Below are 258,429 nucleotides of genomic sequence, written 5' to 3' on the forward strand. Positions count from 1 at the left end.
AACAAGCTCTCACGTACACAGCAAAGTGGAAAACAAAAACGCGGAACGCACACACGTCTTGCACTCTTGTGCGTGCACAGCCTGTGCGTCTGGAAGGAGACACAAGAGACTGCTACCAACAGCTTCCTCGGTAGAAAAGGAATTGGGGGTGGGGCGGGGATGGGGCGGGAGGGGGGTGCCTGGGTGGCTCGGTCGGTTGAGTGTCCGACTCCTGATTTTGGTTCCGGTCGTGGTCCTAGGGTTGTGGGATCGAGCCCTCTGTCAGGCTCATGCATGGAGCGTGGAGCCTGCTTAGGGTTCTCTCTCTCTCTCTCTCTCTCTCTCTCTCTCTCTCTCCCTCTCTCTTTCTGTCCCTCTCCCACTTGCACACATGCATGTTTACTCTCTCGCTCAAAATAAATAAATAAACATTTAGAAAAAAAAAAAGAGTAGTGCCTGGGTGGCTCAGTCGGTTAAGCGTCCGACTTCGGCTCAGGTCATGATCTCGCGGTCTGTGAGTTCGAGCCCCACGTCGGGCTCTGTGCTGACAGCTCAGAGCCTGGGGCTGCTTCGGGTTCTGTGTCTCCCTCTCTCTCTCTGCCCCTCCCCTGCTCGTGCTCTGTCTCTCTCTGTCTCAAAAATAAATAAAACATTAAAAAAAAAAAAAAGAGTTGGACGCTTAACCGACTGAGCCACCCAGGCGCCCCTACACATATACATATTTAACACAGAGAGAGACAAATGTATATATATAATGGAGAAAGAGAGTTTTGTAGTTATAAGTGTATATAAGCATATTTATGTACACACCTATATATAAATGTTCCATTGTAGAAATATAAGCGGTCTAGTCAGGTCTGAAGGAGTTGAAAGTGAAATTACAAGCAGCCTCAAGGGCAGAGAACATATCTGCCAGGTCACTGCTGGTCCCCAGTGTCTAATGCACGGTTCCCGTGCTCGGGAGGAGCCCAGGGTCTGCTAAACAGCACGCCCACAGTGATCCCCACCTCATCTTGTGCTCGTGTCTAGTAGGCGGGATATTTCTTTTCCTTTTTTGCTTTTCCCTTTTTTTTTGAAGTAGGCTCCACACCAGCGTGGGGCTCAAACACACAACCTTGAGATCAAGAGTCACACGCTGTCCTGACCGAGCCGGCCGGGCACGCATAGGCTGGATATTTTTTAACTTTCGTGTTTTACTTCCTGTTCCACAGTTGTACATTTTAGCTTAGATAAAACACTGCTTTCTTATTTTATCTTCCTTGAGCCTTCCAAACAGGGCTGGGAGGTGAGGGCTGTTATCTGCATGTTACAGAATAAAAAATAAAATGAGGCTGAAAAGCTGGAGGCCTGGCCCAAATCTGCACGGCTGTGTACGAAGGGGATGGATTCCAAGCAGTCTTAACGGCGACGGGTGACATTCACTGGGCCTCTGCCGAGTGCCGGGCACTGTATGGATACAGTATTATTTAATTAAAAATTTTTTTTAAATATTTATTTATTTTTGAAAGACACAGAGGAGGGGAGGCACAGAGAGAGAGGGAGACACAGAATCCGAAGCAGGTTCCAGGCTCCGAGCCATCAGCACAGATCCCGATGCAGGGCTCGAACCCATGAACCACGAGATCATGATCTGAGCCAGGATCTGATGCTTAACCACTGAGCCACCAGGCGCCCTGAGGGTCTCTGATTTGTGTCTGTTGCTTTTTCTGGAGCACGCGGCTCCTCCTTGAGGCGCTAGGGCACATTTTGGGGGGCATGTGCATCACTAGAGGGCCTGTGAAAACACCAGCTGCCGGGCCTTCTCCCCAGGGTTTCTGATTCTGCGTGGCTGGAAGGAGAATTCGCGTTTCAGGAGATGCTGCTGGTGAGGCTTTCTCTGCCTGTCCCTGCAGCTTCTGGGTCCTGCTCACGCTCCACTGGAGGGGGCCCCTGGATGGAGTCTAGGCCCTAAACCGATGCGTGGCCCTCAGACCAGCAGAACTAAAAGCCTCCAGCTCGAGTTCAAGTTTGTTTGTTTTTTTTTTCACGTTCAAGTTCTTGTCGTGCTGGAACCATGGGAGTTTTTACAATTCAAAAGCACCCCGGTAATCTTCAGCAGGAAAGGAGTTTACTGGAAGGCCAGAGGTAGCTTCTGGAACCACCAGAAAGGCTGGGTAAGAAACCTGCAGCATGGACAGGGGCCAAAGCTCACTGCCGATCTGCCCTGATGAGGACACACCTGCCACAGGCCGGGCAGGACAGACACACAGCCAGGAAGGCCAGCACCGCTGGCCCCAGACTCTGGAGGGCGCCACTGGCCCCAAGACGGATGATGCCACGTGCCCCCCCCCCCCCAACCCCTGGTCAGCTGCAAGGGATGCTGGGAAAGCAAATCTCTGGCTTTGAGGCCTCCAGCGAGGGTGCAAAGCTCCATCTCCTAATGCCCCAGACGTGGTGATTAGACCTTGGGCCGCCATTGAACACCAAATGTCCACACCGATGGCAGCGTTGTCCCCGGGCTTTTGCTGGACGCTGAGGTTTGCTTCTATTCTTATGTTCTTGAGTCATGCTTGGGCTAGCCAGCCAATTCGTGAGGCGCTGTTCCCGCTAGCAGTCATTTGCTGAGCCCTCACTCGCATGCAAGGAGCTGTAAGAGGCAATTTGCTCGTACGGTTTTCACACACAGGAAATGGTAGCTGGATACAAGGAACGTATCCGGTGTCCTGCCCGGCCAGGCTTTATTCTGAGGAAACCTTTCAGGCTTCTCTCTTAAAGTGCCACAGAAGGACAGGCCCCGTTTTGCAGGGAGCTGAAAAAACCCCTGTGTTAAAGCATCCATCCACCTGACCTGTCGTTCCGGGCCCGCAACGCATCCCACTGGAGGGTGCGGGGGGCGGCAGGCGACAGGGACAGAACCAGCAAAGAGCTGAATCAGCAAAGAGCTCTGCAAAAGCCTGAAGGGCCACAGCGCTGAAGGAACAGGTTTGGGGGGCGCCTGGGGGGCTCAGTCGGTTGGGCGACTTCGGCTCAGGTCATCTCAGGGCTCGTGGGTTCGAGGGTTCGAGCCCCACGTCAGGCTCTGTGCTGACGGCTCAGAGCCTGGAGCTGCTTCGGATTCTGTGTTTCTCTCTCCCCCCACCCCCCACTCATGCACTGCCTTTCTCTCTCTCTCAAATATAAACATTAAGAGAGAGAAGGAAAGGAAAGGAAAAGGAAAGAAAAGAGAAAAGGAAAGAAAAGAGAAAAGAAAGGCAAGGAAAAGAAAAGAAAAAAGAAAGAGAAACGAGCTTGGTTCTCAGTGCGGAAAAGGTTTCAAAGGAGCAGAGGTTTCCATGCTGGCCTCTGTGTCTCCAGCCCCTCCCCCACTCACAGCCATCCTGCACCCTGCTGCCAGAGAATCTTCCAGAAGCAGCATTTTACAAAAATTTGTTGGCTTATTTATTTACTTTTGAGAGAGAGTGAGACAGAGCATGAGTAGGAGAGGGGCAGAGAGAGAGGGAGACACAGAATCCGAAGCAGGCTCCAGGCTCTGAGCCGTCAGCCCAGAGCCCAAGGCGGGGCTCGAACTCACGAACTGTGAGCTCAGGACCTGAGCGGAAGTCCGAGGCTCAACTGACTGAGCTACCCAGGCGCCCCAAGAAGCAGCATCTTAGTCTGTCACAGGGTGGATCTGACCCCTCGCTGGCTCCCCTCATCCCTCTGGTCAGACTCATGTGCCCAGGGCAGGCGGGACCGCCCAGCCCCCTTCGCCCTGCTCCTGCCAGGCTGGCCGCCTATTGATGTCAGATGGCCTTGCTCATTGTCATCTCCGTGGCTGTGCTGTTCCGTCCGGCCAGAAGCCCTTCCCAAACTTCTTTTCTTTCCAAACCTTTCCTGGTCTTCAAGGCTCAGCTCAGATTTCTCCTCTTTCTGACCACAGACTTTACCCTCCCCCTGTGGTTGTCTGTCCCATTGACTTGACTCATGCATTCATTCAGCCGTCCATTCACTCAACAAAAATGTACCCGGGAGGTAGCAGGTGCCGTACTGGGTGTTGGTTGTCGAGAACAAGAGACTCCTATCTTCAAGACCATAAATGCCCGCCAATTAAAAAAACCTCAGCACACTCGTGCAAAGGGCCACGAAGGGAAGGATGTACTGTGTGGGCCATGAGAAAATGTCACAGGGCAAGTGGCAACATGGCCTCCCGGGAAGGAAATTCGTCACGCAGCAAAACTGGAATTGGAATTAGCCAGGGAGAGAGAAGTTTGTGAACATTCCCAGCTACGACTCTAAAACTCTTGGAAGAAAACACACCAGGGAAAAAGCTTGGCAATGATTTCTAGTCATTAGGAAAATGCAAATCAAAACCACAGTGAGATACCGCCTCACACCCATTGGAAACCTACAAAAGACCCACGAGATAAAAGTGTTGGCAGGGAGGCAGGGAAGGTGGGACCTTTGTGCCCTGATGGTGGGAACATAAAAGGGCGCAGCTGCTATAGAAAACAGCATGGCGGGGGCGCCTGGGTGGCTCAGTTGGTTGAGCATCCAACTCGGGCTCAGGTCATGATCTCGGGGTTCACGGGTTCGAGCCCCACGTCGGGCCCTGTGCTGCCAGCTCGGAGCCTAGAGCCTGCTTCGGATTCTGTGTCTCCCTCCCCTGCTTGTACTCTCTGTCTCTCTCTCTCTCTCTCAATAAAAAAAAAAAAAAAAAAAATTAAAAAAATTTTTAAATGGTTGAGATAAAAAATGGGTACAATGATAAATTTTATGTTATGCGTCTCTTACCACAATTTAAAATATTTTATAAATTTATTTTGAGAGAGAGAGAGAGAGAGAGAGAGAGAGAGAGAATCCCAAGCAGGTTCCATGCTCATCACGGAGCCCCACGCAGGGCTCGAACTCACCAACTCCCCGACTGAGAGATCGTGACCTGAGCTGTAAGCCAGTCCGGCACTCAACCGACCCAGCCACCCATGCGCCCCCTACAATTAAAAAAAAATTTAACAACCAGTAAGAAATATGTTAACCTAGATAATATATGGGGCGGGGTGGGCAAGAGCATCCCCAGATGGCAGATGAAGGCCCCCCCCTGGGGTCCCGATGAGGGAACTGCCCGCCTTCAGACCGTCCCCAACGGCTCGGAGTTTACCCTGAGGACAGAGGGAAACCATTAAACCGGCCGGGAGCCCGGGAGGGAGGAGACTTGATCCGACAAAGATCACGCGAAGCAGCCGGGTTAGAGGCCCCGCAGCTGGCCGGGCGGGGAATGCTGGCGGTTTAGGCAAAGTGGGAGGCGGTGGGAACGGAGGGTGTGGGCTGCCTGGAGGCGCATTCGGCCTGAACCGGCACCGCGCACGACCTGGACGCCGTCCCGGAGGCGGAGGCGGGCTCTGGCGGCTCAGGCCTCCGGGTGGACGTGGGTGCCGCACGGACAGGGAGCCGCGGACCCCGGGGGAGGAAGGCATTGCAGACAAAGGCGCTGTCCTCTGCGAGATCTGGCTGGCACCCCGGGTGTTCCGGGCTGCAGCCAGGCTGAGGGTAGAAGCGATATTTTAAATACGTGGCATTTAAAGCCCAGGGAGAGGATCAAGGGGGGTGGGGAGAGTCAGGCTGAGCTCCCTGCACCCCCGGGAGCTCTGAAAGCCTGGAAGGGGAGCAGTGCCCCCACCCCCACCAGCAGAGGGAGGCAGGGAGGGGGAGGGGTCCGCCGTGCAGATCTCACAGGCCGTTAGGACAGCCTGGGCGCAGGTGGGGAAGCAGCGGTTGGACCCCAAGGGGAGAAGGTGGCAGATATTGGGGGCAGGGGGTAGCCAAAGGCCCCCCCCCAGCCCGCCCCGGGGCCGGTGGGAGGGTGTTATCTAGATCTGATCAGTTTGTTGTTGTTGTTTGGGTTTTTTGGTCAAATATTTAAAATTCTCCCCTTCTGTTTTACTTGCAAAAGGAACGCATGCTTCTGGGAGATGGCGGGAACCCTAGGGCCCTTCATCATAGAGGAATTCAAGGGCGCGGAAGGTTTGCACCGAGAGGGGACCCCATCCGGAGTTTCCGGGGTTGAAGCGCAGTTCTGTGTATTTGGGCTGTTGGGAGCTTACGTGGGAGGGATCAGAGCCGGGCTGTGTGTTGAAGGCGAGGGCCCGCAGGATTGGAGGTCTGGAGGGGGGGGAGGCTAAGTCCAGGCTGACAGCTGCCGTTTTTCAAACTCTGGAGCCCGAGGTGAGGTCCTCAGGGGAGAGAAGACTCCAAACAGGTGGCCGGCTGGCTCCTGGGGTCCCAGCATTGACCTCCTGTGGCTCCTGTCCCGCCACTGACACAGCCCTGTCTCCCCGCCTGTTCCCGACCCAGCAGCCAGCTAAGCCTCTAAAACATTCCGTGAGATGACATCACTCCCCGACTTCAGATCCTTCCTCTTGTCACAAAGAGCGCCGCCGTAAAAGTCCTCACAGGGCCTCCCTGCCCTAGGTCGGGTGGCCCATCCCCTCCCAACTTGGCTGCTGTTGTCTCCCTCCAGCCCCGCGGGCTCTCAGCAGTTTTGCAAGCACCAGGTACGTGAGCCACAGGCCCCTTGCACTGGCTGTTCCCTGCACTAGGCCCGAGTCTCTCAACCTGGGCACTACTGACTCTTTGGGCCAGATGATTCCTTGTTGTGGGGGCCGTCCTGTGCATTGTAGGATGTCAAGGGCCCCTCCCTACTAGACTCTCCTCCAGCCTCAGTCGTGACAAGCAAACACATGTCTTCAGACATTGGCAAAAATCACCCCTTTGGGGTAAGAGGGCAGAATCCCCACTGGCTGAGAACCACTGGCCTGGGGCAAGCTTTCCCTAGACACCCACCTTGCGTCCTCCTCTTTCAAATCAGGGACACATGGCAGGATCAGTGGGTACAGCATGTGATTTTGTTTTTTTTTTTTTTTTAAGTAAGCTGTATGTCCAGTGTGGGGCTGGCTTGAACTCACAACTCTTGATCTTGGCGTTGTGAGTTCAAGCCCCACATTGGGTGTAGAGGGTACTTAGGGAAAAATCAAAACACAAAAAAATTTGGGGTGCCTGGGAGGCTCAGTCGGTTAAGCGACCAACTCTTGATTTGGCTCAAGTCATGATGTCATGACTTGTGGGATCGAGCCCCACATGGGGCTCCGTGCGGAGCCTGCTTGAGATTCTCCATCTCCCTCTCTCTCTCCCCCTCCCCTGCTCGCACGCTGTCTCGCTTTCTCAAAATAAACAAACATTAAAAAAGATGGAAAGGAGGGGCGCCTGGGTGGCGCAGTCGGTTGGGCATCCGACTTCAGCCAGGTCACGATCTCGCGGTCCGTGAGTTCGAGCCCCACGTCAGGCTCTGGGCTGATGGCTCAGAGCCTGGAGCCTGTTTCCGATTCTGTGTCTCCCTCTCTCTCTGCCCCTCCCCTGTTCATGCTCTGTCTCTCTCTGTCCCAAAAATAAATAAACGTTGAAAAAAAAAATTAAAAAAAAAAAAGATGGAAAGGAGAAAAAATGGGCAAAAGATTTTCACAGACATTTCTCTAAAGAAGATGTGAAAACGGCCAATGAACACAGTTCCTCAAAATGTTAACTACAGGCTTCCGTACGACCCAGCAATTCCACACCCCGGTGTCTATCCGAGGAAATTAAAAACATGTTTACACAAAAGTCTGCACATGGAATGTTCAAAGCAGCATTATTCACAACCGCCAAAAAGTAGAAGCAACCCAAATGTCCATCAACTGACGAAAGGATATGTAACACGCGGTGGGGCCCTACAACGGAGTATGATTTGAGCATAAAAAGGGACGAAGTCCTCATGTGGGCTACAACATAGATGAGCCTTGAGAACATCGTGAAAGAAACCAGACCCAAAAGACCGCATATCACGATTCCACTTATATCACACTTCTGGAACAGGCAAATCCATAGAGACAGGAAGAGTGGTTGCCTAGGGCTGGGAGAAGGGGGAATAGGGAATCGATTGCCCCTGGAGTGTCTTCCTGGGGTGATAAAAATGTTCTGAAATTGGCTGGTGGTGACGGTCGCACAACGTCGTGAATATCCTGAAAATCACCAAGTCTTAACACCCCAAAAGGGCAGAGTTGATGGGATACGGGTTACGTGTCGGTAAAGCTGCCATTCAAAAGGAGAGAGAGAGACTTCCGGTTGCCCGTCCTGCGTGTTAAGGAGCTTGGGGGTTGTCACTCCAGCCTAACAGGTAGAAAGCCGAACAGAGCAAACATCGACAACTCTTAGACTCATCTGAGAACTGAGGTCACGGCAGCAAGCTGCTGTCACCTCGAAATGGAGAGACGGACGGGCAGATACCAAGAATTACAACTTGCGTCTGACTTCCGCTCTCAGGTCACGATCTCACGGTGTGTGAGTTCGAGCCCGGAGTCGGGCTCTGCGCTGACAGCTCGGAGACTGGAATCTGCTTCGGATTCTGTGTTTCCCTCCCTCGCTCTCTCTCTTTCTAATAAATATTAAAAAAAAATTTTTTTTTTAAGAATTACAACTTACCAGAGCAGAAACCTCCATCAGGTCGGGGGGACAACTGAGTGGCTCTTGAGGAATTGCTGGGGGCTCAGTGTAGACAAGTCCGAGAGTTAAAAACCCCAGGGAGAGGGGTGCCCGGCTAGCTCAGTGGGAAGAGAACTCAACTCTCGATCTCGGGATTGCGAGTTCGAGCCCCCCTCCAAGAGCCCCACTAGGTTCTTACAGTGAAGATGGGGAGGAAATCCCCCTCTGCGCCTCGCAGGGGAGGGAAAAGTAGCCGTTTTGAAATTCATCCGGAACATTCCGTCCTTCTTGCCAAGGCCTGGCCCCCAGAGAAGCTATTTTACCAGAGCCTAACCTACTGAAATGTATTCACAACGTAACTCACCTGGCAGAAGGGAAATACCCACTCCCAGCCCTCCCTGGTGGTTCTGGCCCTCCCAAGGGGGAGAAAGAACTGGAAGCTTGCTGCACCTGAAACTAATGTGTGTGATACATGTGGGTCAACTAGGCTCCAGGGTGGCTAGAGTATGCGACTCTTAATCTCCAGGTCGTGAGTTCAAGCCCCGTGCTTCAGGGCCTGGAGCCTGCTTCGGATTCTGTCTCTCTCTCTCTCTCTCTCTCTCTCTCTCTCTCTCTGCCCCTCCCCCACTTGTGCTCTGTCTCTCAAAAATAAACATTGAAACAATTTTTTGAACAAACAAACTTGGGGCCACCGGTTGGCTCAGGGGGTAGAGCATCTGACTCTTGAATTTGAGGTCGTCAGTTGGAGCCTCATGCTGAGCGTAGAGATTATTTCAATAAATAAAACTTAAAAAGTAATCAACGAACAAACGAAACTCCAGTTAAAAACAGTAACTGAGAAGCACCTGTGAAGCTTACAGCCCAGGGAACCCAGGCTCGCTAACAGGGCTCCCCTCCCCCACCCCTGGCGGCCGCATCACTAAAGGTCTATTTATAGCCGTCTCTTTCACCCCGAGCCTGCTGTCTGGCTTGCGGACAAAAATTTACAAGCCGTACTAAAAGTCAAAACACAGTATGAAGATAGACTCAGATACGGCAGAGAGGAAAATGTAAAACTGCGGCCGCCACTCGGAACCCTGGCTCTCTTTCTCTGCTTCCAAAAAGGATTCGCGTCTGATGTTGCAATTTTGGAAATTTGGACACAGAGTCGACAAGATCACATTTTTGGTGCCTTCCGTGGGAACCCGGCAGAGGCCTGCTTGGCAGGGGGCGTGGCTTCTTCCCGAAGTCACCCTTCTGCTTCTCAAGTTCCCAATGTCCTTTCCTGCCTGTCACAAATGGGATCTTTTTCAGAACTTGCCAGCAGAGAAGGCATTTAGGGTTTGTGGGAGTCTGGCATTCTGGTGTCTCTGTCGCGCAATTCACATAAAGGTCACGAAGGAGTCTGAGCAGGCTTTTTTCTTGGAGAATGAAGGCAACAGAGGCCACACTTGTCTCATTCCAGATCTTAAAAAGAATGTTTCTCCAGTCTCTCTTTTTTTTTTTTTAAAGCTTTTCTTTTTAAGGGAAGCCTGAGTGGCTCAGTCGGTTGAGCGCCTGACTTCGGCTCGGGTCATGATCTCAACAATTTGTGGGTTCAAGCCCCGTGTTGGCTCTGTGCTGACAGCTCAGAACCTGCTTGGGATTCTCTCTCTCCCTCGCTCTCTGCCCCTCCCCCACTCGCACTCTGTCGCTCTCAAAAAAAAAAAAATAAATAAATAAATAAATAAATAGGGGCACCTGGGTGGCTCAGTCGGTTAAGCGGCCGACTTTGGCTCAGGTCATGATCTCGCCCTCCGTGGGTTCGAGCCCCGCGTCGGGCTCTGTGCTGACAGCTCGGAGCCTGGAGCCTGTTTCAGATTCTGTGTCTCCCTCTCTCTGACCCTCCCCTGTCCATGCTCTGTCTCTCCCTGTCTCAAAAATAAATAAAACATTTTAAAAAAACAAATAAATAAATAAATACACATTTAAAAAGTTAAAAATAGGGGCGCCTGGGTGGCTCAGTCGGTTGAGCGTCCAACTTCGGCTCAGGTCACGATCTCATGGTCCGTGAGTTCGAGCCTCGTGTCAGGCTCTGGGCTGACGGCTCGGAGCCTGGAGCCTGCTTCCGATTCTGTGTCTCCCTCTCTCTCTGCCCCTTCCCCGTTCATGCTCTGTCTCTCTCTGTCTCAAAAATAAATAAATGTTGGGGCGCCTGAGTGGCACAGTCGGTTAAGCGTCCGACTTCAGCCAGGTCACGATCTCGCGGTCCGTGAGTTCGAGCCCCGCGTCAGGCTCTGGGCTGATGGCTCAGAGCCTGGAGCCTGTTTCCGATTCTGTGTCTCCCTCTCTCTCTCTGCCCCTCCCCCGTTCATGCTCTGTCTCTCTCTGTCCCAAAAATAAATAAACGTTGAAAAAAAAATTAAAAAAAAATAAATGTTAAAAAAAAATTAAAAAATAAAAATAAAAAAAATTAAAAATAAATAAAAAATAAGAAAACACTGATTATAACTCGTGTCTACCTATGTGCCTCTCACCAACCAGCTTCCCTGACAGCCCCAACATACAGTGATCGCCATCCTGAATCTTGCATTAACTCTTTCTTGCTCCCCCGCCTTTATTAAAGTATGATCGACAGATTAAATTATATATATTGAAGATATACAACATGGGGGCACCGGGCTGGCTCAGTCAGAAGAGCATGGGGCTTTTGATCTCCGAGGTCATGAGTTTGAGCCCCACGTTGAGTATGGAGGTACTTAAATACATAAACAAAACACAATTTTTAATGTGCACAACACAATAATTTGATATATGTATACGCTGCGAAATGATTACCCCCATCAAGCTAATTAACAGATCCATCACCTCACATGTGTGTGGTGACAACAGGCGAAATCTGTTCCCTTGGCAAATTTCAAGCGCACAATACATCGTTATCAACTCTAGTCCCCGTGTTGTACATCAGGTCTCCAGAATTTGTTCATCTCATAACTGTAAGTGACCAACCTGTTCCCATTTCCCCCTTCCCCCAGCCCCTGGCCACCACCATTCACCTTTTTAAGATGCCACATGGGAGTGAGATCGGGTCGTTTTTACCTTTCTGCGTCTGGCTTCTCTTAGCATTGCGTCCTCTAGTCTCATCCACGCTGCTGCAAATGGCAGGGTTTCCTTCCTTTGTGAGGCTGAAGAAATCGCCATTGTATATACGCACCCCATTTCCTTTATCCATTCATCCATCAACGGACATTTGGTTCACTTCCCCGCCTTGGCGATCGTGAATAATGCCGCCGTAAAGATGGGGGTGCGGCTACCTTTTCGAGAGTGTGATTGCATTTCCTTTGGGTATATACCCAGAATCGCGAGTGCCGGATCATATAGTGGTTCTATTTTGAAGTTTTTGAGGAAACGTTAGACTGTTTTCCACGGCAGCTGTAAGCAATTTACCTTCCCACCAAACGCGCACCAGGTCGGCCTTGCTCCACGCTGTTGTCCGCACTTCATACCTTTTGCGGTTTTGATAGTAGCCATCCTAACAAGTGTGAAATGATGCCTCGTCGTAGCTTCGGTCAGCATCTCCCTCAGGTTCAGTGACGTTGAGCATCTTTTCGTACACCTGTTCTAAGCGGCGGGGGGACAGGCTTCCCGACGGATGCCTTGAACACTCTGAGGTTGGCAGCCCTTTGCTGACTTCTGAGCCTCGGTTGCTGTGCTCCCGGCCTCTCCCCCCCTTCTCCTGCCAATACCTCAGGATTGCGGGAGGGGTGGGGAAGTAGAGTGTCCCTTGGGCAGTGTCCTGCACCGCTGAGGGAGCTGGGTACCCGCTCACCATGCGTTCGCCTTAGCCCCTGGGAGACATCGCGGGCTGGGGTGGGAGGGTCTCTCTCCGCGCTGGACTGTGCTGCCTTCGGGAAGGCGCCATGAGGGAACGTGAAACTGATCATCTTATCCATTTCAGCGTGTCTCAAATGTTTTCTTCCAACAGGGTGCTGGAACTTCGCTGGACCCCTGGACTCCCACAAAGGTACTCTCATCCCTGGCTGGTTTCCAAAATCAATATTCTGTGCCGGGATGATGTAGGTAACCCCTCTTCTGCCAACTCGTTGACATCACTTGGCATGGCTGTCTCTTGCGTGTATCACATACGTGCGTGGTGCTAAAATATTGCTTAATTTTAGTTAACTATTAGCTTTATAAAAACGCTATCAAAAAAAATAAAAATAAATAAAAGCAGTATCTTCTGAGATTTTTTTTTTCGTTTAATATTCGATGTCTAAGATTCAACCATGTTGTCGTGGTTCAAATGACTGTATAATATTCCATTTGGCGATTACGCCATGATGTACATATTCGTTCTCCTGCCTGTAGACACTTGAGTTGTTCTCATGTGTTTGCCATTATAAACGCTGCTGTCGTGAACGTGTTTGTACATGATTCCTGGTGCTCAGATGAACTCTGAGCACAGAGTTAGGATTGGAATCCGAGGTCCGAGGGTGGATAACGTCCAACTTTGCGAAGTGACGTCAAACTTCTCCAAGCAAATTTACACTTCCTCCCTTGAGCGGGACCCACCCTCTTGATCCTTATCCCCTCGATACTCGGTATTTTGCAAAATTCTTTATTCTGCCAGTCAGTTGGATGTAAAACAGTATCTAACTACAATTTTGATTTGAATTCCCTACTTACAGAGAAAGCTGAACATCTCATTGTTTGTGGCTTATCTCTGAAGCGCTGAGTTCTGTGTTTTTGTCCATTGTTTCTATCGGGTGATTAGTTCTTTCCTTATTCACTTCTAAAAGTGAGTAATTTTTATCCGAGCTGTCAGCACCGAGCCTGACGCGGGGCTGGAACCCACGAACCATGAGATCATGACCTCAGCTGAAGTCGGACGCTTAACCAACTGAGCCACCCAGGCACCCCATTTTTAGAAGTTTTTTTTTTTTTTAATTTTTTTTCAACGTTTTTTATTTATTTTTGGGACAGAGAGAGACAGAGAACGGGGGAGGGGCAGAGAGAGAGGGAGACACAGAATCAGAAACAGGCTCCAGGCTCCGAGCCATCAGCCCAGAGCCTGACGCGGGGCTCGAACTCTCAGACCGCGAGATCGTGACCTGGCTGAAGTCAGACGCTCAACTGACTGCGCCATCCAGGCGCCCCTAGAAGTTTTTAATGTATACTTTGTCAGTTGTATGGGTTGCAAACCTCTTTCCCCAGCTTTGCAACTTATTTATTCACTTTCCTCATGGCGTCTTTTGATGAACAGATGTTCTTAATTCTAATTTTTCTAAAAGTGATCTCTGCACCCAACATGGGGCTCAAACCCACAACCTGAGATCGAGAGGTGCATGCTCTACTGACTGATCCAGCCAAGTGCCCCCTTAATTTCAATTTCTTCAAATGTATTTTTGTTTTAGTTTGCACTTTTTGTGTGTCATATTTAATAAAATTTTCCCTAGCCCAACCTCAGAAAAACAGTCTATTTTAACTACAAATTTAAACTTTTTCTTTTGACATTTCAGTTTTCCATCCATCTGGGATTGTTTTTTTTTTTGTTTGTTTGTTTTTTGTTTTTTAAAGTTCATTTAGTTATTTGCAGGAGGAGGGGCAGAGAGAGAGGAAGACAGAGAACCCCAAGCAGGTTCGGTGCCGACAGCACAGAGCACGATGTGGGGCTCGAACTCATGAATCGTGAGATCGTGACCTGAGCTGAAATTGGGAGTCTGATGCTTAACCACCTGAGCCACTCAGGTGCCCCTGGGATTGGGTTTTGAAGGTAGGATCCAATTTCATCTTTTTTCCCCATTTGGCCAGTTTTTTCCCCTCGTTAATGGAATAGTGCCTCTCCTCCCCACCGATCTGCCATTCCATTGCTATCGTGTGTCATAATCTGTGCACGTGTAGGTCAATTAAGTAGGCTCTTAATTCTACGCCAGTACGTCTAACTCTCTGAGGGTACTAAGCCATTTTATTTACAATAGAATAGAATAGAATAGAAATAAATCTTGTTCTTTGGGAAGGTTCCCCTTTCTTACTCCTCCACCCGGTGGGTGTCCGGGGTTGGGAGAAAGGAGAGCAAGGAAGGATGGCTAAAAGGTACAGGGTTTTCTTTTGAGTGACGAACGTATTTTGGAACGAGACGGAGGTGGTGGCCGTGCCACCCCGTGAACGTACTGCACGTGCCCGACTTGTATACTTTAGTTCATTGTAAGCTTTGTGAATTTCGCCTCAATTAAAAACAAAAACAAAAACACATGGATTCCTGATCCACAGAAACTGTGATATAATAAATGCTTTTAAGCCATTAGATTTGGGGGTAATTTGTTACACAGCAATAGATAATATAAAACACTCTGGTTACATTATTGGACTTCAAAAATATAGAAATAAGGGACGCCTGGCTCAGTTGTAAGGGCATGTAACTTTTAACCTCAGGGTTGTGAGTTTGAGCCCCACGTTGGGTGTAGAGATGACTTAAAAATAAACAAATAAATAAACGTGGGGCACCTGGGTGGCTCAACCGACTGGTTGAGTGTCCGATTTCTGCTCAGCTCATGATCTCATGATTCATGAGCTCGAGCCCCACGTCGGGCTCTGTGCTGACAGCTCGGAACCTGGAGCCCCCGCTTTGGATTCTGTGTCTCCCTGTCTCTCTGCCCCTCCCTTGCTTGCTCTCTGTCTCTCTCTCAAAAATAATAAACATTAAAAAAAAATTAAAAAAAAAAAAGATACTCCTGCAAACCAACGGGACAGAACTGAACTGGTTTTGATTTGCATTTCCCTTCAACTTGTGATGTTGACCACCTTTTACATATACCCGTTGGCCAATCATATATCTTCTCCAGGAAAGTGTGTATTCAGGAATAGAACTGAGAGTCCAGAAATAAACCTATGTTTTATATCATCCATACAATCTATGGTCACTTTCGGTGTCTTTAAACAGACACACATAAAAACCCAGGTTATATATTGATCAGTGGATGAAAATGTTGTGACCAGAAGCTCTTAGGAATCTAACCCTGCTTTTCTCATATGAGTAAAAGTTCAACATTTGCTAATTCAGTGTCCATGGTGACTTCATAAAACATAATTATCAGGGGCACCTGGGTGGCTCAGTTGGTTGACCGTCTGATTCTTGATTCGGGCTCGGGTCATGATCTTATGGTTTGTGGGTTTGAGCCCTGAATTGGGCTTTGCACAGGCAGTATGGAGACTGCTTGGGATTCTCTGTCTCCCTCTCTCACTGCCCCTTCCCTATTCATGTGTGCTCTCTCTCTTTCTCTCTCAAAAATAAATAAACATTTAAACAATAAAAATATTGGGGCACCTGCGTGGCTCCGTTGGTTAAGCATCTGACTTCGGCTCTGGTCATGATCCTGTAGCTTGTGAGTTCGAGCCCCATGTTGGGCTCTGTGCTGACAGCTCAGATCCTGGAGCCTGCTTCAGAGTCTCTCTCTCTGCTCCTCCTCAGCTCATTCTCTGTCCCTCTCTCTCTCTCAAAAATAAATAAACATTCAAAAAAATTTTTTAAAAACCCAAAATATTAGTAAGAGCCTCAGAGACATATGGGGAGAATCAAAAAGTCTAATGTGCATATTAGTGACTACCGGAAGGAGAGAAAAGAGTGGAACAGCAAAAAAAAATATTTGAAAGAATAATGTCTGAAAAGTTCCAAATATGGTGAAAGACGCACATTCACAAGATCAAACTTTTCTCAGGGAAAGCCAAACAGGATACATTTTAAAACTATGCTTAGGCACACCAGCGTCAAATGGCCGAAAAATCACAGATTTAGAAAAAAAAAAAAAAAAAAAAAAAGGCTTGAAAGCACCCAGAGGGAAATAACACGAGGAAGCAATAATTCTGCAAATTTATCACAAGCTATGCAAGCCAGAAATCTAGGACATCTTCAAAGTGCTGAAAGATGAGCCCCAAAGCACAAGCAACATAATGAAAAACAAGCAGAACCACATCAAACCAAAAAGCTTCCGCATGGCAAAAGAAACCATCCACATAACGAGGGACGCCTCGGGGGCTCATTCGGTTACGCGCCCTACTCTTGACTTCCGCTCAGGTCATGATCTCACTGACGTGGAACTGAGCCCCACAAAGGGCTCTGTCTGAGGGTGGAGACTTCTTGGGATTCTCTCCCTCTCTCTCTGCCCCTTCCCTGCTCTCTCTCTCTCTCAAAATAAATAAAGAAAAATAAATAAAATAAAGAAGCAATCGGCAACATGAAAAGACAGCCTACAGACTGGAAAAAGTATTTGCCAATCATACTCTGATAAGGGGTTCATATCCAAAATAAAGAACGCATACATCTCGATAGCAAACAAAATAAAACCCAAATAATCCAAGTAAAAAATGAGCAAAGACCCAAATAGACATTTTCCTGAAGAAGATATATGACTGGCCAACAGGTACATGGAAAGACGCTTGATCAAGATCACTAGCTGAAGGGAAACGCAAATCCAAACCACAGTGAAATTGCCTGTCAGACGTATCGGAATGGCTATCATCAAAAAGACAAGAAATAACAAATGTTGACGAGGATGCGGAGAAAAGGGGATCCTCACACATTGTTGGTGGGATTGTGAATTGGTGCACCCACTGCGGAAAACACCATGAAGTTTCTTCAAAAAATTACAAATAGAACTACATAATTCCACTTCCGGGAACATATCCAACGGAAACCAAAACACTATGTAGAAGAGGTGTCTGCACCCCCGTGTTCATTGCCTCATTTATTTGCAATAACCAAGACATGGAAACGACCCAAGTGTCCATTGGCAGATGAATGGAAGACAGATAAAGAAGTTGTCGTGATATAGAGATAGATAGATAGATAGATAGATAGATAGATAGATATAGATAGATATAGATCTATATATAATGGAATATTATTCAGCCAGAAAAAGGAGAAAATCCTTCCATGTGCAACAAGATGGGTGCATTAAAAAAAATTTTTTTTTAATGTTATTTATTTTTTAGAGAGAAAGAGATACAGAGCACAAGTTGGGGAGGGGCGGAGAGAGAGGGAGACACAGAATCCCAAGCAGGCTCCAGGCTCCCAGCCGTCAGCACAGAGCCCGACGTGGGGCTCCCGCCCATGAACAGCGAGATATTGACCTGAACCGAAGTCAGACACGTAATGAACTGAGCCACCCAGATGCCCCAAGATGGGTGCATTTTGAGGGCATTCTGCTAAGTGAAATAAATCAGAGAGAGTAGAAACTGTACAATCTCACTTGTATATTGAATCTAAATAAACCAAAGTCCAGACTCATAGAAAAAGAGATCAGATTTGTGGTTACCAGAGGAGGAGGGTGGGGTGGGGGATTGGATGAGGGTGGTTTAAAGATACAAACCTCCAGTTATAAGACAAATACGTACTGGGGCTGTAATGTATCGATGACTATAGTTACCACTGTATGGTATATTTGAATGTTGTGAAGAGAGTAAATCCTACGAGTTCTCATCACAAGGAAAAAAACTTAAAAAAAAAATCTATGAGATTATGGATGTTGAGCTAACGTACTGTGGTGATCACTTCCCAATATATGTTAAGTCAGGTCTTTATGCTTTAAACTTCTATATGTCGATTGTATCTCAGTAAAACTCGGGGGTGGGGGTGGGGGTGGGGAGAATGGGAGCAAAGAAAAAAAAGGGCTAAAATTAAAAAATAAACCTCACACCAGAATCTAATATCCAGTGAAGATACCCTTGAGGAATTAAAATGAAATAGGCAGGGGCGCCTGGGTGGCTCAGTCGGTTAAGCGGCCGACTTCAGCTCAGGTCACGATCTCGCGGTCCGTGAGTTCGAGCCCCGCATCAGGCTCTGGGCTGATGGCTCAGAGCCTGGAGCCTGTTTCAGATTCTGTGTCTCCCTCTCTCTCTGACCCTCCCCCGTTCATGCTCTGTCTCTCTCTGTCTCAAAAATAAATAAAACGTTAAAAAAATTAAAAAAAAAATGAAATAGGCATTTGCGGATAAAAGAAAACAAAGATCACTCGTTGACAACAGCCTGACTCTTTAACAAATACTGAAGGAAGTTGTTTCGGCTGAAGGGAAGATACCAGAAGGAAACTCACACTTTGGGGGAAGAAATGAGAGCTTGGGAAATGCTAAATCTCCAGGCATAAAAATCAATTGATCAAGCAATCAATCAATCAATCTCTAAGTAAATACAAGACTCTTGTTTTTCTGTTCATTTCTTTGAAATACGACATGACTGTTGACAGCAAAAACAAAAACAAAACAAAACAAACCCCAAATTAACGAAACCATGAAAATAGTGGAATGAATCCAAAGAAAGTAGGAAACAATAACTAAACAGAGAAATTAATTAGAATTCAAACATGTAAAAATCAACATGGCCAAAAATTCATTGTTTAGAAGTAAAGAGACAACCCTATGGCAATATGGCTAAACGAAGAATAAATAAACAGTACAAGGCACAAAATGGTAGAACTCCAGAAACAGAAGAGATTAAGCAGATAATAATAATAAATAAAGATGATGGAAATAAGAGAGAAATAACTTTATTTGATAACATGTTCCTAGGGAAATATGCCATTTACTAAAGCTAAGTCAAGAAGAGGGGCACCTGGCTGGCTCAGTTAATGGAGTGTGCAATGCCTGATCTAGGGATTATGAGTTCAAGTCCAATGTTGGGTGTAGAGATGACTTAAAATAAAATCTTTATATATACGTATATGTACTTAAAAAAAAAAACTAAGTCAAGAAGAAACAGAAAAGATGACTAGTCCTATTGATAAGGAGACTGAATGGATATATATCTGTCTTCCCACAAGGAAAACACATCGCAGTTGGCCCTGACTATTTAAGGACAGTGTTGCCAAATAGAGGACAGGTAGTCTTGTATTATTCTGAAAGGTCAGGAAGTGGGGAACTAATCCCAAACACTTTTGAGGCTAGGAAAGCCTTGGACAAAATAAGTTTCATAGGAGTGCTTGGCTTGTTCAGTCGGAAGAGTGTGCAACTCTTGACCTCAGGGTCGTGAGTTTTAGCCTCACCTTGGGTGTAGAGATGACTAAAAAAGAGAAATAAACTTAGAAAAATTTTTTTTTAATTTTTTTTTTCAACATTTATTTATTTTTGGGACAGAGAGAGACAGAGCATGAACGGGGGAGGGGCAGAGAGAGAGGGAGACACAGAATCGGAAACAGGCTCCAGGCTCTGAGCCATCAGCCCAGAGCCCGACGCGGGGCTCGAACTCACGGACCGCGAGATCGTGACCTGGCTGAAGTCGGACGCCCAACCGACTGCGCCACCCAGGCGCCCCAAACTTAGAAAATTTTTAAAAAGAAAAAAGTATGTTTCATAAAATTGGATATTTATTCATAGTTAGATCTTACGGCAAACTAGATGTAGAAGGATACGTCCTTAACTTGACAAATGTTTATTTAAAGAAAAATAAAACTAGGGGCCCCTGGGTGGCTCCGTCGGTTGAGCGTCCGACTTCAGCTCAGGTCACGATCTCATAGCTCGTGGGTTCGAGCCCCACGTCGGGCTCTGGGCTGACGGCTCGGAGCCTGGAGCCTGCTTCCGATTCTGGGTCTCCCTTTCTCTCTGCTTCTTCCCCACTTGCACTCTGTCTTTCTCTCTCTTTCTCTCAAAAATAAATTTAAAAACATTTAAAATATTTTTAATAAAAAATAAAATAAAACTATAATGTACATCATACTCATGGTGAAATAATGAAAGCATTCTTTTTTAAGATCATGAGCTCACAAAGGTGAGTCATTCTAGTAAACAACTTGTGCAAATTCGTCAGAGTACATAGAGTAACACAGGGAGTAAAGGGTTTTTTTTGTTGTTTTCCTTGTTTGTTTTTTTCTAAGTGAGCTCTACACCCTACGGGGGCTTGAACTCATAACCCTGAGATCAAAATTTGCATGCTCCACTGACTGAGCCAGCCAAGTGCCCCAGGAATAAAGGTTTTGATAACTGGGAAGGTAGAAACAGAGTCGGCATCATGTGTATATGACATGACTCTTTATGTATGGAGCAAAAGTACTACATATAAATTAAGAGACTATTGAGAGATTATGGAGTTTGCTGGATATAAAATCAATATACAGAAATTATTTCGTTTCTGTACATCAAGATGTGAGAAGATGAGGTATGAAAAAAGATACTGTATTATATCTATAAAAAATATAAAGAATCAGAAATATAAAAAATACAAGACTAGAGAGAATATAAAGGTGAGAGTCTGACTCTTGATTTCGGCTCAGGTCATGATCCCAGGGTTGTAGGATCGAGGTATGCGTGGGGCTCTGTGCTGAGCAAGGAGCCTGCTTGAGATTCTCTCTCTCCTCTGCTCCTCTCCCCTACTTACATGCATGATCTCTCTCCCTCTCAAATAAAAACAATTAATACACATAAACTATGATATATTAACTATATATAAATACACTAATTACATGAGCTATAGATTTAATGAAACTTTATTTTAAATCTTTATGTATTTTTGAAAGAGAGAGAGAGACAGAGCACGAGCAGGGGAAGGGCAAGAGAGACAGGGAGACACAGAATGCGAAGCAGGCTCCAGGCTCTGAGCTGTCAGCACAGAGCCTGACACGGGGCTCGAACCCACGAACCGTGAGATCATGACCTGAGCCGGAGTCGGACGCTCAACCGACTGAGCCACCCAGACGCCCCCCGTTTACCTTTTTAAACTGAAGCATAGTTGGCAGTGTTCCACTGAAGTCAGGTGCACAGTAGTGAGTGGACGTGTCTATACGTTATGTTGCCTTCTCCACAAGTGTGGCTGCTTCCTGCCCCCGCAGGATACCGGGGGCTAGAATTCCCACGCTGCTTTTCATCCCCCAGGACTTCTTCATTCCAGAACTGGAAGCCTGGATGGGCCTCTCACCTCCCCTCCACCCACCATCCCCTTCCTCACCCCCTCTGGCCACCATGTTTGTTCTATTTATGGGTCTGATTCTGCCTTTCGTTTATTCATTCGTTTTGTTCTCACACGTATGTTAATGGGGGAGGGAACTTTTAGGAAGACTTCTCGTGGAGATTTATGAATTCGCCGAAGCGTTTTCTTCTTAAACATGATTGAGTTTATTAAATAGTATGTGCCACGTGCTGAATGTTGGTCTCCCCCAAATGCCCACGTTGAAAACAAATCCCTAACGTTATTTGGAGGTGACGCTTTGGGGAGGTGCTTAGGTCACGAGGGTGAAGCCCTCTTGGGAGGGGTGTCTCATAGAAGACCCCCAAGGGCTCCCTGCCCCTTCTGAGCGTGAGGACGCAGTGAGAAGATGGCCATGTATGAACCCTCCTTGGGTACCAAATCTGTCAGTTGCCTTGATCTTGGATTCCCCAGCCTCCAGAGCTGTTTCGAGAAATCGCTGTTGCTTATAAGCCAGTCTACGGTATGGTTGTAGCGGCCCAGATCCAGACAGTATGCAAACAATCCTATTCTTACATGACTTCTGTGCAACCTCCTATCTTCCTACGCAACCCGAGAGACGTCTGCACTTACATTCACCAAGTGCTGGCGCTCAGTTTTTGGTGGTGGGATTTGGGAAGATTTGGCATTTCTTTCTACAGTGTTTCGATTTTTATAATAAACGTATACCCTTCTTATAAAAATAAGTCATTTCTGGGCGCTTGGGCGGCTCAGTCGGTTGAGTGTCCGACTTCGGCTCAGGTCATGATCTCACAGTTTGTGGGTTCGAGCCCCACGTAGGGCTCTGTGCCGACGGCTCGGAGCCTGGAGCCTGCTTCGGATTCTGTGTCTCCCTCTCTCTCTCTCAAATATGAATGTTAAAAAAAACTTTAAAAAAAAGAAGTCATTTCTTTCAAAACAACTTAAGATTGGGGTTAAATATACCCAAATGGCATCTACATAATCTTGGTGATGTTAATAGATCTTGGTCATAATACTTTCGATACCGTTCTTTGGAATACTTCAATTTCAAAGATGAATTTAAAACATTCAAAGTGAAGCGGAAATAACTTGCAGAGGACAGAGGAATGTTGATCTCCAAATGAACAAGAAACTAATGAAAAAAATATGAAGTGGCCAAAAACAATAAATTATTCCCAAATCCTTTAATTTTAGTTTTCAAACGTATTACAGCATCCAGAACCTTCTCATTGTTGGTTGGAGGCCAAAACAAAAACTGGTCAGTAGTGACTTGAGAAACGTGTAGGAAAAATACCCAAAGAAAACGTGCCTCCTGGTGGCGGCTTGAAGGGCAAGACGTTTTCTGCTTCTGTGGCGCGTCCGTTGCCGCACTTGTCCAAACTCCGGACCGGGAGAGGCAGACGGGTTAAAAAGCTGTCATGTGGAACACGCTTTAAGCTAAGGCAAGGGCCTGACCTGCTCGCCCAGCAAGCTGGTAAAAAGCACCACGGAGCACGTGGCAGGTATTTGTTCAGAGAATACGTGTACCCTCGGGGGGCGTCTCCCGCCTCTTCCCGGCCTGGGCAGGGGTTCCCACACTCAGCAGCAGCCCAGGCGGGTGGGCCAGACACAGCTGCCTCCCAGTAAAGCACTCAACGTCACGTTTTTGGCCAAAATTAGTAAACTTTATTTGAACTTCAAAAAAATAAAATAACAGACGAAAGGCAGCTTTAGCTTTGTTCTTCCATAGGATCAGGTAGAATGACCCAAAGCAGGAACTACCCCTAAGAAGTTAAAATACCCTTTACCCCCAATCAAGCCACAGGCAAGGAGGGATCCTCAATTCGGGGACGGGCCCGGGGTGGGTGGGGTAGGAAGACCACCAGAGCCAGGCGAGTGGATGCTGAGACAGCACAAGTGGAGAACGAGACAAGAAGCCCCAGCGGAAATAGAACCAGAACGTCAACGAGGAACTTTGTCACAAGAACTATGTACAAGGGAGGCGGGCCGGGGGCCTGCACCTCGTGAGGGCACCCCCCGGGCTGCCCTTCGCCCTGGCCGACGGCCGCTGCGCCCCGCTCACCCTCAGTTCTCCTCATCACTGTCGTCTGGGCTGATGGCCGGGCTGGTGAGGCTGTAGGTGGGGCTGGTGGGCGAGTAGCCGGGGGAGGTGGGCGAGTAGGTGGAGCCTTTGGGGGAGGTGGGCGAGTAGGTGGGGCTGGTGGGCGAGTACTTGGGGGAGGTGGGCGAGTAGGTGGGGCTGGTGGGCGAGTACTTGGGGGAGGTTGGGGTATAGACCGGAGAGGTTGGCGAGTAAGTAGGAGACGTTGGGGAATATTTTGGGGTGGTAGGTGAGTAGGTGGGGCTGGTGGGTGAGTACTTGGGGGAGGTGGGTGAGTACTTGGGGGAGGTGGGTGAGTACTTGGGGGAGGTCGGGGTGTACTCTGGGGAACTGGGGCTGTAAGAGGGACTGGTGGGGGTATACTTCGGCGAGGTGGGGCTGTAGCTGGGGGAGCTGGGGCTGTAGCTGGGGGAGCTCGGGGTGTAGGTCGGAGACTGCGGTGTGTATCGTGGGCTTGACGGGGAGTAGCTGGGCGAGGTCGGGGAGTAGCTGGGTGAAGTCGGAGAGTAGCTGGGAGAGGTTGGGCTGTAGTTAGGGCTTGTCGGTGTGTAGTTGGGGCTCGTCGGGGAGTAGCTGGGTGATGTCGGGCTATAGCTGGGGGACGTTGGGGTATAATTGGGACTGGTCGGAGAGTAGTTAGGGCTGGTCGGGGAGTAGCTCGGGGATGTTGGGGAGTAGCTGGGGGATGTGGGAGAATAGCTGGGGGATGTGGGGGAGTAGCTGGGGGATGTGGGGGAGTAGCTGGGAGAGGTCGGGGAGTAGCTGGGAGAGGTCGGGGAGTAGCTGGGAGAAGTGGGAGAGTAGCTGGGAGAGGTCGGGGAGTAGCTGGGAGAGGTGGGAGAGTAGCTCGGGGAAGTTGGAGAGTAGCTGGGAGAGGTCGGGGAGTAGCTGGGAGAAGTCGGGGAGTAGCTGGGAGACGTTGGAGAGTAGCTGGGGGAGGTTGGGGAGTAGCTGGGTGACGTGGGGCTATAGTTAGGACTGGTGGGAGAGTAGGACGGAGAGGTCGGGGAATAGGAGGGCGAGGTAGGGGAGTAGGAGGGGCTCTGGGGTGTGTAGCCGCCGGGGGAGCGAGGCTCGTAGGCAGGAGACGTGGGTGAGTAGCTAGGAGACATGGCACCACCTGGAGGAGAAAAGCCGAGAGGAGCCACGTGAGGGAGAGTCACCGGAGGGAAGGACCGGGACGAAATGAACTTGGCCCCCACAGACGGACAGGGCCTGCTCACCTGGTGAGGGGATGTAGGGGCTCGAGGGGCCCGGGGAGCCCGGCGAGCCTGGCGTGGGGGACCACGCAGGGGAGTAGCCTGGACTGAAGCCGCTGGCATCCGAAGCAGCACTAGGGGAGAAGCCAGCCGCCCCTGGGGTCATCCCACTTCCTGTGGAGTGACAGACAGAGGAAACAGGCATTAAAACCAGAGCTGGAGCCCCCCCCCCCAACTTGCCCCACCCCACGCCTTCCGACACGGAGACTCCTCAGCCTCCTGTGAGCCCCCAGGGGGCCCCTCTGCCAGCCGGGGTCACTCACCGACACTGGGAGACCAGGCGCCATAGGCCGGAGTGGCCCCCTGGTTCCAGGGAGTCATGGCCGGAGAAATCCCTCCCATGGGACTGGGCGCTGAGCCGAAGAACATGCCAGTGGCTGTGCGAGGAGGATGCACAGGGGCTGGTGAGCACGGCGTCTGGGGACCGGCCTGTCCCCCCCCCCCCCGCCCCCCGAACCCTCCTACTCACGTCCGGCGGCCCCCAGGCCGGGGATGTTGGTGGGGATCTCCATGCCGTACTTGCACTTCTCCGCGTCGAGCAGGAGGTCGAAGCAGCCGGTGCCGGCCGGAGCGAGCTGGCCCAGCATGATGTTCTCAGACACCCCCTTCATGGGGTCACTCTCTCCGTGCGCGGCCGCTTCCATGAGCACATCCACCTGAACGGCCGGACGACGGGGCCCCCGTGAGACCCGCCACTCCCAGTGCTCCGCGGCCGCCCGACGGGGCAAGGGCAGCGGCAACGCCTCCCCTCTTCCCACGGCGCTCCCTCCTCCTGCCCCCTCTGTCCGCCCCTGCTCCGTTCCGCCGTTACCGTTTCCTCAAAGGAGCATTTCATGAGAGGTCCCGTATCCTGGCGGTTCACCCCGTGTCGCGTGATGGCCATCAAGTGGCCACGACAGGTCATGGTATCACACAGGAGAGCCAAGTGGCGGTAATTGACGTAGGAACCGTCAAAGGAGATGACGTGGTAGAGCTCTCGCTCCAAGGCCTTCCGCACGGCTTCGATGCCCAGCACCTGGCACGGGGTTGGGGGTGAAGGGTCAAGACCGAGTGACCGTGCTCTCCTCTTGCCACCCGCCCCCCGCCCGGAGGGACAGTCGGGAGTCGGTGCGGCCCAGACTCAACAGTGGACTCGGGCACGGATAACCCTGAGCGAGGAGATGCGGTGCGGGAGCTTCCGGGCTCGAGCGGCTCACCGTGAAGATCTCCACGATGTCGTTGGACGTGGTGCGCACAGGGTCCACGTCCTTCTCACTCAGCACCCGCATCAGGCTCACACCGTCGGTCTCCAGGATCCACTCCTGCAGGGCCTTGAATTCTCCGTCCTCCGTGATGATGATCTTCTTCTTGTTGTCCGTCTGCGGCAGGTGCATGTACACCTGCGGGGATGGCGTGAGCTCACTGGGGGCGGGGGCGGGGGCGGGGGCGGGGCGGGAGCTCACTGGGGGCGGGACGGGGCGGGAGGGCCGACCTTGCTGATCTGCTCAATGCCCTGCAGGGTCATGTCCGTCAGCATGTTGGACTCGATGCAGCGCAGGAAAACGTCGTCGTCCATCTTGTCCACCACCTCTTCTTCCTGTGCCAAGAGCAGAGCCAGAGTCTCGGAACCCTCATCGCGTCCTGGGCTCCCTCACGCCCAACCTCAGCGCCCCCAGGGAACCCACAAGTCGAGTCAGGCGCCAGACCCTGCCCCCCTCCGTCCCACTGAGTTCCCTTTTATCGTGTTTTTACGATCCTAGTAAAAGAAACCTAAGGAAAACCACCCACACTCCACCCTCCTAACACAATTTCCGTGTGTGTGTGTGTGTGTGTGTGTGTGTGTGCGCGTGCGCGCGCATCTGTGCACACACGGCCCCAGGACTGTAACTGCACAAGCAGCACCACCCCCTGCCTTAATGGCACTCACTACTTGCCCAGGCCGCTACTTCCTGGACAAATGAGCTCGTTCGTGGAGATCTAGAGCGTAAGATGCCGAGACACGTCAAAATCCTGGAGTCTGCTCTCCGATAGTTCGACAGTAAGTTCTGAGTTTTTGTTATCGATACACCAGGCACCCCACATGCTGAACAGTATTTTCGGAGCGGTGCTCAGGAGGGAAGTCACCGGTCCAACGTTTCCCTGGGTCTTGTGATACCCACTGGCACGCCACTTTCCACGGGACACGGCAATTTTGCTGTCAACCTGCCCCTGGCTCTGCCCTCATGCAGGAGCCTCCCGGGAGGAAGGCCCAGTGACTCCCCTGCTTCGACACCATCTGTTTTCTCGACAGGGCCGCTGCCCCGGTTTTCCAAGGCTCCCGCGGCTGAAAGTCTGGGAATCCCTGCTCCTCCCCCACTCCCCATCCCGACGGCAGCGGCGTGCCTGGTCCCTCGACGCTTCCATCGGGACCTCTCTGGCCCGAGCGAGGCTTCACACCTTCCACACCCGACGCTGCCGACCCCCTGGGGCGTCCGTACCTCCTGCATCTTGTTCTCGTCGCTGTTCATGATGCGGATCCGCAGCACCAGCTTCTCCGCGTTGTCGTCGTTAAAGATGCAGTTCAAGTCATCGCCGAAACCTGGTGGGGAGCAAGAACTGTGAGAGAGGCGGCCGCGACCACACCTCGCAGTCACTGTTCATCCACAGCTCTCCCGGATGGGGCTCCTTCTGGCTTCTCCTCCCTCTCACAGAACCGTCTAGGAGGGGGGGGAAACACTGAGCACGGAAGGCAGAGAGGGAGGGTGGCTCGCTGGGAATGGGTGGGCGGTGACGTGACAGACGGGGAGCCCAGGCAGGACCCCGAGCCGGGCCTGCCCCCGCCGCCTCACCAGCATTGATCTTTTCGGCGATCTGCTCCATGGTCAGCTTGCGGTCAGTCATGTGCTTCCGGTCCAGCTCCACCCGCAAAAGCCAGGGGGAGATTCGGGCCACGTCAAAGTCAGGCATCTCATAGTAGACGTTCACCCACTCCTGGTCCTCGGCCACCACCGTGCTCTGGGGGTTGGGGTCGTAGTAGATGGCTGTGTTGGCGGTCACCTTCCTCAACGTCGTATGCTCCAGGCGGCACAGAATGTCCTGGGACAAAGAGGGACTGATGACACGGCACGTGGGTGGCTCCAAAGGCCCCTCCAAACCCTCTGTAGGGAGGAGTTATTCCGGGATGAGAGTTCTCCTTTTCATCCTGCCAGGAAGTCCATCGACCCACCCACCCCCTACCTTGGCCCTCTCGGCGTCCCGAGCAGACTGGCCCAGCAGGAAGACCGTGAGGGACGGGGTCTTTGGTTTCTTGGAAATGTTGATCAGCTCCTTGAGTCGCGGCACGCCCAGGGTCACGTTCTTGGCAGACACACCGGCGTAGTGGAAGGTGTTCAAGGTCATCTGGGTGGCGGGTTCTCCAAGGGACTGTGCAGCCAGGGCCCCCACCATCTCCCCGGGATGGGCCTGCGGAGTAAGAAAGGCCAGCCTCCGAATCAGCAAACCCCTCCCTTCTGGCCGAGAACGAGACGCAGTCAGGACGGGGACAGAGGCGTCTGCACGAGGCAGAGACTTAAAGTGCAGTCCCGCGTACCCCTCCCTTCCTCAGTGCCTCAAGTGACACACGTTTGCCCCCGGGGGTGCACACCCAGAAAAAGGCTCTCCCATCCAAAACCCCCATTTCTAAAGTACGCCAACATTACAGGCTAAATGTTCACTCTATAGCAGTTTTCCGAATAGGAAGCTCCCAATTGTCATCGAGGTTATGAGCGCAAAAAATTTAACCTTTCAACGCGAATCATACGGTACGTAGCCTTTTCAGACCGACTTCTTTCGCTTAGATACAAGTTACCGTATCGTCTTCTGATGGCTGGGCCCCTCACGGCTTTCATCACAGAATAATATTCCTTTGTACGGGCTTAGCAGTTTGGTTTACCCATTCGTCAGTGGATGGACTTTCGGCCTGTTTCCACCGCCTGGCTACTAGGAATGATGGGGCCCTGAACACTTGTACTGGGTCTTGTGGACACACACTCCGCCGTCTCTTGGGGACACTCCTAGCGGGACTGCTGGTTCAAACGGGAACTCTGTGTCCCACCTGGAGAGGAGCAGCGGGCCCTGATCCCCAGCAGCGGTCCAGGAGACTTCTGATTCCTCCACATCCGCGCCCGCCGTCCCTTTATTCCCCACTGTAGCCATCCTAAACTCGTGGGGCGTGAACCGGTAGCTCACCGTGGCTTTCACCCACAGTTCCTTGACGGCTGAGGACGTCGAGCATCTCTTCACGTGTTTACCGCTCACTTACGTGAACTCTTCGGGGGAAAGGTCTACCCGAATCCTTTGACATTTTTCTTTTTGTTTTTCTTTTTGTTGCTGACTCTCAATAGTCCTTCGTGTATTTTTCATACACAACCTTGTCACGTATGCGATTTGCAAATGTTTCCTCCTGTTCTGGATTGTCTTCTCATTTTCTTGCTGGTATCCTCGGATACCGGATTTACGTCAAATATATTCGGAAGTACGCCTATCATTATAACGCCTCTCTCTTCCCGCTACTCCGTAAAATCCTTAAAGACGGTGATGGTGTGGCGCCTGGCTGGCTCAGTCAGTCAGGCGTCTGACTCTTCATTTCTGCTCAGGTCATGACCTCACAACCATGAGTTTGAGCCTCACGTGGGGCTCTGTGCTGACAACGCGGGGTCTGCCTGGGATTCTGTCTCTTCCTCTCTCTGCCCCTCTCCCACTCATGCTCTCTAAATAAATAAAGTTAAAAAAAACAAAACAAAACCACTGGTAGTATACCTAGTTGCTGTCCTGCTCACGCTCCCCGATCCCCTACCTCCACCTAAACTGGAATTCGGCACACGGCAGGCGCTCGAAGAAAATAAAGAACAATCCTCCCGTTTCATAGCGCAACCACGCAGCTTCTTTCTGTACAACTGCCTGTCCTAGAGTGGTCACTCTGTCCCTCCAAGGCCCAGTTTTCGTGTCTGAAACATGGGGCTCCCAAGTTGCCGGGTGGTCTCGGGACCGCTAAGAACTGAAGCAGCCCCTCCGTGAACAAGCGCCATCATCGGCGGGGGGTGGGGGGGCTGCTCTCAGAGCCCAAACGCGTCAGCAGGTCAAAGGAGAAGAGCAAGGCTGAGAACACCACTCACGATGGCTTGGTTGAACTTGGACTCGATCTCTCCGAGCAGCCAGTCGAAGGCCTCCCCGCTGAGCCGGAACTCCTCGGCCATGCGGCGGGAGCACAGCGTGGAGCGCAGGTGGATATTGAAGAGAAGCGTGGCGTTCTCCTGGGCTTGCCGGCTCAGGGGGTCGTCCCCATTCACGATCACCAGCTTCTTGCTCAATTCCTTGACTCCTGGGACGGCCAAAGGAGGTAAAGAAGTTGCAGACCGGGGCCCAGCTCCCTCCTGTCCCCCCGCCCGGCCCGGAGACCCCAGAGCAGCTACTCACCCTCTACGACCTTGATGGGGTGCAGGTCGGAGGGGAGGCGAGGGTTGATGTGGAAGATCTTCTGAGCGTTCCAGATCATGCGCAGCAGGTTGCAGGGGAGGACCACCTGTGGGAGGACGAGAGGGAGCGAGGATCGCGAGTGGGCACAGTCTCTCGGGGGCGGCAGCTCGCCAGCCCAGCCTTCCGGCCCACGCGTACCTTGCTGTCGCCGGTTGGGAAGATGACCCTGAGCACCTCCCGATCCTCACGCATCCGCTCAAATTCGCGCTCCAGCTCGTTCTGAATGTGCGCGTTGCTCAGCACGTCCTTCACCAGGTCCTCCTGCAGAGTCCGCCGCAGGGCCCTCTCGTTGGTATAATCGAAGCGGAACCTGCATGCGGCAGGAGGTGGCGTCAAGGGGCAGGCGGGCCCAGGGCCTGACCCCTGCCCGGGGCACCGAGGCTCCCGAAGGGGCAAGGTCTGCACAACAGGGCTGTGGAGGCGAGACTCTCGGGCAGGGAAACTGCAAAAAGGACCTGGGGCGGGGCAGCCCGTCTGGGTTTGCTCTGTCGGGTCATCGGGCACGGGCCGGGGACGGGTCTCAGGTCTGTTCCCCACCCACCCACTCCCACCACGCGGCGTCCGTCACCCGGGTGGGCGTGGGGCTCTGGGGGATCGAGCTGCCTGCGAGGCACAGTCCAGGCGAGCAGTCTGTGTGCAGGGAGGGGGGGCCCCCAGGAGGCGAGAACCACCCCCTGCCTCCTCCTCACTTCTTCTCAAAAGCCTTGTTGGACGGCTTGAGGGTGGCCAGGTTCTGGAACTCGACACTCTCGCCGGCCAGGCCGTCCTCGCCGTAGCGGAGCTGCACCACCTGGTTGATGGAGTTGCGCACGGTGGCGTCGTACTTCACCATCACCGACTCCATGGACTTGATGAGCCGCCGCTGGATGTACCCTGCGAGGAGGTCACTGGGGCCTCACCAGGGGCCGCAGGGCAACGAGGCGAACACGTGGCCCGAAGAGCCTCTCTCAGAGCGAGCCCTGCCGGCGGCCCGAGGGCCTCAGCCCACCCGAACCTCAGAGGGGGCAGCCGGTAGCCCCCTGGCCCCCGAGGCCTCTCCGTGAAAGCCGAGCCTACCACCGACCGGAACCGGGCCCAGAAGAGTCCCTTAGGAACCAGCCACCGGATGGGGCCCAGAAGAGTGCCCTAGGAACCAGCCCCTGCGTCACAGTGCACGACAGAGACCCTGAGCTCCTCCCCTGCACATGGAAGGCTGCAGGGCCGTCACACGGGGGCGACTCCCTGGCTGTGGCTGTCGCTCCCCCCACGAGGGACAAACCACGTGTCCAGGAGAATGCCTACCCCTCCCTCCACGCCCTGCACCCGCCCCCTTCCCCCCCCCCCCCCGGCTGATACGCACGGGCCCGAAGGCCTCACCAGTCTCAGCTGTCTTGACAGCAGTATCGATGAGCCCCTCGCGACCCCCCATGGCATGGAAGAAGAACTCGGTGGGCGTGAGGCCGGCCAGGTAGGAGTTCTCCACGAAGCCTCGGCTCTCGGGCCCGTAGTCGTCCTTGATGAAGTGGGGCAGGGTCCGGTGCTTGAAGCCGAACGGGATCCGCTTGCCCTCTACGTTCTGCTGCCCGACGACGGCGATGACCTGGGAAGTGAGAGGCGGGATGTACCCGGCGCCCTCTGCACCAGGAGCGGGGGCTCCCAGCACTACCCCCGCCGCCGCTCCCAGCCTTCTCTGCGGCCCAGATCTGGAAAGACAGGGCTCCCCACCTGGGAGATGTTGATCTTGGAACCTTTGGCCCCGGACACGACCATAGACTTGAAGTTGTTGTATTCAGACAGGGACTTCTGGGCGGAGGAGCCGGTCTTGTCTCGGGCGTCGTTGAGAATGCGGTTCACCTGGTTCTCAAACGTCTGCCGCAGAGTATTCCCCGGGGTGGGCTCCAGCTCATTGTTATGAGCCTTCTCGATGACCTGGGTACGTGGGCAGGGGCAGACCTCAGTGCCCGTCCTACTCCCCTTCCCTCACACCCGCTGGGCTCTCGCAGACATCACGTTCAAAGTCTCTGAGTGTTCTGCCCACCTCTATCACATCCTGCTTGGCCTTCTTGATCGTATTCTGAATGTCCTGGTAAGTTTTAGAGTCCGCAATGGAGTCCCCGATGCCAATGGTATGACCTGGGAGAAGGAGAAGCATCAACACCCTCTGAGGGCTCCCCAAAGACCTGGGATGGAATCACAGCCAAGAGAGTGCCAAACCCAAGCAGGGAAGAGAAAAGGCTGGAGAAGAGCAGTAAAAAGACGGAGTAAGGATTCAAAGCAGGTTTGCTAGAGCCTTCTACTCACCCTCGATGAGCAGCCAGTTGTTAATGACGGTCTGAATGTTGGAGTAGAAGAGGCGAGTGATGTCGTGACCCATCTCCAGGTACGAGATGTGGACCAGCGAGCCGGCAGACGTGCCCAGGGACTTCTTACACAAGATGCCCATGATCAGCTCCCCGTTCTCCACCACCACCTGTGCACAAAGCACCCTCTCAAGGCCCCTGCAGTGGCTCCCCTGGAAATCCCACGGATTTCAGCCAGAAGGCCAAGAGGCAAGGTGGCGGCCAGGTCCGAACGCTGTTCCCACACACGCAGAGACCAGGTCCTACCTTGGTGTCCCCGGGAGAGATGTGCTTGTAGGGACCACTGTCCTCATCGTCGGGATGGGTGCTGTGGGTGCGGATGCAGTTGATGTGGCCCGGTATGATGAGGGAGAAGATCTGCTTGCCCGTCCACAGGGGACGGGGCTTCAGAATGGCTGGCTGCGGGACCTTCCCGTCCCACGTGGACAGGAACATCAGGAGGTTCATCACCTCACCCTGGGAGGGAAGAGCAGGCCAACGGACTTCAGAACTGCAGGCCCCGCTCTTGGGAATGTCACCTGCCCGAGATGTCATCTTGGAATGTCATCTGGCCAATCCAGCCAGATTCTGGAGGCAGAGAGATGCCAGGAAGTGTTTTCCAAAATTTTAATTGAAAATACAATAACTAGATTTTGGGTTTTTCTTCTTTTAAACAATAAGTACAAATTACTTTAAATAATTAGGAAGTAACCGGGGCGCCCGGGTGGCTGTCGGTTGTGTCCAACTTCGGCTCAGGTCACGACCTCGTGGTTCATGAGTGTGAGCCCCGTGTCGGGCTCGATGCTGTCAGGGTGGAGCCCTGCCTCGGCTCCTCCGGCTCCTTCTCTCCCTGCCCCTCCCCACTCATGCTCTCTCGCTCTCAAAAATAAACGAGCAAAAAACGAATTGAACAGCGAGCTAAAGTGGTAAACGTTTCGGCCCGTGATCCGCCTGACCCCATTTGCCTTCTGCCTCACATGCAGGTCTGTGTGACGCGAGTCAAGGCAAGAGTGCTGGCTGTCCCTCCCAATCATCCCCTCGCCGCCCTGGGGTCCCTCTGCCCGTCCCGAGTCAGGCTCCCTCCCCAGGGGCACACACCCGCTCCAAGAAGACGTCTCTCTTTGTGAATTTGCGCACTGCGGTGAGCGTGTCCTGCACGATGCCCATGACGGGGCGATTGCTCTGGGGGGTGACAATCATGCGTGGCACCATGGCGAGCTCCTGGATCTCCGCCCGGGTCTCCAGAGACTGTGGCAGGTGCAAGTTCATCTCGTCCCCGTCAAAATCAGCATTGTACGGAGTGGTCACGCTGCGGTGACAGACGGAAGCCGGGGTCAGGAAGACGCCTGCAGGGAGGCGTCAGGGAGCAGCCCGGCCCCGCCTGCCTCCCTCAGCCAGGGCGCTGACCTCAGATTCAAGCGGAAAGTCGACCAGGGCAGGATGCGGACCCGATGCCCCATCATGGACATTTTGTGCAAAGTCGGCTGACGGTTGAAGATAACAATGTCTCCGTCGCACATGTGCCGCTCCACCTGTCGGAGGAAGCGTGGACAGGTCTTAGGGAAGGCGCTATGAGTAGGAGGACAGGACCGTGGGCCTGAAATGCTCTACACGTGGAAACAGACGACACTGGGGGGTTAATTTCACACGGAACACGTGTCAAACACAAGCTTCGGGCCGGGTTATCAGCGATGACGAGGCACGGTTATCCACCAGCCTCAGGGAACTCAGCTGTGAGAGAAAGCCCAGAGACCCTGGACACGAAGCCTCCTGTTCTGTTCCTCCCCTGGATCTCCCTTCCCTGCCACGTACACCCCTCGCGCCGCGCTTGGGTTTATGCGACCCCCACCCCAGATGCCCACGGCCAGCAGCTCTGGCCCCACTAGGAGGCGGCAGTCTCAGAGTCTCCAGGCACCTGGATCCCCCCGCCCCCAGGGCCCCCTGCCAGAGAGCTTCCGCTCAGGGGACGGAGGCCCTGGCCTGTCACGTGCCTTGTAGCCGGTCTGCAGGTGAAGGTCACTGGGCTTGGGGTGGAAACGCAGGTCGATACGATCGCCGTTGTCCCGGATGATGTACTTGGCGCCCGGGTACTGGCTGTTCCCCCTGCGCACCAGCTCCTGAAGTCTAAGGAGGACAGAGGCATGATGAACGCACACCTCCCGGGAGCCCCCGCTGCCTCACTCAACCGGAGCTCTCGGTGCGGGCCCACTCCCGTCGTGTGTCCACAGCCCTCCCGGCAGGGTCCCAACACGGAGCCCACCTGTCGATGTTGAAGGGCGTGACGATCTCCGCAAAAGTCATGTTGGCGGCGATGGAGCGGGGCACGCCGACCTGGTCGATGGAGAGGTTGGGGTCGGGGGTGATGACGGTGCGGGCCGAGAAGTCCACTCGCTTGCCCATCAGGTTCCCCCGGACCCGGCCTTCCTTGCCCTTCAACCGCTGCTTCAGGGACTTGAGGGGGCGTCCGGACTTCTGCATGGCCTGTGAGGACATACGGGGAGGCGGCCGCAGTCAGCACGGCCCCTCCTCCGGGGCAGGGGCGCGGGGGCGCAGGGGCGCAGGGCAGGCGGGGGGCGTGCAGACTCACGCGGGGCAGGCCGGGCAGCTCGTTGTCCACCATGGTGGCCACGTGGAACTGGAGGAGCTTCACGTCCTCGGCGATGACATGTGCCGCCGCGCCGTTCTGCTCGTTCCGCCGCAGCTGGTTGTTGATCTTCACGATGTCGGCCAGCTTGTGCGTCAGGTCGTCCTGCGGCGGAAAGGCGGCGGCGTCACCGCCAGGCGCTCGGGGTCTCCCTCACCCCCGGGCGGGCGGGCCCTGCCCATCCCTCCCCTCCCAGGTACAGAGGCACCTCTGTGACCGTCACCGCATTAAGGGCCTCGTCGAAAGGCGCACGGCTAGCAAGCGGCGGTCACCCCTGCACGCCCGCACCCGCGCTGGTCCCGTCCCCCCGGACAGGCAGGGTCCCCGGGCCGCCGACCTGGTTGCGGGCGGAGCCCTGCATCACGACGGCGGGCCGCACGGACAGCGGGGGCACGGGCAGCACCGTAACGATCATCCACTCGGGCCGTGCGAAGCGGGGCTCCATGCCCAGCACGAAACACTCCTCGTCGGAGATGCGCTTGAAGATCTCGTGCACGCGCTCGGGGCTCAGTAGGATCTTCTTCTCCTGCGAGTCCTCGTTGACGTGCTTCCACTCGGCGTACAGCTCGAGGCCGGAGCGCCGGATCCTGGGCTGGTACCGCCCGCAGCCACCGTGGCCCTTCCAGACAGAGGGGGGGCCGTCAGAGCCGGGAGGTGCCGGCGCCTCTGTGCCCCCCCGGTGTCTTCTGCCGCCCCACCCACCCCGCGCGGCGTCCCCGACGGCCGCTACCTTCTCCTTGGCCAGGTCCTCGTCGCCCTCCGGCTGCTCCACGCCGAACTTATTGTCCATCTCCTCTCCGCCCTCGCAGATGTTCTTGCCCTTGCACAGGTCGTACACGTGTGTGAGCCGCTTCTTGGGTTGCCCCTTGGACTTGGCCAGAATGTCCTTGATCTTCGGGTTGTTCTGGGGACACGGCAGAGCAGGGTCGGTTGGGCCTGCTCCTCGGCCCCCCCAGGCATCCCCTCCCCCGGGGCCGGGGCCAGGGCCGCCCCCCCCCCCCCGCCCCCACTCACAGAGTCCACGAGAAGTTTGGAGCAGAAGAAGCAGACACAGCGCAGAACTTTCATCGTCTTCACCAGGAAGCCCACGTGAAACACAGGTTTGGCCAGCTCAATGTGGCCAAAGTGGCCAGGGCACTCTGTCATGTTTCCTGTGGGGACACACACCTCAGAGACCAGGTCCCCAGGTGTCCACCCTCAGGCCGGGGCCCAAGGAGCCCAGCCTCCTGCTCCCTTTGGGGCGCCGCGCCAGCCCCCCAGCACTCACCTGCACAGGTCTGGCAGCGGCCAGTCCGCTCGATCACCCCCTGCCTTGGATCCATCAGCCCCCCAAGCTTGGGGCGGCCTCCCTCCGTCGTCTCGGGGTATTTGATACCCCCCTCGGTCACGGACATTCGTTTCTACAGAGAAAAAGACCAATAACAGCTAAACAGGATTCCTACTTTCCAGCTTTCATATGCTAAGGCCTCGAAGAACCCCAACCACCCAGAGCAGAGAGAGCCGGGTACAGCCCGGGGTGAGGGGAACAGGGCATCAGTGTGTGTGCTCCTCTGCGAGTGACAGAGCCAGAGTATCGGGGTCCCAGCCGCTGCCAGAGTGGGAGGGGGCGCTCACGCTAGCGGGCCGTGGACCCCAGCCCCCAGAGAAGCTGGCTAGCTCTTGGACTCAAGCTCCAGACGCCCCTCCAGACCGAATTCCGGTCTCTGGCACCCACAGGATGCAGCCCCAAAGCTGAAAACAAGCCCAGAATCCGAGCCCCTAGCAGGAACCCCTCTGGACGGCACCCCGCCGTGACAGCGCACGTGTCCTGCCCCAAGACGGGGCCTGCCGGACAAAACGGCTCTCATCCTTGTCACCTCCTCCTCCCCAACAAGGGCCCGGCCAGCTCTTCAGAACCCTTCCTCTTCAGATGGAGAGCTCGTGGTAAGACGGGAAAGGCAGGTGCGGGAGTGGAAGGTCGGTGAGAATGATCCGGAGAAGTGTACCCAGGCGCCCCAGGAGAGGGAGGCAGAACCCGGGGTGGGATGCTGACAGGGGCGGGAGCGGGGGACAGACGAGTTCAGAGGCCTGTGTGTGTTAGAGAAGAGATCTCTGCCCTGGGCGAGAGGCGGGCTAAGGAAACCTTTACTTTTCACACCCTGAAAACCAAGGGCTTTGCAATGAGCTGGGTTTGGCCCGCTCGACTTCCAGAGCGAACTTAAACCTAATAAGAGCTTTGATCAGCACGTCAACTTCAGGCCGGCACCAACCGCGCTCAGTGCACCTTGTCCGTCTAACCCTAACTGCTCACCTTCCAGGAATGAGGTCCTGTCCTTAGACAGGAGAAACCTGAGGCTGCGTGAAGGGACTTGTCCGAGGCCTCTACCTCCAGGAGCCACCGGAAGTCGGACCCAAGCCTCTGTGGGCCAATCACAGTCCGTCCCGCGGCCCGGTAAGCACCTAAGCTGTGGGGTACAGCTTCTCGGTGGCAAGCACAGCACTGGCTGACTGGTCTTCTCTTCACAGCTGACCGATAGGCACCACAGTCCCATTTTACAGATTACAACACCGAGGGGCCCAAGGACACGGGGCTAGAAAGGAACGGGGCCAGGATCACCTGTGCGTCCTTTCTAGTGCATCATGCCGAGAAAACGGACAGTGGGTTCTAACTGGCACAACGTGGCGACTCCACCTCCTTCCACTACGGCCACCACCAAGTCCCCGAAACCACGCCAGACGGCCCAAGGAGCTGCACTCTGCCCAAGCCAGCGGAGCCGGCCAGTCTGAGCTTGTGGGCCCGTGACGCTCGGCAGGTGGGCCACTTCACCAAGCCTCATATCCTTCCCACCTAAGAGGGGGCACTCACGTCAGAAGCCAGTACCTGCCCTTCCTCACCCTCAGGCGCAAAATGGTTGAGAGAGCACGGGCTGGGGCCGGAGACCTCTGGTTTGCAATCCTGGCCCCACCATTTACCAACTGTGCAACTTCATTTACCTGCTTAAACCCAGCACGTGACAGGTGCTCAGTAAATGACAGCGCTCATGATCTAATCACTCGGCAAGCTCTGGTCACTTTCACCTCCTAAACGGGTTCTGAATCTCGCCCCTCTTCTCCAACCCCACAAGCCCTGCCTCAGGTCAGGCCTTTCCTTTGCCGTCTACATCAGAGCATTCCTTCAGTGGCCAGCCTGCCTCTCGTCAATCCGTCCACACACGTGGGGTGCTCCTCTTAAAATGGAAATCTGATCTTTGTACCCTCCTGTCCTCGGAATGACATCCAAGCTCAGTAGGAGTAAGCAGAGCTTACAAAATGGGTTTTATGATGTTTCTACCTTCCTTTCTTTTCCCACCTGGGTAACAGACTCCCCTGCGGTCTCCCCATCCGCCAGCACGTGTGCTGCCCTCTTGCCCTCCTCATTGTCTTCTGGAAGGCCCTTCCCCTCAAGGCAAATTGCTATTTAAAGACCCAGCTCAGGCATTGCTTCTTCCAGAAAGCCTTTCCAGAGCCTCCCCAAGACAGACCGGCACCCCTCCTCTAGGCTTCCATAACCCCTCTCCCACTGCACCCCTCCTAATGCAATCAAATTACCTACTGGGGGGGGGGTCTGTCTTCCCACAGATTATAAGCATCACTCGGCAGACAGCATTTCTCTCTCGTCCTGGATCCCACGGCCCCTAATGAATGTTTGTGAGACGAACTCCACCGCTCAGGACCCTCCGGTACAGGGAAGTGTGTTCAAAGAACTTGGAAAAAAGACTGGCCCCTGCCAGCCAAGCCCGCGATCCCCTCATAACGGGTCTGACCAGCCATGCTGAGCAGAAACCTAACGGTCTACTGATGTGAGGCTGAGAAGGCTCTGAGCACCCACAACGTTCATCAGGAAGACCAGGCTGGGGTGACTGGATTCCCAGAGCTGGAACCCCTTCAGCTGCATCGTGTCTTGTGAGAAAACGAAAGGCTCTGCTCACCTTGAAGGAAACACGGGAAAGCAGAAGCGGGCTTGACTCTGGCTGCCACAAGGGTCACTAGAGAGCTCAGGGCGATCAAGCTCAAAACTTTGTGGCTTTCTCTGCTCCGAGCCCAAGCCCACCGAGCCACCCACCTGCAAGGTACTGGGAAGCAGCTGGGGGCTGTCCTGGAATGTTCTGGAATATCTACCAGAAGGTAACACACTTCATTTTGGATTATATATATATACATGACATCAGCCCGCAGCCTTTCATCCAAACCCTGGTTCTCATGACCTACGTAAGGGGGAGGCTCCTGAGGGGGTGGCTGGTCCCAGAGGGTGGCCCTGAGGTCACAGAACAGAAGCCTGCCACAGAGTCTCAGGAAACACTCATTCTCTTTTCTCTGCCTTTAGAGAAACACACTTGGAGGGGCGCCTGCGTGGCTCAGTCGGTTAGGCATCTGTCTCTTGATCTTGGCTCAGGTCACGATCTCATGGTTTGTGAGATTGAGCCCCGCGTCGGGCTCTGAGCTGACAGTGCAGAGCCTGCTTGGGATTCTCTCTCTCTCTCTCGCCCCCTCCCCAACCTGCATGTGTGCTCTCTCAAAATAGATAAACATGAAAGAAAGAAAGAAAGAAAGAAAGAAAGAAAGAAAGAAAGAAAGAAAGAAAGAAAGAGAAAGGAGGGAGGGAAGGGAGGCAAGGAAGGAAGGAAGGAAGGAAGGAAAGAAGAAAACACTTGTCCTTGGAACTGGGCTTTGGGCCACTTGTACAGATGCGGTACCCACCCTGCCCCCGCGACATCTATGCTCCAACCACAGAGATCTCTCAAAATTCCTTTCCTTCACATGCCCCCTTCCCGGTACACTTCTTTCCGTTCTTTAAGATCCAATCCAATGTCCCCTCTCCGTAACGGTCACTGAGCTGTCCCTGGCCTCATCCACACCCCAAGAGGTGCTCGGCCGCCGTCTTTCCTTGTTTCCTCCCGTCTCTCGCACCGGCCCGCAGTCCTTGAGGGCAAGGATCATGTTGCACAGTGGCCAGCATGTGATAGGGCTCAGCAAGTAGCTGCTGCAAGTACAGGAAGTCCTTCCTTAGATTATAAATAACGTGAGGACGAGAATAAGCTTCTGATCCGCCGACATAACCCACACGTATCAGAATCTATTATTGTTTTAAATCCTTCTTGGAGTAAGTTGGGGTGTAAATAAATAAAGTTATACTCTTCCTGGCAGATGGCTGCTTTTAACGAAAAGGAGCCAATCTCGTCACATGTAACGGAGCACCCGTCTCCCCTGACTTGGTACCGGCTTTGCAGGAAAGTCCCAGCGCCAGCCCTCCTTGCGTCCTCGCCCTCACTCCGCAACATCCAAACCCGCCACAATGGCCGAGAGAGCAGCTCTATCTTACAGCCATTTTTTTTTTTAAGGTTATTTATTTATTTTGAGACAGAGACAGCGTGAGCAGGGGAGGAGCAAGAGGAGGGGGAGAGAGAATCCTAAGCAGGCTCTGCACCGTCAGCACACAGCCTGATGTGGGGCTCGAACTCACAAAACCGCGAGATCACGACCTGAGCTGAAACCGAGAGTCGGACGCTTAACCGACTGAGCGACCCAGGCGCCCCGTCTTACAGCCAATTCTAAGAGCCCTCAGTACCTCGACACACAGCCCTACTCTTAAATACTACCTGTTCCATAAGAGGTCCCTTGCCCGCCGGTCCTCCTACCCAAAGTGGAGCTGTTATTCCCTCAAACTACAAGAGCACTATATAAACTGCAAGCCATGCAGGGTAAAATCACTTTCCCATAAGCCTGCCCACCAGAGATGACCCCCCGGCCCCCGTCCAGTTTTGCGAACAGCTGGCCTGCCACACGCTTTTTATTTTTTTTTATTTTTTATTTTTATTTTTTTTATTTTTTTTTTTCAACGTTTATTTATTTTTGGGACAGAGAGAGACAGAGCATGAACGGGGGAGGGGCAGAGAGAGAGGGAGACACAGAATCGGAAACAGGCTCCAGGCTCTGAGCCATCAGCCCAGAGCCCGATGCGGGGCTCGAACTCACGGACCGCGAGATCGTGACCTGGCTGAAGTCGGACGCTTAACCGACTGCGCCACCCAGGCGCCCCGCCACACGCTTTTTAAAATGCAAGTATGTTCCGGGGCACCTGGATGGCTCAGGTCACGATCTCTCAGGTTCGTGCATCTGGCTCTGGGCTGACAGCTCAGAGCCTGGAGCTGCTTCGGATTCTGTGTGTGAGTGTGTGTGTGTGTGTGTCTCTCTCTGCCCATCCCCCAGTCACACTGTCTCTCTAAAATGAATAAACCTTAACATTTTTTTTAAATAAAAAAATAAAATGCAACTATGTTCCTATTTTTACATAAACAGGGTCTCATTCTGCACACTGTTCAGTAACATTTATGCGATTCCTAAACTTTATTGGTTCCTAGTGCCCTTGGTGTGTCAGTAATTTTCACAGCACTCCCTGGGCCAAGAGAGATCCACTTACTAAGCACCTAAATCCAAACAACTCACTAAACACCTATATCCTACCGACTCAATAGCCATTTGAAACGATACACGTAAATTGGGAAAAAGATTCCAATATTTTAGAAAGAAAAATATTTTTATTTCCTAGATAAGCACAATTACTTACGACACCTGCTGGGCACGGTACTACTTGGCAGATCTTGGAACCAGATTGGTCAGCACCACCCCGATTTCTTCTCTAGACTGATTTTTTCCCCCTGTATCTATTAGCAGCTGCTAAAAACCCAGCTTCCCAAAGATATGACGTCACTGAAAGGGATCTGGCGCCATCTAACGCTGAAAGGCAGCTACCAGGAACTCCAAATTCCCAAGACATCAGACACATGGAGCTGAGCTCTGGCGCTTCTCCTGAAAATTTAAAACCCCTCACTGGGCCCCTGAGAGTTCGCCGAGGTGGCTCAGCACAGTTTGGGGAACAGGGAACTCAGCCTAACGGGAAGATCTTTTCTCTTCTAGGAATACACGCCCAGAGTTACTCCCTAAGATTCCTATCAGTAAACATCTAGGCAATTTATAATTTCAAACAATATCCTTGTCAAACGACGTTGTGATAAAAATCCTCCCACACATATCTTTGTGAGCTGGGCAATTATTTCATTCTCTCATTCATTTAACGGGCTCTAATTACACACCAGGATTATGTGCTGGGCACGATTTGAGAGGCTGACGTTACAGAGGTGAATACAAGGCCCCTCACAAAATTTACATCCTCCTGAGGGAGCGAGGAACAGAAAAACTAATCCTTTCAGGTTGTGACAGGCTATGAGGTAAAATAAGGTCAAGACCAGGGGTTAGAGGGGTGCCTGGCTGGCTCAGTCCGTGGAGCACATAACTCTTGATCTCGGGGTTGTAAATTCGGGCGCCACATTGGGTGTCGAGATTATTTAAAAATAAAAAAAATGAGAAAGCCAAGAGCCAGGGGTTAGAGAATGCCCAGGTCAGGAAAGCACCCCGTAACAATAGGCTATCTGAGCAGAGAACACACGGACAGAAAGGCAGAAGCCTGGGGAGCTGCGGGCAATGCCCTAAGCAGCAGGAGCAGTGAATAATAAAGTCCCCGAGGCAGGAATGAACTCATACTGCTGGAAGAATGGGCACATGGGTGTGGTTAAAGAGCGAAAGAGTCTGGCGAGGAGCTGGAGAGGCAGGCAGGGGGCAGGTAATGCAGGACCCCGCAGGTCAGAGTAAGCCGCTCGGACCCTTCGGAGAGGACTGGGCGCGGGGAAGAGCCCGGGGGGAAAAAAGAGCTCTCTAGCCGCTCTGCGCACCGCAGAGGGAACAGCTAGCAGCCGGGGCTACTGCCCGGAAAGACGAGGGCGGCGCGGACCCTGCCGGTCCAGATGGAGATGGTCACAAATGGCTGGATTCCAGGCCTATTTTGAAAGGCAGAGCCGACAGACTGGCAGATGGACCAAGTGGAAGTTGTGAGAAGGCGAGGAATCAAAGACGGCTTTTGGGTTTCTGGCCCGAGGAAGTGCGTGATTGGTAGAGGCGCTTGGCGAACCGGGCAAGACCCGGGGAGGGGCACGCTCAAGAGGAGAAATTAAAGAGGTTTTCATTTCAGGATACGTTATTAGAAGCGGTAGGGCCGGAGCAAGGTATGTGCATATTAAACAACATCAACTTGTCGGACGATCCTCCAAAAAGGCGACACCAGTTTATTAGTCTCCTACCAACAGCGGCTAAGCGTGCTCACTTCCCAGGATTTGGGCCAGCAGAGAACCAGCAGATAAAGAAAAAACACTTCATCTAAATTTGCATGTTTTTATTAGTAAGTTGAATATTTTTTATTGGCCACTTGCACTACTTCTGTGAACTGTCTGTATCCTTTTTCTGCTTGCCTAACAGGTGTGTGCTTTCCTTACTGGTTTATAAACGTTCCTTGTGTATTAAGAAATCTGACCTTGTCTATCACCGTGCAAATACTGTTTCCCAATCTGCTTTTTAGCTGTCCCCGGTGCCTCCGATAAAGAGAAGTACCTCTTATTTTCAAGTAGTGAAACGTGCCCGGCTCTTCCCTGTATATAAAATGCTTAGCTCAGTGCCTATCATGTGCCCCGCCTATAATTCATTCATTCCTATTGAGGGGTTCTGTCCCCGGAATCGGCCCCCACAAGGCTTCTGTATGTCTCTAGGGCTTCCTAGTTTATCTTTCGAGACTTAAACCTTAACTCCACCTGGAATTTCTTTGGAATGGTGCGTTTACGAGGTCCTGACTCCTGACACAACTTTCAATTCACGTGGCTGAGCCCTGTCCTCCGGCAACACGATCTCCATCCCCAAACACAGCCATTCAACTCCATTCTCTCCAGCCCACTGGGTCCCTCCAGTTCCCTCCACAAAGGAGTCCAAGTCACCAACAGTTCTCCCCCAGAACTCCCCTCCTCCCTGATCTCTCCTGCTTCCCTTCTTAGCCCTCCTCTTCCTCGGCAATGGGTTCTTCACAGGGCAACCAAAGTAGGAGTAGTCCGTTTTGTTTGTCTTTTTTTTTTTTAAACGTAAACTTGATGTCCCTCTCCTACTTCTAATTCTCCAATGGCTTCCTATGAAAAATAGAATTAAACCCCAGGATTCCTTACCATGATTTCCAACATCTCACCTGGCCTGCCGGGTCTCATGCTTCTCCAGCCCATTTCCACAACTGTCCTCACTCGGCTGAACCCCAGTCACACACGCACAATTCTTTGAAGCCCCTGGGGCCACACCAAATTCATGCCTCCCTCAGGCCCTTTGCACCTGCTGTTTCCTCTGTCTGAAGAGCTCTTGTCCCCCAATTTGTGGCCTAGACTACTGGCTGCTTCTCCTCATCCAGGTAATGTCACCTCCCCAGGCAGGGCCTGTGGACCCTGACACTACCCCATCTACAGGAACTTCACACCTCGTGGCAGCGCGCACCGCTTCACTCCATTCAAAGTACTCGCCATTAACGGAATCCCCTCGTTCATTCATTTATGTGTTTAGTGTCTGCTCTGCGTCTATCCCACGACAGGCGTTCAATTCATACTTGCAGAAGGGGAGAGGAGAAAAAGATCTGGGGTCCGGCTTCGTATCCAAACTTGACAAGCCTCCCCCCCACCCCCCCAGAAGTCCTTCTGCATCTACTCCCTCCCGGCTGCGACCAGTCCGCCCCGGCGGCCCGTGCTCCAGGCCCGTCCCCCAGGCCACCGTGGAGCCCCGCCCGCGGCGCGGCAGAGCGCAGAGGGAGGGCAGGCCGCTTACCAGTTCATCCGGACTGAGGACTCCGAACTGCACTCGCTTGATGGTGCGCAGCGGGCATGCGCTGTCCCCGGAGGGGGGGCCACCCCCGTGCATCGCGGAGGCGGGCGCGCTGCGCAGGCGCAAACCTCTCTACAAAAACCCTGCGCCGCCTCCGCCTAGGTGCTCAGACCCCGTCGGGGCGGCCACCGGGAAGGACCTCCCCGAGTTGGGAGGAAAAAGCCGGAGGAGGGAAAGGTGGGGGAGGGAAGAAGGCGGGGAAGTGAAAAGGAGCGAAAGGAGCTCTCCTCCCCCTTTCCGGAGATTTTTCGTCTCCCAAAAAGGAAAAAAAAGAGGGAGGGGGAAAGGAAAAGGTTTCGGGGGGAGGAAGAAGAAAAAGGGTAACGAATAAATAAGTAACCAGGCTCCTGAACGGCAGAGGTTACGGCAGTTTGTCTCTCCCCCTTCCGGGAGCCGCCTTCTTCTCCAACCGTCCCGGCCGCGCTCTCGGCGCTTCTGAGGAGCGAACTGGCCGAATGACGCCCTTTATAGATTCGCCCCTGTATCCCCGCCCCTTCCTTTCCCGCCCTCCCTTGCGCTACGGGGTCGCCTGCGCCGGCCTGCACGGAGCGCGCGCTCGAGTCGTTGGTCCTCCCTCCCCGGCACCCGGGTTGGGCGGCCTTTTGAAGCGACAAGGGGGAGGGGGACTTTTTTTTTTTTTTACCCCGCCGCCTCCCCTTTCTGCTTCCCTCCAGGCCGAGATTTAAGGTGTGAAGGATCTAGGGGAAATATAGGCCGCTTTTATTCTAGTTTGGACTGTGCTTTCGTCTTCAGCAAAAGTCTCCCCCCCCCTCCCGCTGGAAAATGGTCTGTTCGGCGAATCGGTAATGAAGGAGGCGGGGCCGGTCGGGTCCTCCCAAGAGGGTTCCTGGGGGGGGGGGGCGGCGGGGAGAGCGTTGGGACCGTCCTTGGTCATGAATATGCAGTAACCACGCTGAATATGCATGAATCGATCAAGATGGCGAAGCCAATCGCCTGTCCGGAAGTAGCTGATGTTTGTGGAGCGGCCTCCTGGGACGGGTGGGCACCTCCGGGCCTCAAATGGAGCGCCGCCCGGAACTCGGGTCCTGGGTCACCCCCCCCCCTCCCCCCCCCCCCGGCTCTGAGCCGCTCGAAGAGGCCTGGACTCTGGGCTCGGGGAGCCTTCTCCGGAAGGAGGCTGGCCACTGTCCGGGAGAGATCACGGGACCGCCACAATCCAGGAAAAGCAGATTAGCCACGGGGCGGGACACAGAAGTCCTGCGGGATTCGGGGTCAAGGCATCTGAACGTTAGGACATCCTCCCCCTTCCAGAATATTTCAGAAATAAGACTGGCGGGGGGAGAGGGGGGAGAGGGGGCAAGGATCCCAAGGGATTCTCCAATGAGAGCCGAGTAGGGCTCTCGCTCTCCTTCCAAAGCAGAGATGACACCAACGGCACAGCCACATTCAGAGTGATCCTTGTTTGATGTCAATGTCACGTCACCACCCCGGGGGTGGGGGGAGCATAACCATGAGGAAAGGAAACTGTCTCTCAGGGAAAAAGGCACACTCCCTCACGCCGGCCGCTGGCTCTGGCCGCTGGCCTGAAAGCCCCAAACAGCCCAGCCCCAGTGCTCCTCTGTCTGCTACTGAGGGGGAAATCCTCCCCGTGGTTCACCGCCGGCCTGCCTCACCCCTTTGATGTGCTCCTCAGACCTTACTTACCCCACAGTCACGTCCTGATCCCCAAGCCCCAGCCTAGACTCCACATCTCTTGATCCCCACGCTCGTCCCAGCTCTTCCAGACAGTCCCTTCTCCACTGAGTCCCCAGGTCACCCTTGACTCCCAAGGGGTGCCCCTCTCCCATCTCCAGTTCTTTCCCGGTCACGTGCCCTCCCCTGCTTGCCTGCCAGTCTCTCCTTCTCCTTCTATTTCCCCCTGCCCCCCCCCCCACCCCCAACCCCCAGGCTCTCAAGTTCGATGTCACTCCTCCACCTGCCCTTCCTTCTCACAGCTGAGGTTCTGGGCGGTGATGATGGCAATGCTACCCAACACCACCCCTGCCCCCATGATGTCAGAAGGTGCCACTGTCTCATAGAGCACGTAGTACTGCAGCATCAGGGCCACCACCACCTCGGAGTGCAGGACGGCGCACACCAGGGCGGGGTGGACCTTGGTGACCGCGTAGCTCACGCACACAAAGGAGACCAGGGCCAGGATCCCCACCGCCCCCACGCAGCTCCAGCTCAGAGGGTCATTGGGCAGCACAGGGGTCTGCAGTACAAAGAGGCCTGGCACAGAGCCCACCAGCCCCACCAAGCCAAACAGGAAGGCCACCGTCGGGAGGCAAGAGGGGAAGTCCAGAGAGCGGTATACCAGCAGCCCCAGCGACAGCGCCAGGCCGCCCAGGAAGGCGAGCACGTAGCCCAGGGCGGTGTAGAGGCCCGTGGTCCCCTCCTGCAGTGTCCCTAGTCCCGGTCCCACAATGATGATGAGTCCCAGGGTGCTGCCCAACAGGCCACACCAGTCGTAGCCGCTGAGACCCTGGCTCTCGAGGCAGAGGGCGAGGAGGGCAGAGCACATTGTGGAAGAGCCCTTGCGGACCGTGGCAGCGTTGCCGGCCGGCACCACCTGAACCGCACTGTAGGCGCATCCGATGCTGAGGACGTTGAGCAGGGCGTGGAGGCAGGCCCGGGCCCGGACTTCGGGAGGTCCCAACAGAGGGTCGCCGCGCAGTTTAAGTAGTAGGGCAATGGGGAGGTGGAAGAGACATCGACAGATGAGCAGCTCCAGCGAGGGGAAGTGGGAAGCCTGGTAAGCCATACGAGAGAAGGGGCCCACGAAGCCAGCGGGCAGGCCCCCACCCAGCAGGGCCACAAGCAGGCCCTTGGTGGCATCGGAGGGCCGGCAGCGCTGGTGCGAGGGGAGGCTGGGCGGAGTGGAGGGCGGCGATGGCTGGGTGAAGTCGGGCAGGTTGAAGTAGGGGTGACTGCCGGCCTGTTAGGGAGAAAGGAGCTCGGGCATTAGGGCAGCCATAGCCCAGGGGACCGGGGGCAGGGCGAACGCCAGGCTGGGCTGTGGGACCCGTCTCTCGGGACAGTAGAGAGGCGGGCCGTCTCGCTGAGGAGCTCTTGGGAGCTAGAAAGGGCCTGAACGTGGATGAGGTGATACAGCGTGGGCCTTGGGCCTCTAAAGCAGGAAGCAGGGGGTGAGCGGTCCAGGGGCATCGTGTTTCTCTGGGTAAATTCCTGGGAGAAGAAAAGGAGGACCCGGGGGGGGGGGGGTGCCCTGTTGGTCTGGGGAAGGGGAGGCAGCCTCAGATGCCGTGCGTCTGTGTGATGTCACAGGTTCCAGGGACATCTGGGTACACCATTGTGAGTTTCATTTGGGGGTGTCTCTAGCACAGCTGGGAAGTTTGGGGGGAAGAGACCAAAGGGAGCAGCCAGGAGCTACGGGGAAGGGGGCTCTGTGTCCCTGACCCCCGCACTCACCATCTTTCCTCCGACCTCCTCCTCTATGCCTGGCTCAGGGGGCCTGGGCCCTTCGGAGCTCCAGCCCTTGTGACCTGGATGGAGTGGGAGCGGGGTTCTTCTCTGGAACCTTCCTGAGGTGGGGGCGGGAGGTTCTCCCCTGGAACCTTCCTGAGGCAGGGGTGGGGGTGGGGTAGGGGTGGGGTGGGGGTGGGCCTAGTTTCTCTCGTGGTTTCCAGCCCTGCTTGCTTTGTGTCTGTCTCTGCGCCTCCGAAGTGGGTCTCCTTCTCTTTTTCTCTGGAGGAGTAGCTCTGTGATGAGACTTGTTTGGTTTTAAATGAACTCGTTTATGTCTCGCCTTGTTTCCAAAGAAAGGTTTTGCGGGAGGGAGCTGAGGGCCGACCGCTCTGTCTCCCCCGAGTTGTGGATTTTTGAACACCAGGGAGGAGTCTCTGGGACTGTCCCTCTGGAGTTTCAGGAATGTGTTTCTTGTGTGTGCTTTTCACCTGGTGTTTTGTCGGTGCCGCCCCGGGAGGCGCACACCAGGGCCTCTGCATTTACGCAGAAGTATATAGATGTGGATATTTCTGCCGGTGGGGACAAAATACCAAGCTGCGTGGTCATCTGCACTGGTAGTCATTTACGTGTGTCTGCTCCTTAGGGCTGGGGCCTGCCCGGGCCGCGGCCTGGTGGGGGTCCCTGCGCGTTTCTGGGAAGGGTGGGTGGGCACGTGCGTGTGTCCGGGGCTGCCCCTGTGCGTGTGCTGAGCCCGGGTCTGAGGGACCCACCCGGCCGGATCGCGAGCCTGCCATGTTGTGTGTCCGCGGAGAGGGTGTGCGTGCTCCGGGCGCTGTGCCCCGCCGAGTGAAGGGCGTGCAGGGGGCGGGAGGGAGGGGGGCGTCCCTCGCTAGGCAGCGGGTGGTCGTGCGGCCCGGCGGGGGTGCCGCAGCCAGCCCCGCGCCCGCTCGGTGCCCGCCCGTCCGGCGGCCCTGCGCCGCGCGGGTCCCGTCCCGCGATCGGTCCGGGCCGAGGCCGTCGGGCGCGCTCGCCCGGAGCCCGAGCCCGGAGCCCTGCGTCGGTGTCGGCTGCGCTGCGCCGGCCTCCTCTCGGCGGCGGCGGCGGCGCTGGGGGGGGTACTGTTTCCGGGGGTGGGGGTGGGGGTAGGACCGGGGCGGGGGGAGCCGATGATGTCAGCGGCGGCGGCGGCGGCGGCGGCGGGGCCGGGCCGGGGCCGGGCGCTGGGGGGGCCGGGGCCGGAGCCGGAGCCGGAGCCGGAGCTGGAGGCGGGCGAGAGCGGAGCGGCCGGGGGCGGCCACGGGGATGAGCCGGGCCTGGCGGACTCGGCGCCATCGCAGTCAGGTGGGCCCCGGGGCGAACCGGGCAGGGCCAGGGCGGACCGGAGCCAACAGCCGGGCCCCCTCCCCGCTGCCCGGCGCCGCGGGGGCCCGGGCCGCGCCCCGCGCCGCGACCGCTCCCTTTGGGGTTGACCTGGGGGCTCCGGGGTCGGGGGCTGAGCCTAGCCCCGCCTCCAGGCGCGCGCGGCGCTGGGGGGCGGCTAAGGGGGCCCCGGTGCGGCGGCCGGTCCGGCGGCGGCGGCGGCGGCGGCCGGTGGAGGGGGGGGCGCGATCGCCCGGGGCCGGGGAGGGGGGCCCCCCGCGCCCTCCCCTTCGGAAGGGTTAATTCTGCAGCCCGGTGCCCCCCTCCCCCCCGTGGGGCAGGTTGGGGGTGGGGTGGGGCGGGTGTGAGCCCGGGCCGGCGCTGCAAGCTGCCGGGAGGGCGATGGCGTAGGAGCCAGGCGGAGAGGGGGAGGGGTGGGCCGCCCAGCGCCCCAGAGTTGGGGTGTGCGGGGTGCGCGGGGCGGACAGGGGCCCCGGAGCCATCGTGCCGTCGGGGCAGGGTCGTGGCTGTGAGTCCTGGAGATTGTGTATCTCCCGCTGTGTTGTGGGGCAAGGTAAACCTGTCCTGGGCACCACTGTTTGCTGGTCCGGCAGCCAGGGGTCCGGGTAGGGCCCTCCGTGGGCCACGGGGACAGGAAGCCTCGTGGAGGGGCGTCCGATGGTGTGGGGGGCAGAATTACAAGATGCGGCCCGGTGGCTTTGGGTGACAGGTCCGCATTGGGGAGCGGGGCAATGATACATGCGGAGTTTGTCAGATGGGTGGTTTTCTGTAGGTTTGAGACCCGCGTGTGTTTTCTTGCACGTATGTGTCTTTTGCTGTACACATGAACTATTTCTGAACTGTTGTTTTCTGCATAGCTGTCGTGGTTAGTGTGCGTGCTTGTGGAGGGCACCAGAGTGCAGCGTGCACGCGCGCCCCTTTGGAGGGGGCGGTTGTGTACCTTTGAGTCAGAAGGCGTCACGTCCGGGTCCCCTTTCTGTGGCCCTGCCGAGGTGTGGTCCGGTGTCAGCGAGGTCGCCCCCCCCCCCCGCAGGTTGGGTTTGTGTGTCTGTGTGTGGAGTGAGTTGTAAGTGGAGAGCACGTCTAGAACTCAGGTCCCGAGGATCTGTGGGGAGTGGGGGCCCCCAGGGTGTGTCCCAGGTACTTGTGGGGCAGCGGGCACCGGCGTTCGAGGGGCTGGGGGGGGGTGTGTGTGTGTGGAAAGCGCAGGTTGTGTTTATGGGATCGTGGGCAGCCGAGCGAGGGGAAGGCTGTGTGTTTATAACGTTCTCTATGGGATTCTTTTGTGACGTTGTTTGTGGGAGCCCGTCCGTGCTGTTGGACCAGGAGGCGAGCCGGTCAGAAAACACTTGTGGGGAGGGAGGTGGCGTGACAAGGGCAATGTGGGCCTCAGACTGGAGAGATCAGCCGCCAGCCTTGTGTGCAGCCTGCCTTCCGCGCTGGAGTGGCCGCGTGAGGCTGCTGTGGGGATCCGGGAGGAGGAAGGCCGGGAGATAAATATGGGGCAGACAAGGGCAGGCCTGGGAGCTGTCGGGTGGCCCAGCTGGTCCCCGTGCGGGGTCTGAGCGCTTGGCCCCTCAACGGCCCGCCCGGCGTGTCAGGGTCACCGGGAGGAGAGGCCTGGCGGCCGCAAGGAAACCAAGCTGGGACGCAGCGCCTTCTTGGCCGTGTTTACGTAAAGGCCGGGTGTGACTCTTGTCACTGAAAGGAAAAAGAAACACGAAGTTTGCAGTCCCCTCCTCCTGCTTCACCCTCTCTCTGCCCCCCTGGCGGGGATCTCTGCTCTTCCTGCTCTCTGTGACGCACACTGGGCCGCTCCCGCCACTGTGGAGGGGTCTGGGAATGGAATTCGCTCGCTAGGCAGATTGCTCAGAACAGGTTTTCCTCACCTTTGGTGCCTGGGCCCTTCTGTAGATGTGTGTGTGTGCGCGTGCGTGTGTGCGTGTGTGTGTGTGTGTGTGTGTGCTGTGCCTGGCCTGGCTGGGGGGAGGGTGATTGTGCAGGGGGTGGGTGGGGAGGGCACCACAGCGGGGGCCCTCTTGTCAGATGGGAGTGGGGGGTGCTGTCTGCTGTGTGAGGCCTGAACGACAGGTGCACCGTGGCCCGGTGGGGGGGAAGGAGGCCTGGGAGTGAGGAGTTCGGGCCCTGCCTCGACCTCACCGGCACTTTCCCCGAGTGAGCCTCAGGTCCTCATCTGTAAAATGGGGCTAATTACCTGCCCTGCCTATCTTCCAACAGGGGCGTAAGTGGCACTATGGGAGATGTACCTGGTAAGTAGCTACGGTTTGGGGGCTACGCCTGTGCCAGCCGCTGGGGGTCCCCTCCTCGGGGCTTGGCTGATGACAATAGTAGTAAGCCCGTATTTGGCGCCCGCTGGGTACCAGGACGCTGTCCTCTGTACTTTCACATATGATCGTTCATTTACTCTCTGCAAACCCCCATGGAGGTAGGTGTCCTGATTACCCCCCTTTTTCAGATGGGACAGCTGAGGCCCAGAGAAGTTAAGTAATTTGCTCAAAGTCACTTAGCTGCTAAGAGGTAAAGCTGGATTTGAACCCTGGCAGTCAGCTTCTAGATCATATGTGCTTACACACTGTTTTCTGCTGCCTTTCTGAAGCTTTCTGCGGGCCTCTCTGTGCACCCCCCACCTACACACACACGCACAGACACACACGCACACACACTTCTCCCCAGTTTCTCCAGAATTTAGCACCTGTACCAGTCGGTGTCGTGTCGGAAGACCAGTGTGCTGAGACAGTGACTTGGACAGTCCTGGCCTTGGGAGTGAGAACCTAATCTAATATCTGCTGCTGGGTGCCGGCCATGGGGGCACACAACGTTGATAAGCCAGGCACAGGAGGGATTGTCCTTGCCCTGTGGGTCAGGGAGGGCCGAGAGGGAGGTGGCATTTGAGTTACATCTGCACATTTTGGAGGGCTTTGGGGAAGAGGTTAGGGAAGGTTGCATTTATGCCAGGAGGGTAAAGGCAGGGGTCTGTGGGGCGCGTTGGCGGGGGGGGAGCGCCCTGGGTGCTCGAGGGGAGTCCAACACCGGGCAAGATTGGAAAGGAAGATTGGAATTGGACCCTTGAGTGTCTGGCTGAGGAATCTGAACCTCATTTCCGAGTGAGTGGAGACCAGCGGAGGTTTCTGGGGACGCGGACCGTCAGGGAGAGGAGGCCTGGAGGCGGGAGAAGAGCCTTGGGCCACGCAAGTGTTAACTGGGGCCTGAGCTTGCTCGGGGGCCAGAGGCGGGTCGAAGGGAAGGTTTCCAGAGCCATTCCCGAGCTGGGCCGTAGATCCGACCCAGCCTGGTGACGGCTGGATGCGGGGAGTGGAGGAAAGGGCGGGGTCAGTCGTGACACAGTTAGCACTCAGCACGTGAGCCCTTCTGTGATTTCTGTAACCCGCCGGCCAGCCGTAGGCCCCTCCAGAGCAGGATCAGGGCCGTGGCAGGGGGAAAAGATTTAGCATCTGGGTTCACATAAGCCCAGATTTGAATTCTGACTCTGGTGCTCACAAGCTGTGTGACCTTGAGCAGGACGTGCCCCTCCACGAGCCTCGGTTTCCTCATCTGTCCAACTGGGATCATATAAATACTGACTCTGGGTGGCTGTTTTGAGGAAGTCGTTCCGTGAGACAGCCCACGGAAAGCACTGGAAGTATATCAGGCAAAGCGTGAGGGCCCCAGAAGGGGTCGAGTTATATGCGTCATCCCGGCTGCTGGCCAGCTCAGTCTGGCACTGAGGGATGGCTCCTTTCCTGGGGGTGGACAGACCCCAGGAAGACCCTGAAGAAGGCAGATTCATTCATTCACCAATTTTAAATCTCCCCTTGTACCAGGCACCGGTCTAAGCACCGGTGACAGCAGTGAAAACAGCAGTAAGAATCTCTCTCCCTTGGAGCTTACGTTCTAGAAATACATGAATAGTACGCCTTGCTAAGTGCCAAGGAGAAGGGGGAAGGGAGGGGGTAGGAAGTCTGGGGAGGTGGGGGTGGCCACCAAGGCCTCCAGGAGATGGTGACTTGAGTCAAGGCTTCAAGGAGGTGGGGCGGCGAGGCCCGGGGCTGCCTGAGGGAAGAACATTCTGGGCAGGGGGGACAGCAAGAGACAGAGCAAGTCTGGTGGCGGTGCACAGAGCCCCACGTCAGTCACGCCGCCCAGATCACACAGCTGGTCAAGAGTGGAGGGACCCGTGAAAACAAACAAGAAACTAAAAAACCACAGAGCCGCCAAACTTCCCATGAAGCTGAATTTCTTCTCTACGGCTTCCCCCTGCCCCCGCCCCCCATTTTCCGGGACTGAGTTCCGAGATAATAAGAACCAGCATTAACTGAACTTTCAGCACGTACCTAGTACTGCCCTGGGTCCTGCCGGCCAGGAGCGCGTTCTTCCTCACGACCCTGCCAAGTGGGAACCGCTCCTTATCCCCCCGCCTTACAGACAAGGAAACTGAGATACGGAGGGGTGAAGCGACCGGCCCCGGGTCACGTGACTGCCGTCTTCACCTCCCGTCAAACCTCGTAGGGTAGCGGTTGAACTCCGGGGAGCTGGGTCCAAACCCCGAGACCAGGGGCAGGTCGCCCCCGGCACCGCGTTCTCTCCACTCCCAGGTGAGGGGGTTGGCGTATTTCAAGCCTCAGTTTCCTCCTCTGTACAGCGGGGTTGACGATAGCCCCCGCTGCGGCCATCTGGGGGCCTTGCAAGTGTCCAAATGACACTTGAGTGCAGATAAAATGCTTCGCACTGTGCTCCTCACATAAGGATGTCACACACAGCAGCTACAAGTTCCATGATGATGATGGAACTGGTCGCCGAGGGCCAGGCCAGCTCGGGACCTCCGTGGTTCTAAGAAGCCCTCACGGGCCTCGTCCAAGCATTTTGGCAGTCGGCACGCGGCCACGCCTCAGGAGGCACCAAGCCCGCGTGCCCGTGCAGGTGGCCAGGCCTGGCCGAGGGGGGCCGGGGGGGCTGGAACTGAACTTCTGTCCTGCTTGCCTGTACAGACAGGCCTGCTACCTCCGGAGGAAGGGGCCCCTCCTTGAACTTTTTTCCCTTCCTCTCATTTTCACAAAGGTACTAGATGGGCCGGCGGGGGCCCTAGCGGGTGCTGTTTTTCTATCCACTCTCCTCACAACACTGGCGACAGCAAATGCGTGGGGTTTCCCCACACCGACCAAGGCTCTGACGCCAGCTGGGCGTCCTGCAGCTCAGCTCAATTCTGACCCTGTCTCCCTGGAGGTACCGTCAGATCCCACAGGTTAAGGACTCAGTCCCGTGAGACCGCCCGCTTCGGATGTCAGTCACCCACAAGCCTGGGCCTCTGACCAGCTGTAAATCGGGGTTTCTCATGCCCCCCCCTTCAGCTTTGAAAATTTGCCAGGGTGGCTCATGGAACAGAGGGAGACGCTTACTTAGGGTTTACCGGTTTATTGTATAATAAAGGATACGGTAATACAGGCGAACGGCCAAATGAAGGAGATACATAGGGCGAAATCTGGAGAGGCCCTGAGCACAGGACCTGCCGCCTCCCCGGGTTGGGGTTCACCACCCTCCTGTCCCATGGATGTTCACCGACCTAGAAGCTCTCTGAACCCCACAGGCTAGAGATTTTCACGGAAGCCTCAGCACGTAGTCACGATCCGTGATTAACTCAGTCTCCAGCCCCTCTCCCCTCCGTGGCGGATGGATGTGGGCTGAACGTTTCAAGCTTCCACTCATGGCTTGGTATTTCTGGTGACCGGCCCCCATCCCGAAGCTTTCCAGGAGACTACCAAGGTCACCTCATTAGAACAAAAGACGCTCCTGTCACCCAGGAAATTCCAAGGGATTGAGGAGCCCTGTGTCAGGGCTCAGGGTCAACCACCAAATGTTAGCAACAAAGATGCTCCCAGCACGCTTAGCACTTGGGAAATTAGAGGAGTTTGAGGAGCTCTGTGTCAGGAATGGGGATGAAGACCAATTATGTACATATTTTTTATTGTATCATAAATATCACAGCTATAAACTGGTCCTTCATCGTGAGGGGCTATAGTCCAGAATACCGGCTTTGTTTTTTGGGGTTGTTGTTGTTGTTAATGTTTATTGATTTTTGAGAGAGAGGGTGTGAGCAGGGGCAAGGGCAGAGAGAGAGAGAGAGACAGAGACAGAGACAGAGACAGAATCCGAAGCAGGCTCCGGGCTCTGAGCTCTCAGCACAGAGCCCGATGTGGGGCTCGAACCCATGAACCGTGAGATCATGACCTGAGCTGAAGTCGGACACTTAACCAACTGAACCACCCAGGCGTCCCCAGAATACAGACTTTGTCACCACACTTTCCTGGTATCAGATTTCAGCCCTCCTATTAACTGGCCACACATCTCTAACTCAAGTCTGTCCATTAAAAACGGGGAAGCCAGGGCGCCTGGCTGGCTCAGTCGATGCAACGCTTGACCTCAGAGTTGTGAGTTCGAGCCCCACATTGGGTGTAGGGATTACTTAAAATCCTTAAAATGGGGAAGCTAAGCACTACCTTGTAGGATAGTGATGAGGAGCAGAGGAGGTAATACAAGGAAGGTACTGGATCTTAAGGGTCCCAGGGGGCCAGCGGCTACCTTGGAAGCGAGTGGGAAGCCTTTCTCTCTTGTCACTTTACAGCCAGAACTGGACCCCAGGCCACATGCAGGGCGGCTGGCGGGGGCAGGGGCGCTTCTGCAGGATTCCCAACCCCTGTGCAATGTGGCAATGTTACGGGGAACACCTGGCCCGGTACTGCTGTGTGCCTAGCACTTGGGGCTGTTAGAGCTTTTGAATATCACCCCCCCCCATTGCCACCCTCCTCCTCCAGGAGGAATCAGAGCATGAAGTGGGCTGTGGCAGGGAGGCCTTTCAGCCCAGATGCTAAAGAGCCTTTTGGGGGCGGGTAATGAGGAACCCCAGATGCGGTATATCTCAGAGGACATGTGTGACCCAGGGCATTTGGAAGGAGAGTGTTCCTGGGTTTCATGCAGGGTGGATGAGGGGCCCAGAGCTCTGCCCTCGGGTCTGTAGGTCTGGCTCTGTGATCAGCGCCACCCCCCCCCCCCCGCCCCGGTTATTATCAGCTGTGTGTGACTTTGGCTATGTCACCGTACGGCTCTGGAACTTGGATCTTCAACTGAAAAATGGGACCCCAAAGCCCTGACTGTGCCCACAGTGGCTGTGAGGTGCTTTCTGTGCGGTGACCACAACGGCTCAAATTTGGGGTGCCTGCTATTCCTTTCGGATGAGCCTTCTAGCAAGAGGTGAGGTAGGGGGTGTCTTTCTCTCCCCCCCCCTTTTAAGCCAAAGTCCCAAAGCCACCAGCTTTCAGAGTAAGGAGTGGGACCCAAGCCTCCTCACTCTCGGTCTGGCGGCCTTTTTCCAGTGCCCTCCAGAGACGGCAGCGAGCTGGCACGTATGTATGAACCCATGGTCTTTGGTGGTCACCTGGCACCAGAAACCCCCTCTAAGATTTGTGGGCCTGGTGTGTGTGTGTGGGTGTGTGTGTGTGTGTGTGTGCGCGCGTGCGTGCAATCCTCTCCTAAGTGGAATATCTAAGCAGTTTGGTCCAATGAAAAAAAAAAGCTCTAGCAAATCTATTTTGATGTGGAAATGAGACTCTTATAATGAAAGACAACATGCAAATCTTTGATTTTCTTTGAGCCCCGAAGATTGGGCCAAAGGGACTTGAGACTGATCCGAGAGGCTCCCCTGGACCTATGGGACTGAACTACGCCACCGCCGTCGTGTTGTTTTGAGGTGAATCGGGACTATGCGAATTGCCTTGTGCCTGTACTCTGGGCCAGCAGGCAGGGGTCTGCAATTATCTGCGTGTGACCTCCTAGGTCCAATCGGATGCAGCTAGACAAATAACCTGACAGGTCCCCGGTAAGGGTCAGGGTCTCCAGAGCAGCCCCGGGCGTCCTCTTTGACCCCAAGAGCTGTGGCCGCCCCCCCCCTTCCTGGGGTCCTTTCCTTCCCGGCTCCCTTCCTGAGAACACGGTTTCTGTGTCTCCGCAGAAGGAAGAGGCCCCACAGAAGGGACTCGCTGAGCCAGCCCCGCTCTGCTCCATGTTGACTGTGCCCTCAGGTGAGACGTTTCGAGAGTCTGAGGCTGGGAGAAGTCGGACGGGAGGCAAGGGCAGTCATGTTTTTCTAGACGCGGGCGTCCTGTGAAGGGGTCACCAGTCCCCGTGGGGGCTCCCTCTTCCTCCCGCCAGGAGAGAAGTGGCCACTGCTTTCCTCTCTGTCTGTGGCTTTGGAGGCTTTCACCCTCGACCTTCATCGTGACCTGAGCCACTCCTAGCCTCTTCCAGCCCCAGAGGTCGACGTACTACTGTCGGATGCCCGCCAGACTCGCGTGGCTAAGATTAACCCCTGCCTTCTGTGACCGGAAGGTTGTCAGTCTCCCACTGGTCTCTGACCAACAGCCTCCGCTGCGCTCCCCGCTCACCCCCCCTTCCTGTTCTCGTCTGTCTAGGCTGGCGCCATGCCCCCCCCAGCAGAGGTGACGGACCCGTCCCATGCCCCCGCCGTCTTGCGCCAGCTCAACGAGCAGCGGCTCCGTGGCCTCTTCTGTGACGTCACCCTCATAGCTGGAGACACCAAGTTCCCCGCGCACCGCAGTGTCCTGGCCGCGTCTAGTCCTTTCTTCAGAGAGGCCCTGCTTGCTTCGGCTCCGCTGCCCCTCCCACCAGTGACTGGGGGCCCTGCCCCCAACCCGGCCACCACCACAGCTGCCTCTTCCTCGTCCTCCTCGTCCTCCTCGTCCTCCTCTTCTTCCTCTTCCTCCTCGTCTTCTTCCTCTTCCTCGTCTTCTCCCCCTCCGGCCTCACCCCCCACTTCCTCCCCACCCCGGGTCCTGGAGCTGCCGGGGGTCCCAGCCGCCGCCTTCTCTGATGTCCTCAACTTCATCTATAGCGCCCGGCTCGCACTCCCAGGCGGCGGAGGGGACGGGGCAGCGGTGGCAGAGATCGGGGCTCTGGGGCGGCGTCTGGGCATCTCCCGCCTGCAGGGCCTGGGGGAGGGAGGCGATGCCTGGGTACCTCCTGCCCCAGCCCCCATGGCCAGCTCGCGGCCTGAAGACGACAGCTTCGGGCCCGGGCCTAGGCCGGCAGGGGACTGGGAGGGCGACAGGGCCGAGGCCCAGGCCTCTGACTCCCAGCCCCCGCTGTCCCGGCGGCCCCTCCCCTGCCCCCGATGTGGGAAGAGTTTCATCCATCCCAAGCGGCTGCAGACCCACGAGGCTCAGTGCCGACGGGGGGCCGTCCCTCGAGGGCCTGCGGGGCTGGGCTCCGGGGGCTCCGGCCCCAGTGGTCCTGCGGGAGTGGATGCCTCAGCCCTGCCCCCGCCGGTGGGCTTCCGAGGTGGCCCTGAGCACGTGGTGAAGGTGGTGGGTGGCCACGTGCTGTACGTGTGCGCGGCCTGCGAGCGTTCCTACGTGACCCTGTCCAGCCTGAAGCGGCACAGCAACGTGCACTCCTGGCGGAGGAAGTACCCCTGCCGCTACTGTGAGAAGGTGTTCGCCCTGGCTGAATACCGAACCAAGCACGAGGTGTGGCACACTGGGGAGCGCAGGTGAGCGCGGGGGTCCTGGAGATCGGGGCGCGGGTGGCGGCGCAGGGTCAGGAGGCCGCGCGCGCGCGCGCGCGCGCGCGCGCGAGGGGACCACTGACAAGGGAAGGAGGGGGGCCGAGAGAGTCACCGAGAGGCTGGCCTGCTCACCCACTCGCCCCTGCTCGCCTGCTCGTGGTCGCTCACGCACCTGCCTCCCCCCTGCCTCCGCTCCCTCCGTGAACGCTCACCAGCGCCCCCAGATGCTCCGGGTGGGGTGGGGCCTGGTGCTGTGCCCGAGGCCGAGGAGGGCAGAAGAAGCTGTCCTCCCAGGACAAGACTGTGGGGAGCGCGGGCCTGTCCGGTAGTTGTGACACGTGTCTCCGTAATACGTCCCCGTTCATAAGACGTGTCCCCGTTCTGTCCCCGGAGCTGTGAGTTAGGCGAGGTGCGTGCTTCTTCCCGGTTCACAGATGGAGCAGCTGGGGCCTGGTGACTCCCAGCCACCCGGGGGGGCCCTGAGCTAGGACGAGGGGGGGGGTGTTCCTCCCCGGAAGCTGGCAGGACAGGACAGGCAGCAGGAAAGGAGGGCGAGGGAATGGCTGGGGGAGTTCTAGGTCTGAGCGGAGGACGTGGGAAGCTGAGGCCCTGGCTGCCGGGCCCCTGACTCCAGCGTCTCTGTCCCTGCCCTGTTCCCTGCTGTCCCGGCCCAGGTACCAGTGCATCTTCTGCTGGGAGACCTTTGTCACTTATTATAACCTGAAGACCCACCAGCGAGCCTTCCATGGCATTAGCCCCGGCCTCTTAGCCAGTGAGAAGACACCCAATGGAGGCTACAAGCCCAAGCTCAATACCCTCAAGCTGTACCGCCTGCTCCCCATGCGGGCAGCCAAGCGGCCCTATAAGACCTACAGCCAGGGAGCCCCCGAGGCCCCCCTTTCTCCGAGCCTCAGCACGCCGGCCCCTGTAGCAATGCCTGCCAGCCCACCACCCGGCCCCCCACCCGCCCCCCAGCCCGGCCCCCCACCCTCTGTTATCACTTTTGCCCACCCAGCCCCCTCGGTCATTGTGCACGGGGGCGGGAGCGGTGGTGGAGCAGGGGGGGGCCCGGCCAGCGCCGGGGGAGCCCAGGCCGCCTCGGTCATCACTTACACCGCTCCCCCGAGGCCCCCCAAAAAACGTGAGTACCCGCCTCCTCCCCCTCAGCCTGCAGCCACACCGACCAGCCCCGCCACGGCGGGCAGCCCGGCCACAGCCGCGGGGCCGGCCACAGCCACGGAGGAGGCCAAGGGCCGGAACCCACGGGCCGGAAGGACACTGACCTACACGGCCAAGCCAGCCGGCGGGCTTGGCGGGGGTGGGGGTCCCCCCGCGGGGCCTGGCCGGGGCCCCTCTCAGCTACAGGCTCCACCTCCACTGTGTCAGATCACTGTGCGAATCGGGGAGGAGGCCATTGTCAAGCGCCGCATCTCAGAGACTGACCTGCGTCCCGGGGAGCTGAGCGGAGAGGAGGTGGAGGAGAGCGAGGACGACGACGACGACGAGGACGACGACGACGACGAGGACGACGACGACGACGACGACGACGAGGAAGCGAGCGCCGGCGGGGAGGACCAGCTCTGGAGGCCCTACTACTCCTACAAGCCCAAGCGCAAGGCCGGAGCCGCGGGCGCGGGCAGCACCGGGGGCAGCGCGCTGCCCAGAGGCCGCCGGCAGCCCCGCTGGAGACAGAAGTCGGAGCGCCGGAGCTGGGAGGACACCCCGGCGGCGGCGGCGGCGGCGGCGGCGGCCGAGGGCCCCGCGGGGCGCGCCCGGGGCGAGCGGAGGCACCGCTGCGGGGACTGCGCCCAGACCTTCGCCACCCTGCGGAAGCTGCGCAAGCACCAGGAGGCGCACGGCGGCGGCGCGCACGGCTCCCGGGCCGGCCGGCGGCCCTCCACCCGCTTCGCCTGCCCTCACTGCGCCAAGGTGTGCAAGACGGCGGCCGCCCTGAGCCGCCACGCGCAGAGGCACGCCGCCGAGCGGCCCGGGGGCACCCCCACGCCCGTCATCGCCTACTCCAAGGGCAGCGCTGCCACCAGACCCGGGGATGTCAAGGAGGAGGCCCCCCAGGAGATGCAAGTCTCCTCTTCCAGCGGGGAGGCAGGGGGCGGGGGCGCGGCCCTGGAGGAAGCTTCCGAGACCGCGTCTCTCCAGGACCCTGTCATCTCCGGGGGTGAGGAGCCCCCGCTGGTGGCAGGAGGGGGCACCTATGCCTATCCGCCCGTGCAGGAATTTCCACTGGCTCTGATCGGGAGCGGCAGGGAACCTAGTGGTGGGAGGGGCAAAGCGGGGAGCGAGGGGCCGGTGGGGGCCGGGGAGGGGGACCGCGTGGAGGGGATGGGGGCCGCCAAAGTCACCTTCTACCCCGAGCCCTACCCACTGGTCTATGGCCCCCAGCTCCTTGCCGCCTACCCTTATAACTTCAGCAACTTGACCGCACTCCCGGTTGCTCTCAACATGGTCCTACCTGATGAGAAGGGTGGGGGCGCCCTCCCCTTCCTTCCAGGGGTCTTTGGCTACGCAGTCAATCCTCAAGCAGCACCCCCTACGCCCCCGACTCCACCTCCCCCGACTCTTCCTCCCCCAGTCCCCCCTAAGGGAGAGGGGGAAAGGGCGGGGCTTGAGAGAACCCAGAAGGGAGATGTGGGGTGAGCTCTGGGCCCACCTCCCCCCTTTCACCAGATGCCACCCTCCCTGAACCCCCTGCCACTACCAGCTCCCTGGCTTCCCTGCCCCTTGGGAGCCCCTCCACACTCTTGTGCAGGGACTTGGGGGCCCCTGGAGCTCAGGGGTCAGGCTGCTTTGTGTGAGATTGTAGTTTTCCCGTCTCCTGGGGAGGGATCTTTGGTGGCTCCCCTCTCGGTTCTCCTCCAGGGAATGGCCTCCGCGAGGGGCAGGGCCAGCCCCCATCCCTTCTTCAGCCCTTGGGGCAACTGAGCAATATACTTCTAGGAATCTCTACTCACGGCCCCCACCAGCTCTGAATGTCTAACCCACCCTCCTGATTCGTAAACCCGGGGGAGGGGGGGAACCATCTCTCTCGCCTAGTGACCTCCCCTCGTTGTGCAGCTTTCTCCAAGCCCCTGCCTAGATGCTTCCTAGCACATTCCATTCTCTGTGGCCCAGGGCCTGGACCAGACCATTGTGATACCCGACACCCACCCATCTGGGAGCTTGGCTCCAGGTTCCATTCTTCCCAGGGGTGGGGTTCTGTGTCCCTGTTCCCTTCACGTTAAGACGCCATGCCTTCTTTGGCTTCCATGCCTTTGGACCTTCCACATTCCTCCTCATTCTCCTAGACTCTGGAGATGGCCTCTTCCCATCCAGGTCAAGGAGGTGTTGGGGGGAGGGCTACCCATCTGTTCCACGGCTGAGCACTTCCCCAGCCCAGGGCAGCACTAATCTCAGCCCTATCTTGACCCTCAAATCCAGTGAGCCCCAGATTCTTCTTCCAAGGCAAAGAGGTGAGTAGATCACACCTCTTCCTGCCTCTACCTATGGCCTCTTCTGGGCTAAATCAGATTTGGGGGCCAGGAGGGAGGAGCTCCATATGGGATGGGGAAGAGAATCTACTTTCTCCCTGGTTTTTTGTTTTTTTTCCTGATGGTTTCTCCCAGACTAGACCAAATAGCCAGAAAAGTGATGGGGGTTGGATGGGTGGGTAAGCCCAAGATTTGCACATGACCTCCCGTCCTTACTTTTACCTCCATCTTCCCCAGTGTCGCTTCCCTCACCATTCACTCCAGGTGGTTTTTGGGGAACCATCCTACTCCCTTGGTGGGCTTTGGGGTATCCCCACCAATCTTTCCTCCAAAATAGCACCTTACACCCCATCTTTGACTCAGTTCCCCACACCCAAAGATCCCAGCCTAGGGATGGGGTGCAGGGACCCGAAACAGTCCCTAATCCCTAATTTGCACTAGTTAACCCTGGTCAGGGGTCCGTATGTTTCCTTCCAGCGGGGGAGTTGAAGAAACGTTTGCTCCTAATTCTCTTTGATGACCGGGCGTCCCCACTCTGTGATTGGATGAACATTTCCCATCCCACCCACCTCCTCCCCCCCCCCAAATAAAAACAGCTCACAAGGGGAGAGCCAGTTTGGGGGAGGAAATTTGACAAATGGGAATTACAGGAGTGCAGTTTAAAAAGGAGAAAGGCTGCCGTCACCTAAATGGCAGCTTTTTCCCAGCTACTGTTTTCTGGGGCCAAGATGGCCGCCCTCTCAACGATGCTGAAAGGGCAAGACCATGGCTTTTGGAGGGAGGTGAGCTCGAGGGAAGGACCAGGAGCATCTGACCCTCCTAGCATATAGGAAGGGGGAGGTTTCTGACAGGCTCCTGAATGTTAACCATGGAGGAGTATCACTCCTCCACTCCTCCTCTGTCTCTTTGCACTTTTCTTGGTCTTGGCCACAGTCCGAGTGAAGAGTTTCCTACTGAATGTACCAAGTTCCAATTTTTAAGGGGGAAAAATGCTTAAAACGGGAAAATGCAAAAAAAAAAAATCACTAAAAAATTCCCACAAATCTTGTTTCTGGCACTTTAGAAAAACTGCGAAAAAAGAACATAATAAAAAATACATATATATATCTACACACAAATTTTATATATATATCTACACACACATATATATATACACCTACACACACACACACACACACACACACACACACACACACACATACACACAGCGGAACCACAAGAGAGACAGAAAGGCCTTGGAGGCAGGGAGCAGATGCTACAATTGCTTCCCCTAGATCCTTAACCTGCACTCCTCTGAGGCAAAAAGGCACAGGAAATGGAAGGAGTTGAGGGTGGACCGGGCAATTCGAATTTCAGAACAGGTCAAAATTCCAAAACTGTGGACATTTTGGGAGAACTGAGATTGTAGACATTTTTTTTTTTTTTTTTAATGACGATTTAGGAAAATAGTTTCCAGAATGTGGTCGTTCTGGGCAATCAATGAGATTGTGGCAAAATCGGAGATTAAAAATATGTATCTGAGCTGGGGAACCTGAATATTGTGAATTTCAGAGGTTGGAAATTTGGGATTTTGCAATCTCGTCTTTTGAAAGTCATTCGGGTCTTGTCAGTTTGTGCCCTCTTTCCCCATGCTCCCTGGGAAGAGGGGTGACGGAGGAATGGGAAGGCCACTGGTTCTGTGCCACAGCACGCAAGGTTTAGAATTCTACAGACTATAGCTCTATATGTAGTGAGGACCCAGATTTAGAGAAACTGACCAATATTTATCTCCGCATCTGTGTGTGTGTCCAACTCTCTAGGCCAATAAACCAACAAGACAAACAAACTGTCCTCCTCAGTAGTACGCCAAGCGCACTTGTTTTCGTGGCTGGTGGGTCGGCCGGACAGGGACACGCTTGCCCGGTCCCACAGGGATCCTGGGAGCTGCAGCTGTATTATCCCTCTTGGGGCCACAGCTTCCAGCAACCGGGGAGGCGTGAGGGCCTGGTGACCCCACGTGCTTCACCATAATGGCCGCAGCCACCAGGCTCAAGCTGACTTTGGTCTGACCTCCAGGCAGAAACATGAACTCAGTCCAGTTCACACAGCCCGCTGGGCGCAAGATGCTAGTGGCCCATGCGCCTTAAACCAGGTGCAACCCTGTCTCCAAATTGAAAGGAAACCGACGCACAAAACAAGTGACAGTCATGGGATACCGCCAGCTTTCTTTTTCCACTCCTAGCCCCCCACTACCTTCAACTCCTCATCCCCCCCCTCCCCTTTACTTTGTCTAATGGGACAGGCAAGTAAAATGAGGGAAGTCGTGGGTCAGGTGGGTGGGGGCTTTGAAGAATTCTGGTACAAATAACCTTGACCAGACCAGGCAGCCACTAACCCTCAGGTTGCTGCCAACAGGGGAGTCAGGCCTGGTGTTACCATACTTTTAATTTCCCTCCCCCAAGGGAAGCCGGAAATCCAAATTTCTCTGTGCACTATCCAAACTTTTAAAGTAGCGAACTCACACTGAAACCTGTGAGGTCAACAACACAGGTCAAACAAAACACACCAGTTGGCAACCTCTGATGTCTGCTGTATCGTGCGTTTGCTCCCATCTTGTCACACGACCCTCAGACTAAGGGAGTAGGTCCTGTCATTCGCCTCATTTTACAGATGTGGAAACGTAGGCCCAGAGCAGTTCAATAGCTTAGCTTATCCAAAGTTTGAGCACCAAAGCTGAAACCTGAAGGAAGGATTTTAAAGGGCTCTTCCCCCCACCTTATTACAAATGCATCCTTTTAGACATAACCTTTTTTTTTTATCCTAAAGATAATACTTATTACAAAAAAATAAATTACAGAAAGGTGAAAACAAAGATCACTAGTCTCAACATGCAAACATAAGCACTATTATTTGGTGCATTTCCTTCCAGGAAAAAACAACAACACTAACAAACAAACAAACAAAAAACCCTATTCACTCAACAGACGTTAAGCACCTACAATCCTATAGGTCAGGACCTGTGCTAGGAGCTGGGGCTATTACAGTGAACAAGGCACAGTTCCTGCCCTCAAAAGGCTTACAGTCTAGTTCTTGTTCTTTGTTCCATTATACTGGGAAGCTAGTGTTGCTATCCAAAGGAACTTCTACAAGAAACCAAAGACTAAATAAACTGATAGTGCATGTCTAGCGGGGTCCAAGGCTTCAGTCGGCCCCGTCCCACTTCGGCTCGCTCCCCATAAAGGCAATGACCTGGGAGGGCCGGATTCCTAGTGGAGTCGAGAGGCAGAAAGGGATAGGACTCGAGAGTACCGCCGGACTCTCAATGCAGCCCGCAGAGGACCTGGGTCTTGGCCCTCTGTCCTCAAGGAAAGGGGTCGGCAGGGGGCAAGTGGTACGAGGCATCCAGGAAGATGACGAGGGTCCCAACGCTCGTGAAGATGATGAAGGTCCAGAGGAAAAGGCGATCCACTACCATGGCCACAAATTGCCAGTCTTCCTTCAGCTGGGGGTAGGCAGAGTAAACTGTTCCTGAGCTGCAGACCCCCAGGGAAGGTCTGCCCGCTACCCTTACCCTGTCCTACGAGCTCTGAGACAGGGGCGGGCGGTGGGACAGAGGAAAGCGAAACTGCGGGCGATGGATGGAGTGAAGAGCCAGTCGGAAAACAGGGGGCGGAACCAAAGGAGGCAAGCTTCCAATCAGAAACCAAACCGAGTGCTAGGGGCGGAGCCTGGATTGGCGGGTGGAGCCAAGGCCACCCAGGCCCTGCCCTGCTCCACCCTCATTGGACTTACCGCGTCGTGGTCCTCCTGTTCCTGCAGCTGTCGAGCGATGTAGCTGATCGAGGAAACGACCTCCCGCAGCTCGGGAGGCAGGCCCACAGCCCGGTTTGGGCCATCGATAAATCGCCGCAGGTCCGGGGCAGACAGTTCAGGCTGGAACCTGGAAGAGGCGGGACAGTTTGGCCACGCTCTAGGCTCCATCCCAATTCCCTCCTCCAACATTCTTGTCAGTTTTCGAAACGTGAGAGGGCCCTCTAGGCTCTCCCCGTCAGCGACGACCTCTCCAGTCTTCCGCAATTCCTCCCATCCCTCTACGCTTTAGTTTCCGCCTTTCCGCAAAGTAGGCGGCAGAAGGGGTACTACACTTCCCATGATGCTCAAGGGCATCTTCCGGGACCTTAAGCCGCCTGCCTCTGCACAGCCTTCTGGGAACGGTAGTTCACGCTCTCCCTTCCTTGTAGGCGACGGAGAGTAGGTACTACCTGTTGGGTTTGGGGAAGAGAAAATCGTTCGGTGGCTTCCGGATGAAATATTCATCTGTTCCTCGACCCCAGCCACTTGCTGGAGAGTCCCTGAGGGCTACAGGAGGTGGCTCCGGCATCAGGTCTCTCTCAGGTTTGGGCCTCTTCAGACCCAGGTATGGAGGGAGTTTGTGGATGAAGATCTGCTGAGTAGAAAGGCATATTGGTCGTGGGGGGTTGGGGGGGGGTGCGCTCTCATGCTTTCAGACGGGAAGGGAAGTAGCTCACCGTCCCCAACCACCTGCCCATCCCTGCGCATGCGTGCGCGCGTCCCCCAGCTGCACAGCGAGGAAGTGCAACCACACGGCCTTAACTTAAGTGGGTTGGAGGCATCCTGCCCCGAAAACAAAGTTCCGAGGGCTTCCACCCTGATAGGACCTGACCCCGAGGATGTTTCCCTGCGACCCAGGGATGGGCAGTATTGATGAAGCCAATATGGGATCTAGGACATGATAATGTCAGGAGGGTAAAGTTGACTGTGCAACCTTTCAACCCCCAACTGGCCTTGGCGCTTGAACACTCTACCAGGGGTCGTAGTTATCGCTCAGGTCTGTGAAGTTGGTAGGAGAGAGGAGTGGCACCTGCACAAAAAGACGAATGCTAGGACTGAGAGTTAACACTGATTGGAGAAGGACATCTTACCTGACGGACCCAAATGGGCATTTGGTGGGTGTGGGGTGAGCGATGGTGCAGGTTGAGGACTACGACGCTAAGGATGACTGAGAAAGTGACGAGCACCATGGTGAACATGAGGTACTTGATAATGATGGGGACAGACAGGGAGGTCTCAGGAACTTTGTCTGCCAGCAGCAGCAGGAACACAGTCAGGGTCAGCAGGGCAAAGATCGAGAGCCCCATCTTCTCTCCTTGCGGGGCAGAGAGGAAGGTGGAAGGATTAGGCTTTGCCAGAAGGCGATTTCCATGGCATAATCAGTGACCATGTCTCCAGCCCACTCAAGGACAGGCTTTTGGAAGGGCCAACTGCAGGCAGATGAGTCCTACAACGATAACCTCCAGCTCGGACTTACTCTCCTAAACTCCAGATTTATAGCCACCTGCCGATTTAACTTCTCCACCTGGATGTCCAAGAGACATCTCAAAATTAACCTGTCCGAAACCTAATCCCTTGACCACCAACCCCTCCCACAGCCTTTCCCACTTCAGAAGTGACAAATCCATCTTTTCTGTGGCTCTCAGTCCTGCTCAACTCTCCTCCCTCTCTCTTAACCCCTACCCAATCCATAGCAAACCCTACTGGTTTTCCTTTCAAAATATATCCATACAAAGTACCATTACCTCAGGTCTGAGTTATTATAAAGGCCTCCTCGGGGCGCCTGGGTGGCTCAGTTGGTTAAGCGTGCGACTTCTGCTCAGGTCATGATCTTACGGTTCGTGAGTTCGAGCCCCACCTGGGGCTCTCTGCTGTCAGCCCAGGGCCCGCTTCAGATCCTCTGTACCCGGCCCCCCCCCCCCCCAGATCTCTGCTCCTCCCCCACTCACACGCACTGTTTCTCTCTCCTCAAAAATAAATAAACATTAAAAAATAAAGAAATTTAAAAACAATAGAAGGCTTCCTCTTTGCTTCATTGTCTTTACCCCTGCTGACTCTCTCAACAGAGCAGCCAGGCTGATCCTGTTAAAATGGAAATCAGATACATCCCTTTCCTTCTCAGAACCTTCCAGTGGCTTCTCATCTTCTTCGGCATAAAAGCCAAAGTGTTTAGTATGGTTGACAAGGCCTTCTGCTAACTCTCTGACCTTATCTCCTACTGTTTTCTTTCTCGCTTACTTCATTCGGTCATTCTGGCTACTTCTCGAACACGCAAGGCTCACTCCCACTCCAGAGTCCGCACTCACTGCTAACTGCACCTGATACGTTCTTCCCCCCAGATATCTGCCAGGGAACATTCTCTCAACCCCTTCACTCTTTGTTCAAATACTGATCCAATATTTCCTTTTTAGTGAGGCACTGGCTGACCATTCTATTCCTTAAGATTTTATTTATTTTTATTTTTTAGACAGAGAGATAGAGATAGCATGAGCAGGGAAGAGACAGAGACAGAGAGAGAGAGAGGGAGAGAGAGGGGGAGAGGGAGAGGGGGGAGGGGGAGGGGGAGAGGGAGAGGGAGGGAGAAAATCGTAAGCAGGCTCCATGCTCAGCACCAAGAGCCTGCCATGGGGCTTGATCCCATGACCCTGGGATCATGACCTGAGCTGAAATCAAGAGGTGGTCCCTCATCTGACTGAGCCACCAAGGCGCCCCTTAAGATTCTAAGTAATCTCTACACCCCCCCCCCATGGGGTTTGAACTCACAACCCTGAGATCAAGAGTCACGTGCTATACCGACCGAGCCAGCCAGGCACCCCTGACCATTCTAGTTTAAATTACAACCCCTGCCCCCATTCTCATCCTCCCTAACCGCTTTTCCTACTTTATTTTCCTCTTTAGGACTTGTCCTCTCCCAGTATACACCCTAATAGATTTATTTATTTTGGTTGTTGGCTGTTTCCCCGACTAGACCATAAACTCCAGGAGGGCAGAGATTTTTGTCTCTTTTATTCACTGAGGTAGCCCCAGTGCCTCGCACATTATAGATGCTCAACAAATATCATTGCACGAATGAACAGACCAACCCTTGTAGCTTTTTTAAGGAACTAAATAGCAATTTGAAGGATCTAAAAATGAAACAAAGTATATAAGGATGTGCCAGGTGGCTGATTATTCTCGGGGCATACAACAGGCACCTCAAACTTCAAGGAAGGTATGGAAATAAATAACTTTTATGGTCTGTTCTACTTTAGTCCTATAATATTGGGTTCCAAGATTTGCCCTGCTCAGGGAGGAAGTAGAAGTTACATTTGGAAGTGTGTTCTAGAGCTGGATCACTCTCCTTTCTAGACGGAGAACTCAATGCCAGAGAGAAGGAAAGAGTGCTTTAAATACCAGAGTTGAGGATTTCTGTCTGTGAATCAGGCTGGCACCAACTCTCTCTGACTGCCTAATGTCAGGCAAATGCCTTAAACTCTCTCAGCCTCTTTGTCTTCCTCTGTAAAATGGGAAGACAGTTCAGTACTTATCTCCCGGAGTTGTAAAGATTAGAATTGAATTAATATATGCAACATGTTCATTATACTACTTCTAGCAAGGCTCAAAAATAGTAAAAATAATACTAATGCTTACACAGAACTTACTTGGTGCCGGGCACGGTTCTATTAACTCAATTCATCCTCAGAATAATCCTATCAGGTCGAGACAACAATTGTCCCCATTTCCAGATCAGGAAATTGAGACACAGAGAGAGGAAAGAATTTGCCCAAGGTTACTCTGCGGCCTCCTAGAAAAATGTCACTATTGTTTCGAGGGGGATAGGAGGCCAAGGGACTAGTAGGTGTCTGGAAAAGAGGGGAGTGAGCTGGGGAGGATACCAGGAATGGGAGAAGGATAAAGGAGAATTGTCTAATCCCAGGAGCTTGTTGGTCCCAAGAAGGAGATCCTAGGATTCTGAAAGGGAAGAGGCAGAAGTTACTGGATGGAGAGAAGTGGGGAGGTTGGCAGGGCCCTTCCCTCCCTTACCTGCATCTGGAGGCAGGTAGAAGACGAAGATGGCCAGGAGAGTGATGAGGATGCACGGGGCAATGACATTGACCAGGTAGAAGAGAGGCTTCCGACGAATGATGAGGTAGAAGGTGACTTCTTCCCGCTGTCCTTCCCCGCCTCCCCTCAGATCCGCCGGAGGCTGGATTAGCCGAGAAGGCTTGTGGATAATTTCCCATTGGCCATTCTCTGGGAGGAAGGAGAGGGGAAGAGAGAAGAACGGGACACAGATGTAGGACCTGACCTTACCGGTGCCAGATACGGCTTCATCTGCCACATCCTAACCCTCAGGTGGCTGATGTGATAAGGGGCTAGCTGTGGACACCGGGTTGGGCAGCCCATCTCTGATAAACGTGAACAAGTCTCAGTTTTCCATATCTGCGAAACTTGTCTTGCTGACCCCACAGGCTGTCTCGGGCATTGCTGATGGGGGGTGGGGGGGTGGAGAGGGGGCGGTATTTATCAGCCTGTTAGAAACCGGAAAGCATAAAGCCCATGGACGTGGGAGCCATGCCCGCTCACCAATGAAGGTCCCTTCATGAATGTACACTTCCTGCCGTTTCTGCTCGTCAGGACCCAACGCGGTCTGCAGGCTGACCTCTGAGCTGTCATAGCTGTAAGAACTGAACACCATGGTGCAGTTCTGCCAGTCGAAGGGGAAGTAGGTGACCTGGATGAAGGGGGGGGGAGTGATGTGGGGTGGGGGGTGTCACCAGGGCTGCCAGAGAACTGTTGCGGGGGGGGGGGGTGCTGGGGGAGTTGGAAGGTCACAGACGAATTGGAAGGTTATTAGGGGAGGCCTTGGCCAACGGAAGCGGGATCACTGAGAAAGACTGGAAGTCAGGGACAGTGACGGGAGGAGAAGAAACAACGGGAAATCGGGCCACCTGGGTGGCTCAGTCGGTTAGGTGTCTGACTTCAGCTCAGGTCACGATCACGTGGTTTGTGGGTTCCAGCCCTGCGGCAGGCTCTGTGCTGACAGCTCAGAGCCTGGAGCCTGCTTAGATTCAGTGTCCCCCTCTCTCTCTGCCCCTCCCCCGCTCACGCTCTGTCTCGCTCTGGCTCTCTCTCAAGAATAAATAAACATTAAAAAAAACACACACAACAACGGAAAATCAGGAGGGCGGGAGAGATGTGAGGTTGAGGGCATATGGGAGGAGGGAGGGGCGTCAGCCTCTGGGGAGAAGCAAGGTTTCTGTGAGCCCTGAGCTTCCCAGGGGGAGCCCGGCCACCTCGATGCTGCAGCTGCTGCGGTAGAGGCCTGGAGGCTGCCAGCGCACGGAGCCGTCGGAGGACACAACCACGTTCAAGTCCAGAGCAACGCCAAAATTTCCGTCGTTGCTGCGGGTGAAGGGCCTTCTCAGCTGCCAGGATCAGGACCCCACCCTCCGGAGACCCCGCCCTCCGGAGACCCCGCCCACCTCCCGGTCTTTGGGAAGACCCTACTTGTTTAGGAGCACCACGTCCGGTAGCCACACGGATGCAGCCGCGATGCGCAGTGAATCGATGCCCTCGTGCTCTGCGGGGTCCCAGCTCAGCCTGTAGTCAGTCCACCCCTGTGGAAGCAGAGACCGAGGGGCTGTCCGGGGCTGGAGGCTGGGAGGGGACTGGGGATGGCCGAAGGAAGCCCGGGAAGGGAGTGCCAGGGAGGGAAGCCGGCAGGCAGGGACTAGGGTTCTGGAAGTCGGGGTTCTGATCCCGGCTGCACCTTTACTGGCTGGGACCCCGTCGGCTAATTTCCCCTTCCCCCACTGAGCAGGTGGCACTAACTAGCCACTAAAACAGTGTTTTTCAAACTACGGCTGGCGACACTTCAGCGGGTCTGGAATCAAATAAGCGGCCCCTGGGGGGCTTAGTTAAACGTCAATCTTTGGCTCAGGTCATGATCTCACAGTTCGTGAGTTCCAGCCCCGCGTCAGGCTCTGGGCTGACCGCTCAGAGCCCGGAGACTGCTTCCGCCTCTGTGTTTCTCTCTGTCTCTCTGCCCCTCCCCTGCTTGTGCACACACACTCTCAAAAATAAATAAAAAACTTGGTGTACCCAAAGTGTGAAAAAAAATTAGAATATGGAATGCAACTCTCATAGTAAATATACGTATTGTTTCCTGAAGCTTCCCTTTGGGTCATGTGCTCCGAGGTCGTGATTCTTAGAAATAATACTCTTACTGAGCGGGACGTTGGAGGAAATTGTAAAGGCAGCGGGACGCCCTTTCCCACCCCACGTGGTCTCCGTACCAGGTCTAAGTACACCTTTGTGCTCATCTCTTCATCCTTCTCGTTCTAGAAGGGAAAAATTTCAAGGGTAGAGGTGACGTGAATAGAGAGCAATGAAGGGGCTCGGAGGGTCAAGCTCCCTCTGGAAACCCCTCTTTTTCCGGAGTCCCACTCTCTCGGGTCCAAGCCCTGCCTCCAAGATGCTGCCCTGGTTTGAGCCCCGCCTCTATCTCAGAAACTTCCGGCCGTCTACCCGGCCAGCCAATTCATCTACCAGTCCGCCCACCCCCGGCCCCGCCCACAGCCTGCAGTTCACCCAACCCTGCATCTCCGGCCGCTGTGGTCTCTTGACCCGGTCCCGCACCAAGCTCCGCCCCAGCCTGCGACCCCGCCTCAAGACCCGCCCCCCCAGCACGCCGTGGAGTCCCGGCTTCACTTCAGGATCCGCCCGCAGTCCGGCTCGCCGCCCTAGCCCGCCCCACCCCTGGCCCGTCCAGCGGCCACGCCCACAGCTTGTCCATTGGCCCGATTTCGACCCAATCTCGGCTCACGGCCTATCTCCCGGCCCGGCCACGCCCCCCAGACGGCCACTCCACGCCCCAGGCCACGCCCCCAGCCGTTCTGCAAGTCGGACCTCAAACCCCGGCGTGCGCCCTCACCAGGCTGATGAGCTGCGCCAGGCTGAGGCCAATGCTGACCCCGACACGGTCTCCCACCTCCCGCGCCGGCCGCACCGAGCTATCGTAGCCCGAGAAAAGCTTCTCGAGGAGCCGGCCCTCCGCCTCCGAGCCATGGGCGCCTGGAAGAGGAGGGCACTGAGTGAAGCCACCGTGCCCTGCCATGACCCCTGGTCCTGTCACTGCTCCTCTGAGGCCCGCACTTACCCGGGGCGAGCGGTGCCCCCAGCGCCCCCAGCAGCAGCAGCAGCAGCGCCCCTGAGGTCATAGCCCGGCCGCGTAGCTCAGTGACTTCGCTCCGTTCGCCAGCGCAGGGGAAGTGACGAGGCGCCCAGGAATGTGCACCTGTTGTTGGGGGGCAGCCGCCAGCCCACCCGCCCCGCCCCTGGGACTTGGTCCCGCCCCAAGCAACTGCCAATGCCCGCCACCCACAGATGACAGACAACGTGTAAATCGTTGTACAAATCGTCTTTAATTGAGAAAGCATGGAGTGGAGACCCTGTCCCCTGGGAGCAGAGCCAGGAGACGGGTGGAGCCTGAGCGGGGTCTGTGTGGGTGAGGGGAATATGCGCCCCTCTTGCAACAAGCCAGAAATAGAGCCTGAGGAAAAGTGACCAGCCTCTGAGCCCCAGCCCCTCCCTTTAGGGCCCTCTCCTCTACCCTGCCCAGGTCTGAGGCTACTCAGAGTGTCCCTCCTAGTCACTGGTGGCTTCCTGGTCTTTTCCAGGCCTGCCCCAAGCTCTCCACGCTTTTTTGGGAAAATCTAGTCAGGCCCTTTTTGGGTACCTAAAACTTAGCTGAGGTTATAAGCTGTAAGTGAAGCAAGTTCTAGTCAGTTAGAAGCTCTGGGGGTATATGAGGTCTAGAGCCCCGAGAGGCCCTCGCCCTCCTTGGCCTGATTTGTAGGGGAGTGGGGTGGAACTTATTGCTGAACTGGGGTCTCTGCACTGGGGGATCAAGGTTGTGTCCCTCCTCTTATCCTTTTTATTCTAGACTCATTACCCTAAAGACCTCAGCTTTAAAGGGGACCTGGGAGGAATTCCTGCTGAGGTAGCTAAGTGTTCATGTCCCCCCCCCCCCCCAACCCAAGCACAGCCGAAACATGCCATGGTTGTGGCCCCCTGCCCATCCCAACCTCCCTACTGTGAGCCAAGGATTCCTGCCCAAACTCCTCTGCCCTTCCTCAGACTCTGTTTCCCCGGCGGGACCCCAGCTGAGTTGCAGGAGCTAGAAACTGCATGTATAAATAAGGTTAGCATTCTATAGGAAGAATCAGATTTTTAGAAAACCTAGGAAAAACAAGAAGTGTTTCTTGATTCACCAAGAAACGCATTACTAGAGAAGGTAGGAGGATGGGTCTAGAGCTTCCTCTATATGAGCATTAATATGGCTATCCAGGCCTCGTTTCCATCCTGGAGGAAAGGGCTGAGTCCTGGTCTACGTCCTAGAGCCGAGATTCAGGAGGAAGTATGGCTCCATACGTGTCTAGAACACCACGCTCTAGCAGTGGGTGTCTTTGGGATAAGAAAGTTAAAACTGTGGTGTTCTGGGACCGGTCCTAGTTCAGGCCAAGGCCAGCAGCCGGACAGGGCTCATACCCAGCCCCTCTCTACCTGGAAACCAGGGGGTCCATCTGGGTCAAGGACAGAAGCCTGATGGATCCAGCCCAGAGCCTGAGTGCAAAGAGGGCCCTGGCTAAGGTGCCTGGTGTTCCAGAACCTGTCCAGAACAAGGCAGAAGGTGGAGGAGGGAAAAAAGGAAACTGATCCTGAGCTCCAGTAGACCTATAAATCTATGGTTCAGTGGCAATGAAAAGGGCATAGGGCTCCAGGAACTGGCTGAGCCCCGGGGTGGGGAATATTTATGTCCTGGTTCTGTCATTTTGGGAACCCGGGCGCCTTCTTGGGAAAAGGCTTTGCGGGGCTGTGAGTGTGGAAGGAAAGAAGGGATCAGCCAGGACCACTGTCAGCCTCCCCCCCTCTCTGAACTCCCAGGCCCGAGGAGCAGGGAAGCCTGGGGAGTCACGACCAGCCCCTTGGCTCCCTCAGGATCGAGCACCGGGTGGGACCTGGCTGCTCGGGGCGTGAGTGTGGCGGCATGGGTGGGGGCGGGGCTGGGAGCAGGGCTGGGAGACAGGCTGTGGCTGTGGCTGGCTCCGTGCAAGTGCCAGGAGCCTCCAGTCCACGGACTACATTTCAGGGGGCAGGGGGACTGGAAGGGGAGGTCTCAGGGACACTGTGGAGAGAAGGCTCCCGGTACATGGCCACTGTGAAGGGGAGAGAGAGGAGCAGGAAGGAGAATTAGGCACGGAGAGACGTGGGAAGAGTCCGCTTTGAAAGCGCTCCCATCCCCTACACCCATCCTCTGGGAATCCCAACCCACAGGAGAAGGGCTCCCCAAAGTCCCGGGGACCAGGGGCCGGAGCCTTCCTGGTTTGACCCCTCATAACAGGTGTCCTCTTTAACACCCGTAGTACCTTAGCTGTGTGTCACTCAATGTTCACATCGACGCCAGCACCCTCCCCCCGACGTCCTTTCCTTGAGTCCATCCATACTCACCTTCCAGGAGCTTGGGCACAAAGTGGGCCGCTGCCTTGGTCTTCTTGACTCGATTTCCCTTCATGACTCGGCCCTCCTTGTCCAGGCCCAGGTACCAGGCCCGGCCAGAGCGGCGCTGGCGATAGAGAGCAGAGGCGTACAGGACGTAGTAATTCTCGAAGACGCATTCCTTAAAGCGACACTCAGCTGTGAAATGCGGCTGACAAGACAAAGAGCCAGAAAGGCACACAGAGACAGAGACGAAAAGACTGATCACGGGACAGAAGGGAGCCCCGAGAAGAAGCAGCCAGGGGGCGCCTGGGTGGCTCTGTCGGTTGAGCGTCCCGCTTCGGCTCAGGTCATGATCTCACAGCTCAAGATTTCGAGCCCTGCGTCGGGCTCTGTGCAGACAGCTCCGAGCCTGGAGCCTGCTTTGGATTCTGCGTCTCCCTCTCTTTCTCTCTCTCTGCCCCTCCCCTGCTCTCTCTCTCTAAAATAAGTAAACTTAAAAAAAAAAAAAAAAAAAAGAACCAGTCAGGATACAACCCCTGCGTTTTGGGCTGGAGGGCCAACTTCTTACTCCGTGTAGAAACTAGGAGAAAAGGGGAACGAGGGAGCATCTGGTCAGCACCCCCCCCCCAGGAGGTGGGGGTGGGGCCTGGAATAAGATACCTGCTCTCTACTCTCCTTCCAGCCTCTCTTGCCAGCCCCTCTCCGGGCTGAGTCTGGCGAAGTTCAGTAACCATGAAATCTGGAGGGAGTAGGATGTGCAGGAGTTCCAAAAGGCCGGAAGAGTTGGCCAAAGAGCCTGGTGGTTCTTGGGGGGCTACGCAGGCAGCAGGGATGGGAGGGACCCTAGCGGAGGTGCTCTGCGGTGGGCAATAACAGCACATCAGCAAGAGCTGGAGGGAGAGGGAGTCCTAGCGGTAGTTAAGGCTGTAGCTGGGGAGCCCTGGCAGGGGCGGCGATCCCCTGGCCACTCGGCCTCAGTGTCTCACCGAGCTGTAGAGCAGCCCCTCGGCGTTCATGGCCATGTAGTGACCCAGCTTGGCACTCTGGATGGTGACCACACGGAGCCCCACGGGGATCAGGTTGAAGTGGGCTGGGGGTGGAGAGAGGGGGCATCAGTGTCCCGAGCCTCAGACCCCCATCCTGGCTCCCCTGCTTCCCTTGGTGGTGGTGGTGGTGGGGGGGGGGTGTCAAAGAGCCAGACGGAGAATGACAGCGCTTGAAGCAGGCACAGGATGGCCACCTCCTAGCCCCGCTCTCCCCTCCCCTCCCACCCAGCAGCTGGCTTCCTCTCTCACTGAAAGAGCTGGTGTCCTCTGGGGTGCCCTGGATGGTCCCGTCAGGATTCGCCTGGAGGTAGAAACCCTGGCGGCAGAACAATTTGGTGACGATGCCTTTGAGCTGAGGCTCTGGAGAGAGAGACATTCATCTTTGAAAATGACATCTCTGTTCCCAGAAACATTCCTACACTTGGCGGGATCAGAGGAGAGAACCAGGGGAGACTGGAGGGGAGGACGCAGGTCCCAGGGCCCCAGCCCTCAGCCCCTCTAAGCACGCTCTCAGCCACCTCTCTTTGACTCGGGAGGAAGCTGGGGGGTGGGGCCCTTCTGCTTCCTCTAACCCCCAGCTTTCTGTTTAATTTATTGAAATTTATTTAAATGGCTTAATTCCTACCCTACAGCTCAACCACCAGTGGGGGAGGGGAGAAGAGTTGGAAAAGGAAGGGGAGATCCATCCAAAGGCAGAGGGCGGAGGGCGCCAGGCTGGACCGCCGAAGGGGCAGTGTGCTCGCGGCCGTGGGGGGCGGCCAGGTGACCACGGGGTAGGGGCGCCCCCTCGGGAGTGGGGGTGGGGCTGGGGCTGACGCTGACTCAGCACCTGCTGCTGCGGCTGCCGCTCGCTTGGCGCGGGCCTTGCCTTGGCCCAGTGCCGGCCTGTCTGACACTGACCCATCTGTCTGTCTGTCTGTCTGTCAGTCTGCTGGCTCGCGGGGGGGCCAGCCCTCCCCGAGGCTCAGCCTCTCCCTTTCAGCCAGGTAACCCGCCTGAGGTGGGGGACGTGCGGTACCAAAGCGAGGAAACCGGAGAAGGGGGCCCGGGAGCCGGCGAGGCAGGCTGAGTCACGTGGGGGCCGGGTCCCACTCAGAGGGTGGGCTGCGGACCGTACCAAGCGGAGGGCCGGCGGCGGGGGGAGGAGGGCACGAGGGGGCTGCCCCTGGGGGAGCTGGGAGCCGGCGGGAGCGGGGCCAGAGGGCCTCCTGCCAGCCGCGCCTGGACGGGGACCACGCGCTAACCCTCCCAACTCTCCTTCCCCCGTCGCTTGCGCTCGGCCGACTTCCCTGTACCCCCTTGTAGGTGGTACGACCCCCCAGTCTCCCAGCGGGTCTCCAGCCCGGTACTGGGTCGGAGCTGCTCGCGCCGGAGGGTCCCCCGATCGTGTGGGAGCCCCCTTCGGAGTCGCGGAGGGGGTGATGGGGGGGGTGGCCGGCTCCCCTCTCGAAGCGCAGGTCACAGAGGCGGGCGCACAGAGGGGCGGGCTGGCGAGGTAGCTGCAAGGACACCCGGGGGAGAGCTGGGGAGATTGGCGCCGCGCCAGGCAGGCTCGGCCAGCGGGAACCGAGCCAAGGCGTGGAGGGGCGGGAGGACCGGGGCGGGGGCGGGGCTGCCAGAGCTGCAGAAACCCTCGGGGTGACCCAGGCGTCCGGAACCCCCAGGCCCCTGCGCTCGGGATTGAAAGAATCGCGAGAGCCGGCACGTAGGCGGCGGACGGTGGGGGTGGGGACTCCTGTGTTGGGTGGGGGGGGGGGAGGAGTGGGGGGCCGAGCCGGAGCCGCGAGGCTTCGGAGCGCCAGACCCAGCCCCTCAAGCCTTCCCCTTGCCCTCGACAGCAAGGAGACTCGGGGGTATGGGCAAAAGAGAAGGGAAACTGAGGCACGATCTGGCAGGAGCTGTGTCGTCCTGGCCCACCCCACCTCTCACTTTCGGGGAGCCCCCCTCAGTCGGGCCCCATCCTTCGGCGTCCCTGGCCTCAACCTCCCAGACCCGGAGACCCCGCTCCAGCCACTCACCAGGGCCGCGGTCCGGCCGCGCGGGCCGCCCCCCGCACAGTCGCACCTTGGACAGAAGGATGACGAGCTGCTTCTGGCAAAGGGACTTGGTGCCGCGGGGACACACGCGCCGCTGCGCCGACACCGGCCGGCTGCCCCCGGGCTCGCGGACCTCCCGCTTCTGCCGGATCAGGCTACTGGCCAGCGCCGCCATGGCGCCCCGGGAGGAGACACCCCCAAACCGGCAGGCGCCCCCAGCGCGCTCACCGGGGCATGCTCTTGACGCTGGGGTCCCAACTCACCGCCCCACCCACTGGAGCTGAGGGGAAGCCCCAGGGCCCCTGCCCCCCGCCGCCCCTCGGCCGCCAGCTCCCACCCTTGGGCCCCGTGCTAGCCCCACTGGACCCAGCAGCCTATGTATCTCTGTTGACCCCACCCTCGACTTTTGCCCCCTACTGAAAACTACCCCCTTTCCCTGTTCTCCGGTGTCCCTGTCCCCTCTTCCCTTATCCCAAAGTCAAGACCCTCAAAATTTCCAAGATGTGGTTGCAATACCCCCAAGCACCTTTCCACCCTATTTTGGGGACCCGCACTCCTGCCAAACCCACCCTTGTAATCTAAAGGGTGTGGGTCCTTAGCTTTGACTCATCCCTACTGGGGCACTGCCAATGTCAGGGAGGAACCCAACCTTGGTGTCTTTGCCACCTTCTAAGTGGGTCCCCCACTTTTTTTCCCCTGAAGTCCCCCAAAACTATGTCTGGGAAAGCCCAGGCTGTCCCCCGCTCAGCGATTAGGGGTTCCCCGACCCTGTCTCTGGGCAATACCTTTTTTTCACATGGTTCCCAGCTGCTGAACCCCCTTCCTCACCTTGTTACCCCCCACTCCTTTTGAAGTCACCTCCAAATCCACCCTTCCTAGTGGGTTCACCAGGTAGGTGGTTGTCTGGAGGGCCTCTGTCACCTCGCGACAAGGAGCATCCGTTGTTTCCCGCCGCCCCCCCCCCGCCCCGGGTTGCCCCTTAATTTCCTCGGGGACAGCTGGTGCTTGTTTAGATCCCACGCCCTCCAATCCAACCAGCCCCCCGAGAGGCGTGCACCCACGTTATCACCAGTCCCCGAATGTGAACAGGCTCCCTACAAGTCAGGGCGCGTCAGAGCTTTCTGCGACAGGGCTTCCCCGGGACAGCCTATAGCACCCTCTTCCTTCCCCGACGCCCCTCAACCTGTCCTGTCTTGTTGATCCGGCGACGGGTGGCTCTGGCTCCGGTTCCTGGCTCCTCCCTCCCTGTCCCTCGCGAGCGGAGCCTCCCTCCACGCAGGGCTAGGCGCCCCGGACCCCCAGGAAGGAGGGAGGGTGTCTCCGCAGAGCGCCCTGGTCCGGCGAAGTCAGAGCCCCGGGCCTGGCGGCTGGACCCAGCAGAGCGGCGGCGGCGGCGGCGGCGGCGGCGGCGGCGGCAGCGGCAGTGGGGAGCTGAGGCAGCGGCGGCGACAGCGGCTCCCCCTCCTCCGAGAGCCGGCCCGGGGGCGGGGCAGGGGGCGGAGACGCCGGGGAGGAGGGGGGGGTGAAGCCGGGCGGGAGGAACCCCGGGGTTCCTCGGAGGCAGGGAGTGGGGACGGTCTCAGAGGCAGGCGGAGCCGAGGCAAGGCCGCACGTCTTGGGGTTCAGAGGAGGAGGGGCAAGGAGGCGACTCCACTGAGCGGATCCCTGGATGGGAGGAGAGGTTGGGCTTAAGATGGATGGAATGGCGGACGCTGGGAGAATGGAGAAGGGGACCCTACTGCCCCGGATGGGAGGGCAGAACTGAAGGGGGAAAGTGGGGGAGAGTAGGTAGAGGTGGTGGTGAGGTCTAGCCTGGGGCCGAATCCGGCCTTCATAATCTCCGATTTTGTGTGAGCCAGATTGGTCAGTCCCTGGTCTCCGTGCCTTCTTTCTGCGTTTTGTCAGCAATATGCCCCCCTCCCCCTTCCCTATTGACTCCTAAGAGAAAAGACCATAAGAATTGGGGAAGATGGTTGCCTGAGGAAGCACCGGGCGGGGAGGGGTGCTGGCCACAGATCTGAGGAGCAGAGAGGCCAGAAGTGGGACGACCACAGGTCAGGGGCCGGGGACGGGGCAGGAGGGTGGGGAACGACCCGCGAGGAAGCCTTCTAGACTGATCTTCGGGCCCAGGACGCTCAGCCTGCCTTGCAGGCGAGGGGCCGGCGGCCCCCCACCACACCCCGCCGGCCAACAGAAGCACTTTCCACGCGGGTAGGAGCAGCGTCTTTAATGGGCCCCGCCTCCCACGCCAGCTAAGCCGCCCCCCTTGCGCGCAGCCTTGGCCTCCTCCACCGCGGCGCGCAGGGCGCGGGCAGGGTCCCCGCGGAGGCCGGCCAACGCCCCGAGCAGCCCAGCGGCGCCATCCCCCGCACGGAGCTTTCGGCCGCTCAGGAAATAGTGGGGCAGCGTCCCGGCCTCGAGCACACGGCCCAGCTCATCCAGCAGCCCGAGGCAGCAGGCGCCCGCGTTCTCCGGCCGCGCGAGATAGAGCGCGGGCAGCCGCTCGCACGCCCAGTAGAGCAACGTCCGCAGGAGGTAGGGCGCCGCGGCCCGGGTCCCGGCCACCAGCGGGCGCAGCAGCGCCTGGGCCGCCGCGTGCGCTTGCAGCAGCGGAGCGGGTATGCGCGCCTTGAGCGCCAGCTCCTGGCGGGCGAAGCAGAGCTGCCAGCCGGAGGCGCCTGGCTGCTCGCTGTGGCCGCCGGGCACCAGGTAGAAGGATGACGACTCGGAGGCCAGCGGGCCGGCCCACGAGTGGCTCCGAGCGCCCTCGGGCCAGCCGGCCACCGACACCACGGGAATCAGGTCGAAGAGCAGGAGGTGGCGCGGGGGCTCCGGCGTAGCCAGGAGGACGGTGGTGAACCCCGCGTGGCGGGCTGCGTGGACCAAGCGCGGGGCACCCGGGACCGGGCACAGGGACTCGGCGACGGCGGCCAGTGAGGCAAAGAACCACGCGGCCACCTGGGCGGGGCAAAGTGTGGGCCATGCCTCCCACCCCTCCGTCTGCTGCGGGCCTGGGCTAACGACGGCTGCTTTCGTGACGTCACCATTCAGGTTTTCCAGCGGGGTGGGAAAGCCGAGATCCATGATGCCTTGCCCAGGCGGCTCTTGCCCCGAAACGTTAGGAGGTGATTTTTCCAAAGCCTCGTTTGGATCAGCCTCAGTGACAGAACCGTGCGGCTGGTCCACGGAGCTTTGCTGGCTCTTGGGACTTCCTTCACTTTCGGTTCGGTGGGTGGAATCACGTCCTCCTGGGACTGGAGGTCCTAGGCAATCCTGCCATGCCTCCCGGACCGAGCTTCCGCGTATGCGCTCTGGGAGGCACAGCCACGCGTAAGAGGAATCCACGTCCAGTCGCAGCTCCTGCCCGGTGCCGTCTAGCGAAAACACGGGCACTAGGAGTGTAAAGCCGGCGTCGTAATGAGGTCCCCGGACGTAGGGACCTAAGGGTGCAGGTCCCAGATCCAGGGAGCCCTCGCGAATCCCGCCACGAAGCAGCAAGAGCTCCGCTTGGGGAGGAAAGCGGGGGTCCCGGCGGTGAATAAGACCTACAAGAAAAGACAGGATCGGGAGGGCACGACCCAAAGCCGGGCCGGGCCGGGCCGGGGCGGGGCGGGGTGGGACTGGACGGGGCGGGACTGAGAGCTGCGGGCACCCGAAGGCAGGGAGAGTTACTTACCCAGCAAAGAGAAGACAAAGTCCTTGGCCCGGAGGAGGTCTGGCCCCGGCTTGGGCGCGTCACTCCAGCTTTCCTGCACACCCAGCTCCTGGATCAGCTGGGTTAGTTCCTGCAGCTGCGCCCCAGAGCAAAAGTCGATGTCCGTGAGCGGCCGGGCGGGGGCTGGGGGCGGCGGGCCCCACCAGGGCGCACTCCCCCAGACCGCGGAAGCCATGCAGCTCAATCGTTTGGGGCTAGGGGAAAACACGGACGGGAGGAAGCTTAGACGGGCCGTTCCTTTGCTGCCAAAAAGTCGCCCGCGTTCTTCTCGCTTCCCCAGGCGGAGCGAGCCCAAGCACAGTTCGTCAATGGGTCTGCAGATGGAGGGCTCTAAATTGAGTCTCGAAAACGAACCAGTAAATACCTCCTCCGGCGTTGCCCTTTTCTCACACGCTGGTCCCCGCCCCCGTGGAGCGGCTCACCTGACTCAGCAGGTAAAAAGTCGCCGTTAGGCCCCTCCTGCGGGATGAAATAGTCTCCGCCGCCGCCCCTTGTCTACCTCCACTCACCTATTTGGGAAGGGAAGAGGCTTGTGGCCTGCGGCTTCCCTCTCAGGGGCAGCTGCAAGGGCTGGGAAGGGAACGGATGGAAAGGTTCAACAGGTGTCTTCTTCCTGTAGCTCCTAGGGCCACGCCCCCCATTGCGACCACGCCCCCTTCTGGCGGCCGGCCTGGTGGTTCCGGGCCGGCCTCGCCTCCAGCCAGAGCTCAGTCACTCTTCCCTCTGCTGAGATCTCGCGCTGTCCTGGGGGTTGTAGTTTGTCTTCCGAGCTACCAGGGCGTTGGGGCCACGCCCCCACATCCTTTCCTGTTCCGCTGAAGTAGTGCCTGATGGAAGTTGTAGTTTCTATGGAGATCAACTGTTCGTGACTTTCGAGCCCAGGTCAGCCAGGCACAAAAAGATCCCGTGGGGTTGGGACAGAGGATGGATCTGAACAGCAGATAATAGTGGGGGACACACCCCAGAGCCCGGGGAGAAATAGGGGTCTCCGCATCCCTTGTGTGAGTGGAGGAGCCCTAATCGCTTAGACCTAGGAGGGTTCGTCCATGCGATCCTAACTGCATTTTATTTTATTTTTTAAGTTTATTTTGAGAGAGAGAGAATCCCAAGCATTGTCGGTGAAGACCCCTCAATATGGGACCGGAACTCACAAACCTCGAGATCGTGACCTGAGTGGATTGGCGTGCTTAGCCGACTGAGCTACCCAGGTGCCCCCCCATAACTGCATTTTAGAGAAGACACTGCAGCCTACGAAGGTTGCCCATGATAGAGCTGAGCCAGAGGGGTGTCGGAAAGCGGCTCGCAGCTGGGTGGGGAGGCATCTCTTTGGAGTCAGGGGTAAGCAAGAACACACAGGAGGTGACCCAGGAATACACATCTGGCTCAGGGAAGGGACCTGCATATTAATGATGCCCACCTCAGACACGAGTGAGGGCAGGGGAAAAAAAAAAAAAAAACACTTTGACATCTGCCAGCTCGTGTATGTACATGGAAGAGTTATCAGGACCAAAAAATCAAGTCCAGAGGAAAATCCCAGCTGGGCTGGGGCAGGGCAAGGGGAAATTATCAAGAGAAGAAATGGCTTTCAGTTACCACGGCTATCAGAGGCACAGCGTAAGTCGGGGATGAGACTAGGAGCCAGAACGAGAAGACAGAGCCACAGGAAACCAGGGACAGGCTCACAGCTCAGAGCGACCCATGGCTGGACCAGGTGCCCTCCCCTCTCCTCCCACCCTGGGGACTGGGTCTGAAGTGAGATAAGCCTGAGTCAATGGCAAGAGAATGAAGCAGAGACACCGAGAAAAATTATAGTGGCCTGTGGAGGGGACCTCTCAGAATCCAGAGCTCAATTTGGGGAGCCCAGACATCAGGGGTTCCTAGTCATTGACAAAGAGAACCCTTCTCCCTCGGCCACCTCGAGCCCCAAAACACAGCCCAGAACTGGGGAGGCAGGTTCCCATATATCTGGCTGTGACCCGAGAGACCTGATTGAGAAAACTGAGGACGAGGCTCTATCTCACAGCTTTGGGGTGATCAGGCAAAGGGTACCCCTACATCTTCCCTCCTCCCCAGAGGGTGACCTCTCAGTCACACTAAAAACAACGAAGTTCTCCGGGTTCTGGGGGAGCTTTGACGATGGTGGGTTTGGGCGACTAGGGAAAGGAAAAGTTTCTCTAAACTCTAAATAAAGCACTGCCGTCCATCAGGATTTTCTGCGACGATGGAAATGTTCTGAATCTGTGCCGTCCAATATAGTAGCCACCCGTGCCTATTGGGCCCTTGAAATGTAGATGCTGAGACTGAGGAACAGGATTTTACTCTTTTTGTTTTTGCTTTGCTTTCATTTTTTTAAAGTGGGGGGCTTGAACTCATGAGCCCGAGATCAAGAATTACGCGCCCCACCTACTGTGCCGGGCGCCCCTGAAGTTTACTTTTTGTTAAATTACGTTTTAATCGCCATATGTGGCCAGTGGCTACTGTATCGGACAATACAGCTCGAGGGCCTTGGGGACAATGGGTTTCGCTACGTGGCAATGCAGGAGCAGGGACAAGGCTAGCACCAGTCTTCCTGAGGCCCCGTGGCTGGCCAGCGTCGGGAATGGGGCTGGGGTGGATGTCCTCAATCAGCCACAGAACACTTCTCTCGTCTCTTTATTCCCAATGCACCTTTGTCCCCTCTTTTTCCAGGGTCCTCACCACACACTGATGTCCCCACTCCCTGATGGTCTCCGGTGAGTTGCTGGGTGCCTCTTGGCGAACGCGCCTGGGAGACAGAGCTTCGCACTTGTCCCTGCCCAGCTGTCTTTGGCGGGCGTCAAAGACCACGTGCCCTACCCGGGTGCCCGACCCGGGACAGTAGGGCTTCCAGTTGTTTCGGGGAGGCATAGACTTCTGGTGATAGTTCTGGCAGGCTGACGGGATGGTGCCCACGGGACGATACACCCAGTCTTGGCTGCCTGCTCGCCGGGGGGATGGCTGCAGCTCGATCAGCACGGGTACCTCTGAGAAGGTGTGCAGGTCACTGTAGACCACCTGGGGTTTGGAGGAGTAGGAGTTCTGACTCAGTGGAACAGAAATCCATGATAGGTGCTGCTCTGGACCCTCCTTCCGAGGAGCCTCCTCGGGTACAAATGACTTTGTCATTTGTGTTGACTTTGGGGTCTGAGGTAGGCCCGAGACCTGGACAGTGTCAGTACCTAGGACAAGGCCTGGGTTCTTGTGGTGGTGGGGACTTGGGGTAAGGCACGAATCCTTGCAGAGGCCCGATCCCCCAGTAAGGCCTTGAGTCCTGGGGAGGCCATGGTCTTGGGTAAGGGCTGGGCCCTTGTGGGGGCCAGGATCTTGATTGATTCCTGGGTACTTGTGGAAGTTAGGGTCTTGGGTGCGTTCTGGGCTCCTGTGAATTCCAACATCTTGTATATGGCCGCATCTCCTTTCGACTTCAGTGGCTTGTGTAAGGCCTGGATTCTTATGGAGATCAGAATCTTGAGTAAGGCCTACGCTTCTGTAGACTCCAGAATCTTGGGGAAGGCCTGGGTTCTTGTAGTCTCCTGAGTCTTGGGTAAGGCCTGAGCCCTTATGAAGGCCAGAGGTTTGGACCAAGCCTGGGCTTTTGTTGACTCCAGAGTCTTGGGCAAGGTATGGGCTCTTACGTGGGCAAGAATCTTGGGGAAGGTCTAGACTCCTAGAGACTCCCGACTCGTTGGCATCACCTGTACTCTTATAACCTCCAGAATCTTGAGAAGGGCCTGGGCTGTTATGGAGACCAGTTGTTTGGGAGCAATCTTGACTTTTACAGAGTATAGTCTCTTGGTTTTGTTCTAGATTCCTATAGACTCCAGAGTTTTGCATAAAGCCTGAGCTCCTCTGAATGTCAGAAGTTTGGGGAAATGGTGTGTTTTTGTGGAGGTCAGAAGGTTGGGTGAGACATGGGCTCCTAGAGATACCTTCATCTTGATTAGGACCTAGATTCTTCTGGGGGCCAGAATCTTGGGTAAGGACTAGATTCTTGGGAAGTCCAGAGTCTTGGGAAGGGCTTGGACTCTTGTAAAGATAGGGGTCTTGGGGAAGGCCTGGGGGCTTGTTCAGGCCAAGATCTTGAATAAAGCCTGGGTTCTTGTAGGGGCCTGGATTTGGGGCAAGGCCTGGGTTCCTAGGAACTCTTGAGTCTCTTGAAAGGTTTGGAGTCCTTTGGAGGTCAGAGTTTTGGTTGAGGCCCGGACTCTCGTGAAGTTCAGGGGCCTGGGGTTGGATTGGGGGTTGGAACGTCTCGGAGAGCTGGGGAGGGATGGGAAACTGGGAAGAGGGGGTGGATGGAGAAGACTTGGAGGTTGGGGGATTTTGATGGTTGGAGAGTTGACGGAGGACAAAGGATTTGGGAGGCATAAGAGGCAGAGATAGAGCGCATGGTGGAGGAATAGTGCCCAGCACGCTCTGGCCACCGGTCGGAGAATGAACGCAAGGTTGTGAAGGTATGGCATCCTTGGAGTAGACCACGCACTTGGGGTAGACTGGAGTCTGGGAGTCTGTGTGTTTCCTCTCAGAGCTGCAAGGGTGGAAGCTGCAGTAAGGGAAGGTCTTGGGCTGTAGGAACTTGTCTTTGGCGTCATTTGAGATCTTCCATTCCATATTCCCCAACTCCAGGTAACCCAGTATGGACCCTGCGGAGGGCTTGGCACTGTCCCCACTATGTGGCTTCGGTGTTTGCTCCGCTGCCCCAGAACTGCCCAGACCCTGCCCCTCTTGGGCCCTGGGGAGGGTGCCCGAGTCCTTTCTGGAATACCCAGAGTTCTGGGGCGGGCACACGTGGCATAGGTTCTGCTTTGCCCTGCGGGCATCGTAGACCACCTGGCCAGCGGAGAGGCCTTGGCTGACGGCAGTCGGGGTAGAGGGAATAGGAGTTAGGATGGGGGTAGGTATGGTGGCAGAGACAGAGATAGGAATAGGGACAGGAGCGGTAGTCAGGGTCATGACCAGAGCTGAGGTTGGGACAGAGATTGAGCCAGGGGCTGGGGTAGCAGTTGGGGGAGGCACTGGGGCAGAGGCGGGAGCAGGGAGCAGGGTGTGAGGGGTGGGGGTATAGGTCACACGAGCATGGGCCGGAGGGAAGGCTGGGGCATGGGCTATTGTGTGCCCGGGACTGTGACCCAGGGAATGGGCTGAGGGGTGCTCAGGGTCATGGGCCTGGGCAGCAGTGTGCTGGGTGTGCTCAGGGGTGAGGCCTGGGGGATGTGGAGGGGCCTGGGCTGAGGCATGCTCGGGGGCAGGGGCTGGGGAGAGGATCTGGGCTTGGGGGTCGGGGTGCTCAGGAGTGAGGGCCGGGGAGGAGGGCTGGGCCTGGAGGGGGTTGTGCTCAGGGGTGTGGGCTGGCGGGGAGATCTGGGCCGGGGCCGGGGCCTGGGCCGAGTCGTAGTCTGGGGTCTTAGTCTCGCTCTCGGGCAAGAGGAGGGGAGCCATGTCTGCCTTGCTCATCCTGGGGAACTGGGAAGGTGTCTCGTGCCTGGAGAGGAAGGGCGCCCGGGCCTCTGAGGCTGTGACCTGAGGGGCCTCCCCGGCTCCCATCACCCCTTCCTTCCACAGTCCCCAGGGCGCGTCCACAGGACCCCCTGCGTGTCCACCCCGAGGCGGCATCCAGCGGCACCCGGAGGCCTTCTCGTCTTTTGTGTCCACCCTCCAGGCGTCCCGGTGGTCGGAGCGCCCCGGCAGGAAGCGACGATGGTAGCCGGAAGAGACTCTCGAGCACAGGTTCCTGGGGTCCTCGGAGCGGCACGCGCACGTGGGGCGGTTGCCCACGCCTCTGGCTTGCTTGTCTGCAGGGAAATCGGGATGGGACGAGGCCCGGCTTCCTGAGGGGCCCGAGAAAGGGGGACAGGCCCACATCCCCTTGAGGCCACGCTGGGGCCCGCTCACCTTTGGGGAAGAGGTGACGGAAGAGGAGCCGCAGGTTGCTCTTCAGATGCCTCCAGAGCTGAGGGACGCGGGGAAGGGGGAGTCCGGAAGCGCGGTGAGCCCCGAAGGCCCGCTGCCCTCCCGCCTCGGCCCCTTTGAGGCCCCCGCCCCCCGCCCCCGGTGCCCAGCCCTGCCCTGACCAGAGTCACCACGTTGATCCCCACGTTGAGCAAGATGAAGCTGCCCAGAATCAGAAGAATTGAGTCTCCGAGGTCCTGGCACTTCCTGGGGTGGGTGCTAGAGCACCCCGGCGCTCCGGGGTGGGCTCGCTGTCCCATGGCCGGGGGGTCCCAGGACTGCCTGGGCCCCCTGGCCCCCACATACTCGCTAGGAGCCAGGCTCCTCTGGCGGGGGAGGGGGAGAAGGACTGGGTCATAATGGGGCCGGGCGGCTGGGGTCACAATGAGGGAGGGCCGGGGACAGTGTGGGGCCTGGAAGGCCAGGTGGGGCCTGGAAGGCCCTGGCTGGGTCCCCCACTGCCCGCTGCCTCGCTCCATCAAACACGCACATTCCATCCCCTTGGCGGCTCCTGAGGCCGGGGAGACCTTGGCCTGGGAGCCCTGGGGAAGGCCCGGCTGGACCCCAGAGCCCTGGCATGCTTCCTGCCCTTCGCCGGGCCGTGGTCCCGGCTCTGCCCACACGTGGAACCCACGGGTCTGGAATCTGACCTCACGGTCTCGCGTGGGGCTGTGCCTCTGAGCCCACTTTGGGATCAGGGCGACAGGGACCCAGCGTAGGTGCTCAGGGACCCGTGGTTTGGAGTCTGCCGCTGCAAGATGTCCTTAGTGCGTGGCACGGGACGGGGGGGGCGTGGCCGCCGCCGAGAAGGGGACACTGGCTTCTCGTGTCGGGAAGCCAAGCGCAGGGCCCCGGGCTGGCAGGAGGAGGGGGCGATTCCAAGCCACAGAACATCACAGCGCTTCCTGGACTTTGTTGCTCTTTATTCCTCTCTCCACGCCCCCCCACCGCCCGTGTTCCCCGCCGGTCAGTGGAGTTTCCCGTTCCGGCTCCTGTGCAGGGAGGGCCTGGGGGCCGAGGTGCAGGGGGGCGGCAGGGAGCTGGCCCGCGCTCTGCTCTCCTGGACCTGCCGCTTCAGCTCCAGGCTGTCGTATACCTGGTAGCTGCCATTGGCCCCCGGGGTCCGGCTGAGTGGCCTGAAGGTGGGCTGGGCTGGGGGCGGCTCGGGAGCCTGGACTTCGGGCGGGGGCCGGGAGGAGCGGGGCAGCAGGGCTGAGCCGGGAGCCGGGGCCCGTCGGTGGGAGGTCTCGCCCAGCACGGTGAGGGATGCGGCGGTCAGAGGGTGCCGGGCGGGCGCTGCCTCGGTGCATTCGCCCGTCCGGCGCCGAACCTCGTGGGGGGCCCGGGCGCCGTAGCCCGAGTGCCCCGTGGATGGGTGGGGGCTGCGGTCGGACTGGCTGTGAGCGTGGCCAGGGAGGTTCTGCCGGTGGGCCCGGGGGGAGCAGGGCTCCCGGGCCTCGGGCCGGGACCCCCGGGGCACCGGGGCACAGGGGGGTCCGGAGCCGTCCAGACCACGCCGCCGCTGATCCCGGGAGTCATGGAGTAGCTGGGCCCCTGAGGGGTAAGGGCTGTGTCCCACGGGGACCCGGGAGGGGCCGGGGGGCAGCCGGCGGACGGGTGGTGGAGACGGGGTCCGCTGCTCAGCCTCCAGATTGCCCCAGATGCGGGACTGGGGGCAGTGGGGCCCGTAGGACTGCAGCCTCAGCTCCGACTTGGCCTCCACGCGCTTGGGCATGCGGCGCGGCTCAGGTGACAGGTACAGAGGAGGTGGCGGCAGGCTGGCCAGGATCCCACCCTGGCGGCCCCACGGCCCCAAGTTGGAGGGCAGGCCCACCGGCTGGCAGAGCCCTCCCCAGCCCCGCCGTGGGTACTTGGGGTGCGGGAAGGATAGGTCATCCTCCTCCAGGCAGGAGTCGAGGTTGTCCTCATCAAAGGAGGGCACTGGCCGCAGCTGTGACATCTTGTGGCTGTGACAGTGACTGTGGAAGACGGAGCGGTTGGGGGGGAAATGCCTATGGTTCCTCAGTCCCCACTGGTGGCTGCAGGGGCGGTGGTGGCCGGGGTGCCGGCCACGGCGGTGGCTGCAGCGGCGGTGGCGGCGACAGCTGCAGCGGGGGCTGCGGAGACAGCGGTAGGAGGAAGAGCGATGGCAGGTGGGCCGGGCCATCTTCACTTCTACAGGGTCCAGGGCACAGTGGATGTGAACGTCTTGGGTCTTGGCCGGGGCGTCTTTGGGGGAACCTTCGGAAGCCTGGAAGATTTCATCTGGGGGCGACGAGAGTCCGTGAGGACAGGGTGAATGTCAGAAGAGCTCGGGGTTGGGAACAGTGCGGCCTGGGTTTCTAGGGTGGTGACGGTGGCATCGGGGGGAGGGGTGTCCCCTACCTCTCTTGCTGCCATACTCACTTTTCAGATGAATCCAATGTATCATCTTGTCTAAGGCATTCTGGAGTCCATGCCACATCTGGGGGTACGGTGGGGTGGGAGTGAAGACCACGCCCGCCCCCAGCCCTCTCCACCCCGGGGGGGACGGGGTGGCCCACGGCCATGCCGTCACTGACCGCAGTTACCACGTTGATCCCAATGTTGACAAGAATGACGAGACCCAGCAGCAGGAGCAGTAAGTCGTTGGCACCCTGGGGAGCTTCTTGGTATGGACTGCAGGACCCCAGGCTGTCATAATAGAGCTGGTTTTCCATGGTGGGGGGGTCCTAGGGCCACCTGGGCCACCGCGCCCCCCCCCCCACCCGCCCCGACCACACTGTGCTCATGCCAGGACCTGGGGACACCTACCAGCTGGTGAGGCTGTTGGGTCACAATGAGGCACATGGCAGCTCCTTGATCCACTTGGCTTGCTCTTTACATGGCCGTCTCTGACCTTGGCTGCGACCTGATGGGAGTCCAGTCCCCAGATACCCCAGAGCTCCCTTTGTCTCTCTGTCTCCATAGGGCTTTGCTTAAGTCAACACCTGATTGCGGATTTGCAAAATATGGTAGCTGTGGGCACAAGACAGTCTTCATAGGGACTGAATCAGCCAGAAAGGATTTCCTCCAGTGTATTGTTCTTTCGAGACCTTAGGGCAGCTTAGTAGCCTGAAGGAACTCTCCACCCGCGCCCACTTGGGGCCAGCAGCTAAGGTGACAGCGAGAGTCCCCTCTAGGGTTGCAGTTTTCTCTCCCTGTCCTGCCAGTGGCTGCAGCCATAGGCGTGGTGGTCACTGAACCCAGCGACCGCTTCGCTTCAGAGCAAGACTGACCACCGCCTTGCCGGGGTGGCTCCGCCAGGGACCACCGCCAACCGTGGTCTCTCCCCTTCCTAACCAACTGCCCTCGCACTGGCCCATCCCTCCAAGTTGAAACACTGTTGGCTCCCACCTTAAGAAAAAAAACTCATGAAATACACAAAGCACCGCACAGATGTAATTGTCGATGTGCCAAAAGGAGTCTTCTTTTAAACCAGGTTCGTCGCTGGGGGTCCGTGCAAGTGGTGCCCCGGGGACCTCTAGTCTTTTGTTGGCTTGAGGAACAACTCAACAAAAATAAAGGAAGGGCCGACGGGCAGGGCGTTTCCCCTCCAGCCTCCAAACGCCTAGTAGGGACATACTCACTGAAGGGAATCAGCTTAAAGCAGGCTCATTCACAAAGGGCCTTCCAGGACTCCACCTGCTCCGGAAGGTGAGGTCCAAGCTGCTTCCGCCTGGGCGCCTGCCCTCACGTGGCTTCCCTTCCCTAAGGTCGTGCCTGTGCACGCGTACGTGGGTGCATGCCTGTGACCCCAACTGTCTAGGAGTGGGGTAGGGCCTGGGTTTCCCTGCTCTCTGTGGATGGAATATTCTGATGAGTTCACACGGCAAGCTGAGGAAGGTGGGAGATTCTGCTGGGCCAGGCTGACTCGGTGGCCGTGAAATCTACCCGCGGGAGCAGTGCCCGGAGCCTCAGGGGCCGCGAGGTTGATCCCTGGTGTCTGTGTGACCGCGAATAAGTCCCTTATCCTCTCTGAGCCTCGCTCTCCTCATTGTGACAGGCAGGTGCTAATCAGAGGAGCGAAGTCACAGAGAATGTCCCCAGGATTTCATCCTCTGCTCTGAGCCTGCTCTGGGGTACGAGAATCTCAGGTCCCGGCCGGGAAATTCTGAAGGCCTGGATCTCTCGGTCGGCCGGCCACCCTCCAAGAAACCAGGGCTTAAGAGGCAACCACACCGCGCGCCCTGTGGCTGCAGCCTACCTCTGGCGGAAGCCAGGCCGCTCGAGGGCTAGGGCCATGGGGATGGGGTCCCCCTCTAGTGCAGGTCTGCCTGAAGATCTGGGGAGGGATTTGGGGGGCCTGCTCTGGGCACCAAGGGAAACAGGGGAGCTACAGGTGGGAACGTTGGAAGGAAGAAAGAGCTGCGGGCAGGGCCCAGGGCAGCCAAGAGGTGGATGAGGGTCCTTAGGGCTCTCTAGGCCCTGTTGCCAGCGAGAGCGTTGTCTTAGCGACCAGGGCTTTTGGGCGCCGTGGGGGCCCTGGCACCCCCCTCCCCCCCACACCATCACAAACCACCTCCTCTCTTCCTTTTATTGGTCTCCCGGTCACCTCTCTGCCAGGGAACCGTATACCCAGTCCTTGCCCGTCCCCTCGGCATTGCTGGACTTGGAGATCAGCGGGTAGCAGTGGGACAGGGCCTCTACCTCGCGGGTCAGCTCCCGGAGGCGCCGCCTCACTTCTCGGGCGTCATACAATACGCGGCGCGAGGAGGGGCGCCCGGGGAGGTCGGGGACGATTGCGGGGCCCCGGGCAGGGGGCGGGGCCGGAGGGGCAGGGGCGCCCTGCTCCTGCTCGGCCTGGGCCCCCGCCCCCGCGCCCGCTCCACAGTTGTCCTGGCTCAGGGCCTTTGGGCTCGGGGGTGGGGGGTTCACCGGGTACACGTAGGCCTCCAGGCCCAGCTCCGACCGCATCTCTCCTTTGAGGGGCTTTCCTTCTACGGTCTGCTGGAAGCGAATGGTGTGGGGAGCCCAGAGCCCCTGGGTGGATTGGAAGCTTTCCCAGTCTGCGCAGTGATCCCAGTTGTGGGAGCAGACTGCTGGGTGCCGATGTGGGGGCTTCTCCTCGTCGTCGGTGTCGGGGGCCCAGGCGACCGGGTGGTGCCCCCGGCGCCTCGAGGAGCCCCTGTGGCGATGGCGGCGAGTGGGTGGGGGGGTCACGGTCATTTTCACGGGGTCCATGGTGCATCGAAGGTGGACCGCAGGGGCGCTCTGTTTCGGAGGCTGGGTCTGCTTCTCAGGTGAGGATGGCTTAGAAGCTTCTGTGGATCGAGGGGAGGCGAGAGGCTGGGGTGGGGGGGGAGGCTGGTTCCTCCAGGGATGGGGAGGGCAGGGTGCGGGGTGGGGGGAGAGGGGGCACCGCCGTGGGGTCTGAGAGGGGAGAGCTGGAGGGGAAGGGGCCGGCTCAGGGTCAGGCCTGGAGACCCCTGGGTCCTGCCTCTCCTATGCCCCCAGCAGCCTCCGCTTACCTTTCTCACAAACGACATGGAACACCCGATGTAAGAAGGCGCGGAGTCTGCGCCAGAGCTAGGCGATGGAGAACACAATGACCCCAGGCAGGCCCCAGCCGGCAGGCCCTCCCCCAGCCCTCCTGCCGACCCCCTCCCACCAGAACCGCCCTGACCAGTGTCACCATATTGATGCCAATGTTAATGCAGATGATGAGACCCAGCAGCAACAGGATGGGGTTGCCCAGGTCCTGACAGCTGTTGGTGCTGGAGCTGGGATATGAGGCCCACCCAGGCCGTGGCCGCTCAGCCATGGCCATGGGGGTCCCTAGGGCCACCGGGGCCCCTAGGCCCCCAGCCCACTGTGCCCACAGCGTCTGCCCGCCCGCCCGCCCGCCCGTCCCAGAAGCTCCTGGGGGTAAGCGGGTCACAATGATGCCGGGGCTCTCCCTCACAATGCGCCAAGAGGGAGAGTCTTGGGCCCGTGGCTGACCCTCTGGCCTGTCTGCTGCCCGCCCCCATCAGCCCCTGCCCGCTCCTCCTCTACACCAGCCTCAGCCCCTGCCCACACCTGGGCCCCGAACGGAACTCCCCAAACAACCCTGCCACCATAGCAGCCTCACCCCAGCACCCTCTCCCCCTTTCTCTCAGCCCTCGAAGCCATCAGCCGAGATGGGCTGTGGGCTCAGACTGCCTCCCCGGCGCGGGCAGGGGGGCCGCCCGACGGCTCGTTTCCTCGGGCCCCCACCCCCATCAGAGCACGCACGAACAACAGTTAAATTTTTATATTTACAATATTCTCTTCATCTTTTGCCAGGTTTAAAAATGTGTACAGAGCCGCGAAGGGTTGGGGCAGGGACATGGGATTGTCAGGGGGTTGTTCTGGGGAGAGGGGCTGGGCATTGGAGTCCGTGGCTGAATCGTGGGGTCCCCCAGCCCCCCTCCCGTGCCCCAGCTTGGGGGGGGCATCTGTCTACAGGGTTCGGGGCCCAGGTCCCTAGCATTTAGAGGACGTGGCTGTTTGGAGAGGAGCTAGACCAGGCAAGGGAAGGGGGCAGAAAAGAACTAAGTCTCCATGGGGGGAGGTGGGAGAAGGGACAGTCAGGAGGCAAGGGCTTTGGGGAGCCAAGGCCAGGGGTTCTGGACCCGGGTGTGGAAGACGGCACCCCACCCCCTACTCAAGTTTGGCACAAACCCGCAAAATGCCAGCAGGGGAGGATGCTCCTCCTGCTGGTGTCCCTTCAAACCCTTCCTGACGACGCTCCTGTCCCCAGAGGCCCAAGCCCTTTGTCCCGGGGCACCTCCTTCCCGGGCAGTCACCTCACACATGTCCTTTCAGACTCTCCCTGCTGCTGTCTGCCCAGGCCCCACCCCCCACTGCCCCTCCATCTGTTCCTGGGCACGGCTGACCTCATTCTCTCCCCAACCTGTCCCTCGAAGCCTCGCCCCCCTGCTCTCCCCCCGCGCCTTTCCTTGAGCCCTGGCCGGCTGAGGGAAGGGGGGGCCAGGTCAGAGAAGGGGAGGACATCCAAGGGGAGAAGGTGGTCTGACATCGAGACGGGATGGCTTCAAAGAGGGAGACGGGGTTGGGGGATTAGGACACCGAGGCACCGAGGGAGGGGATGAGACACAGTGAAGAGCGGAGACACAGGCGGGACCCTTGTAGCTGCCGCTTCCCCTCCCCCCCCCCCGTGTCCCCCCCTGTCTCCACAGTTACCTGCCCTGGCCCAGGACTGGGGAATCCTTGGCACGTTTTGAGGGTCTTCCCCCCACCCCACCCCTCAAACCCACCTACGCAGTTTGGCACGGATGAGCAATGATCTGAGGACTGAGGGAAAGGCTGTCCTCAGACCCCAGTGAGGGCTTTGGTCAAACATGCATGGCCTCTGTGGGTGGCACGCCATGCCCCCCCCAACTTAGCATCTCTTGGAGAGGGGCAGAGCTCTGCCCCCAGGAGTTGTACATCCCCCCACCCCCACCCCCAGCTTCTGTCTGTCGGGAGTCTGTCCCCACCTGCCGGGTGGGGAGGAACGGGGCGCTAGGCCTTCTTGGACCTGGCGGGGAGGCCAAGGAGCGCCGGAGAGCCGGGGGCCGTCCGCATGGGAACACACACATCCACATGCAAGAAGGCGTTTCCACCCAGAGAAATGTGTCCCGGACCCGTGGGGAAACAAGTTCCCCGGGGAGCACGGGGGTGCACGGATCTCCTCCCTCCCTCCCTCCCCCTGGCAGGGAATCTGTGTCTGTCGTCTGCGAAGGCCAGGCCCACCCAGAGAACGTGCTTCATCTGACATATGCCAGGGGTGGGGGGAATAAACATGCTTGGCTGGGGCAGAGGGGGGTGGGGCAGGGAGCCGGGGTGGGGGTGGGCGGGGGGACTGTGATTTCCTCGCTGCTTCCCAGGCACCACCCTGCTGTGTCTGTCCGGCGGCCAAGGGTCACGGGTCCGTGAACACGCCATTTCCAGGGTCTCCATGGGGTGGGGGAGGGGAGGAGGTGGGAGAAGGCAGGAGGGAACGGGATTCTGGGGTACAAATCCCCGCAGAAACTCTTCGAGGGGGCCAACATGTGTCCAGGGCGGCAAAAAAAAAAACCTCACCCTGCACATGGCAAAACGCACCCCCTCGTGAGAAAGCACACCTCCACGTGGGAAAATACTTCCACGTTTCCGCACACCTAAGACTGGTGTCCCAATGGAGGGGACGAAACGCCCCCCCCGAGTTGTTCCGAGGCCCAGGTCCAGAGAAGAGAAAGGGCCTCTCGGCATCCTGGCGAGGAAAACCCGTGTCCACCTCATGCTCCTCCGCGCGTGACGCCCCCCTCCCCCCGCCCCCGCCACTCCCCGCGCAGGAAAAGCCTGTCGCCGCCGAGCGGTCCTCCCTGCCTCCCGAGCGGCACTGCCCGCCGGCGGGGGGGTGGGGGGTGGGGGGTTGCTGGGGGTGGGGGGACGGCTGGGGAGGAGGAGGGCCTCCCCCCGCCGCCCCCTATACCCGAGTGGTGGAGTGGGGGTGCGGTAGCGTGTTGTTGTGGCTGGTAGCGGTGGGGGGCGGCGGGGGGAAGGGCCCGAAGGGGTGGAGGGAGGGGGGCGGCGGCGGCGGCGGGGGCCCCAGGCCGCTGGGCAGCAGGGTCAGGGCCCCGGGGGCCAGCAGAGGCACGTCGTCCGGCGCCCGGCGCAGGGCCAGGGTGTAGTCGGGCGGGCAGGCGGGGCGCAGGGCCTCGGCGGGGTCCGCCCCGACGCCGCCCGCCCGCTTCAGCTGCAGCGACACGAGCTCCTCCTCGGGCGGCAGCTCGCGGCCGGCGGCGGGCAGCAGGGCGCCCCCTCCCGGCACGCCGGAGCCCGAGCCGCCCGGGGGGCTGAGCCGCCGGCACCGCAGCTCCTGCCGCCGGTCCCGCTTGTAGTAGAGCGCGGCGAAGGCGAGGATGTTGAGGAAGAGGAGCGAGGCGCCCACGGCCACCGTGACGCTGAGCTCCGTGGAGTAGTCTCGGGAGTCCCCGGGGAAGCGGTCGTAGGCCCGGGGCCCCGGCTCGGGCTCGGGCTCGGGCGGCAGCGTGGCGGGCGGCGGGGGCCGGCGGGTGCCCGGGGCGCCGGGCGGGGGGCGCGGCGGCCAGCGCGTGGCGTAGGGCGGCAGGCGCGTGGTGGTGGTGAAGAGCTCCGTGTGCAGGTTGTGCAGGTGCGGCACGAGCTCCAGCCAGAAGGCCACCTTGTTGGCGCGGTAGTTGTCGCGCACGCGCGGCTTCAGGCCGATGTGCAGGTACTGCTTCTCCTTGCTGTTGAACTTGCTCCACACGACCTCCTCGAAGCGGTTGGGCTTGGTGTGGATGAACTTGGTGTCCTGCGGCACCGGCTGGTTGGGGTCGCTGTGGGCACAGGAGGGCAGGGAGGGGGGAGTGAGGGGGAGGCCCCGAGGGGGAGGGGGTGGGGGAGGGTGTGTGTGTGTGTGTGTGTGTGTGCGCGCGCGCGCGCGCGCGTGCGCGCGCTCCCAAGAGATGCAGAGAGCCCGGGACACGGAAGGAAAGCCAGAGAACACGAGACAGGAAGAGAGACAGCCAGTGAGAGGGGCAGCAGCTGCGACTGAGTGAGATGGACACATTTTAGAGGGGCGCCTGGGTGGCTCAGTAGGTTAAGCGTCCGACTCGGCTCAGGTCGTGATCTCACATGTCCTGGGTTCGAGCCCCGCATCGGGCTCTGGGCTGACAGCTCAGAGCCTGGAGCCTGCTTCGGATTCTGTGTCTCCATCCCCCTCTCTCTCCGTCTGTCTCTCTGCCCCTCCCCTGCTCGCGCTCTGTCTGTAGCTCTCAAAAATAAATAAAAACGTCAGAAACCGAGAGTGGAAGACACAGGAGAGAAACCAGCAGGCAAAAGGTAAACAGAAGAGAGAGAGGGAGAGGCATCCGTGGATTCGAAGAGACGGTGAGAGAGAGCCGGACAGACACAAATCCCCACACACGCTCACATACACAGCCCAGAGCATCAGACCGAGAGCAGAGTGTCCGGAGAGAGAGGGAGGAGGAGGGCGGGAGAGACAGACCCGGAGCCAAAGCCGCCAAGCGAGCCGCCCCACCCCGCGAAGGACAGGGCCCTCTCTGTCGGACCCCGCGGACGGTCAGTGCGTGACACTGAGGAGGCGTCCAGCAGGTGCCTGGGCGGGGAAGGGTCAGGGTTAGATGCCGGAATGACGACTGTGTGGGGGGCGCGAGGGAGACCGCGCGGAGGATGGAGGGTGTGCGCGCCTTGGCCTGCAGGGGGCGCCCCACCCGGCCCCGCCGGCCCTCACCCGGTCTTGGCGAAGTTGGTCCAGTAGGTCATGACCACGGCGCTGAGCATGACGTCATTCTTGGAGAAGTTGCAGGGGAAGAGGTCGGTGGCGCCCACCATGGGCACGCCGAAGACGTAGGGTAGTTCGTCCCCGTGCGCTGCGTCCGCCCACTCGGGCCGGCCCTCCGCCTGGCAGTGGTGGTAGAAGGTATAAAAGTAGACCGGGGACTGGTAGTCAGCGTGCAGCTTGGCGGTGGCCACGGCCGGCGCCACCCACTGGTGGTCTGTAAAGAGCGCGAGCAGCGTCTTTCGGCGCATCTCGCCGTTGTCCCGGTCGGCCCAGTCCGTGTACATGAACTTGATGGTCTCTCGAAGCACATCCTTGCCCTCCGGATAGCCATACAGGTTGTCCACGAAGTTGGAGACGGTGAAGTCAAAGGCGCTGGCGGAGACGCCGTCCTCGCTCTCCGCCGAGTCCTCTACGAACTTGAGGCCTTCTCCTTGGTTGACACCAATGAGCATGTCATAGTTGAGGAATTCTCCCTGCTGCATGAGGATCTCAGGGTCATCGGGGACGACGTCACCGTCCACCACGGGCCCGAAGGCGATGTGGTAGCTGGGGAGAAGGGGTCAGGGTCTCATCACCTGCCCCCTGGCCTCCTCTCAGCTCATAGCCTGCTGAGCCCTGTGCTCGCAAGACCCTTCTCCCCTACTTAAAAATCTCCTGAGTCCTTCAGGGCGCTTGGCCTCTCGGGAAGTCGTCCCTGAAGCACCTCATGGCACCGTGCGCCCCCTCGCTCTGTTTGGGCACCTCCACTTAGGGACGGCTTCCGAGAGAAGAAGGCGGGGCCGGTAGGGGGGGCCCGAAGCCCACCTCTCCTTGCCTGCGGCCACCTCTCACCCTCAGCCTCCTTGGAACCAACAAGGCAAGTGAAGGCCTGGCCCGGGCCCTCTCCCACCCCCATACCGGGCGGGCTGCACATCCTGGTCCACCAGCTCCCGGGAAGGCTTCCGGCGCAGACACTCCACGGCCTCGGCGCTGTCCTCGCGGTCGCAGCCCACCTTGGCCGCCAGCAGCCGCGTGTACTTGAGCGGCTGGTAGTTGACCGACCAGCTGGAGATGGCGGTGCCGCTCTGGGCGATGGCCTTCTGGAACAACCCTGGCAGGGACAGGCAGACCTCAGGCTGGGCTGTGTTAGCCCAAGGCAGGAAGGGGGGGCCCCCGGGAGCATCCGAGTGTGGCAAAGGGGACGGGGGGAGGGGGCAAAGGGGACGGGGGGAGGGGGCAGGCGGCGGGGTCGCCGGTACCTTCCGAATGGTGAGAGAGGATCAGAAGGTTGACACAGGAGGCCCCCGCTCCAGATCCAAAGATGGTGATGCGCTCGGGGTCACCCCCAAAGTGGGCAACGTTTTCGCTGAGCCAGCGCAGGGCCTGGATCTGGTCCAGGAGGCCGTAGTTCCCTTTCGCAGCCTGGTCCCCGGTGCTGAGAAAACCTGGGAGGAGAGGAGGAGAGGGCCTTCCTGGGGGTGTCGCAGCACCCCGGCCCCCTCTCTGGGCAGCCCAGTCTAGCCCAGAAGCCCTTCCGCTTCTGCCGGGTCGAGGGGAACACCGCCCGCCAGGGCCCCCTCCCAGACTCCAGCCCCTAGAGTTGGCCGTCCACCCTCACCGAGCACCCCAAGTCGGTAGTTGAGCGTGGCTACAATGACGTTCCCATAGGCGGCCAGGACGGAGCCGTCGAACATGTTGCCGGTGCCCTCCATGTAGGAGCCGCCGTGCAGAAACAGCATCACGGGCTTCTTCCCAGAGTCCCGGATATCTGCGTGGGGAGGGGGCGGGCGGTGGGCCAGGGTCGGGGGACAAGAGCACAGTCAGACCAGAAGCAGCACCGCCCAGCTCCCGGGGCTACGGACGACCGGCCCGGAGCTCAGGGGACGTGTGTGTCGCTCCCATCCCTGGGGGGGCAAGACCGGATTCCCCTCCCCCCCCTCCCCGTCTAGCCCTGGCCGAAGGTCCCTCCTCACCTCCTGCCAGTCTGCCCCACGGCACGTCTCCCAATGCCACACAGACCTTCCGGGAAGCCTAAGAGGCCGGGGTGAGCGGGGGACCCTCCCCAGGGCACCTGCTGGACCCGGGGGACCCCCCAACCCACACACACACGCAGCAAATCGCCTTCCCGCTCCTAGGGAGACCAGACTCCCAAGTCTGGCGCTAGGGATGCTGGGAGGGTCCTGGCGGCTCCTCAGACTCAGGCCTTGGGCCTCATGTCCACGTGGTAGCCTGGTCTGTGGGTGAGGGGGTGCCAGCCTAGGGTCCCTGGGGGCTTGGTCTCCTCCCCGCCCTAATTCCTTTCTAGGTCACCTCCCCAGTTACCATGGCAACCCCCAGCCTAATTACTGTGCAGGAGGAGGCAGGGTGGGAGAGAGCCTGCCTGATAAAGCCAGGGCCCGGCTCTGTACTCTCAGACCCCCCCCCCCCCCCGCAACAAACTGGCCTGACCCTGGGTTCTGCACCGGACATCCCTCTTGCCATGTCCCTAAAGGATCCCGTCAATCACTGCCACGTGCGGTAGGCCCTTGAGGCCCTCCAGACCACACCGAGGAGTGACAGATTCCAGAAGAGGGTGGGAGCCTGGGAGGGCCCGCCACAGTGGTCCCCAGGGCTATGGCAAGTACCCTCCCTTGCAGCCCCTCCCACACGATTCAGCCACAGCGCCAGGCTGGGGTCACCCATGGCCCCACGGGCCCTCCTCCTCCTTGACACCTGCCATGTCTGACTAGCCTGGGCATTCAACAAACGAGAGCCGGGCCTGGGCCTCCACAGTCCATCCCCAGGGCCTCTGCTCACCTCCCTCCTGCTGGGAACTTTGCTCCTGCCCGCAGGCCACTGAGACACTCCCCTCCACCCCTACGGACAGCTTTCCAGCCTCCAGTCTCTCGGGACCTTCTCTGCCACCTCCCCCTGCCCCTTGGGCTCTGCCCTGTCTGCGCCCTCTCCAAACCTCGTTCTCCCCCTTGCTCCAGACTCGGGCTGGAGTCCGCCCTGCAAGGCTCTCTCTTAAAGTCCTCAGTTCTCCCCCTCCTCCCCACCCGGCACCTCCACTCCCAGCGTGGGAGGAGGGGGGGGTCAGAAAGGGAAGGAGCAGGGAGGGGAGCTGGGGGCGACAAGAATTCAAAACCAACAACAAAAAACAGGATCAAGAAAGAAGAAAGAAAGAAAAAAAACAACAACCAAAAAACAAGAAGCTCTCGGGGGGCAGATTCGACAAGAAAAGAAAAAAAAAAAAACCCAAAAACCAAAAAGATCCATTTTTTTTTTTTCGGAAAAAAAGAAAAAAAGAAAAAAGTTCTTTGCATTTTTTTTTTCTTTTCAAAATTTTGCGGTGAAACTCCAAGATATCGGGCCCTGCTTTCAAAAATTTCCAAATTCTTTCATTTGCTTCGAATGTTTGCGTTTCCTGCATCTGCTAGGCTTTTGGAAATCGTAGCAGGCTTTTGGTTCTGCCGTTTCAACTGGGCCACCAATTTGCCAACTTTAGATTTTTGTCTGTTTCAAATGGAGTTTTGCTCCAGATTAAAGTTTGTGTGGCTTTTTTGTTTTCTCCCTCAAATGTTACTTGTCACGAGTGGCAAACCAGCCCAAATTTCTGTCAAACGCTAAACATCCAATTGTGTTTTCACTTTCATTTTTGCTGCGTTTAGCTTTCCTTGCAGGTTCGCTAGTGGGTCCAACATGGTTCAGATTGCGTTTGCAGTTTTCGCAATTCTCGTTTCCAATTATTACAAATTTTTCTTTTCTTTTCTTTTTCGTTTTTAGTTGGGGACAACGACTTAGGGGCCTGGAGGGCTGCGGGGGCATTTAGTTAGGGGCAGGGCCGTGACCGTCCTCTTATCAGCAACCACATGCAACAGCCGGATTTTTAAATCTACCTGTGTCCGGCGGATTGAGCGTCGCCTCGTCACGTTTTTTTGTGAGCGGACCTAAGACCGGGAACACAAAACAGAGAAAAAAGGACAATTTTGTGGGGAAAGATGGGGGTCGGGGGGAGGTGGTGGATGGGGAGGGGAGGGCAGAAAGCAGAAAAGGGGAGGGTGGGGGCAGAAAAAATAAGCCGAAAAAAGCAAAATTTGGTCGCAAGAAAAAGAAACCAAGAAAAGAGAAAAACGTTTCTACAACCCGATTTTGTTCCCCTTCCCGGAAAAAGTCATGCCCCAAAGAAAAGGCTGGTTTTGGAGGTGGGGGGGGGGCGGGGCCTGAGTGGGCTGAAGCCTGTTTTAAAGACATTGACTTGGCTTGTCGAAGTGTTTGCTAATCGCTGGAAATTAAGCGGTGTTAGAGGTGGGGGTGGGGAGGGGAGGGGAGGCCCACCCGAGCCCGGGTCACCAAGGCCAGCTGTACCACGGGGCCACCACTCGCACAGGCCCTCTTCAGGGCCCGCGCGGCACCTGCCTGCTCCCCCAGACTGAGAGACGGGGGCTGCAGCGGAAAGGACCGATCCGGGGGGCAGAGCAGAGACCCCCCCCCCTCCCGAGCTCGCAGCCCCTGGAGGCCCTCAGCTGCCCACCGGAGGGCTGGGGGTAGGTCAGTCGGGCCGCCCGCCCCCCTGTCCAGCCTCTCACCCGCCAGCACGCCTCTCCCTTCCGCACTCACGGGCCTGGCTTCTCACCCCACCTCCCCAGTGTGGGGCGAAGCAGGGAAAGGGGTCATCAGGTCTTGCCCTCCATTCCACCTCTTCCCTCTGCACCCCCCAACCTCCCCCCTTACCCAGGCCTACTCTCCCCCACCCCGGTCCAGAACGGTAAACTTCCCACCGGGGTCGTGAGCACCTCCCCCCACCCCACCCCCACCCCGCCACTGCTCTAACGCCAGAAAGCGCCCCCTCCCCAGTTCGGGGTTCGGTCCCCACATAGGGAACAGGAAACACAGTGCCCTGAGCCAGCCTGACACATAAGGTGCCAGCCAGAAGGTGCCGGGAGGCACAAAGTGTGCCCCTTGTCAAGGAAAGGCCCCAGACTGGGCTCGCAGTTTGGTTTCAGGTTTCTTCCAGACTGGGGAGTGGTCAGGGGAGAGCTAGAGCCCAGGAATCGGAGGGGTCCCCCCCCCCCCCCCGTCCCCCCGGCTGATGGATCTCTCCGCATTGACATAAGGACCAGCGCGGGGAGGGACGGGTCCGCAAGGCCTAAGCCAGTCTCTGGAAGGCTTCTCCCAGCTAGCGGTGATGGCCCCATAGGGACCCAGTAGGATCAGGAAGCGACTGGGGATGAAGTCACCAGGGCACGTGTGGGCGTGAGAATGTTGTGCGTCCGTGCCCACGCGTGCGCGAGCGCGAGGGCGCGCCTGCCTGAGTCAACCTCTTCCTCCCAGAGCTGATGTGAGGATTCAGTGAGATCACCTGAATGTGTCAGGCCCCAAGCAGGTCTGTGATAAGAGACGGTTAAAAATACAGAAGGTGTGGGCGTGGGTGGCGTGGGGGCAGGGTGGACAGCCCATTGGTGGGAAGTACCGGGTGGACGACTCACAGGCCATCGTTAGGGGTAGGTAGGCTGTCGGGGTGGGTGGCCCGTGAGAGGGCAGGGGGGCGGGGGGTGGACGGCCCTCACGTGGAGGGGGTCGCGGTATTGGGGAGGAGGTGTGGGGTGCATTGAGGTGCTTGGAATCTGGGTAGGATTGCAGTAGATGAGACTTCTGAGCGTCGTGGGCATGGGTTGCTAGGAGGCATGGTTTCTATGGGAAGGGTGGTTACGGTGTTGGGGTGCATGGCTGGTACAAGGAACACAGGGTGGCTGGAACGGAATGTGTTGGGCGTGAGGTGTCCGAGCACTGGATCTGTGGGTAGGGGAAAGGGCCGTTGGGCGCACTGTCACAGCCTGAGTCGTGATGCGAGTCCCTTCCTGGGACTAGGAAGGGTTGGGGTAACCGACGCCTGGGAAGTGTTGAGGGTGCTGGTCTCACTAGGTCACGTGATCCATAGGTGGCGGTGTGGGGGTGTTCTGGAGTAATGATATGGGGGTGTTCATGGACATAGACGGAAGCAGTGATACAAGGATATCATATAAGGACAGCTGGAAGGTACCCTGAGAGATACCCCGTGTGCTGAAGGCTGGCCCGGGGAGAACTTTCCGGGCAGTGTGCTGGGGGCCGTGTGCCCTGCCGGGGCGCACCTCACGAGGGCAGCCCGCTCCAGAGCCCTGAGGGAAAGATGTTCTGATGGGGATGGGTGTGCTGGGCTCTGAATGGAGGGGCCCCTGGCGAGGCGGGGGTCCCTGATCCTTCAGGGGTGCACAGGGGTCAGGGGACAGAGCTGTCTGAAGAGGAGACGCTGAGCTCGGGTGAGGCCCTCTGGATGCGATGTGGGAGGTGGCAGTCTGTCCAAGCACACCTGGAGGAAAGGGAGTCTCTGTCTGTCTTGAGGGGCAGAAGTCACTAAAGTGGGTATTCCTCGGGAGGAGCCCAGGCCTGGGCGTGGGAGGTGGCACAGAGCTGGAGTGGGCGTCTAGGCGGGTAACAGGTGCTTCCGATGCCTGGTCACCCTCAGGGGCCACTCTGTGCGCGCCTTTGCGGGGATGGGGTCGCTAAGCCCCCCAGAGAACGTCCGGGGTGGCTGTCTGTGGGATGCGTTCCTGGGACTGCCCGCCAGGCGCCCGGGGCCACCCTGGGAGGGCACTCGGCGCCTGCAGGCACACAGCGCCTCTCACGGCCCCCCCCGCAAAGGCCAGCAGGTGCCGGCGCCCGAGGGTCCGCATGCGCGTTTGTGGCCTGCGTCCACGGGGTGCCCCGCCTGGTGCCCGCGCCCTTACCGTCCTCGGTGGGCACGTAGAGGTTCAGATACAGGCAGTCCTCGCTCTGGTTCTGCACGTAGGTGGCGGCCGCCTCCAAGTTGTCGGTGAACCACACAGGCAGCATGATTGCGGGCAGCGCCCCGTGCAGGTTCTGCGGGCAGGCGGGCGGCAGGGTGGTGGCGTTGCGCACGCCGGGCCACGAGGCGGGGGCCTCGGGCGGCTGGAAGCGGCGGGCGCCCAGGGGTGGCGTGGCGTAGGGTACGCCCAAAAACTGCACGACGGGGCCCAGGATCTCGTTGTTGAGCTCACGGCGCACGCCGCGCACTCGCCCATAGGCCGTGTTCACCACTGGGAAGCGCTCCTCCCCGAGGCTGCTGAGGCCCAGGCCCGGGCCACCCGGGGAGCCGCCAGGACCCCCTCCCCCCCGTTGAGCCCCTGCCAGCCCCACCAGACACAGCGCCAGGAGCCACATGCTGATCGGGGGACCCCCCCTCCCTCCCCGGGACCCCCCCCCTCGGAGAGAGAGAGAAGGGGGGGGAGAGGGAGGGAGGCCCCCCTTGCCCCAGGAGGGGGGAAGGGGGTGGGGGAAAGGAGGGAGGAGGGGGGTGGGGAGGGACCTGGGTTAGACTGGACAGAGAAGGGGTCTGTTCCTCTCCATGGAGGGGGCGAGGGGTGGGGAAGGGGAAAGAAATGGGAGAAGGTGAAGGCAGGCCCGACCTGCGGGGGGGGGGGGGAGGAGGGACGGGGTATGCAAGAGACAGACAGACAGACAGACAGACAGAACAATACGGAGAAGTGGAAGAAGGGAAGGGAAATTGGACAGGGCAGACAGAAGGGAATGGGGAAAACAAGAGACAAGTGGTTAGTGACTTGGAATCCACACCAAGTTGCCCCCCTTCTTCCACCGTGCGGCCCCCTAGCGCCTCCCCCTCCCACCCCAGCACCCCACCCCCAAAGCAGGGACCCAGATAGAAAAGTCTAAGGCTAGGGTAGGGTCAAGATGCAGCACAGGTCCAGGACAGAGCCAGAGGAGAAGCAGGCCGGCTCCCCAGAACCAGCCTGCCCCCCACCCTTCCAGCTGCTTTGTCCCTCCTAGGCAGGCGTTGCTGGGGGACTCAGGAGTCCCAGTTCCCACCTCCCTGGGAGGGATGAGAGAGACAAGGAAGAGAAAATAAAAATACCAAGTCATTAATTAGCAGGAAGTGGCGGGTTTGTTTATACGTGTTAATTACTCCTCAGCTGTAATTTCCAGGCACTGAACCCCCACCCCGGCCAGACTCGGGCCCTTCTTGGGACCACAGGAGCCCAGCACCTTTTCCTTCCTTCCACAGCCCATTCCCTAAGAATCTGTGCAACAGGGGGGGGGGGGATCCCCTTTCCCCCAGGTGTTCCTCATTCCTTCCATCAGGAGTTAAGGTGCCTTGAGGCAGGGCCTTGAGTAGGCAGGGGATGCTGGAGGGGCAAATCCGGGGACAGATGCGTGATCCTGCGGCCGGTTGCCGGGCGACGGGATGCTGCCCCGCAATGTTACCTCGGCAACCGGCTGCAGCTTTAACCCTAGAGGGGGGTCTGGAGGAAGAGGGGAAGGGGCTGGCTTGGTCGCGGGGTACATTCAGGGCATGAGGGCAGAGGCGTGAGTTTTCCCCAACCTTAGCATAGAGAAAGAAGTGTATATGTTGAGGGGAGCGGGAGATTGGGGCCTGGAGAACCCTAAAAGATCCGCCTCTTGCCCCTTGTGGGCCAATCAGAGCCTAGCCCTAGTGACCAGGCCTCTGGCTGGGGAGAAGGGGTGCTGAGGTGGGTTTGGAGGGCATCACATGCGTCCACCCACTGCCCCCCTCCCACAGTCTCCAACAGCCTTGGGCCCCAGACGCCTCTTCCATGCGTGGCATTTTGACCTCCGTCCTGGGGGGGGGGGGTCAAACCTCGGCTTTCTGCTCACCCCACCTCAGCTACTGATGTCCCCTTCCCCTTGCCAGCCCCCCCACAGTTGCTGCTCTGATGCCTGGATGCCCAGGACAGCAGGGACAGGACAAGAGACGAGATCAGACCAAAGGGGCAGACACCCAGGTCATTCCAGCAAGCGCCCCCTGTCCCCCCCCCCCCCAACAGCCGCCAGAGCTGTTTGCTGACGCGGGGTTTTCGGAGCCAGGCGCCAGCCCGCGGGTGGCTCTCTGCAGGTGTCAATTTATTCCAGAGCTGAGGACACAGGAATCCTTACCACACACACCCAGCCGTGCCCTCCCCCTCTTCAGGTCCTCTTAAGCTCCTGTTCCCCCGTCACCAGGAGGGGGCTTGGGGCCGGCTCCCTCAGGATCTCCTCTGTCCAAGCCAGGCTGGGTTCTGCTTGCATGGCCCTGCCTCCCCCTCCCCCTCCTACTAACATGGTCTGTTTCTGCCCCCCCCCCCCTTTAAGGTACTTTGGGCCCCTGGCCTCCTCACTGCCAGCTTCTCTCCCTTCCCTCCCCTCACCTCTCTCCTCTCCATGATGCTCCCTCGGAGCATCTTTCCCGGCCTCTTCCAGCTTGCTCTCGTTTCTGCCTTCAGTCCTTTCCCCTTCTCTCTTCTACGAATCTTTCCACATCTGCCTCCTCGCCGTGGCTCATCTCTCTCTCTCCTTCAAACCTCTTCCCCAAATTTCTCCCTTAAGCCCCTTCTACTTCTCTCTCTCTCTCCCCTCTTTCCCTATCTCTGTCTCCCCCATTTTCTCGCCCCATCTCTGTCTGCCACATCTTTCTCCCCCTCCTTCTCCCTATCCCTCTGCCTTGCTCTCTCCATTCCTGCCCAGGCCTGACTCCCCCAGCCGGGGAGAATTGAGGGAGGGGGGCTCAGGCCGCAGGCCCCCCCCTCTTCCTGCAGTGGGGAAAATGGCTTGGCCGGGAAGGGGAGAAGGAGGGGGAGGGGGAGATGGGAACACACGGGGTCTGTGGGCCCATTCAAAGGATCATTCATGGGCTGGAGAGAGGCAGAGACAAAGAGACCGAGACGCAGAGACACGGCGAGAGCATCCCTAGGCGGAGACACGCAGACAGAGCAGGCTGGGGGGAAACCAGGCGCAGGGAGAGAGATGGGGAAAAGGAGACCCCAGTGGACCGCCACGCACCCCCCTCCACCCGGCCCGGCTTAGCTCCTACCTGGCTCAGCCCTGGGGCCGTGGTGCCTCCATCCAGGGCTCCGAGTAGGGGGCGGATGGGCTTCGGGAGGGGGGCGGCGGCCTCTGAGCCCCCGCGGCCCCGCAGGCCCAGCCCCCGCCCGCAGCGCCTCACCGGGCGGGGGAGGGGGATCGCCCCAGCCCCGGGGGGCGGGGCCGGGATCCAGTCGATCCCCGGGGAAAGGAGAGGTAGGGGATGGGGTCAGGAGGAACCCGAGAACAGGGAACCCCGCAGTGGGGCCGGCGGAGCGAAGAGGGGGCAACGAGACAGGACTGGATTGGGGATCCGCTGGCTCCGTGGGCCGGCTTCGAGGGACCAGAAGGTGGTACAGGCGGAAGATCCTAAGGGATCGGGTGCGGGAGGAGGTGTCCACGGCAATCCCCAGGGGCCCGGAGCCCGGGAGCGCAGGATCCGCGGTGCAGGGGCAGGGATCCAGCCGGAATCCTCGGGGAGGGGGAGGGATCGAGTCGATCCCGAGGGCGGGCGGGAGGGGGAGGTCCAGGGAGTCAGAGGAGGGCGGGAGCCGGGTCTGGAGCCCCGGGGTGGGGGTCGGCAGGGCTCCTAGGAGGGGCAACGGGGGTAAAGGGGAGGCTTCGGGAGACGCTCAGCAGCCAGGAGGCCCGGACTCCTGGCTCCGCGCGCCAGGGCCCGCCCGCCCCGCGTCCATCCCAGCCCGAGAGTGATGGTCCGCCGGCGGAGCAGCCGCAGCAGCCCCGCGCGTCACCGCGCGGCCGCCTCCCCCGCCCCCTGCGGAGAGAGCGGCGCACACCCCTCGCTCGTACCCGCCTGCCCGCCCGCCCTCCAGAGTGTGGGGGGATTGGAGACGGGAGAAGGGGGCGGGAGCGGACAGACCGACGGATGAACGAAGCGGGCCGGGGCAGGGTGGAGACATCGCCCCCACCGGGTCTCCCACCCTCCGGGCTCCCGCGGTTGGTGGGTTGGGGGCGGGTGGGGGGGGGGAGGGGGAGGGTGAACTCAAGGGGGCGGGGCATCACACGAAGAAGGCGGGGCCTTGGGTCCGTGGGAGGGGCCATCTCGACAGTGGGCGGGGTTTTGACGGCGGTGGGTGGGGCTTGGTTACCCGAGCGGCCGCCTCCTTGTGAGAGTAGGCCTGGTTTAAAGCTGAAAAGGAGGAGCCAGTGGGGAAAGGGGCGGAACTCCGCGTGGGGACCGGGATCTTTGGAAATTGGCCGGAGGTGGGAGGGGGTAGGTATCGGAAGGAGCGATCAACTTTGAAAGTGGGCCAATCCGTGACGCAAATCCTCTAGTCCCGCCTCCGCGCCCCGCCCCTCACTGCTCCGCTCCTCCGACCCTGATTGGTTCTTGTTTCTCCGCCCGCCACGCGGCTTCGCCACTCAGCAGAGCTTTTACAAAGGCGCAAGTACCCGGGTGAGGACCTGGACGCCGGAATGAACACGTCCCGGATTGGGCACTTTTGGACATTATTTGCATGGGAGATTGGGATTGGCTGGCCTCTTGGGTGGCCTGGGCGGTGTTCCTCCGGCGCGTGACCATCCACTGCCATGGCCGGGCCGGGGGCTGCTTTCCGCCGCTTGGGCGCCTTGTCCGGAGCCGGGGCCTTAGGCTTGGCCTCCTACGGGGCGCACGGTCAGGGGGCTGGGGTCGACCTTCGGGGTCTAGTGCAGGGGCGGGGTCTATGGGAAGTGCCGGCTTTCCCCTCCACCGGACAGCCCTCTGCCTGGTCCAGTTTGGTCCCCAGAAGCGCCCATGTGCGTTTGCACCAATGAGACGCCTTCTGGGGGCATCCACCTGGGCCCTCCCTCCACCCGGGAGTCGGGGCGGTGGAGGCAGGTGCTCGGACTGGTAACCTTTGCCTCTCCTTCCACAGGCGCCCAGTTCCCGGATGCCTACGGGAAGGAGGTGAAGGGACTTGGGGCTGCCCAGCTTCCGGGTCTAGGAGCGCCCCAAGTCTGGGCTCGCTGAGGGAAGTAGGGGAGGGGCGGAGCACCGAGGGCGGCGAGCGTGTGCCGTGGGTGCTGGTGGGACAGGCGAGCCGGGACTTTAGCGGGGGGACGAACTTTTTCCGATGTGCCCCCACGGGAGGCAGGCACCAGCGTTGCTTAGGAAGTGTCTTCCCCCACCCCGCCTTCCATTTCTCTTTTTCTTACAGCTCTTCGACAAGGCCAACAAACACCACTTCTTCCACAGCCTGGCTCTGTTAGGGGTGCCCCATTGCAGAAAGCCCCTCTGGGTAATCCTACCCCCATGCCCAACCCTGACCATGCCCCACCAGCTCCCTCCGTCGGCCCTGTTCTTACTGGCCTGTATTCTTGTATCTCCTTCAGGCCGGGTTACTGCTAGCCTCTGGAACCACCTTATTCTGCACCAGCTTTTACTACCAGGCTCTGAGTGGAGACCCCAGCATCCAGACTTTGGCCCCCGTGGGAGGGAGCCTGTTAATCTTGGGCTGGCTTGCCTTGGCCCTTTGAACTTCTTTGTAATTGATTGCTGGGTACTTCTTTAAGAGTTGGAGCAGGGAGGGGATTAAAAGGGAAAGGCAAATAAAGAACTCGAGTCTTTGTTCGTGTAACCTCTTGGAGAAAGAAGGGTAAGCATTGTCCACCTCTGGACTCCTTCCCTTTCCTGAGACTGAATCTTGGGTCTGGGGATTCTGTTCATTCGAGGTTAGCTTGTTAGGAGGTTCTGAAACCGGTGGGCGTCAGAGTCCTAAAGAATGTTGGAAATACTGCAGAATCTTTCCGAAGCACTCTTTGGGCCCAAGTCACCGTGCGGTTCTGCTGCCCACTAGAACTGAAGGTTACTGTAGGGTAAAGTTTTCAGGCCTGCCAGGCCACACATTTATTGAACATTCACTCTAGAAGTCAGAGTTGAGGCAAGGCAGCTCAGGAGTAGTGCCATTAGTTACAAAACTTTTTGGGGTTCGATGCAGGGACAGATCATCATGTATGGGGGCGCATAAAAGGCTTCAGTGCTTGAGATGATCCTTAAAAGAGCTCTGTTGTGGGGCCGCCTGGGTGGCTCAGTCCATTAAGCGCCCAACTCTTGATCTCAGATCAGGTCATGATCTCACGGTTCATGGGTTCGAGCCCTGCGTCGGGCTCTGCACTGACAGCACTGAGCAGGGTTGGGATTCTGTCCCCCTCTTGCACTCTCTGCACTCTCTCTTCCTCTCGCTCAAAAACAAACTTAGGGGAACCTGGGTGGCTCGGTTGGTTAAGCGTCCTGTCTCAGCTCAGGGCATGATCTCGTGGTCCGTGAGTTCGAGCCCCACATCAGGCTCTGTGCTGACAGCTCAGAGCCAGGAGCCAGCTTCCCATTCTGTGTCTTCCTCTCTCTCTCTGTCCCTCCCCTCCCAAAATAAATAAACTTAGGGGCGCCTGGGTGGCTCAGTCGGTGAAGTGCCCTATTTCCGCTCAGGTCATGAACTCGCAGTCTGTGAGTTTGAGCCCCACGTCAGGCTCTGTGCTGACAGCTCAGAGCCAATAGCCTGCTTCTGATTCTGTGACTTCCTCTCCCTCTGCCATTCCCCTGCTCGCGCTCGTGCACTCTCTCTCTCAAAAATAAACATTAACAAAAATTTTTTAAAATAAATAAACTTAAAAAGAAGACTCTGTTGTGGAGGAGACCATGAACAGAGACAGAGGTGGGGAAGGGGCAGAGTGGGGCTCCACGATCTGTGTGGGCCGAGTTTCAAAGTAGTAAAAACGGGCTTTAACAGCTCAGCATACAAATGGGTGGTTGTGAGTTGTGCTCTGAACGCGCAGGAAAAGAGCAGGGAGGCAGCGGGACAGTGGGGTCGTGGAGGGTGTGTCCCCCCTCCGATGGGAGGGCCTCACAGAGGAGGTCCCGTTGAAGCTGGAGCTAACCAGGTACAGAGTTGGAGGGGAAGCATGTCCTAGGTGGAAAGGCAAGCTGGCGAAACGGGCTAGAAAGGAGCAGTCCAAAATCATTGAGGCAGGAGAAAATCAGGCAGGGGGGAGGGTGGTTGGAGAAAGAGCAAAAACCATGTGGCTGATGGGTAGTGATGAGGGCCCCCAGGTACTCCGTGCAGGCCTTGCAGGGAGTAGCAAAGCGCTTGAAATCTGTCTGTAGAGCAACAGTGAGTTGTTGAAAGGTTTCAAGTAAGAGAAGGCGAGGCTCTTTTATACATGTAATTTTTATGGATTTATCTAGAGAGAGACAGGAGGAGGGGCAGAGAGAGAGAGAGAGAGAATCCTGACTTGGGGCTCGAACTCATGAAAGCATGAGATCATGATCTGAGCCAAAACCAAGAGTTGGATGCTCAACCCACTTAACCCAGGCACCCGTGATTTGTATGCTTAAAAGATCTGGAGGAAGCCAGGGTGGCCACAGGCCAGTCAGGAAGGCCAGGGATGAGATGATGGTGGTGGCTTGGCTTAGGGTGGAAGAGGTGGTGGAAAGGGTCCGATCCAGGATATATTTTGAGGGTCGTACCGACAGGAACTGCTAATGGGTTGGATGTAAGGGTGAAACGAGCGGGAGGTTTCCGGTTTACACACCTAGTGGTTGGAGGTGCTGTTACTCAGATGAGAAGAACGGAAGGAGGGGGAAGATGAGGGGGAGGCAGTCAGTTTGGGGCAGGTTGCTTCTGAAATGCCTGGGACACATCCAAGTAGGTTGTTGGGGAGCTCGGGGAAGTGTGGGGGCTTGGGAAAGATCTGGACTCAGGTTTACTCAGCACCCCTCTTCTGGCCGGTCTCCCATCCCCTCTCTTCCCCACAAATGCCCTCGGAAGGATCCATGGATCGCTTAGAGGTCTTGGTTGCCTGATCCAACGGACGATTTTCTTTCTTTTTCTTTTTTTTTTCTTTCTTTCTTTTTTAAAATTAGGCTCCACCCTGGGCATGAAACCCAACAGGGGGCTTGATTGCAGGACCCCAAGATCAAGACCTGAGCTGAAATCAAGAATCGGACCCCAATCAACTGAGCCATCCAGGCACCTCCCTTTTTTTTTTTTTTTTTTTTTTAAGTAGGTTCCATGCTCAATGTGGGGCTTGAACTCACAACCCTGAGATCAAGCGTCCCACACTGTACCGACTGAGCCAGGCTGGTGCCCTCGATGGTTGACTTAATCTTGTCTTTAGCCTCTGCAGCATTTGACACAGTTGGCCACACTGTCCTTAAAATACATCCTGTTGTTTCTAGGACACCCCTCCTGGTTTTCCCTCTGGCTGTGACTGCCTGGCTGGCTTCTCTATCCACTTTAAACCAATGGTTTTCAAATTTTAATGGAAAAGTTAGAGCTCCTAAGTACACAAATTTTTTTAAAAAATTTTAATGTGTATTTTTGAGAGAGAGAGAGAGAGAGAGAGTGTGTGAGCAGGGGAGGGGCAGAGAGAGGGAGACAGAATCTGAAGCAGGCTCCGAGCTGTCAGCACAGAGCCTGATGTGGGGGCTCGAACCCATGAACTGTGAGATCATGACCTGAGTGAAGTCAGACGCTCAACCGACTGAGCCACCCAGGCGCCCCAGTACACAATTTTTTTTTTTAATGTTTATTTATTTTTGAGAGAGGGGAAGGGCAGAGAGAGGGAGACACAGTATCCGAAGCAGGTTCCAGGCTCCCAGCTGTCAGCACAGAGCCCGACGTGGGGCTCGAACCCACAAACTATGAGACCGTGACCTGAGCCGAGGTCAGATGCTCAACCAACTGAGCCACCCAGGCGCCCCTATGTACACAAATTTTAACTTCCGTCTTTTTACTTTCCATTTTTGTGTACATCTCATAAAGTTCATATCTGTGTGATATATCAGAGGTGCATGCTTAACCTTTCAGAAAGTTGCATTCAAAAAAGCACGGACCAGGGGCGCCTGCGTGGCTCAGTCAGTTGAGCGTCCAGCTTTGGCTCAGGTCGTGATCTTGCAGTCTGTGAGTTTGAGACCCGCGTCGGGCTCTGTGCTGACAGCTCAGAGCCCGGAGCCTGCTTCGGACTCTGTGTCTCCCTCTCTCTGCCCCTCCCCAACTCATGCTCTGTCTCAGAAATAAACAAACAAAAAAAAAATGGACCATTTCTGTAAATGAGAGGGATACTAGAATTTCTGTCTCCCCTCCAACTAGTCCCTACTGAGCTCCAGAGCCTTGGAGCAGCTGCTGGGTGCCAGAATGTTCAGTGGGGACCTTGAAGGAGTTCGGTGATGCAGAAGGGGAAGGGGTGTGTTCCAGACCCGAGGCAAGAGCTATCCGGGCAGCCCTGAAGCCAAAGAGAGCCCGGGGCATTTGAGACGTCAAAAAATTCCTGGTGGCTGGCTTGAAAGACCTTGAGAGGGTCCTAGGGAAAGATGGCAGCAGGGGCAAATGATGGAGGGCCTTGGGCTGAGATGTTGGACTCTCTTCTGAGGGCAATGGGGAGCCACTGAAGCATTTATATCCAGGGAGGAGGCATGATTTGAGGTATATTAGTAGAAGATCACAATATTTCATTTTAGTGATTGAAATACGGCCTCAGAGGAAACCTCCAGGTGGGGGAGGCGCCAACATCTGGAATGGCCACCCTCCGTGTAATGTGATCCCTTAGCTTTGACCCTGCCCGTGAGCGGGGCTCTTGAGGAACCAGGATAAGTAAGGCCTGCTTGATAATCGGTCCCTATTATTACTGCGCACTGTGTCCAATCTTCTCGGTAGTCCTGCGTGGGAACTAAAGCTCACGGAGGTGAAGTAGCTTGTTCTGTATCGTAGTTGGGACCAGCGTGGCCTGGGGTTCAAACTCTCCTCTGCCCAATTCCCAGAGCTAAGCTCTTTCCTTCCCGTGAGCACCAAGAGACTCCAATCTTCCGCAGCGAAGACCGATCCTTTCAAGAGATAGTTTGGTACAGCCCAGGTGGGCTCCTTTGGTTTTTGGAGCCTGGTACAGACTTCTGTCCATCTGCCAGCTTTCAGCGTGACTCGTTCGCCAGAAGAAAAGGGACACACCATACTGGTGACAAGACGAGAGAGACAGAAGTGCCTGGAGCTCAGGATGGAGTGGGCAGACAGGAAATGACCAAACAGGAAGAGCAGGGCCCACTGGGAATGGCCTCCTGGGCCAAGCCTGAGTCAACTTTGCCCTTTTCCTCACATCCTGTATCCAAGCCATTATCAAGTCAACACGTCATTCGCTGAATGCATAACCAGAATCTGACCATTTCCCACCACCTCCATTGTTACCGCTCCGGCCCCCGGTCCAAGTCACCATCACATCCCCCCTCGCTTTTTGCAAGAATGTCTTTCTGCCCTTGCCTAACTATAGCCTGCTCTAGACAAAGCAGCCTGAGAGAGAGAGAGAGAGACCCTGTAACAGTGCTATTCAGCCTTAGCTGCACATTAAAGTCTTTGGAGAAATTCCCAGAAAGTTCTGATATCTGCACCTTACCCCAAATACTCTAATTAAATTGTTGATACGACATGGGGCCTGTGCAGAGGTATTTTGTGAAGCACCCAGATGATTCTATCTTGTGGCCAGAGCGGAGGACCACTGCGTGTGTAAGGCTCACGTCTCTATCTGAACCTTGCAACACTTCCTGTCTCGCTCAGTATAATCCAGTGGTCTGCAAGGCTGTATGTGATCTGGGCTCCTGGGATCTCCATTCCTTCTGCCTGGTTCGTTCCATCCCAGCCACACTGGTGTCACTTTTGTTCACTGAGTGACTAAGGCACACTTTGCCTTTCTTGTTCGCGCTGTCTGAAACTTTTTTTTTTTTTTTTTTTATGCCAGAGGCCAGCCTGGTTCCGTCCTTGACCTCCTACAGTCAGGTCTTGGCTCACCTACCACCTTCTGGGTGACACCTTCCAAGTTCACCCTCTGCAAAATTGCAACCCTTGCCCACCACTCTCTGTCCTCCTCATCTTGCTCAATTTTTCTCCATAATATTTGTTACCCTCTGACTTCTAGTATATTTTACCTTATCTGTCTCTTCTCTACTAGAACGTAAGCCCCAGGAGATCAGCAATTTTGGTTAATTTTTTAAAAAAGCTGCTGTATATTCCTCTCAAAAGCTGTCTGACATATAGTAGGCGCTCACTAAATCTTTGTTGAGGAACCGAGTTTCTGTATGTTGATGTTTTGGTGGATGCCGGTGCATGGTTTGGGCCACGTAGAATCTGGGGTACTTAAGCACCCCCGGGGGGAGAGGTCAGGCACTTGGGTCCGAAACTGATGATGACTGAAGCTGTGGGAGCAGCTGACCAGCCCAGAAGAACTTGGACCCATCTCTGAAAACCTGCTTCTATGTTCATCTTTTTTTTTTTTTTTAAATATTGATTTATTTTTGAGGGAGAGAGCGCGCGCACACAAGCAGGGGAGGGACATCGAGAGGGCGACAGAGGATCGGAAGTGGTCTCTAACAGCAGACACCCCAATTCGGGGCTTGAACTCACAAACCGGGAGATGGTGACCTGAGCCAAAGACAGACACTCAGCCGACTGAGCCACCCAGCCGCCGCCCCTCCCTGTATGTTCATCTTGGTGGGTGACCCCTCCACCTGCGTGGTCACCAGACAGGGACCTGGGGTCATCCGGAACGCCTCACCTGCACATGTCACCCCTCAAACGAGCTCTAGGTTTGCTGTGGAAGCATCTCCCCGATCTACCACTCCTCTGTGCACCTAGCACAGCACCCGCTCCTCCGGCCGCCGTCCACCACCCAGCCCGGGCGCCTCCGTGGTTCTCCACCTTGTGGTTTAGCTGTGTCTTTCTAAAACCCAAATTCGACCTTCTCTTCGGGTCTTAACATCTTTCGGTGGACCCCCGCTGCTTCTGGGGCCAAGTCCCAGCTGCCACCAGGCCTTCCGCGCAGGTAGGCGGGTGGCCTCCCTCTCTCAACTCTTCTCTCGTCGCTCTGCCTATAGGGCCCCAGGCTCAGCACCTCGTTACACCTGCGGGCCTCTCTGCTCAGGACCCAGAAGAAGCGACTCCTCTGGCAGTGGGGACGGGGGGAGGCTTTCCTGCTAACCGCGCCGCGTCCTCTGGCCACCCCCGGACCTCACTGCGCGCACGCTCACTGTTGCCGCCGTTTGGCGGCCTGTCACCCACGTGGCCAGGGGCTCCTGGAAGACGTACTGTCGTAGCAAGGTGTCTGTGTGGATGACCGCAGCGTCACGGCGAGCAGCCGCGGAGGCAGCCCCCCGGGGAGGTGGGAAGGGAGCCGGGGGGCCAGTCCTAGAAGCCAAAGAAGGAGTGTGGAGGGTGTTCCGCTGCGTCAGCGAGGCCCGAACCGCCCTCGGGAGGAGGAGCCTGGGGTCCAGCGCCGCGCCAGCCGCCCTGGCTTCCCACCCGGGGACACCGAGCGCTCTGCGCCCGCAGACCCGGCGGGGGTCGCCGGGCTAGGTCTGGGCCGGCGGCCCTCCCCAGGCGGGCCTCCTCTGGTGTCGAGCGGCGGGGCGGAGCGGGCGGGGACGCCGGCCACGCCAGCGACCTCTCCGGCGCACGGCTCGCGGCCCCGCAGGAGAGCCGGCTTCCTTTGTGCGCACGCGCGCCGCCCGGGCCGGGAGGGGCGGGGCCTGGACGGGTCGAGGGGCGGGGTCGGGGCCCGGGCCCGCCTCCCCGAGCTCCTGCGAGCCGCCGAGCGCTGGGCACGCCAGCTCTTCTAGGGGCTTCAGGTGAGCGGGGGGGACTGGGGCGCAGGGGGGCCGGGAGGCCTCCCTCGAGGCCGGGCCGTCGCTCGGACCGCGGGTCCATCCTTCCGGCCGTCTGCCAGCAGCCGCCTCCGCGGAGAATGGGAGAACAAAGGGAGGGGGCGGTTCTGGGGCCCCCGAGGGAATCCAGGGTCCCAGGTACCCGCCCTGCCCGCTGACACTTTCGGTTTCTCCCTGAGTCAGAGGCGCCGCCCAAGAGACCCTGGGCCCGCGCCGCGCGCGGCCGCCTCTCCGCGTTTGCCTGTCCGTCTTTGTGTCTGTCTCTGTGTCTGTCTGGCTGTGTCCGAACTTGCCACCACCTCCAAAACTAAGCCTCCCGGACACTGACACCGGCGAACTCTCGCCCCTTTCCCATGGCAGGTAAGTGGGCGCGAGGCTGAGGGTCTCCGTTATCCCCCCACGGACTCGGGAGCTGGGCGTCGAGCACACCCTGCGGGAATGTGCTCCGACTGGCCGTGTGGGGCCCCTCCCTTCCTCCCGGGGAGCCGCCGCCCTGCTCCCCCGCCCCGTCGTCCTCAGTCTCTTCCCATCTCATCGCCCTGCAGCCTCGCGGCCCGAGGGGAGAGGGGATGTGGCCGCGGGTCCCCGTCTAATCTACCCCTGTCCCCCCACCAACAGGCTACTTGCCCCCCAAGGGCCACGCCCCTTCACCCCCTCCTCCCTACCCTGTGACGGCTGGGTACCCGGAGCCGGCGCTGCACCCCGGGCCCGGGCAGGCACCAGTGCCCCCCCACATGCCTGCCCCTGCGCCCGGCTTCTCTCTTTTCCCTTCGCCCGGCCCCGGGGCCCCAGGGCCTGCTGCCCCGTTCTTGCCACTGCCCGGGGTGCCTTCCGGCCTCGAATTCCTGGTGCAGGTGAGTGGGAGGGCGCGGGGTGGGGGGTGGGGGTGGGGGGCGGGGAGAGTGACGAGCAGGGGACCCTGGCGTCCAGACCAGCCAGCTGACATCGGGCGCGGACCTTCCTGCCTTTCCAGATTGATCAGATCTTGATTCACCAGAAGGCCGAGCGAGTGGAAAGTGAGTGGAAGGAGTAGGTTGGGCCTCGTGACGAGGGCAGAGACAGGGGGCTCTTGGGCAGGTGGCGGGGCCTGAGCCTCAGCGTGTCCCCCTTGGCAGCGCTCCTGGGCTGGGAGACATGTAACCGGTATGAACTGCGCTCGGGGGCCGGACAGCCCCTGGGGCAGGCGGCCGAAGAGAGCCACTGCTGCGCGCGCCTGTGCTGTGGCGCCCGCCGGCCCCTGCGTGTCCGCGTGGTGGACCCCAGTGATCGAGAGGTGCTGCGTCTGCTCCGCCCCCTGCACTGTGGCTGCAGCTGCTGCCCATGTGGCCTCCAGGAGGTGGGCTGGGAGGGCTGGGGCCACGGACGGGGTTGGGTGGGGGGAGGGGCAGGCCGGAATGGGGAGGACCAAGGATGGAACGCGGTCCGCTCGTGATGAGGCCTGGGATGAAGCTTAGCTCGGGCGGGGGTGGCAGGCGGGATGGGAGATCTAGGGGGGAGCGGGGCGGGTGGTAGACCCGGAAGCTGAGAGCTCGGGCCAGGGTGCCCTGGCTCGGCAGTGACCCTGCCTGCCCCTGGCTCCAGATGGAAGTACAGGCCCCTCCCGGCACCACCATTGGCCACGTGCTACAGACCTGGCATCCCTTCATCCCCAAGTTGTCCATCCAGGATGCCGATCGCCGGACCCTCCTGCGCGTGGTGGGGCCCTGCTGGACCTGTGGCTGTGGCACAGACACCAACTTTGAGGTACCAGGAAGAAGGGGAGATTCCTGGGAACTTCACAAACCAAGATGGCAGCTTCTGCGAGGCGCGATGGCCAACACTAAGGGCAAGACCCTGAGCTCACTGATCCAAATCCACGGAGGCTCCTAGCACATCTCCAGTGTTCTCCATTCAGAAGGGGGTGGCCCGGTGGCCTTCTGAGAGCTTGGCAGGGAGGCTTTCCTCTGAAGGACCAATGCTGATGGTCACCTGCCGCCCCGTGTTGAGGGGGAAACAAGCTAAGGCCAGGCTTGGTTTGGGGCACAGGATGACCACTGGGTCTGCTGCGGGCTGGCTGCTATGCACGAGCGTGTGAGCCCGGGCCCTAGAGCCAGCACCAGTGTAACTTGTCAGCATCCTGCAGCTTGCCCCCCCCCCCCCCACGGGTGATCTACGTCCTCGTCATCAGAACCCAAGTGGTGACAGTGCCAGGGGTGAGGCCTGGGAAGCGCTTTCGTTTCCAGAAGACAGAGGCACCTCCCCGACACTGTGGTTCTTTAAGGGATAATCACCAGGGCAGATAAGGGAGAAATCACAGGGAGAAGCCCGTAGACTTTCCAAGGCTTCCGATGAGGTGTCCTACCCAAGCCTACTTTTACACATCGAGTCACCTTGGGAGCTGGGTGGAGGCTCAGTGATAGAAAGATGACTGGGTGACCTCTGCATGGGAACGTGCAGCCCGTGGGGCCCTGGGAGACCCAGGCTCCCTTTTACGTAGTTATGAGCAGCCCGACCGGGAGGGCACAGAAGGCAATCACTTCAGTTCTAGCCCCTGAAAATAAGCCTAGGAAACGATCAGGAAATCACAGTGAATTACCTCCTCCGTCACCAGGGCCTGTTGTTCTTGGGCCCGGAGAGGCCAGTGGAAATCCTGGTCCTTAGAGGCCACTTACTGCTGCCCCTCCCCCACCAGACGGGCTTGGATCCCCTCTGGATGAAGCTCGGACAGGGCCCTTGCTACTTTGCGGGGTAAAGGCACCTCTTTGGGCAGGCACAGCCTTCTAGGCGCCTGGCTGGCTGGTCGAGCGCAGCCCCCTAGCCCTCTTGGACCAGGCCACTCTGTTCAGGGCGCTGACTTCACCAGCTACGGGCGGCAGGTACTTGGGTGACCAAAACAAACCTGGGAAGCAGCTCTACACGGAGATGAGTGCTCGGTGCTTCCGTTCCTGCCGCTACTTATGTTCGGTTTTCGCGTATGGCCTTTCAGGAGCCACACTGCACTATACACACGCAGTGTGACCGAGGGTGACTTGGTTTCCCCGGATGCCACCGGGAAACCCGCCGGAAGGACTCGCTAAGGACAGAGCCGGCGCCGCTCATACGCGGCGACGGTCGGGGGGGGGGGGGCCTGGCGGCAGGGGAGGTCGGCCACGTCCCCCCCCCAGTTGGCTCCTGCCTTCCCGACAGGTGAAGACCCCGGATGAATCACGCAGCGTGGGCCGGATCAGCAAGCAGTGGGGGGGGCTGCTCCAAGAAGCCCTCACCGATGCAGATGACTTCGGCCTGCAGTTCCCGCTGGATCTGGACGTGAGGGTCAAGGCGGTGCTGCTGGGAGCCACGTTCCTCATTGTGAGTTGGCTGCCCCGCCTCCCCTCCCACCACCCCGCTGTCCATCAAGGCTCTGTGCACATCTTGGCCTCCTGCTAGATTAGAGACACGCTCTGTGGGGGCGGGGGGCGGGGGGCGGGTGCAGGTTCCGGACCCGGGTTGTGAGAGCTGAGCTAGGCCAGCCCCCGCCAGCCCCGTTGACCGTGCCCTCCCGTCAGGACTACATGTTCTTCGAGAAGCGAGGAGGCGCTGGGCCCTCTGCCGTCACCAGTTAGAGGCCACCTCAGGGCGAGGAGACCATCACCTCAACCAGAATCCAGGACGGCCACCTGTCAGAGGCGGCCGCTTTCCGCGACGTTTGCCGCAGGGGACAGACAGGGATGCCCGAGAGTCTAGGGCCCGCGGCGCCCTACCCCTGCCCCGATCCCCTGGCCTCCTTCGCCTTGGCCCCTGGGGAAGGGTACGTATGAGAACCCTTCTCCCTCGCACCGCTGTCTCTCCGATCCCTTGGCACACAGGCGTATCAGCTTTACCCTCCCTTCCCCCGGCCCCCTTCCGGGGCCTGTGCTCCAGATCCGGCCTTGGGAATCCAGGGCCCTCGGGCTTTCTGGCAGGAGCTGGGGTGGGCAAGGGTTTGCAGCACCAAAGACGGCTGGCGTGACCGCTCTCGCCCCGCATCAGCTTGGCCAATCGGTTCAACCTCAGACCGTGGCGCTCCGAGGGGATCCCCGCCTCCCCCACAGCTGGTGCTTCGTGCAGCTTCCTCCGGAGCCTTAAGCACCCCATCCTGCCCTCTGCCTTAGGAAGGAGGCTGTATCTTTGTATGTTATATTCATATAAACTTTGTAACTTTTCGGATTTCGGAAGATGTATGTGATGGGAGAGAGGAGAAGGGGGTTGGTGTGGGAAGACACGATGGGAAGTAGGACGGCCGGGCTGGGTGGGGGCTGGCCCGTTTCATAATCCGTGCTGCCAAGATCCAGCGTCTCTGAGTTCAAGAGGGCGACTTCATCGTCCATTATGGCCCCGGACCAAGCCAAGGCAGTCTGGGCCACGTAGCCCAAGTCAGCGGGATCGCTTCCGTCGTCCGAGATGACTGCTCCCACAGAGACCCGTGTGGCAGCCGACGGCAGTTCGGGGTGGCTGTCCCCGAGGCCCAGGATGGCCATTGGATCGCTCTCCGCAGCAAGTGGAAGCTTCCTGTGGGTGCGACGTGTGGCAGCTGTGTCCCTCCGAGTTCTCCTCGTGGTTGGCAATGTGGGAGGCAGAGCGGAGGAGATCCTTCTATGAACCAGCCGAGGGAGCGTGAGCCCTCAGAGGCCAAGGGGCAGGGCGGGAGGAGACATTCAGCAGCGCGCGACCCCGGGCTCCTCCCGTACCTGCCAACGATCTCCCCAGGTGGGCAATTCTGCCCTGATGGGACCTGCCCGGGTTCTGCTTGGTCCCACGTGGCCAGGCCCTTGACCCAGGCTAGTATCCACAGCCAAGGGAGCAGACCTCAGGGCCGGGCCAGGACGTAGCGGCTGGCGGCCGAGAGGTCCCACTGGTAATGCTCCAGGATGCGTCGGCAGTCGGCCCTGGACCGGCTGCTCAGATGGAAGAGCTGGTCCACCTGCGGAGGCAGGAGGGAGGGCAGTGGCTGCCACGGGGCAGGGGCGGGAGGGGTGGGAACCCGAGAGAAGGGTCTGGCTTTACCTTGAGATTCCGGATGGCGGAAACCACGTCTCCCCCAGTGGCCCTTAGCGCCGCCTGGCACTCCTGGTGGGTGACTCCATGAACGCTCAGCTCCACCTACGGGGCACAAAGTCCGGCTTAGGCCACGGTCCCGCCTGTAGCCCCTCGGGACACCAGGCCACCTCAGGGAGTTCTCACCTCCATAATCCTCCTCTGCAACTCGGGGTCGGGCAAGAGGCCTCCGGAGGGAACGGTGGCTTTGCCGGCTCCAGGTTTTCCCGGGGGGTGGCTGGGGAGGGGTTCTCTTCTGGGCCACGGAGGCCGCTCCCTGGGGGGCTGGCTGGGCTGAGAAGGACTGGAGGCAAAGGGAGGGCAGGATGGCAGGCCAGGGGGTCCGCGGGTCACGGCTCTGGCATGGCGAAGTTCGGGGGGGCTGGAACCACCCCCTGTGGGGCGGGGGCCCAGGGACAGAACAGACTCCAGGCTCTTGGAAATGACTGCACAGTTGAGAAATAATCAACCTGAGAGGAGGCCCAGATGCTGGGCCCTGCCTTCTCCCCGTTGTGTCTGTGCCGTGCTCGTGGGGGGGCCCTTGGTTAGGGGGACAGGAAGACAGGTGTGCGGAACAGACACCCCAGCCCAGGCAGCTGAGGCCCCAGAGAACGGAGAGGGCGGGCGCTGCGGGGGGAGACGCACAGCGCTAGAGAGGGCAGATGGGGGGCCGCGGCGTTGCCGACACCAGGGTCAGGACTCAGGGGGGGGGCAGAAGTGCGAGAAGCCGGGTCCCCGGCACCACACCCACCTCTCGCCCTCTGCAGGGGCACGTTCCTTCTCTGGCCCCGTGCCGGAGGCAAATCCCGAAGCTTGGCCTTCCCTCTGTCCCTGTTGGAGAGCAATCCGGTTCATTCTCCCCACCTGGCACATCAGTGTGCCCCCCCCACACACACCAGAAACTCGGGGGGGGGGCTCCCAGGCAGGCTGCGCCCCAGAGTGGAAGTCCCGGCTGGGAGGCAAGTCCAGCCTTCCCTCCAGCTGCCCGCCCCCCCCCAGGCCCCCTCCCCAAGCTTCCCTTCCAGAGGCATTGCTGGGCTTGTGTCCCCCACTCACCCATCCGTGCTTCCCTGGTGCAGCTCGCCCCGGGCAGGGGACACTCTGTGGACCGGACGGGTGGCTGGCGAGCCCCCCGAGTCTGCCAGTGTCACTGCTGAGGCTGGGAAGCTGCCCACTTTGAACGTGCGGCCATTCTGGCCCTTCCAGGTCGGGGAGTCCGGGCTGTGGGAAGAGGCACTGTTAGAGGGGACGGAGGGGGAGGGGGGCTGGGCTCCGGCCCGCATTCAGCGCGCAAGCTGTGTGCCTGCAGCGGCAGCTGCCTGGAAGAAGGGAGGCTCTTTTCTCCCTAACACAAAAGGGCTCTACGGGCTTGGTGGCTCCAGTGGGAGCCACGACTTGAGTGGCGCTCCCGGGGCCCAGCGGGGAAGGGAGGAGGCGGAGGGTCAGGGTTCAGGGAGCTGGGCGGGGGGGGGGGGGGGGGGCAGCAGATTGGGACCAGGGTCAGGCAGGTCGGGTGGGAGTCCTCCTCCTTGGGGACGTGTGGGAGGCCCGAGGCTGTCACCTGCCCTCGATGATGGTGATGGGGTCACCAGTCTCCATCCTTAGGGCGCCTGGCTCTGTGACCTCCCTCACACAATGTGCCTCAGGAGGCCACGCCTGCAGAGACAGGAAGAAAGGGTGGCAGGGCTTGTGGCCTGAGTCAGAAGGGCAAGACCACGTGAGCAGGAGAGGAAGGAGACTCCTGTTTACGCACCCACCCATCAAACCCATACCAGGTATGTCCTCTGTCCCGGGCCCAGGGGGGACTGTCCCTATCCCCCAGTAGGGGGTGGCAGATCTGGGTTCCACACCAAGCCGGACGTACCCCAGGGGTCAGGAAGCAACAAAGGGAGGGGGGGCTGTCTCTGCCTAGGAGAACCAAGGGAGGGTCCTCCCACGCACCACTCTGCCTCCCGGTGTCTCTGGAAATATTTTCCTTTTCTTCCCAGCCCTGCTGCCTTGACCCTGACCGCAGACATCCTTTCATTTCTGCTTCATGACCCCTGTCAGCCACCTGCTCTTCCCTTGTTCAGTCTCCTTCCTCTCATCCCTCCCTGCTCCAAGCCAGAGTGAGAGAACATGTAAAGTGACTGGGAACTCCCCTGCTCAAAATCCCTCCATGGCTCCCAGGTGCCTTCAGGGTAAAGACAGAGTCTTCAACAACGCAGTTTGCCGATTTAGGGGACGGCGCTCTTGGGTCAATTGACTGCTTCAAATCCCAACTCCTCCACTTAAACTGTCACTGCCTTAACCGCCTTGAGTGCCCCCATCTGTAAACTCCAGATAATAATGGCCTTACGGGGTTGTTGTGAGGATGAAGCGGGCCAACGTGCAAGAAGGAGACATGTGAAGCACTTAGCACGGTGTCTCCCAGGGCTGGCCCTGGTCACGTATCATTCCTCACGTAGCCCTCCACGGGGCACCTGAGATGCTGGGGCCGCCTTAGCTGTATTTCCCAGCCGCATGCAGACCTTTCTTCCCTCTGCCTGTCAAACCTACTGCTCTCTGTTCCGCGCTCCGTCCCCCAGCCCTCGGCATCCGTCTCCGCAGCCCTAAGCTGTCTCCCCAGGGCTCTGGGCCCCGCTGCAGGTAGACACTGAATCCGGGTTATCCGGAGCCGGTCCCTGACCCCAGCCCAGGAGTATCTGTCACTCCTGTGCGCGGAGCTCTGGGAGAAACCAGAGACCGGGTGCATCTGGGGAGGTGGGGGCTCCCACCTCTTGGAGCAGCCCCTCCAGGTGGGGAAAGCTGGGCCGGTCGGCAGGGTGGGGGGCCCAGCAGCGCAAGGCGAGGGCGTAGAGAGCCCTGGGGCAGAGGGGAGGCCGAGGCAGCCGGGCTCGGTCCTTCTCCAGCCGCTGCAGGATGAGGTACGGCGGGACGCCGGCCCAGGGCTCCTCGCCCCCGGAGAACATCTCCCACAGCGTCACCCCAAACATCCACACGTCAGACGCAGAAGAGAAGGCCCCGTGGCGCAGGCTCTCTGGGGCGCACCTGTGGAAACGCAGCTGAACGGGCCGCACGGGTCCCTCCCGGAGGAGCCGGGTGATCTTCTCGAGGACTTCCGGGGGCCCTCCCAGAATCCTCGTCCCAGCCTCCCCCGGAGGGAGCCGTCCACACCGCCCCGGCCCTCTAGGGCCCTCTAGTGCCCGGGGATCCCGGCTCCGCGCCCTCACCAGGCATAGGGGATGGGGCGGGGTCCGCCCATGACGTAGCGGCCCCGGGCGCCGCGCAGCGGCCGCACCAGCCCGAAGTCGGCCACCTTGATCGTGCGCGGGGAGGCCAGCAGCAGGTTGCGCGTGGCGAGGTCTCGGTGCACCAGCCCCCGGGCCCCCAGGTACGCCATGGCCCCCGCCAGCTGCCGCAGGAAGAGGCAGAGCAGGGCCACGGGCAGCGGGGGCGTGGGGGCCGGGGCGGCCAGGCGCGCGTGCAGGGAGCCCAGGGGCGCCAGCTCCATCACCTGCGGGAGCACGGCGCCGCGTGAGCAGAGGTCCGGCCCCAGGGGACCCTGTCGCCCACCTGCCCTGGGAGCCGCTGTCCGGGTCTGCTCACCATCTGCAGAGGCTGGCCCAGGACGAGGCCGTGCAGACGCAGCACGTGTGGGTGCTCCAGGTTCATCATGATGGACACCTCTCGAAGGAAGTCCCCCAGCTCGGTGCCCACGGGGCCTTCAGGACCCACGCGGAGGGACTTGACAGCCACTGGGACCTGGGAGGAGTCGGGGGTGGGGGGTGGGAAGGACGCTTAGGGAACAGCTACGTGGGGGCCAGAGCACAGAGGGCACGCGGAAGAGTCGGGCAGCCGGCCCCAGCACCCAGAATGCACTGGGTTCCCTGGGTACTCACACTCTGACCGCTGGGCAGTGTCCATAACCCTCGGTGCACCACTCCAAAGCAGCCAGAGCCCAGCAGCTCCCCTCTGCACACAGCACCATCCGGGATCAGACACTTGAGTCCCCCCTCGGGCTCAGGGAGGGACAACAGGGGGCTGTCTGAAGGGGGGGTGGTCTCCTTCTGCTCAGGTACAAAGCCCCCAAGGATCTGAAGCAGGGGTGGGAAATTAAGTGGGTGCCCTCCTCCCTGACACTCAACCCACCCCATTCCCGGGCCTAAGCTGGCCCTTTAAGTCCACGGCCCCCACCGGGAAATGCACACCTTGTAGACCCAGTTCTTAGACTTAAGCCCGGAACGGTGTCTCTTCAGGGCTTCGGCCAGTCTGCGCTGGGCTGGGGAAGGTCAGAATCAGAGGGCTTGGTGGTACGTGGGGGTGGGGGTGGGGATGGAGGTTGCAGAAGGATTTATAGGCAAAGAAGAGGGCTGGTGTGTCGGGGGGTGGGCAGAGGGGGTTCGAAACTACGAGGCTGGGGACCAAGAGAGCAGGACCTCTGCGCAGGGGCCCCTTACCGGGCCGGCCCATGCCGATGCCGTCCAGGTCCTCAGGCTTTACAAAGTCGAAATGCTCCGGCCGAGTAACATTAAGTTCCTCGAGGATGGGTCGGTAGAACTGGGCCAGCTGGATGTCCCGGAGCAGGCGCAGCAGCCACAGCGAGCTGGCCTCAGGGAGCATGTCTGGAGAAGGAGTCCCTCAGGATGCTGCGGTCACCTCCAGACACATAGCCCGAGGAAGGCACCTGAGACCGAGACCCCAGAAACACGCTCGCCAGCCGCCTCCACCCTCCACCCATCAGAAACGCCCCGGGGGCGGGGGGGGGGGCAGAGGGAGGGACACACCCGGAGCAGCCAGGAATCCCGCCGCTCCCACAAGCCCCAGGGACAGCGCCCCCCATGCCTGAGATCCACTACCCTCCCCCCCCAGCAGTGAGAAACCCGCCCTCCTCACACCTGAGAGCTGAGCACCCTGGAGACCCCAGGGACGTTCCTTTGCTCACTCCTGAGCTGTGAAGGCACGCAGCCTGTGTGTGCTTAGCGCACCCAGACCAGACGCCCAGGGACCAGGGACCTACCAGACATGCCCAGATATGCTAACCACACACACACAGGTACAATGCCTCCCACGCTCAAAACACTGCCACGCGCACAGAGATCTGCAACATGCTGCAGACGGTGTCTGAGCCACCCAGGTGGGTGGCCTCGCGGATCTGAGACACTTCGGGACGCTGCCATGAAACGCAGCTCATACTGCCACATACCCTCCCTCCTGTGCCTACTTGTGACCCTGCAGCTCACCGCCTGGGAGATACGGCCGTCCACGTGTCCGAGACGTGAAGGTCCCCGCAAAGCCACAACCCACGGGGACGCCAGGGCACGCTGGGCGCGCGGGCCTGAATCATTCAGGCATCCCCCCCCCCCCCCGCCTCCACCCACAGAAGCCCAGGGTCACTGCCTTTCCTACACCGGAGGCGGCAACGCTTGAAATCGCGCTGGGCGTCTGTGATTGGCGGTCAGGTGCAGGCCAGCTGAGCTCGGGCGCTGCCTACAGAGGCAGGTGCTGCCAGGTGCACAGTCCCTTCCACACCCACCTGAGCTCAGCTCCAGGTAGCGCCCGGCCCGCACCCCTGAGTCACTCAAGCCACCTTGAGCGTCACCAACCTAACTCCACCAATCTTTGCTCGCTAAGGCCCGGTGCTCCGGGCGCCCGCTGCCTGCGCAGCGCTCTCCCTGACACACGCCGGGACCTCTCCGTCCCCCCACGCGAGGGAGACCAGGAGGAAGGGTTGAACGAGGAACTGGGCGCGAGGAGGGGCGGGGGAGGGGGAGAGGCCACGACACTGAGAGACCCGGGACCACCTGCCAGGTGAGAGGGAGAAAGCACGGGAAGGGGGACCGGGGGAAACGCGGCCGCGGTGGGGGGGAGGAGAGGGGGTGGAGGGAAGGAGGGAAGGCGAACAGGGCACCCGCGGACGCACCCCAAGTGACGGCGGCTCCACCAGCCCCTGCGCGGGGCGTCCCGGCTCCTCCGGACCCTCACCTGGAGAAAGCGGAAACGGCGGCTGCGGAGCCGCCCAGGCCGCCAGCGCTAAATCCCGGGGAGGGCGGGGCCGAGGCGGCGGGGCGGGGCCTGTGGGGCGGGGCCTGGGACCGAGGGGGCGGGGCCTGGCGCGGGTCCCGGCCAGCCCACGCCCTGCCCGGGTCCCCGGGCCCGGCTCCTGGAGCCCCGCGACCGCGGGCTGGGGGCCCCTCCTCGGCCAGGCCAGACCCCGAGAAGCCCTTCTCCGTCCTTTCCCTCTCCCCTGCTGCACACCCTCTTTCCAGCCTCTTTCAAAGAGCCTCTCGCCCAGGTTCCCAGACTTCGTCCTCGGTGTCCTGTCCCCCATGCTCCCCTCTCCCCAGATCACCTCTCTCAGCCAGAGTCCCACCCCTCGAAGGAATCAGCCTCAGATGGAGATAACGGGCCCGGGCGCTGGGAGTATGAGGCTAAACAGGACAAAGTCCCCGGGTCCCAGCAGGGGACAGAGCTTCCTAGCCCCCACGTGGAGAAAGGCAAGGTGCACAGGTGCTTTGAAATGGAGCCAGGGCAGGGGCGCCTGGGGGGCGGCGGGGTGTGGGGGGACTCACTCCGTTAAGCATCCGACTTTGGCTCAGGCCATGATCAAGGTTTGCGGGTTGGAGCCCCGCGTCCGGCTCTGTGCTGACCGCTCAGAGCCTGGAGCCTGCTTCGGATTCTGTGTCTCCCTCTCTCTCTGTCCCTCCCCCAGTTGCGCCCGCGCTCTCTCTCTCTCTCTCTCTCTCTCAAAAATAAATAAACATTAAAAGTTTTTTTAAAAAAACAAATGGAGCCAGGGCAGAGAGGTGCTGATGGTGCAGGAAGTCAACCCCCAGCCTAGACAGAGTCTAAAATTGGAGGGATTGTCGGTTTCCCAGTGTCAACATTTCTAAAAAAAAAAAAAGAAAAAAAGAAAAAAAAAGAGCTATCATTGGTATTTTGTAGTTCTTTACAAAGTATCCAGGAAGAGATTCTTTTTTAATTTATTCTCTTAGTATTTTGTATTTCCTGTATCTGTGAATTCATACCTTTCATCAGTTTGGAGAAATTCTCAGCTAGTATCTCCTCAAATATTCTTTTTCGTCCATTCTTTGCTCCTTTGGGGACTATGGCTAGAAGTATGCTAGACCTTTTAGGGGCGCCTGGGTGACTCTCGGTTAAGCGGCCAACTCTTGATTTCGGTTCAGGTCATGATCTCATAGTTTGTGAGTTCAAGCCCCATGCTGGGCTCCGTGCTGACAGCATGGAGTCTGCTTGGGATTCTCTCTCTCCCTCTCTCTCTCTCTCTGCCCCTCCTCCACTCGCTCTCTGTCTCTCTCTCAAAATAAATTTTTAAAAAAGCATGCTAGACCTTTTCAACCCATCCTCCGTGTAATCTGCCTCCCTTCTATATTTTTCAATCTTTGTGTCACTGTGATGCCATCTAGATAATCTCCTTGGGCCCATCTTCCAGCTCATTGTTCTCTCTTTGCTTGCATCTGATGTGCTCTTTAATCCAGACACTGAGGGTCTTTCGTTGTTGTTACATTCATGCGAACGTTACTCTACTTTGTATCCTGACAGTACTTTATTGAGGTATAACTCGCATTCAGTACCATGCCCAGATTTAACCACGTGGCTCAATGCACGTCAGCCAATGTACAAAAAGACTCGGAACATTTCAACGATCCCAGAAACTTGCGTCGTGCCCATTTTTTGCCAATTCCACTTTCCAGAGGCCACCACTCTTCTGATTTCTCTAGCGCAAAGATCACTGTTGCTTGCTCCCAACCTTCTTCTCCACGGAGCCACATACTGTTTATAATTGCACTTGGCTGCTTTGACTCAGCGCGTTTTTGAGATTCGTCTTGATGTCGCCCAAGTTCTTGGTGGGAAACACGTGGCTCCATGAGCTTCTTCGAGGAAGAGCGTGTAACGCCTGAGTTTTCTCTGAGTCCGGTGTCTTCACAGATCCGGGTGCACTGGAGGGGTCCTCTGGGAGTTGAACGTGTGCGTGAAGCGCGCTTGGGGGTCTATGAAGGCAGGTGCAGCCAGAGAGGTTGGTGGAAGCCAGACTGGGCATCAGTTTACCCCTCGGCAAGTTTGCACCATGCCAGGTTTTGGGGACCCGAGTGAACAAGCAGCCATGACCATGGCCCTGGTTGGATTTCTGCAACGCTTTGGAGAACGTGGTCAGGAGCTTGGGCCTTGCCTGAGGGCCCTGATAACCACTGAAAGGTTTGAACAGAGGAGTGACAGAACCAGCCTACTGCAGGAAGGGGCTGGGCAAAGGTGACGGAGAAGGAGCAGGGAGTTCAGGGAAGGGGCTCTTCCCATTGGTTCCGGAGACAGAGACTGGCCCTGCTTCGGCCTTGGCGACGGGATGGAGAGGCGGTGAAGAGAGGGGGCATTATTGACTGGACTCCGGGCCCAGGTCCTCTGCCCCAGCAGGAAACCAGACACAGAGGCTCAGCCCCACCTTCATCTGGGGCTTGGACAAAACCCAGGGAATCAGAGAGGTCTCTTTATTCCTCCCCTTGTCCCTATTCATCTCTTACTTTTGGAGTGAAGCTTCTGTCATCCCCACCTGTGCGGGGAAGCACTGTCTGACCACCCTCAGGGGCGCCCCTTCTAAGCCACGATGGGGGGTCCTGCTCACCCTTAAACCTGGAGGCCCAGATCTGGCATCACTCCCGCTTCGTCTGCTTTTCCCCAACCTCTGCCCTGCCCTGCGGGCTCTGTATCCGGGAAGGATGAGCACATTGGCACCACCGGCCAAGTCTTTCCCCACAGGCCAGGGAACCAGAAGGGTAAGCAGAGAGGCCTGCTGGGGTCCTCCCCATCTACTGCCTTGGGTTCGGGTCAGGGGTAGGGCCCATCCATCTGCGGAAAACTCCCCTCTCCTTTGGGGAACCGCGTTCATTCCCCCTTAGCTCCCACTTTCCTGCCCTGATCTTTGAAGTCACGGGGCTCTCCCCTTCCGCCTTACCCACGCCAACCTCTCAACGAGGGAAATCACCTCTCTTCAGAGCCTTTGTGTGGCTCTTCCCTCTGCTTGGAAGTCCTCCCACCCTTATCCCATTCTGGCTGAGCGCAGGAAGCCTGTCCCTCCCTGATCTGCTCCCTTCCCCCAAACCCCAAGATCCCTGCGCCTTCCCATCATCATACTCGTTCTTGTAGAATTTGCCGGTAACTTGTCTGTCTCCCTTGCTAGATTCCAAGCTCCAGGTAGAAAAGGACTTTATCTCGCCTGGGTATTGCCGCGTCCCTCTTGCCCAGTCCTGTGCCTGGCTCGTACAATAAGTGCTCAGTAACCTTTGTTGAACAAGTGGGTGAGACAATGCCATCTGGGTAGGGTGAGGCCAAGGAGACTTTTTGACGCCAAGAGCTCCTTTGCTGGTAGTGATGGGGACGGGAGTGCCCAGACCTCACCGTAAGCATTCTCTGGTCAACCCGTCCCTGCTTCCTCACTGTTTGGGCCCCCAAGTTTGGCTCTCCCTAGACCCTTGGGTGAAACCCTCCCGTTCCATCACCCCATCCCCAGGTCCCATCCTTCCCAGGCTGCATTTATCTTGCTAGTTTTTGGAGTCACCAGCCCACCACCCTGTACGCGTCTGTTGGTTGGCTTTCCGGAGTGGAAGGGGTGCTGAATCCACCCTGTTCCTTCCGGGCCACAGAGGAGCTGAAGGTCTGTCTTCAGGGTCATGGTAGCTTAGACCCCGCCTTGGGAGCCTGACCACCTGAGTTGGCATCTTGTGACTCTATCACTTACCCCCCTGTGAATCTGAGCAAGTTACTTCCCATTTCTGGGCCTCCGTGTCCTCCTCTTGGAGATGCATCTGTTAGCAGTACGTACCTTCGGTGTCATTGGAGAATTATCTGTGTCTACACAGCTGGGGGTCGCCAGCCGGTAGCCAAGCGGCTGCCGATGAAACTCCTTCCCGGCACCAGCACTGTTGAATACGGTGCCTTCCCACAGTGACGAGGGCTCCTCTGTGTCATCAGAGGGATGTCGCAGAAAGGATGGTGTGTGACTTCCGAGTGAGCTCGTACGAGACCGCGAGGATTCTGCCCCGCTCTCTTGGACCCCTCGCTCTGGGGGAACCGAGGCACCAGGTCATGAGGACGCTCAAGCAGCCCTGGGGAGGGGCTCCGCGAGTCAAAGGACTGAGGCCTCTTGCCAACAAGCCAACGCCAACCTGCCAGGCACGTGAGTGAGACATCTTGAGAGATGATCCTCTGGCCCCGGTCAAACCCTCGACTTCCGCAACCTTGATGGACGTCTTGAAGCACCCTCATGGGCAACCATGAGCCAGAACCACCCGGGGAAGCTTCTCCCGAATTTCTGACCCACAGAAACCATGAGATGATGTTTATTGCCTTAGACAATTAACCTTTGGCATCATTTGTTACACAGCTTTAGCTAACTGGCTGTGTCTGACACATCGTCTCCGTACATTAGCCACCATTAACATTGACTTTGCAGGTAGGGGGGCGCCCAGGTGGCTCAAGAGTTAAGCAGCCGACGCTTGGTTTCCACTCGGGTCATGAACTCACAGTTCATGAGTTCAAGCCCTGCATCAGGCTCCGCACTGGTAGGAAGACTAAGGCTGAAGCTGGTGAGTGATGTTTCTCCTGCACGTAGCTAGATGGTGACACAGCCAGTTGTGTCGTGAGGCCCTTAGGTGCCCAGTCCCAGGCTCCTTTCTTCTGTCCCCACTGTCCTCAACGGCTGAGTAGTGATATCTAGTGGCCTAAACCAACCACTTGATCACGCTCCTGGGCTCTGAGAGTCTGGAACTCCAAGAGGACAAGGTGGGGACAAGTTCTCTGCCCTACTGGGTCTGGGGCCATCGTTGGAAAAACGCAAAGTCTGCAGGTGACCTGACAGCTGGGGGCTGTATTATCGCTCCCGTGGTAGCAGAAGATATTGCCTTTTGACTGAAACCCGCCCCCCCTCCGCCGCAGGGTGGACTCTCCCTGTAGCCTGCACATCGTCACAGCATGGTCACTGGGTTTCAGAGTGAATATTCTCGGAGGCAGAGGGCAGAAGTTGCCAGTTTCTCAAGGCCTTGGCCCAGGGAGTGGCCCAGTTCACTTTGCCTCATTCGGTTGGTCAACCCGTCGTAGAGCCCACGTTCAAGGGAAGGCTACAGAGACCCTACCTCTTGATGGAGGAGGCACGTCAAAGGCTTTAGGGTCCATGGTTTAAAACTGCCAGAGCCCTCGTGGCCCCTCTTATTTTGTGAGGGGCTCAGAAGAACCAGCCTTGCCCTGGCAGGCCGTCGGCCTTCCCTGCACAGAAAACACCAGCCCCGCCGGCCTCCTGTGTCACAAGTTCATGAAAAACTCATGTGCGGGGGGGGGGGGGTGTCACCAAGGTTCAGAAGAGGAGGGATCAAGATGGCTAGAGATGCTTCCTGCTGTCACCGCGGGCCCGGTTCTGGGGAAGCAGAGACAAAACCTCAGGTAGCAGCTTTATAGGGTAGCGCATGGTCGAGAGGGAAGATTTTTAAGGAACCCCACCCCCGACGTTGGCGCCCCACGACAGATGTCTGGAGAAGGGACATTCTACTCTGCCTCAGGAGCTCCGAGAAGGCTTCTCAGAAGAGGTGATGTCGGAGCCAAAGGAGAAGGGCATCCCGGGTACAGGAACAAGCCTGGGCAGAGGCAAGGAGCCATGAGGAAACAAAGTGGGCAAGTGATTCAGCGGGGCTGAGGGGTGGGCAGAGCTGAGATAAAGCTCCGGGGACACATGGGGGCCAGATTCCAAAAAGGATTACGAAGGTGGACGGCTTACTGATGAGAAGCAGGCATGAGGCGGGAGAGGAAGGGGATGTCCCTTCGTCCTGGCACCGCCATTAGCCCAGAGGGAGATCACGAGGAGGAGGCGGGGTCGGGGAGGAAGGTGGGTTTGGACTCGTGACTCCGACAGGCTTGTGGGGCGTTCGGGTGGAGATTCCACTTAGGGCCAAGATGGGTGAGCTCTGGCACGAGGACCAAGTAAGACGTGGGGAGCTGCTGATGGAGAGTCTTGAAAGTCAGGGTCAAGGGCCAGGCCTACTGTAGTCCATAGGCAAGAAGGGCTAGGGCGGCTGCAGACCCGAGGGGGCCGTGGTGCCCGGGCGGTCGGCAGTCGTGGCTTCTCACCCCAGGCTGGGCAGTGACGCTGCCTGGCGCCCGACGCGTATTCGCTAAGCGTCCGTCAGATGAATGGACGTGACTTGTTGTATGATCTTGGGCAGGTTGTAAGAACTTGGCATATGATCTTCGGGTCTTGCTTCCTTCCTTCCCCCTTCCTTCCTTCCTCCTTCCTCCTTCTTCCTTCTTTCCTTCCTTCCTCCTTCCTTCCTTTGTCCTTCCTTCCTTCCTTCCTCCTTCTTCCTTCTTTCCTTCCTTCCTCCTTCCTTCCTTTGTCCTTCCTTCCTTCCTTCCTTCCTTCCTTCCTTCCTTCCTCCTTCTTCCTTCTTTCCTTCCTTCCTCCTTCCTTCCCCCTTCCTTCCTTCCTCCTTCCTTCATCCTTGCTTCCTTCTTTCCTTCCTTCATCCTTCCTTGCTTCCTTCCCCCTTCCTTCCTTCCTCCTTTCTTCCTTTGTCCTTCCTTCCTTCCTTTCTTCCTTCCTTCCTCCTTCTTCCTTCTTTCCTTCCTTCCTCCTTCCTTCCTTTGTCCTTCCTTCCTTCCTTCCTTCCTTCCTTCCTTCCTCCTTCTTCCTTCTTTACTTCCTTCCTCCTTCCTTCCTTCCTCCTTCTTCCTTCTTTACTTCCTTCCTCCTTCCTTCCCCCTTCCTTCCTTCCTCCTTCTTCCTTTGTCCTTCCTTCCTTCCTTTGTCCTTCCTTCCTTTGTCCTTCCTTCCTTCCTTTCTTCTTCCTTCCCTCCTTCCTTCCTCCCTCCTTCCTTCCTCCCTCCTTCTTTCCTTCCCTCCTTTTGGTATAAAATGAAGGGATTGGACCAGAATGTGTACAATAATATCGAATGTACTTTCCTAGAAGGAGTAGGCACCCTCCCCATCCCCAGGACCCTTATGGACACCCCAAAAACAACGGTGCTAGCCCTGGCTGGTTGTAAGTTAGATTCACTGAGGCCCCACCTCACACTAAATTCAGAATCTCTGGACCTAAGGCCCAGGTGACTTCGATGTGCAGCCGGATGAGAACCTTTGCCCTGGAGCCTCTAGATACCCAGTTTGAAAACCACCGGGCTAGGCGTGTGTCAGGATCCCTTCCAGGCCCAGCCCCTCCGACGGAGACTTGGGGTTGGCGACAGGCCTCTCTTTTTACGTTTCCTCGTCCATCTACCCAACCCAAAGCTCCTGATAGCCAGCGGACTAAACGCCAGCGTCTCTGAACCACACACGACGGAGGTGTCGGGCAGATCAACTCTGTGTCGCAGAGGACGCCCACGTTCATCATAAGGTGCCAGCGGCATTGCTCGTGTGTACCCCCTAAAGGTCAGTAGCACATCCCCCGATCGAAGCAATAAAAAATGTCTCCAGATGTTGCCGAACGCCTCTTGGGGTGTGAAATCCACCCCCCACCCAGTTGAGGACCGTTGTGCTACACCGAGTCTCCCGTCCCCCCTCTGCCCTCCCCAGTTGTAGACAGAGGCCAGGCCCGGGCGGAGGCCACTGAAAAGCAGGTTTACTTGATCTTGGCAGGAGGGAGGCCTCTGTGGGAGGCCAAGGCTTCACAATGTTAAATGGAGGGATAGCATGCCAGCAGGCTGACTGATGTGGTCGCCACTCTAAAGGGAGGGAGTTTTCCAGAACCCTCGTTCCCGGATTCCCAATCAGTCAGAGGAGGGCCAAGAGCAGCTTCTGGGGCAAACAGCCCCCGCTTTCCGAGAACAGGCAGAAGGGGGTGTGGGGGCGGCGGTGTGTGTGTGTGTGTGTGTGTGTGTGTGTGTGTGGAGGGGGTTCTTTCCTCCTGTAGCCATTTTCCTGGAATCAGTGACTGCTTCTGGCTGATTAGTTGAGGGCCGGAGGGGAGGAACTTTCCAGCTGTGGGTGCCTGGGCCCCTGGAGGCCATCTGACACTGGGATCACGGAGGCGGCTGGGTTTAGGGTCTGGAAGGCTGAGCCTTTGGGATTGGAAGTGAGGGGCTGGCGGGTCCCTTCCAAAGGACGTGGGGGCTGGGAGGCTGTCTTCACATGTCACTTTTTGCTTTGAAGTGTCTGGACCTGAGGGGACACAGAGAATGGGGGGCCTGAGAGGGGCAGGGCAGGCAGCCGGGAGGAGAGGGCACAGGGACGGTGGTAGAAGGTGCTGGGGGGTCAAGGGTGGCGAGGCCACACCCGCCATCTGCCCACTCACTCCACCACGAGGCTCAGAACGCCCAGGAGCAGGACAGTTATGAACACAGAGAGGAGCAGAATCCTGGCTTCCCGAAGATCGTGACTTCCTGCAGGGAACCCAGGAAGCAGTGAGTGATCCTGGGGACCTCGCTTGTCCTTGTGGCGGGGCGGGGGGGGGGGGGGGAGCCCGAGCTCAGAGATCTGAGCAGGGGTGAGGCGAGGGCGGGGAGCGGAACCTGGGAGGCAGCGCTTTAGAGGCCAGCAGTGCACGGCAAAGCTCTGACAGGTGGAACAGTTGTACAGGATGGTGCTGCCCCCTGCAGGAGACAGCCGGGCCAGAGCTGGGGCGGGGGAGTCCCGGCTCCCACCTTCCAGAGTACCCCACTCCCTCCCCCACTCCCTCCGGGACCACCGCCAGGCTCTCCTCGGGTCCCCCGTCCTCACCTACCCCTTCCCTTTTCTACTCACGGCAGGCGGGAGCACAGAAAGCTGAAACCAGAGACAAGGAGGGGTGGGGGGAGAGGAGACACTCAGCCACACACCCCTTCACCGGACAGCCCGGGTGCCCCTGGTCCCTGCCCGCGTCAGTACCTTCCCTGGTGTACTCGGGAAACTTGACCTTTTGCAGCCATTGCCAATATAAAGGGAGTGAGGAGGGAGACCCTTTGATCTCTGGGGAGACAGACGGCAGCTGTATTGCCCAGGGCCTCCCCACGCTTCACCCAGCACCTCCCCGGTTACACCTTCCCGTCGTCTCCACCTGCCTTGCACCCTTCCCTGCCTCCCCAGGTCCCTCCTCCCATCCCCCTCCCTGGTGCCCATCCAAGCCCCTAGGTCATGCCTTCGCCCTTGATCTCACCCATGACCCTCAGGACTCTGTGAGTCTTCTCTATGACTTTGTTCGTGGACACCTCATCTGTGGAGACAGGCGAGGACCTGTGACTCTTTCCTGACTTTCCCAGGGCTGGGGACTCAGGTGGTGGCCGAGGGGCTCAGCTGGGAAGCCACATGCTGCCGGGCCGGGCCCTGGATGTCTGATCCTACCTAAGGCAAAGGCCGGGAAGGTCCAGGAGGCCTCACAGGTCTCCCACCGAGCCTTCACCTGGTTGCAGAGTCGAGCCAGGCGGCCCGACAGGTCACGGTCTGAGAGGTGACAGAGGACACAGGCCTGGGCGGTTGCCAGGAAGACCCCACCTAGTGCCAGCGTCCACATGAGGCCCGCTAGCGGGTGGCACAGGGAGGCTGGCCCCATGTAGGCTGGGAAGGCCTGGAATGCTTCGATCCTGGATCCAACCCTTTGCCCGGAGGTTCTAGACTGTTCTGGAACAGCCGGGGTTCGGGGTTCTAGAGCATTCTGGAACAGCACCACCGCTCCGTCTCTGGCTAGGGCAAAGCAGGGGCCCAAGGAACTGGGGGCCAGAAGAAGACTGGGCAGAGAACGCAGGGCTTCTGCTGCAAAGGGGGCAGTGCCCCCCACCCCCACCCTGGCCCTCAGCAGCAGCCTTTACAAGTTTGAGGTTCCAAAAAGCAATTTTATTTTTCTTCTTGTAAGTTCGTGACCCGCGATAAACAGCGAGTGAGTCTGCCCCCCCCCCGCCCCCGCCTCCCACCGTGAAGAACTCGTGCGTGAGGATCCCATCCCTCGGGGACCCAGAAACCACATCCTCCCCCAACCCTCCCGGCCTCCTCTGTTCATCTCCCCTCTGCCCTGGGCCGCCTTGGGCCTTCCCAGCTCTCTCCTAGCAACCTGCCCACGGTTGCCTTAGCAACCAAGAGTTCTACACAGGCCTCCAAGGGCCGGCGGGGCCCAGTGACTTCTCTTACCTTTCACCAGGAAGCCCCTGGCGACCCAGGCCTCCACAGGCCCCTCGTGCCTACGCGGGGAGGCGAACACACATGTGTGCACGCACACACACACACACACCCTCGTGATTCAACTACTAATTCTCAATCTACTCACACCCATACGGCAGACATACCCAGCGCCAAAGCAGTTGCTGGGCAACCCCAAACAGGCCTGCACAGGCAGAGACGACGGAGAGACTGTCACACGGACGGGAGCCTGGATGTGAGAGGCCCAGACGTCGCTCAGACGCTCTGGCTGACACGCGTGCACACATGAAGGCAGTAAGGCCAAGGCCCAAGAAGATGCCACCTTCTTCCCAGAGGCCAGCTCCACCATCAATGGAGGGTCCTTTAAAAACTTGGCTTTCTAGAGTGTGGGGCTCCAGCCCCATAGTAAATGGGGATTCTCCTAGCTCCCTTAGGCCACCGTGGGGTGGGGTGTGGCCTTTCTGTCTCCCTCAGGAGGTGACTTGAGACAGAGCAAAGGACCCCCTTCCCATATTCCAGAATGTTCTGGTCTGTCTTCGGTCAGGCCTGGCCAGGCCATCCAGCCGCAGGAGAAGCCACGGTCCAGGAGACCACATCAGAGCAGTTCAAAGTCCTCCTTTCTCCCACACTTCGGTGTCCCCCCCAGGGTTCTGCGAGGCCTAGCCTGGGCAGAGAGGTGTCCCTATTTCTCTAGACCCTTGAAATACTGAGCTCCAACGGGGAGACACTGCAGACCCCCAGCCTCAGGCAAGAGCAAGCCAGGGGATCTTTCCCGCCCCTCCCAGGATTAGCACCAAGCCAGACCCTTTGCACGGCTCAGGTTCGGGAGCTCCTGCCCACATCTGGGCTCCAGTCAAGGTGCAGCCCTGACCCTCACAGCTCCAGAGGCAGAGCTAAGAAGAGGCTTCAGAGGTGGTGGGGGGGGGGTGGGGGAGTCTCTCATTCTCTTTGCTGTCCGTTCTCTCCCCCTCCCAGGCAGACGGGAGGGCCGCGTTTTCAGTGCCTCACAAAGCGCAGAGATCGGGAGTTGAGCAGGTCTTCGGGGTCAGGGAAGACGGAGTCTAGGCGGAAGCCGTGCTCCAGAGCCACCCGCAGCACCTCCTCCAGGAAGCCCGGCGTGCCCACCACCTCCCGCAGCTCCCCCGGCCCCCCAGTCCACAGAGGCTGTAGCCCCAGTCTCCTATACTCCACCTCAGGGAGCTCTGCGGGACAGGGGGCCCACTCCAGACGAAAGTGAGGGCCTCCCTCTGCCCTGTCCTCACTGGCCACACCAAATCGGGCCCGCATGGCGCCCAGGCACTCGGGGTCGGTGCAGAAGATGTTGGCTCGGAACGTATCCACCTGCACAGAGCTCAGCTCATAGTGGTGTGGGCCCCGGCGAGCGGAGAAGTGCACCAGGCGGGGGCTGGCGTCCACATCTGCATGGAGCAGGGCAGCTGTGGGCACGGGGGTCCCCCGAGAGGCCTCCAGTTCCCGCAGGGCATCCAGGAGGGGCTGGATCTGGTAGAAGTCCGCCTCTGCCCTGAGCAGGGCCGTCTCCCCATAGCCACGGGGCAGGTCCAGGCGGCCCAGCCGCAGGAAATTGAGGATGTGCCGGAAGGCCTTGCCATCTCTGTCGATGAAGTAGTGGCCACCTCCCTGGGGGTTGAGGTTGGGGGGGATGGGGGTGCCCGCCCTAAACATGGCCCCCAGCATGGAGTCTGGGAAGCGAGTCAGGGTCTCCAAAGTGGTGGAATAGAGTGTGCCCCCCACATTCAGGGTCACAGGGCCCCCAAAAGAGGGGGGCGAAGAGGGCACAGGAGGAGGCGAAATTTTGGGGAGTACAGGAGACACCGACAGAGAAGAAAACGCAAACTCCGCGGGCGTGGGCAGAACTGGGTCCTAAGGTTCGTTCAGACTCTCTCGGGGTTGGATGCACAGGTCGGAACACAAGGCAGGAAGATTTAGGGCTCACCCCAGCTACGTTGGTAGTGGGGGATGGTTTCCGGGCACAGACACGGCCGGCCGAAAAGAACAGAAGCCAGAGAGGGAAGGGAGCTTTCGGCCCAGACGCATTCGATGCAGGGCGGTGGGTCAGCAAGTCTCTTCTGCGGTCTTCAGACAGCGGGTTTCCGGAGTCCAGCCAGCAGGTGACGGCGGCGAGCACAGGCCGACCCTCGGAAGGACCCAGCCTCCGAGTTCTCGGGTCGATGGCTGTCGCCGCGGGCGAGTCCGCGCACGGCGCCGGGGGCCGGTCGGAGGCCCGGCAGGGCCTGGCTTCGGCGCGGGTCTCTGGCGACGGAGGCGGGGCTGAGCGCAGCTGGCGGCGGAGCGGCTCCGGATCCGCTGGGGAGCGAGGGCGCACGCTCAGAGCGAGCCGGGCGCGCCGGAGGACTCTGAGGGAAGCCGCCCGGGGTTCTCGGGACCCGGGCGCCGCCGCCTGCACGGGTGTCGCCGCAGCCGCCGAAGTCCTCTCCGCCCCCAGGAAGTGGCCTAAGGGCAGCGGCTGGGAGCCCTTTAAGAGACAGCCCCGCCCCCTTGGCGCCCCGCCCCCCGCCCCCGCCCGGCTCGCGCGGCCCGGGCGGAGGTGGGAGCCGAGAGTCTGGAACCGGAGAGACGGGGCGGACGGGCTGGGAGAGCGGACACGGGCGGACACGGGCGGACGCGGGCGGGGGTGGGGTCCGCAGGGTGACTCAGGTGCGTCGCTCCTGATGCGGCCGCGTCCGCCCCGCAGGCCCCGCAGGTGTGCCGGGCCTCACGTCCGCAGCCCGACGAGGGCCCCCAGGCCCGGCGGTCCCCGGCTTGGAGGCGGTGCCCTCCCCGCTCGCTCACGCAGGGAATTCCCGAGGGGGCGGGTGCTGAGCCGCCGCATTCCGGGGATGCCTCCTGGCCGGGGTGGCCGAAGCCAGCCTCTCCGTCCCGGCCCCGACGCCAGCTGCCCCCCCCTACGGAAGGCCGGCCCCCAGCCCACGCGGGCGGCCTCTCCCCGGCCGGACTCGTCTGGCCACGTCGCCCGAGCCCGAGAGCCCCGCCTCGAGGCCGCCCGGCGCCAGGGCTGCGGCCGAAGCTACCACCTAGTTTGTCCGGAAGGCGCCCCTCGCGTGACTCGAGCTCGCAAACCCCAACCGCCCGCGCACCCTGGCAGCCGCGGCGCCCAGTCCCCGGCCCGGCCCGAAGGCGGCGCCCTGCCAAAGAACCACGACGGGAAGCGCAAAGCACGGCGGCTTTATTGACCGAGGGGCCGGCGGCCGGGGAGAGGGGACTGGGGGCTGCGGGCCCTCGAAGGCCTGGGATCAAAGAGTGTGGAGGTCGTGGCTACGCCGGCTCAGCTTCTCCGGGTCGTCCGACGCCATGAGGGAGAAGTCGCGGAAGATGTCCAGATACGTCTCGTCTCCTGGGTGGGGGGAGGGAGGGCTGGGCGGGCGCGGCCGAGCGCGGGGTGGGGGTGGGGGGACCCGCGGCCCGCGGGCGCGCTGGCGGCGTGGCCGGAGGGACAGCAGCGCCGGCGCGCAGCGCCCTCGCGGGTTCTCCGTTTTGTTCCGAGGACCCGGCGCACCAGCTGCGCCCACACAGATTTGTTGCAAAAGTATGACATTAATCAGTGCAGCTGGGCGCGACGGGGACCGGGCTTCGGGGGCCAGAAGCCCAGAATTACAGTGTGGGGCGGGGGCGGGGGGTACGTTACCTGCCTGGCCCTGAGCCGCTTCGGCCTCCCTCATCTTTGCCAGTCGTAGCCTGAAGGGGAAGCAATGAACGTATGAATGACTTTTGCTTCACTCCCCCCACTCGGACTTCCCATCCTGTAAGCTGGGTGGTTTAATTCATCTGCTCCCCCGGGGTCCAGTGCTTAAAGGCGTTCAACAACATCGACGTCCCTCACTCAGGACGAACTCACCATCCCTGGACCCTACCCGGCCCCCTTCCTACTCCACGCCCCAATCTACGCTGGGGACAGCACTTCTCCAGCCGAGTCCGGGAGCTGGCCCAGGCCGGCTGGGCGTTAGTCCCGCCCCAAGGGGGCAGGGCAAGCTCTAGCCCCGCCCCGCAGGCCTCCTCACAGGGTGACGATGTCAGCGTTGGCTGTTTCCATGGCGATGGTCAGCGGGTCCTTGCCTTCTGAGTCCAGGGCTCCCAGGTCGGCCCCCCGTTTCAGGAACAGGCAGGCCAGCCTAGAAATGACAGCGAGGGTCAGCCGGCCACTCGGCCTACCCGAGCCTTCTTTCCCACAGCCGTCATCCCCGCGGCCCCTACCCCGTGTGGCCGAGAATGGTCGCATGGTGAAGCGGCCCCCGGCCGTGGTTGTCCGTTTGGTTCACGTTCGCCCCGTTCTGGAGGAGAAACTCACAGGCCAGAAGAGAATTCTGCAGCGAGAAGTTGCAAGCGGGGAGAGAAGGTGGCATCTTCAGAAGCAGGCCAAAGATACTTTCGGATGGGATCAGCTGAGAGGGTGGGGTAGGGGAGCCAGGAGTGTAAGGGTTCGGCTGGGTCAGGCTCTGCCCTAGCTTTTTACAGTAGGTCATGCGTTAAAGCCACAGTCCAGCCTCACATGAGGTATGCTGTCCCTATTTCGCAGGTGGGCAAACCGAGGCACAGAGAGGTTCACAACTGTAAGCGGTGGGAGCTTGGATTCAAACCCAGGTTGTCTGCCCCCAAATCACACACCCTTCGCAACCCAGTGTCTGTGGGTTATCATTATCACTCTCTCCAGGGTGGGAGGAGGAGTAGGAGCAGGGCTCAGACTCCCCGCGGGAATGGGAGAGAAGGAGCCTAACGGTGGGGGCGGGGCAGTGGGCAGGACTCACAGCAGCGGTGGCCTGGATCAGCGGAGTGGCATTCTCCTGACCCCCGTTGACCCAGTTGACGTCAGCTCCGTGGGCAAGGGCGTCAGCCATGGTGGGCAGGGAGGGAGGATGCCCAGCAGCTCGAAACAGCAGGGCCCCAGGGTGGAGGGCGCCCAGGTCATCAGAGGGGGGCTCTGTTAGGGGCGGGAAGAGACCCTCAGCACAGTTCGCAGATGCTCTAGTGGGACAGGTCGTTTCTCAGTTCTGGGAGGGCCTTCAGGACGCTGGGGACTTCGGTAGGAGGTGCAGGCGGGATGGTGCGGGGTGGGAGGTGCATGTGTGTGTGGGGTCCCTAGGGCAGGGGGGGATAGACAGCGTCCCTCACCTCTCCCTGTCCAACCACCTTCTCCAACTCAAGCGTCTCTCACCCTCAGCAGCCTATTCCCAGCCCTACACTCCTTCCCATTCTTCCCTTAACCCCCAAACTCTTGCCTGGTAAAACCAGTGTTGCTGTGGTCTGCCCCCTCCCCCACCCCCCAGTACTGGCGAGGGAAAGGCTCGGGCCTCCGTACTCTGCCCTCCTCACGGGGCACACGGCCGGGCTCAGTCGATGCCCCAGCAGCCCTCTACCTGGCCTGGATCTGAAGCTCCCGGGCTGGGGCCGGACGGAAGGCTTTGGGGGCACGGGAGGCTGCCCCCTGGGGGGCCCCCGGCCCCCTCTCCGCCCTCGAATCTCCGGAAGCTTGGTCAGGAACTTCTTTTCCACGTATTTGGCATGAATCCAGGCCTCCTTCTCCTGCCTGTGAGAGTGTGGTGGGGAAGGAGGGGACCGTCTTCCCTCCTTCCCCACAGCGGGCAGCCCCCCACACACACCCCAACCTCACCGGGAGCAGCTGGGCCCAGGTTTCTTCACGGCCATGGCCTCCACCCGGGCCTCATAGATCCGGTTGATGACTACGTTCCCCAGCTCGCACATGAGCTTCGGGTGGGCCCAGGCAGAGGCGGAGACAGGTGGAGGGGAGAAGTGAGTGTCTGAGTCCTCAGGGCTCTGCAGCCCCTGGACTCAGCCCCCCCCAGCCCCCCTTCCCATCAGGAGACCTCCCCCCCCCCCCCGCCAGTCACCTTCACCAGCTCTGGTTCCCACGAGTCGAGGGTCAGGGACCGGACTTTGGAGAAATGAACTCCAAGGCTCCTGGAGGGCCAGAGCGGGGGTCAGGCCCCTTGTGGGGTGGCAGCAGCCACGGCTCCCCAGGAGGACTTGGAGGCAGGGCCCCCCTGCAGCAGAGGTGCTGGCCAGGTGGGGGCAGGGCAGCGGGCCACGTGGCCTTGCTCTGCTCACCGTCCCGCTTCGCCCTCCTACATTTCACGTTCAGGGCCTTCAGTTTCCCTTCTCTCGCCCTGCCGCTCCCCTCCTTCCGCCAGGCTGACCCGGGCGGAGGGCCTCATAGACTTGCTGGGGCCTGGTGACCTCTTCTCTCTCTGCTCTCCATCGGCTCCCCTACCCTCAAGACCTCTGACCCCACGGTCAAGCCACTAAGCATCTCTGGCCAGACCAGGACCCTGTGCCCAGGGCCGGCCAGGATCTAAGAAAGGAAGCCAGGACAGGGTGGGAGGGAGGGGTCTGTGTGATGGGCTCAATCCCGCCCCCCCCCTCCAAACCCCCCCCCCCCCCCGCAGCCAGAAGGAGAGCAGCCCTCGGCGCTCGGGTCATGGGTGGTGACCTGTGGATGCCGGAGCACTGGATGCAGAGGGTGACACCAAGGTTGATGCTGGCCCACTCGGGGGCTGGCTCTCGGCAGTCACAGCACTGGGCGTTGCCGTCCACGCTCTGCACCTGGGCTGCCACGTGCCCAGCACCGCCGGATTCCCGTCCCCTGGCGGTTCCGCCACAGCCCAGCGTGGCGGAGGAGCCCACAGCCAGGGGTCCTGAGCCCTGGGGGAGACGGGGGGAGACAGAGTGGCCATGGGGCCTGGGGAAGGGGTGCCTCGTCCCCCTGGGCAGCCGGGCCCCCGCACCCTCCTGTTAAGGCACCTGGCCTGGCCCCCAGGGGCCGTCGTCGAGGCGGGCCTGGCTGAAGGCCGTGGCTATACTGCTCTGCACGGCGTTGATCCACAGCTGCAGGAGGCGCTCCGAGTCGGCCTGCAGGAAGCAGGACCTGGGCAGGAGGGGACAGTGGGGCGGGGAGGCTTCTGAGGCCGGGGAGCCACGTGGGGGGATAGGCGGGCTGACATTCACCTGCCATTCAACTGGTACCCGCCGTAAAGAGATACGAGATACCAGCCGGATAGAAATTTGGCACCAGTGGGTCCCGTCTTTCTAAGTATCCCCCGTCACCCCATCCCCTGCCCCTAAAGGCACCCTCCCCCCCCAGGCTGCCCCCCAATCCTGCCACCAAAGCGTTAATGTCTGGTGCTACACAGGGGCCCCCAAGACGCCCCTGCGATTGGCCTGCCTTCCTGTCGGTAAAGGTTTAGCTGCATCAGGGCATCGCCCCCCACGTCTGCACTCACTTGCTGGGGGACACCACCTCAAAGCAAAACCGCCTTTCCGAGTCAGGGCAGAGCTTCACGGTGCAGAGACGAAGGTCGTCAACCACCACAGTCACAGGGTCCTGGAACGGGACGGTGGTGAGGGCCAGCCGGCCGGCTGCAGCCAGGGCGGAGCGTCCCCGGGCCCGGGGCAGCCAGGACGCGTCTCCCTACCTTGTACTTCTTCTGATAAACCAGTTGGTTGCTCTGAATAGTGAACCAGCGTCTGAAGGAGGTGGAAAGAGAGTTGTGGACACGGGCAGCCCTGGGATGAGCTCGAGACAGAAACAGCACAGAGGCTGCGCCCTCTGCCCCGTAAGGATCTTGCTGGGAGGGTCGGGCTGACCGTCCCATCCAGTCAGATGCTCCAGAACAGGGCCCCGGAGCCGTGCAGGTCAGGACCCGGAAGGCGGTGCTGTTCACAACTCCAACAACCCAGATTGGATACATTTGGGAAGACAACTTTCCAGCAGATGGCCGTAAAATGCTTTTCCGATAAAACTGGTCTACGGCTCCAATTTTTAAAATGTGTATAGTACATATATTTCTATATATATTTTTAAGCTTATTTATTTTGAGAGAGAGAAAGAGGGTGAGCAGGGGAGGGGCAGAGAGAGAGGGAGACACGGAATCCAAAGCAGGCTCCAGGCTCTGAGCCGTCAGCACAGAGCCTGACACGGGGCTCGAACCCCTGAACCGTGAGCTCATGACCTGAGCCGAACCCGGATGCTTAACCGACTGCGCCACCCAGGCGCCCCTGCAGTATGTTTTTAAATAGTCGCTACACCCAGCATGGGGCTGGAACTCACAACCCCAGAGACCAAGGGTTGCGTGCTCTACTGACTGAGCCAGCCAGGCGCCCCAAGTCTATTGCCACAACTTTTTGACAGATGGAAGTTTCTTACGGAAGGGGCGCAATTTTCTACTTTGCACAACTATCCTGCATGGGCTGGCAGTGGCCCTGGAAGGGGAAGGAGCGGAGTCAGAGCAGGTGACACCCCTGCCCCACACCTGTCGCGGCTCCTAAGTCCCTACGGAAGCCGGAAGCCGACAAGGCCCCATCGTGGCTCACGTCTCTGTGAGCTCCGACTGCACCTCCGACCGCTTCTTCCTCCCTCCCGCGTCCGCACCCAAGTGCCCTCTCTGTTTCTCCAATGCCCTGGGCTTTTCAAGGGCCTTGGCACTGGCTCCTCCTTCTGCCTAGAACATTCTCCCCCCAGATATCTTTCAAGTCTTCACTCAGAAGTCACCTTCTCATGAAGCCTTTCCTGACCACCCTCTTTAAAACTGCAACCCCGGGGCCCCTGGAGGGCTCAGTCGGTTAAGCTTCCGACTTCGGCTCAGGTCATGATCTCGCGGTCCGTGAGTTCGAGCCCCGTGTCGGGCTCTGTGCCGACAGCTCGGAGCCTGGAGCCTGCTTGGGATTCTGTGTCTCCCTCTCTCTCTGCCCCTCCCCCACTCACGCCCTGTCTCTCTCAAATACAAACATCAAAAAAAAATTTTTTTAGGGGCGCCTGGGTGGCGCAGTCGGTTAAGCGTCCGACTTCAGCCAGGTCACGATCTCGAGGTCCGTGAGTTCGAGCCCCGCGTCGGGCTCTGGGCTGACGGCTCGGAGCCTGGAGCCTGTTTCCGATTCTGTGTCTCCCTCTCTCTCTGCCCCTCCCCCGTTCATGCTCTGTCTCTCTCTGTCCCAAAAATAAATAAACGTTGAAAAAAAAATTTTTTTTTTAATTTAAAACGGCAACCTCCCGCAGCTCTCTGCATCCCCTGCTTTATTATTTTTCTCCGATGCCACTCTTACCTTGTAACGTAACATAACTCACTGTCGCGTTTACCGTGTGTCTTTGCTGATGGAACAGAAATTCCCCGAAGGCGGCGGGTTTTGTCTGTTTTCTCACTGCGCTTAGCACACAAAACCACTCAAGAAACATTTACCTGAGCGGGTGTGGGTGACGGGGGGTCCTCTCCTCACCTGCTCCACGTCTTAAATGCGTTGCTGGCCCGTTTGAAGAGGTGTCCTTCCATGACCAGGCCGCCAGGCCCCTCCTTTAGGCTGGGTTCTGGCTCCTCCCCGCCCAGCTCCTGGGGGCACAGGAGGGTCCCGGGCAGCTGACAGGCAGAGGCCGGGGCGCAGGGCCCCGCGCACCCTCCTGCGGGCGGGGAGACCCTCACCTTCTGCTTCAGCAGCACGTGCCTCTGTTCCATGTCCCTCCTCTCGCGAGCCGAGTTCAGGACCAGCTGGTGCAACTGGGCACGGGAGGGGCGTTTCAGATGTCCCCAGCCCCCTCTCCTGAACCGGGCCAGGAGAGGCATCTTGGAGGGCCCCCCCTCCCTCCACCACCGTCTGCTCCCCGGAGCCCCACCTGGGCACCCAGGTCCCTGCGATACTGGGCCAGCCTGCCCAGCTCCTCGTGGCCCTGCTGGAAATGGGTAGCCTGGGCCTCCACCAGACGCAGCACCTGGGCGACAGGGTGGGCAGGGGGCAGAGGTGACGAGGGACCCTCCTGTCTTTCCCTCTTCCCTCCTGCCGCCCTCCGCCCAGCAGGCTCCTCGTCACGTGGCACTCGCCGCCCCCCCCAACTCACAAACTCCATGATGTCAAACTTCCTCTTGTCTTCGATCACGTTGATCTGAGGGCCCCCGAAAGACGTCAGGTGAGTCTCGAAAACATAGCGCCCCCGCCCACCGCACACCGGGGCCTCTCCAGCCCCGAGGGGTCCTGGGGGACAGGCCGGGCGGTCACCTGCAGTGCGTAGTCCAGTGCTCGTCCCCGGTACCCGGCCCGCGCAGTCTTCAAAGCGGCTCCGGCCTCTTCGGCCTCCTGGGCCCGGCGCCGGGGGACCTCGGCATTGTGGACGAGAGCAGCCTCCAGGCTCTCAGCCCCCTTCCAGAAATCCCGGCGAGCCTCTCGGAAAGCCCGGAGACCCCTGCGGGATGGAAGGACAACACACAACCACAGGTACCCCTCCTGTACCCCCCCCCAACCCCGGCCCAGCAGAATGGTCCCGGCGGAGTAATTCCCGGTGGAGGCCCGCTCGCGGCCTTCCGGACGGGCCTCCGAGGAGGTGTCGGGATGGGGGACAGCTGTCAGGCCACCCGAAACCCCCAACCGCACGGCTCCTGCCTCGAAGGAGGCCCCCGTGGTAAGGGGACGAGGGACGGAGGACCGGGTTTCCCCCCCCCCCCCCCACACTCACTCCTTGACCAGGGTTTGGATTTGCTGCTGCAGGGTGTGCTGGGTAGCGTCCAACAGCTCCTGCGGGGAGGGGGGCAGACACTGGCAGGTGAGGGTCAGGCCGCAGACAGCCCGGGGCTCCCCCAGCCCAGCCCCACCCGCTTCCGCTCACCGCATGGCTGTCCAGCTTGTGGCTGAGGCTCTCGGTGAATTTGTCCAGACACTCCTGGGCACGGAGAGTCAGAGAGAGAGCAGGTGTGGGGCAGCTGGGCCGCCGTCTCTGGACCCAGCCCCGCTCTGGCCTGGGCCCTGCAGACCCCAGGCCGATCCTCCCCTCCCCTCCCAGAGGATCTCTGCATTCCAGGCCCCCCCACCCAGCCTGCTGGGGGCGGGGGGGGGGGAGCTACATACCGCCATCATGGGCTCGGGAGGACCCAGACGGGCCAGGTCACAAATGCCAGCAATGAAGGTGCGGCCAGCCGCGAGGTAATGGCGGCCACTTTCCAGGAGGCCGTTACCCAGCTTGAGGAGCTAAGAAGCAACAGGGGGGGAGCAGGGAGTTGTGTGACCCCCTCACAGCAGCCCCCCCTCCCTCTCCCTTCCTTCCCAGCCTCGCCCAAGCAACTCTGCGGCCCAGCCCAGTACTCCCAGTTGCGAACACACAGCTGGCGCCTTCTCATCTCTGCTGCTTTGCTCGCACTGCTCTGCGCCTGGAAGAAAAGTCCTCCCGGCCTGTCACCGAAGCCAGTGTCAGCTGGCTCCAGCCCGTCTTTCTGCGTCCACTTCCACGGATCCCTCCCTGCCCTGACCTGGCTGCCTGGATCCGGAGCTTTCCAGAAACTCCAGTTGCTCACGCAACTGTCTGCCTCACCGGATGGATGTGCTGCCTGGGTGGCCTTAAATTCTAGCAGTCTAAGGGCGCCTGGGTGGCTCAGTCGGTTAAGCATCCGACTTCAGCTCAGGCCATGATCTCGCGGTTTGTGGGTTTGGGCCCCGCGTCGGGCTCTGTGCCGACAGCTCGGAGCCTGGAGCCTGCTTCGGATTCTGTGTCTCCCTCTTTCTCTGCCCCTCCCCGGCTCATGCTCTGTCTCTCTGTCAAAGATAAGTAATCATTAAAAAAAAATTTTTTTTAAATAAATAAATAAATTCTAGCAGTCTTTACTGTGAGGAGTTTTCCCATTCTGGGCTCACTGAGCAATTTCCTCACGAACAGGAACAGACCAGGACAAGGATAGCACGTTGGGGTGTTCCCAGGGCCCATTTTGTCTGGCGCCTTCGACTGACAACTGAGGAGGCTTGAGAAACAAGGGACAGTTGGGGCGCCTGGGGGCTCAGTCGGTTGAGCCTCCGACTTCCGCTCAGGTCATGATCTCGTGGCTCACAAGTTTGAGCATCGGGCTCTGTGCTGGTGGCTCAGAGCCCGGAGCCTGCTTCGGATTCTGTGTCTCTGTCCCTCTCTGCCCCTCCCCTGCTCATGCTCTGTCTCCCCAAAATAAACAAATGTTAAAATTAATCAATTAATTAAATACATAAATAAAAGAAACAAGGGGACAGCTGACAGGCCTGAGCAAGGTCCCTCTGGTAGGGCCAGGTGGCTGAGTCAGAAACCAAAGTGAGATCTCCTGACCTCTGGCCCTTGTTATCTTCGGTCACCAGTCACCGCATTACATCCTGAGGTGACACGACTTGGCTCTGGCCTGAGTCACCCCAACAGGGATGGAACAAGTGTCTGTGGAGCCCCTCAGGTCGGGCCCCGGGGACAGGAGACCACCAGGGAACCTCTGTGGAAAAATCCTGGGCAGAGGGGGCTCAAGAGAACTTGGGCCACGTGGGTTCTCAGTGGGTTTTTGAAAACTGAAAAACACTTCCTAGGGCTCGCGAAGGCTGCAGGGAGGTATGGCTTCACCTGAAGGTGACTGACAGGGTCAGTCACGATCAGGGACTTAACCACAACTCAGCCTCTTCGGGGGTCCATGCAATGGAGTAGCACTGAGCCGCGCAAGGGAAGGAACTATCCACACGTGAACTACTTGTACTAATGTGTAGCAAACCGAACGAACTTCAGGGGCATTATTCCGAGAGAGAACAAGGACAAAAAAGGCTAATCTTGAGAGGTCACACAGCGTATGGCTTCACTTAAGTAACAGTGTAGCAATGACAAAAGTCCGGAGAAGGAGAACGGATGAGCGGATCAGAGCAGGCAGGGGAGGGTATCTCAAGAGCTCCTTGCGGTGAGTTTAAGGGCTTGAACGAGATGCTGGCATGTGACAGAGCGCCGTTGAATGGTACACACAGACTTTGTTTTGTTTTGTTTTGAAAAAAAAGGACAGTCGACCCTCGCACAGCAGGGGTTTGAACCGCACTGGTCCATGTAGAAGTGGACTTTTTGTGATAAATACAGTACAGTAAATGTTATCTTCCCTTGCTTGTGCTTTTTTTCTTTCTTTTAGACACAGAGAGTGCGTGCGTGTCCGGGTGTGTGAGTGAGGGAGGGAGGGGCAGAGACGGAGAGAATCTCAAGCAGGCTCCACACTTAGGTCTGAGCCCGGCATGGGGGCTCGATCCCATGACCCTGGGATCATGACCTGAGCCAAATTCAGGGTTGGACACTTACCTAACTGAGCCATCCAGGCACCCCTGATTTTTTAAAAATTTAATTATGTATGTATGTATGTATGTAATTCTACACCCAACGTGGAGCTTGAACTCATGACCCTGAGATTAAGAGTCATGCACTCCAATGACTGAGCCAGCCAGGTGTCCCTCTTCCTTATGAGTATTTTTTTTTTAATTTTTTTTTTTCAACGTTTATTTATTTTTGGGACAGAGAGAGACAGAGCATGAATGGGGGAGGGGCAGAGAGAGAGGGAGACACAGAATCGGAAACAGGCTCCAGGCTCCGAGCCATCAGCCCAGAGCCCGACGCGGGGCTCGAACTCACGGACCGCGAGATCATGACCTGGCTGAAGTCGGACGCTTAACCGACTGCGCCACCCAGGCGCCCCATGAGTATTTTTTTTAATGTTTATTTATTTTTGAGAGAAAGAGAGGCAGAGTGTGAGTGGAGGAGGGGCAGAGAGAGAGAGAGAGAGAGGGAGGGAGACACAGAATCTGAAGCAGGCTCCAGGCTCTGAGCTGTCAGCACAGGGCCCGACGTGGGGATCGAACTCATGAACTGTGAGATCATGACCTGAGCCCAAGTCAGACGCTTAACCGACTGAGCCACCCAGGAGCCCCCTTATGATTTTCTTAACACTTTCTTTCTTCTAGCTCCCTTTATTGTATAGACAGCATACGATACACATATCACATAAAATACGTGTGAATTAACCGTTTACGTTATCGGTAAGGCTTCTGGTCAGTGGCAGGCTATCAGTAAAGTTTTTGGGGATTTAAGAATTATATGTAAATTTTCGACTGTGCTGGGGGGGGGGGTCAGTGCCCCTAATGTTCATGTTGTTCAAAAGTCAACTGTATATGCAAAACAGGTAAAATCCAGGTAAGGTCCACAGACAGTCATTGTACCATGACGACGTCAATTTCCTGCTTTTGGTAAAGTACTAGCATTACCCCAAATGCCACCATTGGGGGAAGCTGGGCGATGGGTCCATGGGACCTCTACTGTCTTTGTGACTTCTTGTGAGTCTGCAATTAACTCAAAGGACAACAGTTTAATTAAACAATATATGTTAATTTGTTATTGGGGCACCTGGGTGGCTCGGTCGGCTCAGGTCATGATCCCAGTGTCATGGGATCAAGCCCCTCCACGGGCTCTGGACTGAGTGTGGAGCCTGCTTGAGTTTGTCTCTCTCCCTCCCTCTGCCCCTCTCTCCCACTTGTGCTCTCTCTCTCTCTGTCAAATAAATAAAATGAAAAAAAAAAGTTAGAAAGCTCCTCCAGCTGGCCTTGAGGAAGCAAGCTGTCCAGGGGCAGGGCCACATGACAGGGCACCGGGCAGCTTCGAGGAGGTGAAGGTCTCAGTCCCGCAGCAGCAAGGAGCTGAAGTTGGCCAACAACCACGCGAGCTTGGAAGGAAACCCTGAGCCTCAGATGGACTGCAGCCCGTGGGAGCCTGAGCCGCGCCCAACTCCTGACCTACAGAAACTATGCCAACAAATGTGTGTTGTTTTGAGTCACTAAATTCGGCATAACTTGTTACACAGGCGGTAGAAAGCTCACGCACCAATACGTATGTAACACGTGAGACTGGGGTAAATGCTATAGAGAAAAACCAAAATCGCTAAGGGGGCGGGGAGTGTTCACACGTGCGTGTGCCCATTTTATCAAGAGTAGCCACGGAGGGCCCTACTGTCCCGTGTTTAAGTGTCCCACTGCTTTGTCTCCCAAAAGCTGCTGTGAGCTCCCTGGGGGCAGAGCGGTCTTGCGGTCCTGAGGCCCGGGCTCACAGCTGACCCGGTAAAGCCCACAAGCGAGTCTGGTCTTCCAGGACCTCGAGCTCTTTGAGGGTGCAGAACTTCCATCTGCTTCTCTATGGCCCCCAAAGTATTTACCCCGCACGGTTAGCATTCAAAAACCCCTGGAACTCCTTCGTGGTCTCCAATTTTCTCCCTGGCCTCGCCCCTCTCATCTTTACCCCATCCTGGGTCCCCTGCCCATGTCACCTTTTCCAGCCGGGTCTCCAGTTCTGACACCTCGGCTTCCACCAGCTCGATAGAGGCTCTGGGAAAAGAGGGGTCACGGGAACAGAGCTTGGGTCCGTCTGGTCTGTGCGCCCCCGAAGGGCTGGGGCTGGGGTGAGGGGGTAAGGGCGTAGACAGGAAAGGCTGATGGGGTCGGGGACCTGTCCGCAAGCCCTGGCCGCCTCCCTCACTCCGCGCAGTCTGAGAGCTAGTAGGGCCCAGGCCAGAGCAGGAAGGGCAGAAGGAGGGTGGATGTGGCGAGGGCAGGAAGTTGCTAACCGCCCCAGCAGGTGCTGGGGGAGGGGCGGGGGTACCAGGAGCCGAGGAGGTAGTGTCCGCTCTGGGGGTAAGAGGGGCTACAGAGGCCCCCTCTGCATGTGAAGGGGGCAGAGAGCATCAGAGTCTGGGGGGTTCATAGTAGAGGTGCTACTAAGTCCTCCGAGTGGCCTAGAAGCTCCATCTTGTCCCGCTGAGAGTCATTCCCGGGAAGGACATCTGGCCTGGGGAAGGGCCTGTGTGTGTGTGTGTGTGCGTGTCCATTGGGGATGGGGGTCGGACCTCACCCCCTCTGCCACCCAGACCTGCGCACACTTACCGGAAGCGGGGTGAGTCTTTGAGACACTCCTCGAAATCCAGCTTGACCGTCATCTTGCTCCGCTGCACGGGGGGGTCAGACGGGCAGGGGCTGCAGGGGGAAGCGCTCCCTGCCCCAGGAGGGGTTGGTGAGGAGGAGGAGGGGGGGTCCTCTCCTGGGGAGAGCCTGGGGGTGGGGGAGGGGGCTCAATCCCTTCCCTAAGGGTTAGGGGTGTGCAAGGAGGAGCTCTCACCTCACACTTGCAGGCAGTACTGGGAGGGGCAGAGGCGGGGCCAGGCGGAAAAGCCACAGCCCCACCCACACAGACTATCTGCAGTCCCCTTCTTACCAGAGTCCCCTTCCCCGATTTTTTCTCCTTTAGCCGTGCTGGGGGCTGGGGGTGACTGGCAGATACAGGCTCCAGTCCTGATTCTGTCACTCAGAGACTGTGTGACCCTGGGCAAGCTCTCTGACTCCTCAGTTTCCTCATCTGGAAGATGGGCATGACAACCTCCCCCCCCACCGCCCCGCCCAGAGATGTCGTAGGAATTAGAGAGGACGTTGGTACATTCGTGGTTTTGGGGTCCCACCAACCACCGTCCCCCTGCTGCAGTGGGGGGGCCTTCTGGGCCTCCCAGGCCCTCCCTGAGTCCAGTGCCCCAGGCTGTTCCAAGCTTTCTTCTCCGCTCCTCTGCCTGCTGTGTGGTTTCCTGTATTCAGACGTCCTTCCCTCCGCCCCTCTCCTCTGTGGCTGAGCAGGCCCAGGCAGGGCCAACGACTCGGAGCACCCAGACTCCCGCACTTTTCTTTATTGTCCACCTTGAGGACAGTGGGCAGGGGGAGGCTGGGACCCACCCCATCCCCAGCTGGCTACATTTTCCATCGTTTGGCTTCCCCCTCTTGTGTCCATTGAAGACGCAGGGTTTCATCTGGGGAGAAATGACTGGGTTACTGGCTTCCTTGCAGGAGGCAGGAGATCTGGCCCACGTGACCCTGAAACTCCCTGGAACCCACCCATTCAGGCCCTCTCTCCGGGGCTGGTTCAGGCGGCCCCCTTGCCCCCCACCCGCCCAGGCTCACGTCTGCTTCGGTTTTGGCGTGGGGACTTCCGGTGGCTCCCAGGCTGCCTCTCCAAGCTTTCTGGCCTCTGCCAGGTGAGCCCCTTGGATACCAGGCACTGACCGACACCAGCCTGACTCTGATCTGGACCCATTGTCTTTGGAGGACAGGGCGGTACCTGGAGGGGGGTGGGGGTGAAGGGGAATCAGGGGGAGGCGCGGGACCAACAGCTAGTGCCAAGCTGGAGGGGGTCCCAACCCCTTCTGAGCCTCCCTCGTTCCTCTCTGTACAACGTGGGCCCTGCACACCAGGATGCCCCGAGGCCGCTCTTAGCATCTGTTGAAGGTATACTGGTATGCAAAGAAGGGGGGGTGGGGGGATGGGAGCTTGTCAAGAGCCAGCTATTGGGGCCTGGTGCCCTCACCAGGTTGCGATTTTGTCACTGTCACTTTCAGGCGGTCCTTGGTGGCCTTGTGATCCTGAATGGGGCTTCCTGGGTGGCCCAGCAGACGGACCTCAGTGCTTATGGGATTCTCAATCACCCAGCTCAAGTTTGCAGAGCCTGGAAACACCACAGGGTCAAGGCTGGGGCACCCATCAGTCCGGGGTTGTCAGCACCGCCCCGCCCCAGGCTGACCCGGCCCAGCTCTCACTGTCCTGCTCCTCACGCTCATCTTCTGTGTCCTCCTCGAGCTCGGGGTGGGGGGAGCTCCTCAGGTATCTTCCTTTGATGTAATACTCCTTTCGTTGTTGCAGACCACTGTCCTGGCCTGACCTGATGGGGGCTGAAGCTCGGCACTGATTTCTGAAGGCAGGGGAATCTGCCGAATCACCCAAGTCCATCTGGGTCTTGTGGCCACCTAGGGTATCCAGCACCCCCAGGTGTCCATGATGGCCCCCTCCACAGGGGAGAAGTTCCAGCCCTGGGTTTTCATCTCACTTCTCTGGCCTCTTCCCGTATTAGAAAATCCCAGTGACCTCTCCATCCCCCATGGTTCTATTCTGATGAGGCCCCCACCCCACCCGCCTTCCATCTTCCCTGGGGGTCACCTGCCATTACCTCCCTCCCAGGCAGCAAGGCCCTGGGCCAATGGCCACTGAGAAAGATAGGGCATGGCAAAGACTCTGGACTACAATTCCCACAAATCCCTGGGGCTCCACCATAGCTAACCCTTGGCTTCTCGGATGTGGTTCCCGGTGACCAGGCCAATCTCATCGTTGACTCCTCTGGCCAGTCCTCCTGTCCAGCCTCTCTCCACAGGCCTGGGCTCTGGGTCCAGCATCATGCCCCGACCGCCACTGCCCGTATTGGCATGGCCTGCTTTGTTGTTGTGCTTATTATCATCGAAGGAAAAACTTTTCTGAGTCTCGAAGACCTTTCCTTCATCGTAATGTGTCTTTCGGCGGTTTATGAAGTCACTGGGGTCTGTGGGCCATTGTAAACAGCTTGGCTTTCTGGCCAGGCTCTCGCTGACGGTTCACTCTGCCTCCCCTTTCCGCTCAATCCCCACCCCTCATCTCACGTGTCTTGGAAAAGTGGTCTGGAGCTCCCAAACTTCTGGCATCACCATACCGGTGGACCTTGGGATAGAGATTGGCCATTTTTGCCAACCTGAAGAGGAGGGAGACTGGTTGCGGGCACCAAACAGAGAGAACGAGGAGGGGCAGGTGGTAGATGTAGCTGGCTAATTCCCCCACCTTGGCCTTGGTCAGTCCAGATGGGAATTGTAGCGCCTCCCATTTTGGTGGCCAAAAAGCAGAGCTGGCTCAGACCTCAGAGCTCAGGGGTGGAGGGAGAAAGAGGCCCCACATCCCTACTGACCTCTGGCAGGACTCTCACCTCTTGGCCAGCACCTCCAGAGTCACTGAAGGAGAGGATGCCCCAGGCAGGTCCTTATCACTGTCCTGCAGCCTGCGGACGAGGGAGTAAGCAGTGGTGAGGGGCAAGCATCTGGAAGTATCCAATCCCTGGGGCCTCTCTGCCTCCCCCACTGCCTTTGAATAGGGAAGGGTCTGGGCTAGAAGGTTAGGGCTGAGGGCTCAGCACCTGTGGTAGGGAGTGCTGGGTTCATCCACCTTCATAAATCCATAGTCCTTGTCAGCAGGGTGGTAGGTGACTAGGATATTCATTTCGTCCCACCGCTGTGACTTGTTCCTGGCGTAGGAGGACACAGAAAGGTGTAGGAAAACTTCCAGCGACCTCCTCCTCACAGCCCTCCCACTTTCTTTCATTCAGAAACTTCTTGTACCCGCTCGTAGTCTCAGAGGCGTAGCAGTGAGGGCGGGGGGTCACGCCTAATGATAATCACACACGGTGTAGCCAGCGTTTACCCTGTACCTGCTCTCCCGGAGGCCTGGAAGCTCAGATTCCACCACCCCCCCCCCCCCAAAGCCCTCAGCTACTCTCTCTTCTAGTTCTCAGGACCCCGCCCCTTCCTCCTAGCCCCGCCCCCTCCAGTGTCCGAAACCCCTCCCTCCGGGCTCCGAGCCGGGTGCCAGCCGAGCTGAACTCTTTACTTCTCCGCAATGGGGGATTTCTGCATCAAGACGGAGCCGTTGCTTTTTAGGATGCTCCGGGGCCGGTCCTCACAAGGTTTGTGGGAGTGCAAGCAAGTTGACTTGGAGCGCGGACTGCGTCCGGAGTTGTACGCCCCAGACCCCTCGGACCCGAGCCTGTAGGTCCCGGATACTCTAGTTTCAGGGAAGGGGCCATGTAATCCGCTTGGGTACGGGCCGGACCCAGTGCCGAGGTTCGCAACCTCCCCAGGGTGCTGGTTGGGTCCGGAACCGAGGACTGCTACGCCCCCGGAGGGCCGGCTAGATTCAGGACTGCGAGTTACGATTCCCCCGGGGTGCAGGGAGGGCCCAGAACCGTGAAACGGGACTACGCTGGAGGGCGGCCCGGCGTCTGCCTCGACCGTGATTCCTCCGGACACACCCATGGTCGCCTCTCCCGGGGATTCCCCACTGCGGCCGCCGGCAGCCCCCAGAGCCTCCGGCTTCTCCATGGCCCCATCCGGGGACCTCTCGTAGCTGCCCCGCCCCGCTCCGCCTACTTGTTCCTCATAGCCCCGCCCCGAGGCCCCGCCCCCACCGTGGCGTTGGGCGGAGGGGCGTGGAGGTCGGGGGCTCGGGCTGAGGCCCGGGTCCCCTCCCGCTCAGCTACCTGGAGCCGCGGCCCCGGCATCGAGACTTTATATAGGGACCTCGGGCTAGGGGCCCCTCCGGCTGCCCCACCCAAAGGCCTTCTTTCTTTGTCTCTGGGATTTGTTCCCGCCCTTCTTCCCCATCACCGCCTTCATCCGAATTATCCAATCATAGTCAGGGGTCCCGGTCATGGGGCGGAAGCCTTCATTGTGACGTCATAGTCCTCCAACCTCAGCGCGAGCTCGGACCGCTGGGCTGGGGGGCTTGATAGCTCGGGGTTTTGGGGGCAGGACCGTCAGTGCCATTGCTTGAATCTGCCTGCCAGGGTTTCATTGGACTCTTCATCCGTGGCTTTAAAATTTAAGGGTTTGGCTAGATTGGAGTTCAAGTGGGCTTGTTTAGGAATATCACGAGCCCCTTCCCTGGCCCCCCCCCCCAAGTCGACGCGCTTTGCCTCTCACGAGAAGTGCGCTACACGGTGGAGGGACTGCGACAGTGTCGCAAAATATATCCGGTCTCGGTGCGAGGGCAGAGGTTTTTATTTATAAAGCTACCGGTTCCCTTCTCTGGATGCTCCAGACGCCGCTCTTAACGGCGTCGAAGGGTGTAGCGCGAAGGGAAGACACCTCCTCCTGTTGCCGTAAAGCGAAAACTTCAAGGCGTCGCCTGCCTCGGCGGGGGCGGGGTCGTTGGGGCCGCTGTCGCAAAGCTGAAGGTGGGGGCCAGCACCCCCTGCGTCGTAAAGATGCCTGAGGCGGTCGTTTCTCCTACTGTCGCAAAAGCTCGCTGCCCAAGTCTGCACCCCACTCTGAGCCACTCCGTCACCTGGCCGTGCCGTAAAGCAAGCCCGCCCGACCCCGTCGTCCTTCTGTTCCCACCGCGGTGGTCATTAGTTCCCTAGCCCGGGATGCTTCGTTGCCCGGCAGTGCCGTAAAGCATACCTGGCCCCAGCCCCGAGCCCTATTCCCTCCGGGTGTGTGTGCACCGCGGTTGCCACGGTGCCGCCAAGCGCGGCTGTCGCGCGGCCCGGGTGTCAGCGGCGATGGCGGCGGGGTCGGGTGGGAGCGGGGGCTCTGGGGGAGGCCCCGGGCCGGGGCCGGGTGGGGGTGGGGGCCCCGGCGGGAGCGGCCCAGGGCCGGGGTCCGGCGGGGGTCTGGGCAGCGGCGGGGAGCTGCACCCGCGCACCGGGCGCTTGGTGAGCCTGTCGGCCTGTGGGCGTACAGCGCGGCGGCAGCAGCCGGGCCAGGAGTTTAACCACGGGCTGGTGTTGAGCCGGGAGCCTTTGCGCGACGGCCGCGTCTTCACCGTCCGCATCGACCGCAAGGTGCGGAGCTGGGTCCGCGGAACCGAGATGTGGAGGGTGGTGGGAGGGGGAGAGCGAGAGGCGGGATGGGGGACAACCGGGGCAGCCGGACCTTATGGGAACCGACGGACCTTATGGGCACCCGGTGACGGGCAGGAGGGGAGCGGGAAGTAGAAACATTGAGTCTGGAGGGGAAACGGGTAAGGAGAGCTTGATTTCCTCCGGACCCAGGAGCAGGGAAGGGACACGGGCTTCAGCCACTAGAATGGCTGGGGAACAGGCCTCCTGGAATGGCTTGTGGCAGGCGGAGGACGGAGCGATGTCAGGGACCTGACAGGAGGAGAGAGAACCAGGCGAAGTACAACCATCGGAGGAAAAACTCAGGCCGGAACGATGGGTGGGGAGGGACACTCAGGGAGAGGGAGGTGTGCCTCGTGTGTGTCGTTTGGTGACGAGGCCGGGGGCACAGAGGTGGAATTTGGGAAGTGAGTGAATCTGAGTGGAGCCAGGGCCTAGGAGAGAAATGGGCCAGGGGAGGAGGAGAGCGGTGTACAAGAGCAGGGAGAACGGACTCGGAGAGCTGTGCATCTGGGTGGCTGAGAAGTCACAGACACCGGGCACTTAGAGGAGGCAGGGGGCTGCAGCCAGGGAATTTAGCCCAGACGGTGGGGACAGGCATGGCGTCAGAGACACCGAGCCGCTAGAGTAGGGAGCAGAGTTGCTAGGGGACAGCGGTGCCCACGGTCCCTGAGACAGAGTCCAGGAAGTTGCTTGTAGGACCGCACCTCTGGGTTAGTGTCCCGCGTCTCAAGAGAGAAGAGCCAGCTGGCTGAGACGTGGCAAGAGGGGGGACACGGTGGTCTGTGAAGTGTGGTTTCCTAGTGGTGGGAGACCCGTGGGGGCCCTTCCTGAGTCCCTGTCCACCACTCTCATCGCAGGTCAACTCCTGGAGTGGCTCCATTGAGATTGGGGTGACGGCACTGGACCCCAGTGTGCTGGACTTCCCAAGCAGCGCCACGGGGCTGAAGGGGGGCTCATGGGTGGTGTCGGGCTGCTCAGTGCTGAGGGATGGACGTTCTGTGCTGGAGGAGTATGGTCAGGACCTGGACCAGCTCGGTGAAGGGGACCGTGTGGGCGTGGAGCGCACAGTTGCCGGGGAGCTGCGGCTCTGGGTGAACGGGCGGGACTGCGGGGTGGCCGCCACGGGCCTCCCCGCGCGTGTCTGGGCCGTTGTGGACCTTTACGGCAAGTGCACGCAGATCACCGTGCTACCCCCTGAGCCAGGTTGCAGCCCCCCTGCTCCCATCCCTACACCCCCCCTCGAGCCCTCCGCGCCCCCTGAAGATTCTGCCTTGACTGAACAGGGGACCCCGGGGGACGAAGGTGAGAATACAGCTCGGGCAGCGGTGGAGGGGCGGGGCAGGGGGACCGGCTGAAGGAGTGGGTGACGTGTAGTGACACACGTGAGGCTGGGTGTGGGCAGGGCCGCTCCGACCCCTTTCCCCCCCACCCGAGTCTGTTGAAGGGGAAAGCAGGGGCTAGAGGAGGGGGGTCTCCTGGCTGTGGGCCCCTGCAGCAGGGGCCGAACCCTCATTCCCCTCCCATCCCGCCTGGTCCCCAGCCTTCATGGTGTCCCCAGCGCAGGCCCGGCCGGAGACGTTTCCTAACAGCCTTGAGTCGCATAATGGTGAGGGCTTCCGGGAGGCTCTGGGAAGGGCAGTGGGAAGTGAGGTGGCCCAGGCGAGGGGAGGGACCTCAGGAGAGGGCCAGGGGGCGAGTGGCGAGCCAGAGGGGGTACGGCCTCATTCCAGCTTCCCTCCCCCGCCCCGCCGCTGCAGACTTTGCCAGCATGGAGCTCTCGGAGGTGGTGGGCAACGCCATCCTGTCTGCCTACAACGGGGGGCTCCTAAATGTGAACCTGAGCTCCCCCCCGGCCGGGGAAGGACCGGGGCCCAGCGGCGCTGCCACCTCGCCTGTCCTCACTTCCAACGACGCCCTGCTCTTTCACGAGAAGTGCGGAACCCTCATCAAACTCAGCAACAATAACAAGACGGCCGAGCGCCGCCGGCCCCTGGATGAGTTCAACAACGGCGTGGTCATGACCAACCGTCCGCTCCGGGACAACGAGATGTTTGAGGTGTGCGAGATCCCGGGCTCTGGTTGGCACGTCACTCTCCGGGGGCTCGAGACGGGGCTTGACCCTTGACGTTAGAAGGGTGGGGCCCAAGGAAGAGCCGGGGACTGAGGGGCCCTGTTCTGTGCTCACGTTCCCCGTCTCTCCCTTCTGTCGTCACCCCTCCCAAGATCCGCATCGACAAGCTCGTGGATAAGTGGTCTGGCTCCATTGAGATCGGTGTCACCACCCACAACCCCAACAGCCTGGAGTACCCAGCCACCATGACCAACCTGCAGTCAGGTACCAGCCCCGGGCAGGGCGGGGGGCACCTTCCTAAGGTGGAAGGACGTGTCCTGAGCGAGGTGTCCGCTTCCCCCCCAGGCACCATCATGATGAGTGGCTGTGGGATCCTGACCAACGGCAAGGGCACCCGCCGGGAGTACTGTGAGTTCAGTCTGGATGAGCTACAGGTGAGGGTGGGCGTGGAGCCTGGGCCCCTCTGTGGGGCAGCCCCGTTTCCCTGTGCCCCTGCCTGTGCACCACGGTCTCCCCTGTGACCCAGAGCAAGGCCTGTTAGCTTTTTTTAAAGTCTTTTTTTTTTTTTTAATGCTTATTTACTTTAAACGTTAGAGAGAAGCAGAGCGTGAGTGGGTAAGGGGCAGAGAGAGGGAGACACAGAACCCGAGGCAGGCTCCAGGCTCTGAGCTGTCAGCACAGAGCCCGATGTGGGGCTCGAACCCACGAACCAGAAGATTATGCCTGAGCTGAAGTCGGACGCTTAACCGACCGAGCCACCCAGGCGCCCCAAGGCCTGTTAGCTTTTGCCTAGAGGTTCCTTCTGAGAAGGCAGGGCTGCCCAGTAGTTAGGCACTCGGGTTTCCAAGTCAGAGTTTTACTTTTTCTTAATCGTTTGGCCATTTGTGATGGTGACCAGAGGCAACAAACTCGTTCTCTTTGGTAGTTTGGTGGGTTTTTTTTTTCTTCCCTTCTAACGTTTAAAACGAGCTTGTTAGTATTTTCTAGACTCCTTTGGGAGGTAGATGGGGTGATGTTTATGAGATGGCTTAACGCAGCGCTGGCCTCGGAGTGAGCGTTCGGGGCGGCTCTGGAACTCCGGCACCTTGGGAGCAGTTCCCCTGCGGCCTGGGCTGGCGGGCAGGCTTCAGGACCGCGTTGTTCCAGGGTCCCCAGGACAAGTCTGGAGCCCGACCGGGGATAGATTCCAGACTTTCGTCTTTTCTGCTTTGACCAGGAGGGCGACCACATCGGTCTCACGAGGAAGTCCAACTCTGCCCTGCATTTCTTCATTAACGGCATCGATCAGGGTAGGGGCCGCGCGGCCAGGGCGCTCGGTGCAGGGGTCTGGTCCTCACGCTCCTGCCTCTCTTTGAGGCTGGTGTCCCCGTGTCTGACCCCTTCCTTTGCCTTCCACCCCCACAGGCGTGGCCACCCCGCTGACGCCCCCGGTGGTGTATGGAGTGGTGGACTTGTACGGGATGGCGGTGAAGGTGACCATCGTCCATAATAACAACCACAGCGACCGTCTGCGCCGGAACAACGCCATCCTGCGGGCCCTGTCTCCCGAGGGTGCCCTCCGCCGCGCCGCCCCCGCCGCTCAGGCCGAGCCCGAGCGCCTGCTCTTCCACCCGAACTGCGGGCAGAAGGCGGCTATCACCCACGAGGGACGCACCGCCTTGAGGCCCCAGTATGGCCCAGGGGGTGGGGAGAAGCCCGCAGAAGGGGCTCTAACGGGCTTGCGGGAGGGGCGCGGACGCGGGGGGCGGCGGGATTCTGAGCGGGGCCGTCGTGACAGAGAAGGGGGGAGCCTCCGGGACAGCGAAGGTCAGCAGGTGGATTGGGGGCAGCAGGAGTCGGGCAGGCACCGACCGGGCCGGGGTGCGGCGTGCTCAGAGCGCGCGCTCGTGCCTGAGGCCCCACGTGCTGTGCCCTCAGTGCCACCGATGACTTCAACCACGGCGTAGTGCTGAGCAGCAGAGCCCTGCGGGACGGAGAGGTGTTCCAGGTGCGCATCGACAAGATGGTGGACAAGTGGGCCGGCTCCATCGAGATCGGTGTCACCACCCACAACCCTGCCTACCTCCAGTTGCCCTCCACCATGACCAACCTGCGCTCGGGTGAGCCCCCCGGCGGGGCGGGGCCGGGACAGGGTCCTCGGGAGGAAGCCACCCCCCGGAGCCCGGATGCTCGTGCTCCGGCCCTTTTTTCGCTTGTCACGCTTGTGACGACGCATCCGGTGGCTGAGGCCCGCCTGTCACGTGGACGGGGCTCGTGGCTGGCTTGGGACGTGCAGGGTTTTCTTGTTCAGCTCTGGGAAGAGAGCCGACCGTCGGAAAAGGAAGGCCGGGCCAGCGGCTTTGGGGGGTGGACGCGGGCATCGCCGCACGACAGGAGCCCTGATCCCCGCTCACGTCCTCTGTCCCCCCTCGTCCCTCTAGGGACCTGGATGATGACCGGGAACGGGGTGATGCACAACGGGACGACCATCCTGGACGAGTACGGGCACAACCTGGACCGCCTCAAGGTGGGAGAGCGTGCGTCCGGCCGGGGCCCGGCGGCGGGAGGCGGGCAAGGCGGGGCTGCCGTAGGACCAGCCCAGGCGGGAGCTCTGCCTGACTCCTCACTCCAGCCCCCCTTCTTCCAAGGCAGGGGACACGGTGGGCGTGGTGCGGCGGGAGGACGGGACCCTGCACTTCTTTGTCAACGGGATGACTCAGGGCCCCGCGGCCTGGAACGTGCCCCCGGGTGTCTACGCAGTCGTGGACCTCTACGGCCAGGCGGCCCAGGCCACCATTGTGGACGACGTGGGTGAGGGCCGGAATGGGCAGGGGCAGGGGGTCGGGGTGGCCTTGGGGGGCCTCCGAGACCCCTGTGAGCCTAATGGGTGATGACCACTCATGCAGAGGTGCCCCCAGTCCCCGAGCCACTCCCCGAAGGGAACAACCAGGTGTCCCCGAGCTCCCCGTCATCGGGGGCCGGGGGCTCCGACCTGCGTTTCCACCAGCTACACGGCAGTAACGCAGTGATCACCAACGGGGGCCGCACCGCGCTCCGCCATAACTGCCGCAGCGAGTTCAACGACGCCATCGTCATCTCCAATCGGTCAGTGCCTGGGCCTTCGTGCCCCCAGCTTCCCGCTGCCCAGCCTCGGCCACCGAGCAGGGCCTGTCTGATTGCCGCTGTCCCTGGCAGGGCCCTGCGGGATGGGGAGCTATTTGAAATCGTCATTCAGAAGATGGTGGACCGCTGGTCAGGCTCCATCGAGGCCGGTGAGGGCACCCGTGTGTGTGCGCGCGCGCACGCGCACCGGGGGCGGGGGTGGTGGCTGCTGGCCGCCCACTGCTGGGGGCTTGGCTCTGACCTACCCCTGCCTCCTAGGAGTGACCGCTATTCGGCCAGAGGACCTTGAATTCCCCAACACCATGACGGATATCGACTATGACACGTGGATGCTGAGGTCAGATTGCCGGCTTTGCGGGCCGTGCGGCCGGCTAGGATGAGGGAAGTGAGGTTTGGGGCCCGCGGTGGCCCTGGACAGTGACAGACCGGAGGGCTTCTGGGCAGCCTTCCCACATCGCCCCGCACCCTGCAGCGGCTCAGCCCCCTCTCCTCTCGGGGAAGCTCCTGCTTTTTTCTGTCCCGGAGGTATAGGAAACGGGATTGGGTCCCAGACCCCAGATCGAGATCCCAATCCAAGGCGCTAGAAGGTTCTTTTTTTTAAAAAAAACTTTTTTTTAATGTTTATTTATTTTTGAGACAGAGAGAGACAGAGCATGAATGGGGGAGGGGCAGAGAGAGAGGGAGACACAGAATCGGAAGCAGGCTCCAGGCTCTGAGCCATCAGCCCGGAGCCTGGCGTGGGGCTCGAACTCACGAGCTGCGAGATCGTGACCTGAGCCGAAGTCGGACGCTCAACCGACTGAGCCACCCAGGCGCCCCATCGCTGGAAGGTTCTGATGAGCAGACACCGAGCAGGGGCCTGTGTGGGAAAGAGCCGAGAGACTCACCGGCCCCTTCTGTCGCCCCTCCAGTGGCACGGCCATCATGCAAGATGGAAACACGATGCGCAACAACTACGGGTGCGACCTCGATGCGCTGGGCACAGGCGCGCGCATCGGCATGATGCGAACGGCCAAGGGCGACCTGCACTACTTTATCAACGGCCAGGACCAAGGCGCCGCCTGCTCAGGCTTGCCTCCGGGTAAAGGTGACTGCGCTGTGGCTTTCGGCCTGCCCGCCTCGTGCCGGTGCCCCGCGGGCTCTCGGACTTCTGACCCCTTCCTTTGCCACCCAGAAGTGTACGCGGTCGTGGATCTCTACGGCCAGTGTGTCCAAGTCTCCATCACCAACGCCACCGGCCCCATGGACAACAGCCTGGCGACCAGCAACACGGCCACCGAGAAGTCCTTCCCCCTGCACTCCCCAGGTGCGGCCGGCGGGGCGGGCTCTGCTTCCTCACCGTGGGCCTGAGGGGGCCGCTTCCAGCTCAGGGAGCTGGGTCAGGACAGGCTCGCCCCTGAAGGGAGGGATGAGCCCAGGGTAGGTGGCGGCCAAGAAGAGGGGAGGAGGTCACGGCTGGCTGGAACGACCGAGGCGCTTCTCGGCCACCAGGAGGCCGGGAGCCGGGCACGCCCGCTTTGGGAACGGGTCTGTCGTGGGGAAAGAGGTGCCGGAGGCTCTCCGATGGCAAACAGAGCACTGATGGCAAACGGGGCCTTTCCGGCAACTTCCCGCTTCCCCGGAGAGCTCTGCTCTGTGTCCTTTCTGAAGCCTGCTGTCCCACTGTCCCCTCCCGCTGCGCCTGTTCCCCACAGTGGCTGGCGTGGCTCACCGCTTTCACAGCACGTGTGGCAAGAACGTCACTCTGGAGGAGGACGGCACGAGGGCGGTACGTGCGGCCGGCTACGCTCACGGCCTGGTCTTCAGCACCAAGGAGCTCAAGACGGAGGAGGTGTTCGAGGTGGGCGGCGGGCCCCTCTCAGCGAGGCGGGCTGCCCTCCCCCCCCCGCTGTCCCCCTGTCCCTGGCTAGCACCGGCCGCTGCCTTCTGTCTCCCTCAGGTCAAAGTGGATGAGCTGGACGAGAAGTGGGCAGGCTCCCTGCGCCTGGGACTGACCACGCTGGTGCCCGGGGACATGGGGCCCGGCACGGGCGGGGGCCCGGCGCTGCCGCCCTCCCTGCCGGAGCTCCGGACAAAGACCACCTGGATGGTGTCCAGCTGCGAAGTGAGGCGCGACGGCCAGCTCCAGAGGATGAACTACGGCCGGAACCTGGAGAGGCTGGGGGTGAGGCAGCCGGCTCCGGGGTCGGGGTGGAGGTGGAGCGGGGGCGGCGGGGGCGGCGGGGGGGGGAGGGAGGCCAGGCATTCGAGCCCGTCTCACCTTGGCGCCAGGTGGGCAGCCGCGTGGGCATCCGCCGGGGGGCGGACGACACGATGCACATCCTGGTGGACGGAGAGGACATGGGGCCTGCGGCCACCGGCGTCGCCAAGGTAGACCCAGGGAACCTTGGGCTTGGGGAACGGGCTTGAGGCCTTCCGCGGACCCCTGACTCCTGTGTCGTGTGTGCCCACAGAACGTGTGGGCCGTGCTGGACCTCTACGGGCCCGTACGGAGCGTGTCTGTGGTCAGCTCCACGAGGCTGGAGGAGTCGGAAGGCACCCAGCCTCCCTCCCCCAGCTCGGACACCGGCAGCGAGGGCGAGGAAGATGATGACGGGGAGGAGCACAGCCCGAGGGTAAGAGGCCACGCGGGGCAGGCGGGGCCCGTGAACGGGCGGCTGGGGTCGGTGGTCCACGGGACACCAGGCTGTCCTGGGGCTCTCTGGCCCAACCCCGGGTGGCCAGTCGCCTGTGCGCGAGCCCCGTGTAAACGCCCGCGGGGGGTGGCTCGTACTGGCAACCCAGCAGCTCGGTCTCTCCTCCACACCAGGGCCAGAATCAAGTGGCCATTATGCCCACAGCCCTCGAGTTCCTGGAGAACCACGGGAAGAACATCCTCTTGTCCAACGGGAACCGCACCGCCACGCGGGTGGCCAGCTACAACCAGGGCATCGTTGTCATCAACCAGCCCCTGGTGCCCCAGCTGCTGGTCCAGGTGGGCCTCACCTTCTCCGCCGCTCCTCTGGCTCGGGGTGACCCAGGGCCAGCCCTCCTGGAGGAACCCCTTTCCAGCTGAGGACGAGGTGGAAGGCAAGCCCCTCGGATGAGCTTCCCGGGCTTGGGCTCGTGCCCGCGGTGGGGTTCGTAGGTCGCTTATCAGGAAGCCTTACTTGCCGACCGGTGGGGGCGGCGGCAGCGGGCAGGGGCCGGGGGAGGCCAAGAGAGACGCCGGCCCTACGCGTGGGTGCGTGGACGGCTTTGCCGAGGAGGAGGCCTTTCTGCTGCTTGGCTCAAACGGAGAGGTTTAGTTAGGAAGCCGGGGCATGGGGACCCTTACTGTCCCGACAGCGCTGAGGCTCACGTGGGGAAGGAAACAAGCGGTTTGTAGTTTGCGGTCCCTCCGGGCGAGGGAAGGGCAGCATCCCAGGCCACTGTGGGAGGTCCTGTCGCTCCCCCCCTCCCACCCGGCAGGGGTGAGGAGCCTGGTTCTGCTGGGGGGCGGCCTCTTCCCAGCAGGCCGTGACTGGGGAGTAGTTGCCCTTTTCCCCAGGTGCGGATAGACTTCCTGAACCGGCAGTGGACGTCCTCCCTGGTCCTGGGCGTCATCACCTGCCCGCCCGAGAGGCTCAACTTCCCCGCTTCTGCCTGTGCCCTCAAGCGGGCAGCCTGGCTGCTGCGGGGCCGTGGCATCTTCCACAACGGTCTCAAGGTGAGTAGGGGGCAGAGAGAAGAGGGAGGGCTGGGGCCTTGAGTCGGGAGGGTCTGGCCAAAAGGGTCCCCGGCTCCGGCAGTAGGACTGCGGGCGTAAAGGGGCCCCATAGTGGGGTAGACCCCGTGGTGGGTGAGCGAGAGTGTGGGGGGCCTTGTCTGGACGCTCAGGCTGTCACGTTGTCCTGGGTTCCTGCCACTGAGCATGTTGGGGGGGGGAGGGGAGCGGGGGGGTTGGCGGGGAGGTGGACTCCAGATGTTTGAGGAGGGGGGTGGAGCCCGGGCAGCAGGCCGGCGTGAAGGCCAAGCCTGGAGCCTGGCAACCGGAAGCAGAGTGAAGGGCGAGCCTGGCTGTTGCCTGTGGGCGTCTGATCTCTGGGAAGACAGTAGGTCTTTCCTCCTAGATCTGTGAGAAGTTTGGGCCAAACCTGGACACGTGTCCTGAAGGCACCGTCCTGGGACTGCGGCTGGACAGCTCTGGGGGGCTGCACCTCCACGTCAATGGGCTGGACCAGGGGGTGGCCGTACCGGACGTGCCCCAGCCCTGCCACGCGGTGGTGGACCTCTACGGCCAGTGCGAGCAGGTCGGCTGTAACGGAGGAAGGGTGGAGGGGGCGACCGGTGAGGGCACGGGCAGGCCCCGGGGGCTGGGGCACGCCCAGGCTGATTTCCCGCCCCCCTCCCCTGCAGGTGACCATCGTGAGTCCTGAACCAGGGGCTGCCAGTGGCAAGAGTGCGGGAACCCAAGGGGACATGGAGAAGGCGGACATGGTAGATGGTGAGCCAGCCCGCAGAGCCCCGCCCCGCCCACCGTGCCGCGCCGCCCCGGCTCCTGTGACCTGTGCCCCCTCCTGCCCGCGCAGGTATGAAGGAGAGCGTGTGCTGGGGGCCGCTGCCTGCCGCCAGCCCTCTCAAGAGCTGCGAGTATCACGCCCTGTGCTCCCGCTTCCAAGAACTGCTGTTGCTTCCCGGTGAGTCCCCGGTCCCCCGGGACCCGCCTCGTTCCCCGGGGCAGTGCTGGGCACCTCGGCACCCAGCCTGCCCCTCGCTTTCCCGCAGAGGATTACTTTATGCCTCCGCCCAAGCGAAGCCTGTGCTACTGTGAGTCTTGCCGGAAGCTTCGAGGGGACGAGGCCCACAGGCGCCGGGGAGAGCCCCCTCGGGAGTATGCCCTGCCCTTCGGCTGGTGCAGGTTCAACCTCAGGTGTGCGCAGGGCAGGGTCACGCGGCTCCCTTACTGTTCTTTTCCCCTAGAGGAAGGAGGTTCCCCAGGGGGTGCATGGAAGACGTGGCAGAACTTCCTGTAGAGGGGACAGTGTTGGGGAGCCAGCGACCTTTGTCCGGTCTGCCCTGTCTACATCCTAGGGTGAATCCCCGTCTGGAAGCTGGGACGCTAACCAAGAAGTGGCACATGGCATATCACGGGAGCCACGTGGCAGCCGTGCGGAGGGTGCTGGACCGAGGGGAGCTGGGAGCAGGTACCGGGGCGGCAGGGGCAGGGCAGGGCAGGGCAGGTGGGCCCGGCCCCTGAAGGGCGGCCCTGACGCAGCTCTCGTCCTAGGCGCTGCCTCTATCCTGAGCTGCCGGCCGCTGAAGGGCGAGCCCGGGGTGGGGTTTGAGGAGCCCGGCGAGAACTGCGCCCCTCCCCGGGAGGAGCAGCCCCCTCCGGTGCTGCTCTCCCCGTCCCTGCAGTACGCTGGGGCCGAGACCCTGGCATCCAAAGTGCAGTGAGTACCCGGGGGACACGCCCGGGGTCTCCACGTTTTGCCTTCCCTTCTCTCACCTGTGCCGCTTGGGTCTTCTCTCGCTCTAGAACATTGTTATATAAGAAGCATTTTCTATTTTTAAAGGTGACAAAAAGGGGGGTGCAGTGGGTCAGAAGTGCGAGTGGAGCGGGCACGGGGAGCAGGGTGGGCAGCGGCCTGCACTCGGAAGCGGGGAGCCGGCTGAGCAGTCGTTGGGGAAGGCGGTAGGGAGGGGAGTGGGGGGAGGGCAAGGCCCCTGCAAGGTGGGGGTGCCCCCGCAGGGCCTGTGTGGCCGTGCAGTTAGCAAGGGGAGGAGAGGGACCAGAGGCCTCACGGCCGGATTTCTTCTTCCCTCGACAGATTCCGGGACCCCAAATCCCAGCGGACGCACCAGGCCCAGGTGGCGTTCCAGGTGTGCGTGCGCCCCGGCTCCTACACCCCCGGGCCCCCCTCGGCCGCCCTCAGAGAACCTCCGGACCCTCACTTCAGCCCAGCCGAACTCGAGTGGGTGACCAAGGAGAAGGGGGCCACGCTCCTCTATGCCCTGCTGGTGCGGGTGGAATGAGGGGCCGCCTGGCGATGACAAGCACAGCGGGGCCCTGGGCCCGGGACTCCGAGTGACGACCGACGACGATCGCCCCGGCACGCGCGCGCGGGGCCCGGACAGGCAGGGGGCCCTGGAGCTCGAGTCCTGCCTCCCGCGCCCGCGGCAGCAGAGCCATCCCCGACCGCGCGGCGGGCGAGCGGGAGCCGGGCCCGGCAGCCCCCCTTTCATGCACTGACTTGGGGAGCACGACTCCCCGGACTCCCTCCCCCGTACCACTTAATTTATTTCCGTTTTCGTTCCTGTTACTGTGAATCCCGAGCAGCCCGGATCCCCCTCCGGGCCGCCGCTTCCCGGGCCGCCGGGCGGTGGGAGGGCGCTCGCGGGGAAGGCGGGCCTCTGTACAGTTGTTACGGACGCGGGTTTCCGAGCAGCCAATAAACGCCGTCCCGGAGCGCGCGCCTCGGCCTGTTTCTCGCGCGCGCGCACCGCCCCCGCGAGCCCCGGCCCGCCCCGCCGGGGGCGCGGGCCGCGGCGACGGGGTTTGACCGCCGCCGGCACCCGTCGCGGCCGCTTCCGCCCTTCCCTGCGCCCGACCCGCGAGGCCGGCGGCCGCCCCGGCTCCGGAAGGAGTCGGCCCGGCGGCCGGATGTGACGCGCGGCCGAGGCGCGCAGGAGCCGCGGAGAAAGCGCAGAGCAGGCGGGTAGGGAGGGGCCGGGGGGCGGGCAGCGCCGAGGCTGGAGACCCCGGCCCGCCGGCGCACGCGGGGGCCCCCGGGGCCGGCCGGGCGGAGGGGGGCGGCGGGAGGGCTTCCGCCTCTGCCGGCCGGGCGCGATTCGCCCTGAGCGCCCGCCTCCCGGTAGGCCCGGTCCGAGGTCTGGCAGTCAGTGACAGAGCCGGGCGCCCACGGCCCGAGCGCCCCCGGCGGCATCATGCCCGCGCTCCTGGAGCGCCCCAAGCTTTCCAACGCCATGGCCCGGGCGTTGCACCGGCACATCATGATGGAGCGGGAGCGCAAGCGGCAAGGTGAGCCGGGCCCGAGCGGGAGGACACAGGGCCCCGGGGAGGCGCCGCTTCCCCGGAGCAGGCCTCCACCCCGGGCCGTGCAGCGCGCCGCCGCGGCCGCGCCGCAGGAAGGATGAGACAGCCCCGCGGGTGGTGGAAGCCGGAGGCCGGGTCTCCGCTCCAGAACCCTTGGGTCGGGAAGGACCTTGGAGAGCACCTACTAGACCCACCCGCCTGCCCCCTCCGCGGGGAAAGAGCCATTGCCGAGATAGGCACGAGGAGCATCGTGGTGACCAGGCCTCGCTGGCCCGCGGTGCGCAACAGGCCGCTTTGTTACCCACCCTGCCGTTTTCCCATTCTGCCCGACTCTCTCTCCAGAAGAGGAAGAGGTAGACAAGATGATGGAACAGAAGATGAAGGAGGAGCAGGAGAGGAGAAAGAAAAAGGAGATGGAAGAGAGAATGTCCCTGGAGGAGACCAAGGAGCAAGTGAGCGAGTCCCCTGATCTCTCACAGCGCTTTCCCTCTGGCCCTCTTGCCTTCATCTCTGCTCCCCTCGCTTCTCAGATCCTGAAATTGCAGGAGAAGCTTTTGGCCTTACAAGAGGAGAAGCACCAGCTTTTCTTGCAGCTCAAGAAAGTTTTACACGAGGAGGAGAAACGGAGGCGAAAGGAGCAGAGGTGGGACTGGAGAGCTAAAAATAAAATCGGGGCAGGGTGTAACTGGGATTGGGTGACAACGACCGGCGTCTAGTGGCAAAAGGGGGCACTTGTCCCCGACTCTGACGCGCCCGCCTTTCGCCCCAGTGACCTGACCACTCTGACATCAGCTGCGTACCAGCAGAGCCTGACCGTCCACACGGGAACGCACCTCCTCAGCATGCAGGGTGAGGAGTGGAGAGACCGCGTGTCCAAACGGGCCCTCCTGGGGGTCACAGCCATCCCTTCCGGCCTCATGAAGCCCCTGTCCCTCCCTAGGGAGCCCTGGAGGACACAATCGCCCAGGCACCCTCATGGCGGCTGACAGGGCCAAACAGATGTTCGGGCCCCAAGTGCTTACGGTAAGGAGTAGGATGGGGCGTCCGGCCCTGTTCTCCCCCGACCTCTCCCACCCACACCCAGGCGCCCTTAGTGACCCAGCACTCAAGTGATGGGCGTCACTGGCGTCGGACCCTTCGCGGTGTGGGGGGAAGTGGGGCATGGTGGGCCCCTGAGGTCCCGCCTCAGAGTTTACAGCGGCCAGTTCTCGTCCTCCCTCCTCAGACTCGGCATTACGTGGGCTCAGCGGCGGCTTTCGCAGGGACCCCAGAGCACGGTCAATTCCAAGGCAGCCCCGGCGGTGCCTATGGGACCGCTCAGCCCCCGCCACACTATGGCCCCACGCAGCCGGCCTATAGCCCTAGCCAGCAGCTCAGAGGTGAGTGGTGGGCCCAGAGGGAGGGGACTCTGGCAAGACCCAGATGAGGAGGCTCTGATGGCCGTGCGTCGTCCCTTCCTCAGCACCTTCGGCGTTCCCCGCAGTGCAGTACCTGTCGCAGCCGCAGCCACAGCCCTACGCGGTGCACGGCCACTTCCAGCCCACCCAGACAGGTGACGACACCCCTGTGCGAGCACCCTGCCCTCCCCGCCTCCCCCACCTCCGGTGGCTGCGTCACACCCCCCTCCTTCCCTCCCTAGGATTCCTGCAGCCGGGTGGCGCCCTGTCCTTACAGAAGCCGATGGAGCACGCCAACCAGCAGACCGCCTTCTCGGACTCTGTGAGTATGGAGAGTATGGGGTCTTGGGAGTTCAGGGGAAGCGCTGTGCTCAGGGGAGCCCCCGGCTGCCTCCGGTCCTGACTCTCCTCTCCGCAGTCCTCCCTGCGCCCCATGCATCCCCAAGCTCTGCATCCAGCCCCTGGACTGCTGGCCTCTCCCCAGCTCCCTGTGCAGATGCAACCGGCGGGAAAGGTAAGGTCGGGAGCCAGGTGTGCCCAGACTCCCACCTTCCCACTCTGGGGGGGGGGGCGGGCTCAAGGGCTTGGAGGGAGAGGGTGCTCGCTGACCGAACCCCCCTCTCGTCACTGCCACCAGTCGGGCTTTGCGGCTACCAGCCAACCTGGCCCTCGGCTCCCCTTCATCCAGCACAGCCAGAACCCACGATTCTACCACAAGTGACCGTCAGATTGTATCTTCAGCCTCTCCCCACCCTCTGCCGTGGGTGAGGGTCCCCGGTGTGTCCCGGTCCAATAAAATCTACCTGCCAGTGTCCCTGGCTGCTGCTGCTGTTTGTGTGGCCTCACCCGGAGGCGGCCAGGGCTCTATGGAGGGGCGGGGTGGCCGGCAGATGCACAGCAAGTGAACGCTGGCCGGGAACAGATGGCCGAGTTCGGTGGGCAGGATTTCTCATCTCCCCTCCAGTCCGCAAATGCCCATTCAATTCAAAGAAGCAACTGAATTGGGGCCTTCATATTAAACTTGTAGTTTTATTCAGGTTTGATTTTAACAAATGTGTCGGGGAGAGAGCCCACAGGAAAGGGTGAAGCCCGTGGGGGCAGGGCCCTCCCAGATGCCTGAGGAGGGGGCAGGTCCCCTCCCCTCTCCTCCTCTTCCCTCCCCAGCTAAAGGGATTTGGGGAGAGACATAGGCAGGAGAGGGGGCTGGTCCCCAGTCTGTGGGGTGGTGCTTGGGGTAAAGGGCCAAGGGGAACAAGGGACCAGAGCAGGGATGAGTGGGGGAAGGGCACAAGGACCATTTGCCAGAATCCACAGCTTTCTGATTCCAGATTGAATTTAAAAAAAAAAAAAAAGAAAAAAAGAAAGAAAACAAAAACCAAACAAAACCCACTAAACCACAAGCAGCACCCGCCCCCTCTCCCCGACCAGGACTGTAGTGCGAGGGGAGAAGAGGAGGACAGTTTCGCCAAGGCCATGGGTCACTCACTCCTGGCCAAGGGAGCAGGATGAAGGGCAGGGGCTCCCCGACAGATTGAGGGGGTGTGGGGGAAACCAAAATAAAACGTCAAATAAATTGTGTAGGAGGAGTCCAGCCCGGGGCCGGGCCGGAGCTGGGCCAGGCTGGGGAAGGGGGCCTCTGCAGGCTGGAGGATCACTGCTTCCGCCACCGCCACCCTGGGGAGGAGAGACACCTGGTGAGACTGGACTGTTCTGTCCATGGTGGGGGGCGACCCTGCTGGGGCAGGAAGGGAAACCTGGAACAGGACTGAGGCAGGTTTTGTCTGGGACGCGGAGCACATGCAGGGGCTGGGGACGGGCAGCTGGCACACTCACCTGGGAGCCAGTTATTTCGCCATGGCCTTGATCGCAACTGCTGCCTCCTCTGTCATGGCAGACAGCACCGTGATCTGGGGGGGTGGGGGAGGTCAGACATGAGGTCAGAGGAAGCAGTGCGAGGAGAGGAGCTGGGCACAAGGCCGGGGGGGGGGGGGGGCATACCAGGATCTCTTCTCCGCAGTCATACTTCTGCTCAATCTCCTTGCCGAGGTCTCCCTCGGGCAGACGAAGGTCCTCTCGCACCTCCCCGCTGTCCTGGAGCAGCGATAGATACCCATCCTGGATGCCAATCAGCTGGGGGCAGAGGAGGAAGGAAGCTGCAGGTTGGCCCAGGTAGGGGGGAGGATAAAGGGTCTGAGGACAAACTGGTGGCAAACCTCTAACACCAAACCCCTTCTCCGGCCGTTCCCCTCTCTCCCGGTCAGTCTATGGCCACCGACAACCACTAACCCACCTACATACCTGGAAATCATTCCTTTTGATGTTGGGGACATCCATATTATGAGTCGACGGGCAGATATCTTCGTATTTCTTGCCAGTAAAGATGTCAATACCAACCAGGTGGACCTGTATGTGTGCATCACATGAAAGAGAAACCCGACCAAGCTCTAGGATGGAAAAGAGAAAGGCTCGAGGTGCTCCTGACTGGTGAGGGAAGTCCGACGAGGTTGTCAGGGAAAAGACCAGGGGAGCTGGAGCTAAACCAGTCAGCCCAAAGAAGCACTAAAGCCTTTAAGAAAGGGAGGCAGAAAGACTGCCCTTGACTTTGGGGTTGACAGCACAAAGAAAACAGGAGGGCAGGCTCCAAGCAGCCAGTTACCCTGAGCTACCAGAACACTGACCGACGTGCCCAGGGGACTGGGAGGACTCTACGCACAACATTTGGAAAAGCATCTGGACATCAGCATAAAAGGTGAACTCGGGAAAACAGGAAGCAACAAGAAAAGAAGAGCGCGGAGAAGAAAAGGCTTTGGGGACAGAAGACTATGCAAAGGGAATAAACGCCACAAAAGAACACAGACAAGGACGTAGACGTTGGGGGTGACCCAGGGTGAACCCCGAGCCAACAGAAGACAAACCAACCAGGGAACAAAACCACAAGAACTCCAGCAAGGGTGAGTCAGGTCGAGTTTTGGGAGGGCAGGAAAAACTGACAAGCACTAGCAACAATGTCCAGATCCAAGAGAGCGAGGTGGAGGCTCAGGAAACTCGGGGAGAGGGGCAGGCGGAGACACAGTGTGACGCTGCATCGGAGATCGGGGGCGTGGGGCAGGAGGGGATCTGGAAGCTCAAGGTACGCTGGCCCCCTCCAGGGAAAGCTGCTCTGTAGTGGGACTAGAGAAAGCCTGGGAACTAGAACCCCAGGCAAGAAAAACCACAAGTGAAAGCCAAGAAGGAAGGAGCTGCTGACCAGACCACTTGGCAAAGTTGGAGACTCACCAGTGGGGAAGAGGACCGGGCACAAGGCAATGACGGGGCACAGGAGGTAACGAAAGGCTGAAGGCCGGGGGAAGGTGGAAGGTAGCCAGGGCTGAGCACTACACAAGGAACTGGGGGGTAAAAAGAGAGCTCCGGGAATGGAGAGGGCTAGGACTGAGGGCAGCTTGCTGCCGGGAGCCCCACGGATGAGGGAAGTGTGGGGAAGGCGAGAGATGGAGAGATCCAATTCTAACCTTGGCATGGCCGTGCTTGCCAGTCTTGGAGGTAGACATCTCCACGATCTTACAGGGCCGGCCTTTGAGCACCACAAAGCCATTCTTACGTAATGCTGAGCACTGCATCGGGAAGGTGGCTGAGGCCCCTGCATCTCCTGTCTCGAAGTCCAAATCATCTGCCATCTTAAGAGGCTTCGATTCCAACTAGAGTCAAAGAGAAGCGGAGTCAGTAGAGGTGGAGGTCGACAGAGCTCTCCATCTGCCCCACTGCTCTCTGGAAACAGGCTTCAGGTTTCCCCAGCCCTCCGTTCCATCACCCGCCTAAATGAAAGTCAAAGTGCCCAGGTTAAACACGGAGTTGGGACCACAAACCCTTAAGATGGGGCGTGTGTATGAAGTGGTGGGAACACAAGCCGGACCCCTAGCCCAACTGAAAGCTAAAGGGGTGGCCCGGGAACAGAAGGCTCTGGGGAGTTAGGATGCCAAATCTCCAAGATGGGCAAACGCCTAATTCCTGGGAGGCGGGGGGAGACTCAGGTGTTACTGGCCGCTGAAACCAACCACCCCTCTTCCCCACACAGAACAGGGCTATAATTAGGTGAGCAGCCGCGAGCCAGCAAAAGGGCGGGGCTACCGTAGCGGGGAGAGGGGAGGGTGGAGACCGGAGGACAGGGCCCCACCCGTCTGTTACACCCCCCACCCGATCCACACGCGCCAGTCACTGGTACAGGAAACCACAAGGCCTCTTTGGGGGATTCCCGCCTCTCCAACAGGCCTTTTCCGACACAGCCGAGGGAGAGAAAGTAAAGCTGTTCTCTAACTTCTCCCCCTGCCAAACACCTCCATCTCGTTTCCCAAAGGGAACCCGGGAACCCGGCCTCTCCTCGAGGGCCCTCCCCCTTTTCCCAGGATGCACCGGTCCTGTCGGCTTTTCAGGCCGGGCCTGTGCGCTGAGTGGAAAGTGGAGGAGTGGGCAGCGTGAATGACAATAAAATGAAAGCAAAACGCTGGGAGTAGTGAGTAGCAGAAGTTCTGTTAGGCCGGCAGAGTTGGGGCTCTGAAAGCAGGAGCCCGCAAATCAGACACCAGGAGGAAGACCGTGACAAGGTGAAGAGCACCTATCACAGCGGGGAGCTCCTCTGCTCGGGACTTTAAGGCGCTGTCGGCGCGGCCGAAAAGAGCTGGGCTCCCGTCCAATCGCCGTCAGTCTCCCCGTCTCTCCGGCCACCCAGCACGGGAGAGCGCTGCTCGCACCTGGCCGGCCGCCTCACTTCCCAGGGGAGTCGGGGCGGGGGGGTAGCGCGCCAGGGGCCCATGGGGCGGGGGCACGCTAACATATGTCCGCAGCGGGCTCTCCGGGGAGATCAGGTGCGGGCCTCAGCCTTCGCCCCCTCCCCAAAATTCCAAGCTACCCCGGGCGCCCGCGAGGACCGACCACCTCTCTCCGCGCTGGGGGTTGCCGGCTCCCGCCCACCATGTGGCCTCCCGGGGCTTCCGGTGGCCGGGATCTGGGGGGAGGGGTCCCCGCGCTGCCATGCGGCCCCCGTCCACGTTCGGCCATGCGGCCTCCGACCCGGAGGGCAGCCTCCGGTAGGGGGGACACTTCCGGTGCCGCCGCCACCCCCTCCTCAAAGGCCGCGCCAGGCCGGAGCCACGCCGCCTCCCCTCCCCCCCTCTCCGGCCGGCCGCCAGCCCCCCCCCCACTTGCCCTCTCACCGAATAGCCCCCTCCCCCACCTCACGTGGCCGCGCGGCGCCCGGTTCTCAACGGCCCAGGTACCTTGGCCCTTCCGGGCCGATCTGGCCCCCGGCCCTCGCCCCGGCGTGGCCGCCCGGCGGCCTCTCCCGCGTGGCGGCCTCGCGGCTCGCCGTCCCCCGCCCTGCGTCGCTCCAACGTCACCCGGCCGGCCCCAACCGTCACCCCGCGCGCCAACCGGGGCGCGCTCCCGCGCCTCTCCGCACCTCGCGCCGCTCGCGGACCGAACCCTGTGCGGCGGCCGCCGCCGCTCCCCTTTGCCCCCTCCCCGACCCTCGAGCAGTTCCATCTCCGCTCCCAAGCCCCAGCCGAGGTTCCGCGCACGCGCGCCCTGCCCGCTCTCACCTCGCGCGAACGCACTGACTCGACCCGGTCCGCCCGCCGCGAGCCCAACCGCTGCCTCCGAGCCCGCTGCCGCCGCCGCCGCCGCCTCTACCGCCGCCGCCGCTGCTGCACACGGGTCTTAGTACGCAGGCGCCGACTCCCCACTGACCAACCAAGCAGCCCTGTGACAGCCGCGCAAGCGTGCTATCTATCCCCTCCGCCCTCCACCCCCGCACTGCGCAAGCGCACAGACCCTCCCCGATCTCCACCCTCCCTCCCACCTTCCCATCCAATGACGCGTACGCGTGACCCCGCCCCTCCCCAACCCAGAGCGCTTCCCACCAGTAGGCAGTGCGCAGGCGCACCCGGTTTTTTAAGCCCTTCAACCTCCTCTTCCCTTCCCGTGATAGACCACTACCCCTACCGGACGGGACTCGCGCCTGCGCAATAAGGAGCCCTGCACTCCACACCCTCCGAAGGGAACGCCTCGGCCTCAGAGCGCATGCGTGTTGGGAATCCTGACCGCCCCTTCCACCTCAGACGTCGTCTGTACGCCGGGCGTTGAAAAGACCACGCCACTGTAGCGCTGGGCTCGGCTAGGACGCATGCGTCTTGGGAACGCCCCACCTCGGCTTTAACTGGACTTAAACGACTCACACGTTTCAGAAAACTTGCATTGCGGGGTGGGCCCCTCGTCTCAAAGCCCATCCCCCCCCCCGTCCACGCATGCGCGCAAGAGCTCTTTCCGCTCACGCTTCCTAGCGCGCTAGTGTGGTCGGGTTACCGCCCATCTCAGCTTCACCTCCGGGCCTCGGGCCTGCCATAGAGTTTCGCCCGGGAGCTAGAGCGCCCGGGTCGCGGCCATCTTGTCGATTCCCTGGGTGCGGGGCCGCCGGCGCGGCTGCCGTACGGCTGAGCTCTAGGGAGCTTCGCAAGGCATTTATTTCTCCCCGATCCCGGCCCCCCGGCTGCTCCACAGCAGTTGTCTGCGAGCACCCTGGGAAGACTCTAAAGCAGACTGGCGTGTTACGGTCCGCTGACGCTCTCCAGGTCGTGGAAGGCGACCACGAAGCAGGGGACAACCCGTCTCTCGCGGTTTATTTCTCTGGCCCTCCTCCTAGGGAAGAAAGCTGCCGCTTTTCCCGCAACTCTGTGGTCTTCTTCCAGTTTCCAGGTTTCCGGCACTACCCTCGTGGCCACCTGCTTTGCTTCCGCAAACCAGGCGGGCAGCAGTCCTGTAGAGAAGACGAGCAGCCACATACCTGGGCTGGGAGTCCCCAACCCTGGATCTGGTTCTTGTTTTGTTTTAGAATCCCGTGACCTGGTAGATGCGTACCGCAAACACCGGCTTGAATTAATACGTTTATGCGGCGTGGTCCACTATCCCTCCCCGTTCCTTCCACTCAGCTTTCTGAGGTTTCCGCCTTTTCCTTTGTAAAACGCAAAACCACCACTCCCCTCCTCCCCCCGTAAGGGTCTGGGCGCATTGTTTAAAGCCCCAACCTGCTCTTCTCAAAGATGTATTTGTCCACATGATCCAACAACTCTCCTAGGTGTATGCCCCAAATCACTTAAAAAAAAAAAAAAAAAACAGCCACTTAAATCTTTGCAGGAAAATATTCACAACAGCGTTATTCACAGTAGTCAGAAGGTAGGAACAACCCAAGTATCCGTCAACAGAGGAATGGATAAAGGGGGGGGGGTGTACAATGGAATATTATTCGGTCACAAAACAGGAATGAAGTACTAATACCTGCTTCCACTAGATGAACTTCAAAAATATTATGCTAAGTAAAAGAAGTCAGACAAAAGAGGTCACATACCCTATGATTTGAATGGCAAGAACTATCCAGAATAGGTAAATCCTAGAAGCAGAAAGTAGATTGGGGGTTGCCAGGTGCTGGGGGATGAGGGGACCAGGGAGTGGGGTTAATGGGCAGGGGGTTTTATTTTGGAATGATGAAGCGTTTCAGAATTAGGTGAAGGTGGGGGTTGCACAACACCCAATGCTCTAACTGGCACTTCATTGATCTAAAAATGGTTAGTGTTGGGTCGCCTGGGTGGCTCATTCGGTTAAGCGGCCGACATCGGCTCAGGTCATGATCTCGCGGTCCGTGCGTTCAAGCCCCGCGTGGGGCTCTGTGCTGACAGCTCAGAGCCTGGAGCCTGTTTCAGGTTCTGTGTCTCCCTCTCTCTGACCCTCCCCCGTTCATGCTCTGTCTCTCTCTGTCTCAAAAATAAATAAACGTTAAAAAACAACAACAACAACAAAAAATGGTTAGTGTTATGCCATGTGAATTTCACTTCAATTACCAAAACATGTACAGGAATGTTCAAAGCAGCGTTATTCATCATAGCCCAAAAAGCAGAAACTCCTGGAGCCCATCAACTGATGAATAGATAAATAGAATATGGTGTATCCATACAACGAAATATTACACGGCAATAAAAAAGGATGGAGTACCGGGTAAATGCTACAACATGGATTAACCTTGAAACGTGTTAAATGAAAGTCGGTCACAAAAGACCACATAGTATAGAGTTCCACTTACATGACGTGTCCACAATAGGTAAATCCATGGAGACAGAAAATAGATCAGTAGACACCTAGTGTTGAGAAGTTAGAGGGAGATGGGGACCCAGAGAGGGACTGCAAAAGAGTACACGGGAGGGGCAGAGTATGGCTTTTGTGCTGAAAAAAATGTCCTAACACTGATTGGAGCTATGGTCCCATTCTTCAGATATTAAAAAACACTGAATTGTACACTTTAAATAATTGAATTGGATGATATGTGAATTATATCTCGTTATTCCTTAAAAAAAAGTGCTGTCGTCTTTGTGTGACTGTACCTCCCGTGTGTCATGTGCCAGTCTTAATTGATTCATTTCCCTGAGACATTGGTGAAGTGTCCTCACTGACCTAAGGCACAGGCTCCATGATATGACAAGGGCACTGAGTGATAACATCCTTCGCCAACTTCCATCCAAAACTCAAAAAAGGCACAGATGATCTTAAATTTGTTTTTTGGGGGCGCCTGGGTGGCTCAGTTAAGTGTCTGACTTTGGTTGTCATGATCTCACAGTTTGTGAGTTCGAGCCCTGCGTCCGGCTCTGTGCTGACAGCTCAGAGCCTGGAGCCTGCTTCGGATTCTGTGTCTCCCTCTCTCTCTGCCCCTCCCCTGCTCGTGCTCTGTCTCTGTCTCTCAGAAATAAATGTAAAAAAAAAAAAAATGAATAAAACAAATTTTGTTTTTTAAGTTTATTTTGAGAGAGATAAGACACTGTGCAGGTGGGGGGGTGGGGGTGCGCAGAGACACACACAGAGAGAGAGAGAGAGAGAGAGAGAGAGAGAGAGAGAATCCCAAGCAGGCTCTGTGCTGCCAGGGCAGAGCCCGATGCAGGGCTCAAACTTCTCAAACCATGAGATCATGACCGGAGCAGGAACCAAGAGGTAGACGCTTAACAGACTGAGCCATCTGGGCACCCAAAAGGCACAGATAACCTTGACAAAAGACGGAGTTCTACATACTCAGAGGAAGAAAAGGGCAAAATACTGTTCAGTATCGTAGGGTGATGAGGTACCTGGTACCCGGCCGAAGCAGCACAGCATTGCCTGTGTGGAGTCCCCACAGCCCAGGGCAGAGTCCTCAGCTTTGGGAGCCCTCCCAGTTTACGTGGCCAGTCAAATCACTTCTTGAGGGACACCTTTCCTGAGCTACAAGACTAAGTGGGCTGCTCATGTTATGTGCCCTCACAGCAGACATAGAGCCTGTCACATACTGGTGACATCCATTTATGTGGGCACTTGCTCTACTCATGTCTGGCTTTCTCCACTGGAATATAACCTGTGTAGGGTTGGGAACCTGTCTGGTTCGTTATTGTGTGCCCAGCAACTAGAATTGTGCCTGGCAAATACACGGTACGCTACCGATCCTAATTTACCGTTGAGGAAAGGTACCGTTGAGGAAAGGCTCTGGCTAATCAGACTCACGATAGATTGACCAAAAAGTGGGAATATCAGCTTCTCTATAAATGAACTGAAATGGGGAAGAGCAACAGAACGTCTATGTTGGCTGGTCCAACTCTCCGTTCTTTTCTATAAGGAAATCTAAGCGGAAAGACAAAATCTAGTCAAGGAACCTTGACAGTGGACAAGGGAATTAGCTACGTGTCCTCCAACGTTTGGTACCACACAGCTCTAAGAACAGAAGAACACAGTGCATCTGTCCTCATTGTGAAAAGGCCAGTCTGTCTCCCCTTCAAAAAGAATCCTGGAAAGGGAGCCCGGGTGGCTCAGTTAGACATCCAACTTTGGCTCAGGTCATGATCTCACAGATCGTGGGTTCGAGCCCTGCGTTGGGCTCTGTGTTGACAGCTCAGAGTCTAGAACCTGCTTTGCATCTGTCTGTCTGTCTCTGTCCCTCCTCAGCTCACTGTCTCTCTCAAAATAAATAAATATTTTTAAAAATCCTTTAAAAAAAAAAAAAGAATCCTGGAATAGTGATGATCTCGGATCAGAACTCCCCTGAAAATCATTGGAGAACCTCTCTGTCTTCTTTTTTTTTTTTATGATTTACATACCAAGCAACCCCCTTTAGGTCACATAGAAATTTCTCTCTTGAGAACTGATTTGACTGCACTTGATCAGATTCTATCTTAAGATGGCATTTCTTTCCCACCTTCTGTGGTTACACCCACTCACCAAGATTAAAATTCAGATATTCGGGGAGAACTCTCCAGCTACCCATCTATAGATTTTCAATGCCTTTGGATACTGTCCTGGCAATCCATCGGATTCATTATTTTCTCATTTCTTTCTCAGAGGGTAAGAGTTTAGCGTTCTGCTGAGAAAGAAGTTTGCCAAATAAGTTTGTATCTCTTCTGGTAGACTTTCCAAACCTTCTATTTTGGGATAGTTTTTGCTATGCAGAAGAGTCGCAACAGTGGTATGAAAAATACTTTAAGGAATACCAGTGAGGTTTTGTGTGGTTTTTTTTTGTTTGTTTGTTTGAAGTTTTTAAAATTTTTTTTTTCAACGTTTATTTATTTTTGGGACAGAGAGAGACAGAGCATGAACGGGGGAGGGGCAGAGAGAGAGGGAGACACAGAATCGGAAACAGGCTCCAGGCTCTGAGCCATCAGCCCAGAGCCTGACGCGGGGCTCGAACTCCCGGACCGCGAGATCGTGACCTGGCTGAAGTCGGACGCTTAACCGACTGCGCCACCCAGGCGCCCCTGTTTGAAGTTTTTAAATGCTTATTTATTTTTAATGTTTACTATTGAGAGACAGAGGCAGACGGCGAGTGGGTCTGAGGCAGACAGAGAGAGGGAGACACAGAATTTGAAGCAGGCTCCAGGCTCCGGGCTGTTAGCACAGAGCCCGACACGGGCTCTCAGACTCACAAACTGTGAGATCATGACCTGAGCCGAAGTCGGACGCTTAACCCACTGAGCCCCCCGGGCACCGCAGCAGCAGTGAGGCTTTGGAGGGAACCAACAGTGCGGTGGAGGCTGCATGTGTAGGTTTGTGAGAAGCAACTGTGCACACCTCTTCCTAACAGCACATTCAATAATGTCTTCCTGGAAGCTTGAAATTGACCACAGTGGAAGTGTTTATGGCAGATGTTGTTTTCCATCTCCCAGAGCTGGTTGGTAACATTTAGCAGCACGCACTGATGGGGAAGGAGGTTCTGACATATAGAAAGTAGTGTTAGGTCAAGCTACTCTAACACTAGCGGGGCCTGGGTGGCTCAGTGGGTTCAGCGTCTGACTTCGGCTCAGGTCGTGATCTCACACGGTTGGTGAGTTCGAGCCCGGTGTCGGGCCTGCTTCGGATTCGGTGCACCCCCCCCCGCCCCTCCCCTGCTGGTGCTCTGTCTCTCAAAATAAATAAATAAATAAATAAATAAATAAATAAATAAATAAATGTTTAAAAAATAAAGGATTCCAGGATTCTGAGAGTCTTGGGAAGCCATCAGAGCGATGGGGTGTGCAAGCCAGTCACAAGCAGACCTGGACTTGGGAAGGTGGGTAGGACTGGGGTTGAGGACAAGGCCGCTGTTTTTAGTAGCACTGACCCTCACAGACAGGAAAGGGGCTCCAGGCATATCAAGAGGAATGGTTTTACATGATAACAAAGATTCTGTCAAGTTTTCTTTATCATGAAAATACAAGTCTTTGTGGAAACATTTGGGAAAATCAGAAAAGAAAGAAAAACAAAAACATAACCCCCAGGACCCAGAGGCAGCTACTATTAATGATTAATGTTTTACCATATTTGCCTACAAACTTTTTTCTATGCTTTTTAAAAGATACATCTGAAACAAAATACTGGGGGGAAAAAAAAAGATACATCTGAGGGGGGGATCTGAGCTGGGGGGGGGCTGGGGGGGCCTTCAGGTCACGATTTCGTGGTCTGTGAGTTTCGTGGTCTGTGAGTTCCAGCCCTGCCATCAGGCTCTGGGCTGACGGCTCGGAGCCTGGAGCCTGCTTTGGATTCTGTGTTTCCCTCTCTCTCGAACCCTCCCCGCCTTGCGCTCTGTCTCCCTCTCTCTCTCTCTCTCTCTCAAAAATAAATAAACATAAAAAAAATTTTTTTTTTAAATATCTGCGTCTGTTAGGTGCCAGATACTGGAGACACAGGGGTGGTGACCTTAGCAGTATGGCCCCTTCCCCACAGCTGGGAGGGGGGAAAACAATCGATAATCAACAAAATATATAACATGTAATGAGTGTTCAGGCCACCTGTCTACCACCAGTGAGTGATGGGCTTATGAACGGCAGTTACGAGAGTCAGAGGAGCTCCTGAGAAGATACCACGGGATCTTTGTGACTTTGACCTCACCTCTTTGGAAGCTGAGAAGAAGAGAGTGGAGGTGGGGAAGACGGAGGCAGGCCTGGTTCTGGGTCCGGAGGAGAAGCCCTACCCAAAAGCCCTCCTCATCCCCCATTCTCAGAGGCCTTGCTGAACCTGGGTGCTAGAGAGAGAAGTTGGAAAATGCCGTAGACGGGGCACCAAATGCGGGGAACGTGGGGGCTGAGTGAGCGCCAGGACCGGGCCGAACCCAGCCCAGAAGCCGGTCTTTTGGCAACAGAGAAGCCAGAGCCGAGGAACGTGAGGGAAGCCGGCCCTCAGCAGGATGAGGGAGGGTCTACGAGTTCTGGGGACAGCGGATAAAGAAAGCTTAGCTGGGTACCAACGCTTCTTGGCGTCGATGGACCAGCTTCTTGGCTGGTCTAGACCCATGAAAAGAATATCTCAAGATGTGAGAGAGGAGGTGAGCGGGTGATGACATCTGTGTTCAGAGAAGAAAGGTCCAAGGGCAGACGGGGGCCTCACCTCCGACAGGGACTCGCGTGCCGAGCTCGCGTCCCAGGCGTGTTCACCGGCCCCCAACCCCGATGCCAATCCCATTCCTGGCTACCCTCTCGCCTCCTGGCCAGAGCTGGGATCTGGCTCCGCCGGGCTGACTTCGACGGCATCTCGCCTGCTTCACCACCCCCCCGTGCTCACCTCTACCCAGCACCTGTCCCACAGAGCGCGTGGCCGTCTAGCCCGCCGGACTGCGACAGGATCTGGCACGTGGCGGGTCCTGAATCCCTTCTCCCTCCCGGGCTGCCTCCTCTCCTGTTCAGGATGTGCAACCCAGCCTAGAATATGAGATTCTTGGGGCGCCTGGGGGGGGGGGCTCAGTCGCCTGACCATCCGACTCTTGATTTCGGCTCAGGGTTCGTGGGTTCGAGCTCCACATCGGGCTCTGTGCTCACGGTGCGGAACCTGCTTGGGATTCTCTCTCTCCCCCTCTCTCTCCCTCCCTCTCTTCTCTCTCTGTCAAAATAAATAAATTTTTATAAAAAAAAGAATACCGGACGGGACTCGGACAAGCAAGGGGACTCCCCCGCTTGGGGCCCAAGTCTCCTGCCCCTTTAGAGACGAGGGAGTCTCTCTTCCCACCAACCCTCGGTGCATCCAAGCAGCCAGGCCTCAGGGCTCCCCTGGCCCCCCAGCCCGAGGTGTAACGTCAGAGTTTGCTCTACCTCGGTGCCTTCCGGAGCCTGGCGCCTGGCGGCGAGGCCTACATCCCCATCAGTGGTGGCAGTCCTCTGGGACCATTCGATTCAACCAAGAGCCCAGCGAAGGGCTTTAGATCACCATTCAGGGGCCGGCTCGGTCGGTGGAGGACAAGTTCCCGCCTGGATTCGGGCCCTACCCAGCCCACCGCTTCCCTACAGGGCGCGTGCAGGCCCCCTGCACCCCCCACAGCCCGCAGTCACACCTTCCCTGCTCCTGGGTCACTCACTGTCTGGGGGCGGCTTCCTCAGCTATGACAATAGAGAGAGGAACCCTCTACCTCCTAGAGAGCTCACGTGACCCTGCCCGCGCGTGTGTGTGTGTGTGTGGGGGGGGGGGGGCAGATTCCCAGGTGGATGCCTCTGGCTGGGATTGTCCCCAGCCTGACTCGACTCTCCTCCAGCCACCCGCCCCTGCTCTCCTGGCCGGGGTCTCCAACAAGCCCCACACCAAGCCCCTGCCTGTCTGCGCCTCCCCGCGGCTGCTCAGTGGAATCAGCGTCGTCACCCACGGTGGGAGTGGGGGGAGCGAAAAACCCAGATTTCTTGATTCCTTTCCCCTCACCCCCACATCCAGCCCTCCACCAAGTCCTGCAGACCCTGTTTCCAAAACGTATCTCATACCGGCCCCCGTTCCTCCCCCCTCGCTGCCACCACTCGAATCCACACCCCCATCACCTCTGCCTCTGGCCGCTCTATGTCCCACAGGGCAGCCAGACGATGTTTTAAAAACAGATGGAGTAGCCCCCCCCCCCCCCCCGAGGGGGCTCAGTCGGCTGAGTGTCGGACTTCAGCTCAGGTCATGATCTGAGGCTTCGTGAGTTCGAGCCCCGCATCAGGCTCTGTGCTGACAGCTCAGAGCCTGGAGCCTGCTTCGGATTCTGTCTCCCTCTCTTTGCCCCTTCCCCGCTCACCTTCTGTGTCTTTCTCTCTCTCTCAAAAATAAATAAACACAAGCAAACAATAAATAAAATCTTTAAAAAATAAATTTTTTAATTAAAAAAATTTAACGTTTGTTCATTTTTGAGAGAGAGAGAGAGAGAGAGAGAGATCATAAGCAGGGGAGAGGCACGAAGAGAGGGAGACAGAGATTCCCAAGCAGGCACCACGCTGTTAGCGCAGAGCCTGACGGGGGGGGGGGGGGGCTCGAACTCACGAATGGGGAGATCATGACCCGAGCCGAAATCGAGAGTCAGATGCTTAACCGACTAAGCCACCCAGGTGCCCCTATTCAAAAAATATACAAATAAATCAGGCCATATGACTCACTCCCCCTTTTAAAGCCCTCAATCGCTTCCTATCACTTGTGGAATAAAATTCAGATTCCAAAGCTTTCATTTCTCAGGCTTTGCCTTTCTAGCCCTCCTCTTTGTCCATTAAACTTTTTCCTCCAATGGGCTCAAGCTTTTCTGCCTCAGGGCCTTTGCACTAGCGGCTTCAAGCGCCCGGAACCCTCTTTCCCTCATCCTTTCCTTCGGCTCTCTTCTTCCCATGCTTCAGGTCAGCGCATAGACTGTGACACCTCCCCTGGCAGTGGGGGTCTGGTGGCCCGATTCTAGATTCGCCCCCCCACATCTTACTCTCTATCACACCAGTCTGTGCCTTTCCTTCGTGGCTTGTTATCATATCTGTAATTATCGTGTGCATCCATTTCCTTATTTCATCGTGGGGCCTTCTAGAACGTGAGCTGTCTGGGGGCAGGGAACGCGCGTGTCTTGTCCACGACCGTATCCGCGGCACCTTTTATTTTTTTTATAGCGCCTGGCACACAGTAGGTGCGCCACAAACGTTTGTTTGGGAGACGTAAATGAAGAGGTACATTTGACCGTAAACCACCTGACGTTTTTAGGAGATTTGCAGAGTGGTCCGCGAGCGCTGCAGGGGCCGTTACAGCTGCTAGTGCCCTTGCCTCCCTCGCTATGAGGCCAGAGGAAGGTAGTCCGTAAGTGTCCCTGAAATTAAGGCAAGGCAGGAATCCCTGGGCTTCGGGGACAGATTTAGCGTCACGGAAGCTGCGATGTACAGAGAAGCACGTGTAGCCACGTTGCCTGCTAGAACTCTCCGTGACGACAGAAGTGTTTGTTCCGCAGCCGTGTTCCATCCCTGTCCCCGAGCCGAATGTGGATTTCGTATTTCATTTCATTTTAACTGGACTCAAATGGCCACAGGTCGCTAGTGGCTGCTGCATCGGCCCATTCAGACAATGGGAGGACCCGTCAGGAGGGAGTGAGGGGCCGGGGTGAGTAGAGACTCATTGGCAACAGGAAGAGAGAGGGCTGGATGGTGGGTCTTTAGAGCTAAGTTCACCTTGGGTCTTTGAACGTCACCCGTGAGCCTTTAATGAGAAGTCACGGCAGAATAGAGTATTTCATTCATTCGTTCATAAGTTTGCTTGGTTATTTTGTTAACCTCTCACCCCCTTCTACCCTGCCTTTCTGTAGGGAATCGTGCCGTTGTGTATCTCTTTAAAGTTTATTATAAGAGAGAGAGGGCGCAAGCAGGGGAGAAGCAGAGAGAGAGAGCACCCCAGGCAGGCTCCACGCTGTCAGTGCAGAGCCTGATGTGGGGCTCGGTCCCGCGAACCGGGAGATAATGACCTGAGCCGAAATCGAGACTGAGCCACCGAGGCGCCCCTCCCTTCTGGTTTTGACGCATTCGGACCAGATGTGACTTGTTTGTGGGGCTGTGTTTTTTTTAAGTAAGTGAGACTGCGGTCTTTCTCGTTTGGTTTCCTATTCTTTTTCCTCCAAGGGCCGTGTTGTGAGGGTCCGTCCGTGTGGTCACAGAGCACGGAGCCTGTCACGGGGTCACTTCTAAGTGCTGCGTGACACTCCGGGTGGACACCTACCACGTTTTACCCAGCACGCGCCCGGCGACGGACGCCCGGGTGGCCTCCCCGTTCCCAGGCACGTCCACGTGCACATCTGTGAAAGGAATCGCTCTGTGTCGTGTGCCCCGCGGATGAGTTGCTGGCCATAGACAATGTGCACGTGGAAGGTGCCTGAGTATCGCGAAAACCGAAATGCATTTCAGAAAGATGTTGCGGAGGGCGCCGGGGTGGCTCCGTCAGTGAAGCGTCCGCCTCTCGGCTTCCGCTCAGGTCACGCACGATCTTCCGGTTGGTGGGTTCGAGCCCCGCATCGGGCTCCGTGCGGACAGAGCAGAGCCAGCTTGGGGTTCTCGCTCTCCTCCTCTCTCTGCCCCTTCCCTGCTCGTGCTCTCTCTCAAAATAAAATAAACTTAAGGGATGCCTGGGTGGCTCGGTGGGTTAAGCGTCCGACTTCAGCTCATGTCACGCTCTCGCGGTCCCTGAGTTCGAGCCCCGCGTCGGGCTCTGGGCTGATGGCTCGGAGCCTGGAGCCTGCTTCCGATTCTGTGTCTCCCTCTCTCTCTGCCCCTCCCCCGTTCATGCTCTGTCTCAAAAATAAATAAACGTGAAAAAAAAAACCCTTAAAATAATAACAATAAAAGATGTTTCTGGCTGCCTTCATTTATCCAGTCAAGTAGTTACCGGTCACCTACTACGTGTTGGGTACAGTCTGAGGCACTGAGAATACAGCAGTGGACGAGACGGACAAGATCCCAAGCTTACAGATTACAAACAAGCAAATGTCAGGTACGAATAAACACTACGGTGGAAATCAAGCAGGGCAGCGGGGCGGCGGTGGGACAGGCTAAGCTGCTGTGAGGTCCATTGTGCAAAATGGACTGGAGAGGGCAGTTCTGAGGGCGAGGAAACCGCGTAGGGGGGAGGCCACTGAGCTGATGCGGGTGAGAGACGCCGACGGTGTGAACCAGGTGGGGGTGGTGGGGTTCACATCTCTGCGCCCCGATATGGTGGAGCCTTTTCCCCAGGCAGGGGGCCCTGGAGATTTCCCGCTGGCAGCTGGCCATCGTGGGTCTGGGGCTCAGGTGGTCCGGGCTGGGGGGTCACTGGGTTCGGGTTGTCTTTGCCTCCCTAGGGCTGGCATTAACGAGATGCCACAAGCTCGGCGCTTAAGAGGGAAGACCCCTAACGGGTCATATTCGAAGCAGTGGGGGAGGAGGGGCCTCCACGGGAGGGGTCACAGAGTCAGAAGAAGAGAAGAACTGGGGGGCTCTGGCCTCGAGGAAGGGGCGAGGGAGAGGCTGAGGAGTCCCCGAAGAAATCTGAGAGCCAAATGGTCTCCGTGGGCATCTGCCACGTGGACGGAGGCGGAGGAACGGGGGCAAGCAAGGGTCCGTCGAACAAGGTAGCGCGACCGACATCAACGCCGGTCCGGGAGAAGCAGAGCCTGCGTAACGCAGGCGGCCTCTCAAGACACTTGGTTGGGAAGGAAGAGCCTGACACGTGGAAAGTACTAGAGGGGAGGAGGAGGGTGGAAAAGTGTAGTCCCAGCGCGGTGGCAGGAGGCTGGTGACTCAGAACAAGGGTCCTGGAGTCAGGCGGCTCTGCGTCTGAACCCCCCGCTTGGCCGGTTCCAGAGCTGTGTGCTCTTGGGCTGCTGGCTTACCTCCACTCTGCCTCAGTCTCCTTATCTGAAGAGTGGGTATAACGATAATAGTAGCCACTCCCCAGGGTTGCCGTGAGGAATCAATGACCGAAGTCCCCTAGGCTGCTTAGCACAGTGTGTGGCACATAGTTAGGTGTTAAAAAAAAATCTCAACTCTTACTGCTCTCGGGTAAAAAAAAAAAAAAAAAAAAAAACCCAAAACCAAAAAAAACCAACACGACAAGGAGGAAGTTTCAAGAAGGACGTGTAAATAATATCCGATGCGGCAGATGGGACAAGGAGACAGGCAGAGGGCGGAGAAAAGGTCAAGGATCTGGCAGTCCCAGCAGAGCTTGGAAGGAGGGGAAGACGGAGGCAAAGGCCGCGGAAGAGTCGAAGGGAGAAGAGAAGGCCGCGGGGTCTGTGGCACTTTCTGGAGCAGCCGAGGAGAGAGAGAGAGAGAGAGAGCGCGAGCGAGCAGGTGTTAGAGGGGAGAGGGCGGAAGCTCTGGTTTGGGCTGCGAGGAGACGTGTGTCGCCAGGAGGATTTGGCACCGGCTCTTAAATCTTTCAAACAGTGTCTCCGTTTGACATCGCACATCTTCTCTGCAGGAGCCGCGAAGGGCCACAGTGAAGGAGACGTTGTTTTTCGCGTTTTGTTTGGTTTTAAACCCGTGAACGAGACGGGCGAGACAGCGAACTTCAAGTGGACGGGAGCAAACGGAAAGAGAGCGACAAAGGAGGACCCTTTTTGCCGGGATGCCCAGAGCCCTGGCTACCTCAAGCCCCTAAACATCTGTAAATCCCCAGAAAATCACCCGTGCAGACCCTTCAACGCAACAGGGAAATTAATTGCTTCTCTCGGTGGCGGCTAATTCCTGACCGTGGAGATAGGGAGGATGTTATTGTTGTAGGAGTAAGCGTCGTTTCCTGTCGCCAGGCGCCTGCCCCTCAGCGCCCTCACCCAGGGGTCTCCTGACATCTTTTCTTAAAAACTCTTACCGCAAACAGGGCTCATCTTTCCTAGGAGCCCCCTCTCCTGTCACGGTTTAACCAGCCCACACCTGCCCTCTCTCTGTACCTTTTGCGTGCTTCCTCTGCTGCCGGGGCCGCACTGGGAGGTCTCCTGCTCGCCTTGCCCCAGCCCTGCCCTCGTCTGCTTGCCTCGATCTCGGGGCTGGACACAGGTACACGGGTCCTTAACAGTCCGAGGGAGAGTGGTCATTTCTGCATCCTTCGCGGTCTTGCCTCTTGATTTAACTGTTCTCCCGCTTTTTTCTCTTTTTCTATCCGCGGTGCCTGCTGCGCGGGGACACAGAACTGTCGCCTCGGACCGGGCCGGAGGGGTGGGGCGGGCGGAGTAAGCCGCAGGTGGCAGGACCGCGAGGAAGGCGGCGCCGGCGCCTCCGGGAGCGGCCGGCAGAGGGCGCGCCGGGACCGGGATTGGAGCACGGCCGCCGGAGAGCCGCCGCCGAGCCTGGCGCGGACCCCGGGGCTGGAGAGGCGCGCTTGGGGTCCGCGGCGCGTAGGGGCGCGAAGGCTGGTCCACGCGCACCGTCCCGGCTAAAAATACGCGCTGCCCGGGTCCGGCAGCGGGGGCGGGGGGGGGGGGCGGCGGCCCTCGGGAGGAGCGACTCTGGAGCCGCACTACTCTGGGAGGGAGATCGCAGCTCCGGGCCGAGCACCCGGGCTCCGGGGAAACCTGGGGCAAGCTTCGCGCCGGGGCCTCAGTCTTCCCATCTGTGCAATGGGGACCATCCGATTACTCAAGAAACAAGTGAGCGTCCACGTTGTGCCAGGCAGTGCTGCAGGCGTCAGGCACGCCCGCCAGCTCCGTCCAGCGCAGCGGGGGCACAGGGCGAGATACGCTCATATTTTCAAAAACGCCCCGAGAAAAGGAAAGGGTGACGTGATGGTGAGGAGTGATAGGTCAGCCGGTACTTGAAAAGGTTGCTCTGCAAATCACGGAGGTGCGTTCTAGGTGGCGGCAAGCGCAGGTGCAGGCAAAGAAGGAAGGCGGGGGAAGCCGCGGGGAGCCGGACATCACGGCGGCGACGGTCCTTGGGGAGGCCGGGGAGGCCTGGAAAGGGCTCGGGGGAGCTCTCTCCTTTAGGGCGCTGACTGCGCGGACAACGGAGTCGTGCATTCCGCTCTCCGTGCGTCCCACCTCAAAAATAAAAGTGGGAGCAATTGCGAGCTGGGAGAGTCGTTCTTCCGCGGCGCCTGGAGGCTCGCTCGGAGGGCGGGGACCCCGGGCCGGGGCGTGCGGGGCATCCCCCGGGCCGGCAGGAGGCGGTGTGCGGGCACGTGCCGTCTCGAGGGCGCGGATGAGCGGTGCGGCGCGCAGCCGGAGCGGAGGCTGCCGGCGCCGGCCGCGCACCCGGGTCGTCAGGGGCAACCCCGAAGCTGCGCCCCCCGCCCCGCCCTGCGCGCACAGGCCAGGTGGCGGTTGGGGCGCGACCAGCCCGTTTGATTTCCCGCGGCCGGTGGAAAGGGGCGGAGGGGGAGGGGAAAGGGGCCGTCGGCCAATGGGCTGGGGCGGGGAGGTCACGTGACGGCCTCGGGGCGGGGCCCAGGTGTACTTACGAGGTGGCCAGCCCCGGGTCTCGGCCTCCCTGCGAAGCCCGGGAGGCGTGGCCGGCGTGCGGGCCGGGGCGGGGGGCTGCTCCGCTGGGATTGGCCCGGGGGCGGCAGGCGGGGCCTGCGCGCGCCGCGGCTGCGGGCTGCGATTGGCCTCGTCCCGGGGCCCGCTGCCGGCGTGCGGGCGAGGCTCGGGGCGCGAGGACCGAGCGGGGCGACGGGTTTGCGAGCCGGGGGAGGGGCCGGGGCGGTGGCGGCGGCGGAGGAGGCGGTGGCGGCGGCGGCGGGGGCCGGTACTGGACCCGGCGGGATGAGCGAGGCGGAGGCGGCAGCGGTGGCGACCGCGGCGACGGTGCCCGCGACGGCGGCAGGGGTGGTAGCGGTGGTGGTACCGGTGCCCGCGGGGGAGCCACAGAAAGCAGGCGGCGGGGCAGGCGGCGGGGTCGGAGCCGTCTCGGGCCCCGCCGCCGGGACCCCCTCGGCGCAGGGTCCCCGCACCCCGGGCAACCCGGCGACGGCAGCCTCGGGGACCCCCGCGACCCCGGCCCGGAGTCAGGCGGACAAGCCGGTGCTGGGTGAGGGGGGGGCGCGTGCCAGAGCGGCTCTGAGGGTGTCGACGGGCTGGGGGAGGAGTGTCGTGGAGCCCACAGAACCCAGAAAGCCGAAGGCGGGCCTGGCCCCGGAGGCTCGAAGGACCAGCTGGGCTGGGGGCAGCTGACCCGAGCGTGTGCCCCTGGTGGGAAGTCCTGCCGCGCCTCCCCGGCAGCAAGGGCGCGGTGGGCGGGTCCAGCTAGGGTCCGGGGCACGTCCCCGCGGCGGGAGACTTGGCCTGGTTGACTCAGCCCGGGCAGCAGGTGCGCTAGGAACCCCTAGGGCAGGACTCGGTGGGCCTGGTGAGTACCTAGTTCTAGGTGAAGGACCCGGATTTGTAGCTCACGAGGAACAGGAGGTAGGGATGGAAAGGTCACGAAGGCCTGAGCCCTGCTGTACGGGCGCTTCAATTTGGGGGAACCGGGTCAGGATTGCCTTGAAGCCACTGGGCGAAACTGGTGGCTTCAAGTGGCGCTTCATAGGTCATGGGGAGGTAGGTTGGATCTGGAGTGCCTCCAAACTGAGTCCAACTCTCTCTCTTCCCCCCATCTTCTTGTCCCCACTGCGCTTCTGCCTGGCAGCGATCCAGGTCCTGGGCACCGTCAAGTGGTTCAACGTCCGGAACGGTTACGGATTCATCAACAGGTATCTGAGAACCCCAGGTGTGTGTGGGGGGGGGTGGGGGGACGGGTGTTTTCCAGACTGGCCTGTGGGGCTGGACACCTTCCCAGCCCCATCTCTACCCCTGCCGAGGCACGTGGTTGCAGTGTCCAGCTGACGCTGGTTGAAAGTCTTTAACCACAGCACAAACGTGGGCGGGATGGAGCCGCCTGGGAATCTTCAAGGGCAGCAGAGAGTTAATGATCTAGGAACTTGGCTAACCTGGCTCCGGGCCTCCCGCTGCTCCTCTGTCTCACCTTGTGCTTTGGTTTGCTTCACCTCTGGGGCCGAATGTACCTGCTGTCTGCGCCGCCTCGGGGCTCGGGGCTGGAGTCCTCACTCGTTTCCCGTGCAGGGCGGCTCCCAGCACGGTCCCCTGACTCACCGCCCTTAGAAAGGGCTGCTGGCTCATTTGAATCCCCCACCTGACGGCCCGGGCCCGGGGCCGGAGGCCGGTGCCGGCTGGGGGCTGGGGCCGAGGCAGGAAGCCAGCCCCCGCAGACAGAGGCGGCCGCTGCTGCTTCTCTTCGGTTGGGCTGCTGGGAGCGACTGTGGTGGCTGATTGTGAGCAGAGCCAGGTCTCCCCCAGCGGGCCCTTCCCCAGCCCGGGCACCCTGCCCAGCCCAGCCCTCCTGGGAGGCCCCAGTTCCCTCTTAGCAGGCTGACCTTTGTACAGATCCAAGTGCTTTAAAGCTAGAACATTTGATCTAGGGAAGGATCCCTCCCTAATTCTGGAAACTGAGGACTCCCGGGAGGTTCTGAAGGAAAACCTTTGCGTTCTCCCCTCCCCGCCGTGGGATGCTAGGCTAAACTGGGGTACCGGGCGAGCAGGCAGAGAGAAGGATCGAGTATGATCTTGTTTCTCACCCTCGGTCCCTGGGTGTGTTGAGTGGGGGCCTGACCCTGGGGTTCCCCTCCGGGCTGAGGGCGAGAATAAAGTCTTGGGGATGTTCAGAGCAGGCTCTTGACAAGTTGTCCCCTTCTCAGACATATTCTGCTCCTCCGCCCACACCCCACCTTCCTCCTTGACTGTAGGAGGGAAGACACGGGGATTTTCCAGCCGGGATGGGGGTTGGAACAGGGGGGGTGCTGGCCGGGGACACTTACACCCAGTCCTGCCAGGTCCTACGGTGCCCCTGGGGTGGAGGGTTGCGTCCTCGGCAGGTAAGAGCTGGCCCAGCTGCTTCAAGGTGACTTTGCACCCCCTCCCCCCCCCCCCCGCCCTTACAAAGCCCAGGCTTTTCAGGGAGGTTTTTGGAGCTTCCAGCTCCTGTCCCCCCATGGGCCCTGTGTACCCCCAAGAAGCCAGGGGATGCTGGCCTGCTGCTTTGAGGAACAGAAAGCTGGGGAGGCCTCACCAAGGTCACCCCCCCCAACAACCCCTCCTGTCCCGCAGGAATGACACCAAGGAGGATGTCTTTGTTCACCAGGTAAGTGCTGGGGCGTCTTTGGGTGGGGGGAGAACCCACCCTCTCCTGGAAGGCCCGTCTCATAATCCTTAGCCGCACACAGCGTTTCTCCTGCCTTCCCCTCGCACAGCGTGCCCCGCAGGAAATGGTCCCCCTCCACCCGCCTCAGGTGCCTGTGTTAACCACCATGGGCCCCGCTTGTGTCAGGGTGTCTTTGTGAGAAGCAACTTGTTGCCCTCTGGTCACGGCGTGCTCACTACCTACATCGGGACGCGTTGACACAAGAAGGAATCCTAGGCAGTGTTCAGAGGCAAAGGACACAGGCTAGCGATACTTGGGTGCGAAAGGACACAGGCTAGCGATACTTGGGTGCGCTGGTTCTCAAAGTGCGGCCCGCGGCAGCAGCATCACCTGGCGGCCAGATTCTCGGGCCCCGCCCCAGACGTGCCGAATCGGTCAGGCTCGGGGGAGGAGCCCGCCCACCTGTTGGACCGAGCTCTCCAGGTGACGCTGATGCGGCCCCAGTTTGAGAACCGCTGCCGTGGCGGCCGGAGCTCCCGGGTAAGAGGCGCGGCGCGTTTTACCCACTTTGCCACTTCGGACGCCTCCGCTCTGTGTTCTGCCTTGAGTTCTAGTCTCTGGCCTCCCTTTCGGAAACCCCTGCGGGGCGAAGGGAGGAGGGAGCGCGCCCTGGGGCGGTGCTGAGGGCACAGGCCGCCGGGAGGCCCTCGTTGGCGGCTTCTCCCCCGCTAAGCTGGGCCTGCCTCCGCGCTCACCCTGCGGCCCGGCCACGAGGAAGGAAGGTGCTGAAGACCGAGAAATGGGGTGGCGGACCCGGCGGGGGTGGGGGGAGGGAGGCCGCGGGCCCGCTGCCCTCACCTTCCCGTGGCCTTTCCCCTCCCAGACGGCCATTAAAAGAAACAACCCCAGGAAGTTCCTGCGCAGCGTGGGCGACGGGGAGACGGTGGAGTTCGATGTCGTGGAGGGAGAGAAGGTTCGGGCGGCGGCGGCGGCGGGGGACGGGGCCCGTTAGCCCGGGGCCTCCAGACCGCATCCCTGCCCCGCACCCGGTGACCTCCGGGCTTCTCCGTCCTGCACCCAGCACTTGCCGGCGTCTGTCGTCCGGCCCCCACCCCCCGAGGGTCCGGGAGCCGCCCTTTCCTTCCCCGGGGGAGGCAGGAGCCGGAGGGAAGCGGGACGCGGGGAGGGAGGTTCGGGACCGCGTGTGGCTGGGCCAGGGTCTCACGGCGCGCTCCCCGCCCCCTCCCCAGGGCGCCGAAGCTGCGAACGTAACTGGGCCGGGGGGCGCGCCAGTCAAGGGCAGCCGCTACGCCCCCAACCGACGCCGGTTCCGCCGCTTCATCCCCCGGCCGCGCCCGGCCGCCCCGCCGCCCACGGTGGCCGAGGCCCCGTCGGGCGGGACGGAGCCAGGCAGCGAAGGGGAGCGCGCCGAGGACTCCGGGCAGAGGCCCAGGCGGCGGCGCCCGCCCCCCTTCTTCTACCGACGGCGCTTTGTGAGAGGCCCTCGGCCCCCCAACCAGCAGCAGCCTATAGAGGTGAGGGGGCCTGGGGACGTGGAAGCCGCTACCACCCCGGGAAGGGCGCCCGCGAGAACAGAGACCCCCGGAGGGCTGGGAAGGGCCGCCGACGCCCGGCGCCGGGCGCCCTCGTTCCCCAGGCTCCCCCAGGCCTTCGTGTGTTCCTAGGGCACCGATGGGGTGGAGCCCAAAGAGACCGCCCCATTGGAGGGGGACCAACAGCAGGGAGACGAGCGGGTCCCCCCACCCAGATTCCGGCCTAGGTACCGAAGGTGAGGGTCCCTCTCTGGGGCTGTCTTCCCTCTGCTGTCCGGCATTGGGCCCTCCCGGGAAGGGGGAAGAGCCAAGTTCTAGGAGAATCGGGAGCTGGCGGTGAGGGGCTGGCAGCTCCGTGATGGCTGATAAGGGGCCCGGTGGGGGAGGGCGTTGGAAGCCTGGCTCCTGGGGCGGGGGCGCCGGATGGGGAGGCACCACGGTCCCCCTCTGCTGGGGGAGCCCCGGGAGGGAGGGAGGGAGGGAGGTGGGGCACACTGGGTCCCTGCTCCCCCCACGACCCCCCTGCTCCTCTCCCCAGGCCTTTCCGCCCCAGGCCACCCCAGCAGCCTACCACAGAAGGTGGGGATGGTGAGACCAAGCCCAGCCAGGGCCCCGCGGACGGGTCCCGGCCCGAGCCCCAGCGCCCACGAAACCGGCCCTACTTCCAGCGGCGGCGGCAGCAGCCGCCCGGACCCAGGCAGCTCCCAGCCCCGGAGGTGAGCACCTGGGCGGCTTGGGGGGTGGGGGGCGGCAGGTAAGAGGAGAGGCTGGGGCCCACTCGCCCTCTTTCCCTTCCCCCTCACCCAGCCCCGCCCCGCCCCCCACCTGAACCAGAGGGCCCAGACTGCAAGCCCCCCCCATCCTCCAGGCCGCCCCCCCCCCCCATCCCAAGCCCCTGCAGACCCCTCTCTTGCGCTGCTTGGAGCCACTGCGGCCGCTGGTGGGTGTGAGCTGGGAGGAGCGGAAAGAAAAAGGGTGCGTGCGAGAAGGCTGGGGTCGGGGGCTGACCGCCCCTGTTCTCTCTAGACCTCAGCCCCCATCAACAGTGGGGAGCCCCCCACCACCATACTGGAGTGACCCCAACTCGAAGGACACGTAGAGCTATCATCTGGTGAGCGGCGGCCCCGGCGCCGGGCGGTGGGGCGCTGTGCCTGAGGAGTCCCCGCTCACGATTTATCCGTTTCTCTCTCCCAGGTTATCTGCCAGTTTTTCCAACTGCTCTGTACCCCCCCCAGCACCCCCTCCCCCCAGTTCCTGACATCGAAACAGCGGCTTTCCCCTTTTCCTTGAGACTCAGGAGGGCCCAAACAACCGCCTTTTGCTTTCTCTCCCTCCCACCGTGGGTGGAGGGAAGGGACCCAGCCTTCTTGTTCAGAGGCCCCACCGCCCTCCCCTGAATCAGGCTGAGAAGGAACCAGCCGGCCCTTCCCTCCTCCTGGTTGTTTTCTTTCCCTCCCAGTTTATTTTTCGTCTCCCTTGCAGCCCGTCCCTCTGAAGCCATTTTATGAACCGTCATGTACCACCTGAGCCTCCAGTAAAAACGAAAACAGGCTTTTCTGTGGTCTTGTCTCTGCCTCTTTTCTGTGGAGAATCGCTGCTAAGGCCCCGTGGAAGGGGAGGCGGGGCCGGGCCTTGAGCCCTCCTCCTGGCGTCTCTGGCCCGTGGGAGTCCCTTTCCCATCTGTAACCTGGGGCCGGTGTCTCTCCTGCAGGATGAACGGTCTGGAAAGTCCTGAGAGCGGCTGTGGCGCTTTGGGCTCCAACTTACTGCTCATTCGCCGTCGATAAGAGCAATGACTGGGGGCGCCCAGCAGGCTCGGTGTAGAGCGTGTGACTCTTGATCTCAGGGCCATGGGTTCAGTCCCCATGTCGGGTGTGTGTTTTGTGTTTTTTAAAACCATGACTAGAAACAAGTGGGGGCGGAGTGACGGCCTATGGAGGATTCTTTGGCCTTGAGCTAAGGCAGGGTGAGCGAGACGGCGGGGGGAAGGGGAGCTGTGCTCGCTGTCCAGCCGGTCCTCGGGCACCCCCACGACAGGACGCGCGTCTTGTACGGCGACTTTATGTCTGCGTCTCCTATATACACGTCGTACAACAGACCTTTGGTTCCTTCTCCCTGCCCCTTTTCCAAACATATACAAAAATATCGAAAGGCTCCTCCCACCCCGTTTACAGGCCGCCTTTCAAATTCCTCTTTCCCTTAGTTGGTCAAAAGCTTGTGGGTACAACACCCTTCGGGACGGGAGAGGAGACCAGAGCAGGGCCCCCTCTCCCCGCGCGTTGGCCCGTGCTCCCCTCTTGCCCCAGAAGGTTGGGCCCAGAGGGCTGAGCCTGCCAGGAGAGGGGAGCGTAGGCCCTGGGAGGGGGCGTCCTCTGGGAGGGGTCGAAACCGGACCCGCTTGGCCCGGAGTCTATGAGGCAAGAACTCAGAGCAAAGTGTCAGAGGAGGAGGGCGAGTCCGAGGTGGCAGGGGACGCGGCTCCGGTCCTCTCTGCTTCAGTCTGCCCACTAAACGGTCCCCGGGCCTCCCCTCCCTGCAGCCCCCCTTCTCTAGCAAGGGAGCCACGTCTTCTGGAGCGGAGGGTGGGGGGTGGGTGGGGCGGGCCACGGAGGAAGGAGGGGGCGAGGCGGGAGAAGGCCCACCCTGACGGCCACAGCCTAATCACACCACATCAATAATCCACGAGTCACACGAGGGGAATGAGGCGTTGCCAAGACCGCCCTTCCCTCCAGCTTCCCGCCCCCCCCCCAGGCTGCAGGGGCTCCTCGGCCCTGGAAGTAACAGGGAAGAGAGGGTTAAAGTGCACAGGTGAGGAGGGGGTCTGGGTGGGGGTGGGGGTGGGCGAGAGCACGGCCCTCCCGCCCCTGCCAGGCCCCTCAGTCATTCTCATCGTCCGGCCCCAAGTACTCCAGTTCCGTGCTGGGCTTCACCTCCTGCTCTAAGAGGGAGGGCGTCCGGCGGAAGTCGGCAGAGATCTGGTCAAATGTCCGGCCTCGGGTCTCAGGCACTCTTAGGAAGGTGAAGGTGAAAAAGCAGAGCAGAAGGACCGCGAACAGAAGGAAGACGTATGGACCCATCGCCTCCTGGACAGGCGGAGGGAGAGGTGTTGACGGAGGGGAGGGCGGGGCGGGGGGTGGGGGGGTGCTACACACACAGCAGGTGGTTCCTTCCTGGGGCAGGGGGAACAACCAGGAGTGAGAATGGAGGGAGGAAAGGATTCTCCGCTCCCGGCCTCTCTCGGAATCTTTCGCCGTCTTTACCATGGTGAGGGCCAGAGCGTTTCCGCTCAGCTTGGATCCCCAGCCACCTGCAGTGTGGACGTGAAGCTGGGCGCGTTACTCTGCAGTTACACCACAGCTCGGAGGCCCTTCTGTCGTTACCCCTTCAGCTCCCTTGTCTCCTTCGACTCTAGTGGAGCAGGTGGTCTTCAGGGCCCACGTGGTCCACCAGAGCGACCCTGGGGTCGGGGATGGGGGTGGGGCTGGAGGAAGCAAGGGGGCTGGCGGGGACCCGCCCCACCCTGGCCTACCGGGTAGGAGGTGGGACGGGGGCAGGGCACCTACCGCTATGTACTGGAAACCCATGCCGATGATGAAGTTGCACGTCCAGTTGGAGAAACCAGCCACGGCCATGGCCGCCGGGCGGGGGCCCTGGCTGAACAGCTCAGCCACGATGAACCAGGGGATGGGCCCAGGGCCAATCTCAAAGAATGCCACGAAGCCAAAGATGGCCACGATGGAGACGTAGCTCATGGCTGGAACCCGCTCCTGGGGGACGGGCAAGGAGAGGAAGGAATTCAGGTCCCGTCTTTCTGGATCTCTCAGTGCAGAGAACTGACATCTACCCCTCCCAGCAGCTCACGGAAGAGCCTGCCGCCCTAAGTTAGAACAGGTCTTGGAGCGTTTCTGACCACTGACATCCAGCTGGCTGCCCAACTGCTACTCCATTCAGGGCAGAGAGAATGTTCTACGTTCTCAGCTATCAAGGTGCTCGCTTCTCCGGGCGCCGGGGTGGCTCGGTCCGTTAAGCGTCTGACTCTTGATTTCGACCCAGGTCGTGATCTCATGGTTCTGTGGGGTCGAGCCCCGCGTTGGGCTCTGCACGGACAGCGTGGAACCTGCTGGGGATTCTCTCTCTCCCTCTCGCTCTGCCCTTCCCCTGCTTGCGCTCTCTCTCCCTCTCTCTCTCAAAAAAAAAAAAAAAAAAAAAAAAAGAAAAGAAAAGAAAAGCTAGTTGGTTCTCTCTTGGTTCTCAAACTGGGTCCTTAGGAATTGTTGTTCCTAAAACTAGACAGTGGCTCTCCTCCCTGGCTGCCAGGGTTCTGTCCGAGCTTCCTCCCAGAGCAGGAAGAGGTGCAGGAACACAGGGGAACGCGGACCATGGTCCTGGCCCGAGGCTGGCCCCAGAGCTCCTCGGGGCGGTGCCCTGGGGCTGGGCCGCTGGCTCCCTCCCCCTCCCCAGGCCTCACCAGCAGCAGCAAAGCTATGGTCATCAAGATGGCACAGCCACACATCCCCGCCAGGCCCAGGAGGTGGAGGGTCCGACGCCCCGCGCGCTCTACCAAGAACACCTGCGAGGAAGAGTCACGGCTTGGCAGGGGGCCTCCGGGCACAGGAGGGGGAGGGACTGGGCGGGTGGGGGCTAGCGGGGGACACGAAGGCGATGGTGGGCGCCCACAGTTACCGAGACCAAGGTGAAGACCGTGTTGACCACGCCGGCCCCTATGGTGGCGTAGGCTGGCCGTCCTACCCCTGCTGTCTCGAAGATGCTGGTTGAATAGTAGAACACCTAGGAGCGGCGGAGAAGAGAAGGGGACGGCAGGGGTGACCCTCTCCCCCCTGGTGGCCACGCCAAGCCCGACCGACCCGAGTTTGAACGCAGGGAGCCTGCGCCCTTCTTCTCCCCTCCTCTTGGGCCGGGCCCCGACCCCTGCCCTTCCCGGAGGCTGCGGCTCGCGTACAGCGTTGATGCCCGAGAGCTGCTGACTCAGCTGCAGCACGACAGCGATGGCCAGGGGCTGCCGGTGGGTGCGGCTGCCCAGGAGCTGGAGCAGGGACAGCGGCCGCTCGCGCTCCAGCTTCCGCTTCTCCTCCTTCAGCTCAGCCAGCGCTCCAGACACGTCGGCCCAGCCCGTGAGGCGCTTCAGGCCTGGGGGCGAGGAGGGTGGGGCCTGAGAGGGCGGGCGGGCGCGGAGGGGGTCTGGGAGGGCGGGGAGGGGGCCAGGGAGGGCAGGGAGGGGGACCTGGGGGGGGGGCCTGGGAGGGCGGCCGAGCAAGGTGGGGCACAGGCTCACTCTTTCTGGCCGGCCCCTCCAGGTTCCGGCTGATGTAGAGGTAGCGGGGGCTTTCCGGGCACAGGGGCAGCAGGACCAGCTGCAGGAGGGCAGGCAGCACCGTGATGCCCAGCAGTAGTGGCCACAGGGTGGCCGTGCCCAGCATGGACTCCAAGCCCAGCACCTGAGGAACGAGGGTGGGAAACGGGACAGGCCATTCAGCCCGGAGCCCCGCCCAGCCCCCCGCCCCCCGCCTAGCCACTCATAAGGCCTGGCCCGGTCACCTGGGCGATCAGAATGCCAATGACGATGGCCAGTTGGTTGAGCGTCCCCAAGGCGCCCCGCAAGTGAGTGGGGGCGATCTCCCCCACGTACATGGGCACCAGCCCCGACGTGAGCCCTGGGCAGAGGGAAGAAGACAGGGCTGAGGGCAGCTGGCCACTGCCCCCTGCAGGTTCAGCGATGGTGAACGGACAAGATAGCAGGGCACCGGGCAGGGCCGTGGCGCCCGTCGGTACCTGAGTAGGCGCCAATGAGGAACCGTCCGAGAATGAGCATCTCGTAGGACGCAGCAGCGTTGGCCAGGCCCATGAGGGTGCCCCCCAGCACCGCCAGGATGTTGTTGACCAGCATGGCCCTCTTCCTGACGGGCAAAGAGTGGGGCTGGAAGTTAGGGTGCCATGCTGTGACCGCTGGTCCTGTCCCTCACCCCTGCCCTCCAGGCCCATACCTTCCCAGCCACTGAGAGACGACACCAATGAGGAAAGAGGAGATCATGCCGCCCACAGAAAAGATGGCCACGGACAGAGCCCAGAGGGTGGTGAGGGTGCCTGGCGGGATGGAGCTGGGTCCCTCCGGCCCCTGCCTCCCCAGCCACGTCTCATTGTAGCTCTGTTCAATCACCTGGGGGGACAGCGTAAGAGTGACCGCCTGCAGAGGCGTCTCCCTCTGCTGTCCCTTGCTGTCCCCTGCCCTCCTTGTTTAGACAGTCCACACCCTGCCAGCCACAGACCCCTCACCTTCTGCGGGGCATTGATGACCCCAATGTTATAGCCAAACTGGAGGGAGCCAAGCACAGCAGAGAACACGGCGAGGACCAGGGTCCCAGTTACTCGCTGCCGTGGGGGCTCCCCGTCCTGGGTAGGCAGAAGAAGAGACGAGGCATGTCACACAGAATCATGCTTCCTTTCTTTCCTCCAGGGGCCCGGGCCCAGCCGGAGCTTTAAGATGCTGGGTTCTATCCAACATGTTGGGTGAGGGAGACTGGGCCATATTAGGAATAGAGCAAAGATCTCAGTGTAAACAGTAGTAGGAAGAACCCAACAGTGATTAGCCATGAAAAAACAACAAAAAAACACCAAAACTGGGTCTTTGGGTCCAGCAAGCTGAGAAATGTTTGAGGACCTCGGGCCTCACCATTCCTCTGTGACCTTGGGACAGGCTTGGCCGTAAGACTTGAGTTGGAATTTGGGTGACCTTGGGTGAGTCCCTTCCCCACTCTGAGCCTAGGTTTCCACTGGGTTGTGGGGGGGGGGGCGGGTAGGGGTGATGTTGCCTGCTTTGCCTACCTGTCAGTAAAAGTCAGAAAGTCAAAGTCAAGTGTTAACAGTATTCCGGACACTGCTGGGTTGATAAAGCGAAGCGGGCCTTATCATCCGCCTCTGCCCTCTTTCCTCTCCCCCTCTGGGGGCTCCCCCAGCGGGCTCCCGGAGGCGCCCAACGGGCTCAACAAAAGACAATTCCAAAAAGGACATCGCGGTCATTCCTCCCCGCATATGGCCCTTGGGGTGGCCTTCTCTGTCCCCGCCCCGGCCTCCCTTCCCCCTCCAGGCTCCGGCGAAGGGCGGGGGGCCGTGCCCGGCTTCTGCCTGGGGGAGCCAGGCCCAGGGGATGGGGGCGGGAAGGTGGTGTGAGGGGCGGTGGCGGTGGTGGCCGCTCGCTGGCGGTACGGACTGTCTCCAAGCGGAAACCTGAGCTGGGGGAGGGGGGGGTGCTGACACTCCCCTCAGCCCCTCCACCAACCGTGGGGCTGAGGGAAAGTTCAGCGTCCTGGAGGACGGCCAGGGGTGGGGGTGGGGGCCCACGGAGAGCCTCCGGTCCTCGAAAAACTTCCCGAGAGAGCCGGGACAGACGGACAGCTCCAGGAGGGCACGGCTCGCCTGGATCTGCTTTCTCAAGCTGGATCGAGGGCAGGGTGTCCCCGATCCCGGCGCAGCGCGCCTCGTACTGGAGAAGGGAGCGAACCCTGGACTCGGGAAATCCAGTGGTGGCCCGTGTCCCCGAACTGTCCCCGAGACCCACTCAGCCTCTTGGAAGGACTGGAATCCGACAGTCACGGGTTGCCCCGCAGGGGTATAAATAGCCAGGCCCCCACCCCCACCTCCACCCTCCCCCCTGCGCCTGCGCAGGGACCGCCCCCTAGCTGACCCCAAAGGCGACCCCAGCCCGAGAAAGAGGGCCCTGTGCCCCCGTCCCGCCCCCTCATGCTGAACCCTACTTCGGAGCCGATCTGTTGGAAACCCGACGGCATCTTGTCTCAAGAACCCGAGGCGCAGGAGCAGCAGTTAACGGGGAGGCGACTGGGGGTCGGCGGTCCCGGCCTGGCGGGCCGAGGGCGCGGGGCGACGGGCGTCCCGGAGCGACCGCGCGGAGGGCGAGCCTGGCGGGACCCACTGCCGCGAGCCAAGGATGCGGAGAGCGGCAGGGCTCCCCGGGATCTGGCGCAGCGGGGCTGGGGGGAGAGACCCGAAGAGCCCCCGCAGCCCCCACGGGCCACGCCCTTCGCAGCACCCATTGGCCAGGAGCCCGCACACCCCAGAAGGCCACGCCCCTCCCTAAGCCTCGTGCTCAGAATTTGGCACCGGGGAGCGGGTGGGGCCGGCGAGACCACGCCTCCCCGACGTGCCCGACGGGACACGCCCCGCGGGTTCCCGCCCGCCTCCCGCGGGCAAGTTTGGAGACCCGGTCCCAGGACACAGCGGCCCCGCCCCGCCGCGTGCGGAGACTCCGCCCCGCAGCCGGGGTTGGGGCCGAAGAGGCGACTTGGGTGCCCTGCGCCGCGGGTTGGGACCGCGGGGTCCGGGAGGAGGGGATGCGGCAGGTAGGCTGGGCCGGGAGACAAGTCTGGCGGCCCGACGCAGCGCGCGCGAGGTGGCGCGCGGGGTGGCTGGGGAGCAATGGCCTGGAGTAACCCCCCCGCGGCTATTTTTAGCTCCCACGTTGGGAGATGCCAAATGTCAGGTCCCGGGTGTCCCGGCCTGTCCCGGGCGGGGGAGGGCAGGGAGATGGAGCCTTAAAGGGTCCGAGGCGCGCTTCCCACGCGGGGACGGCCCGGGTGGGAGGAGGGGGACAGGAAATTCCGCTCCTAGAGGGTGGCGTGTGTGGGCCTGGAGGTCCTCCTTCCGTGCACCCCTGCACCTATCTGGCCCTCCCCCTACACCCGTTCCGCACACTGGCTCCTGGAGGCGGCCTGAGGGACAGCTGTTCACACCAGTCACGCCACCAGCCTGAGGTTCCCGAGCCGCCACCAGTGTGCCGGCCGCGTGGACGACTTGGACACGCTCTCCAGAGGCCGCTCCGGGTCTGAACCCCCAGCCAGGAGGGCGCGACCTAGTGTTGGCGCGCCGCGCGTTCCGCGGAACGCGCGGCGCAGCCCTCGGGTCCCCGAAGCGCGGGGCTGTAGCACCACCTGCGGGGCGAGCGAGGATCCGCAGCGGATCCGGGCACAGTCGTCTCTGGCCCCCTGTCCCTCGCAGGTCCGCCTCGGAAAGGCTTCGTTACATCCAGCCCAGGCCTCCTTCGGGAGCTCCGGACCCCAGTATTCAGCTACCGCCTGCGCCGGGCGGCTCGCGTCATCAGCATGCCCACACCCGCTCTTCCTTCTGACCTCTTCATCCCAGTGGATGGTCCCGTTGGCCACCCTGTCACTCCTGGGGGAATCCCGGAGGTCCTGCTTGCTTCCTCCTCCCTTGCCCCTTCCCCTCCTCCCCTTCCCTCCTCCCGCCTTTATCCAGTGCGTTACCAGCTTTGGTGCGCTGACCTCCTAAATTCACATTCATCAGATTTTCTCCACCTGCCTTGCTGCCGCCTTGGTCCAGACCACCATTAACCTCCTGCTCCTCACTTTCCCTGCCGCGGAGGACGGCGTTCAAGGCAAAAAGTTCAACCTCATCACTCCTGCCCCCAAACTCTCTGGTTCCTTGTTGCCCCCACGTCAAATTCAAACCCCTTTTCAGAGTGAAAACTCCTGCTTTTCTTATCTCTGCCTCACCTTCCCTTCTTTTCCCTCGTGTTCTAGGCAATACCTAACCCCTTGGTGGTGGTTGTTGTTTTTAAGCTTATTGATTTATTTTGAGAGAGTGAGCACAAGTGGGGCAGGGGCAGAGAAAGAGAGGCAGAGAGAGAATCCCAAGCAGGCTCTGAATTGTCAGTGCAGAGCCCATAGGGGGGCTGGAACTCACAGATCATGACCTGAGCCGAAATTGGACGCTTAACCCACTGAGCCACCCAGGGGCCCGATACCTGACTCCTTGTACCCAGAACACATGGTGTCATTTCTATCCTGAGTGCCTTTGCTGTACGAATCTCTCAATCTGGAAAACCAGAAGACTTCTGTTCACCCTTCAAAAAATGCCCACCTCCTCTCTGAAACCTTTCTTGGCCTTCCTCTGGGGGGGGGCGGGGGTAGAGAAAGAAAGCCCCGTGTCCCCAGCGTAGTAGATTGTCATTTGTTTTCTTCCCTCTGTACTTAAGCCTTGAGCATAGAAGTTCACCTTGTTTCCCTCTGTGCTCCCAGCACCCAGCCTTAGTGGCGGGCACTCAGTACATGTTGAATGAATGAATGAATGAATGAATGAATGAATGTCTGACCCTATGGCCAAGAGCACAGGCTGGAGAGCCGGCACAAAAGAGGGAACTCTCAGGGGACTGGCTCCACCTATCTGGCCAAGGGGGCATAGATGAAGAACTAAAGTGTCAACATTGAGGAGTACCAATCCTTTAGGAGCCGAAAGGAGCGGAGGCCATTGATAGAAGCAGGGAAGGGCCAACGAGGAACCAAGGACTCGGGGATGCTACAAGGGGAGGAGGGGAAAAGCCAAGCAAGGTGCCTAGAACAGAGGGGCTAAAGGGGGGCGCAGACTGGGGGCAGATGGAAAGTCAGTGTAGCAGGTGAGGTTCTGGGCTCCGTTCTACGAGGGCACATTCCTGCTCTCATTCAGATGCTGTGTTTCCGATGCTTCTCAGCGACCCTTCTAGACAAGAGAGAAGTCAGGAGAGCTGGGAGGGAGAAAGAAAGGTGGCCTGGAAGGTGAGCAAGGGGTTGTTGATAGAAGTTGGAAGGAGAGGAGAGACACATGACACGGGGGGGGGGGGCTTTACATCGGAGCGCGCGTGCGTGCGTGTGTCTTGCTTCTTGATAGACAGCTGTAGCCCTTCCCAAACTCTGCCCTCTGCCACGGGGAGTTCATCCCTGCAGGCTTTTGTTTCCAAAGCTCCTGTGACCACTGCCTTCTGGCTGGGTTCAGCCCATGATGGGTAAGCGATGGAGGTGGGAGGGGGCAGGAGAAAGCCAGGACGCCCCCGCCACACACACACACACACACACACACACACACACACACACTACCTTCTGCTCCTACTTCACAGGACCATTTGGCTTCCAGTTTCTGGAAGGCAACCTGGATTCCTGAGCTTCAGCAATGCCGTCTCCCCTGTTCGCTCCTTCGCTGCATTTTGTCCATAGATCAGGGTCTGAGGTGCAGAGGATTGAATTAATGACACAGTTCTTGGTGCATTATCTGTGTTGATTGATGTCTTGTTTTTATTTTATTTTGAAATGTTTATCTTTACTTTTGAGAGAGAGAGAGAGCGCGTTCGAGCAGGGGAGGGGCAGAGAGAGAGGGGAACAGAGGATCCGAAGCAGGCTCCAGGCTCCGAGCTGTCAGCACAGAGCCTGACGCGGGGCTCGAACTCACGAACTGTGAGATCATGACCTGAGCCCAAGTTGGATGCTCAACCCACTGAGCCACCCAGACGCCCCATACATCTTGTTTTTATTTTAAAAGCTATTCTCTTTTGGGGCGTCTGGCTGACTCAGTTGGTATAGTATGTGACTCTTGATCTCAGGGTTGTGAGTTCAAGCCCCACGTTTGGGCATAGAGCTTACTTAAAAAAAAAAAAAAGGAAAACAAAACTTTTTTTGGAATCACGACCCATTTCCCTTTGTCCTCCCTCAAAAGGCAGCCATTCCAATGCATTTCATGCTCACTTGTGTTTGTGCTCTTGCAAAACATCAGTTGTTTTCTGTGCAAACATTTCTTTATTTTTATTTTTTGACAAATCCTATTTTATTATTTTATTTTATTTTTTATTTTCTTAAACTTACATCCAAAGTAGTTAGCATACGGTGCAGCGATGATTTCAGGAGTAGATTCCCTAATGCCCCTCCCCCACTTAGCCCATTCCCCCCCGCCACACCCCCTCCAGCAACCCTCAGTTTGTTCTCCATATTTCTGAGTCTCTTCTGTTTTGCCCCTCTCCCTGTTTTTATATTATTTTTGCTTCCCTTCCCTGTGTTCATCTGTTCTGTGTCTTAAAGTCCTCATATGAGTGAAGTCATATGATTTTTGTCTTTCTCTAATTTCACTTAGCATAACACCCTCCAGTTCCATCCACGTAGTTGCCAATGGCAAGATCTCCTGCTTTTTGATTGCCGAGTAATACTCCATTGTGTATACATACCTCATCTTCTTTATCCATTCATCCATCGATGGACATTTGGGCTCTTTCCAGACTTCGGCTCTTGTCGATAGTGCTGTATAAACATGGGGTGCATGTGTCCCTTCGAAACAGCACACCTGTATCCCGCGGATAAATGCCTAGTAGTGCAATCGGCGGGTATAGGGTAGTTCTATTTTTAGCTTTTTGAGGAACCTCCATGCTGTTTTCCAGAGTGGCTGCACCAGCTGGCATTCCCGCAAACATTTCTAATTTATGTAAATAGCATCTTGTTATATATTTCATTCTGATCCTACTTACTGACCAGAAGCACTATGTTTTTTTTTTTTTAGTTTATTTATTTTGAGAGTGTGTGTGTGTGTGTGTGTGTGTGTGAGAGAGAGAGAGAGAACACGAGTAGGGTTGGGATAGAGAGAGAGAGAGAGAGTGTGTGTGTGTGTGTGAGAGAGAGAGAGAGAGAACACGAGTGGGGGAGGGATAGGGATAGAGAGAGAGAGAGAGAGAGAGAGAGAGAATCCCAAGCAGGCTCCCTGCAATCAGTGCAGAGCCCCACTCGGGACTCGATGACCTGAGCCAAAGTGACGAGTCCCATGCTTAACCGACTGAGCCCCCCAGGTGCCCTTGTAGGCACCATGGTTTCCATCCTCCTTCATGCTCTGTGATTACCAAGTCTGTTGCATGGGGGCTCCACGGTGTCACTCACGCCATGTGTAGTTGCTCGAGGTCCCGCTGATGAACACCCGTGTCACCTGCGGTTCCCAAACGCAACAAAAGAACATGTCAACGCACATTTCCTACCCGGCTTGTTACCGCTTCCTGTGAGAACTTCTCTGGGAGAGACATCGCTGCCTGTCCGTACGTCTATTATTAATTATATCTGTCTACACAAGTGGAATTTCTGAGTCATAGGGCATACTTAACACCTGCTTTGACTAAGTACTACCAGCTTGCTCTGAAGACTGACTGTCCCGGGCTCTGCGTCCGTCAGCAGTGCGAGAGTGCGAGAGGCTTCTGTTACCGCCCCAGCCTCTCAGCAAACGGCTAGATGCAGCACAGTTAGGAGTATGGACCCTGGGGAGCGCCTGGGGGGCTCAGTCGGTTGAGCGCCTGACCTCGGCTCAGGTCTTGATCTCACGGTCTGTGAGTTCGAGCCCCGCGTCGGGCTCTGTGCCGACAGCTCGGAGCCTGGAGCCTGCTTCGGATCCTGTGTCCCCCTTTCTCTCTGCCCCTCCCGGGCTCATGCTCTGTCTCTCTCTCAAAAACAAATAAACATGAAAAAAAAAAAAAAAGTATGCACTCTGGGCTCACACTGCCTGAGTTTGAGTGCCCTGACCAACTTGCTAACTTTGCCCTTGGGAAAGTTACCTAAGCTCTTTGTGTCTTATATACCTCATCTGTAAAACGAGAAGGGAGATAATAATAGCATCTACATCTTAGGGTTTTAATGAAGGGGAATAATGGAACACTCATATGGTGCTTAGAGTGGATCGAACCCAGTTATGTTTTTGTTTTTGTTTTTTTTAACGGCTTTCTTGAGGTATAATTCACAAACAATAAACTGCACATATTTCAAATGTACAATTTGGTAAGTTTTGACCGATGTCCACACCCATGAAACCATCCCCGTCATCAAGATAGTGGACATATCCATCATCCCCCGGGGTTTCCTTTACCTCTTTTTTTTTTTTTTAATTTTTTTTTCAACGTTTATTTATTTTTTTGGGACACAGAGAGACAGAGCATGAACGGGGGAGGGGCAGAGAGAGAGGGAGACACAGAATCGGAAACAGGCTCCAGGCTCCGAGCCATCAGCCCAGAGCCTGACGCGAGGCTCGAACTCACGGACCGCGAGATCGTGACCTGAGCTGAAGTCGGATGCTTAACCGAATGAGCCACCCAGGCGCCCCTATGCAATTTTTATTTATTTATTTTTTCAACGTTTTTATTTATTTTTGGGACAGAGAGAGACAGAGCATGAACGGGGGAGGGGCAGAGAGAGAGGGAGACACAGAATCGGAAACAGGCTCCAGGCTCTGAGCCATCAGCCCAGAGCCTGACGCGAGGCTCGAACTCACGGACCGCGAGATCGTGACCTGAGCTGAAGTCGGATGCTTAACCGAATGAGCCACCCAGGCGCCCCTATGCAATTTTTATTTATTTATTTTTTCAACGTTTTTATTTATTTTTGGGACAGAGAGAGACAGAGCATGAACGGGGGAGGGGCAGAGAGAGAGGGAGACACAGAATCGGAAACAGGCTCCAGGCTCTGAGCCATCAGCCCAGAGCCTGACGCGAGGCTCGAACTCACGGACCGCGAGATCGTGACCTGAGCTGAAGTCGGATGCTTAACCGAATGAGCCACCCAGGCGCCCCTATGCAATTTTTATTTATTTATTTTTTCAACGTTTTTATTTATTTTTGGGACAGAGAGAGACAGAGCATGAACGGGGGAGGGGCAGAGAGAGAGGGAGACACAGAATCGGAAACAGGCTCCAGGCTCTGAGCCATCAGCCCAGAGCCTGAGCGGGGCTCGAACTCACGGACCGCGAGATCGTGACCTGGCTGAAGTCGGACGCCCAACCGACTGCGCCACCCAGGCGCCCTCCTTTACCTCTTTGTAATCCCTCCCTACAGCCCTTTCCACTCACCCCTGTAGGCAGCCAGTGCCACTCTTTCTAGAACACTTTGCATTTTCTGGAATTTTATGCAAACGGAGACATACAGGATGTATGGGGGGGGGGTCTGGCCTCTTTCACTACGTAATTATTTTGAGATTCATCCATGCTGCTGTGTATCTCAAGAGTTCATTCCTTTTTGGGGCGCCTGGGTGGCTCAGTCGGCTAAGTGTCCGACTCTTGGTTTCGGCTCAGGTCATGATTTCCCCGTTTGAGAGTTCGAGCTCTGAATCAGACTCTGTGCTGACAGTGAGGAACCTGCTTGGGATTCTTGCTATCTTCCTCTCTGTCTGCCCCTCCTCCGTTCACGCTCACGCTCTCTCTAAAGAAATATTTTTTTAATTGGATTTTACTGGTAATATATAAAATTATTTATTCTGGAGACAACTGATGTCTTTATAAGGTGAAGTCACCGCATTTATAAGCACAGGGGCTGTTTCTCTATTCTTCCAAGTTATCTATGTCCTTTATTTGAATTAAACTGTTTTTTTTCTCCCACTGAGGTCTTGTCAATACTTGGTTAATTCCTAGGAGCTTTATAATTTTGATGCAAATTGAATGTTATTTTACATTGTATTTTCCAGTTGGTTATTACTGGTGTAGTAAAATGCTAGCAATTTGTTTTGTTTTGTTTTGTTTTTTGTAGCTGCATCTCGCATACAGCAACCTTGCTGAAACTAATTACTAATAGTGTCTCTCGATTCTATTCCTTTTTTTTTTTTTTTAAGGGAGAGAGATAAGGAGCAGGGAGGAGGGGAGGAGAGAGAGGGAGACAGAATCCCAAGCAGAACGTGCTGTCAGCGCAGAACCTGACGCGGGGCTCGAACCCACAAACCGTGAGGTCACGACCTGAGCCGAAATCAAGAGTTGCATGCTCAACCAGCCGAGCCCCCCGGGCGCCCCTCCATTCGCTTTTCTAAGGATACAGTTATAACTGTAAATCAGTTTCATTTTGTGCCTTTCAATCATTGCACCACCTCCTTCTTTTATTTCTTTGTAGTAGCAATCAAGACCTCCAGAACTTGGTCCAAACAAAAGCGGTAACAGTGACTTTCTTTATCCTTTTCCCGAAAATAAAAGAGGTGAGCCTGATACTTTTTCACGAGGTATAAGAATGTCCTTTCTAATCTTTGTTTGCTAGAAGTTCTTGTCATCAGTAGGTGTCGAACCTCATCTTTCTCTTCCGGCGGTCCCAGGCCCCTGCCAGCCGACCAGCTCATTTTCCCAGGTATCTCGCTCCCTTCTCCTCGTGGAGAGACACCTCCACACCATCCACCCCCAGTTTTCCACTAACGCCCAAGGCTTTTGCGTTTACTCTTCTTACGACCCAATTTACATCCGGGCTCGAACACCTAAAGCGCTCTCGTGCGAATACCTCAAACTCCTTCCTCTCCTTAGCAAAATCCCAACCGTGGTCAAGTCCAATCATCCGTCTACTCGCTCCTTGTACCCAACTGTTTACTGGAGGCTACCAGAGCAAAACAGCCACAGTGATGCTGCCTGGCCACGCTTTAAATCGGTGGCTCTTCGGGGCGCCTGGGTGGCGCAGTCGGTTGGGCCTCCAACTTCAGCCAGGTCACGATCTCGCGGTCCGGGTCACGATCTCGGGGTCCGTGAGTTCGAGCCCCGCGTCAGGCTCTGGGCTGATGGCTCGGAGCCTGGAGCCTGTTTCCGATTCTGTGTCTCCCTCTCTCTCTGCCCCTCCCCCGTTCATGCTCTGTCTCTCTCTGTCCCAAAAATAAATAAAAACGTTGAAAAAAAAATTAAAAAAAAAATAAATCGGTGGCTCTTCGCCGGGACCCATTTTGCCCCTCTCGTCACCCCGACATCTGGCAACGTCTGGAGCCATTTTGGATTGTCACCTTGGGGCTCAGCGGAGGGCTCTCCTGGCATCTAATCAATAGAAGTCAAAGATGTTATGCTAAGTATCCTATAATGAACAGGACAGTCACCTGCAACAAAGAGTTATCTGGTCAATGGTGCTGAGGTTGAGAGCTCCTGCTTTAAACTTAGTACCATAGGAGCACCTGGGTGGCTCAGTTGGTTAAGTGCCTGATTTGGGCTCAGGTCATGATCTCACGGTTTGTGGGGTTGAGCCCCACGTCGGGCTCTGGGCCGACAGCTCAGAGCCTGCATCCTGTTTTGGATTCTCTGTCTCCCTCTCTCTCCGCCCATCTCCTGCTCACATTCCGTCTCTCCGAAAAATAATTAAACGTTAAAGACAATTAAAAAAAAAAAAGAAATGAATACTACAAAATCGCAAAGGGGCAATCCACACAGGGTCTCTCGGCCCTTTCCACTTTCTTCACCCAACATGGTTTTCTCTTGGCTGGTTCCTTGCTAGTTACTTCCTAGAAAGGTCTCCCTCCAGCGGACCCAACCTCATCACATTGCCCTGTTTTATTGCCTTGAAAACATGTGGCATCTTGTTTATGCCTTTATTGTCTGCTTCCTCCCTCTAGCATCTGAGTGCCCCGAGGAGGGCAGTGTCCTCATCTGGGTCGTTCCAGCTGTACGTCCGGAGCAACGTCTGGAGCCATTTATACGGGCCCTCGGGAAACATTTGTTGAACCAGTGGATGAAAATATCGTTAATTTGTAGTTTATTTTTTCATTCATTCATCAAATATTTATTGGCGATAAACCCGGAGGCATCGACAGGGGAAGACTGACACTGAGTAAATAGGCACACGAGTAAATAGTTTCTGTGATAAGAAGTCGTGCAGTTAAAGCACCAAGTAGCGGTGAGTGAGCACATCCACCGAGGGATATGACTCAGTCTGGGGCGGGGTGGTCAGGTCAGGCTTCCCAGGAGAAGCGAGGCTCCAGCTGATTGCTGAAGGATGAGTCGGATGCGTCGGTCAGCAGGGTAGAGGAAGGAGGGGAGGGGACAGGGACAAGAGCATCCAGGCGTAGAGAACAGAGTGTGTGAAGGAAAGTAGTAAAAAAGATACACGTCGGGAGCAGAGAGAGGGCTCGCACGGCCGAGGCACAGTCCGGCGAGCCACACACGGCATTTATTTTGCCAAGCCCAGTGTAGCAACACTGGAGCGAGGAGAGACATTGGAGGCTTTTAAGGATTTTGTTTTATTTTCATTTTTTTAAGTGTATTTATTGAGAGAGAGAGCGAGAGACAGAGAGCGCACGCGCGCGCATGCACGGGCGCCCGGGAACGAGTAGGGGAGGGGCGGAGAGAGAGGATCAGGCTCCGCGCCGTCAGCTCAGAGCCCGACAGGGGGCTCGAGCTCACGAACCGTGAGATCAGGCCCTGAGCCAAAATCAGACACTTAATTAACTGAGCCACCCAGGTGCCCCCTGCTTTAAGGATTTTAAACAGAAAGTAACGGGACCCAAGTCTGAAACAAACAAACCAGTTCACTTCCGGAGAATAGATTTCAAAAGGACAAGCCGGGAAACGGGGCTGTGGGTTTGGAGGCAGCTGGGGTGGGCAGGCAAGAGGCAGACGTGAGAAACATAACATTTTGGAGCTGGAAAGCACCTTAAAAAAAAAAAAAACAACAAAAAACCCAACTCGGGGCACCTGGGTGGCTCAGTTGGTTGGGCTTCTGACTCCTGATTTTGGCTTAAGTCACGATCTCACTCTTGTGGGTTCGAGCCACATCGGGCTCTGGGCTGACAGTGTGGAGCCTGCTTGGGATTCTCTCTCTCTCTCTCTCAAAATAAATTGTAAGAAAAAAAGATAGGTTAAAAAAAAAAAAAACACCACCACCTCACCATGAATCAAAAAGGGAGAGCCTTACAGAGAAATGTTTGAGAGGAGGAAGAAAAATGGGAAATGTGGGAGGGTGGAGGGAAAAAATAGACATGGAGAGGGGGCTGGAAACATGTGGGTCTGGGAGCCGAGAGGTGGGTGGGGAGGACTCCGGGCAAGGGGGCAGCAGAGTGGCGCTGTGGGGCGCGGGGGCAGGGAAGGGGCTGGGAGGTAGACTCCCGAGGGAGGAAGCCCTGCATGACGGAGAGGGTGCACAGAGTCAGGTCCAGGCTCAGAAAGAAGGAAAGGGAAATGTGTGTAAGACGGGAGGGAAGGAGAAAGTGGAGTACAGGTTTGGAAAGTCTCCAAGGGAAGGGAGCGACAGGTGTGGCCAAGAATGTCACCTAGGCCTGACCCCGCTCCCCACCCTCTGCTGACTTCTGGCCTCAGTGCTTTCTTCCTTTTGCTAGGAAGGACCCTCGTCGCAGGTGGGGGATAGTGACCCCCTAGAGGTGGGGTGCCAAGGGTCCAGGCAGGTCAGGGATAGGGATTGGAATGGACAGCCAAGAAGACGGGGCTGTGGAGGCCGGGGCCTGGGAGCCGGGTGTCAGCTGGAGGGCGGGACAGGAGGGTGGCGGCCAGGGGGCACGGGGCGTCGGGGTGCTGCTGGGCCGGTGGTTCTGGGAATGCAGACTCCAAGGAGGCTGCTGAAGGGGGGCAGTTCTGAGGGACTGGAGCTAGGGTTCCCCAAGGTGGGGACGCTTAGGAGAGCCGACTGAAGAAAAGGAAGAGCAGAGGGGTGGGGACGAAAGTAGGGCAGGACAAAGAGCGCCTAGAGTAGAAACCAAGAGTCCCAGCGGAGGGGAGGGGTGGGGGTGGGCGGAACCGAGGGGCCCAGGGTGTCCCCCGCTCTGGGGCCGCAGTATCCCAGGCGCACCTGCCGGGGAGAGGAGAAGGGGCATCCCGCTGCCCAGGGAAGTCCGGTCTGGAGGGGCTGACTCCAAGCTGGGAACTCCAGAGAAGCCGCCGCCTCCTCCCTACCCGCAATCCAAGCCGGGCAGGAGAAGGGGCGTGACCCTGGGGCTCAGGTTTCTTCCTCTTCACCTGGGCAAGGAGGGGTGGGGGCCAGGACTTCCGGCTCAGGTGAGTGTCCCTTCGGTGACGTCAGGTCACCCTCGGCCGCCCTCCGGTCCCGCCTCCCCCCCCGCGCTCCCGGTGCCCGCGGGGGCGCGCCCCTGACGCCCTACATATACTCAGGTGCGCCGCACCTGTCCGCCCGCACCTGCCCGCTCACCGCCGAGCCACCGGGCACTGCAGCCGCAGGCCGACAGCCCAGGGCACTTTGGGGGCTTCCAGTACCCGGGACCGCGCGCACACCGCCCCTCCGCCTTCCGTCTGGGTAGGGTCGCGGAGAACGCCGGAGGGGACCGCCTGGCCTTCGCGGGATCGCTTTTTCGACCACCAGTCCCCGGGCGTGGCCTGATCCTTCTGTGAGACCCTTGCCCCGCCGGAAGGATCGATTTGTGTGTGTGTGTGGTTTTTTTGTTTTTTGGTGTTTTTCTCGGGTGACAAAAAGATCTGCAGTCACTTGACCCCAAACTTCTCTTCTGGTGACTCGTCTCTTTCTGTGGGGCTGCCCCCCCCGAGGTGGGTTTGCTTTACCGCAGGGTCGCCCGCCCGGCGTCCCCAGGCTCTTCCGAGGGCGAAGATGGCCAATTCGGGCCTGCAGCTGCTGGGCTTTGCCTTGGCCCTGCTGGGCTGGGTGGGCCTGGTGGCGGCCACCGCCATCCCGCAGTGGCAGATGAGCTCGTACGCGGGCGACAACATCATCACGGCCCAGGCCATGTACAAGGGGCTGTGGATGGACTGCGTCACGCAGAGCACCGGCATGATGAGCTGCAAGATGTACGACTCGGTGCTCGCCCTGCCGGGTAAGGCCGCGGGGCCGACGGGGCGGACGCGCCCGGGGAACGAGGGCGCCGGGCGGGGTGCGGGGCAAGGGCGCGAGGCCCGACGCCCGGGGTTGCCGGGGAGCAGGACGCGGAAGCGGCCGGACCGGGCCGGGGGCGGGGTGGTGGGGGCTGCACGTCGGCTGCGCCCCCCCGCCCCCCCCAGCCAAGCCTCCCCGGGTCTCGTCGCCCGGCGGCCCAGCCCCCTCTAGGCCTCTCCTACCCCCGCCGCCCTGCGCGGCTGGCGGCCTCCGTCTCCCGCCCTTTTCTCTCGGACAAAAGGCGGCGCGGGGCGGAGGGCGCTGGGTCCGCGGAGGAGCCGTGCGCGCCGTCAGACGAGGGCCGCCGCCTGCGGCCTGTAATCTTATCGGCCGATTAGCCGAAGCCACAGAGCCGGTGGCCGCGATAGTGGGGGTCAGGGCTGGGCCGCGGGCCGAGATCTGCGGCCCGTGCGGGGGCTCCGGCCGCCGCCGCCGCTCTCCGCGGGCCCCTTCCTCCCTGCCCCCCCCCCTCCCCAGCCGGGGCGGTTTCGCCGAAACCCTCGCGCCCCGGGCGGGTCCTAGGGCAGAAGGAGGGCGGGGCGGAGCGGCAAGGCCGCGGAGCCGGGAGGGGGCGGGATCCACCCGGCGCTGCGCGGGGCTTGGACGCCCAGGGGGCCCCAGCCCAGCGACCCGCGTTTCCAGGAATGAGGGCGTCCTTCCTCCTTCCCCGCAGCGGCCATACAGGCCACCCGAGCCCTCATGGTGGTGTCCCTGGTGCTGGGCTTCCTGGCCATGTTCGTGGCCACGATGGGCATGAAGTGTACAAGCTGCGGGGGAGACGACAAAGTGAAGAAGGCCCGGATAGCCATGACCGGAGGCATCGTTTTCATCGTGGCAGGTGAGCGGCAGGCCCAAGGAGGGCCCAGCGCCTCTCTTCTCCAGTCGTAGCGTGGAGGCGTGCAAGGTGCCGGCCTGGGGCCTCCTAACGTGCCGGTCTTTCTCTCCCCCAGGTCTTGCTGCCTTGGTAGCTTGTTCCTGGTATGGCCACCAGATTGTCACAGACTTTTATAACCCGCTGGTCCCCATGAATCTGAAGTAAGTATGGGAGCCCGGCCTCCTAAAGGGGCGACAGTTCCGGATCCCCCTCCAGGAAAGGCAGCGTTTCTGACCCTAACCCCCTCTCTCCATAGGTACGAGTTCGGTCCTGCCATCTTCATTGGCTGGGCGGGGTCGGCTCTGGTCATCCTGGGAGGCGCCCTGCTCTCTTGCTCCTGTCCCGGGAGTGACAGCAAAGCTGGGTACCGTGCACCCCGCTCCTACCCCAAGCCCAACTCTGCCAAGGAGTATGTGTGAGCCGGGGGCCCCCTGGCCCGGCCTGGCAGCCTACGGTGTGCCCGGGGACCTGAACCGGCCTGGGGCAGGGCTCGGCCTGTGGGCGGGGTGCGGAGACAGACAAGCCCCGCCACCCCGCTCGCGCACCTTGTACAGTTCCCCCGAGGGGGTTGGGTGAGGGACGCAAAAAGAGGAGGGTGTGCTTTTTGTACAGGAATAAAACCGTATGTTTTGGAAAGGAGGCTTTTTTTTCCTCCCCCTTCAGGGTCTCTGCTTTCTTTCAACCCAGATCCCTGCAGGGAACCCGGAACCTTTAAGTGTATCTGCTTCAGTTTAAAACAACACACCCTGAGCGCTATCGGTGTGCAAGGCCCTCCCTGTGGCACCGTTGTCACTTGGGCCCCAACGCTAGTGACTCTCCAAGACTCAGGTGCCTGGCTTCCCTGTCTCTTCCCACGCAGTCCCTCCCACTGCCAACTCCCGCTCACACAGCTAGCAAAGTTTCTTTTTTCGTAAAAAAATAGATTTTATTAGGCTGGGAAGGGAGGCGTCTCTGTTCCCTCACCTTCCCCTCTGCCCCTTCCCATGTTTTGTCCCGCCTGGAAGCTACTCCCGGACTCGGGGGTCACGAGGCAGGACCTCCGCACACAGGGGACACAGGTGGGGCAGGGTAAGGCCGCCGCAAACAACGAAAGGATGGTTACGCGTCCAAGGTCTCTCTCCCCCCTCCCCAGTACAGGCTAGTCAAGGCTCCCCGTCAAACATCCAGGTCACCATCTGGGTCTTCTGGGTCCAGGTCATCGAACGCGTCTGGCTCATAGAAGATGCGGCTGGTAGCAGGGCCGGGCCCAGGGCGCAGCAGAGCCTGCTGTCTGGGGAGCGGAGGGGGGAGCGGGTGCTGGTGAGGGTGGGTAACGGGGTCCTGTCTGGACACGCTTCCTGGTGACTGACTCCCTCCTCTTTCTCATTGGCTTTCGTGTTTTCTGGGTTCAAGTCCCTTTCTCTGACCTCCTCGTTTAGTCAGCATGGGAGCCGCATCCGGCACCGGGATAGACTGATGCCGCTCTCCTAACGATCCCCTACGTTCTTAGCAGCTCGAGGGCACGGATCCTGCCACGGTCTGGCTTCGCCCGCCCACACACTGAGCACAGAACGACAGGCATACAGAGGCCATTATGAACCTGTCTCTACCACACCCAACCGGCTTCCCGTCCTCCCAGTAACACTGTTGCCTAGAGAGGGGCAGGGCCACTTCCCCAGGGTCTGGTCTGGCTCAGCCCAGACCCGATTGCTCTGTGACCTAAGGCTCTAATGGCGAGAAAGGAGACATAGAGGCCCTTTAGCCTCGTTGGGGCAGGAGCGGGTAGAGAACCACTCCCCAGACTTGTCTTTGGAGGTGGACTTCAGCCCCTGTAAAGTCTGAGGTTAATCAATAACCTGCCATCACCCCACCTCTCAGGCCCGGACGCGGGGCTCTACTCAGGAACCCAGGCGCCTGGCCCCCAACCTTACTTTTCGGAGCTGAACTGGAAAGGCAGTGTCAGGCTATCCTTGGCTTCTCGCTCTCTCTTGGACAGGTGGAGGTTAAAGGTCAAGTGGGAGGCGGGGTCCACCTGCAGGCACGAGGGATACTGCCACTGCCTCATGGCTGCACCCCTGACCCCACCCCCACCCCCTGCAGTTTCCAGTCTCTCCTTTCACCAGACCCACAAGCTCCGTTCCCTCGTTTCCGCCCTGGCCTGCGAGATACCTGCGGTGTGTGAGGATCTGGGTGGGGCTGGGACTCTAGCGGGGGTCCCCCTTGGAGATCCAGGCTCAAGTCAGGCAGGACGGAGAACCACAGAGTCTGGGGGAGAAGAAAGAATATTAACAGAAAGGTTGTTTCCACCTGACGGAACAAACCAGAGAGAAGAACTTGGACCCCCCCCCCCCCCACCGGCCCTGCCCCTGCCCACCCCTGCCCGCCCCACCATCAGTGTAACAGCTTCCAGCCCCTGCTCTTGCCCTCGCCCTCCTTCAAAGCTCTCCGAAGGGACTCGCTCCTTCTCCCCCAACAACCGCTCCCAGTCTTTTCTCCTTTGCCGTTTCTTGGAAGTCAAGATCTCCTCTTGGTTAAGCCCACGGGATCCGAATCGGGCAATCCTGCGTTCAAATCCTGGCTCTACCACTCACTGTCTGTAACTTGGGTAAGGGGACAACAAAACAAGCCACCTCCCAGGGCCGTGGTGAGGATCAGGAGGGAAATGACAAAACAAGGAGACAGAGGGAAGCGCTCGGCCACACCAGCTTTCTTACTCTTCTTTCCGCCAAGGCTCCCCTTCCGTCTGACCCTGACCTTAGTGCTTCCCCGGGGTTCTCCTGACCTCGAGGGTTGGGCGCTGTCGGGGCCTCCGACAGAGGATGTGGGCCGAGGCCTGGCCCGCTGTACCACTCAGGGTCACCTCGGTCTGCGCAAGGCTGCTCAATGCTCCCATGGGGCCCGGGCCGTGGAGCTCTCGGTGCAGCAGGCCTAGCACGCACAGCTGCTCCGCTGCGGGGCCGCCACCTGGAAGGACAACAAGCGTGGGGCGCAAAGGGCAGTGGGGAACACTCAGAGTGGAGGCCAGGGATGGAACAGTAGAGGAGGAGGAAGGAAGGGGTGCCTCACGTTCCGCTGCGGCTCTGCCACGATCCTGACTTCCCTTGGTGAGGCTGGGACTGCGGAGCTGCAGCCCTCACCTCCTCAGAGTGAATGTGAGCCAGGCCCACTCTGACTTGGTCCTCGGTCCTCGGAGCTCCTCCCTCAGGGCCTTCGGGACAGAGTTAACCCCTTCCTCTTCCAGTCTCTGCTTACTTTCCAGCCTCATCTCTTACATGATGAACTACTTGAGGCTTTTGGAACTTGACCCCATCCCAGTCAGTGCCTTTGACTCCCTCCCGTTGTCTCTCCCTTTTGCGGAGCGCGCACACACACGCTTAAAGAGCGTCAGCACTGTGCTAGAAGATGCCTTCGTGTTTTGACGCTTACAAACGTCGGCACGTTTGGGCTGAAGCATATGACATCGCTATCACTTGACCTAACAGCAATTCTAAATGGTTCCTCCTAGGCGCGCCTGGGGGGCTCAGTTGATTAAGCGTCTGACTTCAGCTCAGGTCACGATCTCACAGTCTGTAAGTTCGAGCTCCGTGTTGGCCTCTGTGCTGACAGCTCAGAGCCTGGAGCCTGCTTCGGATTCTGTGTCTCCCTCTCTGCCTCTACCCCACTTACACTCTCTCTCAAAAATAAACATTAAAAAAAAATTAAATAGTTCATGCTAATACTGTAATTTCACCCCTTCCCCCCACTCTTACAGAGTAAACTGAAACACTGAGAGACTCAAGCACCTTAATACAAAGTTGCGTAGCTGACTGCATGGTCAGTTCTAGAATCCACGGTATACTTCAGGGCTACTCCCAGGGCCCCTGGTCTGGCCAAATTTGCCTGGCTAACCCCTTCCTCTTCGAGACAGTTCTTTCCTTAGGACACCCTGTGTATGTTCCTTTATCATCACGGCTGCTATCAGACTGTCTTGTAACTGCTAACTTGTCTGTATCCTTTTTGGCACTTTGAGCTCCTGGAAGACAAGAACCTGAGCACAGTTAGTCTTTACTCTCCTGGTATCTACATTTGTGCCTGACACATAGCACGTAATTTGTACTCATTGAGTGAACGAATGAAACAAATGAGTAAAAATGAACCCGGAAGAGGAACAAAAGCCTGGTTACGAAGAAGTCCAGAACTAGAATAAACGTGAAACAGATGGAATAAGGCCCAACTGGCAATCCCTAATCATGTTCTTGCTCAGAATGGAAGAGGGCTTACTCCTTGGCAGGGGAAGGCACATGACGAGTAGTAATGAAGGGGGTCTCACCACGGCAGGCGTGCTGACGGCTCATGGCACAGAGGGCCTGGCAGAGGGCGGCACAGGGAAGACGCAGCAGCAGCCAGCTCAGTGAATCGAGAGCCACAGTGACAGGACCAGGGTCCGTCCTCTCGCACATGGCCTGCAAGGCTCCCAGGGGTCCCCCCGGAAGGGCTTCCCCAGTCTGTGCCCAGTTGAGCGGGTCTCTGAAGAGGTCATAGTAAACCAGCCTGCAAAGGGAAAACAGGAGATGACTTATTAACCCTGCCCCTTCCCCTCAATCTTGAACTTCACCCTGTGATCTCTGTGGCTCTCTGTGACTTAGAGCTAAAACTGAGACACAGACTACCATGTGGGCAGCACAGGCTTTGGTGTCAGAAAGCCCTGAGCTCTAAGCGTGGCTTCACTACTTACCCAAGGCCACCTAACTGATAAGCTACTTATCCTAAAACTGTTTCTTCATTTGTAGAACAAATGCACAGATACCAACTGTTTGATCTTTAGAACGATCCTTAACGCGTATTAAAGGCTTGACAAACGTTACTTATCATCACCATCAAACATTTCCCGAGCGGAGCCTAACTCGTGTCATTCCCTGGAGGAACAGGGAGAGGACAGGATGTGAGACATGGTTCCTGCCTGTAGGACAGTTTAGAGAAGATCAAGAATTAGATCCTGTGTTACTAACTATAGATAAAATAGCACCACAGAAAAAAGGAGTCTGGCGTGGGTTAGACATCCTGGGATCGGATTCACGGTGGCCCAACTTGTTCCTGGACACCACCGTCCTATCTGTTGCTTCTCTTGTAAGTGCCACCTTAACATGAAACATCACTTCCATCACATGGTTGAAAAACCAGAGCTGAACACAGATGTAAGCTACTGAGCTGTCTAGACCGGGAAGTAATCTTTTTTATCCAGGCACACAGGTGGGTTCAGGAGTCTCCTAAGGTCTATTCCACATCAGTCTATAACTCCTGGAAATGCTACCTGCTAGAGTCCTTTTACTTTCCTCCTAAACTCTCTATGCTTACTTACTGCTACTGTCTTAAGCCAGATCTGTCACCCCCTATCATCTTTCCCTAAGATGCGTTAGAGACCACAGCCGTCTCATTCACCACGCCTACCACAGCACCCGGTTCGTAACTGGTGCTCAGTACACATACACCCCTGAGTGAACCTGGACTACCACAGCAGCCTTCCCTCCCGGTCTGTCTCCAGGCTGCCCCCTTCTAATCCATTCTCCACACTGGTCACTGGAGTAGTCTAACAGTATGAGATTATCACTCGCCTCTTACACGTTGAAAGGGCCGTCACTGCTTTTGGGATAACAACTGAACTCATTTTCACGCTGAGACCTTTTGCTATCGGTGTGGTCTCAGGAAGCTCTTCCAATTCCCATGAACAGCTATGCCTTCCCATACGTCCCTAATTTTGCACAGTCTGTTACTTTCGCCTCTAGAACAAATCGCTCAGTAGCTGGCAGCTAGTGTTGGTGCAAATCTGGAATCCACGTCTGGACTAACCATCCCCGGATTCTGAATACCTCAAAAGACAGAATAGGTTCATTTTTATCCACCAGTACAGCTTCTGGTGCGAAACTACAGCGTCGGCCTCTTATTACGCTCCATTTCCGTCTGCGCTTCTATGGCCCATGCTCTGGGTTCTCCATTAACTCGCCACTCCTCATTTCTCTTACGAATCTTGGCCTCCCGAAAGACACATGTCCATTCCTTCAATGAATATGCCGGAGAGCAATTTCCTTACAGGGATCCTACACCCAGCAAACTCTCTCCCAATCTGTGCTTACCGGCTGTTGATACTGGAGTCAAAACCTGCACGAAACTCTTCCTCGCTCACTTCACAGCCCAGGATGTGGACCTGCTCCCCACTAAGGCAGAGATGAAGGTGAGTGTCACAGAGCTGGGCCCAGCCTTCCTTCCCGGGGACTTCGGGGGGAAGGCTGCGGGATACTCACCCCAGCGCAGCTTTCTTGATAAGCGCCTTCAAGAGACTGCGCCCCTCCCACTCCACGGAGTCTGGGGAGAGCGAGGGACGGATAACCAGCGTGAGAACGCTGACGTTTCCGTCCTCACCGACCCCGGGGGACCACCCCTCGCCGGGGACACGCGGCTCTTCCTCTCCGCTGCCGCCCCTCGAGCCCAGCTCGCAACCCCCGGCGCCTCTGGCCCTCACCCCGCAGCAGCACCAGGCCGCGCAGAGCCAGCACCGACTCCATCTCCAACTGGCGGCCCGTCCCTCCTCGGGCGCCCTCTGATGGCGTCACGGGCCGCCGCCCCGCCCCCTCCAGGGAAAAGGGGCGGGGCACCCATGAGTCCTCCCACAACCGAGACCCGGCCCGGTCCGGAATGAGAGGTGATTATGTCCAATATCCCAGGGGGCGCTCACGCGGAGGGGCTCCTCCCGAGCTCCGGCGCACAGACGCAGGACATTTTTACCACGACTGGGGCCGGAAGAGCCGTTGGGGGCAGTTGTCGGCGGGAGGGGTAGGAGGCCGCACGAGCCCGTCCGACGGCCCGACACCCGGGGACGAGAGACGTCACCCGCCCCGCCCACGCCGCTCTAGGCGGGGCCCGCCTCGCCCCCGGGGTCCGCCCCGCTGCCACCTTCCGCGCTTGCGCGATACTGCGGCCTTGTTGGGAGCGCTCTCGGCTTTCCTCTACCCGCCCCCATAGACCGAGGAGGGGGAACTTTAGTCCCGGTGAAGCGAATACACGTCACCACCGGAAGCAGTGTCAGAGGGGAAGAGGAGGGGGGAAGAAGGGAGGAGGGAGCCCTTAGGGCGGTAAAATGGCGCCTGTCAGAGTGGGAAATCCAGCCGCAGAGGCTGCAGAGGCTGCAGCCCCGCTCCCCAGCGGCTAAGGCACCCCCGACTTCGGGGAGGGGGAGGCCGCTCCGGTCTAGCCATCCGCGCCCTTCGGCTCCCCCTCCCCCTCCTTCCCCGATCCTTCGCCCAGCGGGCCCGTCCGCCGCCGCCGCCGCCGCCGCCGCCGCGGCCCTTCGCGCGCCGCGGCCCCCGCCCGCCCTTTCCCGCGGGCAGCCCCCTAACGCGCCTGCGCAGCGGGCCACCCTCCGCTTCCCCCTTCCCCTCCCCCTCCCTTCTCCCTCCCTCCCTTCTCCCTGGCCCCCTCCCCCACTGCCCCCTCCCCCAATTCTCCATCCCCTTCCCTCCCGGTCTCTGAGGACCCCGTCCTAGCCCGACCCGTCTCGGCCCGCAACCTCCGCGAAGCCGTCGGTGCCACTCCCCGCCCATGTGGGCCCCCGCGGGCTGCCCACGCCTGTCCCCCAGCTCCCGGTTCCGCTGGGCTTTCCCCTCGCCGGGGGTGGCTTTCTGAGCCGCCCGCTCCGTGCCCCTCTCTGCAGCCTTTCCTGCCACTCGGGGCCCCCGTTCCCCCTCCCGGAGGCGGGGGGCTGCCCCCGGGGGGCTGGCGGAGCTGGGCCGCGGGGGCCCCGGGGCCGGCGGTGCCGGGGTCATCGGGATGATGCGGACGCAGTGTCTGCTGGGGCTGCGCACGTTCGTGGCCTTCGCCGCCAAGCTCTGGAGCTTCTTCATTTACCTTTTGCGGAGGCAGATCCGCACGGTGAGCCTGGGTGGGCGCTGGTGGTGGTGGGAACCCGTGTCAGCGGTGCTCACGGGTTTTCGGAAAGTGTCGGGCCTCTGTTTGGGCTTCGGAACGGAGTCCTGGCGGCGGCTTTTCCCGTTAGAGGGTTGGGGCACCCTTGGCTGGGCATGGGGTGGCATGGGGAGGGGGGAGACCCCCGTAGGACAACCGAGATCGGGGCGGGGGGGGCGAGACGGAGACTGGATGTGGCAACTCTTGGGGGCCAGGGTGGTGGGTGGGGCGCCGTTTAGGAAAGCTGGAGTTGTTGTTAGAGACCAAGAGGAGGGGAACACCTGTTTGATGGCACCGGCTCTGTCGGCTGTGGGCTTGTGACAGACCCTTCCGTTACTAGGAGCCTCCCTGTGTGTTAGGGCTCGGAACAAGGGACAGACGGGCTTATGTGGCTAAGGGTAGGGGTGTGGGTGGGAGACCATACGTGACAAACAGGGGAACAGCCTTGGGTGTGAAGGAGAAACCCCGGCCGTTGGCTTTACGGGGACTCGTCCAAAAAGGGCCCCAGAAACTTATTTCCTGGTGTGGGCATCTGGGGTCACCTAGTCCCTGGGACTAAGAAGGATGGTTTTATGTTGGGCTTTAGGGCGAGGAGCACATTGGTGTTGGGGTGTCTCTCTGGGAAGACAGTGCTTGGCAGTTGTAGGCTTGAGCCTGAGGGCAGGCTTGCCTCTCCAGGAGACCCCAGCTTTGAGAGGGGTCCTGTGGGCAGCGAAGACTGCACGTCCCCAAGTATCTGTGGGCTCCCTCCCCCAGAGAGCTTCTCTCCAAGGTCAGAGCTCCCGTAGGCTAACATCCTTTAGCGAATGTGCTGTGTTCTCACTGCTGGAGAGAATTCAGTAAGCCGACATGCAGAAGTTCCCTGGCCCGTGCTCTTTGGTGTACCTCAGTAATACCTGGAAGGTCCGAGAGTCTCCAGAGAGCCCTGGGTGGTGGTGGTCGTTGTTGACCGACTTGGGGGAGTGGGCCTGCTTCAGATTCAGTGTCTCCTTTACCAGTCTATGCCTTCCGCTTCCTGATTTAGGGTGAGGGTTGTTTCTGGGTGATCACGGTGGGAGGCAAGGCTATTTCCCCGAAACACGTTAGGAGCCCGGAAGAATTTGGGGTCAGAGATGCTGAGGTGTGTGTGGGGCTGGCTCCTGGGGTTTTCTCTACATGTCAGCTGCTGTTCTATCTGGCTGGCTTTGCTCCGAGCACGTCCCGTTTGCCCCTGAAATTTCTGTTCTGGAGGCAGGGAGTAGAGCTCCAGCCCCTCTAGAGGCTAGCTTTTAGCAAAACTGCACCTCTCCGGGCGAGCGCTGACCCCACGGCCTTTTGTCTTCCCTTCCTTCCCTTCCAATCTGGTTTCTCCCCCCACCCCCTTGCTGGCAGATGCTTGGAGCATTCCCTACATGCCCAGCATGTGCAACCCGAGATAGCAGGCCAGGACACCCGAGCTGTTGCGGCCTTCATCCTGCTGCAGGGAGAAAAGGGCAGGTGCCTTGGCATTCGGAGGAGAGGGCCCTGTGGCTTGCAAGGGGGGAGACTGGTTCTGGCGAGGCTGGGGCCTAGGGATGGGGCCTAGGGATGGACAGAAGCCTAGAAGAAAAGAGCAGAGGAAGGGGCTGCCAGGCTCGCGTGGAAGAGAACTGAGTGCTAGAAGCAGGAGCTTCTAGAGAAGACTCGGAGGAGCTGGAAGGTTGACGTCCTTGTCCCCTCTTGACGTCCCTCACAGCCCTTCATTCACTCTGGCCTTCTCGCCACCCTATCAGTCAGCCTGGTGGGTGGGGCTTCCCAGTGTGCCTTGTCCTGGGTACCGGAACAAGGAGGCAGCGCGGAGGGCTGAGGTTCTCTGCCACTTGTGACTTGGCTGGTAGAGACAGAAATGGACAGGTGGCTGGTTAAAATAGGCCTGGCGGCCACCAGCCAGGGGAACTTAGCTGACCTGAGAACCCCTGGATTCCCTCCTTGCCCTTCATTCCCCTTAGGTACCCAAGGACCTCCTGTACTGACTCCTCTCAGTCCCCCGAGTGACGAGAGTTGTCACGAAGGATCCATGGGGCGGAAATGTGGGGAGCCGTGCGTGTCTCTGTTTCTTGCAGAGCACAGGGAAGAGGGCAGGTTTTGGGTCGGCCTGCCTTAGGGCGGTCCTGGCGCCACCACTGCATCCGCTCTGATATTAACCACCCACCCTGTGACAGTGTCCTGGGAACGCAGCCGGGACCGGGTGCTCTCGCCAGGTTTTCATTCTAACTGGGGGGACAAATGACCAAATAAGATAATTCCTAGCAGTGTGGTCTTACACAAGGCATCTAACCTGGCTAAGCCTCGGTCTCTCCGTTGTTAAAATAGACACGATGATGTTGCTGTCATTGTCGTTATTATAGCGTCGTTACCGCGTTCTTGCGGATTAAATGAGGTGATCGTCAGTCACTTCCGCGATGCCCCGTCTATAGTAACCGTGCCTCTGTCAAGATCTCCCGCTCAAGGGGTCTAATCCTCTCTCTTGCCGTTTTTAGATAATTCAGTACCAAACCGTTCGCTATGATATCCTTCCCTTATCTCCCGTGTCCCGGAATCGGCTAGGTGAGTGTGCTGGCTGGGAAGGCTCCTGTAAGGTGAGCTGGGGCTCGAGGTGTGGGCTGGAGGTTGGTGGGTATCATTCCTTGCCGTTGTGGTTCAGGCCAGGTGAAGAGGAAGATCCTGGTGCTGGATCTGGATGAGACGCTTATCCACTCCCATCACGATGGGGTCCTGAGGCCTACCGTCCGGCCTGGAACGCCTCCCGACTTCATCCTTAAGGTGTGTTGGGGTGGGAAGTGATGGGATGGTCATGCCTGTGATTCTGCTCACAACTAGACTTCCTTTCCCAGTCCCAGAGCATATCGTCCTTGTCCCCATCCTCTGGCACCAGCGGCAGGCAGTGGAGGGGTGTGTGTCCTTCAGGCCTGTGCTCAGGACGCCCCCCCCCAGCTCTTCCCTGTTCCTCTACAGGTGGTAATAGACAAACATCCCGTCCGGTTTTTTGTACATAAGAGGCCCCATGTGGATTTCTTCTTAGAAGTGGTGAGTTTGGGGGCACCTGGGGGGCTCAGTCGGTCGAGTATCTGACTTCGGCTCAGGTCATGATGATCTCGTGGTTCGTGGGTCCGAGCCCCACGTCGGGCTCTGTGCTCACAGCTCAGAGCCTGGAGCCTGCTTTGGATTCTGTGTCTCCGTCTCTCTCTCTGCCCCTCCCCGGCTCACACACTCACTCTCTCTCAAAAAAAAAAAAAAAAAAAAATTAAAAAAAAAAAAGAAATGGTGAATTTGTAGAAGCTGTGGGGAGCCCTGTGATGAAGGAATGGCGTTAAGGCTCTGGGAATTCAGAGCGGTTGGAGGAAGCGCAGGGTGAGGAGAAAATAGGTACGGGCAGTTTTGGAGAAGGGCAGTTGTGGGCCGGTCAGAGGGCGGCTGTCAGTAGCTTGGGTTCATTTGTGGTGCTGATGCAATTCTGTTCTTCCACAGGCTTCCTGATCTTCTGTTCTTGCGCCTCTGAATCTCTAAGGGTGTACGGGGCCTGAGACTCTTGGGTTTGGGGGCCTTCAGAATTTTGTGTTCTCAGAGACCTCTGATGCTCTTGAAAGGCCCGAAGGACCGGCCGGAGTCTAGTGAAGGAGAGCTGCGCGTTCAGAGGAAGGATCGCGTCTTCTGACCCCACCCTCCCCCTGATCAATTTCAGGTGAGCCAGTGGTACGAGCTGGTGGTGTTCACAGCAAGCATGGAGATTTACGGCTCTGCTGTGGCAGATAAACTGGACAATAGCAGAAGCATTCTCAAGAGGAGATACTACAGACAGGTAAGAGGAGGGTCGGGAGGCAGGCTGGCAGGGAGGGGTCTGGGTTTGAGCAGTTTCCCCAGAAAGGGACCTTCTGGGGGGTGAGCGGAGGCGTACTGCATGACCCCCTCTGTGGGAGGTGGCTGCCCGTGGGCATTGTTGGGACTGGGCAGCCGTCACAGGGGCCGAGTCTCCTTTTGATGCCCAGCGTGACCCTACCCTCCAGCACTGCACTTTGGAACTGGGCAGCTACATCAAGGACCTCTCCGTGGTCCACAGCGACCTCTCCAGCATCGTGATCCTGGATAACTCCCCAGGGGCCTACCGGAGCCACCCAGGTATGGGGGGTGGGGGGGTGAGTCTGGCAGGACCAGGAAGTGGTTCCGAGAAGGTTATTTTGAATGCCTGGAACTGGGATTCCTGGCTTACTGTAGGTCAGGATGCCAGGTGTTTCTGGTTTCTGGGAGACACTCTCCCTTCCCCACTTGTCCGCTTCATAGGTCACGTTGCTCGTGTCAGTTTGCTTCAGGTGAGACACAGTAGCAATAAATTTGATTAGAAGCCTCACGTTAATGTGAGATACGGTGATTGTAGGTTAATTTTATCTTGGGGGAGGGGCCTGGGTGGCTCAGTCATTTGAGCATCTGACTCTGATGTAGGCTCAGGTCGCGATCCCAGGGTCATGGGATCGAGCCCCGTGTCGGGCTTTGCACTGAGCGTGGAGCCTGCTAGGGAGTCTCCCTCTGCTCCTTTCTCCCACTCACACATCCACCCCCATCTCTCAAATAGACATGAATATGAATGCCTCTTTTAAAAAGTTTGTTTTGGAGAATAAAATAGGAAGGTTTACCTAGGTGGTTAGGTTTGGGTGGGTCAGGGAGAGGGTACGGATTTTAAAGTAATGATCCCCATTTTCCCAAAGGAAAGAAAAACCGGCCTGAGTCTTGAATTGTGTGGTTTTTTTCACGTGCGCTTATTTTCACCCACCCTAGACAACGCCATCCCCATCAAATCGTGGTTCAGTGACCCCAGTGACACCGCCCTCCTCAACCTGCTTCCCATGCTGGATGCCCTCAGGTAACGGAAGCCAGACACATTGCTGAGGAAAGGAGGTGGGGGATCCCGAGAGGGAATAAAAACGCGTCCTGTTTGACTTAACTCTTTTCCCTTAAGAACTTAGCCTTTGAACCCAGGTGTTCTTACAGTAAAGCTCATCACCTGTAGCCAGTGGGTTTTGGGCAAACTGGACCTCAGTGTCATGTGAGAATGGTGATTATTTCCTCCCCCCCCCCCCATCTCCAACGAGGCTTCGTCTTGTCATCCCAGGTTCACCGCCGACGTTCGTTCTGTGCTGAGCCGAAACCTTCACCAACACAGGCTCTGGTGACGGCTGCTCCCCCTCCACCTGCGCTGGGGTGGGGGGGAGAGGGAGGGTGAGCTCTCGGGATGCCGTCTGATGCCCTGTCCGATGGTGAGGACTGCCTGGGCAGGACCTGCCCCTCCCGCCCCTCTCTGCCCAGGGAGCCCTGCGCTCCGTGTGGAGTCTGGACAGACACACGGGCCACACTCGCAAGCAGCCTCACTCTGACTTCGAGTTCGCGCTCCCTGGAAACCCCAGACTGGGACAGAAGCGGAGGCCTGGGAGAGCCCGAACTGTCTGGTGGAGAGACCAGACCGGCCAGAATGAGAGACAGACACTCGGTAATCCGGGAGGCTCAAAGAAAAGCCAAGCCAGCTTTGTTGTGATTTGATTTTTTAAAAACTCTTGTACAAAACTGATCTAATTCTTCACTCCAAGGGCTGGGCTGTGGGTGGGAAACTGGGATTTTGGGCCACTGGATTTTCCCCAAACTTGTCCTGCCCTGCCCCCTTTCTTTTCCTTCTATTTTCCCTTCTTCCTAGACTCCCTCAGACCTGTAACCAGCTTTTTTTTTTTTTTTTTTTTTTTCTCCTTTCTCTCTTTTAAACCATGCATTATAACTTTGAAACCAAAGCTGCCCCAGGTCCTTCTCTGGGGGTTGGGAGATGAAGGGAGGCGTCTTTGTTCACGTCCCCCCTGTCGGGGCGAGGTGCTGTTGGCTTTGGGGGAGGAGTGGGGAGACTCGACATCAGGTGCTCTGGCGGGAAGGGTCTTGGAGACGGGATGGGCGCCCCGGTGGGGACCGGGAGGGCGGCCGTGTGTCCTGAAGGAACCTGGCCTGCGGGCTAGGGCGACGCGGCAGTGTGGCGGCAGGAGATACTGGACCAGAAGCCAGACAGGCGGGACCTCGCCGGGGGCCGACGCGGACACGCCCGACGGCGGGGGGCCTAGCGCCAGGCCCGGCCCCGCTCCGGCCGCCCCGGCCCCGCCCCCCAGCGCCCCTCCCCCCACCTCCCCGCGGCCGGCTCTACTTCCCGCGGCCGCCACGTGACGCTCCGCCCTTCTCTGAGATCACATGATTTTCTCTCGCGACCGCCGAGTGTGTTCCTCCGCGATGACGTAGTCCCTACCTTTCGGACCTCCTCTCAGGTCCCTATTGGTCCACTCTTCCCTGGAACCTAGGCGTCCGGTGCGTTTCCCCGAACGTGTGTTTCGTTTCTGTCCCCCTTCATTTCCGGAGACCAGCTCCCCGACTTGGGTACTACTTTGTTTTGGTGTCAGCTGCCGCCGTCGGCGTACCAACGCGTTTCGTGAATAGCTATCCTTGTAATTATCTCTGCCTTTTTTTTTTCCCCCCCTCTTTACGTTATTCCCGAAAAGAACTTTCGGAGAACCGAGTCTCAAATTACAGTTACGGACTCGCAGCCCTTTTCATCCCCAGCCTCGTGGGGGAAGGTCAGAATGTGGGCTTTCGGTTATTTTCGACCATAGCACAAGCCAACCACCTTCGCTACGTCGTCTGCGTAGCCCACAAGTTGATTCCAAAGCGATTACGCAGACGGCGTGAGGGGGGGGCGGTCAGGGGGTGGTGCTACGCTGGCGGCGTTATGGCCGCTGCGCTGGTGGCGTAACGTAGCAGGCGGGGCGGCCCCGGACCGTCGTGGGTGGGGTTGGTGAATAGGGAAGTGGCGCAAGTCCCGGGATCGCTCCGCTGAATCCGCCCGCGCGTCGCCGCCGTCGCCGCCGCCCCCCGTCCCGGCCCCCCCCGGGTTCCCTCAGCCCAGCCCGGTCCAGCCCGGTTCCCGGGAGGATGAAGTTCGTGTATAAAGAGGAGCATCCGTTCGAGAAGCGCCGCTCTGAGGGCGAGAAGATCCGAAAGAAATACCCGGACCGGGTTCCGGTGAGGACAGTAGTCAGGGCCGAGGGCGCGGGGCGCTGGCTCTGACGCCACAGCCTGGGTTTGGGTCCGGCCAGGCGGCGCGGGCACTGGGCTGCCGGCTGTGGCGGGCGCGACCCTGCTGTCCCCGGGCTCGGAGGTTGAAAGCGGGGTGGCGGGAGAGCTGGGGGTGGGGGGGACACAGATGGGAGAGGGAGACCTGGGGATTGGTGTGCGAGGCTGCAGGGAGTTTGACAGCCTGAGCTGCTCATGGTCTTTACCCCGAGCTAGCCAGGTTTCTGAGCCTGAAGCTCTAGGCGGCCCACTCGAGTCGTCCGTGCCCTATTAGGATAGTTGTTTATTATGACGCCCTACTGAGGGATCCTGAATGTTTGGGTGAGTTCAGCACAGTGGGGTCAGGATCTCTGCTCAAGGCTGCGCCGCGTGTTCAGAGACAAAGAAAACGGAGTCGGACAGATTTGGGTGCTGGGAATTGTGTTACTCGAGTTCTTGACAGGGGTAACTCTGGGACCATACACCTAATATTTCCTAATTTTCATCTACCCTTCATCAGGTGATTGTAGAAAAGGCTCCCAAAGCTCGGATAGGAGACCTGGACAAAAAGAAATATCTGGTGCCTTCTGATCTCACAGGTGGGGACCTGACCCAGGCCCCGGGGTTAGCTTCCTATGGGTGGTCGGGCATCTTTGTGGGAGAAGGTTCCACATTGTAACTGCTCTCTCTCTCGGGGGCACTTGTGATCTCTGGCTTCATCCTGCCTTGTCTCTTTGGCAGTTGGTCAGTTCTACTTCTTGATTCGGAAGCGAATTCATCTCCGAGCTGAGGATGCCTTGTTTTTCTTTGTCAACAATGTCATTCCACCCACCAGTGCCACAATGGGTCAGCTGTACCAGGTATGTCCATGGGGAAGCCGGGAGGCTTCGGAGAGGTGTGGGGAGAGCTTGAGGGGAAGAAAGTGCTAAGTCAGCAGTTCGCGGACCAGCTGCCTTGCTCCGCTCTCCACTTTATCTTCGGCCTCAAAATTTCAGCATAGTCCTGGGTTGGAGGTTTGGACGAGGCCATGGGAATGGCCAGAAGGGAGAGAAAGGTGAGGTGGACCGCAGTCCCGATCCTTCACCTGCCCCAGCGTCCTCCCCGTTCCAAGGCAGAGAACAGTCAGAGGGAGAGCTTTTTGCCCAGGACTGCTGCTAGGGGTGACGCTGCTTGGCTGCTACGGTCTGAAGTGAGGGAGTGAGTCAGGACGCTAGTTTTTTTTTGGGGGGGGGGAGGGGTCTGCCTCGAGAACGGGACTTTGGAGAAGGAGGGGGGGCAGTGGGTGGTTCAAGTGACTATAGCCCGGGTGCCTGAGTACCGGTGTTCTCTGCTTCTGCCCCAGGAACATCACGAAGAAGACTTCTTTCTATACATCGCCTACAGTGATGAGAGTGTCTACGGTCTGTGAAGCTGCTGCCCCTGAGGTGGGGGGTCCCAGCCTACAAAGAGAGAGGTGGCCCCCCTTCCTTGACCTAGTCCTCCTTCAGGCTCGACCACCACCTCCCTCCTTCAGGACCTGCACTTCCTAACGTTCGAGGCTCTCCTCCAGCCCCTCTTAGCAGGAGGGCTCATGGGGGAGGTGGCTTCTAGGACCTCTCCTTTGTCCCCTTTCTCTTTCCACCTTCCCCACTGTGCTTTAGACTTCTCGATTGTCAATCTCTGTCACATCTAGTGATTGTTTTGGTTCCTGTTCCCTTTCTAACTGCCCAAGGGGCTCAGAACCCCGACATTCCCTTCCTTTCACTACCTTCTTTTTGGGGGGTAGAGGGGAGGGACTGTAATTGTGGGGGGAAGGTAGGAGGCACATCAATAAAGAGGAAACCACCGAGACGAACTGGATCTTGCTTTGTGTTGCTTCCCTCCTTCTTTTTCTTTTTAGTTGTCCCGAGGTGGGGATAGTTACCCGGAGGTGGACAAAGTGGCGGTTGGAGGGACAGTAATATATTTTGGTTTACTCTGTTCATGTTGGTTTTTTTCCTTGGGGGGGGGAGGGGAGGGGCAGTGTTTTTGCTGTGATGAAAGGAATACGGAGTATCGTTTCATGAAACTTCTGTTTTATATACCTGTCTTTTGGGTGTTGATATAAAGAATCGTTTTTGTTTTTTACACCGTGGGTTCCGGTGGACAAAGTTGGAAGAAAGTACCTGCTTTAAATAAATACCTCCCAAGTTTGTTACGGCCTTTGGGTTAGGGAAGAGCTGGTCGCGTGTGGGAGCTGGTGAATGGACTCCGTCCTCGCTTGGCATCTCGCTTGGCCAGACTAATGCCGGTGTGTGGAATTCAAGGGAGGCAGAAGACGGGTTGGAGGGAGCCATTATCATCAGGAGGACTTCATCCCCCAGCAACCCTTTCTCCCTCTGGCCGGAAGTGGGGCGGTCCCACGGGGGAGAAAGAAGCCGCAGAAAGAGGCAGTATGGTGGCCGAGAGTTCTAATCCCTTCTTTTCCTTCTTTCTTAGTCCCGCCCAGCCTACGTTTCCCAGGATCCTGCGCGCGCTCTTCCGCCCTACCCTCTGCTCCCAATCTCCCCGCCACTCCCCGGGGGAGGGGAGCGGACTAATGCGCCTGCGCCCATCCTTGGCTTGCTGGGAACTGAAGTTCCAGAGGCCTATGGGGTCCCCTTTCCGCTGCCCCCAGACGGACTACAGGCCCCTTGATGCATTGCGCGTCGGCGCCCGCGGAGGGAGGAGGGAGAGAGGAGGAGGGAGGGAGGAGGGAGGAGAGAGGAGGAGGAGGGAGCAGGCGGCCGGCGGCGCGGGGGGAGGGGGCCCGGTCCGGGAGTGCGGGAGGCAGGGGTAGAGGGAGGTGGCGGCAGCGGCTAGCGGACTCGAGTCATTACCAGGCCGAGGCAGACACCTCTGTGGAGCGAGGCAGTAGGAGCACCGAGCACCGGAGGCGGCACCGGGATCCCCGGCTCAGGGGAGGGGGGCGCCGGACCGGGAGGAGGGGAGGGGGCGATGCTGGAAGCCATGGCGGAGCCCAGTCCCGAAGGTGAGCTCTCGACCGGCACGGAGCGCTGAGCCGGTGGGGGGCGGGCGAGGAATCAATTGGCAAACTTGGAGGTCGAGCCCGGAGCCCGGCGGGGGAGCGCGGGGAGGGGGTCGGGGGCCTGCCCCTGGAGGTAGGAGAGCGGCGAGTTGGGAGACCTCGGTGAAAGAGGAGTGGGAGCTCGGGCTGGGGGTAGCTGGAGATCAGACACCGTGAATGTGTGTGTGTAGGGGTGGGGGGTGGGGAGCGGGAGCTTGAACCCCGGAGCTCCGGGGGTTAGGGGCCGAGAGGGCCTCCAGCACGTTGGGGCCCTGAGGCCGGGAGGCTGGGGGAATCTGGGGGCCGGAGAGTTGTTGAGGAGGGAGGATGTGGAAGGGGACTGAGTGAGGAGCCCGGTAGTTGGCCGAGGTGGGGGAGTTTGTGGCGGTGGTGCCGGAGCTCCGGGTAGTTGCCGCCGGAGAGAGCCCGGGGATCGTTGGAGGGGTGGGCAGATAGTTGTGGGGAGAAGAGGGGGTCTGGGTATTGTCTGCGGTAGAGGGACCTGTACAGGGCGGGTAGTTGTGGGGAGAGAGCGCCGGGAAGCGAGGAGAGCCGGGTAGTTGTAGGGGCGGTGGGGCGGGGTGTGTGGGGGGGGTTGAGACCGGCGAGTTGCGGGGGGGGGGGTGCTGTTGGTCGGCGAGGGCTAGAGCCCGGGAGTTGCGGAGGGCGAGGGGGGCAGCGGCGGCAGCAGCGGGGGTCGCTGTAGAGGGAGAGTAGCTGGCGGGGGGGGGGCGGCTAGAGTTTAGGGGTCCGCAGCCTAGTCACTTGGCGGTGAGTACGGGGGCGGAGGGGGGGCGGCGGCCGGAGGGCTCGGAACTGGGCCCGGGGGCCCGGCGGGGAGCCCGAGGAGCTCGAGACGGGGAGGGGCCAAAGCCCCGGATGGGGGCGGAGGGACGGCGAAATTGTGGGGAGCGCGGTATGGGGGGGCAGGTGGGGCCGCGTCCGGGTTAGTGCTCGCTCGTCTGTCCCGGCCGCGAAGTGGCGTTGGATGTGTGAGCCTGTGTGTGTTTAGGGTGGGGGTGAGGGGCGCGCCGGGCCTCGTGCTCGAGTAGAAGGGGCCCGGAGGGCGGGGAGCGGTTCGGCGTGGTCATCCTGGACCCTGGGGGCGGGCGGGTTGCGTGTGCGGTCGCGGAGGGCCCCGGGCGGCAGATCGCGACCGGGTAGGAACTCGGGGCTCTGGGCGCGTGTGAAGGACAGGGGCAGGCGGCCGCCCGGGCTCGGTCCGGGGAGCGGTATGGCGGGGTGGGGCGCCGAGTGATCGAGTAGACTGGAGTCTAGAGAAACCGTGAGTTGGGGGGGCGGGGCGCCAGGCCTCCGGTGGGGGGAAGGGGAGCGCTATAGCGAGGCCTGAGAGGGCGCCGCGCCCTGGCTCCGCCCCTCGCAGGGCGGAAGGGGGAGCAGGGGCGGGTCCAGCACAGCTGGGGACCTGCCGGCCTGGCCGGGGGAACCGGAGAGAAGAGGGGGTCTGCCTGGATCCTCCGAGATTTAGAGGTGGGGTTTCATGCGGACTCTTCGCTAGTGCCTTGACTCAGCTTTTATTGCTTCCACAGATCCACCTCCGACCCTTAAGCCAGAAACTCAGGTGAGGTTTCTCTTCCTTTTGCTGCCGGGGCCCTCCCCCTCCTCTCTTTCTCTTGCTCTCTCTCTCTCTCCTCCCCCCCCCTTCTCCCTCTCCCCCTTCCTCCTGCCTCTTCTAGATCCCTTGCTCCGGGGTTTCTGCCTTTGGGAATGCTCCTCTTAAATTCCTTGTGATACATATTTCCTTTCAGCCACCAGAGAAACGTCGGAGAACAATTGAGGACTTCAACAAATTCTGCAGTTTCGTGTTGGCCTATGCCGGTTACATTCCCTCTAGCAAAGAGGTAGGGACTGGAGGGCCAGTAGCCTGAGGGTGGGTGTCCTAGGACTGGAGAGGGCAGTCTGTGTCACTGTGTAAGGGAAACCTCTACCCGATGGGACACAGAAGACCAGGGAAATGGGAAACGTGGGAAAACCAGTACCTGGGGGCAGCTGGGTGACTCAGAGACTCGGCGGGGCTGAACAGCAGTGAATGGTCGGTCTTGGGGTATTAACGGAAGGCGCTGCTGGATAAGTATTAGGAAGCTGAAAATGGCAACAAACGGGGCTATACGGAAACAGGTAAAGAAATCGCGCTCTGGTCTGCGGGTGACAATGCCGCAAGGCTGTGGGGACTGCAGAGGTGACGTGCAGGTGTTCAAGGGGAGATGCTGAGGGGAACTGGGGAGGGGACAAAGTTTCTGAGTACAGTGATTTTGTTTTTGGTTTTAGTGGTTTGGGCCAGGGTATCTCGGGGTAGATCTTGTCCCTGGTTTTTAGGCTGGGTTTGTACAGGAGCTGAGGTGCCCCTGGGCCCCTGCTGACCCTGGTCTCTTCCCCCCATTTAAGGAAAGCGATTGGCCAGCCTCAGGCTCCAGCTCTCCTTTGCGAGGTGAGAGTGCGGCAGACAGTGATGGCTGGGACTCGGCCCCCTCAGATCTCCGAACCATCCAGACCTTTGTTAAGAAAGCAAAGTCATCCAAGAGAAGGGCGGCTCAAGCAGGCCCCACTCAACCAGGACCCCCAAGGTCCACTTTTTCTCGTCTGCAGGCCCCTGACAGCGCGACCCTGCTTGAGAAGATGAAGCTCAAGGACTCGCTCTTTGATCTAGATGGGCCCAAAATGGCGTCTCCACTGTCCCCCACATCCCTGACACATGCCTCCCGGCCCCCTGCTGCTCTCACCCCGGTACCCCTTTCCCAGGGGGACCTCTCCCAACCTCCTCGAAAGAAGGACCGAAAGAACCGAAAGTTGGGGCCGGGAGGGGGGGCTGGCTTTGGGGTGCTCCGGAGGCCTCGGCCGGCTCCCGGGGATGGGGAAAAGAGGTCTCGAATTAAGAAGAGCAAGAAACGGAAGTTGAAAAAGGCAGAGCGGGGGGATAGACTCCCACCTCCTGGGCCTCCCCGGGCACCCCCCAGTGACACAGACTCTGAAGAGGAGGAGGAAGAAGAGGAAGAGGAGGAGGAAGAAGAGATGGCCGCAATGGTGGGGGGTGAAGCCCCCGCCCCCGTGCTGCCGACACCCCCAGAGGCTCCTAGGCCTCCTGCCACGGTGCACCCCGAAGGAGCCCCTCCCACTGACAGCGAAAGCAAGGACGTGGGGAGCACGGAAACCAGCCAAGACGGAGACGCCAGCTCCAGCGAAGGCGAGATGCGCGTCATGGACGAGGACATCATGGTGGAATCAGGTGCGAGGTTTGGGGCTGGCCCGGGTTAGCTAGGAGGACGGGCTCGGGGCTGCTGGGGACCCAAGAGCTCGGGCAGAGCACCAAACAAACCTTCTTTCCCCAGGTGATGACTCATGGGACCTGATCACGTGTTACTGCCGAAAGCCCTTTGCAGGGCGGCCCATGATCGAGTGCAGCCTGTGTGGGACGTGGATCCACCTGTCCTGTGCGAAGATTAAGAAGACCAATGTCCCCGACTTCTTTTACTGCCAGAAATGCAAGGAACTGCGGCCAGAGGCCCGGCGGTTAGGGGGGCCTCCCAAATCGGGAGAGCCGTGACATCGCCATCTCTAGGCTGGGACTTCCAAATGACAACAGGACTTGGGAACTGAGCCTCGGGGTCCTCAGTATGTCCCCTGGAGCTTGGATATTGTCCCACTTCAAAGGCAGGAATACCCGAGGGAGGCTGGTTTGGAAATGAGTGTCTCGGCTCCAACCTTACCTTTCCTTCCCACCTTGTGGACTTGAACGTGGACCCATTACGGTTGGGGGTGGGAGGCCGTCTGGGTCCCTCGACACTTCCTTTCTGCCCCTTAGACCTGCCACCCCTCACCTTGTGGGCCAGCGTTGGAATTGGGTTGGAACGGGACAGTTGTCTGTAAAACTCGAGTGTAAATACAGCACCCCCCTCCCCTTCCTCGTCTTTTCCCTCACTCCCCATTTATTCTACACCGGTTGTAGTTTTAATTTCGGCCTTCCCCTTTCGGGCAGGGCAGCTCGGAGGTGGAGGGCCAACCAGAGCCTGGCCGAGGGGAGGAAGGAAAACAGAAAGGTGACGGGACTCACTCACCTCTTTTGTTTTTAATACCGTCGGCCAGCTGTTTGTACAGACAGCCTGCGTGTTGTAAATAAAGCGGAGTGGGCTCTTTTGTGTTTATAGCCCTCACTGACTGTCCTGCTTGGGAGGGAGGCTTGGGAAAAGCCGACCGAAGACTGGCTGGGAGTGGGGCCGAAACCCACCTCCACGACCTGGCGGCGCGCCTTCCCCCCTCCCCCCAGTCCGGGACCCCCACACCCCCCATCCGCTCCCCCGACACGCACGCTCCAGGGTATCAGACTTGCTCGGAGCACCCCGCCTGAGCGGAGCAGAGCAGGGTGGGTGCTGGCGGGGGGCGGGGTGGGGGGGGGCAGAGGCCGGGTGGACGCGGGTGGGGACACATTCGGGGGCGGGGCCCTTGAGGGTTGGGAGACCGTTGCTGAAAGCAACGATCACGTGTTAGGGGCCCTGGGAGGAGCCGGGGGTCACGTGACCGGGAGGAGGTCACGTGGCGGAGGGCGGGCCGACGTGGGCCACGTGACATGGGGAGAGGTGGGCGGGGTGCTGAAGGGCGCCCGCGACGTCGGCGGCGGTGGCGCGCGGCGGAGGAGGAGGCGGCGGCGGCGGCGTCTACGGCCTCGGGTCGAGCCCTACGGCCCGTCCCCCCTTCCCTCGGCCGCCACCCCGCTGCCCCCCGCCCTCCGCCCCGCTGCCCCTCTCCGGCGCCGGGCCGGTCCTGGTCGCCTCGCGCGTCGGGTGGCGGGTGTGCGCAGGCGCGGCGGGGGCGCTTCGCCCCTTTGGGTGGGCGGCGGAGCCCGGGAGCGCGCGGGCGAGACCATGGCGGGCAGCGGCGCGGGGGGCGGTGGTGTCGGGGAGACGAAGGTGATTTACCACCTGGATGAAGAAGAGACCCCGTACCTGGTGAAGATTCCCGTCCCCGCGGAGCGCATCACCCTGGGCGATTTCAAGAGCGTCCTGCAGCGGCCCGCGGGCGCTAAGTACTTTTTCAAGTCAATGGATCAGGATTTCGGGTGAGCGCGAGGCCTAGATTGCAGCCGATGGGGGGCCGTGCTGGCGTGGATTGGGCAATATCGAGGGGCACAGGTCTGCTCTGGGCCGTACTGGGTTTTCTGGGTTCTAGTGGAGCAGATTGTGTTATGCTGGGGTTAGATTGCCTATCCCAGGACGGGCAAGGTTATGCTTGGACAGATTGGGGCGCTCGGCGCTGTAGGACGACAGACTGGGCTGTGCTAAACCAGATTAGGGGAGATTAGGCTATCCTGGAATAGAGTGGGACACAGTGCTTTATTTGGGGAGGTGCTGAATTCACCCATCCTGTATTCCGAGCAGTCCTGTAGCACACAGGCTGTGAGGGATGTCGTGGAATCTTCGGGTACAGATTGATTTGTGTTGGGGCAATTTGGGACATCCTGGACTGCATTAGAGCAGACAGGATTGTTTGGGGACGTTCTGGTATGTACTAATGCAAAGAATGCTGTATTGGGATGTTCTAGGCTGCCATGGGGTAGATGAGACTGTCTGGGAAAAACTTGGGCCACCCTGGTCTCTACTGGGTTGTATTGGTTGATGTTAGTTTTTGCTGGGGTTTGGTTTTTATTGAGCCTCAGTACAGGGGCAGACAAGCAGGGTTTTGGGGGGTCTATGCCGGTACGGACAACTGTATAGGGATAATCCGCCCTATGTTGGTACAGACAGCTGCGTGTGAGGACGTTCTCGGCTGTTTCTAAAATATATTGGGCTATTCTGGAGTAATTTGGGTCATTCTGGACTCGACTAGGATTTTTAATACACAGTGAGCCCTTTTGGGTTTATAGCTCTTGAGACGGAGCCCTCCACCTTCAGCTCTTGAAGGCAGGCTGGATTAGACTGGGGCAGTCTGGCTTCTATGGATAGCTGAACAGACTGGCTTCTACCGAGAAAGACTGTTTGTTGGATGTTGGGAAGGCGGTATTATCTTGGGAGTTACCTGGGGTTGACTGATTGGTTGATTTTGAGAGAGAGACGGAAAGAGCAAGAGGGGGAGGGAGAAAGAGATGGGGAGCAGAGGATCTGAAGCAGGCTCTGCACTGACAGCAGCGAGCCCGATGTGGAGCTCGAACCCAGGAACCGTGAGATCATGACCTGAGCCGAAGTTGGATGCTCAACCAACTGAGCCACCCAGGCGCCCCCTGGGACTTGGCTGGGATTTAAATCAAGGTTCTACTGTCTGTTAGCAGTATGTTGACGTAGTTAGTATAGAAAATCTCACATAGGTGCGTGGCGCACAGCAGCTTTTCAGTAAGTTGGTACCGTTGTTAATAACGTCGGGTCTGACCTGTCCGTAAGCGAGGTTATGGTGTGACCTAAGACGGAGTGATTTGCCAGACTAGGTTATGCAGAAACTGAATTATGTTACAAAACATCGTGTGTTGTATCGAGATTGATTGACAGTGATTGGGCTGAGTTGTCCCATTGGTAACAAACGGGATTAAGATGTCACATATCCAGGCTTCTGGAACCACGTTAAGCCAGAGGGTTAATGAGACAGGCCGTTCGAATTTGGAGGTGAGAATGTGTGTGTGTGAGAGAGAGAGCCCGTTGAGAGTAGAGATTCTCGTAGTTCGTGTATTTATTCAACCAACGTTTGTTGACGCTTAACAAGTGTCCGGTCTGTTGCTGTGTGGCCAGGACAGGGTGCCGAACAGAATAGGTGGCCGTGATTTCATGTGGTGGGTGAGAAGAAGGAGTGAGTCGTGTCCATCCTGACGCTGGGCTTTGGGGTCTGTCAGGCAAGACAGGTTGCTTGGTGCAGAGACCTGTGGGAAGCACGGGGTGGGGGGTGGGGGGCGGGTCACGGCTGGGGTTCGTCTGTCCCTGGGAGGGCCCCGCCTAGTGAGGAGGTACCATTTTTGGTCTAGCGGGTGTTTTCACGTGGGGAAAAGTAGCCCATTTGGAGAGCTCTCTGGGAGGGAGGGAGAGAGAGAAAAGCAAGGAAAACGTGAGACTAGAGGCTTCGGGACCAAAGGTTTTGGGGACAGGGTGTGAGGAGTGGGGTGGGGGTTGGGGGAGGTGCCGGCAAGGCTCCTAAGGTGAGACAGACCTACCTGTAGGGTCACCCAAGGGGACAGGACGGTCTCTGAGATCCGAGTGAGAAGTTGGAAGCGGACCCCAGGAAATCTTTGGAGCAGCATTGAGCCCGGAGGATGAGTTGGGGAGAGAAGGAAGGAAAGGGAGCGAATGGGGAGACCCCGTAGGTGTGTAAGCGAAGGGTTTCAGCGTCAGGGAAGAGGACTGGGTCAGGGCTGGAGAAAGTCAGCGCCCCCGAGCTCCATGGATGCGGGTCAGGAGGTTTGAATTGGGGTGTGTTGGGGGGGTGGTGAAGCCAGTCTCACCGGCCTTTGTGCCCTCTCTCGGCAGGGTGGTGAAGGAGGAGATTTCAGATGACAGCGCCCGCCTCCCCTGCTTCAACGGAAGGGTGGTGTCCTGGGTGAGCGGCCGTCCCTCTCACGCCGCCAGGCGCTCTGAGCCTCAGTGTCCCCAGCCCCCTCGTTGGAGGCCCTGGCTCTTTGCTTCCTCGGCGGCTTGGAGAGCCAGCCGCGGCCCATCAGCCTCCTCTGGGGCCCGTACTGCCAGCTCCTGCTCTCTCTCTGCTCATCCCAAGCCCCATCCTCGCTCAGACCCACCCCCTGTCCCTCTCCCCGTCCTGGGACGCCTCACTTCCTGGTCGAGCCGGTTTCTGTCTTTGTACTTTTCAGTTGGTGTCATCGGATAACCCCCAACCCGAGGTGGCTCCCCCAGCCCACGAGCCTCGGACCGAGCTGGCGCCACCGCCGCCACCGTTACCCCCTTTGCCGCCGGAGAGGACCAGTGGCATTGGCGACTCCAGACCTCCATCCTTCCAGTGAGATTGGGGATCCTTGAGTCCAGGGGAGGGAGTCGAGGACGTGGAGCCCCAGCCCACTGATGCGGGCTGCGAACCGTCTCTGCCCGTCCAGCCCTAACGTGTCCAGCAGCCGGGAAAACCTGGAGCCCGAGACAGAAACGGAGTCGGTGGTGTCTCTGCGGCGGGAACGGCCTCGCAGGAGAGACAGCAGTGAGCATGGCGGTGAGGGGGGGCGGGCCCGAGGCCGGGTCCTCCGGGAACCCCGGGGAGGGCGGTGGTGGGAGTGAGGAGGGGGGACAGCTTCCTGAGGTTCCTGTTCATGCTCAGCGGGGGGCCACAGGCCTGGCGGCCCCTCGAGGCTGGAGCGCCACCTGGCCGGGTACGAGAGCTCCTCGACGCTCATGACCAGCGAGCTGGAGAGCACCAGCCTGGGCGACTCTGACGACGACGACACCATGAGCAGGTAGGGCACCGCCCATCCTCCTGTCCTTCTCCTCCTCCTCCTCCTCCTATCCCTCCTCTGCCCATCCTCCCTTCCTCCCCTTTCCCCCACCCCCCCACCCCGTGACCACCTCCGCCTCCCGACAGGTTCAGCAGCTCCACGGAGCAGAGCAGCGCCTCCCGCCTCCTGAAGCGCCACCGGCGGCGGAGGAAGCAGCGGCCGCCCCGCCTGGAGAGGGTGAGGGGGCTCTCACGGGACAGCTGGCCCTTGGAGAAGTTGGGGGCCTTGGTTCAGGGGGTACGAGGGCACAGGAAGCGAGCACCCCAGGGCCCGTCCCTGGGTCGTCGGAGGCAGTGCGGCTCCTTCCCCGTTTCCCCGACAGGCCTCGTCCTTCAGCAGCGTCACCGACTCCACCATGTCCCTCAACATCATCACGGTCACGCTCAACATGGGTACGGGGGAGCCCAGGCGGGGGCCGGGTCTGCGGGGGCCCGGGGGGCGCGCGGCGGGCTGCCCCCGGTCACCCGCGCCCCCTCCGCAGAGAAGTACAACTTCCTGGGCATCTCCATCGTGGGCCAGAGCAACGAGCGGGGCGACGGCGGCATCTACATCGGCTCCATCATGAAGGGGGGTGCCGTGGCGGCCGACGGGCGCATCGAGCCGGGCGACATGTTGCTGCAGGTGCGCTGGTCCTGGGCCCCGGGGCAGGGGGTAGGGTTGGGGGCCCCGGCGGCCTCTGACCCCGCTGGCCCGGCTTCCAGGTGAACGACGTGAACTTCGAGAACATGAGCAATGACGACGCGGTGCGGGTGCTGCGAGACATCGTGCACAAGCCGGGGTGAGCCGCTGGCCCGGCCTGGGTCTGCCCTCCTAGTGGTGGCGGCGTCTCGGTTAGCGGGGGCGTGACATCACGCGTGTCCCGAGAGCACGAGGTGGGACCGTGTGACGTGACAAGTAACCGTGGCGTGGGGGTGCCTGTGTGAGCCCGACTGAGATCGTGACCTAGAAGGTGGCCGGCGCCTCCGACGCCCTGTCCTCGGTCTCCCCGGAGGGCATTGTTCTCCTGCCTTGCTGTCACTGCTCCATTCTGTCCCCCCACCTCGTGTGCGTGTGCACGCGTGTATGCGTGTTCGTGAACCGCATCGGTTAGCTCTCTGGTTCCCGGACTTACACTCAGCGGCATTTCTAGACTGGTCTGCGTTGGTGGGTCTCTCTGTCTCTGGTGTCTTCTCCATCCTGTCCCTCAGCCCGTCAGTTCCAGGCCCGCACACTCCCGAGCCCTTGCCAGCCACCCCCACCTGACCGCTTCTCCCCTCCCACAGCCCCATCGTGCTGACGGTGGCCAAGTGCTGGGATCCCTCTCCCCAGGCCTACTTCACCCTTCCTCGGAGTGAGTGGCGCCCGGGAGGGTCTGTGGCTGCCTGGGCAAGAGAGCAGGGGTCGGGGTTGGGCCTCCACGTGGCGGGAGGCGGTGGGGGAGGGTCGGGAGGGAGGCGGGATGGGAGTCCGAGTCGGGGAGGGCCGGGGAAGCATCCGTCTCGGGGGCCTCCTCTGTCCCAGACGAGCCCATCCAGCCCATTGACCCCGCTGCCTGGGTGTCCCACTCCGCCGCGCTGACGGGCACCTTCCCAGCCTATCCGGGCTCCTCGTCCATGAGCACCATGACGTCGGGGTCCTCTCTGCCTGACGGTGAGCCCCCAGCCCCGCCTCTCTCCCCTCCCCGGGAGGCCTCCCAGTGGTGCTGGGGCCCTACCCTGCCGCCTCCTTTCTCTGACAGGTTGTGAGGGGCGGGGTCTCTCCATCCACACAGACATGGCGTCTGTGACCAAGGCCATGGCAGCTCCCGAATCTGGACTGGAAGTTCGGGACCGCATGTGGCTCAAGATCACCATCCCTAACGCCTTCCTGGGTAGCTCCGGTCTCTGGGCAGGTGGTGCTGGGGAGGGGTTGGGGGGGGCGGGGCAGGAGGCCCAGGCTGAGAAGGGCCCAGGCAGGGGTGACGCAGCAGTCGGGGAGGAAAACCTGAGCGCTTTTTCTGCTCCGTGTGCCCCCAGGCTCGGACGTAGTTGACTGGCTTTACCATCACGTGGAAGGCTTTCCTGAGCGCCGGGAGGCCCGCAAATACGCCAGCGGGCTGCTCAAGGCTGGCCTCATCCGACACACGGTGAACAAAATCACCTTCTCTGAGCAGTGCTATTACGTGTTCGGGGACCTCAGTGGCGGCTGTGAGAGCTGTAAGTGCCCCCCCCCCCGCCCCCATCCCCGCCCCTTCCTGTCTCCGGCCCACAGCCAGCCAGGGTGCCCGTGGTCACTTGAGCAGTGTGTGTCCTGCGTCAGGCCCCGCCCCGGCCAACGTCCACTTGCGTCCTGCCTCTCGAGCCGTGCGCCACGCGCAGAGCTGTGTGCTGGGGGGAGCGGAGTCTCCTGAGTCTCAGGAGAGCGTGGGACTCGGGGCCCTGGGTGAGCTCTGCCCTGACCGCAGCAGAGGGGTGGGTGTTTCCTGTCAGAGGCCCTGGTCTCCGCCCCCCCCCCCCCCCCCCATCGTGGATGGTTCTGGGGAAGCAGTGCCCGGTTTCCCTCTGTTCACCATCTTTGCGTCCTGGCCACTGGAAGCAGTGACTCCCGGTCTCCCTCTCGCTCTCCAGACCTGGTCAACCTGTCCCTGAACGATGACGGTTCCAGCGGGGCTTCGGACCAGGACACCTTGGCCCCTCTGCCTGGGGCGACCCCGTGGCCCCTGCTGCCCACCTTCTCCTACCAGTACCCGGCCCCGCACCCGTACAGCCCCCAGCCGCCACCCTACCATGAGCTCTCATCCTACACCTACGGCGGGGGCAGTGCCAGCAGCCAGCACAGCGAGGGTAAGTCGCGGCTAGATGCCAGCGGCGGGGGGGGGGGGGATGCAGGCAGGAGAGGCTGGTGCGGGGGTTGGGGGGGGGTGACCCGGGGCCGCTGGGCTAGGGCTCAGTTGGCCTCCCCTCCTCCACCCCACAGGGAGCCGGAGCAGTGGGTCAACACGGAGCGACGGGGGGGCGGGGCGTACGGGGAGGCCTGAGGAGCGGGCCCCCGAGTCCAAGTCCGGCAGCGGCAGTGAGTCCGAGCCCTCCACCCGGGGGGGCAGCCTTCGGCGGGGCGGGGACCCTGGTGGGGCTGGTGACGGGGGCCCGCCCCCTTCCAGAGGCTCTTCGGGGGGCGCGCCCAATCTCCGAGCCCACCCCGGGCTGCATCCCTACGGACCACCCCCTGGCATGGCCCTCCCCTACAATCCCATGATGGTGGTCATGGTGCCCCCACCCCCACCCCCCGTGCCTCCAGCAGTGCAGCCCCCGGGGGCCCCTCCGGTCAGAGACCTGGGCTCTGTGCCCCCGGAGCTGACCGCCAGCCGCCAGAGCTTCCACATGGCCATGGGCAACCCCAGTGAGTTCTTTGTGGATGTTATGTAGAGCACGTGGCGGGCCTGTCCAGTCGGCGCTTGGTGCTTCTGTCCTGTGCCGGGGGTCTCGTCCGTCACGTGCCTGGCACTCCTCTGGCCCAGCTCAGCCCGGCCTGTGGGCTGCTGGGAGGCGGCCGCCCCTGGGACTCTCACCAGCAGTGCCTGGTTCCTCCCCTATCCCTCCGGGGGTGCGCAAGGGACCTTGGGTTATTTTTAGCTTTACTGTTTTTGTACGCCTTTTGGGGGGGGGTCGAAGTAGACTTTCGTACGTTTTTTGGACTATTTTTTTAGTAGATGTTTCTCTTTTTATACGAAGAACCTCTATCTCCTGGGCCCTTCCCAACCCGAAATGTGACCTCCTCCTCTGTCCGTCCAACTCTGTCCTGTGCAGGGTAGCGGTGGTCAGCGGTACCCTGGGAGGAGGAAGGGCTGGGCACCCTAGACAGCAAAGGAAGGTGGGGTGTTCGGTCTCGGGGGCCCGTGTAGCTGCTTTTGTTACTCTATTTATTTAGTCACCTGTATAAGACACCAAATAAAGCAATAGAGGCCAACTGCGCACGCCTCTGGCTCCTTTCTTTGGGAGGGAGGCAGGCAGTGAGGGAGAGAACTGAGGCAGCAGCGAGGCACGGCTGGTGAGAACCTTTACTTGTGAGGCAGGCAGTGGGCCTCCGAGAGCAGCCGCCGCCCGGGGGCCAGGCCCTCCTTAAGGCAGAACGAGGGGGCTGGGCTTTGGCTTGGGAGAAGGCACGGGGGGGGCCGGCGGGCAGGTGGCGGGGAGTCCTCAGAAGCCGAGGGGGTTGCTGGTGACCACACCGCCTCGCTCCACCAAGGCCGTGGAGATGCTTTTGAAGTTCCGGAAGAGCTCCTGTTGCTGCGGGTCAGACTGCAGAGCGGTCATGGTCTCCCGGACCCGCGCGGCCGCCTGGGGAGAGGGCAGGAGAGGTCCAGGCCTGCGCCTCCGGCCCCCCGCGCGCCCTCGGTAACCCCGAGCCTCACCTCGATACACCAGCTGTCGCAGAGCATCTTCTCGTGCTGGGCTGTAGGGTGGCCCTCGCTCAGGGATCTCGAGGCCCTGGTGCACGGCAAGAAGAGACCACACAGCTGGGCTGGGAGCCCCAACCCGGGGCCCCTGCAGCTCAGGCCTCCCACGCCACCCCCTCACCTGGACAGCACTACCACCATGGTGTAGAGGTCAATGGCACTGTCTGCCAGACGCTGCAGCACAAACTGTTCATCTGTCGGGTACGTGGGACGGTTGGGGGGGGGGAGGTGTCAGCCGGAGGGAGAGGGAGCGGGGGGGGGGGGAGTGGGGGGGGGGCGGGGTAGATCTCACTCACTGACAATCCCCTTCTTGTGTTTTATCAGCTTGGCCTCCACCACGGCGGCGAACTGCTCCAAGGCCTGCACCACCTGCCCCGAGAGGAGAGGAGAGGAGAGGAGAGGGGCTGGGGGAGGGAGCCCAGCCGCACGGGCCCTCCACCGCCTCCTTCAGGCCCGCCCGACTACTCACCAGCTCCCCGCCGCGGCTCAGCTCCTGGTGGATGACGCCGCTGAGACTCAGGCCACTGCCCAGCCCTGCCCGCCTGAGAGGACGGCGAGAGTGACGGGTTAGTGGCCGCCCCGTGCCCCTACTGGCCCCACCCCGGCTCTGAGCTGACCTCCTCAGCTGCTTGCCCGCCTCGCCTAAGAGAAGGCCGGCGTTCCCAAAAGGATTCTTCAGAGCATTGCCGAGTCCAGAGAGTTCCTTTCCTTTGTCCTGTGTGGGGAGAGGGCCTAGTGCTCAGGACACGCTCTTCTCCCTACTCCCACCCCTCCACCCCCACCCCGTTCCCTCTTACCATACAGCCCTGCAGAGCCACAAAGAGTCGGAGAATGTCGTTCGTCCCCTTCGAAGATCCGGAAGATGCGAAGATCTCGGAGAACGCGCTCCACCCCAGGCTCCTGCCACAGGAAGGCAGAACGTACACCCCTGCCGAGGGGCACCCACCTGCCCCGCCCCCCCGTCCCAGCCGTGGCCACCCGGGGCACAGAGCCAGCCTGTACCTTCATGAAGCCCATGCCGCCCATGATCTGGATGCACTCGTCGGTCACCTTCCAGGCCGCCTCCTGGGAACAGAGAGCCCTGTAAGACTGGTCTTGGAGCCAAGCTCCCACGCTGGGCTCTCCCGCCCTGTGGGCCTGGGACCTCACCGAGCCAAAGATCTTACTGATGGCGGCTTCTATCTGGAAGTCCGTGGATCCCTGGTCCATGTTGGCACTCACCATGTAAGCCATGGACTGAGGTTGCGGGGTGGGGACACGGAAAGGAAAAGCAGTGCGTCAGACTCGACCCGACCACCTGCGTCTGCCCTAGCTCCTCGTGGCCCTGGCCTTCACCTTCTAGCTCCACCCATCAGGCACGGTGAAACACTGGGTCCCCCGAGTCAGTTCATTGGGGGCTTCTGGGCATCTGACTTCTTTGAAGGGGGTGAAGAGGTAAGGGCGGGGGTGCACACGGAATAAACTTCAGCTACTTCTGGAAGCATCTCCGAACGGCACGGCTCTCCCCCTCGTGCAGCGACTGAGCCGACTACGCCTCCCCGCATCCCCTAGGGCATTGGTGTGAAGCTGGAGACCCACTGCCCCAGGTGCTGCTGGGGGTCGTGGTCCGACCGACGACGGGGAAGAAGGCCTCGGGGCTCTGGGGAGCGCGGCGCGGGAAGACTCTCACCTCAGTCACGTAGTGCAGTATAGCCATCCGGGCCAGCTTCTCCTGGATCAGCCCAAAGTTGTGAATTTTATCCCCAAACTGGGTACGATTCGTAGCATGATCCACCTGGAAGAAGGCACATGGGTCCCACTGTGGTTAACCCAGTGCCCCCGCCCCCCCTCCGGCAGAGGGGCTGGGTTGGACACAGACCTGAGCCATCAGGCCTGGGAGCTGCCAGCATGGAAGGGGTTTCTGGGGGGACGGAATACCCTCAAGGGGACAGGGCCACATGGGAAGGGGGACCGTGTGGCTTCTGTCCAGGCATGGTACTCACCGCCTTAGCGATGATGCCCTTCATGGTGCCTGCAAGGGCCGCGGCCATGCCGAACCTTCCGTTGTTGAGAATGTGCATGGCGACCTTGAAGCCACCCCCTACCTCGCCCAGCACGTTTTCTGCTGGCACCCGTACTCCGTCAAAGTACACCTCTGCCGTGTTTGAGGCCTTGATGCCCATCTTCTTCTCCGGGGGCCCACTGTGACAGGGTGGGGTGGAGAAGCAGAGGTGTGCTCGACAGGTCGCGGGGGCGGGGGGGGGGGGCATTTGTTGCCAGCCAAGGAGGAATTACATCGGCCAGGAAAGGGCGTGGGAGGGTGCGGGCAACTGTCCCTGCCTGCCCAGAGGGGAAGGATGCCTGGCTATGTAGCCCACCGGATGCCGGGCTCGCTGGTTGCGGGAGCCGGACCTTTATGTTGGTTCTGTGCAGACTGGTCCCAAAGAGAACATGCCATCTAGCTCTTTGGGTTTTGCACACGTCCCCGGGGTGACCTGTGATGCCGTCTGCTCTGTGCTGCCCCCAAACCTGGCCTGACCTTTTCCTTCCTCCCCAAACCCACTCACTGGGTAACACCTCCAAAGCTCCTTTCCACCACAAAAGCTGTGATCTTCTCTTTCACGGCCCCCGTGGCTGCATCTGTAACTGGTGTCTTGGCAAAGACCGTGAAGATATCTGCCAGGCCCCCGTTACTGTGGACAAAGGAGGGCCAGTCAGGGTGCGGAGGACAGGACAGAACAGTGGGGGCCGGGAGCTGGGTGGAGGTGGACAGGAGGAAAGAAACGGGAAGATTGCCTGATCCAAATCTTGCTTCCATTGAGGGTGTAATATTTTCCACAGGGGCTGGGCACAGCCGAACTCCGGATGGAGGCTGCATCCGACCCACTGGAGGGCTCGGTTAGACAGAAAGCAGCTATGGTCTCCCCTGGAGGTAGACAGTGCCTTTAAACGGGGTCCTGATGGGCATCAGAGGCCCCTCACTGCACCTTTCCCTCCCCAACACACACACACACACACACACACACACACACAGGCAACTCCTTCTTAACATCTCTGGCATCCCGTTCACCTTCTTCACATTTCCCGACCAGCACACTGATACCTTCCCAGAATCTTGCCCAACCGACCCACCCAGCTGTGTGGTGACCTTAGTACCACTGGCCCAGGATGCCCCCAGTCCCTGGGTCTCTCGGGGCTGCCTCACCAGATGCCAGTTTGGGGAGGTACTTTTCTTTCTGAGCCTTTGTGCCAAAGAGCAGGATGCCTTTGAATCCGATGCTCTGATGGGCCCCCAGGGTGATGCCCACGCCAAGGTCATGAGTGCCCACGATCTCCACTAAGCGGGCGTACTGCGGGGAAAAGCAGGCATCCGGGGCTATTACTGGCTGCATGGGGCCGTAGCAGGGAAGTGTGGGTCACAGGCAGGGCCTGACCTGGGCAGCCCACACTGTGACTAGAGAGCCAAAATGTCACCGTGATAGAGAGGGACACCGGTGTCTCCCCAGCTCTTGGGAGAGAGGCTTCCTAACCTATTGTCAGTCTCTGCCATTAGGACTTGTGAGCCTGGGAGAAGTCCACAGCCCTAAGGGACTGTGTCCAGTTTGGTGATTTGTTTGGGACAGGTATGTGCATCCTGGGAGGGTCAACACGGGCAGGTATTTGGTGGACCTGAGCCTTGGGTCAGGTGGGCAAGGAACTTAATCACGGCAAAGCTGGGGTAGACTGGGATGCTGGGAGTGACCGAGGGGACCCCCCTCACCTGGGTGTTACAGAGGCCCACGCCGCCCAGTTCGCTGGGCACTTGCAGACCAAAGGCCCCCAGCTCCTTGAGACCCTGTATAGTGGTCTCCTCCACCTCCTCCATCATGTCGTTCTTGGCAGGATCGTTGACCTCCTGGGGAGGGTGGGCACAGGATGCATCCACGCTCCTTTTTTTTTTTTTTTTTTCTTTTCCAAAATTTTCTTAAGTTTATTTATGTTGAGAGAGAGCAAGTGGGGGGAGGGACAGAGACCGGGAAAGAGAATCCCAAGCAGGTTCTACCCGGTCAGCTCAGAGCCTGAGGCAGGGCCAGGACCCACGAATTGAGACATCACGACCAGAGCTGAGACCAAGAGCTGGAGGCCCAATTGACTGAGTCACCAGACGCCACCAAGCTCCTTTTAAACTGCTGAACACCTCTCCCACCCCATCAGGAACCAAGCTATCAATTCCCCCGCCCCAGTCACTCCTCACCTCAAAGAAACGGGACACAGGCCCCACCAGCTCTTTGAGAAACTGTGTCTGCTCCTCGTTGAGCACTGTGGGGGTGGGGAAGGACAGGCTGGTCAGGCCGCCCAGGCGGTCAAGGGAAGCTGCCTTGCCCCACCCAGCTGTGACTACCCCTTACCAGAGGGGTAAGGGAACACCTGGTCGGTGGTGAGCTGGCCCCGGAACATCCCGGCTGCAAAGGACTTTGATTCCTGCGCAGGGAGAAGGGGGTTTCAGGGAGCTGTCCGCGGTGGGTGAGCCCCTGGCTTGGCAACTCCCGGCCTGGGGGCCACCTACCGCCTTGGCCTGCTTCTCCTGGGTCGAAGCCTCAGGGGAAAGGGGATCTGACTTCTCCAGAACCGCCTGGGGAGACGTTTAGTTAGCGAGGCCGGGAAGGGGCTTCCGAGATGCCAAGGAGAGTCCAGGGGGACAGCTGGGTGGCGGCGTCGGGCGGGTGCGGCGACCTTTCCCCCAATTCCATCACCAGGGCACCCTGGCCTGACCTTTCCCCTACTTTCGGCGGCAGGTGACCAGGGTGGAGAGGGAGACCCCTGCCGGCGGCGGGGAAGGGGACGCCGGGGCGGACCCCCACTCCCACACGCCGCGCCCCAGGCCGCCGTCACTCACCTGAGTCGCCCCACTGGCATAGGGTCGCCGGGCCAGGCCGAGCGGGGGCTGCCCCAGGAGCGCACGGGGCCACGAGCTGTGGGGGAGCGGGGGTTTCAGTCCCGGCCCGGTCCCCAGGTCCGAGGCCACCCCCACTCCATCCCTTCTGTCGGACACACACCTTCCGACCCCCAACCTCCGCAGCTGCTGCCCCACGATCGGGGCCGTCCGTACCGCCTGCATCTTCGAACCGCTCGAGCCGCCGCCGCCTCGAGCGCGGAACTAGCGCCGCGGTCCCGTCTGCCAGAGTCTGGGCGCCCCCACCTAGTCTTGACTCTTGCTCCACAATGCACCGCGAGGTGGGCGGGCGGGGCTTCCGGCCTCGGGGCATGCCGGGAGCTGTAGTTCCGGCGCGCCCTCGGCCTCTGTATTCTGGTTGACCTAGGGCGGTCTCCGAACGTCCCCGCCTCCCCCAAACGCCTGGTCCCGCCTGTCCCACCTAGAGTGTGGGAGGGGTGATGGGACCGGCTGGGACGGAAGAGGGAGAGGCTTAGGCGACCGCAGCCAGAGGGATGGAGGGTAGACGGAAAGGAGGACTTCCCAGGTGGAGTTGGAAGGGAGAGGTGGGAAGGAAGAAGCTTACGATAGATGCCAGAGGCAGAGGCACGGAAAGACGACCCATTGGGGTCCCTTGTGAAATCCGTCTCCACCCACACGAAAGGCAGGGACACGGTGGGGTGGGGGGCTCCAGCTGCAGGGCGAGTGTCCCAAGCACATTTCTCCTGAGACCTAGGAGCTGTCACTAACTTTGGAAACACCTGAATTTTCAGCGTAGGACCGTCCCCTCCCCTCTGCCAATTCGCTGCCTCCCCTTGAGGGCCTCTGAGACCTTCCTGAACGCCTGTCTCTGTCTGCCCTTGTTCCTGAGACCATGTGCCCAGGCTAGACGGCTGGCATTCTGGTTGCTTCCCAGCCTGTGAGGAGCTGTAGGGGTGCTCACGTCCCCCAGCCCCCACTTCTCTAGCCCTGGGCCGAGGAGTCCTCGGTAACTCATACCCCCTCTCTGCCATCCTTACTGGGAACCCCCCCCCACCCAAGGAAAGATCTGGGCTCAGCTTCCTCTCCTTTGGGGTGGCTGGAGCCTCCTTGGGGGGGGGCCCTTCCCTCCTCCCCTCAAAAAGTGTAGCAAACTCTCATCCATGGCTCCGTGGCTCTGGGGAGAGAGGCCAGGGTGCGAAGTTCCAGGAGGAGATAAGACTGCCTCCTTAGGCTAACAGCTGGAACTGGGTGGGGAGAAGGCAGCTCAGCTCCAACCCTGCGGATTAGGGAGATTAAAGTGACAGAAGAGAGAGATGTCCGAGGGACCCAGAGGTGAAAAACGAAAGGCCTGGGGGCTTGAGCTGGTGGGGGCGGGGACTGGGATTTGGGGACCCTTCTCCTGAACCTTCCCATAGAATCTGGGGTGAAAGGGCACAGGCTGGGGAAGGTGAATGTCTTGGTCCCTCTGTCTCTTCCCTGTCCCAACCCCACCCCCATTATTCTCCAGCTCCCCGGTCAGCCCTCTGGCTCCTGGCCCCCCCACTACTGCGGTGGGCACCCCCTCTCCTCACCGTGCTGCACAGTGACCTCTTCCAGGCCTTGCTGGGTGAGTAGCCCCAATCATCTGAGGGGCAGTGTTTGGAAAGGGCTGGCCTGGGCCTGTGAGGGCAGTGCCCAAACCCGGGGGCTGGTTGGGGGCGTGGAGGTCCCCTTGGTCCAAGCAGGGGTCGCTCGTCCTGACTGTCCCCCATCAAAGTCCAGCAGCCCTGGCTGGAGGAGCTCCTCCCTCACCGGACAGAAGGAGGCCAGAGATGGTGGCAGGGGTGGCCCGGGAGGCAGGGCTGGGGGAGGGTAACTCAGCTCTGTTCTGGTGACAGACATCCTGGATTATTATGTGGCTTGTATCTCAGAGAGCCAGGTAAGGGGGTGAGGTGGGGCCGCTGCCTCAGGGGA

The 258,429-nt window shown here is 59.3% G+C and overlaps 29 protein-coding genes and 1 long non-coding RNA gene across 50 annotated transcripts; 12 read left to right on the top strand and 18 right to left on the bottom strand.

The window, feature by feature from the left end:
- Positions 1 to 22,952: 22,952 nt before the first annotated feature.
- On the bottom strand, positions 22,953 to 45,281 carry POLR2A (RNA polymerase II subunit A). The gene is made up of 29 exons (XM_047089660.1): positions 44,801 to 45,281; positions 36,372 to 36,504; positions 36,119 to 36,255; positions 35,835 to 36,008; positions 35,442 to 35,723; positions 35,048 to 35,209; positions 34,721 to 34,941; positions 34,452 to 34,584; positions 33,868 to 33,992; positions 33,559 to 33,769; positions 32,728 to 32,937; positions 32,423 to 32,591; positions 32,160 to 32,254; positions 31,847 to 32,050; positions 31,499 to 31,721; positions 30,832 to 31,015; positions 30,281 to 30,452; positions 30,083 to 30,188; positions 29,782 to 29,987; positions 27,866 to 28,090; positions 27,478 to 27,724; positions 27,127 to 27,227; positions 26,142 to 26,246; positions 25,867 to 26,049; positions 25,482 to 25,685; positions 25,140 to 25,326; positions 24,934 to 25,047; positions 24,635 to 24,784; positions 22,953 to 24,531 (listed from the first exon to the last, which is right to left on the bottom strand). Exons 1-29 carry the CDS (start codon positions 44,891 to 44,893, stop codon positions 23,375 to 23,377), a joined length of 5,913 nt encoding a protein of 1,970 aa, XP_046945616.1. The 5' UTR covers positions 44,894 to 45,281; the 3' UTR covers positions 22,953 to 23,374.
- Positions 45,282 to 46,781: 1,500 nt separating this feature from the next.
- SLC35G6 (solute carrier family 35 member G6) lies at positions 46,782 to 50,148 on the bottom strand. The gene is made up of 5 exons (XM_047090130.1): positions 50,022 to 50,148; positions 49,666 to 49,823; positions 49,177 to 49,404; positions 47,912 to 48,046; positions 46,782 to 47,795 (listed from the first exon to the last, which is right to left on the bottom strand). The coding sequence occupies exons 1-5, from the start codon at positions 50,146 to 50,148 to the stop codon at positions 46,782 to 46,784; spliced, it is 1,662 nt and encodes a 553-aa protein (XP_046946086.1).
- On the top strand, positions 49,547 to 63,805 carry ZBTB4 (zinc finger and BTB domain containing 4). 7 transcript variants are annotated; one of them, XM_047089650.1, is made up of 6 exons: positions 49,567 to 49,627; positions 51,905 to 51,936; positions 57,330 to 57,425; positions 57,687 to 57,756; positions 58,147 to 59,243; positions 59,933 to 63,805. In XM_047089650.1, exons 5-6 carry the CDS (start codon positions 58,156 to 58,158, stop codon positions 61,911 to 61,913), a joined length of 3,069 nt encoding a protein of 1,022 aa, XP_046945606.1. In that variant the 5' UTR covers positions 49,567 to 49,627; positions 51,905 to 51,936; positions 57,330 to 57,425; positions 57,687 to 57,756; positions 58,147 to 58,155; the 3' UTR covers positions 61,914 to 63,805. The 7 variants fall into 7 exon arrangements, with proteins under 7 accessions (XP_046945605.1, XP_046945607.1, XP_046945609.1 ...); XM_047089649.1 differs by lacking the exon at positions 51,905 to 51,936 and having other exon boundaries at positions 49,547 to 49,627; XM_047089651.1 differs by lacking the exon at positions 51,905 to 51,936 and having other exon boundaries at positions 49,554 to 49,627; positions 57,338 to 57,425.
- A 275-nt stretch (positions 63,806 to 64,080) lies between these two features.
- Positions 64,081 to 73,776, bottom strand: CHRNB1 (cholinergic receptor nicotinic beta 1 subunit). The gene is made up of 11 exons (XM_047090131.1): positions 73,716 to 73,776; positions 73,491 to 73,630; positions 72,853 to 72,897; positions 72,065 to 72,174; positions 71,851 to 71,959; positions 71,141 to 71,288; positions 70,598 to 70,807; positions 67,666 to 67,889; positions 66,985 to 67,166; positions 66,515 to 66,662; positions 64,081 to 66,224 (listed from the first exon to the last, which is right to left on the bottom strand). Exons 1-11 carry the CDS (start codon positions 73,774 to 73,776, stop codon positions 66,084 to 66,086), a joined length of 1,518 nt encoding a protein of 505 aa, XP_046946087.1. The 3' UTR covers positions 64,081 to 66,083.
- Positions 73,777 to 75,686: 1,910 nt separating this feature from the next.
- FGF11 (fibroblast growth factor 11) lies at positions 75,687 to 79,314 on the bottom strand. The gene is made up of 5 exons (XM_047090031.1): positions 79,122 to 79,314; positions 77,353 to 77,463; positions 77,044 to 77,147; positions 76,067 to 76,265; positions 75,687 to 75,774 (listed from the first exon to the last, which is right to left on the bottom strand). The coding sequence occupies exons 1-5, from the start codon at positions 79,312 to 79,314 to the stop codon at positions 75,704 to 75,706; spliced, it is 678 nt and encodes a 225-aa protein (XP_046945987.1). The 3' UTR covers positions 75,687 to 75,703.
- Positions 79,315 to 81,365: 2,051 nt separating this feature from the next.
- TMEM102 (transmembrane protein 102) lies at positions 81,366 to 83,601 on the bottom strand. The gene is made up of 3 exons (XM_047089846.1): positions 83,364 to 83,601; positions 82,816 to 83,048; positions 81,366 to 82,684 (listed from the first exon to the last, which is right to left on the bottom strand). Exons 2-3 carry the CDS (start codon positions 83,027 to 83,029, stop codon positions 81,366 to 81,368), a joined length of 1,533 nt encoding a protein of 510 aa, XP_046945802.1. The 5' UTR covers positions 83,030 to 83,048; positions 83,364 to 83,601.
- Positions 83,602 to 85,506: 1,905 nt separating this feature from the next.
- SPEM3 (SPEM family member 3) lies at positions 85,507 to 89,081 on the bottom strand. The gene is made up of 3 exons (XM_047089789.1): positions 88,944 to 89,081; positions 88,765 to 88,822; positions 85,507 to 88,664 (listed from the first exon to the last, which is right to left on the bottom strand). The coding sequence occupies exons 1-3, from the start codon at positions 89,079 to 89,081 to the stop codon at positions 85,507 to 85,509; spliced, it is 3,354 nt and encodes a 1,117-aa protein (XP_046945745.1).
- Positions 89,082 to 89,788: 707 nt separating this feature from the next.
- SPEM2 (SPEM family member 2) lies at positions 89,789 to 91,520 on the bottom strand. Its single transcript, XM_047089805.1, has 3 exons — positions 91,383 to 91,520; positions 91,228 to 91,285; positions 89,789 to 91,086 (listed from the first exon to the last, which is right to left on the bottom strand). Exons 1-3 carry the CDS (start codon positions 91,518 to 91,520, stop codon positions 89,789 to 89,791), a joined length of 1,494 nt encoding a protein of 497 aa, XP_046945761.1.
- A 1,870-nt stretch (positions 91,521 to 93,390) lies between these two features.
- On the bottom strand, positions 93,391 to 94,609 carry SPEM1 (spermatid maturation 1). The gene is made up of 3 exons (XM_047089804.1): positions 94,466 to 94,609; positions 94,311 to 94,368; positions 93,391 to 94,103 (listed from the first exon to the last, which is right to left on the bottom strand). Exons 1-3 carry the CDS (start codon positions 94,607 to 94,609, stop codon positions 93,391 to 93,393), a joined length of 915 nt encoding a protein of 304 aa, XP_046945760.1.
- A 2,664-nt stretch (positions 94,610 to 97,273) lies between these two features.
- NLGN2 (neuroligin 2) lies at positions 97,274 to 106,294 on the bottom strand. Its single transcript, XM_047089978.1, has 7 exons — positions 105,841 to 106,294; positions 102,973 to 103,023; positions 100,713 to 100,862; positions 100,354 to 100,539; positions 100,013 to 100,205; positions 99,065 to 99,661; positions 97,274 to 98,147 (listed from the first exon to the last, which is right to left on the bottom strand). The coding sequence occupies exons 1-7, from the start codon at positions 106,292 to 106,294 to the stop codon at positions 97,274 to 97,276; spliced, it is 2,505 nt and encodes an 834-aa protein (XP_046945934.1).
- A 4,180-nt stretch (positions 106,295 to 110,474) lies between these two features.
- Positions 110,475 to 111,514, top strand: TMEM256 (transmembrane protein 256). The gene is made up of 4 exons (XM_047089860.1): positions 110,475 to 110,582; positions 110,824 to 110,855; positions 111,106 to 111,186; positions 111,281 to 111,514. The coding sequence occupies exons 1-4, from the start codon at positions 110,498 to 110,500 to the stop codon at positions 111,422 to 111,424; spliced, it is 342 nt and encodes a 113-aa protein (XP_046945816.1). The 5' UTR covers positions 110,475 to 110,497; the 3' UTR covers positions 111,425 to 111,514.
- Positions 111,515 to 118,472: 6,958 nt separating this feature from the next.
- On the top strand, positions 118,473 to 122,750 carry PLSCR3 (phospholipid scramblase 3). Of its 3 annotated transcripts, none has more exons than XM_047089908.1 (8): positions 118,473 to 118,550; positions 118,770 to 118,946; positions 119,205 to 119,440; positions 119,560 to 119,602; positions 119,702 to 119,922; positions 120,168 to 120,329; positions 121,752 to 121,913; positions 122,111 to 122,750. In XM_047089908.1, exons 2-8 carry the CDS (start codon positions 118,940 to 118,942, stop codon positions 122,165 to 122,167), a joined length of 888 nt encoding a protein of 295 aa, XP_046945864.1. In that variant the 5' UTR covers positions 118,473 to 118,550; positions 118,770 to 118,939; the 3' UTR covers positions 122,168 to 122,750. The 3 variants fall into 3 exon arrangements, with proteins under 3 accessions (XP_046945864.1, XP_046945865.1, XP_046945863.1); XM_047089909.1 differs by having other exon boundaries at positions 118,523 to 118,550; positions 118,766 to 118,946; XM_047089907.1 differs by lacking the exon at positions 118,473 to 118,550 and having other exon boundaries at positions 118,557 to 118,946.
- Positions 122,751 to 122,843: 93 nt separating this feature from the next.
- Positions 122,844 to 129,610, bottom strand: TNK1 (tyrosine kinase non receptor 1). 2 transcript variants are annotated; one of them, XR_006964135.1, is made up of 14 exons: positions 129,520 to 129,610; positions 128,057 to 128,283; positions 127,808 to 127,878; positions 127,499 to 127,693; positions 127,206 to 127,361; positions 126,830 to 127,113; positions 126,374 to 126,647; positions 125,179 to 125,273; positions 124,674 to 124,838; positions 124,369 to 124,448; positions 123,765 to 124,063; positions 123,588 to 123,683; positions 123,272 to 123,504; positions 122,844 to 123,176 (listed from the first exon to the last, which is right to left on the bottom strand). XR_006964135.1 is itself a non-coding variant. In XM_047089906.1 (13 exons), the coding sequence occupies exons 2-13, from the start codon at positions 128,217 to 128,219 to the stop codon at positions 123,391 to 123,393; spliced, it is 1,992 nt and encodes a 663-aa protein (XP_046945862.1). In that variant the 5' UTR covers positions 128,220 to 128,283; positions 129,520 to 129,610; the 3' UTR covers positions 122,844 to 123,390. The 2 variants fall into 2 exon arrangements, 1 of the variants encoding a protein (XP_046945862.1); XM_047089906.1 differs by having other exon boundaries at positions 122,844 to 123,504.
- An 8,107-nt stretch (positions 129,611 to 137,717) lies between these two features.
- TMEM95 (transmembrane protein 95) lies at positions 137,718 to 139,117 on the bottom strand. Its single transcript, XM_047089734.1, has 7 exons — positions 138,910 to 139,117; positions 138,725 to 138,781; positions 138,457 to 138,537; positions 138,334 to 138,354; positions 138,102 to 138,182; positions 137,885 to 137,972; positions 137,718 to 137,751 (listed from the first exon to the last, which is right to left on the bottom strand). Exons 1-7 carry the CDS (start codon positions 139,115 to 139,117, stop codon positions 137,718 to 137,720), a joined length of 570 nt encoding a protein of 189 aa, XP_046945690.1.
- A 376-nt stretch (positions 139,118 to 139,493) lies between these two features.
- KCTD11 (potassium channel tetramerization domain containing 11) lies at positions 139,494 to 141,485 on the bottom strand. Its single transcript, XM_047089825.1, has one exon. The coding sequence runs from the start codon at positions 141,391 to 141,393 to the stop codon at positions 140,695 to 140,697; it is 699 nt and encodes a 232-aa protein (XP_046945781.1). The 5' UTR covers positions 141,394 to 141,485; the 3' UTR covers positions 139,494 to 140,694.
- A 1,401-nt stretch (positions 141,486 to 142,886) lies between these two features.
- On the bottom strand, positions 142,887 to 155,606 carry ACAP1 (ArfGAP with coiled-coil, ankyrin repeat and PH domains 1). Its single transcript, XM_047090079.1, has 22 exons — positions 155,398 to 155,606; positions 154,785 to 154,842; positions 150,574 to 150,693; positions 150,335 to 150,388; positions 150,185 to 150,243; positions 149,731 to 149,914; positions 149,573 to 149,617; positions 149,351 to 149,446; positions 149,160 to 149,234; positions 148,960 to 149,069; positions 147,162 to 147,213; positions 146,970 to 147,070; positions 146,491 to 146,614; positions 146,180 to 146,391; positions 145,581 to 145,650; positions 145,343 to 145,437; positions 145,089 to 145,258; positions 144,480 to 144,652; positions 143,929 to 144,038; positions 143,736 to 143,846; positions 143,363 to 143,412; positions 142,887 to 143,071 (listed from the first exon to the last, which is right to left on the bottom strand). The coding sequence occupies exons 1-22, from the start codon at positions 155,448 to 155,450 to the stop codon at positions 142,971 to 142,973; spliced, it is 2,223 nt and encodes a 740-aa protein (XP_046946035.1). The 5' UTR covers positions 155,451 to 155,606; the 3' UTR covers positions 142,887 to 142,970.
- A 606-nt stretch (positions 155,607 to 156,212) lies between these two features.
- On the bottom strand, positions 156,213 to 159,447 carry LOC124519671 (uncharacterized). 2 transcript variants are annotated; one of them, XM_047090081.1, is made up of 9 exons: positions 158,953 to 159,447; positions 158,483 to 158,590; positions 158,276 to 158,347; positions 157,959 to 158,047; positions 157,607 to 157,861; positions 157,089 to 157,295; positions 156,860 to 156,997; positions 156,457 to 156,613; positions 156,213 to 156,305 (listed from the first exon to the last, which is right to left on the bottom strand). In XM_047090081.1, the coding sequence occupies exons 1-9, from the start codon at positions 159,441 to 159,443 to the stop codon at positions 156,302 to 156,304; spliced, it is 1,521 nt and encodes a 506-aa protein (XP_046946037.1). In that variant the 5' UTR covers positions 159,444 to 159,447; the 3' UTR covers positions 156,213 to 156,301. The 2 variants fall into 2 exon arrangements, with proteins under 2 accessions (XP_046946037.1, XP_046946038.1); XM_047090082.1 differs by lacking the exon at positions 156,213 to 156,305 and having other exon boundaries at positions 156,453 to 156,613; positions 157,089 to 157,256.
- Positions 156,443 to 157,795, top strand: LOC124519672 (uncharacterized). The gene is made up of 2 exons (XR_006964168.1): positions 156,443 to 156,530; positions 157,192 to 157,795. It is a non-coding gene; the product is annotated as an uncharacterized LOC124519672 (long non-coding RNA).
- A 1,078-nt stretch (positions 159,448 to 160,525) lies between the features above and the next one.
- Positions 160,526 to 172,570, top strand: NEURL4 (neuralized E3 ubiquitin protein ligase 4). 4 transcript variants are annotated; one of them, XM_047090078.1, is made up of 29 exons: positions 160,526 to 160,906; positions 161,824 to 162,268; positions 162,507 to 162,572; positions 162,724 to 163,022; positions 163,190 to 163,301; positions 163,383 to 163,471; positions 164,254 to 164,326; positions 164,442 to 164,706; positions 164,955 to 165,136; positions 165,458 to 165,543; positions 165,649 to 165,823; positions 165,923 to 166,121; positions 166,212 to 166,288; positions 166,398 to 166,476; positions 167,051 to 167,226; positions 167,314 to 167,445; positions 167,834 to 167,979; positions 168,079 to 168,303; positions 168,411 to 168,509; positions 168,593 to 168,754; positions 168,949 to 169,113; positions 169,669 to 169,827; positions 170,231 to 170,410; positions 170,517 to 170,604; positions 170,690 to 170,797; positions 170,886 to 171,030; positions 171,192 to 171,304; positions 171,388 to 171,553; positions 171,932 to 172,570. In XM_047090078.1, exons 1-29 carry the CDS (start codon positions 160,625 to 160,627, stop codon positions 172,134 to 172,136), a joined length of 4,698 nt encoding a protein of 1,565 aa, XP_046946034.1. In that variant the 5' UTR covers positions 160,526 to 160,624; the 3' UTR covers positions 172,137 to 172,570. The 4 variants fall into 4 exon arrangements, with proteins under 4 accessions (XP_046946034.1, XP_046946031.1, XP_046946032.1 ...); XM_047090075.1 differs by having other exon boundaries at positions 160,625 to 160,906; positions 165,665 to 165,827; XM_047090076.1 differs by having other exon boundaries at positions 160,625 to 160,906; positions 165,665 to 165,827; positions 167,051 to 167,220.
- Positions 172,571 to 172,736: 166 nt separating this feature from the next.
- On the top strand, positions 172,737 to 175,366 carry GPS2 (G protein pathway suppressor 2). 2 transcript variants are annotated; one of them, XM_047089857.1, is made up of 11 exons: positions 172,737 to 172,819; positions 172,980 to 173,142; positions 173,500 to 173,609; positions 173,688 to 173,800; positions 173,927 to 174,006; positions 174,098 to 174,180; positions 174,383 to 174,536; positions 174,620 to 174,709; positions 174,797 to 174,876; positions 174,973 to 175,068; positions 175,192 to 175,366. In XM_047089857.1, the coding sequence occupies exons 2-11, from the start codon at positions 173,049 to 173,051 to the stop codon at positions 175,273 to 175,275; spliced, it is 984 nt and encodes a 327-aa protein (XP_046945813.1). In that variant the 5' UTR covers positions 172,737 to 172,819; positions 172,980 to 173,048; the 3' UTR covers positions 175,276 to 175,366. The 2 variants fall into 2 exon arrangements, with proteins under 2 accessions (XP_046945813.1, XP_046945814.1); XM_047089858.1 differs by lacking the exon at positions 172,737 to 172,819 and having other exon boundaries at positions 172,910 to 173,142; positions 174,641 to 174,709.
- A 189-nt stretch (positions 175,367 to 175,555) lies between these two features.
- Positions 175,556 to 180,291, bottom strand: EIF5A (eukaryotic translation initiation factor 5A). The gene is made up of 6 exons (XM_047089859.1): positions 180,146 to 180,291; positions 178,064 to 178,249; positions 176,853 to 176,957; positions 176,553 to 176,684; positions 176,388 to 176,461; positions 175,556 to 176,228 (listed from the first exon to the last, which is right to left on the bottom strand). Exons 2-5 carry the CDS (start codon positions 178,226 to 178,228, stop codon positions 176,399 to 176,401), a joined length of 465 nt encoding a protein of 154 aa, XP_046945815.1. The 5' UTR covers positions 178,229 to 178,249; positions 180,146 to 180,291; the 3' UTR covers positions 175,556 to 176,228; positions 176,388 to 176,398.
- A 15,264-nt stretch (positions 180,292 to 195,555) lies between these two features.
- YBX2 (Y-box binding protein 2) lies at positions 195,556 to 201,024 on the top strand. The gene is made up of 9 exons (XM_047089855.1): positions 195,556 to 195,820; positions 196,418 to 196,481; positions 197,893 to 197,926; positions 198,810 to 198,899; positions 199,177 to 199,461; positions 199,612 to 199,715; positions 200,018 to 200,195; positions 200,506 to 200,590; positions 200,674 to 201,024. The coding sequence occupies exons 1-8, from the start codon at positions 195,556 to 195,558 to the stop codon at positions 200,554 to 200,556; spliced, it is 1,071 nt and encodes a 356-aa protein (XP_046945811.1). The 3' UTR covers positions 200,557 to 200,590; positions 200,674 to 201,024.
- A 1,331-nt stretch (positions 201,025 to 202,355) lies between these two features.
- Positions 202,356 to 207,281, bottom strand: SLC2A4 (solute carrier family 2 member 4). Its single transcript, XM_047089896.1, has 11 exons — positions 207,249 to 207,281; positions 205,771 to 205,887; positions 205,482 to 205,654; positions 205,270 to 205,394; positions 205,036 to 205,151; positions 204,773 to 204,935; positions 204,440 to 204,627; positions 204,163 to 204,267; positions 203,948 to 204,049; positions 203,043 to 203,246; positions 202,356 to 202,562 (listed from the first exon to the last, which is right to left on the bottom strand). Exons 1-11 carry the CDS (start codon positions 207,279 to 207,281, stop codon positions 202,356 to 202,358), a joined length of 1,533 nt encoding a protein of 510 aa, XP_046945852.1.
- Positions 207,282 to 219,583: 12,302 nt separating this feature from the next.
- Positions 219,584 to 221,354, top strand: CLDN7 (claudin 7). The gene is made up of 4 exons (XM_047090036.1): positions 219,584 to 219,806; positions 220,539 to 220,703; positions 220,816 to 220,900; positions 220,996 to 221,354. Exons 1-4 carry the CDS (start codon positions 219,584 to 219,586, stop codon positions 221,156 to 221,158), a joined length of 636 nt encoding a protein of 211 aa, XP_046945992.1. The 3' UTR covers positions 221,159 to 221,354.
- A 288-nt stretch (positions 221,355 to 221,642) lies between these two features.
- ELP5 (elongator acetyltransferase complex subunit 5) lies at positions 221,643 to 227,606 on the bottom strand. 2 transcript variants are annotated; one of them, XM_047089625.1, is made up of 8 exons: positions 227,215 to 227,595; positions 226,997 to 227,057; positions 226,829 to 226,909; positions 225,028 to 225,248; positions 223,501 to 223,682; positions 222,888 to 222,983; positions 222,650 to 222,750; positions 221,643 to 222,009 (listed from the first exon to the last, which is right to left on the bottom strand). In XM_047089625.1, the coding sequence occupies exons 1-8, from the start codon at positions 227,255 to 227,257 to the stop codon at positions 221,895 to 221,897; spliced, it is 900 nt and encodes a 299-aa protein (XP_046945581.1). In that variant the 5' UTR covers positions 227,258 to 227,595; the 3' UTR covers positions 221,643 to 221,894. The 2 variants fall into 2 exon arrangements, with proteins under 2 accessions (XP_046945581.1, XP_046945582.1); XM_047089626.1 differs by lacking the exon at positions 221,643 to 222,009 and adding an exon at positions 222,016 to 222,278 and having other exon boundaries at positions 227,215 to 227,606.
- Positions 227,607 to 228,059: 453 nt separating this feature from the next.
- On the top strand, positions 228,060 to 234,224 carry CTDNEP1 (CTD nuclear envelope phosphatase 1). Of its 2 annotated transcripts, none has more exons than XM_047089627.1 (8): positions 228,060 to 228,620; positions 231,152 to 231,218; positions 231,316 to 231,434; positions 231,627 to 231,698; positions 232,354 to 232,470; positions 232,658 to 232,787; positions 233,442 to 233,526; positions 233,776 to 234,224. In XM_047089627.1, exons 1-8 carry the CDS (start codon positions 228,519 to 228,521, stop codon positions 233,834 to 233,836), a joined length of 753 nt encoding a protein of 250 aa, XP_046945583.1. In that variant the 5' UTR covers positions 228,060 to 228,518; the 3' UTR covers positions 233,837 to 234,224. The 2 variants fall into 2 exon arrangements, with proteins under 2 accessions (XP_046945583.1, XP_046945584.1); XM_047089628.1 differs by having other exon boundaries at positions 228,064 to 228,620; positions 232,676 to 232,787.
- A 1,270-nt stretch (positions 234,225 to 235,494) lies between these two features.
- GABARAP (GABA type A receptor-associated protein) lies at positions 235,495 to 237,578 on the top strand. Its single transcript, XM_047089629.1, has 4 exons — positions 235,495 to 235,709; positions 236,260 to 236,338; positions 236,481 to 236,599; positions 237,082 to 237,578. The coding sequence occupies exons 1-4, from the start codon at positions 235,620 to 235,622 to the stop codon at positions 237,145 to 237,147; spliced, it is 354 nt and encodes a 117-aa protein (XP_046945585.1). The 5' UTR covers positions 235,495 to 235,619; the 3' UTR covers positions 237,148 to 237,578.
- Positions 237,579 to 238,505: 927 nt separating this feature from the next.
- Positions 238,506 to 242,926, top strand: PHF23 (PHD finger protein 23). Of its 2 annotated transcripts, none has more exons than XM_047089623.1 (5): positions 238,506 to 238,728; positions 240,315 to 240,346; positions 240,534 to 240,626; positions 241,171 to 242,008; positions 242,112 to 242,926. In XM_047089623.1, exons 1-5 carry the CDS (start codon positions 238,695 to 238,697, stop codon positions 242,324 to 242,326), a joined length of 1,212 nt encoding a protein of 403 aa, XP_046945579.1. In that variant the 5' UTR covers positions 238,506 to 238,694; the 3' UTR covers positions 242,327 to 242,926. The 2 variants fall into 2 exon arrangements, with proteins under 2 accessions (XP_046945579.1, XP_046945580.1); XM_047089624.1 differs by lacking the exon at positions 238,506 to 238,728 and adding an exon at positions 239,738 to 239,756.
- Positions 242,927 to 243,440: 514 nt separating this feature from the next.
- Positions 243,441 to 251,113, top strand: DVL2 (dishevelled segment polarity protein 2). 4 transcript variants are annotated; one of them, XM_047089728.1, is made up of 15 exons: positions 243,441 to 243,835; positions 246,222 to 246,291; positions 246,560 to 246,705; positions 246,800 to 246,909; positions 247,015 to 247,150; positions 247,276 to 247,366; positions 247,512 to 247,581; positions 247,671 to 247,810; positions 247,891 to 247,967; positions 248,452 to 248,519; positions 248,690 to 248,818; positions 248,907 to 249,059; positions 249,184 to 249,363; positions 249,775 to 249,990; positions 250,124 to 251,113. In XM_047089728.1, exons 1-15 carry the CDS (start codon positions 243,642 to 243,644, stop codon positions 250,570 to 250,572), a joined length of 2,229 nt encoding a protein of 742 aa, XP_046945684.1. In that variant the 5' UTR covers positions 243,441 to 243,641; the 3' UTR covers positions 250,573 to 251,113. The 4 variants fall into 4 exon arrangements, with proteins under 4 accessions (XP_046945684.1, XP_046945685.1, XP_046945687.1 ...); XM_047089729.1 differs by having other exon boundaries at positions 246,800 to 246,897; XM_047089731.1 differs by having other exon boundaries at positions 243,443 to 243,835; positions 248,907 to 249,038.
- A 73-nt stretch (positions 251,114 to 251,186) lies between these two features.
- On the bottom strand, positions 251,187 to 256,763 carry ACADVL (acyl-CoA dehydrogenase very long chain). Its single transcript, XM_047089733.1, is given in 21 exon segments — positions 251,187 to 251,484; positions 251,559 to 251,634; positions 251,725 to 251,797; positions 251,900 to 251,972; positions 252,073 to 252,145; positions 252,221 to 252,318; positions 252,401 to 252,448; positions 252,450 to 252,503; positions 252,606 to 252,668; positions 252,753 to 252,839; positions 253,273 to 253,377; positions 253,586 to 253,784; positions 254,150 to 254,275; positions 254,379 to 254,508; positions 254,788 to 254,932; positions 255,343 to 255,477; positions 255,817 to 255,881; positions 255,971 to 256,043; positions 256,129 to 256,194; positions 256,459 to 256,534; positions 256,619 to 256,763. Coding segments are annotated over 21 exon segments (1,968 nt in total). The 5' UTR covers positions 256,681 to 256,763; the 3' UTR covers positions 251,187 to 251,343.
- Between the last annotated feature and the right edge of the window lie 1,666 nt (positions 256,764 to 258,429).

Source organism: Lynx rufus, unplaced genomic scaffold (genome assembly GCF_022079265.1).
Source record: "Lynx rufus isolate CCGP_SWC_20201006 ecotype Redwood Valley unplaced genomic scaffold, mLynRuf1.p SCAF_28, whole genome shotgun sequence".
Lineage (NCBI taxonomy): Eukaryota > Metazoa > Chordata > Mammalia > Carnivora > Felidae > Lynx > Lynx rufus.

What these genes read in the sequence shown, in the direction of transcription:
- POLR2A (XM_047089660.1), bottom strand. Translation starts at nt 44,893, where the DNA reads ATGCACGGGGGTGGCCCCCCCTCCGGGGACAGCGCATGCCCGCTGCGC. An exon ending in TCCTCAGTCCGGATGAACTG is followed by an intron (nt 36,505 to 44,800) that starts GTAAGCGGCCTG and finishes TTTTCTCTGTAG; the next exon opens with AAACGAATGTCCGTGACCGA. An exon ending in ACGAGAACAAGATGCAGGAG is followed by an intron (nt 26,247 to 27,126) that starts GTACGGACGCCC and finishes CTCTTGGCACAG; the next exon opens with GAAGAAGAGGTGGTGGACAA.
- SLC35G6 (XM_047090130.1), bottom strand. Translation starts at nt 50,148, where the DNA reads ATGGCTCCGGGGCCCCTGTCCGCCCCGCGCACCCCGCACACCCCAACT. An exon ending in GGGCCCGGCTGTTGGCTCCG is followed by an intron (nt 49,405 to 49,665) that starts GTCCGCCCTGGC and finishes CCCCGGAAACAG; the next exon opens with TACCCCCCCCAGCGCCGCCG. An exon ending in GCACGACCACCCGCTGCCTA is followed by an intron (nt 48,047 to 49,176) that starts GCGAGGGACGCC and finishes TTCTTCTCCCAG; the next exon opens with GAATTTACCCAGAGAAACAC.
- ZBTB4 (XM_047089649.1), top strand. Translation starts at nt 58,156, where the DNA reads ATGCCCCCCCCAGCAGAGGTGACGGACCCGTCCCATGCCCCCGCCGTC. An exon ending in TGGCACACTGGGGAGCGCAG is followed by an intron (nt 59,244 to 59,932) that starts GTGAGCGCGGGG and finishes GTCCCGGCCCAG; the next exon opens with GTACCAGTGCATCTTCTGCT.
- CHRNB1 (XM_047090131.1), bottom strand. Translation starts at nt 73,776, where the DNA reads ATGACCTCAGGGGCGCTGCTGCTGCTGCTGCTGGGGGCGCTGGGGGCA. An exon ending in GGGGGCACCGCTCGCCCCGG is followed by an intron (nt 73,631 to 73,715) that starts GTAAGTGCGGGC and finishes CTCCTCTTCCAG; the next exon opens with GCGCCCATGGCTCGGAGGCG. An exon ending in TCATGAAGGGACCTTCATTG is followed by an intron (nt 70,808 to 71,140) that starts GTGAGCGGGCAT and finishes CCTTCCTCCCAG; the next exon opens with AGAATGGCCAATGGGAAATT.
- FGF11 (XM_047090031.1), bottom strand. Translation starts at nt 79,314, where the DNA reads ATGGCGGCGCTGGCCAGTAGCCTGATCCGGCAGAAGCGGGAGGTCCGC. An exon ending in AGAGGACACCAGCTCTTTCA is followed by an intron (nt 77,148 to 77,352) that starts GTGAGAGAGGAA and finishes CTCCACCCCCAG; the next exon opens with CCCACTTCAACCTGATCCCC. An exon ending in TGTGCCCAAGCTCCTGGAAG is followed by an intron (nt 75,775 to 76,066) that starts GTGAGTATGGAT and finishes TCCCCTTCACAG; the next exon opens with TGGCCATGTACCGGGAGCCT.
- TMEM102 (XM_047089846.1), bottom strand. Translation starts at nt 83,029, where the DNA reads ATGGCTTCCGCGGTCTGGGGGAGTGCGCCCTGGTGGGGCCCGCCGCCC. An exon ending in CTTTGTCTTCTCTTTGCTGG is followed by an intron (nt 82,685 to 82,815) that starts GTAAGTAACTCT and finishes CTTTTCTTGTAG; the next exon opens with GTCTTATTCACCGCCGGGAC.
- SPEM3 (XM_047089789.1), bottom strand. Translation starts at nt 89,081, where the DNA reads ATGGGACAGCGAGCCCACCCCGGAGCGCCGGGGTGCTCTAGCACCCAC. An exon ending in GGATCAACGTGGTGACTCTG is followed by an intron (nt 88,823 to 88,943) that starts GTCAGGGCAGGG and finishes CGCGTCCCTCAG; the next exon opens with CTCTGGAGGCATCTGAAGAG. An exon ending in CCGTCACCTCTTCCCCAAAG is followed by an intron (nt 88,665 to 88,764) that starts GTGAGCGGGCCC and finishes ATTTCCCTGCAG; the next exon opens with ACAAGCAAGCCAGAGGCGTG.
- SPEM2 (XM_047089805.1), bottom strand. Translation starts at nt 91,520, where the DNA reads ATGGAAAACCAGCTCTATTATGACAGCCTGGGGTCCTGCAGTCCATAC. An exon ending in GGATCAACGTGGTAACTGCG is followed by an intron (nt 91,286 to 91,382) that starts GTCAGTGACGGC and finishes CCGTACCCCCAG; the next exon opens with ATGTGGCATGGACTCCAGAA. An exon ending in ACATTGGATTCATCTGAAAA is followed by an intron (nt 91,087 to 91,227) that starts GTGAGTATGGCA and finishes CGTCGCCCCCAG; the next exon opens with ATGAAATCTTCCAGGCTTCC.
- SPEM1 (XM_047089804.1), bottom strand. Translation starts at nt 94,609, where the DNA reads ATGGCCATGGCTGAGCGGCCACGGCCTGGGTGGGCCTCATATCCCAGC. An exon ending in GCATCAATATGGTGACACTG is followed by an intron (nt 94,369 to 94,465) that starts GTCAGGGCGGTT and finishes TCCATCGCCTAG; the next exon opens with CTCTGGCGCAGACTCCGCGC. An exon ending in CCATGTCGTTTGTGAGAAAG is followed by an intron (nt 94,104 to 94,310) that starts GTAAGCGGAGGC and finishes CTCGATCCACAG; the next exon opens with AAGCTTCTAAGCCATCCTCA.
- NLGN2 (XM_047089978.1), bottom strand. Translation starts at nt 106,294, where the DNA reads ATGTGGCTCCTGGCGCTGTGTCTGGTGGGGCTGGCAGGGGCTCAACGG. An exon ending in CTACCGACTTGGGGTGCTCG is followed by an intron (nt 100,540 to 100,712) that starts GTGAGGGTGGAC and finishes CTCTCCTCCCAG; the next exon opens with GTTTTCTCAGCACCGGGGAC. An exon ending in ACCAACTTCGCCAAGACCGG is followed by an intron (nt 98,148 to 99,064) that starts GTGAGGGCCGGC and finishes CTGTGCCCACAG; the next exon opens with CGACCCCAACCAGCCGGTGC.
- TMEM256 (XM_047089860.1), top strand. Translation starts at nt 110,498, where the DNA reads ATGGCCGGGCCGGGGGCTGCTTTCCGCCGCTTGGGCGCCTTGTCCGGA. An exon ending in GGCCTCCTACGGGGCGCACG is followed by an intron (nt 110,583 to 110,823) that starts GTCAGGGGGCTG and finishes CTCCTTCCACAG; the next exon opens with GCGCCCAGTTCCCGGATGCC. An exon ending in CGGATGCCTACGGGAAGGAG is followed by an intron (nt 110,856 to 111,105) that starts GTGAAGGGACTT and finishes TTTTTCTTACAG; the next exon opens with CTCTTCGACAAGGCCAACAA.
- PLSCR3 (XM_047089908.1), top strand. An exon ending in GCCTCGAATTCCTGGTGCAG is followed by an intron (nt 119,441 to 119,559) that starts GTGAGTGGGAGG and finishes CTGCCTTTCCAG; the next exon opens with ATTGATCAGATCTTGATTCA. An exon ending in TGGGAGCCACGTTCCTCATT is followed by an intron (nt 121,914 to 122,110) that starts GTGAGTTGGCTG and finishes CCCTCCCGTCAG; the next exon opens with GACTACATGTTCTTCGAGAA.
- TNK1 (XM_047089906.1), bottom strand. Translation starts at nt 128,219, where the DNA reads ATGCTCCCTGAGGCCAGCTCGCTGTGGCTGCTGCGCCTGCTCCGGGAC. An exon ending in ATCACCATCATCGAGGGCAG is followed by an intron (nt 124,839 to 125,178) that starts GTGACAGCCTCG and finishes CTCTTCCCACAG; the next exon opens with CCCGGACTCCCCGACCTGGA. An exon ending in CACCAGGGAAGCACGGATGG is followed by an intron (nt 124,449 to 124,673) that starts GTGAGTGGGGGA and finishes GCTCTCCAACAG; the next exon opens with GGACAGAGGGAAGGCCAAGC.
- TMEM95 (XM_047089734.1), bottom strand. Translation starts at nt 139,117, where the DNA reads ATGGGGCCAGCCTCCCTGTGCCACCCGCTAGCGGGCCTCATGTGGACG. An exon ending in CTTCCCGGCCTTTGCCTTAG is followed by an intron (nt 138,782 to 138,909) that starts GTAGGATCAGAC and finishes CTGTCTCCACAG; the next exon opens with ATGAGGTGTCCACGAACAAA. An exon ending in GTTCTGAGCCTCGTGGTGGA is followed by an intron (nt 137,752 to 137,884) that starts GTGAGTGGGCAG and finishes GTGTCCCCTCAG; the next exon opens with GTCCAGACACTTCAAAGCAA.
- KCTD11 (XM_047089825.1), bottom strand. Translation starts at nt 141,393, where the DNA reads ATGCTGGGGGCCATGTTTAGGGCGGGCACCCCCATCCCCCCCAACCTC.
- ACAP1 (XM_047090079.1), bottom strand. Translation starts at nt 155,450, where the DNA reads ATGACGGTCAAGCTGGATTTCGAGGAGTGTCTCAAAGACTCACCCCGC. An exon ending in AGTTTGACATCATGGAGTTT is followed by an intron (nt 149,447 to 149,572) that starts GTGAGTTGGGGG and finishes CCTGTCGCCCAG; the next exon opens with GTGCTGCGTCTGGTGGAGGC. An exon ending in GCAGGGACCTGGGTGCCCAG is followed by an intron (nt 149,235 to 149,350) that starts GTGGGGCTCCGG and finishes TCCCGTGCCCAG; the next exon opens with TTGCACCAGCTGGTCCTGAA.
- LOC124519671 (XM_047090081.1), bottom strand. Translation starts at nt 159,443, where the DNA reads ATGGAGAAGCCGGAGGCTCTGGGGGCTGCCGGCGGCCGCAGTGGGGAA. An exon ending in AAATCCCCCATTGCGGAGAA is followed by an intron (nt 158,591 to 158,952) that starts GTAAAGAGTTCA and finishes CTCCTACGCCAG; the next exon opens with GAACAAGTCACAGCGGTGGG. An exon ending in AGTGACAAAATCGCAACCTG is followed by an intron (nt 156,614 to 156,859) that starts GTGAGGGCACCA and finishes ACCCCCCTCCAG; the next exon opens with GTACCGCCCTGTCCTCCAAA.
- NEURL4 (XM_047090078.1), top strand. Translation starts at nt 160,625, where the DNA reads ATGGCGGCGGGGTCGGGTGGGAGCGGGGGCTCTGGGGGAGGCCCCGGG. An exon ending in GGGAGGAGCACAGCCCGAGG is followed by an intron (nt 168,755 to 168,948) that starts GTAAGAGGCCAC and finishes CCTCCACACCAG; the next exon opens with GGCCAGAATCAAGTGGCCAT. An exon ending in TCTTCCACAACGGTCTCAAG is followed by an intron (nt 169,828 to 170,230) that starts GTGAGTAGGGGG and finishes CTTTCCTCCTAG; the next exon opens with ATCTGTGAGAAGTTTGGGCC.
- GPS2 (XM_047089857.1), top strand. Translation starts at nt 173,049, where the DNA reads ATGCCCGCGCTCCTGGAGCGCCCCAAGCTTTCCAACGCCATGGCCCGG. An exon ending in CGGAGGCGAAAGGAGCAGAG is followed by an intron (nt 173,801 to 173,926) that starts GTGGGACTGGAG and finishes CTTTCGCCCCAG; the next exon opens with TGACCTGACCACTCTGACAT. An exon ending in CCCTAGCCAGCAGCTCAGAG is followed by an intron (nt 174,537 to 174,619) that starts GTGAGTGGTGGG and finishes TCCCTTCCTCAG; the next exon opens with CACCTTCGGCGTTCCCCGCA.
- EIF5A (XM_047089859.1), bottom strand. Translation starts at nt 178,228, where the DNA reads ATGGCAGATGATTTGGACTTCGAGACAGGAGATGCAGGGGCCTCAGCC. An exon ending in GCAAGCACGGCCATGCCAAG is followed by an intron (nt 176,958 to 178,063) that starts GTTAGAATTGGA and finishes GCACACATACAG; the next exon opens with GTCCACCTGGTTGGTATTGA. An exon ending in ACTGCGGAGAAGAGATCCTG is followed by an intron (nt 176,462 to 176,552) that starts GTATGCCCCCCC and finishes CCACCCCCCCAG; the next exon opens with ATCACGGTGCTGTCTGCCAT.
- YBX2 (XM_047089855.1), top strand. Translation starts at nt 195,556, where the DNA reads ATGAGCGAGGCGGAGGCGGCAGCGGTGGCGACCGCGGCGACGGTGCCC. An exon ending in ATGTCGTGGAGGGAGAGAAG is followed by an intron (nt 198,900 to 199,176) that starts GTTCGGGCGGCG and finishes CCCCCTCCCCAG; the next exon opens with GGCGCCGAAGCTGCGAACGT. An exon ending in ACCAGCAGCAGCCTATAGAG is followed by an intron (nt 199,462 to 199,611) that starts GTGAGGGGGCCT and finishes GTGTGTTCCTAG; the next exon opens with GGCACCGATGGGGTGGAGCC.
- SLC2A4 (XM_047089896.1), bottom strand. Translation starts at nt 207,281, where the DNA reads ATGCCGTCGGGTTTCCAACAGATCGGCTCCGAA. An exon ending in TCATCAATGCCCCGCAGAAG is followed by an intron (nt 205,655 to 205,770) that starts GTGAGGGGTCTG and finishes CTGTCCCCCCAG; the next exon opens with GTGATTGAACAGAGCTACAA. An exon ending in AGCTCTCGGGCATCAACGCT is followed by an intron (nt 204,268 to 204,439) that starts GTACGCGAGCCG and finishes CGCCGCTCCTAG; the next exon opens with GTGTTCTACTATTCAACCAG.
- CLDN7 (XM_047090036.1), top strand. Translation starts at nt 219,584, where the DNA reads ATGGCCAATTCGGGCCTGCAGCTGCTGGGCTTTGCCTTGGCCCTGCTG. An exon ending in CTCGGTGCTCGCCCTGCCGG is followed by an intron (nt 219,807 to 220,538) that starts GTAAGGCCGCGG and finishes CCTTCCCCGCAG; the next exon opens with CGGCCATACAGGCCACCCGA. An exon ending in CATCGTTTTCATCGTGGCAG is followed by an intron (nt 220,704 to 220,815) that starts GTGAGCGGCAGG and finishes TCTCTCCCCCAG; the next exon opens with GTCTTGCTGCCTTGGTAGCT.
- ELP5 (XM_047089625.1), bottom strand. Translation starts at nt 227,257, where the DNA reads ATGGAGTCGGTGCTGGCTCTGCGCGGCCTGGTGCTGCTGCGGG. An exon ending in CCGTCAGCACGCCTGCCGTG is followed by an intron (nt 223,683 to 225,027) that starts GTGAGACCCCCT and finishes TTGTCCTTCCAG; the next exon opens with GTGGCGGCCCCGCAGCGGAG. An exon ending in GACAGCGCCCAACCCTCGAG is followed by an intron (nt 222,984 to 223,500) that starts GTCAGGAGAACC and finishes CTTCTCCCCCAG; the next exon opens with ACTCTGTGGTTCTCCGTCCT.
- CTDNEP1 (XM_047089627.1), top strand. Translation starts at nt 228,519, where the DNA reads ATGATGCGGACGCAGTGTCTGCTGGGGCTGCGCACGTTCGTGGCCTTC. An exon ending in TGGATTTCTTCTTAGAAGTG is followed by an intron (nt 231,699 to 232,353) that starts GTGAGTTTGGGG and finishes GATCAATTTCAG; the next exon opens with GTGAGCCAGTGGTACGAGCT. An exon ending in GGCCTACCGGAGCCACCCAG is followed by an intron (nt 232,788 to 233,441) that starts GTATGGGGGGTG and finishes CACCCACCCTAG; the next exon opens with ACAACGCCATCCCCATCAAA.
- GABARAP (XM_047089629.1), top strand. Translation starts at nt 235,620, where the DNA reads ATGAAGTTCGTGTATAAAGAGGAGCATCCGTTCGAGAAGCGCCGCTCT. An exon ending in AATACCCGGACCGGGTTCCG is followed by an intron (nt 235,710 to 236,259) that starts GTGAGGACAGTA and finishes ACCCTTCATCAG; the next exon opens with GTGATTGTAGAAAAGGCTCC. An exon ending in GGTGCCTTCTGATCTCACAG is followed by an intron (nt 236,339 to 236,480) that starts GTGGGGACCTGA and finishes TCTCTTTGGCAG; the next exon opens with TTGGTCAGTTCTACTTCTTG.
- PHF23 (XM_047089623.1), top strand. Translation starts at nt 238,695, where the DNA reads ATGCTGGAAGCCATGGCGGAGCCCAGTCCCGAAG. An exon ending in GGCGGAGCCCAGTCCCGAAG is followed by an intron (nt 238,729 to 240,314) that starts GTGAGCTCTCGA and finishes TTGCTTCCACAG; the next exon opens with ATCCACCTCCGACCCTTAAG. An exon ending in ACATTCCCTCTAGCAAAGAG is followed by an intron (nt 240,627 to 241,170) that starts GTAGGGACTGGA and finishes CCCCCATTTAAG; the next exon opens with GAAAGCGATTGGCCAGCCTC.
- DVL2 (XM_047089728.1), top strand. Translation starts at nt 243,642, where the DNA reads ATGGCGGGCAGCGGCGCGGGGGGCGGTGGTGTCGGGGAGACGAAGGTG. An exon ending in TCAATGGATCAGGATTTCGG is followed by an intron (nt 243,836 to 246,221) that starts GTGAGCGCGAGG and finishes CTCTCTCGGCAG; the next exon opens with GGTGGTGAAGGAGGAGATTT. An exon ending in CAGCAGCCAGCACAGCGAGG is followed by an intron (nt 249,991 to 250,123) that starts GTAAGTCGCGGC and finishes TCCACCCCACAG; the next exon opens with GGAGCCGGAGCAGTGGGTCA.